General features: G+C 35.7%; 13 protein-coding genes, 11 long non-coding RNA genes and 4 pseudogenes across 41 annotated transcripts; 16 read left to right on the plus strand and 12 right to left on the minus strand.

The window, feature by feature from the left end:
• The first annotated feature begins 162 nt into the window (after positions 1–162).
• LOC126876722 (survival motor neuron protein-like) lies at positions 163–2,001 on the plus strand. Of its 2 annotated transcripts, none has more exons than XM_050639605.1 (5): positions 163–498; positions 567–655; positions 836–1,018; positions 1,144–1,258; positions 1,650–2,001. In XM_050639605.1, exons 2-5 carry the CDS (start codon positions 602–604, stop codon positions 1,910–1,912), a joined length of 615 nt encoding a protein of 204 aa, XP_050495562.1. In that variant the 5' UTR covers positions 163–498; positions 567–601; the 3' UTR covers positions 1,913–2,001. The 2 variants fall into 2 exon arrangements, with proteins under 2 accessions (XP_050495562.1, XP_050495563.1); XM_050639606.1 differs by having other exon boundaries at positions 567–646; positions 1,650–1,998.
• A 22-nt stretch (positions 2,002–2,023) lies between these two features.
• On the plus strand, positions 2,024–2,363 carry LOC126876736 (uncharacterized). Its single transcript, XR_007694468.1, has 2 exons — positions 2,024–2,118; positions 2,187–2,363. It is a non-coding gene; the product is annotated as an uncharacterized LOC126876736 (long non-coding RNA).
• On the minus strand, positions 2,349–6,667 carry LOC126876730 (katanin p60 ATPase-containing subunit A-like 2; annotated as a pseudogene).
• A 21,248-nt stretch (positions 6,668–27,915) lies between these two features.
• Positions 27,916–97,480, minus strand: LOC126876716 (omega-amidase NIT2-like). 4 transcript variants are annotated; one of them, XR_007694456.1, is made up of 7 exons: positions 96,350–97,480; positions 96,116–96,262; positions 95,366–95,550; positions 94,812–94,980; positions 94,348–94,581; positions 90,726–91,308; positions 27,916–28,450 (listed from the first exon to the last, which is right to left on the minus strand). XR_007694456.1 is itself a non-coding variant. In XM_050639588.1 (6 exons), the coding sequence occupies exons 1-6, from the start codon at positions 96,432–96,434 to the stop codon at positions 28,775–28,777; spliced, it is 1,032 nt and encodes a 343-aa protein (XP_050495545.1). In that variant the 5' UTR covers positions 96,435–97,480; the 3' UTR covers positions 27,917–28,774. The 4 variants fall into 4 exon arrangements, 3 of the variants coding, with proteins under 3 accessions (XP_050495545.1, XP_050495544.1, XP_050495546.1); XM_050639588.1 differs by lacking the exon at positions 90,726–91,308 and having other exon boundaries at positions 27,917–28,986; XM_050639587.1 differs by lacking the exon at positions 27,916–28,450 and having other exon boundaries at positions 90,598–91,308.
• Positions 31,509–34,104, minus strand: LOC126876745 (omega-amidase NIT2-like). The gene is made up of 6 exons (XM_050639621.1): positions 34,020–34,104; positions 33,786–33,965; positions 33,038–33,222; positions 32,484–32,652; positions 32,020–32,253; positions 31,509–31,868 (listed from the first exon to the last, which is right to left on the minus strand). Exons 1-6 carry the CDS (start codon positions 34,102–34,104, stop codon positions 31,777–31,779), a joined length of 945 nt encoding a protein of 314 aa, XP_050495578.1. The 3' UTR covers positions 31,509–31,776.
• Positions 51,543–52,740, plus strand: LOC126876741 (uncharacterized). Its single transcript, XR_007694473.1, has 3 exons — positions 51,543–51,823; positions 51,961–52,607; positions 52,706–52,740. It is a non-coding gene; the product is annotated as an uncharacterized LOC126876741 (long non-coding RNA).
• On the plus strand, positions 53,715–57,219 carry LOC126876718 (dual specificity tyrosine-phosphorylation-regulated kinase 1A-like). Its single transcript, XM_050639592.1, has 3 exons — positions 53,715–54,030; positions 54,885–55,009; positions 56,077–57,219. The coding sequence occupies exons 2-3, from the start codon at positions 54,887–54,889 to the stop codon at positions 56,611–56,613; spliced, it is 660 nt and encodes a 219-aa protein (XP_050495549.1). The 5' UTR covers positions 53,715–54,030; positions 54,885–54,886; the 3' UTR covers positions 56,614–57,219.
• LOC126876726 (adrenodoxin-like protein 2, mitochondrial) lies at positions 59,415–61,214 on the minus strand. Its single transcript, XM_050639610.1, has 4 exons — positions 60,928–61,214; positions 60,414–60,526; positions 60,117–60,249; positions 59,415–59,749 (listed from the first exon to the last, which is right to left on the minus strand). The coding sequence occupies exons 1-4, from the start codon at positions 61,074–61,076 to the stop codon at positions 59,659–59,661; spliced, it is 486 nt and encodes a 161-aa protein (XP_050495567.1). The 5' UTR covers positions 61,077–61,214; the 3' UTR covers positions 59,415–59,658.
• On the plus strand, positions 60,675–63,632 carry LOC126876721 (survival motor neuron protein-like). Of its 6 annotated transcripts, XM_050639600.1 has the most exons (5): positions 61,815–62,126; positions 62,195–62,274; positions 62,464–62,646; positions 62,772–62,886; positions 63,278–63,626. In XM_050639600.1, exons 2-5 carry the CDS (start codon positions 62,230–62,232, stop codon positions 63,538–63,540), a joined length of 606 nt encoding a protein of 201 aa, XP_050495557.1. In that variant the 5' UTR covers positions 61,815–62,126; positions 62,195–62,229; the 3' UTR covers positions 63,541–63,626. The 6 variants fall into 6 exon arrangements, with proteins under 6 accessions (XP_050495558.1, XP_050495555.1, XP_050495559.1 ...); XM_050639601.1 differs by lacking the exons at positions 61,815–62,126; positions 62,195–62,274 and adding an exon at positions 60,675–60,867 and having other exon boundaries at positions 63,320–63,632; XM_050639598.1 differs by lacking the exons at positions 61,815–62,126; positions 62,195–62,274 and adding an exon at positions 60,675–60,867 and having other exon boundaries at positions 63,278–63,630.
• Positions 63,652–63,991, plus strand: LOC126876735 (uncharacterized). Its single transcript, XR_007694467.1, has 2 exons — positions 63,652–63,746; positions 63,815–63,991. It is a non-coding gene; the product is annotated as an uncharacterized LOC126876735 (long non-coding RNA).
• LOC126876731 (katanin p60 ATPase-containing subunit A-like 2) lies at positions 63,977–68,229 on the minus strand (annotated as a pseudogene).
• On the plus strand, positions 79,118–88,269 carry LOC126876738 (uncharacterized). The gene is made up of 3 exons (XR_007694470.1): positions 79,118–79,343; positions 88,031–88,169; positions 88,246–88,269. It is a non-coding gene; the product is annotated as an uncharacterized LOC126876738 (long non-coding RNA).
• A 10,210-nt stretch (positions 97,481–107,690) lies between the features above and the next one.
• Positions 107,691–108,869, plus strand: LOC126876742 (uncharacterized). The gene is made up of 3 exons (XR_007694474.1): positions 107,691–107,952; positions 108,090–108,736; positions 108,835–108,869. It is a non-coding gene; the product is annotated as an uncharacterized LOC126876742 (long non-coding RNA).
• Positions 108,870–109,832: 963 nt separating this feature from the next.
• LOC126876719 (dual specificity tyrosine-phosphorylation-regulated kinase 1A-like) lies at positions 109,833–168,945 on the plus strand. 3 transcript variants are annotated; one of them, XM_050639593.1, is made up of 3 exons: positions 109,833–110,144; positions 110,999–111,123; positions 112,191–113,334. In XM_050639593.1, the coding sequence occupies exons 2-3, from the start codon at positions 111,001–111,003 to the stop codon at positions 112,725–112,727; spliced, it is 660 nt and encodes a 219-aa protein (XP_050495550.1). In that variant the 5' UTR covers positions 109,833–110,144; positions 110,999–111,000; the 3' UTR covers positions 112,728–113,334. The 3 variants fall into 3 exon arrangements, with proteins under 3 accessions (XP_050495550.1, XP_050495553.1, XP_050495551.1); XM_050639596.1 differs by lacking the exon at positions 112,191–113,334 and adding an exon at positions 167,798–168,944 and having other exon boundaries at positions 109,836–110,144; XM_050639594.1 differs by lacking the exons at positions 109,833–110,144; positions 110,999–111,123; positions 112,191–113,334 and adding exons at positions 165,444–165,751; positions 166,606–166,730; positions 167,798–168,945.
• LOC126876725 (adrenodoxin-like protein 2, mitochondrial) lies at positions 115,529–117,402 on the minus strand. Its single transcript, XM_050639609.1, has 4 exons — positions 117,042–117,402; positions 116,528–116,640; positions 116,231–116,363; positions 115,529–115,863 (listed from the first exon to the last, which is right to left on the minus strand). Exons 1-4 carry the CDS (start codon positions 117,188–117,190, stop codon positions 115,773–115,775), a joined length of 486 nt encoding a protein of 161 aa, XP_050495566.1. The 5' UTR covers positions 117,191–117,402; the 3' UTR covers positions 115,529–115,772.
• LOC126876723 (survival motor neuron protein-like) lies at positions 117,929–119,740 on the plus strand. Its single transcript, XM_050639607.1, has 4 exons — positions 117,929–118,388; positions 118,578–118,760; positions 118,886–119,000; positions 119,392–119,740. Exons 1-4 carry the CDS (start codon positions 118,344–118,346, stop codon positions 119,652–119,654), a joined length of 606 nt encoding a protein of 201 aa, XP_050495564.1. The 5' UTR covers positions 117,929–118,343; the 3' UTR covers positions 119,655–119,740.
• On the plus strand, positions 119,766–120,105 carry LOC126876734 (uncharacterized). The gene is made up of 2 exons (XR_007694466.1): positions 119,766–119,860; positions 119,929–120,105. It is a non-coding gene; the product is annotated as an uncharacterized LOC126876734 (long non-coding RNA).
• LOC126876732 (katanin p60 ATPase-containing subunit A-like 2) lies at positions 120,091–124,343 on the minus strand (annotated as a pseudogene).
• On the plus strand, positions 134,862–143,835 carry LOC126876737 (uncharacterized). The gene is made up of 3 exons (XR_007694469.1): positions 134,862–135,078; positions 143,597–143,735; positions 143,812–143,835. It is a non-coding gene; the product is annotated as an uncharacterized LOC126876737 (long non-coding RNA).
• LOC126876717 (omega-amidase NIT2-like) lies at positions 149,440–153,086 on the minus strand. The gene is made up of 6 exons (XM_050639591.1): positions 151,952–153,086; positions 151,718–151,864; positions 150,969–151,153; positions 150,415–150,583; positions 149,951–150,184; positions 149,440–149,799 (listed from the first exon to the last, which is right to left on the minus strand). The coding sequence occupies exons 1-6, from the start codon at positions 152,034–152,036 to the stop codon at positions 149,708–149,710; spliced, it is 912 nt and encodes a 303-aa protein (XP_050495548.1). The 5' UTR covers positions 152,037–153,086; the 3' UTR covers positions 149,440–149,707.
• LOC126876743 (uncharacterized) lies at positions 163,267–164,464 on the plus strand. Its single transcript, XR_007694475.1, has 3 exons — positions 163,267–163,547; positions 163,685–164,331; positions 164,430–164,464. It is a non-coding gene; the product is annotated as an uncharacterized LOC126876743 (long non-coding RNA).
• A 2,193-nt stretch (positions 168,946–171,138) lies between the features above and the next one.
• LOC126876724 (adrenodoxin-like protein 2, mitochondrial) lies at positions 171,139–172,939 on the minus strand. Its single transcript, XM_050639608.1, has 4 exons — positions 172,652–172,939; positions 172,138–172,250; positions 171,841–171,973; positions 171,139–171,473 (listed from the first exon to the last, which is right to left on the minus strand). Exons 1-4 carry the CDS (start codon positions 172,798–172,800, stop codon positions 171,383–171,385), a joined length of 486 nt encoding a protein of 161 aa, XP_050495565.1. The 5' UTR covers positions 172,801–172,939; the 3' UTR covers positions 171,139–171,382.
• Positions 172,399–175,711, plus strand: LOC126876720 (survival of motor neuron protein-like). 6 transcript variants are annotated; one of them, XM_050639597.1, is made up of 6 exons: positions 173,536–173,998; positions 174,188–174,370; positions 174,496–174,610; positions 175,000–175,273; positions 175,396–175,466; positions 175,535–175,711. In XM_050639597.1, exons 1-6 carry the CDS (start codon positions 173,954–173,956, stop codon positions 175,591–175,593), a joined length of 747 nt encoding a protein of 248 aa, XP_050495554.1. In that variant the 5' UTR covers positions 173,536–173,953; the 3' UTR covers positions 175,594–175,711. The 6 variants fall into 6 exon arrangements, 1 of the variants encoding a protein (XP_050495554.1); XR_007694459.1 differs by having other exon boundaries at positions 173,537–173,850; positions 173,919–174,007; positions 175,000–175,466; XR_007694460.1 differs by having other exon boundaries at positions 173,539–173,850; positions 173,919–173,998; positions 175,000–175,466.
• LOC126876733 (katanin p60 ATPase-containing subunit A-like 2) lies at positions 175,697–179,950 on the minus strand (annotated as a pseudogene).
• Positions 179,951–184,550: 4,600 nt separating this feature from the next.
• Positions 184,551–211,948, minus strand: LOC126876728 (omega-amidase NIT2-A-like). 2 transcript variants are annotated; one of them, XM_050639611.1, is made up of 3 exons: positions 211,573–211,948; positions 211,004–211,172; positions 184,551–185,242 (listed from the first exon to the last, which is right to left on the minus strand). In XM_050639611.1, exons 1-3 carry the CDS (start codon positions 211,654–211,656, stop codon positions 185,211–185,213), a joined length of 285 nt encoding a protein of 94 aa, XP_050495568.1. In that variant the 5' UTR covers positions 211,657–211,948; the 3' UTR covers positions 184,551–185,210. The 2 variants fall into 2 exon arrangements, with proteins under 2 accessions (XP_050495568.1, XP_050495569.1); XM_050639612.1 differs by lacking the exon at positions 184,551–185,242 and adding an exon at positions 187,350–187,678.
• Positions 202,871–209,823, plus strand: LOC126876744 (uncharacterized). The gene is made up of 2 exons (XR_007694476.1): positions 202,871–202,958; positions 208,880–209,823. It is a non-coding gene; the product is annotated as an uncharacterized LOC126876744 (long non-coding RNA).
• Positions 211,949–231,002: 19,054 nt separating the features above from the next.
• LOC126876739 (uncharacterized) lies at positions 231,003–232,200 on the plus strand. The gene is made up of 2 exons (XR_007694471.1): positions 231,003–231,214; positions 231,295–232,200. It is a non-coding gene; the product is annotated as an uncharacterized LOC126876739 (long non-coding RNA).
• A 1,423-nt stretch (positions 232,201–233,623) lies between these two features.
• On the minus strand, positions 233,624–236,592 carry LOC126876740 (uncharacterized). Its single transcript, XR_007694472.1, has 2 exons — positions 236,438–236,592; positions 233,624–235,500 (listed from the first exon to the last, which is right to left on the minus strand). It is a non-coding gene; the product is annotated as an uncharacterized LOC126876740 (long non-coding RNA).
• Positions 236,593–253,426: the final 16,834 nt, after the last annotated feature.

The raw sequence follows: 253,426 nt of genomic DNA on the forward strand, positions 1-253,426 counted from the left end.
ATACGCTAAACCTGAAGAAAACTTTCTTGTCTTCCATGTTCATTTTTCCCTTTTCATTTCCATATAGAAGAAACCATATAGAGGTTTCTTCTATATTTATTTATATGTTCGTGATTGATGCTATTGACAACATACAACTAAGGGGAAATACGAATAGTAATAAATAGATGTATAATTCATTATGCAATTTTATAGAATTAAATCTTATTTATCTTCAGATATAAAAACTATATTTACCAGCTGAAACACTAACGCATATGCAGTATAATATAATCTACTTAACAATCTCGTTTTAGTTATAATATGTGATTAATTCTTTTGCTATTTCGCTATAAACAGTTTTTTGTGCATACAATATTTTTTTATAGTATTCTAATATATTGTTAGATATTGTAAAGAAAGTAAAATACAGTTATTGAAGTGTGGGAACATTCAATGTTAACCTTGCTTCAAAAAATAATCTTTCGAATGAATGGGGAATAGATTTTTAGTATTATAGTTGGTATAATGTCATCATTGTTTACAATGTGTTAGAGTTAAAGAAATGAGACAAATTAATATTTCAGAAGCAAATTCAATATTTAAATGATGTTATTTTAAAATGGCAGATGATATGAATGTTCTTTTTATACGAGGAAATGGAAACGTATGTATGGTAATGGAAACGTAATGGTTTTAACATTATTTTAGTACAAGATCTTAGCATAATAGTAATTAACAGTATCCATTACCTTTTAGTCAATTTTTGAAAAATGACATATATGATAATTTGCAATAGTTTGATAATAAAATACTTGTATCGATATTAATAACGTATAATTTGCTATCTCAAAAGGATACAGACACAGCCAATGATAATGTTTGGGACGATAGTGCATTAATAGAAGCATATGATAAAGCAATAAATTTAGCAAAAGAAGAAGTTATCAAGCGAATGGGAATGGATGTTGGAAATTCTCAACCGAAAGAAAACCTACAAAATCTTAAGCAGCCTAAACACGCAAGTAAATTACACAAGGTTGTGATTTTGATAGAATATTACAAATTTGATACAGAATATTATTAAATATATTGATTAAGAAGCAAATTATTTTATTTTGCTATTTACTTATATTTATTTGTATACACATCTTTTCTCTATAGAAATGGATCATAGGAGCACCTTGTCGTGCAATATACTCAGAGGATGGAGAAATTTATGAAGCTATAATATCAAAAATTTACGAAAACAATGGCACGTGTGTTGTAAAATTTGTAGGTAATACCTTTAGCATGATGGTTATGTCAATTAAGAAATGTACTAAAAATACATATATATATATATGAAGTAAAGGCTTTCGCATAGTCTATCACAGTGTCATTCAGCAGGTTCTTAACTCGGCAGGAGTACCTGTCAATGTCTATGGAGAGACCCGTGGGATATAGGGTCATGAACCATAAACATGCATGTTACTTATTGTTCATTATTAGCTGCTTGGAATATAATTCTCCTCATTAGACGAGTGATTATTACTACATATATCAAGGCAAACATTTATACATATACATTTATGCACGGGAAATTCTAGTACATTGCCTGTAAGGACAGTAACTGAATGTCACTCAGCCATTCTATTAAATGACAAAAATTTCTTTTACTCTGTGTTTAGGCTATGGTAATACAGAGAAAGTCGAGTTGAGTTCTCTTTTAGAATCAGAAGGTTTGCAAAGTCAAATAGCACAACAAAAGAAAGCTTTGGAAGAGAAATTCAATGAAGAGAACGACGAGACTTGTGAGACTAATTTTTCTACAAATGTAAATTCGAAAAAATATAATGTAGAAAAAATGGATTGTGCACATCACTTCATATCGGGACCATCTTTCAATTCGATGACTGATATAATGCCACCTGCACCTCCTTTACCACCATAATTAATGGCCGAGTAAGTACAATTTAAAAATTCTAATGAAATGCTGAATACTTCTAATATTAATAAGTAATTTGGAATAAGTTTAACATTTTATTTGGAAAAAAAAAAAATACGAAATTTTAATAAAATGTACTAGATTACCAGATAATGATACAGACGCACTTTCAAGTATGTTGATGTCATGGTATATTAGTGGTTTTCACACAGGTAATTATTTCATATAAGTATTTTATTGTATATTAAATTTTCAATGGACTATGTTATTTCTTTTGTAGGTTATTATCATGGTTTGAAACAAGCAAGAAACAATCAAGAGAACAGGAAGAAGTGTTGATTATATCAATTTTTTCAATAACAATATAACGATAATATAAGATATAATAAAATATAAAACTCATTGTATTTATTTACTTCAATTATTTGAAATAAAGAACAGCTTTATTTTCATATAAGACTTTATTTTTTTAAAAATAATTACTAAGATAAGAAAAACTAAAAAACATATTTTTGATAAAATACACTCACATATATATGTCGGGTTATCATTAGGATTTAAGGCGCGTAATGATCCTTCGTTTGAATTAGCCATTGTTTTACGAAACAGAGAATATATTTACGCGAATAAACAAGATTTTACAAAATATTATGAATAATGAGTTTAATAAATAATAAAATTAACAAACGATAAGTTTAACTAATAATTAGATTAAAGATTAATAAGTTTAACGAACAATAAGAGGAACGAATAATATGTCTTACGAATAATGAATTTAACGTATAATGAGATTAACGATCGATAGGTTTCACGAATAATGAATTTAATTAACGCTATTAACAATGTTCCGGGGTTCAAACGAATCCACGGTCAACGGGATAACTCTTTACTATGTGTAGAATAATTTTAAACACAGAATACAATTGCTGAGACACTCGGTAAATTGCTCGATGTATCACTTTCCAAGGCGATCACACGAATGAATATCTGATGAAAATCTTTTTCGCTATCCGACTGCATTTGTTTGTTATATGCTCGCTGGAAACATCGAGAAGGTTCCAATCGTTGTTGCTAGGCAATTTCTGTCAAAAGTTTGTTGTATACTCTTTGGAAACATCGAGAAAGATTCAAACGCCGTTACTAGGCAGTTTCTGTCTGGAGATTGATTCCTAATACAACGTGTGTCCCATTATATCGACATCTCTAAAGTACAATTCTATGCGATTTCTAGGGAGAACAATACAACCGATCCACACCTTCGTCAGGCAAAACGTTTATCCCGTGACCGTGGCTACGTTCGGCGACCAGTTGTCACCTCGAACTCACTTTCGCTTTCACAAATATCAAACAATTACAAATGACAATTGCTTAATTACAGTTATGATAAAATCTAGGCTAAAGCATTAGAAGGCTTCCTCAAAATTGCAAAGGGAAGGCTCCGGTTTTCCTTTCATCTCCGACATATATAATACAAGGATATAATACAACCGAACATTTTAAACTTAGCCTATAGCGTGTGCGCGCACACACACGCACACACACATGACACACACGACACACATGCGCGCACACACATGCGCGCATACACACATGCACACACATGCGAATGATTTCTCGAACGATAATCCATTTATTTATATTTTTCAATATCTGTCATTACGATTGCGTATTTATTTGTTCCGCGTATCATATTTATCTATTTGCATAACTGTAGGTGACATTTTTTTTAACAATTTTGCTAATATTTCATAACTTTTTAATTCATATTTCAAAGTGGTAACAGGTGTTTCTTTCTTTTCAAGTCTCCTCCATATCGGGCTTATTTCTAGTAGCCACGCTTGCTTACAAAGCAATTTTATATCTGCACAAGAATATCTTTCAGTACATTTTACTATGTGGTTTACAATATCTGTATTTTCTAATAAGTGGTTGCTAAGGTATAATTTGAATATACCAAGTCGAGCAACTTCATTGGGTAATGATACGTATATTTGCTTTTCGAGACGCCTGAGTAAAGCTGCATCAATGCCCCTAATAACATATTTACAATAAATATTATCGTTCTATTATACTAATAATAATGAAGGAATACTTCAAACAACACAATAACATATTTGGAATTTGGAGAAATATTACGATATTTTCTACTTAGAAAACATTGAAATAACGTGATATACGTACCAAGGGGAATTAGTTGTAGCCAGAAGAACTACATTAGAATTCTCATTAGACACTAATCCATCCAATCTAGAAAGAAGTTCTGATCTGAATCTCTTTGCAGGTTCAGACAATATACAGTCTCCTTTATTTGTGGCGATCCAGTCAATCTCGTCGATAAAAATAATTGTAGGCGAATGACTATAGGCAAGTTCAAATAAAACCTGTTCAGTTTAACAAATGTATTATTCATTAAATATTATATTCGAAATTCCTTAAATTCATTGCCTCATCGCGAATATGATATCATTTCGTTTTCCAAACAACTATTCTATTTATATATAAATGACGAAAAATAAAAATTTTATACCTAGAATCTCTCCTTCATAGACAAAGGAACAAAGAAACTTACATAGACAAAGCAACTTACACGTTATACTTCTCGGAATCGCCTCTCCATTTGCTGACCAATCAGCTGGCAGTTATGTTAAAAAAGGTGCAATGGCATTCTGTCGCGACTGCCTTCGCTAACTTCGTTTTCCCTGTTTTGTATATTTCTTGTAAACACGTACAGAAATGAAAAGAATACGAGTATCTTACCTGTACCAGGTGGGCCGTACAGCAAAATACCTTTCCATGGGGAAAACGGGCCATCAAAAGAGATAGGATACTTAAGGGGATACACAACGGCCTCCTTAACAGCGGTTTTACATTCTTCTAGGCCTATAACGTCATCCCAATGTACATTTAATTTGTTTACTACGATCTCCTGTGACGATACAAAGATATACAAAGATAAAATGGCGTCTTCTCTATATTAAGTAAGCGTTACGTAATTTGATATTTGAAGCGTTACCGAAATCACGTCATCGTCGATATACGTTGGACGATTTATCGACGGGAATTTTATCGTTTAAAAGCTTTACGATACGTATATTAATCGAAAATAACTTACGCATGAGACGTCCTCAGCAATCTTTCGTAATTCCGTATTATCTGAATAAAGCTTTTCAATGCATTTCAATATCTTCGATTGCATGGATTGTTCCATTGGGACGTTAAATAGCTCTTCTGATGAACGTCCATCACTCTCATTGGGGAATATTGACGTCACTGTCATTGCGAGATTAATATGATTCGTATTGTCATCAGTTATCTTCTGCTGTAGATTCGTCTCTTTCACAGGCTCACTTCTCGCTTGTTTACTAAAAGATTTGGCTTTTGTCTCAATACTTCTACAAACACTGGATCATATTGTAATACGATACGTTGAATTTGATACGTTGAATACGATACCGTTGAATAGGATACACGTTGAATACCGTTTAATATCGTTAAATAATTTAAATTCTTACGTTTTGCTTGCATTTGTCACTTCCCTCGTCATTTCCCTTCCAGTTATTTTCTTACACAATATGGGATATTTTTGAAATTTCATCTTGTAATAATTTTCATACTCTGCAACGATAATTTCCAAATCGATGTTGTCGCAGACCCGATGTTCGGGAGACAGACGAGCTTCCCGGAATAATACATCGCTAATGTCTATATACCTAAAAAAATGTAGTTTTTAATTAATTATAGTTTTTAACTGATTAAAAATATTTTTCGCAATGACTGAACACTATAAGATAACCATCAAACAACTGTTTTATCTCTAGGTAAGACGGGCAAAAGAATGTATTTACTATATAAATCCTCGAAGATAATTTCTTGTCTTCTGCTCTTTAATTTCCAATTTTTAGATGGATAAGAATAATTTGAATTTATATTTCATATATTTGTTTATAACTAGTTAATCTACATTATCGATTGAGTTATTCTTAACTACTGAATTACCGATGTCGAATTTTCAAATTTGGTTTCGCCTTCTCTTTCCACGATGTCCACTGATTTCTATTTCGATTGGTCACTGACACTATTCAAGAGAATTGGAACTAGGAATATATTTTAATTATAATATACTCACCCATTGTGTTCCAAATAATCACATACAAGGTATAATATGTTGCGATGACGTTCCGAAATACGACTCTCCTCCTAATATAATTATTTTTTCATTACAATAATATAAGTTTTTTCATGTAATTTTTTGTTACATTTGCGAATTCAACGAGTTACACATGATTTTTCATGAAACACGAACGTTAAAAATATTTGATACAGCCTAATTATAAAAATTGTTAGAAGCAAAAGTCATAGATACTATGTGCGAGTATCGCATGAAACGAACAGCTATTAAGAGAACTGCAGCAATATTACAAATCAAATAACAAAACACACACGTCTGTGACGTGGAAATTCTAAAATCTAAAATCTAAAATCTAAAATCTAAAATCTAAAATCTAAAATCTAAAATCTAAAATCTAAAATCTAAAATCTAGAATATTCCTTACCTTTTTTCGCAGATTATAAAATATCTTATTCATACTACATTGCATCGATAAATCACCGTTCATAGTGACACTTTCAAATCGCCTATCGTTTCTCAATGGATACGAGAATTTCCGTTTATTACTTTAAAAACAACCCGTCCATTACGTTTCTCTTAAAAAATTCTTTCAACTCCGTTGAAAACCGTGCATCAAACAAGAGACAAACGATTTGTTGCCATGGAAATGTTTGGTTCACACATAAGCAACGCACAAATATAATGATAGAATAGCTGAGTGTGTGTACTGTATAGTAAGATGGATGCAACATGGAAATAGAAAGAGAACACCATGTATAGATACTTCCTGTCCTTGTTTAATCAGGCATGCACACTAGTGGACACTGACGCTGCTCGTATACCGCTGTTACATATTTCCTGTACAAGCGCGCGTCGTTAGACAAGGACGGAACATCCTCTCTCTACTTCTCTATCGCGTTTTTAGTTCGCTCACGCGCTCTGTACTTATATCTATTACATTTCCACCATAAGCAGCGGCCGTGCAGTGACTTACAAAAGTTCCGAACGGTTCCATCCTGGGCGGACGGTTAATTGCGTTCGGTACTTCGAGACAGGAAGGTGAGTACAGAATCGCTCCTCTTAGTACTCTTATTAAAAGTGTTATCATCGAATATAAGTTTTTTCAATAAATTCTTATCGTTTTACAATCTTTCTAGAATACAATGACGTCAGCAATCGATCATTTTCGCGAATTTATTGTAAATTAATTGGGGGAATATCTGGAGTTCTTTATCGGTTTCGACTGTAAAATCAGCAACTATTCGAATTTTTCATTCATAATTGTGACGTTTTCGACTCTTCCGTTGCCAAGACCCCCTTGAGAGATTTTTGGCACGTTCCATCACCCTTGTTAAACGAGTGCACATTGGTGGATATATTGATTTTAAAAACCAATACGTGAACGAGGTTTATTATCTCACTGGAACAAAGAAATCCGTTTTATTCGCGAATTTTCCGTGTTTCTTCTTAATTTTCGTGAGTGTCTGGTGCGGAGCATTATTTGAATGAACTTTTCATCGTTCAGATTATATTTCGTTTAAAAAGATTGAAATTGATGTCGAGAAGAAATGAAACAAGGTGCTCGGGCATTCCATCGTTTCCCGGGGAAAGAGAAATATGAAAAAAACGGTCGTTCTTCCTTCTGCCATTTTCGTCCATTACCAAAATGGTATGACCCAAATGTCCCGGGCCGTGAATCAATCAAGCGAATTTTGAATAATTTTTGAATAATATCCAGTTAATAATTTGTGAAACAAATTAATTTCATTTTATTGTTGGAAACAAATTAGTTGGATTTTTCTTTCTTTAGCAGTTTTCGCCGGAGTTGACTTGACGTGCTACTTCAGTTTCCATCTTCGCTTCTCGAAACTTCCAACGTCCTTGGTGTTGGAGTCTCCTTGTCCAGGTGAGTACATAGCTTCTAGATACTCGTCGCTGTTCATCCTTACGAGCCTCTCGAGCTTTAGTTGTCAATTGTTATCGTTAAAGGAAGAGAAGCTCGCGACAGATGTTATCGAACAAATCGTTTCTTCTCGAAAAGTTCGAACTTGTTCGTTGCGTTTGAATATATATGGACGGACGCCATTTTTCTTGACATCTTCATGATTTGTCATGTCGTGAGTATAGCTTCTGACTACCACATGTTTGTGATTTAACCACTTGTGAAATTTGACCACTATACCGTGATAGAAAAATATTTCCAATGAATTATAAATATTTTACATTGTGAATTATAAATATTTGTTACAAATTATATCGTACTTGAGGTGAAAATGAACCATATATCTGCTTATGGAATACGAGGTAGTAAATCATTCGAAACATAATAACGATTAATTAAGCACATATACAATAACGTTTACGAATGAATATTGCGAATTATTGTATGGCTTTAATGCGGTATTTAATGTTTTGATTGCGGTCTTTGAAATGGTATCATAGGTGCTGATATAATATCGCGCGAAAAAGGAAAGACCAGTGGTTAATATTGCAGGTGCACCAGTGCGTTGCGCTCGTCGGGGGTGGTTTTGACGCCGGTGCCGAGGAGAGACGCAGAACGTGTTCGATCGACCCGCGAACGTAGCCCGTGCTCATACTGCGACAGAGTTCGTTTCAGTTAGGCTCAGTCGCTGTTTGTCCGTCGACAGCGTATAGTCGCGTCGGCCTACGATTCCTTTTTTCTTCTTGTTTCTTGCGAACTCTCTCGCAACAGCCGTTCTATACGTACGCCGCCAGTATATCGCGTGATCATCGTTCCCGTTGCTTCCCTTACCCTCTCACGTCCTTCGAAGAAGACCACCCTTTGGTTTTTCCTTGTTTGGAGGGAATTCATCGCTCGGACACATGGACTGCGAAGCACGAGGGTTGATCGAGGCATCAGCGTGATGTACTTTTCAGGTTTCATATTTTCTCTATGATACTTTCTAAGGAGAATTTGAAAGATATACATTTTTAGGAAATAAAGGTTTTTATGGAGTCATCGATAGGTTAGAATTTAATTAACTCTCTTATAACAGGTATTCCAATTTTTTAATATATAAATTTAGTTTCCTCTATGGTGTTAGAGAACACAATGCGGGCATTTTATGATATAACGAATATATTCGTATATATTTTAGTTTATTCATTCGTCAAATTTCCCTAGTAGGCCGGCCTGCAGCTCACATGCAGCACTTAGTAAAAATTTGTTTTGTTAGAGGTTGGCTATTCTTCTTGCTATAAGAATATCGTGAAGTCATATCATATGATAAAGCACCTTCTGAAAGCTAGATGCTCGATAACGAGCCTAATGATTCTCGGTAGTTTGTAATGTCAAGCTTTGAATTGGCGAGATCGCTCTGCTGTCAAACGGCCGTCCAGCGGCGACCACATTCTTTAACCACGTTCAAGGGGTATATCACGCTACAGAAACCATCAAAGGGTTTGCAAGTTAGTTGCCTTTTAGAAGTGGGGCAGTTGGTTGTTACATGTAATCCGTAGTTGCTGGCTGTTCTCCTTAGTCGCCATACATCATAGAGACGACAGTTATAGTCGCCAGTTGTCCTTGCTAATGGTTGCTTGTTGTCGCTAGTTAGTTCTCGTTATCGTTATGTATTCCATCAATCACGCGAAATTTAACGTATGGGAATTTATTCTTCTTTATTCTTTCTGTAGGGAGATTTTTTAAGACGAGGAAAATATAGAATATTTTAAGACGACGGTAAGGTTTGAATTTAAGTAACTGTTTTATGATACAACAAAGTGGAAAGACGATTTAATTTTATAAAGTTTAGGGTAATTTTTTAAAAAACTTCGAATTTAAAAGATTCAAATAGATATCTTAAACGTAATTAAACCCTCCATATCGTAAGAAATTAAATGAAACTGCGCAACAAAGTTGATACATTTAATGTATTATTTTAAACATTTATTTAAAAACATTTATTTAAAATTTAAGTGTAGGCGTCGACGCGCGCGCGCCATTCGAAGCATTTGTCAGTTCGTTACATCTGCGGTAAAAGTTGTAACTACGAAGAAGCTTAACATATGGTGCGTCTCAAGACGACAGTAAAAAGTATTAAGAGATTTTTCGAGATTTTTTCTTTTAAGTTTCCAAGTACTTTTTCTATTTAACTTCTTTTTTTTTTTTTGTTGCATTTTCTAACAATATTCGATAAATAGAGACGAAATATGACAGTTCTTAGTTCGGGGATTTATTGGTTCGAAAGTTACTTGAAAAGTGTTTCTGGAGTTCGTGCGGTTAATACTTTTAAACTTTTACCGAGTACGACTTATTCCGTATGGCTGGACAAATCTTTGTTGATACTGTAAGCGTAACTGTAAGCGTCCGGATATTGTCTTGTGGAGATAGAAAAATACACGAAGTATTGATTGAACTACATATTTTTTTAATTCTTTTTTAATTCTTTTAGTTCTTCATATATTGATAATAAAACGATATTCCGCTACTTTGAGCACAATATAGTAATGTTTAAATAAATAATAAAATTTACGCATTTCGTCTTCATGCGTCGATAAGAAAATGCAAAAAAAGTTAAAGAAAGATGATGCGCAGACGCGAAGTTTAGTCAGCAATAATATTTAAAACCTCTAAAATATATTGTACACATTTATTTGCAAATAAGCTCAATGAAATTGAACTGTAACTGTGTTTCCAATAATGTCTTCGATGTATTGCTCGCCATTATGTCGGATTAACAGCTCTAAGTGATCGACCTTAATCACTAAATGTCGGCCGTGATTCAGTGGTATAGCTTTACATATGACGGACATCGCAGGCGCTTGTAAGACGTCCATTGTGAAACGTTTCCAATAGCACCGTTTATGCACCGTTTATGTGATGGTGAAATCTGAATATATATATCGCTGAAATATATATCGCTTATCACTTGAGTCTGACACGATCGTTTTTAAATAGAATCACAATTTTTTATTCTTTACAAAATCAGTCTTTAAAGATTATGTGCAAATAAAATAGATAAATAGATAAATGGTTGTAGAAACTTATAAAACAGATATTACAAGTATATCTAAATAAATGATATATTTATAAATTGTAATATTTGATCTAAAGTTTAAATAAATAAAAGAGATACTCGTGACTTACAATAAACGTATTTTTTTTTTCAATTTTTAAACAAAGCAAAAGTGGATAACAATTTTTCAAAATGTAAAAATCAACACAATGGTTGGTTTCTTTAATTAATCAATAACGTTTAAAGTTAATTAATGTCCAGAGTGGTTTGTACATTTTGTATTTCGCCGTATTTCAACGTTCGATGTGTAAATAGAACTTGATGCCTGAAATATCGAAAAAATAATTAAATCCGATCGTTCCGTCGAATTTGCAAATTGTATACTCGTGTAAAATCGAGTGCGCTTGTGTATGCTGATACGAAAAGTGGTAGTATATTTTTCTTTTTTCGATTATCGTTATCACTTTTTGTGTGGAAAAATTAATTCCGTGAAATGGAAGTGCAATCAATACGGCTTATCACGAAATAATAGCACAACGACGGTACATATTGGTATTGACGTCAGCTTCACAAAATTTCCCGAGTATCGCGGTCGACTATTTGGGTTAAGAATTCATTTTCAAGGTTCTACAAGCACGAGTATCTTATGGATATGAAATTTTCAGTGTACATTTTAATAACCATATTCCATATTGCATGCTGCGGTCCAAGAAAAATCCGCAGTTAATATTCTGCTAATCCCTGCTGCTTTTAAAGACCATAAGTAGTCGTCCGTAAGGTTTAAAAGATTTCGAGTAGATTTGTATTACGTATTTTATCTTCTAATTTTTAAAGAGAGGATCGTGTTTAATTAATTGAAAATGACGAAACTGTAATGGGACATTATTATCAAATATTAAACGTGGTTCCATTGGGTACTTTTATGGTCTTTGCGAGATATATATGCATTATACGTTGCTATTGGCAACGCGTAGCGATGAACGATGGAGAGCAATACCTTCGTTATCTCGTCTCGGTTGTGTACATATCAGTAATGCACAGTACTCGTACTAAATATCTTACAAATTCCATACAGATTTTCAGATTAGTTTCGAATAATACCAACACGACCATGATAGTCACAGTACAGTATTAAATGGTGCCACTATGCATAATACACTCCTAAAATGTTTCTACAAATATATTTGTCCGAATATTTTTGTCAGCTACTATATCCTAACCACGATTTATTAAACAATATATAGATTTAAAAAAGAATATATAACGACATTACTTGTTTAGGCTAGATTGGTTTAACTTGTATAGTTTTAGTAACTGTGTAAGATCAAACAAGAACTTATCGTTAGTTTGGCGAGATTTGATTACACGAAGCAACATAATTGCTTTGAAACTCAGGACAGAAAACAATGTCAACCGGTAGACGCGTTTGTCTGGTGAACGTGTAACGCGTGAATAATAGATAGCGACAATCACGCGAACGCTAGTTACAGCTGACTTGGCTTACATTGTAGCATTCAAACTAGAGTATACGAGCCGTAAGCACTATTGAAAGTTCAAAGGCCGACTAGTGAGCTTCATCCTATCTCATTTTTTAATCAGGCGATGGATCGACGAATCGTATTGATTTCGAGGATTATTATAGTTCTGTGGAAATTTTAAAGCGCGGTTTGTCTAATCTTGTCTCGTTAGCTACAGACTCTTTGGCGAGCAGCTTGAAACTTGATCCAGTTTCGAGAAAATGAAAAATTCGTTTCTTCTCTTTGCTTCCCTGTTCCTTCTTTCCTCCTTTTTCCCTTTTTACATCGCGTTAAGACCCGTTAAATAATATTGACTGCCGTGGACGCTGGCTGAGAAGTGCACTTTATAACTAGCTTTAAAATCACTGACGTCGATGAGGACAAAGGTAAGTTAGAGGGTCATTTATCTGAGCTGGTGTTATTCGACCTGAACTCTGCAGCTTTTCACAGTTTCTTTCGTTTTTCTTTTAAGAGCAGAGATGTTAACTGGTCTCTTGTTACGTGTAAGAAAGTACGTGTATGTACTAAAGCTTATTTATCACCAATTGGTTGCTCAAAGTCGAGATATACATACCTATATTATATTAATACGTTACAGAAGATTACGCGTTAGTTAGCTTATGAGAATTTATAGTGTGTCACAGATCACAAAAGCAGAATGACTACTTTTTCATAAACGATATATGTATATGAATTGAAAGTTTAACTATTACGTCACATACTTCTCTCGATAAACGTCGTCGAGTGCATATTGTTAAAGAATATTAGCCATTTGAATTCAATAGTTTCGAAGATACTAATGCTTCTGTGAAGTTTTTGCAGGCTGTTAATTTTTTATTCAGATACTACAAATTTTAAATAACTTCGATTAGAAATAAAAATCACATTACATTAACGCGTAGAATGTAACGTAACGTAGATAATGTAAATATAAATTATATTACAAGGAAACAATACGGTAATTGTAGGTAATGTGAAACATTCTGGTTAAAATTGCATCCTTTGAAGGCTAGGACACACAGTACTTACGAAGTAGATTAAGTAGCAAATGGGGTACTTAAGAAAATTCATGTTGTCATTGTTTAATAAACATCTTCAGCTAATAGCTTTCTGCAAAAGCTGGTTTAAGTTATGCTAGCTTATTCCTTATTAATTGCAATTATATTGTTCGTATCTCCTAGAGGATTAACAATCCATTTTTATAATGGATAATAAAAGTAAATTCCTATTAGGTTGTCCCAAGTTTCTTTCGCTTTATAAAGAAATGACAGTTATGTTATTCTATATTATTTTATATTAAATTGGAAAAGTGCTAAAATATTTGATAAAAATGTTAAGAAATTCTGATATTGATTTAAGCGTATCGATTTATCTGCTCTTCATATTTGATCAAACAGAAATTGTTAATTATGATTTCCACTTAAAAGCGGATTGCATATTATGAGGATAAATTATCAAATTCATCTCTAATATACACATTAGAGAATCATTCATAGCCGTAATCCTGTTTACCGCTAACATTCCTGGTACTCAATCATTCATTAGGAGACTGCTCTAGCCGCACAGAATACACCTGTAAATAATTAATCGCCATTAATATTCCATCGACTTTTGAAAATCCCTCATGTGATCTATTTCATGCGATGAGAATATGTATAAATTGAGATTGCGATCGACCATCCTCAGTCGGATAAATCGAGTGATTCAAATTATAACACAAAAAAAAGTTAAAACTAGTTACATTATCTTTTTCAATTTTTATGTATTATTTGGCGGAAGAAACTTTGGTAATTAGTAAGTAAAGTTCACCTCCTTAATGTTAATGATTTTAATATGTTATTAAGCTCAAAGTTCTAAGGAATTTTCTATATATATATACATATACATAACTGTGTGCGTATATATATAATATACGTATAACAGCCAAAGTTCAGCTCTCAAGTGTACGCAAAACTTTTATGTTCATTTTACGCTATACCAGTATGTTTCATGAATTTGTTTGCTAACAGTATCGAAACAAATAACAAGCAGAGGACGAGCTATTCATGAATTGTTTTGCCAGCGTGTACGCTCCCAATATTTTCTATTTGAGAAAACATACTTGTTGCTATTGCAACTACAAATATTTTTACAGTCGACGCTTTTGCCGTGAATCATTGGCTAACATGTAAAATCGAGAAAAAACATGGTTTATTGTGATGGAAATGTGGAAAACCGCAAAACCGATATAGAAGGGAAAATAAAGGAAAGGAAGGTAGGGATAAGTAGAAGCTTGGGGCCAAGTTTAATTCACTGAAACCGAGCTGCTTGTATTATCACAAAACAAAATTGCCAGTACGTCATTTCCGTACTCTCGTCCTCGCGAAAATGGTTTTGCTCGTGAAGAAAAAAACGAAGAGACAGGGAAGAGAGGAAAAAGCAAACGGAGAGCGCTTTTAAAAAGCTGGCGAACCGTGTGTTACCACAACGAGACACGCGGTGCTATTTGTCGCTTTAAATTGTGTCGCAACTCGTTTTTGAGATCTTTGCCAGGGATGCGTTAAAACACGCTGCAAATATATTTCTGGCTTTTCTGGGGTTTAACTGAAATATGACAAATAACGTTGTAAAACATATGTACTTATGACTTACAGAGTAATTGAGTGTACAAAATATAATAGCCAGCGATTTAGGGCTTTAAAAGATCAAAAGAAAAGAAAAGAAAAGAAAAGAAAAGAAAAGAAAAGAAAAGAAAAGAAAAGAAAAGAAAAGAAAAGAAAAGAAAAGAAAAGAAAAGAAAAGAAAAGAAAAGAAAAGAAAAGAAAAGAAAAGAAAAGAAAAGAAAAGAAAAGAAAAGAAAAGAAAAGAAAAGAAAAGAAAAGAAAAGAAAAGAAAAGAAAAGAAAAGAAAAGAAAAGAAAAGAAAAGAAAAGAAAAGAAAAGAAAAGAAAAGAAAAGAAAAGAAAAGAAAAGAAAAGAAAAGAAAAGAAAAGAAAAGAAAAGAAAAGAAAAGAAAAGAAAAGAAAAGAAAAGAAAAGAAAAGAAAAGAAAAGAAAAGAAAAGAAAAGAAAAGAAAAGAAAAGAAAAGAAAAGAAAAGAAAAGAAAAGAAAAGAAAAGAAAAGAAAAGAAAAGAAAAGAAGAAAGATAATATGTTGCGGCAGTTTAAGTCGATCTAAGAAAATAGATAACGGGAGGGGGGGGGGGGGGGAGGGCAAAGCTAGTTAATCTGGAAAGAATCCAAGCGTCAATTTCAAGCATTTACAGAGAATCAAGCGGGCTGGTTAAGGTCGTGAGTTGAGCAATTATCCCGCGTTAGGTTCAATCAGGTTAGTCCCACGCGAAATTGATCCAACCATGCGAAAACGAGTGTATTCTGATTTCTGTTGCAGATATTTCTGGATTGTTGATTTGTTTCCGCTTGTCATCGAAATTTTTTACCAACAATGAACGTGTACGTGAAAGCAATCATAATTGCGGTAATCATAATAGTGTGGGTTCTTCTTTATATTTTCCAGTTTGTAAAGATTGGTAAGTTGATACTGATTAATTATGCGATCGAAATCCTATATAATGGCTACAAAAAATATTTGCATCATTATTCTCGTTTCCTAATGAATCGCTGTTTTAATCAAGTTTTATATTGCATCAAATTTCTGTAGTTACACGAAAGTACTAAATTATAGAAAACTTGATATACACGGATTTAATTAATTGATAAATTAGCCAATATATAGGCATTATTATTTATTATATTATATATTATAGGCATTATATATTAGTAATGTATATATACACTTTTGAATTTTAGCCTTCTTAGCCTTCTATTCTTATATCCTTTAAACGTCATTTCAAGCTACAAGCTACTTTAACTCAAATAGCTCGATTTCAAGTTCTAACGTATACTGTAAAGCACACTTGCGAAGTGAAACAGTAAACACGATATGAAAACTCTCTCCCCAGTAAGAAATCGAATATCCAATTTCAATCGTGCTTCATCGATGAAGCATCAATGCTACGTAAAAGCATCGTGGCAGCCGCAATGCGGATCCGTTGAACAAAAATTTCCTGGCGCGATCGTTTTCGTAACGCTATTAGCCGTTTCAGTATCAGGGATGTTTTAAAAATCCGTATCGGATTGTACCATGAAGCGCAATAGCGCTTCGTTTATTTATTTACGAGAAGTGCCGATCAACTCGATTGCACTGCTCTTTTTTTTTTGTCGAAACATACCGTTCAACGCGTTCACGCTTCACTTCATCAGCTATATCAGAAACGTTACACTAAAGAGTCAAAAGGTTGCCAAATATTCGTGCTTTACCTTTTGTTTGTGTGACGTTCTGTAATTGGTTTTCCAATTCAAGAGGTAATTTATACATTAGTTTTTTCTTTATTTGGTTTACGATTATTTGAAAGAAAAGTAATTACGAGAGGAAACTCTGATAGACTAGCGGCAAGCTACGTTCGGAACCGAGCGCGTTGTGAATTGACAATCGTAACCAAACATCGCGACACAGTTCACCACACTACGTGTACAGCATGATCACGCTGAGTGGCGTTGAAACGGTTAACGTAACTGCGCGTACGACCGTCGAATGGCAAAGATATTCAAGCTGAGAATCGTTTTCAGATGTTACAAACAGCTGTGTTGACTTTCAAGGAGAAACCATTCGACATGATCTTACGTTTGAGCCGGGACCTTCGGTTTGCAGTTTCTGCACCTGCTATAATTCGAGGCTGAAGTGGTGCCAGTCGATCGTATGCAACCCGCCCGGTAGTGAGTATATGCTCATTACTTAAACACTTAACACAACCAGAGAGAAACTAAAGCACACCGTTAACGCTTGCACGCTGGTCGTTAAAGCACATGCTACGCGAATAGGGTACACAACGATTCATCTAACTTGCCTTGAATTACTTTTACAAAGAGAAACATGGACAGGAATAATTTTTTGTTACGAGTCGTTTAATTTATTCGTTCGTTAGAACGATTGGTCTGACAAATTCAAAGTCTTGTTCCGTATAAATATTTTTAAACAAGTACGTCATAAGCTTTGTATATTTTTTTTATCGCAACGAAACTGTTCAGAGAAATGTTGAAATTATTAATTACAAAAGAAGACATTTACGTTGTAAAAATGTTAGCGAAAACATTTGTGAAAAAGTTACTTTGTTATAAATTCTACAAAAAGAAATATTGAAAATCACGCGCCATTTATTCAGTTGCACGTATGAAAAGTATTTTGCATTCGCGCAAAAGAATCCCTTAAGGATACATATTTTATAATAATTGGAGTGTCAAAGTTATTACGCGGATTGGCGTATACGTGCCTTTTAATGAAACTAGGTTATTCATTTGTTATTCGTTCCTAACTTTCAACTTTATGATTTTTGCGGAATAAAATTTTATATTCCGGTTCAGTTTATAAATGATTCATTTTGAATTTAATAAAATTAGAGTTACAGCAGTGCAATTTAATAAAGAACAAATAATCATTTGTACTTTATTAAAATGTTCTTTTAGCGTCTCGTTTTAATATTTCTCTAATAATATTTTGTTAACCGTTATATTTAAATGAAGGTTTTCAAAGCAGAGACGTACTTTAACGTAGGAAATGGACGTACATTTATAATGAGAATTCAGAAGCAAAAATATTTCATACAAAAATAAATATTCCCCATGTAAATAGGTGTAAATAGCTACGTTATGACTTTTATATGTATCTAACGTTTTTCCATGCAAGCTAACGTATATTTGCTTCTTCGCTTCTTCGCTTCTGAGTAGTAAAACCTGGCATTCATGCGGTTGATAGGTAGTTACGCGCTGACAACGAAAAACATAAAATGAATAAAAAGCATGAGCCATCCTATAAAAAAAATAAAGCTGCTTTTATCTTTCATTATATATTCGTCAGAATATTGTTAATAAATATTTAAGTTCAGATTTCAGCTTAAATAAATGCATAGGATTGGACATTTATTTATATATGTATCTGTGAACGCTTTTTGACATAAAATTTTTATAACGACTAAAATGACATATTCCGATATTAAATTAATTTGATGAGAATAAAAACTGAATTTTTTAAACGAGATTTTGTATGAAGTTACATTTATTGGGAAAAATTCATTCTTTTATAATATGATAAAACGAGACTCATAGTCTGTATAAATCATTTCATGGAATATTATGTGTATGTACATGTGTTCTACGCTTTTATTATAAAAATGCTAAATGAACATAACGATCAAACGCATCGACAAATGCATTGAACATATCGATTGTTATTTTGAAAAATTGATTATCTTTTATTTGTTTCGAACTACAAATTGATTGAGACATTCGTGTTTGCTAAATTGCGAATTTAACGCAATGAAGTCGTCTGAATCCCTTGCGAGCATGTAAATATAGCGTCGAATTAACAGGTCAATTACTTGAGGTTGGAACTGAAAGAAAGAGAAAGATGGAGGAGGTCTTGCCTTTGAATGCTGGACACTTCTAAAGCCCACAGTTCGCTGAAATTGCCAGAGAATTCAATTAAATGGCAAATTAAACCATTGAACTGAATCTGTTTCCAATCGTGAGCTTGGAGGTTCTACCCTTTGAATTTTTAAACCAGTCACCCTTCTTTTGTACGTATGGTAACGAATATAATTCATAAACTAATGAAGTGTGTAATTCAATTGAAAGCTCTTTTCACTGAATCCAGTTTAGACTAAGAAAAATGATATAATAACGAAATTATCAATTTACAATTTATAGAGCGTATACTTTATTCGAAAGTGAAGTTTATTACTGCAAATATTAGTTGGCTATTTATAGCCTGTTTGAAAAGGTGATTTAATTTCGATTGATTTTCGATAAGTTTTTGTTGGTTTACTCAGGTTAATTAATCTCCAATAAAATAGAAATACCAATCCGGTAGTATAATTGCTTTCTTGCTTATTACCTTTTTACTAATTAGCGATGCACGATTCCAGACCAGTAAATATTTTTCCATCGGGAGAAGTCAGGTCGAGAGATGCAAGATTTATACGCTCGTTCTGTCAGTTATCCCAGTGTCTGTTACGCGATAGAAAATGAACGAACTGAATAATAAATGCATTATCGGCATGAAGATTGCTTGATGTAGGCCACCGCTTTTTTTTCTATCCTTCCGATACCATTTTTCTTTTTTTTTCTTCTTTTTTTTCTTTTTTTTTCTTTTTTTTTTCTTTTTTTTTTTTTTTTTTTTTTTTTTTGCGAAACACTTTGCTAGTCGTGAGAAGCAGCAATTCGGTAATACGAGCGGTAATACGAGCGGTAATACGAGACAAAGCGATTCAGAACTCGAATTCATTTGTTGGAACGACGCCATGGGCAAAAGTAGATAATGGAAAACTTTCTTCCAAAGACCATTTGATAGCGCCGACGTAATCAAGAGTGTGACGATATTGCCAGAGACGTTTCTGCAAATAGAAGACTAACTTATTTACGAATTGCCGTAACACGATTGCCGCTGGTAGTATGGTTAGTAATCGCTTTATTGAATTTTCGCTTGATGTGACATCGTCGAGAGTTTCTAGCGAAATTCTTCTCCCTGTAAAACTATGTTTCTACAGCAATGGCTGTAATTTTCGAGTTACCGTTTGCGAAGAAATCTTTTTCTTTGTTACGTGTAATAGATTATTTTTAAGTTTTAAGTTTTAAATTACATTGGTAACCTTCTATAATTTATTACTCGAAGGTGGTAATTTTTTCTTAAATAGTTTGTTTTTCCTATAATTTATTATAATATATTTTACTACAGAATCCTCAAAAACATGATGTATGTATATATATCCTGAAATATTATCAGTCTATTGTCAAGTTATAGAACATTATGGAAATTGCCAATTAAAGTCATAAAAAACAAAAAATAAGGAAGTTCGTTAAAATATGTGATTTTCCAATCAAGATATAGAATTTATTCGAGTAATATAGATTACGGTAGAGATGGTGACGGTAACAATGAGTGGACTGATTCTTCGTGCGAAAACAAATTGGAAGCGCAGAGCGATGTATTGTTTCAGCGAATATCGATTTTAAAGCACGGTTTTAAAGTACGTGTGCGTTTGACTAGGTGTGTTAATTAATATTGCTGTCTGATTTTCGATATGTAAATACAATATCTACATATCTTTAAACTTATGATAATTGAACTAACAATTATTTTAAATTTAAATTAAACATGATAATTGAACTAACAATTTTTTTAAATTTAAATTAATATTTATCCTTTTAAATGCAACAATTTTTTTTAATAATAATTTCACGCGTAAGTCAGCTGCGCACATATTTGATCGTTCTTTAAAGCTTGAATCTCTGCGAAGAGAAAAAATCTTTCAACCAACAAGAACTGGTTCTACGTTTTCTATCCATTTCCTTCCAGATAAATCTCTCTCTATCTAAAATCCTTATTTCCGTATTTCCTTGAAAAGGTTAAAGTCGTTTTGTATAAAATCCAACGTAGAGAAGAAGGAAGATCCGCAAAAGATTCTTTCAGCTTTCCCTATGTTTGAGCTCGAATCAAAGCAATCCTATTCCCAATAGGGTGACTATGCGTTTAACTTCTCATAGAATCTCTCTGATTCCGTGTGATACCTTCGGTGTTTTTGAAGTATGTAATTGATGTCGTAACGTCGACGCTTTGCAGTGCGAATTCAATTTTGAGTTGCAATTTCCCTGTTTGCGTGGCAAAAGCATAAAATCGATAAACACGTTTTCTTTGCCGATGGCGCACTGTAAATATAAATATTTGAATAAATATCGCGAATTTCATGTTGCTAAAAGATTTATACTATTTATTCGTAAATAACTGTTGGATATGTTTAAGTTGAAACCACTGCATTAGGTCTTTTTTCTTGTTTAAAATTATTTGTATTGGTAAATTGAATGAAAGTTCTAACATGTAATTTGTTCTTCTCTTATAAATAGTTTACGGAGGATAAAGCGTGGGTAACTCACGACTGTCGCGATCATGACACTATACATACCTATGTATAGCACGTATACTAAGCTAACTAAAATAGCAAGTCAGAGAAATGGAAACTTAGGAAAATCTAAAGGAAGATAAAACGTTCGAGCCTTGCCAGGAATATAAGATGCTAAGTAATCTTCCTAAGTAATCTCCTCCAGCTTTTTCTAGTTTGATCAATAATTATTAGTACATGTTAGGAAAATAAATAGAATTTTTGTTCTCAAGCGAGGTATAATTTAAATTTTGTATGTACACAAAAATGTTAAATATCTGTAATAAACATGGTATAATCAATTTTTTTACATAAAATTATATTGTATAGGCTATTGTTATTTAAACATTTTAAATTGGATGAAGGAAAAAAATGACGCAAATAAAACGTAGGACATTTTAATTAAAGAGACTAATATAGAGATTTATCTACTTAACTGTGATTAAATCATCTCCACTTAACGCTCTACCTCTTCTATTAATTATGCTTCGTTAAACTATGATTACAGAGGATGGGTTTTTTGATAAAATGACATTCTGACAAATATATATAGATCGATATATATATAGATATAGATAGACAAATATATAGATTCTTACAACAGTAGTTATGAATGAACAGTAGTTATTGTATCAATTCCGTTCTTCAGAAGCTTCATTTGTGAAAAGACAATTCGCCAGAATATGGATTCACTGTAGTTATAGCTGTAGGATTTCAATCTAGTTGACAGACTTGCTTTACGTAGAGAATATCTGTCTCTTGTTCTACCTTATCGCGATTCTCTCCTCATCTTATACGCTTTGTCGAGCAAAGTAATATTGGCATATATCTCGGCTCTGGTTACAATCATTAGTTTCCGCCTAAACGGTTAGAATCACATAGCTCGCGCTCTACTCTCGTTTATTCAACATTCAGGCCATATGGTCGCATGCGACGAGTTTTATGTTAATTCCGACCGATTACAATACCTTTCTTTCGTTTACAAGGAACGACGAGACTGGCAGTTGCGTGATTTCCAATGCAAAAGCCGCGATATCTGCACGATAACCTAACCTCAACCGATTTTGTTGTACTATTCTTATGTGGACTTCGTTTGTACCACAACTTCGTCGTAACAAAAATAGAATACGTAGAACACGGCATTCCGTTATGCGATATTGTCGATTCCTAACATCCGAAAAATCAGAGATAATTTTTTCCCTACAGTTGTACATTTGTGTGAAAAATTACGAACGTAAAGTTGTTTGGTGCATGCACAGTCCTCCCCTCCCCTGCATTTGCGTGGACATGCTAGAAAGATTCACTTTTCCACGGTGAAACTGTATGAAATGTATTATAATTTCATTTTTACAAAGGTCGAACATCCTACTATGCATAAATTTAATATTAATATAAGCAGGTTTCGTGTTAAGTATTACATCTGACGTATAAGCACACGTGTGTACGAGCCTTGGTTTTAAATGTCTTATAGTAGACACCGAAAAGATTATTCAGTTGGATATCTGACTCAACATCAATATTTTACTAGGAGATAACATGTTAAGAACACGTTGGTGGATGGCATGGGAGATGATGAATGAAGACATACTTCTGTGAGATACATAAAATAGTAGTCAGAACGTATTTTGGCGCTTGGGGACAGCAACAGCTGGTGATACTGTCATACACCTCCATTTATAAACTTTCGAAAATCGATGTGACCTTCAAACTTTAGTGTATTCTGTTTCACAGCACAAAATGTTTCCGAAACGTACGTTTATTGTTACAATGAACTTGACTAATGGCTCTGAAATACTATCCTTGAAAAAACAATGGGGGAATTGGAGCAAAAAAAAGAAGGAAATAAACAAAGACCTTGTTGGTTCGTAAAAATAAAATATGCTACAGGAAAAACTTTTTCCAACGGATTGAGATGCGACGAGCTTTAAAAGCTATGACGCGAATCGAGCGTTTGTCTACAAGAGCGCATTTTCGGTGGATATATAGATATACATGTATATGTGACGAAATATACTAAAGCAATATTGACCCTTTGTCGCTGAAAGTATCAAACTACAAAACTTCCTTTCAAATTTTCAGAATAAGGAAATCAGGATCATGATAAATAATTGGAACATAATTAAAAATAATATATCTTCTCTATAAGATAATGAATACATTGGTTCATTTAATTTTTATGGATATTCAAACGCTTCTGTGAAATAAAACGTCAAGATTATAGAGTATAAAATTCATAGCTATGAAATAACTAAAACTCTGATGTATTATTAAAAATATACGTTAGGTTGTATGTAGTGATACATACAAAGATTACATGTACAAACCCATAATTAACACAATGCTACCGCAACCATTCTGCAATCTACCTTGCCCAAAACACTCTTCCAGTCACCTCCAAACTCTTCAATTCTCTCCACCTAATCACCCACAAACCATTCACAAACATGCAATTCGACGATTGATCTGTACAATTGATCGATTTCTTTTTACTACAGCCATGCAGAAAATTTCGCCTTGGAAAAGAATGTTGTGATTTCGAATGTCTGGATCACCTGAAGAACGTTACCGGAAGTGGTAAAATTTATGTCCTTGATTATGATGAATCCTCCAGCTCCTCGACTCAGCGACAAACGCTACTCTGGGTGATGAGCGTAATGGTGCTATTGCGGCTTGTTTAATTTTTCAACAAGGATCCAGATGGCGCCGTTGACGGAATTCTTTCGCTATAAACGTCAACGATCAACATCAGCCATCAGGCAATTTCATATTTGTGACTTATTTCTTCTGTGTTATTTCTTCTAATTTTATTGTTAGTTCTTCAATTTGTATTCCAAAAGATTGAACTCTTTTTACGTGCGTGTGTGTTTTTCTTTTTTTTGTAACTCGTCGAGTTGCAATTCTAATTTTTGCACTTCCTCCTTCATGTCCTCTATGTGTTTCTCGAACTCTTGTGTCGTCCTGTCTTTGTCGGAACATTCTACTTGAAGATCAGCGAGTTGATGCTCGGGATCGTAATTCAATTTTTGGTCGTTAGCAGTAATAAGCTCACGTAACTTCACTTTTGAACTTGATCTTGTTTGGTCTTGATTGTGTTTTCGTGGTGCTTGTGGTGTTCTAAAAGTAATCGTCACGTTACTTGCATTTTTAGTGCACATTGATACACTGCACTCTGCAGTTCTCCTATTTTCAAACTTGCTTCATTTAAGGTAACTTTATGAATTTCCGATTGATGCTTTAACATTTGATGTAAGCCTTCTATTGCTGTTTCACGTTCTTTCAACTGTTCATTAAATTCGTTGTTTAGCATATCCACTCGAGAAATTCCGAGTTCTTGAGCATCGTTTCTTCTTTTAGAAATTTGGCCTATTTTCTCTCGCCTGCTGCTACATGTTGCTGTCATTTTATCAACTTCTTTCTTCTTTTTTTTTCTTTTTTTTTTTTCTTGAACTTAAAATCTTGATTTAAGGTTTGTGTTTCACTATATGATTTATTATTATTAACTAGTTCAACATTATTTTCAGTAGATTTTTTTTTCGCGTGATTTTTATACTTATTTAAATAGTTTTACACGAACAAATGCATCGTACGTCAGATATACCATTTTTAATAAATTGTCGCCTTTACAACTCGAGTTACCTCTGAACGAGTCGCATGATTGATCAATAAGCCATGAGTAATTATGCAAATTCAGTTTTTTTTTCATCTATCTATCTGAATATTATAACAAAGACTTTACATTGAATATTTTATTAAAATTGTAAGTTTTTCATAAACGCTTCAAAATCCACAGTCTATTGATCAACTCCTCTATCCTTTCTCTTTCTCCTCACTAAAATAGATAAATTCCTAATGTAGTTTGTGGATAATATTTCTTTTTTTTTTTTTTCTAAAGCAAATCACATTTATCATCTGATATATTTTTTTAAATAATTTCTGTCTGTACATTTTCTTCTTTTCCCTTACTCCTCTTTCTCTTTCTAATGAATTCTTTTTATTCCGTAAAATAGTTTTTGTATATTCAATTTTGTTAAGTGCAATCCTTATTTCTGATAACTTACTTTTATTAGATAATTCTTGTGAATCTTCTACTACATCTTCCATATCATTTTGAGTGCGGCTTCTACCTTCAGTAAATTTAATATCTTGAACCGTATCATTAATTTCAATAGCTCTTTCGGTATCAAGTAAATCGCACTTATTATTTAATATACCTTTTGAATTGACTTCTGTCTCTGTAGTTTCTTCTTCTGTATCTTCTTCGAGTTTTCTTCGTTCTTCTAATCCACCTTTCTCATTTTCTAGGATCTTCCTTGTTGTTACGCCGCCTAAAACATCTGCACGCCAGCCCGCGCCAGCTCGCACCACCGGACAACAACCAGCCTGCGTAACGTCACTTCGACCCTCAATAAACCTAAGGACCCACCATAACTTTCACTTCCCTGTAGTGTTTCGCCATGTGTCTTCAATCCGTTTGTCTTGAAGAATTTCTAAAGCTTAAAAATATTCTCGAAACACAGTCGGTTTTTAGAGAGGTCCTTGGGTTTATTAGACGTACTTAAAACACGGAGAAAACGGGTATGCACCCATTAGGAAAATCCGAATAGCCCTCTAATAAAACAAGCTATGTTTTCCTCACGCACACAGTCATCTATCCACCACGATGGTAGGAGACTTCCTACTCATCCCTTCGAGCAGTAGTGCAGGTCATGACCAATCGACACCGCGGTTCGTTACCCTCACTTTTCCTAACGAAAGTGGGGACAACGAATCCGCGTTCTTTAGGCACAGGGGCATACCCACACCGAACTTTTCTTCTGTATTAGAAAAAGAGCGACAGTCAGTCTAAAAACTAACGCCTAACGCGGCAGTCTACACATAGCGCGAGAGTCGCATACTTTACGAAAATCTTTTGTCGGTTCTCGGTGTTGTCGAACATACATCTTCTCTCCTAAATATATTATAGTGCTAAGTACATTAATACATTAATCTCCATTATAAGAGCCCTGCTCTAGCGTACATATCTATCACATCTTCGTGCGACAAGTTGTTAACTATTTATTTCTCTACGTCAGTGTAATCTGTAAAGTGTTGGAAATATATAATTTATAATTCAGTGAATCACAGTGTTATACAAACTCAATCACCCCTATTATCTCAACGGAAATCAGGGGATCGATCAATTCGTGGTGTCGATTGATATAATCGTACGACCCCCGTTGACGTCTCTCCTCGCGGTTACGTCTCCCCGCAATTGGTCGGAATTTACACTTGTATTTTCATCTTCTTTAACTTCGACTTTATCCGATCTCCTAGGTCTGCCTCTATGTTTCGCTTCATCAGTTGCTATTACACCCGTTACTGCATTATCATTTTCTACAGATTTATACCTATCGCTATCACTAGCTGTGTTCGTTAAAAGAACTTCCCTTCGTTGACGAACTTATCAGTTGTTTCGTTTTCACTATCTGAAATTGATTTTTGTTTAACACCTCTTTTTTCTTCTTTGGCAAATTTATTTTCTACATTTTCCGATGCCTTTTGTTTATTAATTATTTCAGACTTGTCTTCGATTAATTTCGTCTTTAAAGCGCTTCGCAAAATTTTATTTGTGTTTGATTGTCTGGTTTGATTATAAACAATTTCTTCAAATTTTGCAGCAACATTATAACGACTGCTCCGTTTACTACTATCTAACATAGATGGAGATGGATTCTTGTCATCTTTATTCTCTAAAGACTTCTCTTGTGTATTAGCATCTAAATTTCTCGACATAAGATCTGCTGAAGTTTTTTATTCTGTAGTGTCACACGCATTTTTCGCTGTCATCATTTGGTCTTCTTCTATAAGCAAATGTTCATTATTGTAAGCATTATCTCTTGCTTTTTGTATGGATTCTAATGATATATTTTGTTCAACGTTGTCTATTGATTTTGTATCATTTTCAGCAGTTGATTTACTAACTGCTTCTAATTCCTTCGTTTCAATTTGGTTTTCTTTATTTGTATCGCCGTCCAAAATATTTCTCATTGAAATATTATCCTTCTTGTTATGATCTTTTTCTGCTTCTCCTAAACTTTTACTTTTTTTGTCGAACCGTTCTTGTAAATTTTGAGTATCTTGTGACGAAGATGGTGACAAATCATTATACAATACTGCAATATCTTCTTTCCTTCGTTTCACAGACTCTTTCTGGTATTCTGTTGAGCTATTGACATCAAACATTAAGTCTGTTTTAATGAAAATATAATCCTGTGAAGCGGTGTCAATTGATACTTTCTTTTCATAAGAATTTTCTACATTAGACTGCAATTCTTTTGAAAATTCTTTCAAAACCATTTCTTCATTTCCTACAGTAACGTCTGTTTTCTCCAAGCTTTTGTTCAAATTATTAGAAACTAAACTACCCTGATAACTCCGACTAGTCGCTACTTTAATAGTCTCCTTTAACAGTTTTCTTAACTTGATTTCGTTCTGCTTCTGCATAGCGTCTAGTATGGCCCGAATACTTGGATCCACACCAGTAGCCATAGCCAAGCCGGTGAAAATTATCCTTTGTTCCGTGGTATATATAGGGTAAAACGAATGGTAGACCGCAGCATAGTGGTTTCCAACGATCCACACTTGTTCTAATTCCTCACTCAACGTCTTTCGTGTCCATTGACGTAGAAAAAAGTAAGTTATTGTAATATCGGAATATATTAAAGGTGTAATTTTGTCCGATTAATTATAATTTATTAATAATGGATTGAAAATACAGATATTACAGACAGAAAATACAGACAGAGAAACGATGTTTGATTAACAGGAAAACTAAATGCAACGCTCGTATTTACATCAAATAACTTGACAACTATTTGGTAACTCTCTCTCTCTCTCTCTCTCTCTCTCTCTCTCTCTCTCTCACTAGCAACTCTAACACTCGACAACACTCGCAACTCAATTCTAACGACTCTATGCTTCGACGTCTCGATCAACTCTGAACCTCGCCAATGCATTCCTGCTCGGTCCTGCACGCACACACACGCACACACACACACACACACGCACACACACACACACACACACACACACACACACACACTTTTCGGCTCACATACTCTGGCCTCTCGATTGCCACTCCTTGAAATATGAAACCGTACTTCTGTTTTGACGCTGCTTATCTTTTCTCGCGTCACTGTTACTAGGCGCTCTTGGATGTAAACAAACCACAAAAAGACGGCGTACACGGTGTTTTCTAATTTCAGCCGATCTCCAATCAAAGCTATTCTACGATATTACATTATCGTATAATAATAAGCTTTTAATCGTTTAATAATAACTCGTCAAGTAGAAATTCCACACGAAGCATTGTGAAGAATAATACTTGAAGAAGATCTATGTTCTTACGAGATTGGCTGTCTACAAGAACTTTGTTGGATAGATTGTATCGTTTGACGAAAATTTTATTGTTGAAAGTTAAGAAAGTTGGAAAGAAAACCCACGCTGTCTCGAAGATGTCTTGTTTTTCAGATGCTGTAAATTGACAAATAACTAGATATTAGTATTGACATTATTTGATGTCATATCTGACCTTAAAGTATAAATAAAATCAATCTAGGAATTAATGAAATTTCAAACATTTTTTCTAAGAAAACAGAAGTTTCGTTCCTCCTAATGAGTATCACATGATGCAATAGAAAAATAATTTAACATTGAAAATCGTGTCAAGATCAATTTCGAAGCTATAAAATCGTCTTAAAAAAACGCTGTGATAAAAAATTTTTTGACACCTTGTACAAAGGTGTATATCAACGTAAGTGTACCTGTATGTCTATATTCGAGATTATTTATCTATTCAAGATAGCAAAGTAAAAATACTATATAGAGGATTTAATTAATGTGTGGATCAACGTATGTATCACTATATGTAACAATAATATTGACTGTATATGTACGTGTGTAATAAAAGATTTCCGGTTTACAATGTTTACGATACTGATATAAAAATACCATATAGAGGATTTAATTAACGTGTATATCTACGTATATATCATTATATGTAACAGTAACATTATGTGCATATGCGTATAATATTGGTTAAATGTTAAATGTTAAATGTTAATATTGGTTAAATGCGTTAAAGTGAAATGTTATTTACCTATTCAAGATAGCAAAGTAAACATACCATATAGAGGATTTACTACTGTTAACACTCGGTATTCTCGTATTCAAAGTATTTAACCAAATAATTTGGGAATCCAGCGGACGAGCTTGTATTTAATATGATTATATTTAATATAACAACTTTACTCAATATACGCGTAGCATTTTAAATGTCATGAGGGTTGCAGCGGACTCAATTTTAATGTACCTCGATATCTTAGCTTCTTATAATATCCTAATAAAATGTTATTTATCGATTACAATTGTCCTGTCGTATTTTATAGTGTTTGCTTTATAAATGTGAACTTTATTCAAAAAGAGTTCATCGATGATTATCCATTACAGGTTGTTAATAAACCTGAATTATGCACAAAGGAATTGCCGTTAATAACTTAAGATTCTCTGCCCGTCGTACAGGGTACATATAGTAATTATTCTCGACGATCGTAACGTTTAAGTCCAATTCGAGCTTATAGTCCCATGCGAGTTAAACAACGACAATAGTTTGAATTTCTATTTGTTCGTTTGTCGTCTGTTTATACCCGGAGCACCTGCTGTAAACCAATACAAAATTTATTAGATCTATAAATAACACATATAAAACTTATTAATTTATAATTAATATAAAATAGGAGAGCACGAAACTTCCTATTTTATGGATATGTTAAATCTTTGTAAAAAATACCATATCATTAGTATCATTTTAATCGTTCTAAAGGATTTAGCCGCATAAAGCTGTGACCCTTGGAAGAATCGATGTTCACGCGTGACAAATTGAAATTGTGCGAAGGTTCCGGTACGAACATCACAAGCCGAACATCGATACCAGGGGCACAGGCACATGTTCTGGGTTCATTATATATTTATAAAGGGCTGACGATTCAGTGGATGGTCCGGGTAAATTTAAATTGTAAATGAACGCATTGCTGGTTTCAAGTAAAAGCCTGGATAAGAGCGGATATGGTATGAGAGTCTGTCGTGGAAAGGGGAACAGGCCGCTTTTATTTGTAAAGTTTGAATCTCCTCGATATTGAAGATGTTGAAGCTGCAAGTATGTATTTCATTTTAATCCATTCGAGACCGAGATTTAATTGTAAAACGATACCTAGGTGTCGGTACGATCTGAATGTTTAGTTAGAATGATTCTGTGTTTTACTCTCTCCAGGGTATCCTTTTCATACTTTGATTTTAAATCGATGACAATCTTAAATAGTATGCCTCATATTTTTAAAATATAAAATTATATACTATGTTATTCTATAATGTATTAGGTACAGTTATATATATATATATATATATATATATATATATATATATATATATTATATTATATTATATTATTTATTACATATATATATTATATTATTATATATATATATATATGTATATATATATATAATAATAATATATTGAAAAAAATATGAAATTAACATGATATATACATTACTACATAAGTTATATATAAAATATGTATATTATACCCTTGCCTACTGACTGATATGAATTTCTTTCGGTCTCGAATGCGTTAAAAGAGAGCGCAAAGAAGACGAAATTACTTATTGTAATTAGTAAAACGACCTGAGAGGCAGACAGGTACAAGAAAGAAGGAATATTATATTAGCGGCATTATCATGTTTTTGCTCTCTTTAAGTCTTTCATCGAGACAGACAATCTACAGGTATTAATCGACCAATTTCTCCAAGCTGATAACTTCGAATTGATGTTTATATATAAGAAGTGTTATGTGTTAATCTGTCTAAATGTTTAAAAGGTGTTATAAATTAAATGTTGTTAAACGATACGTAATTGCCTTTTGATCGTAAATTTTACTATCAAGGGGTCTTTTATGTATGCGTAATCATTGTGAATTATAACAATTTATGTGATCGATATTAAAGGTGTTTAAAAGCATATTATTATTATATATTATTATTCTATTCTCCTATATTATTATCCTATATTATTATAGCATTCCTATATTATTATAATATCCAATTACATGTTGATACACAAGATATACAGATTATTATTTATAACGTTTTGGTTTTCTTAATTGAGTCATTCATTTAGTACAAATGATAAGAAATTAGTAATAATTCGCAAAAAAAGGATATTGTAGTAGAAATATTATAAAAAAACATTTTCTGTTTTAGTGTAGAGTTACTCCTTCTTACAGACAGTGTCGTACAAATCTGTACGTCTCTGAGAAAATGTAGGTATCTGAGCCCTTACTTCCTCAACAACTTTTAGATCTGATAGAAAAAAGAAACATACGAAGTAATAAGTAATGCTTACTAATAAATTCAACAAATACAGAGGAAGATGGCTAAATCGATAAATTAACGAGACTAAAAATTAATTACATCATGGATCTCTCGCTTTTAATTTTAAGCTGTAAATTACCGATATCGGTGACTGCCATATTCTCTTGAGTTTCCAAATCGTAAAGAATCTTTCCCCAGGGATTGGTCAACTGTGTATGTCCCCATGCGACGTAACTTGCTGAAGGAACACGAGCCGGTGATATGCAAGCAACGTATAATTGATTATCATTCGCTCTGGAACGCTGAAGTAATGACCAGTGCAGTGGTCCAGTGGTCATATTGAATGCCGCTGGATATATCAGCATTTGGCAACCTAACCCAGAGAAGCAGGAAATATGAAGCCACCGAATACCAATTAACTTCGTAGTTGCACGGTTCACATTCCATCATTTCTGAATATGCGAGGACAGTCCTCTTATTGTGCTTTTAATTCTTTTATTTGTTTCATTTTCAGCAAATATACTGGTTTTTTAAATTAAGCTTCTTTTTATACAGATATTTAATTTTTTGCTAGTTAAGTATTGATCGATTAAGTTACTGTACCTTTGTTCCGATAAATGCGTGCCATTTCCTCGAATCTAATATCATAGCATATGCCAATACCTATTTTGCAGCCCTTCACATCGAACGTCGTTAGGGAGTTACCAGGACTGAGTGAATCACTCTCTCGAAAAGTAATCTTATTAGGAATGTCGATGTCGAATAGATGTACCTAATAACATAAAAATGTAGTCGCTAATTCTATTGCTGCAACTTTTGTAATTTAATATCAAAGTTACCAACTCCTAAACTTTAATTATTTTTTATTTAATAACTGACAGCGTTTTTATCACTTTCTTTTATTAAAAAATCTTATCATTTAATAATGTTTAAAAAGGAGAAAAAATAAGTATTTTCGTATGTGAAAAATTTATATTACACATTACAACAAAAATGGGCGTTTTCCGTATCATAACGTATTTTATAAACCGTAAATTATAGAATTGGTTATAGTATACGTATGTACATATGTATATTCCTAAATTATTCCTAGATAGAGTCACTTTCTTCACCCCAATATTTTCAAATTCAAAGCCATAAAGGAATATATTACTTACCTTTCGGTGTTTTGCTATCAAAGTTCCATCGGGACCCCAAATAGTACAGGTATTGTACAATTTATCGCCCTCTATTTCAGGCATCGTACCACCAACTACATAGATGTTGTTTTCTTTAGCTGCATTCGATAAAGCAACGCTCGTTTCACCATCAGGAATACTCTCGGCGTATTTTCGAAAGTACTCTGCATTGCAATATTTCAATTAATGAAAAATAACTGTCTTTTGTTCCAACCATAAATTAAATTGAAATTTTTGTCAGTTTTTTATTTTTTAAATTATTAAAATAACTAAGTTTTATATCTCGACTTAATTAAATATGCAATTACTTAGCTAACAGTATATATAATAAATTGTTTCTACAGGTTCAAAATGAAAAATGAATATTTAGAAATATTTAATTACGACAATGCTATTTGTGTTAGCATCAGTGGCTTGTTACTCTACGACTTTGCTAGTACTTTTTGAAACATAAAGTTAGTTTTCAATTAACACTTATACTAGAGGCGGAATTATAAATGCAAAATAATTGATAATACCAATTTATAAGTACCTAATTATTAGTATCTTAAAAAATATATTTATACAAAAATCACGATAATCATGAAAATGGGGAAATCCTATATTCTCGACTCAATTCACAATCTTTATGGAAGTATAAACGGTAAGGTAATTTGTCTACTTTTACTTTTTTCTATATAGTTGTTACACACATGGTAAATTATTGAAAAAAAAAACAAATTATTACGTATTCCATATGGTGAATTAAAGCATTCAGGAAGAGCTATAATATCAGCATTGCGCTCTTTTGCGCTAGAAATGTAGGAAACTGCCCGCTCTACATTTTTGCGTTTTACTTCATTTACTTCAAGTTGTACCAACGCCAAGCGAAATGCTAAAATGTTGGAAAAGTTAAATACATTCGGTTATATATTTCCCATACTTTTTATCTATAAATACTTTTTACATAGTGAATACTTACTCGACATCGTTCGCACTACTTGTTTAGCGATGTTTGTAAGTATCATAATGTTGAGGTTATGTATGGTACTACTCAATATCAACATTACGTAAGCAATACGCAGGGATTTTTAATAATTCTTGGTAAAGTTTAGGACATTAATTTTGATGTAATTGTAAACATTATTTGTTCACAATTTGTCCATTTACTTTGCAACAAAAAGAAGCATCTGCAAGCGTGTTAATCGGATAACGACGAACTTCATTTCGCAAACACCGACACGTGAAACATTTTGAAGTTACGTCGACGCGAGAGTAATTGGTTCCCTTAAATTCCTCAATTTCCATTTCTTTCGCCATGTATATTCGAGTATTGCATTTGAATTGCAGAGCAGTCGAAAGTAGAGGAGCACCTCGCCGATATATCGACAGGAACATGAATTTTTTTTCATAGGGCGAATATTTTTTCCATTGAATTATTAAACCGAGTCAAATTTTCAAACTCAACCACTTAATTTAATCGTTTTACATAAAACATTTCAATCTTTTTTCTTCTAAATACTTTACCTATATTTCATCTGGCTGAATATTCCATATTTTTAAAGCTTGTTGATAATTACAAATACGTAATTATCATTCTGAAGCTAGAAATTTGAAGTAAAATTGCTCTGCGCGAAAGGAAATAATTCAACGTTTTATATATAGCTGTTAAAATGATATAAGTTTCAGTAAAATAGCTTCACTAAAATTTGTGGTTTTTTTCCTTTTCTATTTTTTTTTTTTTTTTTTTTTTTTTTTTGTTTTATGTGTTCAAGGGCGAACGTTCCCTCTCATTTCCTGTATTTTTATGAGGAATTTAGCCTTTTTACACCACGAGAGCCTCAACGTTTTCATTTTCACGCTTACGCTACGCTCGTTAAACACGTTCTAATGAGACCATGTGCTGACATTGCGAGTTTTATTATTTTCGCACAATAATTTATCATTTTAGATTTCAAATATTACATTCATACATTTTTCGTTGTAAATTTCTTTCTCTATTTAAACAATTTACCATTGTTGCTACAATAAATCAATTAATTAAATTAATTGATCAGTTTAAACTTAAAATATCATTTCATAAGTTTTCGTCACTTGAATCTAAAAACAACAGAAAACGGATCATATTCAACGATCACAAAACGATAATAGGACATTGTGTTTCTTCTGAAGGGCATGAAATTGTCAGGAGATTATGCCATAAATGAAATTGGAAGCTGGCTGGTCAAAGGGATTAAACTCGGTTAAACTCAATTGTGCTATATTGCACAAAGACTTGAGAACTGCTACCAAATATCTACTAGCTTAAAGGTGTGCTGATTACACCTTACAAATTGTAATTATATTTCAAATACAATCTCCTAAGTAATAAGTAAATTAAATTAATACTTTACCTAGAATCTGTGATACATTAATATAACAAAAATACATTTCTTAAATTATTCATTAATTTGCAATGTAATTAGAATATTATCTTTATTTTCTGGTGTCTTTATTATTCTTAAAAGATACGCTGCTTGTTTGCAAATTTAACACTACGTATGCTATTAATAAATCATTTTATATTTAATTTTGCAACCTTCAATCATTGTTAAAATTGATTGATAATACCGTTGGTTAATAGAAATTTGAAAATGCTCTCGTTTCCACTCGATTAAAAGGTAATTGCACAAACTGTCACAGTGTTGACTACAAATCACGTGTGTCGTTCTATTAAATTTATACACAATAGTATTTATTCTCGTTTTAATTTAAAATGAAATGTGTTATTGTATTTTTTTTTTTATTTATTTGTTGAGATTACAATCAATTCTCGCGTTGAGAATTTTCAGTAATTTTTCTGGCGTGGCGCAGTGACATGGCTGTTTATTTACAATAAGTTAATACTTATTATAGATAGGTATAATTTATAAGTAATATAAGTAAGTGCATATGCTTAATTTGGATAATTAAATGAATCTAACGTTTAGGTCTAGCGGGTAGTGCCTCTTCAGCCTGCGAATCTGGTCCGTCGTATCGAGTAGTCCAGTGATTAGGGGGTTTCGGTGTTTGTTGATTCTTTTGCTATATCTGTCGCTATATTTTGCTATTTCCTCTTTGACGGTGGGTATCTTGAGGTCGCGGTGTATTGTTTCATTGGTTACATACCAAGGTGCGTCAATTAGGGATCTTAGCGTTTTCGATTGAAAGCGTTGGAGTATTTCAATGTTGGAGTTACTTGCTGTTCCCCATAGTTGGATTCCGTAGGTCCAGACAGGTTTTATTACGGTCTTGTAGAGGGTAATTTTATTCTGTATATTTAGTTTGGAGCGTCGGCCCGTGAGCCAATAGAGTTTTTTTAGTTTGTCCTTTAGTTGCTTCCTTTTATCTGAGATGTGTGTCTTCCACGTTAGTCTCCTGTCCAGGGTCATGCCCAGGTATCGGACTGTGTCCCTGCTAGGAACTGTTGCATTGTTGATGGTGACCTGGGGGCAGGTTTGTTTTCGGAGCGTGAAGGTTACATGTGAGGATTTCTTTTCGTTGACTTTGAAGCCCCATTTGTGAAACCACTTTTCCATGGAGTCGAGACTTCGCTGGAGAGTGGATGAGGCTATTACCGGGTCTGCGTGGGTAGCCAATAGCGCTGTGTCGTCTGCAAATGTCGCTATTGTTATATCGTTTGATATAGGTAGGTCGGCAGTGTAGATGGAGTACAGTAGGGGTCCGAGGACACTACCTTGGGGTATGCCGGCTTCTATTGGGAATGTTGCGGAAGTGGCGTCTAGGCATTTAACCATGAATTGTCTATTGGTTAGGTAAGATTTTAGGATGGAGTAGTAGGGGTGGGGTAGGATCTTTTTAAGTTTGTATAGTAGCCCTTCATGCCATACTTTATCGAATGCCTGTTGGATGTCTGGGAAAACCGCTGAGCAATATTTTTTCTTTTCGAGTGTTTGGCTGATCGTATGAGTTAAGCGGTGAATTTGCTCTACTGTAGAATGATGTTTTCGGAAGCCGAATTGGTGATCTGGGAGTGTTTTCAAGTTCTCTAGGATTGGAAGGAGTCGGTTCGTGAGCATCTTCTCGAATAGTTTGGACAGGGTAGGTAAAAGACTGATTGGGCGATAGGAGCAGGTTTCGTATATCGGTTTACCGGGTTTAGGGATGAGGGTAATCAATGAGATTTTCCAAGCCTTAGGATAGTGTTCCAGGCGAAGGATAGCATTAAAAATCGATGTGATGAATGCTATCCCTTTTGTGGGAAGTTCCTTGATTGCTCTATTGCCTATTAGGTCGTGTCCTGCTGCTTTCTTGGGGTTTAGGCGACTGATTGTTTCTATAGTCTCTGCAGAGGAGAAGGGTTCGATAGGAGGGGACATTTGGAAGGGGGTGTGCAGGTATTCAGTAACGTCCGCGGCGGCTTTGGGGGAATGGGGTTTGAATACTTTTGACAAGTGTTTTGCAAACAGGTCGGCTTTTTCTATAGGGCTTCGCGCCCATCCACCTTGCGGACGGCGGATAGGTGGGATTATTTGTGGGGGGCGTGTGAGTTTCCTGGAGGCCTTCCATAGTGAGTAGTTGGCGTCGGCTGTGGGGGATAAGCTGGCGAGGTATTTATGGAAACAGTCGTTTTTATAGTTTCTTAAGGTTCTGGATAGCTTTCTAGTTGCGTTGTTAAGTTTGCGTTTGTCCTCCGGTGTTCTATGGGTCTGCCATACTCTTCTTAGTCTACGTTTTTCTGCTATTTTTTTTTTAGTATGTATTGGGGATATTCTTGTTTGCTGTTAGATGGCTTTGTCGGTGTGGAGAGGCGGATTGCGTTTATTATGCTCGTGTTTAAGTATTCCGTGGCTGCTTCGATATCTTCCTTTGTTTTTAGTGGGGTGAAGGCTCTGAGGTCGAGTGTGTAAAGACTTCTCTGAAGAGCTGCCAGTTGGTGTGTTGGTTGTGAATGGAGCCATTAGGTGTATTCTCGATGATTGTTGAACTGACTGTTGCTATCACGGGAGAATGATCAGAGGAGAGATCAGCCGAGGAGTTGATCTGGACGTGTCTTGATGGGATATTTTTAGTTATGAAGAAGTCGAGAAGGTCGGGTATTTTGTTGGTGTCAGTGGGCCAGTATGTGGGTTCGTATGTGGTGAGGTAGTTGAGGTTGTTGTTTATTATGCTGTTTAAGAGGTTTTTGCCTCTTGCTGTAACCAGTCTGCTGCCCCATTGGATGTGCTTGGCGTTATAGTCTCCTCCAACTATGAATCTATTGCCCAGGGTGTCCAGGAAGTTATCAAAGTCTTCTTTGGCGATGGAGTGTCTGGGAGGGCAGTATACTGCTGAGGTGGTGATTGAGCCATGACAGTCTTCTATTGCTACGTTTGTTGCTTGGAGGTAGTCTTTCTGGAATGATGGAAGTTCGTAGTGCTTAATACTTGCTTTGATTATTATTCCGGTGCCACCGTGGGCCTTTCCGCTGGGGTGTTGGGTATGGTAGAATTTGTAACCATTTATTTTCAGGTAGCTCTTGTCGGTGAAGTGGGTTTCCGATACGAGCATTACGTCGATTTGCTGGTGTTTTAAGAAGAGTTCTAGTTCAAGTTGTGTTGCGCTAGACCGTTGGCGTTCCAGAGTGCTATGCGCCTTGGTTTTATTTTGAGTCGGGGCGTGCTAATTTTTCCACGATGAGTGTTAGTAGCGATAGCAAGTGATTTATTTGCTCCGATTGTTTCTCTATTAGCTTTTCAAGCCTTGAGGAGTTGTCTGTGTTAGGTGGGTTGGGGACACTGTTTTGGGGAAGGTTCCTTTGGCTGTTCGGGTTATTTTGGATGCCTTGTACTGCTTGGGCATAGGAGGTTGAGGTGGAGATGAATTTGGAGATGGTAGGACTGGGTGTTTGGTTGGTTGAGGGGGTTGGGGTAGTCGTGAATTTCGGCGGGCTGGGTGTTTGGTTGGATACCTCTTTTGCTCTGAGCTTAGGGTACCTGTTCGTGTATAGTGTTTTATATGCTGGGCAGCCTTTGTAGTTGGCAGGGTGGTCCCCTTGGCAGTGGATGCATTTCGCTGGGGTTTCCGGTGATTTGGCGCACTGGTCAGTGGAGTGAGTGCCTGCGCATTTAACGCAGCGGAAAGTATGGTTGCAGTATTTCTGCGTATGACCGTACCTTTGGCACCTTTTGCACTGCACTATTTCTTTTTTCACGAGCGGTGGTTCGATCTTTACTATCGCGTTCATTAGGCGACTGATGTTGTAGATTTCCTTATTGTTCGGCTTTTGTTTAATGTCTAGGAAGAATAAGGATAACGGGTCTTTCGAGACTCTATGCCTTATATTACTTACGTTGATGACTTCGTGGCCGAGTTTTGAGAGTTCGTATTTTAGTTCGTCTATGTCTGCTGAGTGGTGTATGTTTCGTAGGACCACCCGGAAAGGCCTTTCCTGTTTGAGCTGGTAGGTGTGGAAGTTGGCGTTCAGGGTCCTGAGTGTCTTGGTGAGTTTTCTGTAAGCTTCTGGGTTCGTCGGTAGTATTTTTACTTTGTTGTTGCTTATCTTAAGGTTATATTCCTCCTTGCTGATATCTCTCTCTAGGGACTTGATCATTGTCTGTATGTCAATGACGTCGTCCACAAATATTGGTGGGGGAGGGGGGATTCTCTGTGAGTGTTGGTTTGGTGGCGGTTCTACGATTTCCATGGCGTCGTTTGAGGATTCCAATACGGCGAACCTGTTGTGTGTGTTTATTTGCGTTGCTGTTTCTATTTTCCTTTTCTTTGTAGTGTTAGCGTCGTTAGTGCGGAGAGTTCTGCTACACTTCTGCCACGGGGGGGGGGGGTAGCACGGGGTAGCTGCGAGTCTGCTCCGGAGAGCCTGGTCGCGGTTGCTGGGCCATCATCGAGCTAGTTAATTCGGAATGAACAACTAGTCGTGAGGCTGTGAGGCTAGTATTCGGGTTGGGGTTAGGTGCGTGGGATTTTCTTCTCCCTAAAGGGTAAGGGACACTTAGCTGTGTTCTCTTTCGACTCAGATTTCTCAGATTTCTTGAACGATAAATGTTTATTCACTCTAATGTCAATGAGTACACTTGATACAGGATTCGCGATTGTATTCGGTTCGCGAATGCGCGGTTATAAGATAGAGCTTGGATAGCTACGATTCGAGATACGCTGCGAGTGCGGACAATGATTGCACGAGATGTCGAGAGCTTAGATAATTATTCGGCTCGAACCGTGTAAGTATAACGATCGTGATATACTGCGGTAACTCGCGGTAATAGACTGACATTTTTGTCGCGATGCTGCTGCGGAGGAAGACTCGTTGGGATGTGTCTAAGGATGCGAAGGCATCCTTCGGGATTCGTTGAGAAAAGCTTTGAGAGGGTGTTGCTAGCGGGCAGCGTCGTACGTGAGAGATAGCAGATTTCTCGTGTGTCCCCGTGGTAGGTGGTCGACTTCGAGACTGATAAACAAAGACTGTTTGTCTCTTTGGAGGACCTTAGCTAAAATAAATCCTAAGATTTATAGCGGTCCCTTGGCTAGCTGGAAATATTCGGTACGAATGTATCGACATCTGGCAATCATCTTGTCCGCAGGTATAGGGTCTTTGTGTCGTGCGTCACGCGACGTAAACTGTTGGGAAGTTTACTGTCAAGTGCCGCCACATGTTCAAGGAAAATGTATCTGCAGCCGGTTATAGCGGTATTTACGTTACGGATGATCTATGGGAAGATTCACACGAACAAACCTTTATGGACTAACCAAATTTATTTTGTTATTAAAAACGATCTACAGAACCGATCGACGACTGGTGTTCAATTTAAAAATTGCTTCTCTATAAAAGCAAGAAATCTAATTTACATCGTGTTCTTCATCTGTCGCCTCCATATACATCCTGGTGGCAATAAAATTCTGAATTTACGAGAAATCCGTATTTCGACTTAAGCTTATCGATGTTACCGACTGGACAAAGCCTTCGAGAGTTTAAATTAACCGATCGACCCTTCGATGAAAGGGCGAGCAAGTGCCAGGAAACTATCGCGGGAACGCTCGTAAAAGCGCGCAATGGTTCGGCGTGGTAACCTAGGAAGAGGAACAGGTGCGACTGAATCGTAACGGTTGTCGTGGCCCCTTTCAAACGATCCGTGGCCACTCTTCAGTTTCGGCGTCATTAACCCTTCCCTTCTTTCTTCCTGGTTCACTTAGAAACGAAGAAAATTCCGGAGGTAGTTTGCTCTTAGCAGCTGTCATTTTTTTTTTTTCTTTGTTTAGTCGACACGAAGCATTTTGGAGAATTTCTGTGATTGCTTCGCGAAGGTACAGAGGATAAGAAAAAGCGCTCTTTGTTCGTTGACGACTTTCTGTCAATTAGAAATAAGAGTAAACGGCATAACAGTTTTCTTCTTTGCCACTGTATACGTAATTTTTGTTAGACTTTAACAACTCGTATTTTTCGTGAGCAAATACTGTCGAGTGGTTATACACTGTATATGTGAAGCTTCGTTTTCTTCGCGCGAAATATCCATGTTGTTCTTTCTATACTTGTGTTCATATATCATGACGTTCAGCCTACACGTGCCCGAGAATGTAATGTAACAGATAATTGGGTTCGAGCTGTAAATCTTTCATTTGCAGCATGACGCGAATCTAACAACACTTCTTTCCTTGTTCAGATCATGAATATTTTTGTCGCGTGCAGGTAGAATCATATGTCTAGAGTATCCACGGGTTTCGTGTTTACTTATTTCTTTAACTAACTTCGGTTTTAACCAACTTCCTATTAACCAGCAAATTAATCAAATACTTTCAGAATCAATGACAAGAATATACCGAAAAGTGTCGAAAGAATTTTAAAGAATTTTACAATCATTTTCCTAAAAGTTATCTTGAGACGTATTGTATCGTTAGTCTCATAGAGTTAATCACTTTTCTCTAGAATAATGCTCGAACACAGCTGTAGCTTTCTATAAATTTCCTCGATATTCGATTGAATTTCCCGAGATCGTTTCCAATGACGAGATCGCAGCAGTTGTTACGAAAAATATCGGAAGAGCGAAGAACGCGTATGTGTGTCTGATCCATCATTCACGATAGTCTCTACGGTCCATGCGTATGATCCATCATCTGCGTAACCGTTTTACAATCCTCACCGTGGAAATGCCGATCCGCGATGCTATTCTCGCGCGCACTCGACCGCTTAAGAGCATCGTCCAGAGACGTTTCCATCATACACAAATAACTTTGTTTTTCTTCTTGCAGTCGGAAGCGTGGAGAATTCGATGTTTCTGGCTGATCTGTTGTTTTATCATTTGCGCGGCATTTTTTCGCGGTTAGAAGAAAGATGAGATTAATATCTTTGTGGTATTTTGATACTTATCGATCTGCCGATAATGTCGGTGCTGGTAGGGGAAAGCGTAGTTGAGAAGAAGCGCGCTTTTTCGATAAATTATGAATTATGGCTAACGGTAATTCACGCAATTTACATAATCTAGATGGAACAGACGCTTTTCAAGATCGCTTGTCGACTCATTTATGTTTATAATTTTCAGGAGAAGAAAATCTAAACCTTGAATATATTCAATTCGAATATGTACTGTAGCCTAAATTCGGGTCTTTTTTCGGCTTTCAACGATATCGATTTTGTCTCGATTGACCTCCTGCCGGTTTACGTGCTTTTATTCTTCCTCCTTCTTCTTCTTCCGGTGTCCAATGATTCCTTTGAAAATCGACGCGGTTCGTACCGAAGCGTACGCTTCCGATGCGGAAAGTACGCGATCGAAGCGCGTGGCTTCTGACCGGAAGCGTAGCCTTGCAAACGCGATTAGATTGCATTAGCTACGAGACTGAAATTAAATCTCGAGTCGGAATTGTATTTAATTTTCTTCGGGAAGTTCGATGCCGGAATCGAAAATTAGACGATTGAATAGGGATTCCTAGTTGATTTTAGACGTCCCTCTTCCTGTAACTCCCACCGAACTTGCATTGGGCGTTGTTCGCAGGCTTGTCGTGCGGCAAACCGTTTCGCAAGAGCTTATTTGCATTTCCTCTAACTGCGGTTCGCATAAGACGCGTCAAAGGAATATTGACTACTATCTATTAGGTCAGATTTTTTCACTATTTTCTGCTTCTCGTAGGATTGTAATGTTACAGTACCGGTAACACGAAGCTTGATCTACGGCAAATAATAAAATATCTTTGAGATTAAAAAATATAAAGATTTGAAAATTAGGACATTTGAAAGTTTGTGCTTACTCGACTGAATTGCTATTAAGTGACGTTTAAAAATTTTAATCACAAGGTTGAAAGTAATATAGTTGGTAATTCTAAGGAACACCTATCCTCAGATAGATTGGTATACACACGCGAGTCGACCGTATTCTCCGGAAATGAAAACAACTACATCCCTGGAACCTGGAACACGTGATTTTCCGCATATCCATTAAAGCAACATCGGTCAGTGACTCGTCTACGGTGCAGTCGCTAGACTCAATTAATGACCACGTTCTGGTCGTAAATATAGAAAAGGCAGCGAGATATTTTAGTTTGTTGGCTAACTGGGCTGAGGTTGGGTCAATGTTTCTGTGGATTTCATTTACCTCTTCCGGCCTCCTTATATTTTCTGAATTCTTACAATTTCCGAGATACCAGTTCATAGCAAATTGATTCTTATTATGGCGTAGGATATAGTAAATCTTATTGTCTAAAAATACAGGAAAAGATTTCATAATTATTATTTTTTTTAACATTTTATTCAAGCGTTTCTTAAGACATTTGTTCAAAGAGATGTCAGGTTATAAAAAATTGAATCAACCTCCCCAAAGCTCCTTAACCTCTTGTTATTTTTGATAAATCAATAGCATTACGCAATATATACCGTGTGATTTCCCTAGACGATCTAGTAGCACTCTTTTTTACAACCTTCTTTCAAAACGAGAAACAAGAAGAGGATTGACCAAATATCATTGTCATCGAAGCGCAGAGACGCTCCGGTGATTCTTATCTCCATTCATCTCTCCGAGTGAAACTATTTGACGTCGCCTTGAATAGGCTCAGACAGTTTTGTCGGGGGTCCGTGTCGTCGCCTGTAGTCAGCTCGCACGATCGTGAATGGAAAGACTCGTATAAAATCAAAGGGCCGACAGACTCTTCCTGCTTAGACGAGATCAACGAGATCTCGTTCAATAGAGAAGTTACCTTCTCGACCGCCGGCGCCGTATTACCCTTCAAAGTCACCGGAAAGTCATATAAGCCAACCGATGCAGCCTAACCTTTATCCTAGCCTAACCTAGATAAAATAGGTTTCTCTTATTCCATCTGAATTTCTAAAGAAACCAAGACTTGATTTCAGTCTGGTTAAAAGCTTCGCTCGATTAAAGCTGTTTTTCAAGCAATAACCTACTTTGTGAATTTCATGCACGCGAATCCAAGTATGTATGCGGCAGAAATGAAGCTTTCGTGCATGTCTAATTGTAAGTTGATGCGAAACAATGCGCATGCGCCGAAATCCCACCACTTTGCGGACCCACATTGTGCCTTTTATCAAGGCGCCTTGTTTGTTTACTCTTCTCGAGCTAATTCTTCACTATTATTATCTACATTATTTTCACTGGCTAACAACTGGTTGGTCTGCAATTGACGAACCAATACAAATTTTTCGTTACGTGCATATATTCGAAAGAATTCGAAATTAAATTATCATGTATTACGGGCAGTTACGATAGAGTGACACAAAGCAATCTGTGTTTGAATGCCTCCACTCGTGGACAATATCGATATAACCTAAATGCGATAAATCGCGAACGTTTGATTCGACTCATGGGAAATTTACGCGTTTTTGAATCGTTCCGAGTCGCACGCGAAATGCAGGTCAGAGAACCGTCTAATATTTATTGTTGAGATCGTGGGCTTGATCTTAATGGCGCGGCGGCACGCGATTCTTTACCAACTATGCTCCTTAACTCCAGCTCTCGACCTTCTTCCCTATTCAACTAGCTCGAGCAGTGAAATTGACTCTGCATGCCTGTGATTTTGGCAGGGAATGGGAGTCGAGTTCGTAGTGAATGCACATTGTGTATACGTGTTTTAGGTGGTTTGTGTGAGTTTGTTGCGGAGATTCGAGACATTTATTTAACCTCTTTATCATATTCGAGCCTGTGCGATATAACCATATCTTAAATGTAATAAGTTTTATTTTTTATTGCAAAGTTCTTGAAATATATAATGCACACAATAAGTGTATAATATTTTATATATATATATATATATATATATATATATATATATATATATGTCGGGTCACGATTCGAATTTTGGGCGCGCGACGACTCTTCATGTGGACTAGCCATCGTTTCACAAAGCCGAGATTTTATTTACACGTATATACAGGTCTATCACTAAGCTTAACAAATAATAAGTACGACTAATAATAAGTCTAACAAACACTAAGCCTAATGAATAATACGATCTACGAATAATTAAATTAAATAATACTATTAGCAATGTTTGAGTTCAAACGAATCCACGGTCACCGGGATTCCTTACTAAGCGAAACTAACTTAGACGCAAATGCGATCGTCGAAAATGCTCGATGTATCACTCTCCAAGGCAGTCGCAAGAATGCCAGCCTCGTGGAGATTTTTCTCCCTGTACGATTGCATTTTGTTTTCTATATCCGTTTGGAAGCATCGAGAAGGTTCCAAACGCCGTTGCTAGGCACACTCGTTGGAAGCATCGAGAAAGTTCCAAACGCCGTTGCTAGGCAGTTTCTGCCTGGAGTTTTGATTACTAATACAATGTATGTCCCATTGCATCGGCACCTCCGAGGCAACATCACACGTGGCTCGGCCCGCTCTCGAGGCCGCATGCCGCCACAACCACATTTCTCGGAAAACACATACAACCACTCCAGACCTCCGTTAGATAAAACATCCATCCCGTGACCGTGGCTACGTTCAGCGACCGATTGTCACCTCGAACCCAATCTCGCTTATTACAAATCTTAAGCAATTACAACTATAATAAAATCTAGGCTAAGGTACTAGAGGATGTTCCCAAAATTTCCAAGGAAAGGCTTCGGCTTTCCTTTCATCTCCGACACGGCCATCCTGACTATCACACGTCCTCGGGTGTACCTTCGTCAACAAAACAAAAGGAAACAGGATTAGTATCATTGTGATTAGCATTCAAAGTGCCAGTTGCATTCTGCGTGCTTTCAGTCGGGTCGTAATGACATGACGGACCATTCTCGATTTCACACCCAAATGGGTCTCATCCTTCGAATCGCACATACTCTCAAAGTTCGTTACATAACCAGCTTCGTAACACGATCGCTGTCAACACTAGACCGCCTCCAGCCTCGTGACATTGTCACTGCCGGTACTAGACCGCCTCCAGCCTCGTGACATCGTCGCTGTCGGTACTAGACCAGCTCCAAATCCGTGACATTGTCGCTGTCGGTACTAGACCAGCTCTAACCTCGTGACATTGTCGCTGTCGGTACTAAACCGGCTCCCAGCTTCGTGACATTTTCGCTGTCGGTACTAAACCGGCTCCCAGCTTCGTGACATCGTCGCTGTCGGTACTAAACCGGCTCCCAGCTTCGTGACATCGTCACTTCCAGTGCCTGACCGCACTGAACTCCATCCCATGGCCGCACCTGGGCTCATATAATTCTACGATCCTCTGGGATCGGGGTACTCACATCGCCATGGTCACTGTTCTCGTCATCACAACAGACATCCAACTCCGCAGGAATGCAACTATCCGGCATTTTCCTTAACCTGTCATGACTGTACTTGTATGACCTTTTCCCATCCAGTGTTTTCAAGGTATATCGGTCTCCTTCCAGGACCTCCGATATTACAAACGGACCCCTGAATTTTGGATCCAGTTTTGTCTGGTTCCTTTCTTCATTTTGGCGTAGTACCAAATCACCGGGATTAAACCTAACTACTTTAGCTTTGGTTTTATCGAATCTCTCTTTGGCATACCTAGCACTAGTTTCCATCTCTTTTATTGCCTGTTGTCTTACACTGGAGATATCTATTTCTTTTTCCTCGATGTTATCAGGTAGTAATAAGTCATACGGTCTTGCTGCTCTACCAATCAATAACTCTAAAGGACTCGATTTGGTTACGCGGTTGATGGTGCAATTCAAAGCCAATTGCATCTCCCCGATCGCGTCTTGCCATGAACGCCCGGTCGTTTCTACCGTTGTGAACATATTTTTTAACGTGCTCATAACACGTTCTACTTGGCCATTGGCCCTACTTGCACCGGTCGCGATCAAATGAACTTTGATTTGTTTGCTTGCACAGAATTCTTGAAATTCCCGGCCCGTGAAACATCTACCCTGATCTGCTATTACCCGACAGGGACTACCGAACAAAAACACGGCGGACTTAAGTGCCTTGATAACGCTAAGCGAATCCAATTTGCGTGTGTGATGTAAGTGCACGAATTTCGTAAAGGCATCGATCAAGACGACGACATACTCTTTCGAGTCATTCTTGCCACTCAGCTTGCCCGTTATGTCCATGTGCACCGTATGCCACGGTATGCCGGTCTTAGGTATAGGATGCAGTTCAGCCTGTATTTTACCTGAACTAGCCTTCGAAACTCTACAAGCATGGCAGTTCTCGACAAATTTGCGAACGTACTTCGCCATTCCCTCGAACCAATAATACTCATAGAGCTTCTCGAGCGTTTTATCCCATCCTAAGTGCATAATTGACTGATGCACATGGTTGATGACGGACCATCTAAAACCTCTCGGAACAATGGGTAAGCAAAGGGTTCTGCCCTTTCGTTGTATTTTACGGTAAAGTGTACCGGATCGCAGTTCGTAGGTATTCGCGATATCTTCCGCGAGCTCTTCGTTCTGCAACTTATTAACGATTTCGGAGATTTGCGGATCGCGACGTTGTTCCGCTAATAGCCAATCCTCGGAGATCTCGGCCAGATTAATCTCTTTCTCTGCGACCTTGTCTATCATACGGCGATTCAAGTCTACGGGGTTTCGCGAAAAGAAATCTACGTGGGCCATTCGTTTACCCTCTCGATACATGATGTCAAAATCGAATGTTTGCAAGTAAGCCCACCACCTATAAACCCGGTCGTTTAAGTTTACTTTGTTGCTGGAGGCTTTCAAAGAATTACAGTCGGTAACTACTAAGAATTTCCGTCCATGTAAGTAGTGTCGGAAATGCTTGACGGCGCTTACTACTGCTAGTGTCTCCAGTTCGTACGAATGATACCTAAATTCCGCGGGACTGGTCCTTTTACTATAATATTCGATGACTCTGTTTTCCTTTTCGACTTTGTGCATTAAAATAGCTCCATACCCCTCCGAACTAGGGTCGGTATGTAGCTCTATGGGACGATTGGGATCAAATATCATTAACACCGGCGCGTCGGTCAGAACGGAAATTATCTGTTGTCTTATCTTTTCGTGCCTGTCCGTCCAAGTTACGTGCTTGTTACTAGAAGTGAGTGCGTACAAGGGTTTCATCACTTGTGAAAATTTAGGAATAAATTTTCGGAAGTAAGAGGCCAAACCTATAAACTGCCTAAGCTGTGTGACGGTCGACGGTGCAGGTAAAGAATTCAAAGCTTGTATTTTTCCCGGGTTTGGACGAACTTCTCCGTTACGAATTACATATCCCAAATAAAGTACCGACGTTTTCAGAAAAGAACATTTAGCGAAATTGAAAGAAAATCCGGCGTTTACGAGAGTGTTTAGTACAGTGTGCAACCTTCCTAGAGCTTGATCTATTGAGTCGGCGATTATTAGAACGTCGTCCAAATAAACAACGACATACGAATAAGCGAGGTCGCCTAAGGCCTTGAAAATGGCTCTCTGGAAAACGGCTGGTGCATTTTTCAACCCAAACGGCATCGTCACGTATTCGTATTGACCGTCGGGGGTAACGAACGCAGTATATTCCGTCGAGTTAGGATGAATGGGAATCTGATGAAATCCGCTAGCCATGTCCAGGCTAATGAAGTATCTCGCACTCTGCAATCTCGCGATTTGGTCAGCAATAAGGGGTAAGGGATACCGATCCGCGACCGTATTTTTATTCAGCGCTCGAAAGTCTACACACAATCTGTCTGAGCCGTCCTTCTTCTTCACGAGTATCATAGGGCTCGCGAACGGCGAATTACTAGGTTTTACGATTTGTGCTTTCATTAATTCGTCTATTCTCTCGCGTACTATTCTTCGCTCTTCCTCGCTAAGCCTGTAAGGACTTCTCTGCACGGTGACGTTGGGATCAATTAGCCGTATTTCCAACTGACCCGTACTGACGCGAGTACGCGGGAAACCCGTAATGAATGATTCTTTAAATTTTTCGAGAACAGAGGTTAATCGATCTTTGTCGTTACCGATCACATCAGTGTCAACCTCGTTAATGTTGACCGCATCTTCCGCGACTTTACCACAAGCGTTAACGACCTTTGTTTTACAAATAACGAGGCTATTTTGCGTGATATTTACGTCGAATCCCTGGCTCAAAATCTCGCGACCAATCATGATGTCGTATTTTAGGTAATCGTCGGCAAGGACATGAAAAACTATCTCCAATGTAAGACCGTTAATACAAACAGTGGACAAAATCTGAAGTGTACTCTTAATACAAGTATTCCCGATCCCCCGCATCACTACCACATCGGTTATTCTTTTACCCGAAAATTTCGAGGCTAGGGACTCTTTGATTAACGAACACTCGGCCCCAGAATCAAAGTAAAATGGATACGACTCACCCAGATGGCTTAATCTACCAGCCGGAGCTTCCACTACACAGGAGTCGATCCGGCGTTCGTCAATGGAATCGTAGTTTCTTTTCCGCGATGATGGGCAATTAGGCGCGATATGTCCCTCCTCGTGGCATTTGAAGCAGGTCACCTTCGACGATGCGGCTGGTCGCTTTTCCTTCGGGTTTCGTATATCCTGCTCCTTCCCCGTTTGTATTTGCAGGCGACACTCCGTTCTCCTATGTCCGAGAGCACCACAGCGGTAGCACTTAATCCGAGGAACTGATAGCCTGCTTCGTTTAGCTTCAGGTTCCGTTAGTGAATTTCTTGGCGAAAATGTCGGCTGATCGTTGTAAGGGAGAATCCTCATTTCATCATGAAATTGGTCCTCCGTCCTGATATTATTCGCGAGCGTTAGTCGCCGAAAGCGTCGATCTTGTGAACTCAGTATATAAGGGGCGAAGGCATTGATCACTTCGGGCATCGTTAGATCTTGCAACTTCATCTGCAGCATGGAGCGGAGGCGACTACCGTACGCTCCCGGGGATTCAGTCTCCGACGGTCGTTCTCTGGATATCCTTATTAACGCCGAAGCGGCTGTCTCTCTGCCACCAAAACGCGAAAGAAATTGTTCCTTAAACGTTGGCCAGGTAAGCTTTCCACCGCGCACCATTTGTGAAAGCCAATGCGCAGCAGGACCCCTTAGGGCGCGATTTAGAGCGGAAAGTAACGCACTATCTTGCATCGGGTGGTCTTTCAAAATCAAATCAGCATGAGAGCACCACGCGGATGGATCGGCGCCCGCACCTTCGGGGTCAAAACGTGGTAACGTTGCATCCTTAGATTCCGTACTCGGTCTTTGCTCCTCCGGTTTGTGCGCTAGCGTCTGAATTAACTCGCGCATAAGGACCATTTGCTCTTGTAGCACTTTAAACGGTTCTGATCCCACTTCTGATGTCGGGTCACGATTCGAATTTTGGGCGCGCGACGACTCTTCATGTGGACTAGCCATCGTTTCACAAAGCCGAGATTTTATTTACACGTATATACAGGTCTATCACTAAGCTTAACAAATAATAAGTACGACTAATAATAAGTCTAACAAACACTAAGCCTAATGAATAATACGATCTACGAATAATTAAATTAAATAATACTATTAGCAATGTTTGAGTTCAAACGAATCCACGGTCACCGGGATTCCTTACTAAGCGAAACTAACTTAGACGCAAATGCGATCGTCGAAAATGCTCGATGTATCACTCTCCAAGGCAGTCGCAAGAATGCCAGCCTCGTGGAGATTTTTCTCCCTGTACGATTGCATTTTGTTTTCTATATCCGTTTGGAAGCATCGAGAAGGTTCCAAACGCCGTTGCTAGGCACACTCGTTGGAAGCATCGAGAAAGTTCCAAACGCCGTTGCTAGGCAGTTTCTGCCTGGAGTTTTGATTACTAATACAATGTATGTCCCATTGCATCGGCACCTCCGAGGCAACATCACACGTGGCTCGGCCCGCTCTCGAGGCCGCATGCCGCCACAACCACATTTCTCGGAAAACACATACAACCACTCCAGTCCTCCGTTAGATAAAACATCCATCCCGTGACCGTGGCTACGTTCAGCGACCGATTGTCACCTCGAACCCAATCTCGCTTATTACAAATCTTAAGCAATTACAACTATAATAAAATCTAGGCTAAGGTACTAGAGGATGTTCCCAAAATTTCCAAGGAAAGGCTTCGGCTTTCCTTTCATCTCCGACATATATATATATATATATATATATATATATAAATTATATTTAAGAAGTTTGGGATAGTTTAAAGATGAAATAAATTGCTTTTTAAGTTTAATCTCTTACTCTCGACGAAATCAAGTTTCTCTGGAATTTGGTGGAGTTTAAGATTTGATATCGGTGTCGTAGGAGTTATGTGACACTTTAAGGTGGAATAAATCTAGCGAGGAGTTTAAGGTGCGGCAAAGGAGCGTGGAATGTTGCAATAGAAATTTATTGCAGTGTTAGTGCATTGGTAGATTGATCAAATTTACGTGTAGCGTGGGTAACCAATGGTAAATATTTTGCAATGTGTATAATTTCTCAGTAATCTGAGGTTTATAAAATCTATCGACAACTAATGGAAATTGTTGATTTAACAGATCAATTTTAAATTCCTCGTTAATCTAAATTTTTTTAATCCTATTTACAGCTAAACCTTACGACGAAAAATTAACGAAGTGGAATAAAAATGGCATTGTGATTCTTCTCGTCGTGTATCGGTGTCACATCAAATTTAAGAGACAGTTTTACTTGCGGATGCTGCGTGTTACGTTGGTGAAGTCGACGAAAGCGTAAAATAGGAGCTCGTCCGAAATACACTAACGCGGAAGGTTAAATTTAACGCAAAAGGCCGAGAAATTAGTCTAGAACTCGAAGTTTCATTGGTACGACGCACTTGAAACGCATTCAAAGAGGTCGGCGACCTCGAAAGGGGATGAACGCAACTGTTTCGTGGGAATTTCTTATTGTGGCTTATTTGGATGAAGCTGCTTTAAAATCAGCGCTGGATTCGTCTGTTTTTTGCCCGGAAATCATAAAATGTTTAGGCCAGGCGACTCCATGTACAGAAAATGTTATGTCCACTTTTTACGTCCGTAGAATTCAACTCTTTACTACTATGCACTTCTTCTCCAAAAAAATATCGCGTTTCAATATTAAAAAAAGTTTCAATAATATACTATCCATTAGAAGAATGATAACATGATAACCTTACAAATTATTAGTATTAACAAATTCTTATTGTCGTATAGAAATGCCAACTATTGCTTCGGTAAAACAAACAAAGGAATTTTACAGGTAAATTTTACAAATTACAAGTCATCTTATAACGCAAAATACGACGTGTAAAATTGTCTCAATTTATTAATAGTATTAATAAATTATTATGATAAAAGATGCAGGAATCTTAGCCTCATGAGAAATTAGAGATGAAAATTAAAGATTAAAGGGAAAAGATTAATCACTGGTCCTCCTAAAAAGATGCAGTCCCATGGATGGATGGTTGTGCGAGTATTAAAGCAGCGCAAAACCGTTCCCCGAATTCTCATCCCGGACGTCGTACGACCAAAGACAAAAACAACTCACTCGAGGGCATTGCGGAGAGACATTCATCGAGGACACAATAGTATTATTCCAGGAAGTGCTAGTTCTTCCTAGATTCCGGTTACAATGTTCTTAACGCGTGGAAATTAGTCTTGACCAGGAAACATCTATAACGGCATGTATTTTCTGCCGTGATTGTAAATCTGTTTGGAACATGCGGTTTGTCCGTTAATCTAGGCGCTGTTGTTCAATTGAGTCAATATTATTTGTTGGTAGATTAGTGTGTGCAAGAGCGCTCTATCCATTATTGACCAATTCGAGCACGTATTGGTAAATTTCACACCGGCAATTACGGTGAAATCGTTCGTGGTCGCTGGAAATTAGCAGTATCGTTTGCGGTCGTGAGCTGATTGACACTGCGTGAGCGGGGAATTATGTGAAGCAGCTTTGCTTTGTCCTTTCATGCATTTAATAGGTTTGCGGCGGTGGACAGAGTTTGTAAAAAATGAAGACAAGGTAGAAAAAGATTATTTTTCATTTTTTACTATTAGATTATTTTCAAAGTGATCATTTCAGTGAAATATGATTGACAAAAAATAAGATCTATAATTGAATCATTATAGAAAATAGAATAATATTGATAATAAAGAAATAAAAATCAATTATAGAATAACATATAATAATAATAATAATAATAATAATAACAACAACAACAACAACAACAACAACAACAACAACGACAACGACAACGACAACGACAACGACAACGACAACGACAACGACAACGACAACGACAACGACAACGACAACGACAACGACAACAACAACAACAACAACAACAACAACAATGTGGATAGACTTTATGTTTACTTTTATATGTATAATGATACTGTTTGATCCTTGAATTAAAGTTAAGATTAACGTTGCGATTATGATTATCCTTTGTCTGACTAAATATATTTGAAGTATCAATTACAGTAGAATTTTTGAAAGATTCTTGGCTGTTAAACAAAAAACTGGTTCCTTTATATTTCGCTCAATTATCATAGAATCGTGAAACTGACTTTCACTTCAAATTTTGTCTGTTTCAGGAGTAACAAGTACCTGCAAAAATCATCCATCAGCCGGATATGTGCTGTCGGAGGGTTTTTCATTAGCATTCCCGTCTTTCTAACTGGTAAGAACCAATTCCTTCAATTCTGTCAACTTTAACCTTTTGAAAGATACTAGTACATAAGTTATACGTTTAATTTTTCTTGAATTCAGGCATGAATCTAAAAGATACTGTGAACTATCTCTGAGTGTATGAAATCAGTTTAGAAATCCAATGGAAATAAAGTTAATTTTAACGCCGAATAGTCATTATTTTTCTTAGAAAAATAAAAAATGATCGTCTTTTAGAGAAGTTTTAACAGATTAATTTATAAAGAGCTGAAACAGAATATTCATGTCATGCATGAATACGGCTGGTGGATGGATCGAGATCTAATCTAAAGTTTACGTTGTGTCATGCTAGTTTACACAGCTATCATTCGCTCGATCGATCGTTAAGCTGTTGAACTCGATTCAAGACGGACATTTTGACTCTGTTCAGAAGAAAACTGCGTTTTAATAAATTTGACGGAATAGAAATTATGATAGACTACAATGTTTTTTTAATTATATCATAAAATTTATTTATTTTTTTTTAATGTCATGTTAGAAACTTCAAATACTGTCCAAAACTTCGAACGTAATCGTTTTAGAAATTTGTAAATTACTTAACGACCAAAAATATTGAATTCTCTATTGTCTGAAGATAGATTCTCTATAATTTAAGTAATTTATTCGTCGAGAATTGATATATAAAGACTTAAATAATAAATTAATTGAAAAATAATTTGCAACTAGTATTGAAAATTTCAATTAAAAGCATATGTATATAGTTTACGCTTCGAGAATTATATGTATTGAGAATATGTATTTGCGCCGATTCTTTGTCCCGCTTGTTATGGCATACGTGTTATAATGATCCTCTAACAATGCTTTCAGGTATGATATTGTATACATTCATCCAGTTTCATTCGACGCCGGCAATCGTTACGTCGGTTTTCATAGGCCTTGGCATCGTGTTTTGTGGATGCGCAATGGTCCATAACGTCTTCGTGTGGCAGAGGGTAAGAACATATCGCTATTAAAAAAGAAAACGAACACGTTCAAACACGTCTAAATCATCTTTTATGTGTATTTTACCCGGAAATCATTTTATCGTGAAATTTTGTTTTTCAGAGTTACCATAATTTATCTGGTAGAGTTCATAAAAATTTTTCTGAAATCAATTGCAAGCTTTTAGGAAACCAGGATTTTTCACATTTTTAAGAAGCGTTATAATTATATTGCGGATCTTTATACGTTCGTGCGAAATTGAAAAGTACGCAAATGGCGCAAAATGCATAAAATGCGCTAAAATATACGTATATAAGAAAACAAATCTCTATTAAAATTTTATTTCTTTGATTATGTTCGTAAAACTACAAACTTGTATAAAAATACGCATTCTAGTTATAAATGTTAAAACATTCGATCTAGTCCTTATCACATTCATGAAAACCTCCATTTAACCATTCGTTGTATCAACAAACATTCATATGCAAAACTTACCACCTACCACATCCTCCGCGTATTAATATAATCCCCTTTTATAAATTATACACTTTAGAGTGGACTGGTTGGGTCAGAGTGATATAAGCTTACAAGTTCTCGAGGAGATCTACCGAAGTTACATTTACGTTTGCATAATTTCACCGAAAAAGATACTCTGTAGAATGACAGGTTCGTTTGTTTATGTGATCCGCGATCGCAACTATTTCAAGGGGATTTTATAAATAACCATACACACGATATTCAGTGTATTTTCGTATTCTCGTTTATTTTGGGGAGATTTGTAAAACTGTTGAACAAAATAATTGAGTAACGATTATATTTGCCGAGAAAAAGTCTTTTTCTCTGTACCCCTCCTTCTACTTCAAGCATGTAGTATAATAAGACAATAAGATTGACAATGGCTGAAAGTAATCCAAAAGAGTTTTCACCATGGTTATCGGTAACGAAAAAGATTTGAATCATCTTTAATACTTATTCGTAACTAGAATCATTTCAACTAAAATGTAAATTCTTATATTATAACTTTTTTAATTTGTTATGGCCCCTGACTACAACCTAACCTATCATTCTTATTTCGTAGGAGAAGACGAATGCCGTGAAGGCGTTAGCGCGCGAACAGTGCGAAGCGGCGGTACAGCTGCAGCGTCAGCAGCAGCTGCAACAGCACCAGAACCAGCCACAGCTACAACAGCAACAACAACTACGTGGCCCGTTAACCATCCACCATGCTGGCTGCCCAACGAAAGTCGGGCCCGTGACGAACCAACTAAATACCAGCCACGCAACGCACGGCCGAGCTGCACAGTACCAACACTATCATCACCATCATCATCATCGACACGTGTCAATGTCCCCACCGCCCTTGTTGCTCTCATCGCCAGCTCCGATCGCGGCGACGCACAATCATCTGAACGTGAGCGGACACAGAAACGTGGTTACGCCACCGGATACACCAGCAGATAGATCGCCACCGAGTCCTGGAAATAAGCTAAATAGATCGCAGCATTTGCCACGGGAAGCAACCGGCAGCGTCAGTCCTGGTCTTCCGGCTGCCACATTGGATCTAAGTAGCGCAGCAACCACCAATAGTCCGCATGAATTGTCCACGTTAGTTTAGAAATTTGGTCCGAACATTATATCTTCACATAGGATTGGAGATTAATAGTTGATAGTTAATTTACACATCGATCTTTTTATTTGTAAATTGGGTCGTGGTTTAGAGTTGGTTTGTAAAAATTCGGTCCTAATTGTTAAATGATGAATATTGATTAAGAATAATAGGCATTGATGTACCAATCTTTTTTTAACTTATATACTTGAGCACACGCATTGGAGATTTCACTTTTATTCAGTGAAACAGCAACTTCATTACTCGCTTATTCAATACGGCAATTGCATATATTTCATGGACATTTTAACAATGTTTTGAATAATTTCTAACGGTACAATTGTGATGAAGTGAAAAAAATCGTGATAAGAAACAGAGAGAAAAGTTGCTCGTTAATGAATATTGACCAGAAATAAAGTAATTTCTAAAGAATATCCCGAAGACGTCGTAGATATTACGAAAGGAATGATTAATTTATACCCGCGTGTATCTTGCCATTACCATACTATTATTATTATTATTATTATTAATATTGTTAGTAGTACTCGATTACATTATTATTAATATTAATATTATTGCCTTATTATTATTAATGTTATGGAACCTCTAGTCCTAGGTTACTTTCGCTGCCACGAAAGGATAAGATTTTCGAACTTTTTACTATTACGTGTAATTCAAGTTTTCCTGTTGCGCATGCGCAGTAGAAAGAAAGTTAGCGGAACTCAAATCTCGAACTATAGAGAGTTGAAAAGTAGTAAAAGTAAAAAAGCACGAAGAACATTTGTATTTGTGCTGGATTAAGTTTGATAATTGAAAATTGAGTTTGATGATAACATTTTTTTCGTATTCGCTTTGGTAAATATTAGTTTTATTTAAAATTGAACAAAGCATTTTATGTTTTTCAAATACGGTACATAATCGTAATATCGAATTTTGTAAACTGATAGTAAGAAACTCTATAATTCGAGACTGGAACTTTGATCAAGTTCACATTGAACGTAAACTGACTTAATTTTGTTATTTAAGCGTGTATACTATACGTGTTTGTTCCTTCTTCTCTTGTGCGCAGGCTATAGCTTAATTACTTCCAATAAACGCAGTTATATCGAATCAATGACCGATACAAATTTAGATATTAGGATTATTTAAACAAGAGATTAAAAACTAAAAAGTATTGTTTTTATACTGCATATGTACATATGCAATATGAACGACAGTTTGTGTAATAATATGTACCCCTCTTCTTAGTTTACTTTTGTATATTTTGCGACATTTGATATTAATTTTATGAGCAACGTACTTACACTTTATCTTTGTAATTAAATGTGAAATGAAAGAAAAGAAATGACATGAGAAAAGGAAATTCGATGTACGAGTATATACGAATTGACGGAATTAAAATTTAACGCTATATTTAAATAGAAGACGTGAAATATCTTGTCATCTTAAAATAACTTCCTAATAATCATTCCTATTCTTTTACATAAAAACATTTTTCGACTGTAACTTAAGAAAAATGTCTGCTAACGTGAAACGTGCCAGAAAAAATTAACAACTTCCATTAAATTGGCAAATTTCTCATTAATATCGTAAAACTCGCGTTTACAAAGATCAGATCAGTGTACATAATATACAAAACAAATGCAGAATATATAAATATAGCACATACGTTCTGAATTATATTCGAATTGAGCAGGGTAACCAAGTGAAAATATGTAAATTTCACGATGTGTAATGTACACTTTATCGAACTTGTAAGTAGTGTAGAAATAGAATATTTTACACGTAACAAAATATACAAACGACAATACACAAGTTAAATTATTTGTTAGATCCATGTATAACAAGCATAGTACAAAAGTGTTTTAGCTTTATGTACTGGTAATTATGAGAAATACCAACTTAATAGATGTATTTGGTATGTACCTAGTTAAGAAAACAATAAATTATTCTGAACAGATAAAGCGTTTAGTAGCTTGTAAAGTATGAATTTTCGAAAACGTAAGTATTTTATATCTAAGTAGTTAAGAAACGCGAGCAAGGGAAATCAAACAAAGGAACAAAGTTTTTTTGTTTAAAAATATTTAATTTGTTGTTCTATTATCCGAGGTTAGAAGCGATAATGTACAAAATCTGAATAAATAAGATTCCTCAATATTATTGAATTTTAATTCTAGGGTAAAGTAATATATCCGCATATTTTATTTATATACAATATGTATAAATAATGATGTGATTTGACTAATTTTGTTGAAAGAATATTTGTACTTTTTACGTAAAACTTCAGTCTTTTACAAACTTTCTTGTAATTAATAAACCAGTAAAAACAATATTAATAAAATCTATTAAAATTATAAACAAACTCATAAGTTTTAATTTTAGTCCTTAAAGGTTGAAATATTTTGCCCCAATGTCGAGACACTTGTTTCAATCCAAAACATTACTATACTGAATCGATAATGTTGCATGTGCCACGAAAATGATGATAGTGTCAGATAACTTGTTGTGAAACGAAAAAGCATTGCATGTACATTTCTGTTGTTTTGTTGACCATGAGTTTGATGATCTTTTAAACTTGCCCACAGCTAAGAAATCAAACAGTATATCTAAACGAAATTAATTTCAAATTATTTTTTAGGTTCTAAGCTTTTATCTAATCTTTCAGAAGTTGCAAAATTTATTCCACAAGAGTCTTTTTTATCATAACCAAGTACACATCTTAAAACCATTTAAGTCTTCCTTAGTAATTTCTTCTTATCTTTAATAGTAACGAAAATAATTTAGATGAACGTTTTAAAATTGACACCCTGTATATTAAAAATAAAAGATATATTTTCTTCATAATTGGATAGGCTTTTTACAATGGCAATGTACAAATATCAAAATTGCAATTATACTATATAACATATGTATATATATAAGCTTCACATTTAAACACAAGATTCTTTATTATATTTTTTTAATACCAATATTTTAATAATTATAACAAGGGTTTTTTAACAAGAGATGTATAACATTGTATACAAATTTTCAAAAACCTATAGATAATTTCAGTTATGCTCTTGCATCATTAATTGTTGATGGAACTCTTACCTCAATTCCATCTAGTTCCTTAGACATTACTATTTGACAGCCTAGCCGTGACCTGAAATTAAATATTATATAACTGAATATGTCAATAAATATATTTATTGCTATACAAATTAATACTAATACACAATAAGATTTCTATTTATCCATTTGAAAATCAACATTGTAAATATGCTAATTCCAACATAGATTCGTAATGATTATAGGGTCATAAATAAAAAACTATGAAAATTTATTATAATTTCAGTTTCGTAGTATTCAGAGATAGCGATTTGAAATTCTACATTGAGATGCAGATTTCGAAATACCCAATACTAACCTGTTTTTACATAAATTTACAAAGAAAAATTCACTTTATAAAATATTAAAAGGTAATAGAATTAATAATGTGAATGATTTGATACTGATTATTATGAACTCACGTATCTGTTAATTCATATGCTAAATCCAACATGTCTAATTCTTCATCTGTTGGTTTGTCAGGAAGTGCATCATAAACTTCTTTCGAAAATATTAAATGGCACGTACTACAAGTTAATGTTCCTTCACAAGCACCTATATCAATTATATTTTAATATTACAACATACTTATATAATAAAGTATCAAAAGTTAAAAATAATAAGAATATTAAACTCGATAAAAATGAAAATTTTCAAATATTTTCTACCTCAAAATTATTTATTTTAAATTAAGTAAATTATGCTTCTTTAAAACATACCATATCCATCTAAATCAATTTCATTATTTACTACTATGTCTAATATAGTATCTCCAACTTTCCCTTTTGCTTTGATTCTCTCTCCACTTGCTTTAACAAACGTTATATTTACTCTGAAAATAATATTTATGAAAGATAAAAATTATCTCAATATAATTATTTTCCTTATTTTTTGTGTTTCTTCAATTAATCTTCTCTTAATTATACCTTAATTATATGTATCACTTATGATAATAGAAATAATTTAAAAATAAGATATACTTGTCTTAATAATACATAAATAAAATTCGTATATCATATATTTATAACAGTGTTATATTTTTAGTTGTTCACTGTCAATGTTGTTCTTATTAATACTATGTTATTTTTCTAGATGTTATACTCCTACAAAGAGAAAAATTTCTTAGACATTATTATTAGCATTATTATTTTGACACCAATTTTATATTGGAAGGTAAGTACTGAAATTCTATTAAAAAAAGAAGGAAAGCACAAGAAAATTTGTATCACTTACTCTTGTTTTTCTGAAAGTGGTTGCGTGGTCGATATTCCTCTTGTTGCCTGCAAAAAGGGTAACGTTGTGTTGCTTGTATATTTTGAATAATTTGATGCAATACCGAGAATTGATCTCGAAAATTTTTGTAATTGATTTACTAACGCCATTCCACTGTCATAAATATCATGAGTATGGGACACCCTGACCGAACATCAGATAAGTATTGCGGAAAATATCAATTGTAGATCAATTGTACTTTGTACAGAAACTTTCACGGCATTCTTCGGCTGCTATACTGCCGACGTTCCTTTACTGTGATAGGTTATAAAACGGTTCCTAACACAAGTGACGTATCTCTACCGGACACGTGCTCTTCGGGCCACACGTTTTATGATACAAGACCAGCAAAATGATCAATATGTAATTTTACATATCTTACATTTTTTCCAAATGAAATATTGTTTTTATTAAACGTTTAAAACCTCAGGCAACATTTATTTCATCTGATTTCAGTTTTACAAATATATATCTATAATACATATCTGTATAAATTACGGTCTGGTTATATCAAACAGGGACCGACACTCGCTAGGGAAAACTGCCCAAAAATTGAATCGTAAAAACCAATATGAAAGACAACAAATTTCTCGTTCTGCGGAACAAATAGAAATGAGCAGAGTATCTTTATCTTTATCTGAGACATTCAAAGCGTATCACGCATACGCTAAACCTGAAGAAAACTTTCTTGTCTTCCATGTTCATTTTTCCCTTTTCATTTCCATATAGAAGAAACCATATAGAGGTTTCTTCTATATTTATTTATATGTTCGTGATTGATGCTATTGACAACATACAACTAAGGGGAAATACGAATAGTAATAAATAGATGTATAATTCATTATGCAATTTTATAGAATTAAATCTTATTTATCTTCAGATATAAAAACTATATTTACCAGCTGAAACACTAACGCATATGCAGTATAATATAATCTACTTAACAATCTCGTTTTAGTTATAATATGTGATTAATTCTTTTGCTATTTCGCTATAAACAGTTTTTTGTGCATACAATATTTTTTTATAGTATTCTAATATATTGTTAGATATTGTAAAGAAAGTAAAATACAGTTATTGAAGTGTGGGAACATTCAATGTTAACCTTGCTTCAAAAAATAATCTTTCGAATGAATGGGGAATAGATTTTTAGTATTATAGTTGGTATAATGTCATCATTGTTTACAATGTGTTAGAGTTAAAGAAATGAGACAAATTAATATTTCAGAAGCAAATTCAATATTTAAATGATGTTATTTTAAAATGGCAGATGATATGAATGTTCTTTTTATACGAGGAAATGGAAACGTATGTATGGTAATGGAAACGTAATGGTTTTAACATTATTTTAGTACAAGATCTTAGCATAATAGTAATTAACAGTATCCATTACCTTTTAGTCAATTTTTGAAAAATGACATATATGATAATTTGCAATAGTTTGATAATAAAATACTTGTATCGATATTAATAACGTATAATTTGCTATCTCAAAAGGATACAGACACAGCCAATGATAATGTTTGGGACGATAGTGCATTAATAGAAGCATATGATAAAGCAATAAATTTAGCAAAAGAAGAAGTTATCAAGCGAATGGGAATGGATGTTGGAAATTCTCAACCGAAAGAAAACCTACAAAATCTTAAGCAGCCTAAACACGCAAGTAAATTACACAAGGTTGTGATTTTGATAGAATATTACAAATTTGATACAGAATATTATTAAATATATTGATTAAGAAGCAAATTATTTTATTTTGCTATTTACTTATATTTATTTGTATACACATCTTTTCTCTATAGAAATGGATCATAGGAGCACCTTGTCGTGCAATATACTCAGAGGATGGAGAAATTTATGAAGCTATAATATCAAAAATTTACGAAAACAATGGCACGTGTGTTGTAAAATTTGTAGGTAATACCTTTAGCATGATGGTTATGTCAATTAAGAAATGTACTAAAAATACATATATATATATATGAAGTAAAGGCTTTCGCATAGTCTATCACAGTGTCATTCAGCAGGTTCTTAACTCGGCAGGAGTACCTGTCAATGTCTATGGAGAGACCCGTGGGATATAGGGTCATGAACCATAAACATGCATGTTACTTATTGTTCATTATTAGCTGCTTGGAATATAATTCTCCTCATTAGACGAGTGATTATTACTACATATATCAAGGCAAACATTTATACATATACATTTATGCACGGGAAATTCTAGTACATTGCCTGTAAGGACAGTAACTGAATGTCACTCAGCCATTCTATTAAATGACAAAAATTTCTTTTACTCTGTGTTTAGGCTATGGTAATACAGAGAAAGTCGAGTTGAGTTCTCTTTTAGAATCAGAAGGTTTGCAAAGTCAAATAGCACAACAAAAGAAAGCTTTGGAAGAGAAATTCAATGAAGAGAACGACGAGACTTGTGAGACTAATTTTTCTACAAATGTAAATTCGAAAAAATATAATGTAGAAAAAATGGATTGTGCACATCACTTCATATCGGGACCATCTTTCAATTCGATGACTGATATAATGCCACCTGCACCTCCTTTACCACCATAATTAATGGCCGAGTAAGTACAATTTAAAAATTCTAATGAAATGCTGAATACTTCTAATATTAATAAGTAATTTGGAATAAGTTTAACATTTTATTTGGAAAAAAAAAAAATACGAAATTTTAATAAAATGTACTAGATTACCAGATAATGATACAGACGCACTTTCAAGTATGTTGATGTCATGGTATATTAGTGGTTTTCACACAGGTAATTATTTCATATAAGTATTTTATTGTATATTAAATTTTCAATGGACTATGTTATTTCTTTTGTAGGTTATTATCATGGTTTGAAACAAGCAAGAAACAATCAAGAGAACAGGAAGAAGTGTTGATTATATCAATTTTTTCAATAACAATATAACGATAATATAAGATATAATAAAATATAAAACTCATTGTATTTATTTACTTCAATTATTTGAAATAAAGAACAGCTTTATTTTCATATAAGACTTTATTTTTTTAAAAATAATTACTAAGATAAGAAAAACTAAAAAACATATTTTTGATAAAATACACTCACATATATATGTCGGGTTATCATTAGGATTTAAGGCGCGTAATGATCCTTCGTTTGAATTAGCCATTGTTTTACGAAACAGAGAATATATTTACGCGAATAAACAAGATTTTACAAAATATTATGAATAATGAGTTTAATAAATAATAAAATTAACAAACGATAAGTTTAACTAATAATTAGATTAAAGATTAATAAGTTTAACGAACAATAAGAGGAACGAATAATATGTCTTACGAATAATGAATTTAACGTATAATGAGATTAACGATCGATAGGTTTCACGAATAATGAATTTAATTAACGCTATTAACAATGTTCCGGGGTTCAAACGAATCCACGGTCAACGGGATAACTCTTTACTATGTGTAGAATAATTTTAAACACAGAATACAATTGCTGAGACACTCGGTAAATTGCTCGATGTATCACTTTCCAAGGCGATCACACGAATGAATATCTGATGAAAATCTTTTTCGCTATCCGACTGCATTTGTTTGTTATATGCTCGCTGGAAACATCGAGAAGGTTCCAATCGTTGTTGCTAGGCAATTTCTGTCAAAAGTTTGTTGTATACTCTTTGGAAACATCGAGAAAGATTCAAACGCCGTTACTAGGCAGTTTCTGTCTGGAGATTGATTCCTAATACAACGTGTGTCCCATTATATCGACATCTCTAAAGTACAATTCTATGCGATTTCTAGGGAGAACAATACAACCGATCCACACCTTCGTCAGGCAAAACGTTTATCCCGTGACCGTGGCTACGTTCGGCGACCAGTTGTCACCTCGAACTCACTTTCGCTTTCACAAATATCAAACAATTACAAATGACAATTGCTTAATTACAGTTATGATAAAATCTAGGCTAAAGCATTAGAAGGCTTCCTCAAAATTGCAAAGGGAAGGCTCCGGTTTTCCTTTCATCTCCGACATATATAATACAAGGATATAATACAACCGAACATTTTAAACTTAGCCTATAGCGTGTGCGCGCACACACACGCACACACACATGACACACACGACACACATGCGCGCACACACATGCGCGCATACACACATGCACACACATGCGAATGATTTCTCGAACGATAATCCATTTATTTATATTTTTCAATATCTGTCATTACGATTGCGTATTTATTTGTTCCGCGTATCATATTTATCTATTTGCATAACTGTAGGTGACATTTTTTTTAACAATTTTGCTAATATTTCATAACTTTTTAATTCATATTTCAAAGTGGTAACAGGTGTTTCTTTCTTTTCAAGTCTCCTCCATATCGGGCTTATTTCTAGTAGCCACGCTTGCTTACAAAGCAATTTTATATCTGCACAAGAATATCTTTCAGTACATTTTACTATGTGGTTTACAATATCTGTATTTTCTAATAAGTGGTTGCTAAGGTATAATTTGAATATACCAAGTCGAGCAACTTCATTGGGTAATGATACGTATATTTGCTTTTCGAGACGCCTGAGTAAAGCTGCATCAATGCCCCTAATAACATATTTACAATAAATATTATCGTTCTATTATACTAATAATAATGAAGGAATACTTCAAACAACACAATAACATATTTGGAATTTGGAGAAATATTACGATATTTTCTACTTAGAAAACATTGAAATAACGTGATATACGTACCAAGGGGAATTAGTTGTAGCCAGAAGAACTACATTAGAATTCTCATTAGACACTAATCCATCCAATCTAGAAAGAAGTTCTGATCTGAATCTCTTTGCAGGTTCAGACAATATACAGTCTCCTTTATTTGTGGCGATCCAGTCAATCTCGTCGATAAAAATAATTGTAGGCGAATGACTATAGGCAAGTTCAAATAAAACCTGTTCAGTTTAACAAATGTATTATTCATTAAATATTATATTCGAAATTCCTTAAATTCATTGCCTCATCGCGAATATGATATCATTTCGTTTTCCAAACAACTATTCTATTTATATATAAATGACGAAAAATAAAAATTTTATACCTAGAATCTCTCCTTCATAGACAAAGGAACAAAGAAACTTACATAGACAAAGCAACTTACACGTTATACTTCTCGGAATCGCCTCTCCATTTGCTGACCAATCAGCTGGCAGTTATGTTAAAAAAGGTGCAATGGCATTCTGTCGCGACTGCCTTCGCTAACTTCGTTTTCCCTGTTTTGTATATTTCTTGTAAACACGTACAGAAATGAAAAGAATACGAGTATCTTACCTGTACCAGGTGGGCCGTACAGCAAAATACCTTTCCATGGGGAAAACGGGCCATCAAAAGAGATAGGATACTTAAGGGGATACACAACGGCCTCCTTAACAGCGGTTTTACATTCTTCTAGGCCTATAACGTCATCCCAATGTACATTTAATTTGTTTACTACGATCTCCTGTGACGATACAAAGATATACAAAGATAAAATGGCGTCTTCTCTATATTAAGTAAGCGTTACGTAATTTGATATTTGAAGCGTTACCGAAATCACGTCATCGTCGATATACGTTGGACGATTTATCGACGGGAATTTTATCGTTTAAAAGCTTTACGATACGTATATTAATCGAAAATAACTTACGCATGAGACGTCCTCAGCAATCTTTCGTAATTCCGTATTATCTGAATAAAGCTTTTCAATGCATTTCAATATCTTCGATTGCATGGATTGTTCCATTGGGACGTTAAATAGCTCTTCTGATGAACGTCCATCACTCTCATTGGGGAATATTGACGTCACTGTCATTGCGAGATTAATATGATTCGTATTGTCATCAGTTATCTTCTGCTGTAGATTCGTCTCTTTCACAGGCTCACTTCTCGCTTGTTTACTAAAAGATTTGGCTTTTGTCTCAATACTTCTACAAACACTGGATCATATTGTAATACGATACGTTGAATTTGATACGTTGAATACGATACCGTTGAATAGGATACACGTTGAATACCGTTTAATATCGTTAAATAATTTAAATTCTTACGTTTTGCTTGCATTTGTCACTTCCCTCGTCATTTCCCTTCCAGTTATTTTCTTACACAATATGGGATATTTTTGAAATTTCATCTTGTAATAATTTTCATACTCTGCAACGATAATTTCCAAATCGATGTTGTCGCAGACCCGATGTTCGGGAGACAGACGAGCTTCCCGGAATAATACATCGCTAATGTCTATATACCTAAAAAAATGTAGTTTTTAATTAATTATAGTTTTTAACTGATTAAAAATATTTTTCGCAATGACTGAACACTATAAGATAACCATCAAACAACTGTTTTATCTCTAGGTAAGACGGGCAAAAGAATGTATTTACTATATAAATCCTCGAAGATAATTTCTTGTCTTCTGCTCTTTAATTTCCAATTTTTAGATGGATAAGAATAATTTGAATTTATATTTCATATATTTGTTTATAACTAGTTAATCTACATTATCGATTGAGTTATTCTTAACTACTGAATTACCGATGTCGAATTTTCAAATTTGGTTTCGCCTTCTCTTTCCACGATGTCCACTGATTTCTATTTCGATTGGTCACTGACACTATTCAAGAGAATTGGAACTAGGAATATATTTTAATTATAATATACTCACCCATTGTGTTCCAAATAATCACATACAAGGTATAATATGTTGCGATGACGTTCCGAAATACGACTCTCCTCCTAATATAATTATTTTTTCATTACAATAATATAAGTTTTTTCATGTAATTTTTTGTTACATTTGCGAATTCAACGAGTTACACATGATTTTTCATGAAACACGAACGTTAAAAATATTTGATACAGCCTAATTATAAAAATTGTTAGAAGCAAAAGTCATAGATACTATGTGCGAGTATCGCATGAAACGAACAGCTATTAAGAGAACTGCAGCAATATTACAAATCAAATAACAAAACACACACGTCTGTGACGTGGAAATTCTAAAATCTAAAATCTAAAATCTAAAATCTAAAATCTAAAATCTAAAATCTAAAATCTAAAATCTAAAATCTAAAATCTAGAATATTCCTTACCTTTTTTCGCAGATTATAAAATATCTTATTCATACTACATTGCATCGATAAATCACCGTTCATAGTGACACTTTCAAATCGCCTATCGTTTCTCAATGGATACGAGAATTTCCGTTTATTACTTTAAAAACAACCCGTCCATTACGTTTCTCTTAAAAAATTCTTTCAACTCCGTTGAAAACCGTGCATCAAACAAGAGACAAACGATTTGTTGCCATGGAAATGTTTGGTTCACACATAAGCAACGCACAAATATAATGATAGAATAGCTGAGTGTGTGTACTGTATAGTAAGATGGATGCAACATGGAAATAGAAAGAGAACACCATGTATAGATACTTCCTGTCCTTGTTTAATCAGGCATGCACACTAGTGGACACTGACGCTGCTCGTATACCGCTGTTACATATTTCCTGTACAAGCGCGCGTCGTTAGACAAGGACGGAACATCCTCTCTCTACTTCTCTATCGCGTTTTTAGTTCGCTCACGCGCTCTGTACTTATATCTATTACATTTCCACCATAAGCAGCGGCCGTGCAGTGACTTACAAAAGTTCCGAACGGTTCCATCCTGGGCGGACGGTTAATTGCGTTCGGTACTTCGAGACAGGAAGGTGAGTACAGAATCGCTCCTCTTAGTACTCTTATTAAAAGTGTTATCATCGAATATAAGTTTTTTCAATAAATTCTTATCGTTTTACAATCTTTCTAGAATACAATGACGTCAGCAATCGATCATTTTCGCGAATTTATTGTAAATTAATTGGGGGAATATCTGGAGTTCTTTATCGGTTTCGACTGTAAAATCAGCAACTATTCGAATTTTTCATTCATAATTGTGACGTTTTCGACTCTTCCGTTGCCAAGACCCCCTTGAGAGATTTTTGGCACGTTCCATCACCCTTGTTAAACGAGTGCACATTGGTGGATATATTGATTTTAAAAACCAATACGTGAACGAGGTTTATTATCTCACTGGAACAAAGAAATCCGTTTTATTCGCGAATTTTCCGTGTTTCTTCTTAATTTTCGTGAGTGTCTGGTGCGGAGCATTATTTGAATGAACTTTTCATCGTTCAGATTATATTTCGTTTAAAAAGATTGAAATTGATGTCGAGAAGAAATGAAACAAGGTGCTCGGGCATTCCATCGTTTCCCGGGGAAAGAGAAATATGAAAAAAACGGTCGTTCTTCCTTCTGCCATTTTCGTCCATTACCAAAATGGTATGACCCAAATGTCCCGGGCCGTGAATCAATCAAGCGAATTTTGAATAATTTTTGAATAATATCCAGTTAATAATTTGTGAAACAAATTAATTTCATTTTATTGTTGGAAACAAATTAGTTGGATTTTTCTTTCTTTAGCAGTTTTCGCCGGAGTTGACTTGACGTGCTACTTCAGTTTCCATCTTCGCTTCTCGAAACTTCCAACGTCCTTGGTGTTGGAGTCTCCTTGTCCAGGTGAGTACATAGCTTCTAGATACTCGTCGCTGTTCATCCTTACGAGCCTCTCGAGCTTTAGTTGTCAATTGTTATCGTTAAAGGAAGAGAAGCTCGCGACAGATGTTATCGAACAAATCGTTTCTTCTCGAAAAGTTCGAACTTGTTCGTTGCGTTTGAATATATATGGACGGACGCCATTTTTCTTGACATCTTCATGATTTGTCATGTCGTAAGTATAGCTTCTGACTACCACATGTTTGTGATTTAACCACTTGTGAAATTTGACCACTATACCGTGATAGAAAAATATTTCCAATGAATTATAAATATTTTACATTGTGAATTATAAATATTTGTTACAAATTATATCGTACTTGAGGTGAAAATGAACCATATATCTGCTTATGGAATACGAGGTAGTAAATCATTCGAAACATAATAACGATTAATTAAGCACATATACAATAACGTTTACGAATGAATATTGCGAATTATTGTATGGCTTTAATGCGGTATTTAATGTTTTGATTGCGGTCTTTGAAATGGTATCATAGGTGCTGATATAATATCGCGCGAAAAAGGAAAGACCAGTGGTTAATATTGCAGGTGCACCAGTGCGTTGCGCTCGTCGGGGGTGGTTTTGACGCCGGTGCCGAGGAGAGACGCAGAACGTGTTCGATCGACCCGCGAACGTAGCCCGTGCTCATACTGCGACAGAGTTCGTTTCAGTTAGGCTCAGTCGCTGTTTGTCCGTCGACAGCGTATAGTCGCGTCGGCCTACGATTCCTTTTTTCTTCTTGTTTCTTGCGAACTCTCTCGCAACAGCCGTTCTATACGTACGCCGCCAGTATATCGCGTGATCATCGTTCCCGTTGCTTCCCTTACCCTCTCACGTCCTTCGAAGAAGACCACCCTTTGGTTTTTCCTTGTTTGGAGGGAATTCATCGCTCGGACACATGGACTGCGAAGCACGAGGGTTGATCGAGGCATCAGCGTGATGTACTTTTCAGGTTTCATATTTTCTCTATGATACTTTCTAAGGAGAATTTGAAAGATATACATTTTTAGGAAATAAAGGTTTTTATGGAGTCATCGATAGGTTAGAATTTAATTAACTCTCTTATAACAGGTATTCCAATTTTTTAATATATAAATTTAGTTTCCTCTATGGTGTTAGAGAACACAATGCGGGCATTTTATGATATAACGAATATATTCGTATATATTTTAGTTTATTCATTCGTCAAATTTCCCTAGTAGGCCGGCCTGCAGCTCACATGCAGCACTTAGTAAAAATTTGTTTTGTTAGAGGTTGGCTATTCTTCTTGCTATAAGAATATCGTGAAGTCATATCATATGATAAAGCACCTTCTGAAAGCTAGATGCTCGATAACGAGCCTAATGATTCTCGGTAGTTTGTAATGTCAAGCTTTGAATTGGCGAGATCGCTCTGCTGTCAAACGGCCGTCCAGCGGCGACCACATTCTTTAACCACGTTCAAGGGGTATATCACGCTACAGAAACCATCAAAGGGTTTGCAAGTTAGTTGCCTTTTAGAAGTGGGGCAGTTGGTTGTTACATGTAATCCGTAGTTGCTGGCTGTTCTCCTTAGTCGCCATACATCATAGAGACGACAGTTATAGTCGCCAGTTGTCCTTGCTAATGGTTGCTTGTTGTCGCTAGTTAGTTCTCGTTATCGTTATGTATTCCATCAATCACGCGAAATTTAACGTATGGGAATTTATTCTTCTTTATTCTTTCTGTAGGGAGATTTTTTAAGACGAGGAAAATATAGAATATTTTAAGACGACGGTAAGGTTTGAATTTAAGTAACTGTTTTATGATACAACAAAGTGGAAAGACGATTTAATTTTATAAAGTTTAGGGTAATTTTTTAAAAAACTTCGAATTTAAAAGATTCAAATAGATATCTTAAACGTAATTAAACCCTCCATATCGTAAGAAATTAAATGAAACTGCGCAACAAAGTTGATACATTTAATGTATTATTTTAAACATTTATTTAAAAACATTTATTTAAAATTTAAGTGTAGGCGTCGACGCGCGCGCGCCATTCGAAGCATTTGTCAGTTCGTTACATCTGCGGTAAAAGTTGTAACTACGAAGAAGCTTAACATATGGTGCGTCTCAAGACGACAGTAAAAAGTATTAAGAGATTTTTCGAGATTTTTTCTTTTAAGTTTCCAAGTACTTTTTCTATTTAACTTCTTTTTTTTTTTTTGTTGCATTTTCTAACAATATTCGATAAATAGAGACGAAATATGACAGTTCTTAGTTCGGGGATTTATTGGTTCGAAAGTTACTTGAAAAGTGTTTCTGGAGTTCGTGCGGTTAATACTTTTAAACTTTTACCGAGTACGACTTATTCCGTATGGCTGGACAAATCTTTGTTGATACTGTAAGCGTAACTGTAAGCGTCCGGATATTGTCTTGTGGAGATAGAAAAATACACGAAGTATTGATTGAACTACATATTTTTTTAATTCTTTTTTAATTCTTTTAGTTCTTCATATATTGATAATAAAACGATATTCCGCTACTTTGAGCACAATATAGTAATGTTTAAATAAATAATAAAATTTACGCATTTCGTCTTCATGCGTCGATAAGAAAATGCAAAAAAAGTTAAAGAAAGATGATGCGCAGACGCGAAGTTTAGTCAGCAATAATATTTAAAACCTCTAAAATATATTGTACACATTTATTTGCAAATAAGCTCAATGAAATTGAACTGTAACTGTGTTTCCAATAATGTCTTCGATGTATTGCTCGCCATTATGTCGGATTAACAGCTCTAAGTGATCGACCTTAATCACTAAATGTCGGCCGTGATTCAGTGGTATAGCTTTACATATGACGGACATCGCAGGCGCTTGTAAGACGTCCATTGTGAAACGTTTCCAATAGCACCGTTTATGCACCGTTTATGTGATGGTGAAATCTGAATATATATATCGCTGAAATATATATCGCTTATCACTTGAGTCTGACACGATCGTTTTTAAATAGAATCACAATTTTTTATTCTTTACAAAATCAGTCTTTAAAGATTATGTGCAAATAAAATAGATAAATAGATAAATGGTTGTAGAAACTTATAAAACAGATATTACAAGTATATCTAAATAAATGATATATTTATAAATTGTAATATTTGATCTAAAGTTTAAATAAATAAAAGAGATACTCGTGACTTACAATAAACGTATTTTTTTTTTCAATTTTTAAACAAAGCAAAAGTGGATAACAATTTTTCAAAATGTAAAAATCAACACAATGGTTGGTTTCTTTAATTAATCAATAACGTTTAAAGTTAATTAATGTCCAGAGTGGTTTGTACATTTTGTATTTCGCCGTATTTCAACGTTCGATGTGTAAATAGAACTTGATGCCTGAAATATCGAAAAAATAATTAAATCCGATCGTTCCGTCGAATTTGCAAATTGTATACTCGTGTAAAATCGAGTGCGCTTGTGTATGCTGATACGAAAAGTGGTAGTATATTTTTCTTTTTTCGATTATCGTTATCACTTTTTGTGTGGAAAAATTAATTCCGTGAAATGGAAGTGCAATCAATACGGCTTATCACGAAATAATAGCACAACGACGGTACATATTGGTATTGACGTCAGCTTCACAAAATTTCCCGAGTATCGCGGTCGACTATTTGGGTTAAGAATTCATTTTCAAGGTTCTACAAGCACGAGTATCTTATGGATATGAAATTTTCAGTGTACATTTTAATAACCATATTCCATATTGCATGCTGCGGTCCAAGAAAAATCCGCAGTTAATATTCTGCTAATCCCTGCTGCTTTTAAAGACCATAAGTAGTCGTCCGTAAGGTTTAAAAGATTTCGAGTAGATTTGTATTACGTATTTTATCTTCTAATTTTTAAAGAGAGGATCGTGTTTAATTAATTGAAAATGACGAAACTGTAATGGGACATTATTATCAAATATTAAACGTGGTTCCATTGGGTACTTTTATGGTCTTTGCGAGATATATATGCATTATACGTTGCTATTGGCAACGCGTAGCGATGAACGATGGAGAGCAATACCTTCGTTATCTCGTCTCGGTTGTGTACATATCAGTAATGCACAGTACTCGTACTAAATATCTTACAAATTCCATACAGATTTTCAGATTAGTTTCGAATAATACCAACACGACCATGATAGTCACAGTACAGTATTAAATGGTGCCACTATGCATAATACACTCCTAAAATGTTTCTACAAATATATTTGTCCGAATATTTTTGTCAGCTACTATATCCTAACCACGATTTATTAAACAATATATAGATTTAAAAAAGAATATATAACGACATTACTTGTTTAGGCTAGATTGGTTTAACTTGTATAGTTTTAGTAACTGTGTAAGATCAAACAAGAACTTATCGTTAGTTTGGCGAGATTTGATTACACGAAGCAACATAATTGCTTTGAAACTCAGGACAGAAAACAATGTCAACCGGTAGACGCGTTTGTCTGGTGAACGTGTAACGCGTGAATAATAGATAGCGACAATCACGCGAACGCTAGTTACAGCTGACTTGGCTTACATTGTAGCATTCAAACTAGAGTATACGAGCCGTAAGCACTATTGAAAGTTCAAAGGCCGACTAGTGAGCTTCATCCTATCTCATTTTTTAATCAGGCGATGGATCGACGAATCGTATTGATTTCGAGGATTATTATAGTTCTGTGGAAATTTTAAAGCGCGGTTTGTCTAATCTTGTCTCGTTAGCTACAGACTCTTTGGCGAGCAGCCTGAAACTTGATCCAGTTTCGAGAAAATGAAAAATTCGTTTCTTCTCTTTGCTTCCCTGTTCCTTCTTTCCTCCTTTTTCCCTTTTTACATCGCGTTAAGACCCGTTAAATAATATTGACTGCCGTGGACGCTGGCTGAGAAGTGCACTTTATAACTAGCTTTAAAATCACTGACGTCGATGAGGACAAAGGTAAGTTAGAGGGTCATTTATCTGAGCTGGTGTTATTCGACCTGAACTCTGCAGCTTTTCACAGTTTCTTTCGTTTTTCTTTTAAGAGCAGAGATGTTAACTGGTCTCTTGTTACGTGTAAGAAAGTACGTGTATGTACTAAAGCTTATTTATCACCAATTGGTTGCTCAAAGTCGAGATATACATACCTATATTATATTAATACGTTACAGAAGATTACGCGTTAGTTAGCTTATGAGAATTTATAGTGTGTCACAGATCACAAAAGCAGAATGACTACTTTTTCATAAACGATATATGTATATGAATTGAAAGTTTAACTATTACGTCACATACTTCTCTCGATAAACGTCGTCGAGTGCATATTGTTAAAGAATATTAGCCATTTGAATTCAATAGTTTCGAAGATACTAATGCTTCTGTGAAGTTTTTGCAGGCTGTTAATTTTTTATTCAGATACTACAAATTTTAAATAACTTCGATTAGAAATAAAAATCACATTACATTAACGCGTAGAATGTAACGTAACGTAGATAATGTAAATATAAATTATATTACAAGGAAACAATACGGTAATTGTAGGTAATGTGAAACATTCTGGTTAAAATTGCATCCTTTGAAGGCTAGGACACACAGTACTTACGAAGTAGATTAAGTAGCAAATGGGGTACTTAAGAAAATTCATGTTGTCATTGTTTAATAAACATCTTCAGCTAATAGCTTTCTGCAAAAGCTGGTTTAAGTTATGCTAGCTTATTCCTTATTAATTGCAATTATATTGTTCGTATCTCCTAGAGGATTAACAATCCATTTTTATAATGGATAATAAAAGTAAATTCCTATTAGGTTGTCCCAAGTTTCTTTCGCTTTATAAAGAAATGACAGTTATGTTATTCTATATTATTTTATATTAAATTGGAAAAGTGCTAAAATATTTGATAAAAATGTTAAGAAATTCTGATATTGATTTAAGCGTATCGATTTATCTGCTCTTCATATTTGATCAAACAGAAATTGTTAATTATGATTTCCACTTAAAAGCGGATTGCATATTATGAGGATAAATTATCAAATTCATCTCTAATATACACATTAGAGAATCATTCATAGCCGTAATCCTGTTTACCGCTAACATTCCTGGTACTCAATCATTCATTAGGAGACTGCTCTAGCCGCACAGAATACACCTGTAAATAATTAATCGCCATTAATATTCCATCGACTTTTGAAAATCCCTCATGTGATCTATTTCATGCGATGAGAATATGTATAAATTGAGATTGCGATCGACCATCCTCAGTCGGATAAATCGAGTGATTCAAATTATAACACAAAAAAAAGTTAAAACTAGTTACATTATCTTTTTCAATTTTTATGTATTATTTGGCGGAAGAAACTTTGGTAATTAGTAAGTAAAGTTCACCTCCTTAATGTTAATGATTTTAATATGTTATTAAGCTCAAAGTTCTAAGGAATTTTCTATATATATATACATATACATAACTGTGTGCGTATATATATAATATACGTATAACAGCCAAAGTTCAGCTCTCAAGTGTACGCAAAACTTTTATGTTCATTTTACGCTATACCAGTATGTTTCATGAATTTGTTTGCTAACAGTATCGAAACAAATAACAAGCAGAGGACGAGCTATTCATGAATTGTTTTGCCAGCGTGTACGCTCCCAATATTTTCTATTTGAGAAAACATACTTGTTGCTATTGCAACTACAAATATTTTTACAGTCGACGCTTTTGCCGTGAATCATTGGCTAACATGTAAAATCGAGAAAAAACATGGTTTATTGTGATGGAAATGTGGAAAACCGCAAAACCGATATAGAAGGGAAAATAAAGGAAAGGAAGGTAGGGATAAGTAGAAGCTTGGGGCCAAGTTTAATTCACTGAAACCGAGCTGCTTGTATTATCACAAAACAAAATTGCCAGTACGTCATTTCCGTACTCTCGTCCTCGCGAAAATGGTTTTGCTCGTGAAGAAAAAAACGAAGAGACAGGGAAGAGAGGAAAAAGCAAACGGAGAGCGCTTTTAAAAAGCTGGCGAACCGTGTGTTACCACAACGAGACACGCGGTGCTATTTGTCGCTTTAAATTGTGTCGCAACTCGTTTTTGAGATCTTTGCCAGGGATGCGTTAAAACACGCTGCAAATATATTTCTGGCTTTTCTGGGGTTTAACTGAAATATGACAAATAACGTTGTAAAACATATGTACTTAAAGAAAAGAAAAGAAAAGAAAAGAAAAGAAAAGAAAAGAAAAGAAAAGAAAAGAAAAGAAAAGAAAAGAAAAGAAAAGAAAAGAAAAGAAAAGAAAAGAAAAGAAAAGAAAAGAAAAGAAAAGAAAAGAAAAGAAAAGAAAAGAAAAGAAAAGAAAAGAAAAGAAAAGAAAAGAAAAGAAAAGAAAAGAAAAGAAAAGAAAAGAAAAGAAAAGAAAAGAAAAGAAAAGAAAAGAAAAGAAAAGAAAAGAAAAGAAAAGAAAAGAAAAGAAAAGAAAAGAAAAGAAAAGAAAAGAAAAGAAAAGAAAAGAAAAGAAAAGAAAAGAAAAGAAAAGAAAAGAAAAGAAAAGAAAAGAAAAGAAAAGAAAAGAAAAGAAAAGAAAAGAAAAGAAAAGAAAAGAAAAGAAAAGAAAAGAAAAGAAAAGAAAAGAAAAGAAAAGAAAAGAAAAGAAAAGAAAAGAAAAGAAAAGAAAAGAAAAGAAAAGAAAAGAAAAGAAAAGAAAAGAAAAGAAAAGAAAAGAAAAGAAAAGAAAAGAAAAGAAAAGAAAAGAAAAGAAAAGAAAAGAAAAGAAAAGAAAAGAAAAGAAAAGAAAAGAAAAGAAAAGAAAAGAAAAGAAAAGAAAAGAAAAGAAAAGAAAAGAAAAGAAAAGAAAAGAAAAGAAAAGAAAAGAAAAGAAAAGAAAAGAAAAGAAAAGAAAAGAAAAGAAAAGAAAAGAAAAGAAAAGAAAAGAAAAGAAAAGAAAAGAAAAGAAAAGAAAAGAAAAGAAAAGAAAAGAAAAGAAAAGAAAAGAAAAGAAAAGAAAAGAAAAGAAAAGAAAAGAAAAGAAAAGAAAAGAAAAGAAAAGAAAAGAAAAGAAAAGAAAAGAAAAGAAAAGAAAAGAAAAGAAAAGAAAAGAAAAGAAAAGAAAAGAAAAGAAAAGAAAAGAAAAGAAAAGAAAAGAAAAGAAAAGAAAAGAAGAAAGATAATATGTTGCGGCAGTTTAAGTCGATCTAAGAAAATAGATAACGGGAGGGGGGGGGGGAGGGCAAAGCTAGTTAATCTGGAAAGAATCCAAGCGTCAATTTCAAGCATTTACAGAGAATCAAGCGGGCTGGTTAAGGTCGTGAGTTGAGCAATTATCCCGCGTTAGGTTCAATCAGGTTAGTCCCACGCGAAATTGATCCAACCATGCGAAAACGAGTGTATTCTGATTTCTGTTGCAGATATTTCTGGATTGTTGATTTGTTTCCGCTTGTCATCGAAATTTTTTACCAACAATGAACGTGTACGTGAAAGCAATCATAATTGCGGTAATCATAATAGTGTCGGTTCTTCTTTATATTTTCCAGTTTGTAAAGATTGGTAAGTTGATACTGATTAATTATGCGATCGAAATCCTATATAATGGCTACAAAAAATATTTGCATCATTATTCTCGTTTCCTAATGAATCGCTGTTTTAATCAAGTTTTATATTGCATCAAATTTCTGTAGTTACACGAAAGTACTAAATTATAGAAAACTTGATATACACGGATTTAATTAATTGATAAATTAGCCAATATATAGGCATTATTATTTATTATATTATATATTATAGGCATTATATATTAGTAATGTATATATACACTTTTGAATTTTAGCCTTCTTAGCCTTCTATTCTTATATCCTTTAAACGTCATTTCAAGCTACAAGCTACTTTAACTCAAATAGCTCGATTTCAAGTTCTAACGTATACTGTAAAGCACACTTGCGAAGTGAAACAGTAAACACGATATGAAAACTCTCTCCCCAGTAAGAAATCGAATATCCAATTTCAATCGTGCTTCATCGATGAAGCATCAATGCTACGTAAAAGCATCGTGGCAGCCGCAATGCGGATCCGTTGAACAAAAATTTCCTGGCGCGATCGTTTTCGTAACGCTATTAGCCGTTTCAGTATCAGGGATGTTTTAAAAATCCGTATCGGATTGTACCATGAAGCGCAATAGCGCTTCGTTTATTTATTTACGAGAAGTGCCGATCAACTCGATTGCACTGCTCTTTTTTTTTTGTCGAAACATACCGTTCAACGCGTTCACGCTTCACTTCATCAGCTATATCAGAAACGTTACACTAAAGAGTCAAAAGGTTGCCAAATATTCGTGCTTTACCTTTTGTTTGTGTGACGTTCTGTAATTGGTTTTCCAATTCAAGAGGTAATTTATACATTAGTTTTTTCTTTATTTGGTTTACGATTATTTGAAAGAAAAGTAATTACGAGAGGAAACTCTGATAGACTAGCGGCAAGCTACGTTCGGAACCGAGCGCGTTGTGAATTGACAATCGTAACCAAACATCGCGACACAGTTCACCACACTACGTGTACAGCATGATCACGCTGAGTGGCGTTGAAACGGTTAACGTAACTGCGCGTACGACCGTCGAATGGCAAAGATATTCAAGCTGAGAATCGTTTTCAGATGTTACAAACAGCTGTGTTGACTTTCAAGGAGAAACCATTCGACATGATCTTACGTTTGAGCCGGGACCTTCGGTTTGCAGTTTCTGCACCTGCTATAATTCGAGGCTGAAGTGGTGCCAGTCGATCGTATGCAACCCGCCCGTAGTGAGTATATGCTCATTACTTAAACACTTAACACAACCAGAGAGAAACTAAAGCACACCGTTAACGCTTGCACGCTGGTCGTTAAAGCACATGCTACGCGAATAGGGTACACAACGATTCATCTAACTTGCCTTGAATTACTTTTACAAAGAGAAACATGGACAGGAATAATTTTTTGTTACGAGTCGTTTAATTTATTCGTTCGTTAGAACGATTGGTCTGACAAATTCAAAGTCTTGTTCCGTATAAATATTTTTAAACAAGTACGTCATAAGCTTTGTATATTTTTTTTATCGCAACGAAACTGTTCAGAGAAATGTTGAAATTATTAATTACAAAAGAAGACATTTACGTTGTAAAAATGTTAGCGAAAACATTTGTGAAAAAGTTACTTTGTTATAAATTCTACAAAAAGAAATATTGAAAATCACGCGCCATTTATTCAGTTGCACGTATGAAAAGTATTTTGCATTCGCGCAAAAGAATCCCTTAAGGATACATATTTTATAATAATTGGAGTGTCAAAGTTATTACGCGGATTGGCGTATACGTGCCTTTTAATGAAACTAGGTTATTCATTTGTTATTCGTTCCTAACTTTCAACTTTATGATTTTTGCGGAATAAAATTTTATATTCCGGTTCAGTTTATAAATGATTCATTTTGAATTTAATAAAATTAGAGTTACAGCAGTGCAATTTAATAAAGAACAAATAATCATTTGTACTTTATTAAAATGTTCTTTTAGCGTCTCGTTTTAATATTTCTCTAATAATATTTTGTTAACCGTTATATTTAAATGAAGGTTTTCAAAGCAGAGACGTACTTTAACGTAGGAAATGGACGTACATTTATAATGAGAATTCAGAAGCAAAAATATTTCATACAAAAATAAATATTCCCCATGTAAATAGGTGTAAATAGCTACGTTATGACTTTTATATGTATCTAACGTTTTTCCATGCAAGCTAACGTATATTTGCTTCTTCGCTTCTTCGCTTCTGAGTAGTAAAACCTGGCATTCATGCGGTTGATAGGTAGTTACGCGCTGACAACGAAAAACATAAAATGAATAAAAAGCATGAGCCATCCTATAAAAAAAATAAAGCTGCTTTTATCTTTCATTATATATTCGTCAGAATATTGTTAATAAATATTTAAGTTCAGATTTCAGCTTAAATAAATGCATAGGATTGGACATTTATTTATATATGTATCTGTGAACGCTTTTTGACATAAAATTTTTATAACGACTAAAATGACATATTCCGATATTAAATTAATTTGATGAGAATAAAAACTGAATTTTTTAAACGAGATTTTGTATGAAGTTACATTTATTGGGAAAAATTCATTCTTTTATAATATGATAAAACGAGACTCATAGTCTGTATAAATCATTTCATGGAATATTATGTGTATGTACATGTGTTCTACGCTTTTATTATAAAAATGCTAAATGAACATAACGATCAAACGCATCGACAAATGCATTGAACATATCGATTGTTATTTTGAAAAATTGATTATCTTTTATTTGTTTCGAACTACAAATTGATTGAGACATTCGTGTTTGCTAAATTGCGAATTTAACGCAATGAAGTCGTCTGAATCCCTTGCGAGCATGTAAATATAGCGTCGAATTAACAGGTCAATTACTTGAGGTTGGAACTGAAAGAAAGAGAAAGATGGAGGAGGTCTTGCCTTTGAATGCTGGACACTTCTAAAGCCCACAGTTCGCTGAAATTGCCAGAGAATTCAATTAAATGGCAAATTAAACCATTGAACTGAATCTGTTTCCAATCGTGAGCTTGGAGGTTCTACCCTTTGAATTTTTAAACCAGTCACCCTTCTTTTGTACGTATGGTAACGAATATAATTCATAAACTAATGAAGTGTGTAATTCAATTGAAAGCTCTTTTCACTGAATCCAGTTTAGACTAAGAAAAATGATATAATAACGAAATTATCAATTTACAATTTATAGAGCGTATACTTTATTCGAAAGTGAAGTTTATTACTGCAAATATTAGTTGGCTATTTATAGCCTGTTTGAAAAGGTGATTTAATTTCGATTGATTTTCGATAAGTTTTTGTTGGTTTACTCAGGTTAATTAATCTCCAATAAAATAGAAATACCAATCCGGTAGTATAATTGCTTTCTTGCTTATTACCTTTTTACTAATTAGCGATGCACGATTCCAGACCAGTAAATATTTTTCCATCGGGAGAAGTCAGGTCGAGAGATGCAAGATTTATACGCTCGTTCTGTCAGTTATCCCAGTGTCTGTTACGCGATAGAAAATGAACGAACTGAATAATAAATGCATTATCGGCATGAAGATTGCTTGATGTAGGCCACCGCTTTTTTTTCTATCCTTCCGATACCATTTTTCTTTTTTTTTCTTCTTTTTTTTCTTTTTTTTTTTCTTTTTTTTTTCTTTTTTTTTTTTTTTTTTTTTTTTTTGCGAAACACTTTGCTAGTCGTGAGAAGCAGCAATTCGGTAATACGAGCGGTAATACGAGCGGTAATACGAGACAAAGCGATTCAGAACTCGAATTCATTTGTTGGAACGACGCCATGGGCAAAAGTAGATAATGGAAAACTTTCTTCCAAAGACCATTTGATAGCGCCGACGTAATCAAGAGTGTGACGATATTGCCAGAGACGTTTCTGCAAATAGAAGACTAACTTATTTACGAATTGCCGTAACACGATTGCCGCTGGTAGTATGGTTAGTAATCGCTTTATTGAATTTTCGCTTGATGTGACATCGTCGAGAGTTTCTAGCGAAATTCTTCTCCCTGTAAAACTATGTTTCTACAGCAATGGCTGTAATTTTCGAGTTACCGTTTGCGAAGAAATCTTTTTCTTTGTTACGTGTAATAGATTATTTTTAAGTTTTAAGTTTTAAATTACATTGGTAACCTTCTATAATTTATTACTCGAAGGTGGTAATTTTTTCTTAAATAGTTTGTTTTTCCTATAATTTATTATAATATATTTTACTACAGAATCCTCAAAAACATGATGTATGTATATATATCCTGAAATATTATCAGTCTATTGTCAAGTTATAGAACATTATGGAAATTGCCAATTAAAGTCATAAAAAACAAAAAATAAGGAAGTTCGTTAAAATATGTGATTTTCCAATCAAGATATAGAATTTATTCGAGTAATATAGATTACGGTAGAGATGGTGACGGTAACAATGAGTGGACTGATTCTTCGTGCGAAAACAAATTGGAAGCGCAGAGCGATGTATTGTTTCAGCGAATATCGATTTTAAAGCACGGTTTTAAAGTACGTGTGCGTTTGACTAGGTGTGTTAATTAATATTGCTGTCTGATTTTCGATATGTAAATACAATATCTACATATCTTTAAACTTATGATAATTGAACTAACAATTATTTTAAATTTAAATTAAACATGATAATTGAACTAACAATTTTTTTAAATTTAAATTAATATTTATCCTTTTAAATGCAACAATTTTTTTTAATAATAATTTCACGCGTAAGTCAGCTGCGCACATATTTGATCGTTCTTTAAAGCTTGAATCTCTGCGAAGAGAAAAAATCTTTCAACCAACAAGAACTGGTTCTACGTTTTCTATCCATTTCCTTCCAGATAAATCTCTCTCTATCTAAAATCCTTATTTCCGTATTTCCTTGAAAAGGTTAAAGTCGTTTTGTATAAAATCCAACGTAGAGAAGAAGGAAGATCCGCAAAAGATTCTTTCAGCTTTCCCTATGTTTGAGCTCGAATCAAAGCAATCCTATTCCCAATAGGGTGACTATGCGTTTAACTTCTCATAGAATCTCTCTGATTCCGTGTGATACCTTCGGTGTTTTTGAAGTATGTAATTGATGTCGTAACGTCGACGCTTTGCAGTGCGAATTCAATTTTGAGTTGCAATTTCCCTGTTTGCGTGGCAAAAGCATAAAATCGATAAACACGTTTTCTTTGCCGATGGCGCACTGTAAATATAAATATTTGAATAAATATCGCGAATTTCATGTTGCTAAAAGATTTATACTATTTATTCGTAAATAACTGTTGGATATGTTTAAGTTGAAACCACTGCATTAGGTCTTTTTTCTTGTTTAAAATTATTTGTATTGGTAAATTGAATGAAAGTTCTAACATGTAATTTGTTCTTCTCTTATAAATAGTTTACGGAGGATAAAGCGTGGGTAACTCACGACTGTCGCGATCATGACACTATACATACCTATGTATAGCACGTATACTAAGCTAACTAAAATAGCAAGTCAGAGAAATGGAAACTTAGGAAAATCTAAAGGAAGATAAAACGTTCGAGCCTTGCCAGGAATATAAGATGCTAAGTAATCTTCCTAAGTAATCTCCTCCAGCTTTTTCTAGTTTGATCAATAATTATTAGTACATGTTAGGAAAATAAATAGAATTTTTGTTCTCAAGCGAGGTATAATTTAAATTTTGTATGTACACAAAAATGTTAAATATCTGTAATAAACATGGTATAATCAATTTTTTTACATAAAATTATATTGTATAGGCTATTGTTATTTAAACATTTTAAATTGGATGAAGGAAAAAAATGACGCAAATAAAACGTAGGACATTTTAATTAAAGAGACTAATATAGAGATTTATCTACTTAACTGTGATTAAATCATCTCCACTTAACGCTCTACCTCTTCTATTAATTATGCTTCGTTAAACTATGATTACAGAGGATGGGTTTTTTGATAAAATGACATTCTGACAAATATATATAGATCGATATATATATAGATATAGATAGACAAATATATAGATTCTTACAACAGTAGTTATGAATGAACAGTAGTTATTGTATCAATTCCGTTCTTCAGAAGCTTCATTTGTGAAAAGACAATTCGCCAGAATATGGATTCACTGTAGTTATAGCTGTAGGATTTCAATCTAGTTGACAGACTTGCTTTACGTAGAGAATATCTGTCTCTTGTTCTACCTTATCGCGATTCTCTCCTCATCTTATACGCTTTGTCGAGCAAAGTAATATTGGCATATATCTCGGCTCTGGTTACAATCATTAGTTTCCGCCTAAACGGTTAGAATCACATAGCTCGCGCTCTACTCTCGTTTATTCAACATTCAGGCCATATGGTCGCATGCGACGAGTTTTATGTTAATTCCGACCGATTACAATACCTTTCTTTCGTTTACAAGGAACGACGAGACTGGCAGTTGCGTGATTTCCAATGCAAAAGCCGCGATATCTGCACGATAACCTAACCTCAACCGATTTTGTTGTACTATTCTTATGTGGACTTCGTTTGTACCACAACTTCGTCGTAACAAAAATAGAATACGTAGAACACGGCATTCCGTTATGCGATATTGTCGATTCCTAACATCCGAAAAATCAGAGATAATTTTTTCCCTACAGTTGTACATTTGTGTGAAAAATTACGAACGTAAAGTTGTTTGGTGCATGCACAGTCCTCCCCTCCCCTGCATTTGCGTGGACATGCTAGAAAGATTCACTTTTCCACGGTGAAACTGTATGAAATGTATTATAATTTCATTTTTACAAAGGTCGAACATCCTACTATGCATAAATTTAATATTAATATAAGCAGGTTTCGTGTTAAGTATTACATCTGACGTATAAGCACACGTGTGTACGAGCCTTGGTTTTAAATGTCTTATAGTAGACACCGAAAAGATTATTCAGTTGGATATCTGACTCAACATCAATATTTTACTAGGAGATAACATGTTAAGAACACGTTGGTGGATGGCATGGGAGATGATGAATGAAGACATACTTCTGTGAGATACATAAAATAGTAGTCAGAACGTATTTTGGCGCTTGGGGACAGCAACAGCTGGTGATACTGTCATACACCTCCATTTATAAACTTTCGAAAATCGATGTGACCTTCAAACTTTAGTGTATTCTGTTTCACAGCACAAAATGTTTCCGAAACGTACGTTTATTGTTACAATGAACTTGACTAATGGCTCTGAAATACTATCCTTGAAAAAACAATGGGGGAATTGGAGCAAAAAAAAGAAGGAAATAAACAAAGACCTTGTTGGTTCGTAAAAATAAAATATGCTACAGGAAAAACTTTTTCCAACGGATTGAGATGCGACGAGCTTTAAAAGCTATGACGCGAATCGAGCGTTTGTCTACAAGAGCGCATTTTCGGTGGATATATAGATATACATGTATATGTGACGAAATATACTAAAGCAATATTGACCCTTTGTCGCTGAAAGTATCAAACTACAAAACTTCCTTTCAAATTTTCAGAATAAGGAAATCAGGATCATGATAAATAATTGGAACATAATTAAAAATAATATATCTTCTCTATAAGATAATGAATACATTGGTTCATTTAATTTTTATGGATATTCAAACGCTTCTGTGAAATAAAACGTCAAGATTATAGAGTATAAAATTCATAGCTATGAAATAACTAAAACTCTGATGTATTATTAAAAATATACGTTAGGTTGTATGTAGTGATACATACAAAGATTACATGTACAAACCCATAATTAACACAATGCTACCGCAACCATTCTGCAATCTACCTTGCCCAAAACACTCTTCCAGTCACCTCCAAACTCTTCAATTCTCTCCACCTAATCACCCACAAACCATTCACAAACATGCAATTCTCGACAAAAGAAGAACTTATCGTCAGTTGTCCTTAACATCTCGTTCATTCATTTGGTCCCTATCCCCCTATTTCCTCCCACCGTGATGATCGCACTACATTTTTCCACATTTTCTACATTTTTCTCTATTCTATTCTCTGGATGACCTGAATTCTCGAGCAGTCGAGTGACGATTGATCTGTACAATTGATCGATTTCTTTTTACTACAGCCATGCAGAAAATTTCGCCTTGGAAAAGAATGTTGTGATTTCGAATGTCTGGATCACCTGAAGAACGTTACCGGAAGTGGTAAAATTTATGTCCTTGAGTATAAGAAATCCTCCAGCTCCTCGACTCAGCGACAAACGCTACTCTGGGTGATGAGCGTAATGGTGCTATTGCGGCTTGTTTAATTTTTCAACAAGGATCCAGATGGCGCCGTTGACGGAATTCTTTCGCTATAAACGTCAACGATCAACATCAGCCATCAGGCAATTTCATATTTGTGACTTATTTCTTCTGTGTTATTTCTTCTAATTTTATTGTTAGTTCTTCAATTTGTATTCCAAAAGATTGAACTCTTTTTACGTGCGTGTGTGTTTTTCTTTTTTTTGTAACTCGTCGAGTTGCAATTCTAATTTTTGCACTTCCTCCTTCATGTCCTCTATGTGTTTCTCGAACTCTTGTGTCGTCCTGTCTTTGTCGGAACATTCTACTTGAAGATCAGCGAGTTGATGCTCGGGATCGTAATTCAATTTTTGGTCGTTAGCAGTAATAAGCTCACGTAACTTCACTTTTGAACTTGATCTTGTTTGGTCTTGATTGTGTTTTCGTGGTGCTTGTGGTGTTCTAAAAGTAATCGTCACGTTACTTGCATTTTTAGTGCACATTGATACACTGCACTCTGCAGTTCTCCTATTTTCAAACTTGCTTCATTTAAGGTAACTTTATGAATTTCCGATTGATGCTTTAACATTTGATGTAAGCCTTCTATTGCTGTTTCACGTTCTTTCAACTGTTCATTAAATTCGTTGTTTAGCATATCCACTCGAGAAATTCCGAGTTCTTGAGCATCGTTTCTTCTTTTAGAAATTTGGCCTATTTTCTCTCGCCTGCTGCTACATGTTGCTGTCATTTTATCAACTTCTTTCTTCTTTTTTTTTCTTTTTTTTTTTTCTTGAACTTAAAATCTTGATTTAAGGTTTGTGTTTCACTATATGATTTATTATTATTAACTAGTTCAACATTATTTTCAGTAGATTTTTTTTTCGCGTGATTTTTATACTTATTTAAATAGTTTTACACGAACAAATGCATCGTACGTCAGATATACCATTTTTAATAAATTGTCGCCTTTACAACTCGAGTTACCTCTGAACGAGTCGCATGATTGATCAATAAGCCATGAGTAATTATGCAAATTCAGTTTTTTTTTCATCTATCTATCTGAATATTATAACAAAGACTTTACATTGAATATTTTATTAAAATTGTAAGTTTTTCATAAACGCTTCAAAATCCACAGTCTATTGATCAACTCCTCTATCCTTTCTCTTTCTCCTCACTAAAATAGATAAATTCCTAATGTAGTTTGTGGATAATATTTCTTTTTTTTTTTTTTTTCTAAAGCAAATCACATTTATCATCTGATATATTTTTTTAAATAATTTCTGTCTGTACATTTTCTTCTTTTCCCTTACTCCTCTTTCTCTTTCTAATGAATTCTTTTTATTCCGTAAAATAGTTTTTGTATATTCAATTTTGTTAAGTGCAATCCTTATTTCTGATAACTTACTTTTATTAGATAATTCTTGTGAATCTTCTACTACATCTTCCATATCATTTTGAGTGCGGCTTCTACCTTCAGTAAATTTAATATCTTGAACCGTATCATTAATTTCAATAGCTCTTTCGGTATCAAGTAAATCGCACTTATTATTTAATATACCTTTTGAATTGACTTCTGTCTCTGTAGTTTCTTCTTCTGTATCTTCTTCGAGTTTTCTTCGTTCTTCTAATCCACCTTTCTCATTTTCTAGGATCTTCCTTGTTGTTACGCCGCCTAAAACATCTGCACGCCAGCCCGCGCCAGCTCGCACCACCGGACAACAACCAGCCTGCGTAACGTCACTTCGACCCTCAATAAACCTAAGGACCCACCATAACTTTCACTTCCCTGTAGTGTTTCGCCATGTGTCTTCAATCCGTTTGTCTTGAAGAATTTCTAAAGCTTAAAAATATTCTCGAAACACAGTCGGTTTTTAGAGAGGTCCTTGGGTTTATTAGACGTACTTAAAACACGGAGAAAACGGGTATGCACCCATTAGGAAAATCCGAATAGCCCTCTAATAAAACAAGCTATGTTTTCCTCACGCACACAGTCATCTATCCACCACGATGGTAGGAGACTTCCTACTCATCCCTTCGAGCAGTAGTGCAGGTCATGACCAATCGACACCGCGGTTCGTTACCCTCACTTTTCCTAACGAAAGTGGGGACAACGAATCCGCGTTCTTTAGGCACAGGGGCATACCCACACCGAACTTTTCTTCTGTATTAGAAAAAGAGCGACAGTCAGTCTAAAAACTAACGCCTAACGCGGCAGTCTACACATAGCGCGAGAGTCGCATACTTTACGAAAATCTTTTGTCGGTTCTCGGTGTTGTCGAACATACATCTTCTCTCCTAAATATATTATAGTGCTAAGTACATTAATACATTAATCTCCATTATAAGAGCCCTGCTCTAGCGTACATATCTATCACATCTTCGTGCGACAAGTTGTTAACTATTTATTTCTCTACGTCAGTGTAATCTGTAAAGTGTTGGAAATATATAATTTATAATTCAGTGAATCACAGTGTTATACAAACTCAATCACCCCTATTATCTCAACGGAAATCAGGGGATCGATCAATTCGTGGTGTCGATTGATATAATCGTACGACCCCCGTTGACGTCTCTCCTCGCGGTTACGTCTCCCCGCAATTGGTCGGAATTTACACTTGTATTTTCATCTTCTTTAACTTCGACTTTATCCGATCTCCTAGGTCTGCCTCTATGTTTCGCTTCATCAGTTGCTATTACACCCGTTACTGCATTATCATTTTCTACAGATTTATACCTATCGCTATCACTAGCTGTGTTCGTTAAAAGAACTTCCCTTCGTTGACGAACTTATCAGTTGTTTCGTTTTCACTATCTGAAATTGATTTTTGTTTAACACCTCTTTTTTCTTCTTTGGCAAATTTATTTTCTACATTTTCCGATGCCTTTTGTTTATTAATTATTTCAGACTTGTCTTCGATTAATTTCGTCTTTAAAGCGCTTCGCAAAATTTTATTTGTGTTTGATTGTCTGGTTTGATTATAAACAATTTCTTCAAATTTTGGCGAAGTAGCAGGCTTTGCAGCAACATTATAACGACTGCTCCGTTTACTACTATCTAACATAGATGGAGATGGATTCTTGTCATCTTTATTCTCTAAAGACTTCTCTTGTGTATTAGCATCTAAATTTCTCGACATAAGATCTGCTGAAGTTTTTTATTCTGTAGTGTCACACGCATTTTTCGCTGTCATCATTTGGTCTTCTTCTATAAGCAAATGTTCATTATTGTAAGCATTATCTCTTGCTTTTTGTATGGATTCTAATGATATATTTTGTTCAACGTTGTCTATTGATTTTGTATCATTTTCAGCAGTTGATTTACTAACTGCTTCTAATTCCTTCGTTTCAATTTGGTTTTCTTTATTTGTATCGCCGTCCAAAATATTTCTCATTGAAATATTATCCTTCTTGTTATGATCTTTTTCTGCTTCTCCTAAACTTTTACTTTTTTTGTCGAACCGTTCTTGTAAATTTTGAGTATCTTGTGACGAAGATGGTGACAAATCATTATACAATACTGCAATATCTTCTTTCCTTCGTTTCACAGACTCTTTCTGGTATTCTGTTGAGCTATTGACATCAAACATTAAGTCTGTTTTAATGAAAATATAATCCTGTGAAGCGGTGTCAATTGATACTTTCTTTTCATAAGAATTTTCTACATTAGACTGCAATTCTTTTGAAAATTCTTTCAAAACCATTTCTTCATTTCCTACAGTAACGTCTGTTTTCTCCAAGCTTTTGTTCAAATTATTAGAAACTAAACTACCCTGATAACTCCGACTAGTCGCTGCTTTAATAGTCTCCTTTAACAGTTTTCTTAACTTGATTTCGTTCTGCTTCTGCATAGCGTCTAGTATGGCCCGAATACTTGGATCCACACCAGTAGCCATAGCCAAGCCGGTGAAAATTATCCTTTGTTCCGTGGTATATATAGGGTAAAACGAATGGTAGACCGCAGCATAGTGGTTTCCAACGATCCACACTTGTTCTAATTCCTCACTCAACGTCTTTCGTGTCCATTGACGTAGAAAAAAGTAAGTTATTGTAATATCGGAATATATTAAAGGTGTAATTTTGTCCGATTAATTATAATTTATTAATAATGGATTGAAAATACAGATATTACAGACAGAAAATACAGACAGAGAAACGATGTTTGATTAACAGGAAAACTAAATGCAACGCTCGTATTTACATCAAATAACTTGACAACTATTTGGTAACTCTCTCTCTCTCTCTCTCTCTCTCTCTCTCTCTCTCTCTCTCTCACTAGCAACTCTAACACTCGACAACACTCGCAACTCAATTCTAACGACTCTATGCTTCGACGTCTCGATCAACTCTGAACCTCGCCAATGCATTCCTGCTCGGTCCTGCACGCACACACACGCACGCACGCACGCACACACACACACACACACACACACACACACACACACACACACACACACACACACACACACACACACACACACACACACACACACACACACTTTTCGGCTCACATACTCTGGCCTCTCGATTGCCACTCCTTGAAATATGAAACCGTACTTCTGTTTTGACGCTGCTTATCTTTTCTCGCGTCACTGTTACTAGGCGCTCTTGGATGTAAACAAACCACAAAAAGACGGCGTACACGGTGTTTTCTAATTTCAGCCGATCTCCAATCAAAGCTATTCTACGATATTACATTATCGTATAATAATAAGCTTTTAATCGTTTAATAATAACTCGTCAAGTAGAAATTCCACACGAAGCATTGTGAAGAATAATACTTGAAGAAGATCTATGTTCTTACGAGATTGGCTGTCTACAAGAACTTTGTTGGATAGATTGTATCGTTTGACGAAAATTTTATTGTTGAAAGTTAAGAAAGTTGGAAAGAAAACCCACGCTGTCTCGAAGATGTCTTGTTTTTCAGATGCTGTAAATTGACAAATAACTAGATATTAGTATTGACATTATTTGATGTCATATCTGACCTTAAAGTATAAATAAAATCAATCTAGGAATTAATGAAATTTCAAACATTTTTTCTAAGAAAACAGAAGTTTCGTTCCTCCTAATGAGTATCACATGATGCAATAGAAAAATAATTTAACATTGAAAATCGTGTCAAGATCAATTTCGAAGCTATAAAATCGTCTTAAAAAAACGCTGTGATAAAAAATTTTTTGACACCTTGTACAAAGGTGTATATCAACGTAAGTGTACCTGTATGTCTATATTCGAGATTATTTATCTATTCAAGATAGCAAAGTAAAAATACTATATAGAGGATTTAATTAATGTGTGGATCAACGTATGTATCACTATATGTAACAATAATATTGACTGTATATGTACGTGTGTAATAAAAGATTTCCGGTTTACAATGTTTACGATACTGATATAAAAATACCATATAGAGGATTTAATTAACGTGTATATCTACGTATATATCATTATATGTAACAGTAACATTATGTGCATATGCGTATAATATTGGTTAAATGTTAAATGTTAAATGTTAATATTGGTTAAATGCGTTAAAGTGAAATGTTATTTACCTATTCAAGATAGCAAAGTAAACATACCATATAGAGGATTTACTACTGTTAACACTCGGTATTCTCGTATTCAAAGTATTTAACCAAATAATTTGGGAATCCAGCGGACGAGCTTGTATTTAATATGATTATATTTAATATAACAACTTTACTCAATATACGCGTAGCATTTTAAATGTCATGAGGGTTGCAGCGGACTCAATTTTAATGTACCTCGATATCTTAGCTTCTTATAATATCCTAATAAAATGTTATTTATCGATTACAATTGTCCTGTCGTATTTTATAGTGTTTGCTTTATAAATGTGAACTTTATTCAAAAAGAGTTCATCGATGATTATCCATTACAGGTTGTTAATAAACCTGAATTATGCACAAAGGAATTGCCGTTAATAACTTAAGATTCTCTGCCCGTCGTACAGGGTACATATAGTAATTATTCTCGACGATCGTAACGTTTAAGTCCAATTCGAGCTTATAGTCCCATGCGAGTTAAACAACGACAATAGTTTGAATTTCTATTTGTTCGTTTGTCGTCTGTTTATACCCGGAGCACCTGCTGTAAACCAATACAAAATTTATTAGATCTATAAATAACACATATAAAACTTATTAATTTATAATTAATATAAAATAGGAGAGCACGAAACTTCCTATTTTATGGATATGTTAAATCTTTGTAAAAAATACCATATCATTAGTATCATTTTAATCGTTCTAAAGGATTTAGCCGCATAAAGCTGTGACCCTTGGAAGAATCGATGTTCACGCGTGACAAATTGAAATTGTGCGAAGGTTCCGGTACGAACATCACAAGCCGAACATCGATACCAGGGGCACAGGCACATGTTCTGGGTTCATTATATATTTATAAAGGGCTGACGATTCAGTGGATGGTCCGGGTAAATTTAAATTGTAAATGAACGCATTGCTGGTTTCAAGTAAAAGCCTGGATAAGAGCGGATATGGTATGAGAGTCTGTCGTGGAAAGGGGAACAGGCCGCTTTTATTTGTAAAGTTTGAATCTCCTCGATATTGAAGATGTTGAAGCTGCAAGTATGTATTTCATTTTAATCCATTCGAGACCGAGATTTAATTGTAAAACGATACCTAGGTGTCGGTACGATCTGAATGTTTAGTTAGAATGATTCTGTGTTTTACTCTCTCCAGGGTATCCTTTTCATACTTTGATTTTAAATCGATGACAATCTTAAATAGTATGCCTCATATTTTTAAAATATAAAATTATATACTATGTTATTCTATAATGTATTATGTACAGTTATATATATATATATATATATATATATATATATATATATATATATTATATTATATTATATTATATTATTTATTACATATATATATTATATTATTATTATATATATATATATATGTATATATATATAATAATAATATATTGAAAAAAATATGAAATTAACATGATATATACATTACTACATAAGTTATATATAAAATATGTATATTATACCCTTGCCTACTGACTGATATGAATTTCTTTCGGTCTCGAATGCGTTAAAAGAGAGCGCAAAGAAGACGAAATTACTTATTGTAATTAGTAAAACGACCTGAGAGGCAGACAGGTACAAGAAAGAAGGAATATTATATTAGCGGCATTATCATGTTTTTGCTCTCTTTAAGTCTTTCATCGAGACAGACAATCTACAGGTATTAATCGACCAATTTCTCCAAGCTGATAACTTCGAATTGATGTTTATATATAAGAAGTGTTATGTGTTAATCTGTCTAAATGTTTAAAAGGTGTTATAAATTAAATGTTGTTAAACGATACGTAATTGCCTTTTGATCGTAAATTTTACTATCAAGGGGTCTTTTATGTATGCGTAATCATTGTGAATTATAACAATTTATGTGATCGATATTAAAGGTGTTTAAAAGCATATTATTATTATATATTATTATTCTATTCTCCTATATTATTATCCTATATTATTATAGCATTCCTATATTATTATAATATCCAATTACATGTTGATACACAAGATATACAGATTATTATTTATAACGTTTTGGTTTTCTTAATTGAGTCATTCATTTAGTACAAATGATAAGAAATTAGTAATAATTCGCAAAAAAAGGATATTGTAGTAGAAATATTATAAAAAAACATTTTCTGTTTTAGTGTAGAGTTACTCCTTCTTACAGACAGTGTCGTACAAATCTGTACGTCTCTGAGAAAATGTAGGTATCTGAGCCCTTACTTCCTCAACAACTTTTAGATCTGATAGAAAAAAGAAACATACGAAGTAATAAGTAATGCTTACTAATAAATTCAACAAATACAGAGGAAGATGGCTAAATCGATAAATTAACGAGACTAAAAATTAATTACATCATGGATCTCTCGCTTTTAATTTTAAGCTGTAAATTACCGATATCGGTGACTGCCATATTCTCTTGAGTTTCCAAATCGTAAAGAATCTTTCCCCAGGGATTGGTCAACTGTGTATGTCCCCATGCGACGTAACTTGCTGAAGGAACACGAGCCGGTGATATGCAAGCAACGTATAATTGATTATCATTCGCTCTGGAACGCTGAAGTAATGACCAGTGCAGTGGTCCAGTGGTCATATTGAATGCCGCTGGATATATCAGCATTTGGCAACCTAACCCAGAGAAGCAGGAAATATGAAGCCACCGAATACCAATTAACTTCGTAGTTGCACGGTTCACATTCCATCATTTCTGAATATGCGAGGACAGTCCTCTTATTGTGCTTTTAATTCTTTTATTTGTTTCATTTTCAGCAAATATACTGGTTTTTTAAATTAAGCTTCTTTTTATACAGATATTTAATTTTTTGCTAGTTAAGTATTGATCGATTAAGTTACTGTACCTTTGTTCCGATAAATGCGTGCCATTTCCTCGAATCTAATATCATAGCATATGCCAATACCTATTTTGCAGCCCTTCACATCGAACGTCGTTAGGGAGTTACCAGGACTGAGTGAATCACTCTCTCGAAAAGTAATCTTATTAGGAATGTCGATGTCGAATAGATGTACCTAATAACATAAAAATGTAGTCGCTAATTCTATTGCTGCAACTTTTGTAATTTAATATCAAAGTTACCAACTCCTAAACTTTAATTATTTTTTATTTAATAACTGACAGCGTTTTTATCACTTTCTTTTATTAAAAAATCTTATCATTTAATAATGTTTAAAAAGGAGAAAAAATAAGTATTTTCGTATGTGAAAAATTTATATTACACATTACAACAAAAATGGGCGTTTTCCGTATCATAACGTATTTTATAAACCGTAAATTATAGAATTGGTTATAGTATACGTATGTACATATGTATATTCCTAAATTATTCCTAGATAGAGTCACTTTCTTCACCCCAATATTTTCAAATTCAAAGCCATAAAGGAATATATTACTTACCTTTCGGTGTTTTGCTATCAAAGTTCCATCGGGACCCCAAATAGTACAGGTATTGTACAATTTATCGCCCTCTATTTCAGGCATCGTACCACCAACTACATAGATGTTGTTTTCTTTAGCTGCATTCGATAAAGCAACGCTCGTTTCACCATCAGGAATACTCTCGGCGTATTTTCGAAAGTACTCTGCATTGCAATATTTCAATTAATGAAAAATAACTGTCTTTTGTTCCAACCATAAATTAAATTGAAATTTTTGTCAGTTTTTTATTTTTTAAATTATTAAAATAACTAAGTTTTATATCTCGACTTAATTAAATATGCAATTACTTAGCTAACAGTATATATAATAAATTGTTTCTACAGGTTCAAAATGAAAAATGAATATTTAGAAATATTTAATTACGACAATGCTATTTGTGTTAGCATCAGTGGCTTGTTACTCTACGACTTTGCTAGTACTTTTTGAAACATAAAGTTAGTTTTCAATTAACACTTATACTAGAGGCGGAATTATAAATGCAAAATAATTGATAATACCAATTTATAAGTACCTAATTATTAGTATCTTAAAAAATATATTTATACAAAAATCACGATAATCATGAAAATGGGGAAATCCTATATTCTCGACTCAATTCACAATCTTTATGGAAGTATAAACGGTAAGGTAATTTGTCTACTTTTACTTTTTTCTATATAGTTGTTACACACATGGTAAATTATTGAAAAAAAAAAAACAAATTATTACGTATTCCATATGGTGAATTAAAGCATTCAGGAAGAGCTATAATATCAGCATTGCGCTCTTTTGCGCTAGAAATGTAGGAAACTGCCCGCTCTACATTTTTGCGTTTTACTTCATTTACTTCAAGTTGTACCAACGCCAAGCGAAATGCTAAAATGTTGGAAAAGTTAAATACATTCGGTTATATATTTCCCATACTTTTTATCTATAAATACTTTTTACATAGTGAATACTTACTCGACATCGTTCGCACTACTTGTTTAGCGATGTTTGTAAGTATCATAATGTTGAGGTTATGTATGGTACTACTCAATATCAACATTACGTAAGCAATACGCAGGGATTTTTAATAATTCTTGGTAAAGTTTAGGACATTAATTTTGATGTAATTGTAAACATTATTTGTTCACAATTTGTCCATTTACTTTGCAACAAAAAGAACGCATCTGCAAGCGTGTTAATCGGATAACGACGAACTTCATTTCGCAAACACCGACACGTGAAACATTTTGAAGTTACGTCGACGCGAGAGTAATTGGTTCCCTTAAATTCCTCAATTTCCATTTCTTTCGCCATGTATATTCGAGTATTGCATTTGAATTGCAGAGCAGTCGAAAGTAGAGGAGCACCTCGCCGATATATCGACAGGAACATGAATTTTTTTTCATAGGGCGAATATTTTTTCCATTGAATTATTAAACCGAGTCAAATTTTCAAACTCAACCACTTAATTTAATCGTTTTACATAAAACATTTCAATCTTTTTTCTTCTAAATACTTTACCTATATTTCATCTGGCTGAATATTCCATATTTTTAAAGCTTGTTGATAATTACAAATACGTAATTATCATTCTGAAGCTAGAAATTTGAAGTAAAATTGCTCTGCGCGAAAGGAAATAATTCAACGTTTTATATATAGCTGTTAAAATGATATAAGTTTCAGTAAAATAGCTTCACTAAAATTTGTGGTTTTTTTCCTTTTCTATTTTTTTTTTTTTTTTTTTTTTTGTTTTATGTGTTCAAGGGCGAACGTTCCCTCTCATTTCCTGTATTTTTATGAGGAATTTAGCCTTTTTACACCACGAGAGCCTCAACGTTTTCATTTTCACGCTTACGCTACGCTCGTTAAACACGTTCTAATGAGACCATGTGCTGACATTGCGAGTTTTATTATTTTCGCACAATAATTTATCATTTTAGATTTCAAATATTACATTCATACATTTTTCGTTGTAAATTTCTTTCTCTATTTAAACAATTTACCATTGTTGCTACAATAAATCAATTAATTAAATTAATTGATCAGTTTAAACTTAAAATATCATTTCATAAGTTTTCGTCACTTGAATCTAAAAACAACAGAAAACGGATCATATTCAACGATCACAAAACGATAATAGGACATTGTGTTTCTTCTGAAGGGCATGAAATTGTCAGGAGATTATGCCATAAATGAAATTGGAAGCTGGCTGGTCAAAGGGATTAAACTCGGTTAAACTCAATTGTGCTATATTGCACAAAGACTTGAGAACTGCTACCAAATATCTACTAGCTTAAAGGTGTGCTGATTACACCTTACAAATTGTAATTATATTTCAAATACAATCTCCTAAGTAATAAGTAAATTAAATTAATACTTTACCTAGAATCTGTGATACATTAATATAACAAAAATACATTTCTTAAATTATTCATTAATTTGCAATGTAATTAGAATATTATCTTTATTTTCTGGTGTCTTTATTATTCTTAAAAGATACGCTGCTTGTTTGCAAATTTAACACTACGTATGCTATTAATAAATCATTTTATATTTAATTTTGCAACCTTCAATCATTGTTAAAATTGATTGATAATACCGTTGGTTAATAGAAATTTGAAAATGCTCTCGTTTCCACTCGATTAAAAGGTAATTGCACAAACTGTCACAGTGTTGACTACAAATCACGTGTGTCGTTCTATTAAATTTATACACAATAGTATTTATTCTCGTTTTAATTTAAAATGAAATGTGTTATTGTATTTTTTTTTTTTATTTATTTGTTGAGATTACAATCAATTCTCGCGTTGAGAATTTTCAGTAATTTTTCTGGCGTGGCGCAGTGGCATGGCTGTTTATTTACAATAAGTTAATACTTATTATAGATAGGTATAATTTATAAGTAATATAAGTAAGTGCATATGCTTAATTTGGATAATTAAATGAATCTAACGTTTAGGTCTAGCGGGTAGTGCCTCTTCAGCCTGCGAATCTGGTCCGTCGTATCGAGTAGTCCAGTGATTAGGGGGTTTCGGTGTTTGTTGATTCTTTTGCTATATCTGTCGCTATATTTTGCTATTTCCTCTTTGACGGTGGGTATCTTGAGGTCGCGGTGTATTGTTTCATTGGTTACATACCAAGGTGCGTCAATTAGGGATCTTAGCGTTTTCGATTGAAAGCGTTGGAGTATTTCAATGTTGGAGTTACTTGCTGTTCCCCATAGTTGGATTCCGTAGGTCCAGACAGGTTTTATTACGGTCTTGTAGAGGGTAATTTTATTCTGTATATTTAGTTTGGAGCGTCGGCCCGTGAGCCAATAGAGTTTTTTTAGTTTGTCCTTTAGTTGCTTCCTTTTATCTGAGATGTGTGTCTTCCACGTTAGTCTCCTGTCCAGGGTCATGCCCAGGTATCGGACTGTGTCCCTGCTAGGAACTGTTGCATTGTTGATGGTGACCTGGGGGCAGGTTTGTTTTCGGAGCGTGAAGGTTACATGTGAGGATTTCTTTTCGTTGACTTTGAAGCCCCATTTGTGAAACCACTTTTCCATGGAGTCGAGACTTCGCTGGAGAGTGGATGAGGCTATTACCGGGTCTGCGTGGGTAGCCAATAGCGCTGTGTCGTCTGCAAATGTCGCTATTGTTATATCGTTTGATATAGGTAGGTCGGCAGTGTAGATGGAGTACAGTAGGGGTCCGAGGACACTACCTTGGGGTATGCCGGCTTCTATTGGGAATGTTGCGGAAGTGGCGTCTAGGCATTTAACCATGAATTGTCTATTGGTTAGGTAAGATTTTAGGATGGAGTAGTAGGGGTGGGGTAGGATCTTTTTAAGTTTGTATAGTAGCCCTTCATGCCATACTTTATCGAATGCCTGTTGGATGTCTGGGAAAACCGCTGAGCAATATTTTTTCTTTTCGAGTGTTTGGCTGATCGTATGAGTTAAGCGGTGGATTTGCTCTACTGTAGAATGATGTTTTCGGAAGCCGAATTGGTGATCTGGGAGTGTTTTCAAGTTCTCTAGGATTGGAAGGAGTCGGTTCGTGAGCATCTTCTCGAATAGTTTGGACAGGGTAGGTAAAAGACTGATTGGGCGATAGGAGCAGGTTTCGTATATCGGTTTACCGGGTTTAGGGATGAGGGTAATCAATGAGATTTTCCAAGCCTTAGGATAGTGTTCCAGGCGAAGGATAGCATTAAAAATCGATGTGATGAATGCTATCCCTTTTGTGGGAAGTTCCTTGATTGCTCTACTGCCTATTAGGTCGTGTCCTGCTGCTTTCTTGGGGTTTAGGCGACTGATTGTTTCTATAGTCTCTGCAGAGGAGAAGGGTTCGATAGGAGGGGACATTTGGAAGGGGGTGTGCAGGTATTCAGTAACGTCCGCGGCGGCTTTGGGGGAATGGGGTTTGAATACTTTTGACAAGTGTTTTGCAAACAGGTCGGCTTTTTCTATAGGGCTTCGCGCCCATCCACCTTGCGGACGGCGGATAGGTGGGATTATTTGTGGGGGGCGTGTGAGTTTCCTGGAGGCCTTCCATAGTGAGTAGTTGGCGTCGGCTGTGGGGGATAAGCTGGCGAGGTATTTATGGAAACAGTCGTTTTTATAGTTTCTTAAGGTTCTGGATAGCTTTCTAGTTGCGTTGTTAAGTTTGCGTTTGTCCTCCGGTGTTCTATGGGTCTGCCATACTCTTCTTAGTCTACGTTTTTCTGCTATTTTTTTTTTAGTATGTATTGGGGATATTCTTGTTTGCTGTTAGATGGCTTTGTCGGTGTGGAGAGGCGGATTGCGTTTATTATGCTCGTGTTTAAGTATTCCGTGGCTGCTTCGATATCTTCCTTTGTTTTTAGTGGGGTGAAGGCTCTGAGGTCGAGTGTGTAAAGACTTCTCTGAAGAGCTGCCAGTTGGTGTGTTGGTTGTGAATGGAGCCATTAGGTGTATTCTCGATGATTGTTGAACTGACTGTTGCTATCACGGGAGAATGATCAGAGGAGAGATCAGCCGAGGAGTTGATCTGGACGTGTCTTGATGGGATATTTTTAGTTATGAAGAAGTCGAGAAGGTCGGGTATTTTGTTGGTGTCAGTGGGCCAGTATGTGGGTTCGTATGTGGTGAGGTAGTTGAGGTTGTTGTTTATTATGCTGTTTAAGAGGTTTTTGCCTCTTGCTGTAACCAGTCTGCTGCCCCATTGGATGTGCTTGGCGTTATAGTCTCCTCCAACTATGAATCTATTGCCCAGGGTGTCCAGGAAGTTATCAAAGTCTTCTTTGGCGATGGAGTGTCTGGGAGGGCAGTATACTGCTGAGGTGGTGATTGAGCCATGACAGTCTTCTATTGCTACGTTTGTTGCTTGGAGGTAGTCTTTCTGGAATGATGGAAGTTCGTAGTGCTTAATACTTGCTTTGATTATTATTCCGGTGCCACCGTGGGCCTTTCCGCTGGGGTGTTGGGTATGGTAGAATTTGTAACCATTTATTTTCAGGTAGCTCTTGTCGGTGAAGTGGGTTTCCGATACGAGCATTACGTCGATTTGCTGGTGTTTTAAGAAGAGTTCTAGTTCAAGTTTGTGTTGCGCTAGACCGTTGGCGTTCCAGAGTGCTATGCGCCTTGGTTTTATTTTGAGTCGGGGCGTGCTAATTTTTCCACGATGAGTGTTAGTAGCGATAGCAAGTGATTTATTTGCTCCGATTGTTTCTCTATTAGCTTTTCAAGCCTTGAGGAGTTGTCTGTGTTAGGTGGGTTGGGGACACTGTTTTGGGGAAGGTTCCTTTGGCTGTTCGGGTTATTTTGGATGCCTTGTACTGCTTGGGCATAGGAGGTTGAGGTGGAGATGAATTTGGAGATGGTAGGACTGGGTGTTTGGTTGGTTGAGGGGGTTGGGGTAGTCGTGAATTTCGGCGGGCTGGGTGTTTGGTTGGATACCTCTTTTGCTCTGAGCTTAGGGTACCTGTTCGTGTATAGTGTTTTATATGCTGGGCAGCCTTTGTAGTTGGCAGGGTGGTCCCCTTGGCAGTGGATGCATTTCGCTGGGGTTTCCGGTGATTTGGCGCACTGGTCAGTGGAGTGAGTGCCTGCGCATTTAACGCAGCGGAAAGTATGGTTGCAGTATTTCTGCGTATGACCGTACCTTTGGCACCTTTTGCACTGCACTATTTCTTTTTTCACGAGCGGTGGTTCGATCTTTACTATCGCGTTCATTAGGCGACTGATGTTGTAGATTTCCTTATTGTTCGGCTTTTGTTTAATGTCTAGGAAGAATAAGGATAACGGGTCTTTCGAGACTCTATGCCTTATATTACTTACGTTGATGACTTCGTGGCCGAGTTTTGAGAGTTCGTATTTTAGTTCGTCTATGTCTGCTGAGTGGTGTATGTTTCGTAGGACCACCCGGAAAGGCCTTTCCTGTTTGAGCTGGTAGGTGTGGAAGTTGGCGTTCAGGGTCCTGAGTGTCTTGGTGAGTTTTCTGTAAGCTTCTGGGTTCGTCGGTAGTATTTTTACTTTGTTGTTGCTTATCTTAAGGTTATATTCCTCCTTGCTGATATCTCTCTCTAGGGACTTGATCATTGTCTGTATGTCAATGACGTCGTCCACAAATATTGGTGGGGGAGGGGGGATTCTCTGTGAGTGTTGGTTTGGTGGCGGTTCTACGATTTCCATGGCGTCGTTTGAGGATTCCAATACGGCGAACCTGTTGTGTGTGTTTATTTGCGTTGCTGTTTCTATTTTCCTTTTCTTTGTAGTGTTAGCGTCGTTAGTGCGGAGAGTTCTGCTACACTTCTGCCACGGGGGGGGGGGGGGGGGGTAGCACGGGGTAGCTGCGAGTCTGCTCCGGAGAGCCTGGTCGCGGTTGCTGGGCCATCATCGAGCTAGTTAATTCGGAATGAACAACTAGTCGTGAGGCTGTGAGGCTAGTATTCGGGTTGGGGTTAGGTGCGTGGGATTTTCTTCTCCCTAAAGGGTAAGGGACACTTAGCTGTGTTCTCTTTCGACTCAGATTTCTCAGATTTCTTGAACGATAAATGTTTATTCACTCTAATGTCAATGAGTACACTTGATACAGGATTCGCGATTGTATTCGGTTCGCGAATGCGCGGTTATAAGATAGAGCTTGGATAGCTACGATTCGAGATACGCTGCGAGTGCGGACAATGATTGCACGAGATGTCGAGAGCTTAGATAATTATTCGGCTCGAACCGTGTAAGTATAACGATCGTGATATACTGCGGTAACTCGCGGTAATAGACTGACATTTTTGTCGCGATGCTGCTGCGGAGGAAGACTCGTTGGGATGTGTCTAAGGATGCGAAGGCATCGGATTCGTTGAGAAAAGCTTTGAGAGGGTGTTGCTAGCGGGCAGCGTCGTACGTGAGAGATAGCAGATTTCTCGTGTGTCCCCGTGGTAGGTGGTCGACTTCGAGACTGATAAACAAAGACTGTTTGTCTCTTTGGAGGACCTTAGCTAAAATAAATCCTAAGATTTATAGCGGTCCCTTGGCTAGCTGGAAATATTCGGTACGAATGTATCGACATCTGGCAATCATCTTGTCCGCAGGTATAGGGTCTTTGTGTCGTGCGTCACGCGACGTAAACTGTTGGGAAGTTTACTGTCAAGTGCCGCCACATGTTCAAGGAAAATGTATCTGCAGCCGGTTATAGCGGTATTTACGTTACGGATGATCTATGGGAAGATTCACACGAACAAACCTTTATGGACTAACCAAATTTATTTTGTTATTAAAAACGATCTACAGAACCGATCGACGACTGGTGTTCAATTTAAAAATTGCTTCTCTATAAAAGCAAGAAATCTAATTTACATCGTGTTCTTCATCTGTCGCCTCCATATACATCCTGGTGGCAATAAAATTCTGAATTTACGAGAAATCCGTATTTCGACTTAAGCTTATCGATGTTACCGACTGGACAAAGCCTTCGAGAGTTTAAATTAACCGATCGACCCTTCGATGAAAGGGCGAGCAAGTGCCAGGAAACTATCGCGGGAACGCTCGTAAAAGCGCGCAATGGTTCGGCGTGGTAACCTAGGAAGAGGAACAGGTGCGACTGAATCGTAACGGTTGTCGTGGCCCCTTTCAAACGATCCGTGGCCACTCTTCAGTTTCGGCGTCATTAACCCTTCCCTTCTTTCTTCCTGGTTCACTTAGAAACGAAGAAAATTCCGGAGGTAGTTTGCTCTTAGCAGCTGTCATTTTTTTTTTTTCTTTGTTTAGTCGACACGAAGCATTTTGGAGAATTTCTGTGATTGCTTCGCGAAGGTACAGAGGATAAGAAAAAGCGCTCTTTGTTCGTTGACGACTTTCTGTCAATTAGAAATAAGAGTAAACGGCATAACAGTTTTCTTCTTTGCCACTGTATACGTAATTTTTGTTAGACTTTAACAACTCGTATTTTTCGTGAGCAAATACTGTCGAGTGGTTATACACTGTATATGTGAAGCTTCGTTTTCTTCGCGCGAAATATCCATGTTGTTCTTTCTATACTTGTGTTCATATATCATGACGTTCAGCCTACACGTGCCCGAGAATGTAATGTAACAGATAATTGGGTTCGAGCTGTAAATCTTTCATTTGCAGCATGACGCGAATCTAACAACACTTCTTTCCTTGTTCAGATCATGAATATTTTTGTCGCGTGCAGGTAGAATCATATGTCTAGAGTATCCACGGGTTTCGTGTTTACTTATTTCTTTAACTAACTTCGGTTTTAACCAACTTCCTATTAACCAGCAAATTAATCAAATACTTTCAGAATCAATGACAAGAATATACCGAAAAGTGTCGAAAGAATTTTAAAGAATTTTACAATCATTTTCCTAAAAGTTATCTTGAGACGTATTGTATCGTTAGTCTCATAGAGTTAATCACTTTTCTCTAGAATAATGCTCGAACACAGCTGTAGCTTTCTATAAATTTCCTCGATATTCGATTGAATTTCCCGAGATCGTTTCCAATGACGAGATCGCAGCAGTTGTTACGAAAAATATCGGAAGAGCGAAGAACGCGTATGTGTGTCTGATCCATCATTCACGATAGTCTCTACGGTCCATGCGTATGATCCATCATCTGCGTAACCGTTTTACAATCCTCACCGTGGAAATGCCGATCCGCGATGCTATTCTCGCGCGCACTCGACCGCTTAAGAGCATCGTCCAGAGACGTTTCCATCATACACAAATAACTTTGTTTTTCTTCTTGCAGTCGGAAGCGTGGAGAATTCGATGTTTCTGGCTGATCTGTTGTTTTATCATTTGCGCGGCATTTTTTCGCGGTTAGAAGAAAGATGAGATTAATATCTTTGTGGTATTTTGATACTTATCGATCTGCCGATAATGTCGGTGCTGGTAGGGGAAAGCGTAGTTGAGAAGAAGCGCGCTTTTTCGATAAATTATGAATTATGGCTAACGGTAATTCACGCAATTTACATAATCTAGATGGAACAGACGCTTTTCAAGATCGCTTGTCGACTCATTTATGTTTATAATTTTCAGGAGAAGAAAATCTAAACCTTGAATATATTCAATTCGAATATGTACTGTAGCCTAAATTCGGGTCTTTTTTCGGCTTTCAACGATATCGATTTTGTCTCGATTGACCTCCTGCCGGTTTACGTGCTTTTATTCTTCCTCCTTCTTCTTCTTCCGGTGTCCAATGATTCCTTTGAAAATCGACGCGGTTCGTACCGAAGCGTACGCTTCCGATGCGGAAAGTACGCGATCGAAGCGCGTGGCTTCTGACCGGAAGCGTAGCCTTGCAAACGCGATTAGATTGCATTAGCTACGAGACTGAAATTAAATCTCGAGTCGGAATTGTATTTAATTTTCTTCGGGAAGTTCGATGCCGGAATCGAAAATTAGACGATTGAATAGGGATTCCTAGTTGATTTTAGACGTCCCTCTTCCTGTAACTCCCACCGAACTTGCATTGGGCGTTGTTCGCAGGCTTGTCGTGCGGCAAACCGTTTCGCAAGAGCTTATTTGCATTTCCTCTAACTGCGGTTCGCATAAGACGCGTCAAAGGAATATTGACTACTATCTATTAGGTCAGATTTTTTCACTATTTTCTGCTTCTCGTAGGATTGTAATGTTACAGTACCGGTAACACGAAGCTTGATCTACGGCAAATAATAAAATATCTTTGAGATTAAAAAATATAAAGATTTGAAAATTAGGACATTTGAAAGTTTGTGCTTACTCGACTGAATTGCTATTAAGTGACGTTTAAAAATTTTAATCACAAGGTTGAAAGTAATATAGTTGGTAATTCTAAGGAACACCTATCCTCAGATAGATTGGTATACACACGCGAGTCGACCGTATTCTCCGGAAATGAAAACAACTACATCCCTGGAACCTGGAACACGTGATTTTCCGCATATCCATTAAAGCAACATCGGTCAGTGACTCGTTTACGGTGCAGTCGCTAGACTCAATTAATGACCACGTTCTGGTCGTAAATATAGAAAAGGCAGCGAGATATTTTAGTTTGTTGGCTAACTGGGCTGAGGTTGGGTCAATGTTTCTGTGGATTTCATTTACCTCTTCCGGCCTCCTTATATTTTCTGAATTCTTACAATTTCCGAGATACCAGTTCATAGCAAATTGATTCTTATTATGGCGTAGGATATAGTAAATCTTATTGTCTAAAAATACAGGAAAAGATTTCATAATTATTATTTTTTTTAACATTTTATTCAAGCGTTTCTTAAGACATTTGTTCAAAGAGATGTCAGGTTATAAAAAATTGAATCAACCTCCCCAAAGCTCCTTAACCTCTTGTTATTTTTGATAAATCAATAGCATTACGCAATATATACCGTGTGATTTCCCTAGACGATCTAGTAGCACTCTTTTTTACAACCTTCTTTCAAAACGAGAAACAAGAAGAGGATTGACCAAATATCATTGTCATCGAAGCGCAGAGACGCTCCGGTGATTCTTATCTCCATTCATCTCTCCGAGTGAAACTATTTGACGTCGCCTTGAATAGGCTCAGACAGTTTTGTCGGGGGTCCGTGTCGTCGCCTGTAGTCAGCTCGCACGATCGTGAATGGAAAGACTCGTATAAAATCAAAGGGCCGACAGACTCTTCCTGCTTAGACGAGATCAACGAGATCTCGTTCAATAGAGAAGTTACCTTCTCGACCGCCGGCGCCGTATTACCCTTCAAAGTCACCGGAAAGTCATATAAGCCAACCGATGCAGCCTAACCTTTATCCTAGCCTAACCTAGATAAAATAGGTTTCTCTTATTCCATCTGAATTTCTAAAGAAACCAAGACTTGATTTCAGTCTGGTTAAAAGCTTCGCTCGATTAAAGCTGTTTTTCAAGCAATAACCTACTTTGTGAATTTCATGCACGCGAATCCAAGTATGTATGCGGCAGAAATGAAGCTTTCGTGCATGTCTAATTGTAAGTTGATGCGAAACAATGCGCATGCGCCGAAATCCCACCACTTTGCGGACCCACATTGTGCCTTTTATCAAGGCGCCTTGTTTGTTTACTCTTCTCGAGCTAATTCTTCACTATTATTATCTACATTATTTTCACTGGCTAACAACTGGTTGGTCTGCAATTGACGAACCAATACAAATTTTTCGTTACGTGCATATATTCGAAAGAATTCGAAATTAAATTATCATGTATTACGGGCAGTTACGATAGAGTGACACAAAGCAATCTGTGTTTGAATGCCTCCACTCGTGGACAATATCGATATAACCTAAATGCGATAAATCGCGAACGTTTGATTCGACTCATGGGAAATTTACGCGTTTTTGAATCGTTCCGAGTCGCACGCGAAATGCAGGTCAGAGAACCGTCTAATATTTATTGTTGAGATCGTGGGCTTGATCTTAATGGCGCGGCGGCACGCGATTCTTTACCAACTATGCTCCTTAACTCCAGCTCTCGACCTTCTTCCCTATTCAACTAGCTCGAGCAGTGAAATTGACTCTGCATGCCTGTGATTTTGGCAGGGAATGGGAGTCGAGTTCAGTGAAGTCGAGTAGTGAATGCACATTGTGTATACGTGTTTTAGGTGGTTTGTGTGAGTTTGTTGCGGAGATTCGAGACATTTATTTAACCTCTTTATCATATTCGAGCCTGTGCGATATAACCATATCTTAAATGTAATAAGTTTTATTTTTTATTGCAAAGTTCTTGAAATATATAATGCACACAATAAGTGTATAATATTATATATATATATATATATATATATATATATATATAATTTAATTATTATATATATATATAATAATTTAATTATTATATATATATATATATAAATTATATTTAAGAAGTTTGGGATAGTTTAAAGATGAAATAAATTGCTTTTTAAGTTTAATCTCTTACTCTCGACGAAATCAAGTTTCTCTGGAATTTGGTGGAGTTTAAGATTTGATATCGGTGTCGTAGGAGTTATGTGACACTTTAAGGTGGAATAAATCTAGCGAGGAGTTTAAGGTGCGGCAAAGGAGCGTGGAATGTTGCAATAGAAATTTATTGCAGTGTTAGTGCATTGGTAGATTGATCAAATTTACGTGTAGCGTGGGTAACCAATGGTAAATATTTTGCAATGTGTATAATTTCTCAGTAATCTGAGGTTTATAAAATCTATCGACAACTAATGGAAATTGTTGATTTAACAGATCAATTTTAAATTCCTCGTTAATCTAAATTTTTTTAATCCTATTTACAGCTAAACCTTACGACGAAAAATTAACGAAGTGGAATAAAAATGGCATTGTGATTCTTCTCGTCGTGTATCGGTGTCACATCAAATTTAAGAGACAGTTTTACTTGCGGATGCTGCGTGTTACGTTGGTGAAGTCGACGAAAGCGTAAAATAGGAGCTCGTCCGAAATACACTAACGCGGAAGGTTAAATTTAACGCAAAAGGCCGAGAAATTAGTCTAGAACTCGAAGTTTCATTGGTACGACGCACTTGAAACGCATTCAAAGAGGTCGGCGACCTCGAAAGGGGATGAACGCAACTGTTTCGTGGGAATTTCTTATTGTGGCTTATTTGGATGAAGCTGCTTTAAAATCAGCGCTGGATTCGTCTGTTTTTTGCCCGGAAATCATAAAATGTTTAGGCCAGGCGACTCCATGTACAGAAAATGTTATGTCCACTTTTTACGTCCGTAGAATTCAACTCTTTACTACTATGCACTTCTTCTCCAAAAAAATATCGCGTTTCAATATTAAAAAAAGTTTCAATAATATACTATCCATTAGAAGAATGATAACATGATAACCTTACAAATTATTAGTATTAACAAATTCTTATTGTCGTATAGAAATGCCAACTATTGCTTCGGTAAAACAAACAAAGGAATTTTACAGGTAAATTTTACAAATTACAAGTCATCTTATAACGCAAAATACGACGTGTAAAATTGTCTCAATTTATTAATAGTATTAATAAATTATTATGATAAAAGATGCAGGAATCTTAGCCTCATGAGAAATTAGAGATGAAAATTAAAGATTAAAGGGAAAAGATTAATCACTGGTCCTCCTAAAAAGATGCAGTCCCATGGATGGATGGTTGTGCGAGTATTAAAGCAGCGCAAAACCGTTCCCCGAATTCTCATCCCGGACGTCGTACGACCAAAGACAAAAACAACTCACTCGAGGGCATTGCGGAGAGACATTCATCGAGGACACAATAGTATTATTCCAGGAAGTGCTAGTTCTTCCTAGATTCCGGTTACAATGTTCTTAACGCGTGGAAATTAGTCTTGACCAGGAAACATCTATAACGGCATGTATTTTCTGCCGTGATTGTAAATCTGTTTGGAACATGCGGTTTGTCCGTTAATCTAGGCGCTGTTGTTCAATTGAGTCAATATTATTTGTTGGTAGATTAGTGTGTGCAAGAGCGCTCTATCCATTATTGACCAATTCGAGCACGTATTGGTAAATTTCACACCGGCAATTACGGTGAAATCGTTCGTGGTCGCTGGAAATTAGCAGTATCGTTTGCGGTCGTGAGCTGATTGACACTGCGTGAGCGGGGAATTATGTGAAGCAGCTTTGCTTTGTCGTTTCATGCATTTAATAGGTTTGCGGCGGTGGACAGAGTTTGTAAAAAATGAAGACAAGGTAGAAAAAGATTATTTTTCATTTTTTACTATTAGATTATTTTCAAAGTGATCATTTCAGTGAAATATGATTGACAAAAAATAAGATCTATAATTGAATCATTATAGAAAATAGAATAATATTGATAATAAAGAAATAAAAATCAATTATAGAATAACATATAATAATAATAATAATAATAATAATAATAATAACAACAACAACAACAACAACAACAACGACAACGACAACGACAACGACAACGACAACGACAACGACAACGACAACGACAACGACAACGACAACAACAACAACAACAACAACAACAACAACAACAATGTGGATAGACTTTATGTTTACTTTTATATGTATAATGATACTGTTTGATCCTTGAATTAAAGTTAAGATTAACGTTGCGATTATGATTATCCTTTGTCTGACTAAATATATTTGAAGTATCAATTACAGTAGAATTTTTGAAAGATTCTTGGCTGTTAAACAAAAAACTGGTTCCTTTATATTTCGCTCAATTATCATAGAATCGTGAAACTGACTTTCACTTCAAATTTTGTCTGTTTCAGGAGTAACAAGTACCTGCAAAAATCATCCATCAGCCGGATATGTGCTGTCGGAGGGTTTTTCATTAGCATTCCCGTCTTTCTAACTGGTAAGAACCAATTCCTTCAATTCTGTCAACTTTAACCTTTTGAAAGATACTAGTACATAAGTTATACGTTTAATTTTTCTTGAATTCAGGCATGAATCTAAAAGATACTGTGAACTATCTCTGAGTGTATGAAATCAGTTTAGAAATCCAATGGAAATAAAGTTAATTTTAACGCCGAATAGTCATTATTTTTCTTAGAAAAATAAAAAATGATCGTCTTTTAGAGAAGTTTTAACAGATTAATTTATAAAGAGCTGAAACAGAATATTCATGTCATGCATGAATACGGCTGGTGGATGGATCGAGATCTAATCTAAAGTTTACGTTGTGTCATGCTAGTTTACACAGCTATCATTCGCTCGATCGATCGTTAAGCTGTTGAACTCGATTCAAGACGGACATTTTGACTCTGTTCAGAAGAAAACTGCGTTTTAATAAATTTGACGGAATAGAAATTATGATAGACTACAATGTTTTTTTAATTATATCATAAAATTTATTTATTTTTTTTTAATGTCATGTTAGAAACTTCAAATACTGTCCAAAACTTCGAACGTAATCGTTTTAGAAATTTGTAAATTACTTAACGACCAAAAATATTGAATTCTCTATTGTCTGAAGATAGATTCTCTATAATTTAAGTAATTTATTCGTCGAGAATTGATATATAAAGACTTAAATAATAAATTAATTGAAAAATAATTTGCAACTAGTATTGAAAATTTCAATTAAAAGCATATGTATATAGTTTACGCTTCGAGAATTATATGTATTGAGAATATGTATTTGCGCCGATTCTTTGTCCCGCTTGTTATGGCATACGTGTTATAATGATCCTCTAACAATGCTTTCAGGTATGATATTGTATACATTCATCCAGTTTCATTCGACGCCGGCAATCGTTACGTCGGTTTTCATAGGCCTTGGCATCGTGTTTTGTGGATGCGCAATGGTCCATAACGTCTTCGTGTGGCAGAGGGTAAGAACATATCGCTATTAAAAAAGAAAACGAACACGTTCAAACACGTCTAAATCATCTTTTATGTGTATTTTACCCGGAAATCATTTTATCGTGAAATTTTGTTTTTCAGAGTTACCATAATTTATCTGGTAGAGTTCATAAAAATTTTTCTGAAATCAATTGCAAGCTTTTAGGAAACCAGGATTTTTCACATTTTTAAGAAGCGTTATAATTATATTGCGGATCTTTATACGTTCGTGCGAAATTGAAAAGTACGCAAATGGCGCAAAATGCATAAAATGCGCTAAAATATACGTATATAAGAAAACAAATCTCTATTAAAATTTTATTTCTTTGATTATGTTCGTAAAACTACAAACTTGTATAAAAATACGCATTCTAGTTATAAATGTTAAAACATTCGATCTAGTCCTTATCACATTCATGAAAACCTCCATTTAACCATTCGTTGTATCAACAAACATTCATATGCAAAACTTACCACCTACCACATCCTCCGCGTATTAATATAATCCCCTTTTATAAATTATACACTTTAGAGTGGACTGGTTGGGTCAGAGTGATATAAGCTTACAAGTTCTCGAGGAGATCTACCGAAGTTACATTTACGTTTGCATAATTTCACCGAAAAAGATACTCTGTAGAATGACAGGTTCGTTTGTTTATGTGATCCGCGATCGCAACTATTTCAAGGGGATTTTATAAATAACCATACACACGATATTCAGTGTATTTTCGTATTCTCGTTTATTTTGGGGAGATTTGTAAAACTGTTGAACAAAATAATTGAGTAACGATTATATTTGCCGAGAAAAAGTCTTTTTCTCTGTACCCCTCCTTCTACTTCAAGCATGTAGTATAATAAGACAATAAGATTGACAATGGCTGAAAGTAATCCAAAAGAGTTTTCACCATGGTTATCGGTAACGAAAAAGATTTGAATCATCTTTAATACTTATTCGTAACTAGAATCATTTCAACTAAAATGTAAATTCTTATATTATAACTTTTTTAATTTGTTATGGCCCCTGACTACAACCTAACCTATCATTCTTATTTCGTAGGAGAAGACGAATGCCGTGAAGGCGTTAGCGCGCGAACAGTGCGAAGCGGCGGTACAGCTGCAGCGTCAGCAGCAGCTGCAACAGCACCAGAACCAGCCACAGCTACAACAGCAACAACAACTACGTGGCCCGTTAACCATCCACCATGCTGGCTGCCCAACGAAAGTCGGGCCCGTGACGAACCAACTAAATACCAGCCACGCAACGCACGGCCGAGCTGCACAGTACCAACACTATCATCACCATCATCATCATCGACACGTGTCAATGTCCCCACCGCCCTTGTTGCTCTCATCGCCAGCTCCGATCGCGGCGACGCACAATCATCTGAACGTGAGCGGACACAGAAACGTGGTTACGCCACCGGATACACCAGCAGATAGATCGCCACCGAGTCCTGGAAATAAGCTAAATAGATCGCAGCATTTGCCACGGGAAGCAACCGGCAGCGTCAGTCCTGGTCTTCCGGCTGCCACATTGGATCTAAGTAGCGCAGCAACCACCAATAGTCCGCATGAATTGTCCACGTTAGTTTAGAAATTTGGTCCGAACATTATATCTTCACATAGGATTGGAGATTAATAGTTGATAGTTAATTTACACATCGATCTTTTTATTTGTAAATTGGGTCGTGGTTTAGAGTTGGTTTGTAAAAATTCGGTCCTAATTGTTAAATGATGAATATTGATTAAGAATAATAGGCATTGATGTACCAATCTTTTTTTAACTTATATACTTGAGCACACGCATTGGAGATTTCACTTTTATTCAGTGAAACAGCAACTTCATTACTCGCTTATTCAATACGGCAATTGCATATATTTCATGGACATTTTAACAATGTTTTGAATAATTTCTAACGGTACAATTGTGATGAAGTGAAAAAAATCGTGATAAGAAACAGAGAGAAAAGTTGCTCGTTAATGAATATTGACCAGAAATAAAGTAATTTCTAAAGAATATCCCGAAGACGTCGTAGATATTACGAAAGGAATGATTAATTTATACCCGCGTGTATCTTGCCATTACCATACTATTATTATTATTATTATTATTAATATTGTTAGTAGTACTCGATTACATTATTATTAATATTAATATTATTGCCTTATTATTATTAATGTTATGGAACCTCTAGTCCTAGGTTACTTTCGCTGCCACGAAAGGATAAGATTTTCGAACTTTTTACTATTACGTGTAATTCAAGTTTTCCTGTTGCGCATGCGCAGTAGAAAGAAAGTTAGCGGAACTCAAATCTCGAACTATAGAGAGTTGAAAAGTAGTAAAAGTAAAAAAGCACGAAGAACATTTGTATTTGTGCTGGATTAAGTTTGATAATTGAAAATTGAGTTTGATGATAACATTTTTTTCGTATTCGCTTTGGTAAATATTAGTTTTATTTAAAATTGAACAAAGCATTTTATGTTTTTCAAATACGGTACATAATCGTAATATCGAATTTTGTAAACTGATAGTAAGAAACTCTATAATTCGAGACTGGAACTTTGATCAAGTTCACATTGAACGTAAACTGACTTAATTTTGTTATTTAAGCGTGTATACTATACGTGTTTGTTCCTTCTTCTCTTGTGCGCAGGCTATAGCTTAATTACTTCCAATAAACGCAGTTATATCGAATCAATGACCGATACAAATTTAGATATTAGGATTATTTAAACAAGAGATTAAAAACTAAAAAGTATTGTTTTTATACTGCATATGTACATATGCAATATGAACGACAGTTTGTGTAATAATATGTACCCCTCTTCTTAGTTTACTTTTGTATATTTTGCGACATTTGATATTAATTTTATGAGTAACGTACTTACACTTTATCTTTGTAATTAAATGTGAAATGAAAGAAAAGAAATGACATGAGAAAAGGAAATTCGATGTACGAGTATATACGAATTGACGGAATTAAAATTTAACGCTATATTTAAATAGAAGACGTGAAATATCTTGTCATCTTAAAATAACTTCCTAATAATCATTCCTATTCTTTTACATAAAAACATTTTTCGACTGTAACTTAAGAAAAATGTCTGCTAACGTGAAACGTGCCAGAAAAAATTAACAACTTCCATTAAATTGGCAAATTTCTCATTAATATCGTAAAACTCGCGTTTACAAAGATCAGATCAGTGTACATAATATACAAAACAAATGCAGAATATATAAATATAGCACATACGTTCTGAATTATATTCGAATTGGGCAGGGTAACCAAGTGAAAATATGTAAATTTCACGATGTGTAATGTACACTTTATCGAACTTGTAAGTAGTGTAGAAATAGAATATTTTACACGTAACAAAATATACAAACGACAATACACAAGTTAAATTATTTGTTAGATCCATGTATAACAAGCATAGTACAAAAGTGTTTTAGCTTTATGTACTGGTAATTATGAGAAATACCAACTTAATAGATGTATTTGGTATGTACCTAGTTAAGAAAACAATAAATTATTCTGAACAGATAAAGCGTTTAGTAGCTTGTAAAGTATGAATTTTCGAAAACGTAAGTATTTTATATCTAAGTAGTTAAGAAACGCGAGCAAGGGAAATCAAACAAAGGAACAAAGTTTTTTTGTTTAAAAATATTTAATTTGTTGTTCTATTATCCGAGGTTAGAAGCGATAATGTACAAAATCTGAATAAATAAGATTCCTCAATATTATTGAATTTTAATTCTAGGGTAAAGTAATATATCCGCATATTTTATTTATATACAATATGTATAAATAATGATGTGATTTGACTAATTTTGTTGAAAGAATATTTGTACTTTTTACGTAAAACTTCAGTCTTTTACAAACTTTCTTGTAATTAATAAACCAGTAAAAACAATATTAATAAAATCTATTAAAATTATAAACAAACTCATAAGTTTTAATTTTAGTCCTTAAAGGTTGAAATATTTTGCCCCAATGTCGAGACACTTGTTTCAATCCAAAACATTACTATACTGAATCGATAATGTTGCATGTGCCACGAAAATGATGATAGTGTCAGATAACTTGTTGTGAAACGAAAAAGCATTGCATGTACATTTCTGTTGTTTTGTTGACCATGAGTTTGATGATCTTTTAAACTTGCCCACAGCTAAGAAATCAAACAGTATATCTAAACGAAATTAATTTCAAATTATTTTTTAGGTTCTAAGCTTTTATCTAATCTTTCAGAAGTTGCAAAATTTATTCCACAAGAGTCTTTTTTATCATAACCAAGTACACATCTTAAAACCATTTAAGTCTTCCTTAGTAATTTCTTCTTATCTTTAATAGTAACGAAAATAATTTAGATGAACGTTTTAAAATTGACACCCTGTATATTAAAAATAAAAGATATATTTTCTTCATAATTGGATAGGCTTTTTACAATGGCAATGTACAAATATCAAAATTGCAATTATACTATATAACATATGTATATATATAAGCTTCACATTTAAACACAAGATTCTTTATTATATTTTTTTAATACCAATATTTTAATAATTATAACAAGGGTTTTTTAACAAGAGATGTATAACATTGTATACAAATTTTCAAAAACCTATAGATAATTTCAGTTATGCTCTTGCATCATTAATTGTTGATGGAACTCTTACCTCAATTCCATCTAGTTCCTTAGACATTACTATTTGACAGCCTAGCCGTGACCTGAAATTAAATATTATATAACTGAATATGTCAATAAATATATTTATTGCTATACAAATTAATACTAATACACAATAAGATTTCTATTTATCCATTTGAAAATCAACATTGTAAATATGCTAATTCCAACATAGATTCGTAATGATTATAGGGTCATAAATAAAAAACTATGAAAATTTATTATAATTTCAGTTTCGTAGTATTCAGAGATAGCGATTTGAAATTCTACATTGAGATGCAGATTTCGAAATACCCAATACTAACCTGTTTTTACATAAATTTACAAAGAAAAATTCACTTTATAAAATATTAAAAGGTAATAGAATTAATAATGTGAATGATTTGATACTGATTATTATGAACTCACGTATCTGTTAATTCATATGCTAAATCCAACATGTCTAATTCTTCATCTGTTGGTTTGTCAGGAAGTGCATCATAAACTTCTTTCGAAAATATTAAATGGCACGTACTACAAGTTAATGTTCCTTCACAAGCACCTATATCAATTATATTTTAATATTACAACATACTTATATAATAAAGTATCAAAAGTTAAAAATAATAAGAATATTAAACTCGATAAAAATGAAAATTTTCAAATATTTTCTACCTCAAAATTATTTATTTTAAATTAAGTAAATTATGCTTCTTTAAAACATACCATATCCATCTAAATCAATTTCATTATTTACTACTATGTCTAATATAGTATCTCCAACTTTCCCTTTTGCTTTGATTCTCTCTCCACTTGCTTTAACAAACGTTATATTTACTCTGAAAATAATATTTATGAAAGATAAAAATTATCTCAATATAATTATTTTCCTTATTTTTTGTGTTTCTTCAATTAATCTTCTCTTAATTATACCTTAATTATATGTATCACTTATGATAATAGAAATAATTTAAAAATAAGATATACTTGTCTTAATAATACATAAATAAAATTCGTATATCATATATTTATAACAGTGTTATATTTTTAGTTGTTCACTGTCAATGTTGTTCTTATTAATACTATGTTATTTTTCTAGATGTTATACTCCTACAAAGAGAAAAATTTCTTAGACATTATTATTAGCATTATTATTTTGACACCAATTTTATATTGGAAGGTAAGTACTGAAATTCTATTAAAAAAAGAAGGAAAGCACAAGAAAATTTGTATCACTTACTCTTGTTTTTCTGAAAGTGGTTGCGTGGTCGATATTCCTCTTGTTGCCTGCAAAAAGGGTAACGTTGTGTTGCTTGTATATTTTGAATAATTTGATGCAATACCGAGAATTGATCTCGAAAATTTTTGTAATTGATTTACTAACGCCATTCCACTGTCATAAATATCATGAGTATGGGACACCCTGACCGAACATCAGATAAGTATTGCGGAAAATATCAATTGTAGATCAATTGTACTTTGTACAGAAACTTTCACGGCATTCTTCGGCTGCTATACTGCCGACGTTCCTTTACTGTGATAGGTTATAAAACGGTTCCTAACACAAGTGACGTATCTCTACCGGACACGTGCTCTTCGGGCCACACGTTTTATGATACAAGACCAGCAAAATGATCAATATGTAATTTTACATATCTTACATTTTTTCCAAATGAAATATTGTTTTTATTAAACGTTTAAAACCTCAGGCAACATTTATTTCATCTGATTTCAGTTTTACAAATATATATCTATAATACATATCTGTATAAATTACGGTCTGGTTATATCAAACAGGGACCGACACTCGCTAGGGAAAACTGCCCAAAAATTGAATCGTAAAAACCAATATGAAAGACAACAAATTTCTCGTTCTGCGGAACAAATAGAAATGAGCAGAGTATCTTTATCTTTATCTGAGACATTCAAAGCGTATCACGCATACGCTAAACCTGAAGAAAACTTTCTTGTCTTCCATGTTCATTTTTCCCTTTTCATTTCCATATAGAAGAAACCATATAGAGGTTTCTTCTATATTTATTTATATGTTCGTGATTGATGCTATTGACAACATACAACTAAGGGGAAATACGAATAGTAATAAATAGATGTATAATTCATTATGCAATTTTATAGAATTAAATCTTATTTATCTTCAGATATAAAAACTATATTTACCAGCTGAAACACTAACGCATATGCAGTATAATATAATCTACTTAACAATCTCGTTTTAGTTATAATATGTGATTAATTCTTTTGCTATTTCGCTATAAACAGTTTTTTGTGCATACAATATTTTTTTATAGTATTCTAATATATTGTTAGATATTGTAAAGAAAGTAAAATACAGTTATTGAAGTGTGGGAACATTCAATGTTAACCTTGCTTCAAAAAATAATCTTTCGAATGAATGGGGAATAGATTTTTAGTATTATAGTTGGTATAATGTCATCATTGTTTACAATGTGTTAGAGTTAAAGAAATGAGACAAATTAATATTTCAGAAGCAAATTCAATATTTAAATGATGTTATTTTAAAATGGCAGATGATATGAATGTTCTTTTTATACGAGGAAATGGAAACGTATGTATGGTAATGGAAACGTAATGGTTTTAACATTATTTTAGTACAAGATCTTAGCATAATAGTAATTAACAGTATCCATTACCTTTTAGTCAATTTTTGAAAAATGACATATATGATAATTTGCAATAGTTTGATAATAAAATACTTGTATCGATATTAATAACGTATAATTTGCTATCTCAAAAGGATACAGACACAGCCAATGATAATGTTTGGGACGATAGTGCATTAATAGAAGCATATGATAAAGCAATAAATTTAGCAAAAGAAGAAGTTATCAAGCGAATGGGAATGGATGTTGGAAATTCTCAACCGAAAGAAAACCTACAAAATCTTAAGCAGCCTAAACACGCAAGTAAATTACACAAGGTTGTGATTTTGATAGAATATTACAAATTTGATACAGAATATTATTAAATATATTGATTAAGAAGCAAATTATTTTATTTTGCTATTTACTTATATTTATTTGTATACACATCTTTTCTCTATAGAAATGGATCATAGGAGCACCTTGTCGTGCAATATACTCAGAGGATGGAGAAATTTATGAAGCTATAATATCAAAAATTTACGAAAACAATGGCACGTGTGTTGTAAAATTTGTAGGTAATACCTTTAGCATGATGGTTATGTCAATTAAGAAATGTACTAAAAATACATATATATATATATGAAGTAAAGGCTTTCGCATAGTCTATCACAGTGTCATTCAGCAGGTTCTTAACTCGGCAGGAGTACCTGTCAATGTCTATGGAGAGACCCGTGGGATATAGGGTCATGAACCATAAACATGCATGTTACTTATTGTTCATTATTAGCTGCTTGGAATATAATTCTCCTCATTAGACGAGTGATTATTACTACATATATCAAGGCAAACATTTATACATATACATTTATGCACGGGAAATTCTAGTACATTGCCTGTAAGGACAGTAACTGAATGTCACTCAGCCATTCTATTAAATGACAAAAATTTCTTTTACTCTGTGTTTAGGCTATGGTAATACAGAGAAAGTCGAGTTGAGTTCTCTTTTAGAATCAGAAGGTTTGCAAAGTCAAATAGCACAACAAAAGAAAGCTTTGGAAGAGAAATTCAATGAAGAGAACGACGAGACTTGTGAGACTAATTTTTCTACAAATGTAAATTCGAAAAAATATAATGTAGAAAAAATGGATTGTGCACATCACTTCATATCGGGACCATCTTTCAATTCGATGACTGATATAATGCCACCTGCACCTCCTTTACCACCATAATTAATGGCCGAGTAAGTACAATTTAAAAATTCTAATGAAATGCTGAATACTTCTAATATTAATAAGTAATTTGGAATAAGTTTAACATTTTATTTGGAAAAAAAAAAAATACGAAATTTTAATAAAATGTACTAGATTACCAGATAATGATACAGACGCACTTTCAAGTATGTTGATGTCATGGTATATTAGTGGTTTTCACACAGGTAATTATTTCATATAAGTATTTTATTGTATATTAAATTTTCAATGGACTATGTTATTTCTTTTGTAGGTTATTATCATGGTTTGAAACAAGCAAGAAACAATCAAGAGAACAGGAAGAAGTGTTGATTATATCAATTTTTTCAATAACAATATAACGATAATATAAGATATAATAAAATATAAAACTCATTGTATTTATTTACTTCAATTATTTGAAATAAAGAACAGCTTTATTTTCATATAAGACTTTATTTTTTTAAAAATAATTACTAAGATAAGAAAAACTAAAAAACATATTTTTGATAAAATACACTCACATATATATGTCGGGTTATCATTAGGATTTAAGGCGCGTAATGATCCTTCGTTTGAATTAGCCATTGTTTTACGAAACAGAGAATATATTTACGCGAATAAACAAGATTTTACAAAATATTATGAATAATGAGTTTAATAAATAATAAAATTAACAAACGATAAGTTTAACTAATAATTAGATTAAAGATTAATAAGTTTAACGAACAATAAGAGGAACGAATAATATGTCTTACGAATAATGAATTTAACGTATAATGAGATTAACGATCGATAGGTTTCACGAATAATGAATTTAATTAACGCTATTAACAATGTTCCGGGGTTCAAACGAATCCACGGTCAACGGGATAACTCTTTACTATGTGTAGAATAATTTTAAACACAGAATACAATTGCTGAGACACTCGGTAAATTGCTCGATGTATCACTTTCCAAGGCGATCACACGAATGAATATCTGATGAAAATCTTTTTCGCTATCCGACTGCATTTGTTTGTTATATGCTCGCTGGAAACATCGAGAAGGTTCCAATCGTTGTTGCTAGGCAATTTCTGTCAAAAGTTTGTTGTATACTCTTTGGAAACATCGAGAAAGATTCAAACGCCGTTACTAGGCAGTTTCTGTCTGGAGATTGATTCCTAATACAACGTGTGTCCCATTATATCGACATCTCTAAAGTACAATTCTATGCGATTTCTAGGGAGAACAATACAACCGATCCACACCTTCGTCAGGCAAAACGTTTATCCCGTGACCGTGGCTACGTTCGGCGACCAGTTGTCACCTCGAACTCACTTTCGCTTTCACAAATATCAAACAATTACAAATGACAATTGCTTAATTACAGTTATGATAAAATCTAGGCTAAAGCATTAGAAGGCTTCCTCAAAATTGCAAAGGGAAGGCTCCGGTTTTCCTTTCATCTCCGACATATATAATACAAGGATATAATACAACCGAACATTTTAAACTTAGCCTATAGCGTGTGCGCGCACACACACGCACACACACATGACACACACGACACACATGCGCGCACACACATGCGCGCATACACACATGCACACACATGCGAATGATTTCTCGAACGATAATCCATTTATTTATATTTTTCAATATCTGTCATTACGATTGCGTATTTATTTGTTCCGCGTATCATATTTATCTATTTGCATAACTGTAGGTGACATTTTTTTTAACAATTTTGCTAATATTTCATAACTTTTTAATTCATATTTCAAAGTGGTAACAGGTGTTTCTTTCTTTTCAAGTCTCCTCCATATCGGGCTTATTTCTAGTAGCCACGCTTGCTTACAAAGCAATTTTATATCTGCACAAGAATATCTTTCAGTACATTTTACTATGTGGTTTACAATATCTGTATTTTCTAATAAGTGGTTGCTAAGGTATAATTTGAATATACCAAGTCGAGCAACTTCATTGGGTAATGATACGTATATTTGCTTTTCGAGACGCCTGAGTAAAGCTGCATCAATGCCCCTAATAACATATTTACAATAAATATTATCGTTCTATTATACTAATAATAATGAAGGAATACTTCAAACAACACAATAACATATTTGGAATTTGGAGAAATATTACGATATTTTCTACTTAGAAAACATTGAAATAACGTGATATACGTACCAAGGGGAATTAGTTGTAGCCAGAAGAACTACATTAGAATTCTCATTAGACACTAATCCATCCAATCTAGAAAGAAGTTCTGATCTGAATCTCTTTGCAGGTTCAGACAATATACAGTCTCCTTTATTTGTGGCGATCCAGTCAATCTCGTCGATAAAAATAATTGTAGGCGAATGACTATAGGCAAGTTCAAATAAAACCTGTTCAGTTTAACAAATGTATTATTCATTAAATATTATATTCGAAATTCCTTAAATTCATTGCCTCATCGCGAATATGATATCATTTCGTTTTCCAAACAACTATTCTATTTATATATAAATGACGAAAAATAAAAATTTTATACCTAGAATCTCTCCTTCATAGACAAAGGAACAAAGAAACTTACATAGACAAAGCAACTTACACGTTATACTTCTCGGAATCGCCTCTCCATTTGCTGACCAATCAGCTGGCAGTTATGTTAAAAAAGGTGCAATGGCATTCTGTCGCGACTGCCTTCGCTAACTTCGTTTTCCCTGTTTTGTATATTTCTTGTAAACACGTACAGAAATGAAAAGAATACGAGTATCTTACCTGTACCAGGTGGGCCGTACAGCAAAATACCTTTCCATGGGGAAAACGGGCCATCAAAAGAGATAGGATACTTAAGGGGATACACAACGGCCTCCTTAACAGCGGTTTTACATTCTTCTAGGCCTATAACGTCATCCCAATGTACATTTAATTTGTTTACTACGATCTCCTGTGACGATACAAAGATATACAAAGATAAAATGGCGTCTTCTCTATATTAAGTAAGCGTTACGTAATTTGATATTTGAAGCGTTACCGAAATCACGTCATCGTCGATATACGTTGGACGATTTATCGACGGGAATTTTATCGTTTAAAAGCTTTACGATACGTATATTAATCGAAAATAACTTACGCATGAGACGTCCTCAGCAATCTTTCGTAATTCCGTATTATCTGAATAAAGCTTTTCAATGCATTTCAATATCTTCGATTGCATGGATTGTTCCATTGGGACGTTAAATAGCTCTTCTGATGAACGTCCATCACTCTCATTGGGGAATATTGACGTCACTGTCATTGCGAGATTAATATGATTCGTATTGTCATCAGTTATCTTCTGCTGTAGATTCGTCTCTTTCACAGGCTCACTTCTCGCTTGTTTACTAAAAGATTTGGCTTTTGTCTCAATACTTCTACAAACACTGGATCATATTGTAATACGATACGTTGAATTTGATACGTTGAATACGATACCGTTGAATAGGATACACGTTGAATACCGTTTAATATCGTTAAATAATTTAAATTCTTACGTTTTGCTTGCATTTGTCACTTCCCTCGTCATTTCCCTTCCAGTTATTTTCTTACACAATATGGGATATTTTTGAAATTTCATCTTGTAATAATTTTCATACTCTGCAACGATAATTTCCAAATCGATGTTGTCGCAGACCCGATGTTCGGGAGACAGACGAGCTTCCCGGAATAATACATCGCTAATGTCTATATACCTAAAAAAATGTAGTTTTTAATTAATTATAGTTTTTAACTGATTAAAAATATTTTTCGCAATGACTGAACACTATAAGATAACCATCAAACAACTGTTTTATCTCTAGGTAAGACGGGCAAAAGAATGTATTTACTATATAAATCCTCGAAGATAATTTCTTGTCTTCTGCTCTTTAATTTCCAATTTTTAGATGGATAAGAATAATTTGAATTTATATTTCATATATTTGTTTATAACTAGTTAATCTACATTATCGATTGAGTTATTCTTAACTACTGAATTACCGATGTCGAATTTTCAAATTTGGTTTCGCCTTCTCTTTCCACGATGTCCACTGATTTCTATTTCGATTGGTCACTGACACTATTCAAGAGAATTGGAACTAGGAATATATTTTAATTATAATATACTCACCCATTGTGTTCCAAATAATCACATACAAGGTATAATATGTTGCGATGACGTTCCGAAATACGACTCTCCTCCTAATATAATTATTTTTTCATTACAATAATATAAGTTTTTTCATGTAATTTTTTGTTACATTTGCGAATTCAACGAGTTACACATGATTTTTCATGAAACACGAACGTTAAAAATATTTGATACAGCCTAATTATAAAAATTGTTAGAAGCAAAAGTCATAGATACTATGTGCGAGTATCGCATGAAACGAACAGCTATTAAGAGAACTGCAGCAATATTACAAATCAAATAACAAAACACACACGTCTGTGACGTGGAAATTCTAAAATCTAAAATCTAAAATCTAAAATCTAAAATCTAAAATCTAAAATCTAAAATCTAAAATCTAAAATCTAAAATCTAGAATATTCCTTACCTTTTTTCGCAGATTATAAAATATCTTATTCATACTACATTGCATCGATAAATCACCGTTCATAGTGACACTTTCAAATCGCCTATCGTTTCTCAATGGATACGAGAATTTCCGTTTATTACTTTAAAAACAACCCGTCCATTACGTTTCTCTTAAAAAATTCTTTCAACTCCGTTGAAAACCGTGCATCAAACAAGAGACAAACGATTTGTTGCCATGGAAATGTTTGGTTCACACATAAGCAACGCACAAATATAATGATAGAATAGCTGAGTGTGTGTACTGTATAGTAAGATGGATGCAACATGGAAATAGAAAGAGAACACCATGTATAGATACTTCCTGTCCTTGTTTAATCAGGCATGCACACTAGTGGACACTGACGCTGCTCGTATACCGCTGTTACATATTTCCTGTACAAGCGCGCGTCGTTAGACAAGGACGGAACATCCTCTCTCTACTTCTCTATCGCGTTTTTAGTTCGCTCACGCGCTCTGTACTTATATCTATTACATTTCCACCATAAGCAGCGGCCGTGCAGTGACTTACAAAAGTTCCGAACGGTTCCATCCTGGGCGGACGGTTAATTGCGTTCGGTACTTCGAGACAGGAAGGTGAGTACAGAATCGCTCCTCTTAGTACTCTTATTAAAAGTGTTATCATCGAATATAAGTTTTTTCAATAAATTCTTATCGTTTTACAATCTTTCTAGAATACAATGACGTCAGCAATCGATCATTTTCGCGAATTTATTGTAAATTAATTGGGGGAATATCTGGAGTTCTTTATCGGTTTCGACTGTAAAATCAGCAACTATTCGAATTTTTCATTCATAATTGTGACGTTTTCGACTCTTCCGTTGCCAAGACCCCCTTGAGAGATTTTTGGCACGTTCCATCACCCTTGTTAAACGAGTGCACATTGGTGGATATATTGATTTTAAAAACCAATACGTGAACGAGGTTTATTATCTCACTGGAACAAAGAAATCCGTTTTATTCGCGAATTTTCCGTGTTTCTTCTTAATTTTCGTGAGTGTCTGGTGCGGAGCATTATTTGAATGAACTTTTCATCGTTCAGATTATATTTCGTTTAAAAAGATTGAAATTGATGTCGAGAAGAAATGAAACAAGGTGCTCGGGCATTCCATCGTTTCCCGGGGAAAGAGAAATATGAAAAAAACGGTCGTTCTTCCTTCTGCCATTTTCGTCCATTACCAAAATGGTATGACCCAAATGTCCCGGGCCGTGAATCAATCAAGCGAATTTTGAATAATTTTTGAATAATATCCAGTTAATAATTTGTGAAACAAATTAATTTCATTTTATTGTTGGAAACAAATTAGTTGGATTTTTCTTTCTTTAGCAGTTTTCGCCGGAGTTGACTTGACGTGCTACTTCAGTTTCCATCTTCGCTTCTCGAAACTTCCAACGTCCTTGGTGTTGGAGTCTCCTTGTCCAGGTGAGTACATAGCTTCTAGATACTCGTCGCTGTTCATCCTTACGAGCCTCTCGAGCTTTAGTTGTCAATTGTTATCGTTAAAGGAAGAGAAGCTCGCGACAGATGTTATCGAACAAATCGTTTCTTCTCGAAAAGTTCGAACTTGTTCGTTGCGTTTGAATATATATGGACGGACGCCATTTTTCTTGACATCTTCATGATTTGTCATGTCGTGAGTATAGCTTCTGACTACCACATGTTTGTGATTTAACCACTTGTGAAATTTGACCACTATACCGTGATAGAAAAATATTTCCAATGAATTATAAATATTTTACATTGTGAATTATAAATATTTGTTACAAATTATATCGTACTTGAGGTGAAAATGAACCATATATCTGCTTATGGAATACGAGGTAGTAAATCATTCGAAACATAATAACGATTAATTAAGCACATATACAATAACGTTTACGAATGAATATTGCGAATTATTGTATGGCTTTAATGCGGTATTTAATGTTTTGATTGCGGTCTTTGAAATGGTATCATAGGTGCTGATATAATATCGCGCGAAAAAGGAAAGACCAGTGGTTAATATTGCAGGTGCACCAGTGCGTTGCGCTCGTCGGGGGTGGTTTTGACGCCGGTGCCGAGGAGAGACGCAGAACGTGTTCGATCGACCCGCGAACGTAGCCCGTGCTCATACTGCGACAGAGTTCGTTTCAGTTAGGCTCAGTCGCTGTTTGTCCGTCGACAGCGTATAGTCGCGTCGGCCTACGATTCCTTTTTTCTTCTTGTTTCTTGCGAACTCTCTCGCAACAGCCGTTCTATACGTACGCCGCCAGTATATCGCGTGATCATCGTTCCCGTTGCTTCCCTTACCCTCTCACGTCCTTCGAAGAAGACCACCCTTTGGTTTTTCCTTGTTTGGAGGGAATTCATCGCTCGGACACATGGACTGCGAAGCACGAGGGTTGATCGAGGCATCAGCGTGATGTACTTTTCAGGTTTCATATTTTCTCTATGATACTTTCTAAGGAGAATTTGAAAGATATACATTTTTAGGAAATAAAGGTTTTTATGGAGTCATCGATAGGTTAGAATTTAATTAACTCTCTTATAACAGGTATTCCAATTTTTTAATATATAAATTTAGTTTCCTCTATGGTGTTAGAGAACACAATGCGGGCATTTTATGATATAACGAATATATTCGTATATATTTTAGTTTATTCATTCGTCAAATTTCCCTAGTAGGCCGGCCTGCAGCTCACATGCAGCACTTAGTAAAAATTTGTTTTGTTAGAGGTTGGCTATTCTTCTTGCTATAAGAATATCGTGAAGTCATATCATATGATAAAGCACCTTCTGAAAGCTAGATGCTCGATAACGAGCCTAATGATTCTCGGTAGTTTGTAATGTCAAGCTTTGAATTGGCGAGATCGCTCTGCTGTCAAACGGCCGTCCAGCGGCGACCACATTCTTTAACCACGTTCAAGGGGTATATCACGCTACAGAAACCATCAAAGGGTTTGCAAGTTAGTTGCCTTTTAGAAGTGGGGCAGTTGGTTGTTACATGTAATCCGTAGTTGCTGGCTGTTCTCCTTAGTCGCCATACATCATAGAGACGACAGTTATAGTCGCCAGTTGTCCTTGCTAATGGTTGCTTGTTGTCGCTAGTTAGTTCTCGTTATCGTTATGTATTCCATCAATCACGCGAAATTTAACGTATGGGAATTTATTCTTCTTTATTCTTTCTGTAGGGAGATTTTTTAAGACGAGGAAAATATAGAATATTTTAAGACGACGGTAAGGTTTGAATTTAAGTAACTGTTTTATGATACAACAAAGTGGAAAGACGATTTAATTTTATAAAGTTTAGGGTAATTTTTTAAAAAACTTCGAATTTAAAAGATTCAAATAGATATCTTAAACGTAATTAAACCCTCCATATCGTAAGAAATTAAATGAAACTGCGCAACAAAGTTGATACATTTAATGTATTATTTTAAACATTTATTTAAAAACATTTATTTAAAATTTAAGTGTAGGCGTCGACGCGCGCGCGCCATTCGAAGCATTTGTCAGTTCGTTACATCTGCGGTAAAAGTTGTAACTACGAAGAAGCTTAACATATGGTGCGTCTCAAGACGACAGTAAAAAGTATTAAGAGATTTTTCGAGATTTTTTCTTTTAAGTTTCCAAGTACTTTTTCTATTTAACTTCTTTTTTTTTTTTGTTGCATTTTCTAACAATATTCGATAAATAGAGACGAAATATGACAGTTCTTAGTTCGGGGATTTATTGGTTCGAAAGTTACTTGAAAAGTGTTTCTGGAGTTCGTGCGGTTAATACTTTTAAACTTTTACCGAGTACGACTTATTCCGTATGGCTGGACAAATCTTTGTTGATACTGTAAGCGTAACTGTAAGCGTCCGGATATTGTCTTGTGGAGATAGAAAAATACACGAAGTATTGATTGAACTACATATTTTTTTAATTCTTTTTTAATTCTTTTAGTTCTTCATATATTGATAATAAAACGATATTCCGCTACTTTGAGCACAATATAGTAATGTTTAAATAAATAATAAAATTTACGCATTTCGTCTTCATGCGTCGATAAGAAAATGCAAAAAAAGTTAAAGAAAGATGATGCGCAGACGCGAAGTTTAGTCAGCAATAATATTTAAAACCTCTAAAATATATTGTACACATTTATTTGCAAATAAGCTCAATGAAATTGAACTGTAACTGTGTTTCCAATAATGTCTTCGATGTATTGCTCGCCATTATGTCGGATTAACAGCTCTAAGTGATCGACCTTAATCACTAAATGTCGGCCGTGATTCAGTGGTATAGCTTTACATATGACGGACATCGCAGGCGCTTGTAAGACGTCCATTGTGAAACGTTTCCAATAGCACCGTTTATGCACCGTTTATGTGATGGTGAAATCTGAATATATATATCGCTGAAATATATATCGCTTATCACTTGAGTCTGACACGATCGTTTTTAAATAGAATCACAATTTTTTATTCTTTACAAAATCAGTCTTTAAAGATTATGTGCAAATAAAATAGATAAATAGATAAATGGTTGTAGAAACTTATAAAACAGATATTACAAGTATATCTAAATAAATGATATATTTATAAATTGTAATATTTGATCTAAAGTTTAAATAAATAAAAGAGATACTCGTGACTTACAATAAACGTATTTTTTTTTTCAATTTTTAAACAAAGCAAAAGTGGATAACAATTTTTCAAAATGTAAAAATCAACACAATGGTTGGTTTCTTTAATTAATCAATAACGTTTAAAGTTAATTAATGTCCAGAGTGGTTTGTACATTTTGTATTTCGCCGTATTTCAACGTTCGATGTGTAAATAGAACTTGATGCCTGAAATATCGAAAAAATAATTAAATCCGATCGTTCCGTCGAATTTGCAAATTGTATACTCGTGTAAAATCGAGTGCGCTTGTGTATGCTGATACGAAAAGTGGTAGTATATTTTTCTTTTTTCGATTATCGTTATCACTTTTTGTGTGGAAAAATTAATTCCGTGAAATGGAAGTGCAATCAATACTGCTTATCACGAAATAATAGCACGGCTTATAACGACGGTACATATTGGTATTGACGTCAGCTTCACAAAATTTCTCGAGTATCGCGGTCGACTATTTGGGTTAAGAATTCATTTTCAAGGTTCTACAAGCACGAGTATCTTATGGATATGAAATTTTCAGTGTACATTTTAATAACCATATTCCATATTGCATGCTGCGGTCCAAGAAAAATCCGCAGTTAATATTCTGCTAATCCCTGCTGCTTTTAAAGACCATAAGTAGTCGTCCGTAAGGTTTAAAAGATTTCGAGTAGATTTGTATTACGTATTTTATCTTCTAATTTTTAAAGAGAGGATCGTGTTTAATTAATTGAAAATGACGAAACTGTAATGGGACATTATTATCAAATATTAAACGTGGTTCCATTGGGTACTTTTATGGTCTTTGCGAGATATATATGCATTATACGTTGCTATTGGCAACGCGTAGCGATGAACGATGGAGAGCAATACCTTCGTTATCTCGTCTCGGTTGTGTACATATCAGTAATGCACAGTACTCGTACTAAATATCTTACAAATTCCATACAGATTTTCAGATTAGTTTCGAATAATACCAACACGACCATGATAGTCACAGTACAGTATTAAATGGTGCCACTATGCATAATACACTCCTAAAATGTTTCTACAAATATATTTGTCCGAATATTTTTGTCAGCTACTATATCCTAACCACGATTTATTAAACAATATATAGATTTAAAAAAGAATATATAACGACATTACTTGTTTAGGCTAGATTGGTTTAACTTGTATAGTTTTAGTAACTGTGTAAGATCAAACAAGAACTTATCGTTAGTTTGGCGAGATTTGATTACACGAAGCAACATAATTGCTTTGAAACTCAGGACAGAAAACAATGTCAACCGGTAGACGCGTTTGTCTGGTGAACGTGTAACGCGTGAATAATAGATAGCGACAATCACGCGAACGCTAGTTACAGCTGACTTGGCTTACATTGTAGCATTCAAACTAGAGTATACGAGCCGTAAGCACTATTGAAAGTTCAAAGGCCGACTAGTGAGCTTCATCCTATCTCATTTTTTAATCAGGCGATGGATCGACGAATCGTATTGATTTCGAGGATTATTATAGTTCTGTGGAAATTTTAAAGCGCGGTTTGTCTAATCTTGTCTCGTTAGCTACAGACTCTTTGGCGAGCAGCTTGAAACTTGATCCAGTTTCGAGAAAATGAAAAATTCGTTTCTTCTCTTTGCTTCCCTGTTCCTTCTTTCCTCCTTTTTCCCTTTTTACATCGCGTTAAGACCCGTTAAATAATATTGACTGCCGTGGACGCTGGCTGAGAAGTGCACTTTATAACTAGCTTTAAAATCACTGACGTCGATGAGGACAAAGGTAAGTTAGAGGGTCATTTATCTGAGCTGGTGTTATTCGACCTGAACTCTGCAGCTTTTCACAGTTTCTTTCGTTTTTCTTTTAAGAGCAGAGATGTTAACTGGTCTCTTGTTACGTGTAAGAAAGTACGTGTATGTACTAAAGCTTATTTATCACCAATTGGTTGCTCAAAGTCGAGATATACATACCTATATTATATTAATACGTTACAGAAGATTACGCGTTAGTTAGCTTATGAGAATTTATAGTGTGTCACAGATCACAAAAGCAGAATGACTACTTTTTCATAAACGATATATGTATATGAATTGAAAGTTTAACTATTACGTCACATACTTCTCTCGATAAACGTCGTCGAGTGCATATTGTTAAAGAATATTAGCCATTTGAATTCAATAGTTTCGAAGATACTAATGCTTCTGTGAAGTTTTTGCAGGCTGTTAATTTTTTATTCAGATACTACAAATTTTAAATAACTTCGATTAGAAATAAAAATCACATTACATTAACGCGTAGAATGTAACGTAACGTAGATAATGTAAATATAAATTATATTACAAGGAAACAATACGGTAATTGTAGGTAATGTGAAACATTCTGGTTAAAATTGCATCCTTTGAAGGCTAGGACACACAGTACTTACGAAGTAGATTAAGTAGCAAATGGGGTACTTAAGAAAATTCATGTTGTCATTGTTTAATAAACATCTTCAGCTAATAGCTTTCTGCAAAAGCTGGTTTAAGTTATGCTAGCTTATTCCTTATTAATTGCAATTATATTGTTCGTATCTCCTAGAGGATTAACAATCCATTTTTATAATGGATAATAAAAGTAAATTCCTATTAGGTTGTCCCAAGTTTCTTTCGCTTTATAAAGAAATGACAGTTATGTTATTCTATATTATTTTATATTAAATTGGAAAAGTGCTAAAATATTTGATAAAAATGTTAAGAAATTCTGATATTGATTTAAGCGTATCGATTTATCTGCTCTTCATATTTGATCAAACAGAAATTGTTAATTATGATTTCCACTTAAAAGCGGATTGCATATTATGAGGATAAATTATCAAATTCATCTCTAATATACACATTAGAGAATCATTCATAGCCGTAATCCTGTTTACCGCTAACATTCCTGGTACTCAATCATTCATTAGGAGACTGCTCTAGCCGCACAGAATACACCTGTAAATAATTAATCGCCATTAATATTCCATCGACTTTTGAAAATCCCTCATGTGATCTATTTCATGCGATGAGAATATGTATAAATTGAGATTGCGATCGACCATCCTCAGTCGGATAAATCGAGTGATTCAAATTATAACACAAAAAAAAGTTAAAACTAGTTACATTATCTTTTTCAATTTTTATGTATTATTTGGCGGAAGAAACTTTGGTAATTAGTAAGTAAAGTTCACCTCCTTAATGTTAATGATTTTAATATGTTATTAAGCTCAAAGTTCTAAGGAATTTTCTATATATATATACATATACATAACTGTGTGCGTATATATATAATATACGTATAACAGCCAAAGTTCAGCTCTCAAGTGTACGCAAAACTTTTATGTTCATTTTACGCTATACCAGTATGTTTCATGAATTTGTTTGCTAACAGTATCGAAACAAATAACAAGCAGAGGACGAGCTATTCATGAATTGTTTTGCCAGCGTGTACGCTCCCAATATTTTCTATTTGAGAAAACATACTTGTTGCTATTGCAACTACAAATATTTTTACAGTCGACGCTTTTGCCGTGAATCATTGGCTAACATGTAAAATCGAGAAAAAACATGGTTTATTGTGATGGAAATGTGGAAAACCGCAAAACCGATATAGAAGGGAAAATAAAGGAAAGGAAGGTAGGGATAAGTAGAAGCTTGGGGCCAAGTTTAATTCACTGAAACCGAGCTGCTTGTATTATCACAAAACAAAATTGCCAGTACGTCATTTCCGTACTCTCGTCCTCGCGAAAATGGTTTTGCTCGTGAAGAAAAAAACGAAGAGACAGGGAAGAGAGGAAAAAGCAAACGGAGAGCGCTTTTAAAAAGCTGGCGAACCGTGTGTTACCACAACGAGACACGCGGTGCTATTTGTCGCTTTAAATTGTGTCGCAACTCGTTTTTGAGATCTTTGCCAGGGATGCGTTAAAACACGCTGCAAATATATTTCTGGCTTTTCTGGGGTTTAACTGAAATATGACAAATAACGTTGTAAAACATATGTACTTATGACTTACAGAGTAATTGAGTGTACAAAATATAATAGCCAGCGATTTAGGGCTTTAAAAGATCAAAAGAAAAGAAAAGAAAAGAAAAGAAAAGAAAAGAAAAGAAAAGAAAAGAAAAGAAAAGAAAAGAAAAGAAAAGAAAAGAAAAGAAAAGAAAAGAAAAGAAAAGAAAAGAAAAGAAAAGAAAAGAAAAGAAAAGAAAAGAAAAGAAAAGAAAAGAAAAGAAAAGAAAAGAAAAGAAAAGAAAAGAAAAGAAAAGAAAAGAAAAGAAAAGAAAAGAAAAGAAAAGAAAAGAAAAGAAAAGAAAAGAAAAGAAAAGAAAAGAAAAGAAAAGAAAAGAAAAGAAAAGAAAAGAAAAGAAAAGAAAAGAAAAGAAAAGAAAAGAAAAGAAAAGAAAAGAAAAGAAAAGAAAAGAAAAGAAAAGAAAAGAAAAGAAAAGAAAAGAAAAGAAAAGAAAAGAAAAGAAAAGAAAAGAAAAGAAAAGAAAAGAAAAGAAAAGAAAAGAAAAGAAAAGAAAAGAAAAGAAAAGAAAAGAAAAGAAAAGAAAAGAAAAGAAAAGAAAAGAAAAGAAGAAAGATAATATGTTGCGGCAGTTTAAGTCGATCTAAGAAAATAGATAACGGGAGGGGGGGGGGGAGGGCAAAGCTAGTTAATCTGGAAAGAATCCAAGCGTCAATTTCAAGCATTTACAGAGAATCAAGCGGGCTGGTTAAGGTCGTGAGTTGAGCAATTATCCCGCGTTAGGTTCAATCAGGTTAGTCCCACGCGAAATTGATCCAACCATGCGAAAACGAGTGTATTCTGATTTCTGTTGCAGATATTTCTGGATTGTTGATTTGTTTCCGCTTGTCATCGAAATTTTTTACCAACAATGAACGTGTACGTGAAAGCAATCATAATTGCGGTAATCATAATAGTGTCGGTTCTTCTTTATATTTTCCAGTTTGTAAAGATTGGTAAGTTGATACTGATTAATTATGCGATCGAAATCCTATATAATGGCTACAAAAAATATTTGCATCATTATTCTCGTTTCCTAATGAATCGCTGTTTTAATCAAGTTTTATATTGCATCAAATTTCTGTAGTTACACGAAAGTACTAAATTATAGAAAACTTGATATACACGGATTTAATTAATTGATAAATTAGCCAATATATAGGCATTATTATTTATTATATTATATATTATAGGCATTATATATTAGTAATGTATATATACACTTTTGAATTTTAGCCTTCTTAGCCTTCTATTCTTATATCCTTTAAACGTCATTTCAAGCTACAAGCTACTTTAACTCAAATAGCTCGATTTCAAGTTCTAACGTATACTGTAAAGCACACTTGCGAAGTGAAACAGTAAACACGATATGAAAACTCTCTCCCCAGTAAGAAATCGAATATCCAATTTCAATCGTGCTTCATCGATGAAGCATCAATGCTACGTAAAAGCATCGTGGCAGCCGCAATGCGGATCCGTTGAACAAAAATTTCCTGGCGCGATCGTTTTCGTAACGCTATTAGCCGTTTCAGTATCAGGGATGTTTTAAAAATCCGTATCGGATTGTACCATGAAGCGCAATAGCGCTTCGTTTATTTATTTACGAGAAGTGCCGATCAACTCGATTGCACTGCTCTTTTTTTTTTGTCGAAACATACCGTTCAACGCGTTCACGCTTCACTTCATCAGCTATATCAGAAACGTTACACTAAAGAGTCAAAAGGTTGCCAAATATTCGTGCTTTACCTTTTGTTTGTGTGACGTTCTGTAATTGGTTTTCCAATTCAAGAGGTAATTTATACATTAGTTTTTTCTTTATTTGGTTTACGATTATTTGAAAGAAAAGTAATTACGAGAGGAAACTCTGATAGACTAGCGGCAAGCTACGTTCGGAACCGAGCGCGTTGTGAATTGACAATCGTAACCAAACATCGCGACACAGTTCACCACACTACGTGTACAGCATGATCACGCTGAGTGGCGTTGAAACGGTTAACGTAACTGCGCGTACGACCGTCGAATGGCAAAGATATTCAAGCTGAGAATCGTTTTCAGATGTTACAAACAGCTGTGTTGACTTTCAAGGAGAAACCATTCGACATGATCTTACGTTTGAGCCGGGACCTTCGGTTTGCAGTTTCTGCACCTGCTATAATTCGAGGCTGAAGTGGTGCCAGTCGATCGTATGCAACCCGCCCGTAGTGAGTATATGCTCATTACTTAAACACTTAACACAACCAGAGAGAAACTAAAGCACACCGTTAACGCTTGCACGCTGGTCGTTAAAGCACATGCTACGCGAATAGGGTACACAACGATTCATCTAACTTGCCTTGAATTACTTTTACAAAGAGAAACATGGACAGGAATAATTTTTTGTTACGAGTCGTTTAATTTATTCGTTCGTTAGAACGATTGGTCTGACAAATTCAAAGTCTTGTTCCGTATAAATATTTTTAAACAAGTACGTCATAAGCTTTGTATATTTTTTTTATCGCAACGAAACTGTTCAGAGAAATGTTGAAATTATTAATTACAAAAGAAGACATTTACGTTGTAAAAATGTTAGCGAAAACATTTGTGAAAAAGTTACTTTGTTATAAATTCTACAAAAAGAAATATTGAAAATCACGCGCCATTTATTCAGTTGCACGTATGAAAAGTATTTTGCATTCGCGCAAAAGAATCCCTTAAGGATACATATTTTATAATAATTGGAGTGTCAAAGTTATTACGCGGATTGGCGTATACGTGCCTTTTAATGAAACTAGGTTATTCATTTGTTATTCGTTCCTAACTTTCAACTTTATGATTTTTGCGGAATAAAATTTTATATTCCGGTTCAGTTTATAAATGATTCATTTTGAATTTAATAAAATTAGAGTTACAGCAGTGCAATTTAATAAAGAACAAATAATCATTTGTACTTTATTAAAATGTTCTTTTAGCGTCTCGTTTTAATATTTCTCTAATAATATTTTGTTAACCGTTATATTTAAATGAAGGTTTTCAAAGCAGAGACGTACTTTAACGTAGGAAATGGACGTACATTTATAATGAGAATTCAGAAGCAAAAATATTTCATACAAAAATAAATATTCCCCATGTAAATAGGTGTAAATAGCTACGTTATGACTTTTATATGTATCTAACGTTTTTCCATGCAAGCTAACGTATATTTGCTTCTTCGCTTCTTCGCTTCTGAGTAGTAAAACCTGGCATTCATGCGGTTGATAGGTAGTTACGCGCTGACAACGAAAAACATAAAATGAATAAAAAGCATGAGCCATCCTATAAAAAAAATAAAGCTGCTTTTATCTTTCATTATATATTCGTCAGAATATTGTTAATAAATATTTAAGTTCAGATTTCAGCTTAAATAAATGCATAGGATTGGACATTTATTTATATATGTATCTGTGAACGCTTTTTGACATAAAATTTTTATAACGACTAAAATGACATATTCCGATATTAAATTAATTTGATGAGAATAAAAACTGAATTTTTTAAACGAGATTTTGTATGAAGTTACATTTATTGGGAAAAATTCATTCTTTTATAATATGATAAAACGAGACTCATAGTCTGTATAAATCATTTCATGGAATATTATGTGTATGTACATGTGTTCTACGCTTTTATTATAAAAATGCTAAATGAACATAACGATCAAACGCATCGACAAATGCATTGAACATATCGATTGTTATTTTGAAAAATTGATTATCTTTTATTTGTTTCGAACTACAAATTGATTGAGACATTCGTGTTTGCTAAATTGCGAATTTAACGCAATGAAGTCGTCTGAATCCCTTGCGAGCATGTAAATATAGCGTCGAATTAACAGGTCAATTACTTGAGGTTGGAACTGAAAGAAAGAGAAAGATGGAGGAGGTCTTGCCTTTGAATGCTGGACACTTCTAAAGCCCACAGTTCGCTGAAATTGCCAGAGAATTCAATTAAATGGCAAATTAAACCATTGAACTGAATCTGTTTCCAATCGTGAGCTTGGAGGTTCTACCCTTTGAATTTTTAAACCAGTCACCCTTCTTTTGTACGTATGGTAACGAATATAATTCATAAACTAATGAAGTGTGTAATTCAATTGAAAGCTCTTTTCACTGAATCCAGTTTAGACTAAGAAAAATGATATAATAACGAAATTATCAATTTACAATTTATAGAGCGTATACTTTATTCGAAAGTGAAGTTTATTACTGCAAATATTAGTTGGCTATTTATAGCCTGTTTGAAAAGGTGATTTAATTTCGATTGATTTTCGATAAGTTTTTGTTGGTTTACTCAGGTTAATTAATCTCCAATAAAATAGAAATACCAATCCGGTAGTATAATTGCTTTCTTGCTTATTACCTTTTTACTAATTAGCGATGCACGATTCCAGACCAGTAAATATTTTTCCATCGGGAGAAGTCAGGTCGAGAGATGCAAGATTTATACGCTCGTTCTGTCAGTTATCCCAGTGTCTGTTACGCGATAGAAAATGAACGAACTGAATAATAAATGCATTATCGGCATGAAGATTGCTTGATGTAGGCCACCGCTTTTTTTTCTATCCTTCCGATACCATTTTTCTTTTTTTTTCTTCTTTTTTTTCTTTTTTTTTTTCTTTTTTTTTTTCTTTTTTTTTTTTTTTTTTTTTTTTTTGCGAAACACTTTGCTAGTCGTGAGAAGCAGCAATTCGGTAATACGAGCGGTAATACGAGCGGTAATACGAGACAAAGCGATTCAGAACTCGAATTCATTTGTTGGAACGACGCCATGGGCAAAAGTAGATAATGGAAAACTTTCTTCCAAAGACCATTTGATAGCGCCGACGTAATCAAGAGTGTGACGATATTGCCAGAGACGTTTCTGCAAATAGAAGACTAACTTATTTACGAATTGCCGTAACACGATTGCCGCTGGTAGTATGGTTAGTAATCGCTTTATTGAATTTTCGCTTGATGTGACATCGTCGAGAGTTTCTAGCGAAATTCTTCTCCCTGTAAAACTATGTTTCTACAGCAATGGCTGTAATTTTCGAGTTACCGTTTGCGAAGAAATCTTTTTCTTTGTTACGTGTAATAGATTATTTTTAAGTTTTAAGTTTTAAATTACATTGGTAACCTTCTATAATTTATTACTCGAAGGTGGTAATTTTTTCTTAAATAGTTTGTTTTTCCTATAATTTATTATAATATATTTTACTACAGAATCCTCAAAAACATGATGTATGTATATATATCCTGAAATATTATCAGTCTATTGTCAAGTTATAGAACATTATGGAAATTGCCAATTAAAGTCATAAAAAACAAAAAATAAGGAAGTTCGTTAAAATATGTGATTTTCCAATCAAGATATAGAATTTATTCGAGTAATATAGATTACGGTAGAGATGGTGACGGTAACAATGAGTGGACTGATTCTTCGTGCGAAAACAAATTGGAAGCGCAGAGCGATGTATTGTTTCAGCGAATATCGATTTTAAAGCACGGTTTTAAAGTACGTGTGCGTTTGACTAGGTGTGTTAATTAATATTGCTGTCTGATTTTCGATATGTAAATACAATATCTACATATCTTTAAACTTATGATAATTGAACTAACAATTATTTTAAATTTAAATTAAACATGATAATTGAACTAACAATTTTTTTAAATTTAAATTAATATTTATCCTTTTAAATGCAACAATTTTTTTTAATAATAATTTCACGCGTAAGTCAGCTGCGCACATATTTGATCGTTCTTTAAAGCTTGAATCTCTGCGAAGAGAAAAAATCTTTCAACCAACAAGAACTGGTTCTACGTTTTCTATCCATTTCCTTCCAGATAAATCTCTCTCTATCTAAAATCCTTATTTCCGTATTTCCTTGAAAAGGTTAAAGTCGTTTTGTATAAAATCCAACGTAGAGAAGAAGGAAGATCCGCAAAAGATTCTTTCAGCTTTCCCTATGTTTGAGCTCGAATCAAAGCAATCCTATTCCCAATAGGGTGACTATGCGTTTAACTTCTCATAGAATCTCTCTGATTCCGTGTGATACCTTCGGTGTTTTTGAAGTATGTAATTGATGTCGTAACGTCGACGCTTTGCAGTGCGAATTCAATTTTGAGTTGCAATTTCCCTGTTTGCGTGGCAAAAGCATAAAATCGATAAACACGTTTTCTTTGCCGATGGCGCACTGTAAATATAAATATTTGAATAAATATCGCGAATTTCATGTTGCTAAAAGATTTATACTATTTATTCGTAAATAACTGTTGGATATGTTTAAGTTGAAACCACTGCATTAGGTCTTTTTTCTTGTTTAAAATTATTTGTATTGGTAAATTGAATGAAAGTTCTAACATGTAATTTGTTCTTCTCTTATAAATAGTTTACGGAGGATAAAGCGTGGGTAACTCACGACTGTCGCGATCATGACACTATACATACCTATGTATAGCACGTATACTAAGCTAACTAAAATAGCAAGTCAGAGAAATGGAAACTTAGGAAAATCTAAAGGAAGATAAAACGTTCGAGCCTTGCCAGGAATATAAGATGCTAAGTAATCTTCCTAAGTAATCTCCTCCAGCTTTTTCTAGTTTGATCAATAATTATTAGTACATGTTAGGAAAATAAATAGAATTTTTGTTCTCAAGCGAGGTATAATTTAAATTTTGTATGTACACAAAAATGTTAAATATCTGTAATAAACATGGTATAATCAATTTTTTTACATAAAATTATATTGTATAGGCTATTGTTATTTAAACATTTTAAATTGGATGAAGGAAAAAAATGACGCAAATAAAACGTAGGACATTTTAATTAAAGAGACTAATATAGAGATTTATCTACTTAACTGTGATTAAATCATCTCCACTTAACGCTCTACCTCTTCTATTAATTATGCTTCGTTAAACTATGATTACAGAGGATGGGTTTTTTGATAAAATGACATTCTGACAAATATATATAGATCGATATATATATAGATATAGATAGACAAATATATAGATTCTTACAACAGTAGTTATGAATGAACAGTAGTTATTGTATCAATTCCGTTCTTCAGAAGCTTCATTTGTGAAAAGACAATTCGCCAGAATATGGATTCACTGTAGTTATAGCTGTAGGATTTCAATCTAGTTGACAGACTTGCTTTACGTAGAGAATATCTGTCTCTTGTTCTACCTTATCGCGATTCTCTCCTCATCTTATACGCTTTGTCGAGCAAAGTAATATTGGCATATATCTCGGCTCTGGTTACAATCATTAGTTTCCGCCTAAACGGTTAGAATCACATAGCTCGCGCTCTACTCTCGTTTATTCAACATTCAGGCCATATGGTCGCATGCGACGAGTTTTATGTTAATTCCGACCGATTACAATACCTTTCTTTCGTTTACAAGGAACGACGAGACTGGCAGTTGCGTGATTTCCAATGCAAAAGCCGCGATATCTGCACGATAACCTAACCTCAACCGATTTTGTTGTACTATTCTTATGTGGACTTCGTTTGTACCACAACTTCGTCGTAACAAAAATAGAATACGTAGAACACGGCATTCCGTTATGCGATATTGTCGATTCCTAACATCCGAAAAATCAGAGATAATTTTTTCCCTACAGTTGTACATTTGTGTGAAAAATTACGAACGTAAAGTTGTTTGGTGCATGCACAGTCCTCCCCTCCCCTGCATTTGCGTGGACATGCTAGAAAGATTCACTTTTCCACGGTGAAACTGTATGAAATGTATTATAATTTCATTTTTACAAAGGTCGAACATCCTACTATGCATAAATTTAATATTAATATAAGCAGGTTTCGTGTTAAGTATTACATCTGACGTATAAGCACACGTGTGTACGAGCCTTGGTTTTAAATGTCTTATAGTAGACACCGAAAAGATTATTCAGTTGGATATCTGACTCAACATCAATATTTTACTAGGAGATAACATGTTAAGAACACGTTGGTGGATGGCATGGGAGATGATGAATGAAGACATACTTCTGTGAGATACATAAAATAGTAGTCAGAACGTATTTTGGCGCTTGGGGACAGCAACAGCTGGTGATACTGTCATACACCTCCATTTATAAACTTTCGAAAATCGATGTGACCTTCAAACTTTAGTGTATTCTGTTTCACAGCACAAAATGTTTCCGAAACGTACGTTTATTGTTACAATGAACTTGACTAATGGCTCTGAAATACTATCCTTGAAAAAACAATGGGGGAATTGGAGCAAAAAAAAGAAGGAAATAAACAAAGACCTTGTTGGTTCGTAAAAATAAAATATGCTACAGGAAAAACTTTTTCCAACGGATTGAGATGCGACGAGCTTTAAAAGCTATGACGCGAATCGAGCGTTTGTCTACAAGAGCGCATTTTCGGTGGATATATAGATATACATGTATATGTGACGAAATATACTAAAGCAATATTGACCCTTTGTCGCTGAAAGTATCAAACTACAAAACTTCCTTTCAAATTTTCAGAATAAGGAAATCAGGATCATGATAAATAATTGGAACATAATTAAAAATAATATATCTTCTCTATAAGATAATGAATACATTGGTTCATTTAATTTTTATGGATATTCAAACGCTTCTGTGAAATAAAACGTCAAGATTATAGAGTATAAAATTCATAGCTATGAAATAACTAAAACTCTGATGTATTATTAAAAATATACGTTAGGTTGTATGTAGTGATACATACAAAGATTACATGTACAAACCCATAATTAACACAATGCTACCGCAACCATTCTGCAATCTACCTTGCCCAAAACACTCTTCCAGTCACCTCCAAACTCTTCAATTCTCTCCACCTAATCACCCACAAACCATTCACAAACATGCAATTCGACGATTGATCTGTACAATTGATCGATTTCTTTTTACTACAGCCATGCAGAAAATTTCGCCTTGGAAAAGAATGTTGTGATTTCGAATGTCTGGATCACCTGAAGAACGTTACCGGAAGTGGTAAAATTTATGTCCTTGAGTATAAGAAATCCTCCAGCTCCTCGACTCAGCGACAAACGCTACTCTGGGTGATGAGCGTAATGGTGCTATTGCGGCTTGTTTAATTTTTCAACAAGGATCCAGATGGCGCCGTTGACGGAATTCTTTCGCTATAAACGTCAACGATCAACATCAGCCATCAGGCAATTTCATATTTGTGACTTATTTCTTCTGTGTTATTTCTTCTAATTTTATTGTTAGTTCTTCAATTTGTATTCCAAAAGATTGAACTCTTTTTACGTGCGTGTGTGTTTTTCTTTTTTTTGTAACTCGTCGAGTTGCAATTCTAATTTTTGCACTTCCTCCTTCATGTCCTCTATGTGTTTCTCGAACTCTTGTGTCGTCCTGTCTTTGTCGGAACATTCTACTTGAAGATCAGCGAGTTGATGCTCGGGATCGTAATTCAATTTTTGGTCGTTAGCAGTAATAAGCTCACGTAACTTCACTTTTGAACTTGATCTTGTTTGGTCTTGATTGTGTTTTCGTGGTGCTTGTGGTGTTCTAAAAGTAATCGTCACGTTACTTGCATTTTTAGTGCACATTGATACACTGCACTCTGCAGTTCTCCTATTTTCAAACTTGCTTCATTTAAGGTAACTTTATGAATTTCCGATTGATGCTTTAACATTTGATGTAAGCCTTCTATTGCTGTTTCACGTTCTTTCAACTGTTCATTAAATTCGTTGTTTAGCATATCCACTCGAGAAATTCCGAGTTCTTGAGCATCGTTTCTTCTTTTAGAAATTTGGCCTATTTTCTCTCGCCTGCTGCTACATGTTGCTGTCATTTTATCAACTTCTTTCTTCTTTTTTTTTCTTTTTTTTTTTTCTTGAACTTAAAATCTTGATTTAAGGTTTGTGTTTCACTATATGATTTATTATTATTAACTAGTTCAACATTATTTTCAGTAGATTTTTTTTTCGCGTGATTTTTATACTTATTTAAATAGTTTTACACGAACAAATGCATCGTACGTCAGATATACCATTTTTAATAAATTGTCGCCTTTACAACTCGAGTTACCTCTGAACGAGTCGCATGATTGATCAATAAGCCATGAGTAATTATGCAAATTCAGTTTTTTTTTCATCTATCTATCTGAATATTATAACAAAGACTTTACATTGAATATTTTATTAAAATTGTAAGTTTTTCATAAACGCTTCAAAATCCACAGTCTATTGATCAACTCCTCTATCCTTTCTCTTTCTCCTCACTAAAATAGATAAATTCCTAATGTAGTTTGTGGATAATATTTCTTTTTTTTTTTTTTCTAAAGCAAATCACATTTATCATCTGATATATTTTTTTAAATAATTTCTGTCTGTACATTTTCTTCTTTTCCCTTACTCCTCTTTCTCTTTCTAATGAATTCTTTTTATTCCGTAAAATAGTTTTTGTATATTCAATTTTGTTAAGTGCAATCCTTATTTCTGATAACTTACTTTTATTAGATAATTCTTGTGAATCTTCTACTACATCTTCCATATCATTTTGAGTGCGGCTTCTACCTTCAGTAAATTTAATATCTTGAACCGTATCATTAATTTCAATAGCTCTTTCGGTATCAAGTAAATCGCACTTATTATTTAATATACCTTTTGAATTGACTTCTGTCTCTGTAGTTTCTTCTTCTGTATCTTCTTCGAGTTTTCTTCGTTCTTCTAATCCACCTTTCTCATTTTCTAGGATCTTCCTTGTTGTTACGCCGCCTAAAACATCTGCACGCCAGCCCGCGCCAGCTCGCACCACCGGACAACAACCAGCCTGCGTAACGTCACTTCGACCCTCAATAAACCTAAGGACCCACCATAACTTTCACTTCCCTGTAGTGTTTCGCCATGTGTCTTCAATCCGTTTGTCTTGAAGAATTTCTAAAGCTTAAAAATATTCTCGAAACACAGTCGGTTTTTAGAGAGGTCCTTGGGTTTATTAGACGTACTTAAAACACGGAGAAAACGGGTATGCACCCATTAGGAAAATCCGAATAGCCCTCTAATAAAACAAGCTATGTTTTCCTCACGCACACAGTCATCTATCCACCACGATGGTAGGAGACTTCCTACTCATCCCTTCGAGCAGTAGTGCAGGTCATGACCAATCGACACCGCGGTTCGTTACCCTCACTTTTCCTAACGAAAGTGGGGACAACGAATCCGCGTTCTTTAGGCACAGGGGCATACCCACACCGAACTTTTCTTCTGTATTAGAAAAAGAGCGACAGTCAGTCTAAAAACTAACGCCTAACGCGGCAGTCTACACATAGCGCGAGAGTCGCATACTTTACGAAAATCTTTTGTCGGTTCTCGGTGTTGTCGAACATACATCTTCTCTCCTAAATATATTATAGTGCTAAGTACATTAATACATTAATCTCCATTATAAGAGCCCTGCTCTAGCGTACATATCTATCACATCTTCGTGCGACAAGTTGTTAACTATTTATTTCTCTACGTCAGTGTAATCTGTAAAGTGTTGGAAATATATAATTTATAATTCAGTGAATCACAGTGTTATACAAACTCAATCACCCCTATTATCTCAACGGAAATCAGGGGATCGATCAATTCGTGGTGTCGATTGATATAATCGTACGACCCCCGTTGACGTCTCTCCTCGCGGTTACGTCTCCCCGCAATTGGTCGGAATTTACACTTGTATTTTCATCTTCTTTAACTTCGACTTTATCCGATCTCCTAGGTCTGCCTCTATGTTTCGCTTCATCAGTTGCTATTACACCCGTTACTGCATTATCATTTTCTACAGATTTATACCTATCGCTATCACTAGCTGTGTTCGTTAAAAGAACTTCCCTTCGTTGACGAACTTATCAGTTGTTTCGTTTTCACTATCTGAAATTGATTTTTGTTTAACACCTCTTTTTTCTTCTTTGGCAAATTTATTTTCTACATTTTCCGATGCCTTTTGTTTATTAATTATTTCAGACTTGTCTTCGATTAATTTCGTCTTTAAAGCGCTTCGCAAAATTTTATTTGTGTTTGATTGTCTGGTTTGATTATAAACAATTTCTTCAAATTTTGGCGAAGTAGCAGGCTTTGCAGCAACATTATAACGACTGCTCCGTTTACTACTATCTAACATAGATGGAGATGGATTCTTGTCATCTTTATTCTCTAAAGACTTCTCTTGTGTATTAGCATCTAAATTTCTCGACATAAGATCTGCTGAAGTTTTTTATTCTGTAGTGTCACACGCATTTTTCGCTGTCATCATTTGGTCTTCTTCTATAAGCAAATGTTCATTATTGTAAGCATTATCTCTTGCTTTTTGTATGGATTCTAATGATATATTTTGTTCAACGTTGTCTATTGATTTTGTATCATTTTCAGCAGTTGATTTACTAACTGCTTCTAATTCCTTCGTTTCAATTTGGTTTTCTTTATTTGTATCGCCGTCCAAAATATTTCTCATTGAAATATTATCCTTCTTGTTATGATCTTTTTCTGCTTCTCCTAAACTTTTACTTTTTTTGTCGAACCGTTCTTGTAAATTTTGAGTATCTTGTGACGAAGATGGTGACAAATCATTATACAATACTGCAATATCTTCTTTCCTTCGTTTCACAGACTCTTTCTGGTATTCTGTTGAGCTATTGACATCAAACATTAAGTCTGTTTTAATGAAAATATAATCCTGTGAAGCGGTGTCAATTGATACTTTCTTTTCATAAGAATTTTCTACATTAGACTGCAATTCTTTTGAAAATTCTTTCAAAACCATTTCTTCATTTCCTACAGTAACGTCTGTTTTCTCCAAGCTTTTGTTCAAATTATTAGAAACTAAACTACCCTGATAACTCCGACTAGTCGCTACTTTAATAGTCTCCTTTAACAGTTTTCTTAACTTGATTTCGTTCTGCTTCTGCATAGCGTCTAGTATGGCCCGAATACTTGGATCCACACCAGTAGCCATAGCCAAGCCGGTGAAAATTATCCTTTGTTCCGTGGTATATATATAGGGTAAAACGAATGGTAGACCGCAGCATAGTGGTTTCCAACGATCCACACTTGTTCTAATTCCTCACTCAACGTCTTTCGTGTCCATTGACGTAGAAAAAAGTAAGTTATTGTAATATCGGAATATATTAAAGGTGTAATTTTGTCCGATTAATTATAATTTATTAATAATGGATTGAAAATACAGATATTACAGACAGAAAATACAGACAGAGAAACGATGTTTGATTAACAGGAAAACTAAATGCAACGCTCGTATTTACATCAAATAACTTGACAACTATTTGGTAACTCTCTCTCTCTCTCTCTCTCTCTCTCTCTCTCACTAGCAACTCTAACACTCGACAACACTCGCAACTCAATTCTAACGACTCTATGCTTCGACGTCTCGATCAACTCTGAACCTCGCCAATGCATTCCTGCTCGGTCCTGCACGCACACACACGCACGCACGCACACACACACACACACACACACACACACACACACACACACACACACACACACACACACACACACACACACACACACACACACACACACACACACACACACACACACACACACACACACACACACACACACACACACACACACACACACACTTTTCGGCTCACATACTCTGGCCTCTCGATTGCCACTCCTTGAAATATGAAACCGTACTTCTGTTTTGACGCTGCTTATCTTTTCTCGCGTCACTGTTACTAGGCGCTCTTGGATGTAAACAAACCACAAAAAGACGGCGTACACGGTGTTTTCTAATTTCAGCCGATCTCCAATCAAAGCTATTCTACGATATTACATTATCGTATAATAATAAGCTTTTAATCGTTTAATAATAACTCGTCAAGTAGAAATTCCACACGAAGCATTGTGAAGAATAATACTTGAAGAAGATCTATGTTCTTACGAGATTGGCTGTCTACAAGAACTTTGTTGGATAGATTGTATCGTTTGACGAAAATTTTATTGTTGAAAGTTAAGAAAGTTGGAAAGAAAACCCACGCTGTCTCGAAGATGTCTTGTTTTTCAGATGCTGTAAATTGACAAATAACTAGATATTAGTATTGACATTATTTGATGTCATATCTGACCTTAAAGTATAAATAAAATCAATCTAGGAATTAATGAAATTTCAAACATTTTTTCTAAGAAAACAGAAGTTTCGTTCCTCCTAATGAGTATCACATGATGCAATAGAAAAATAATTTAACATTGAAAATCGTGTCAAGATCAATTTCGAAGCTATAAAATCGTCTTAAAAAAACGCTGTGATAAAAAATTTTTTGACACCTTGTACAAAGGTGTATATCAACGTAAGTGTACCTGTATGTCTATATTCGAGATTATTTATCTATTCAAGATAGCAAAGTAAAAATACTATATAGAGGATTTAATTAATGTGTGGATCAACGTATGTATCACTATATGTAACAATAATATTGACTGTATATGTACGTGTGTAATAAAAGATTTCCGGTTTACAATGTTTACGATACTGATATAAAAATACCATATAGAGGATTTAATTAACGTGTATATCTACGTATATATCATTATATGTAACAGTAACATTATGTGCATATGCGTATAATATTGGTTAAATGTTAAATGTTAAATGTTAATATTGGTTAAATGCGTTAAAGTGAAATGTTATTTACCTATTCAAGATAGCAAAGTAAACATACCATATAGAGGATTTACTACTGTTAACACTCGGTATTCTCGTATTCAAAGTATTTAACCAAATAATTTGGGAATCCAGCGGACGAGCTTGTATTTAATATGATTATATTTAATATAACAACTTTACTCAATATACGCGTAGCATTTTAAATGTCATGAGGGTTGCAGCGGACTCAATTTTAATGTACCTCGATATCTTAGCTTCTTATAATATCCTAATAAAATGTTATTTATCGATTACAATTGTCCTGTCGTATTTTATAGTGTTTGCTTTATAAATGTGAACTTTATTCAAAAAGAGTTCATCGATGATTATCCATTACAGGTTGTTAATAAACCTGAATTATGCACAAAGGAATTGCCGTTAATAACTTAAGATTCTCTGCCCGTCGTACAGGGTACATATAGTAATTATTCTCGACGATCGTAACGTTTAAGTCCAATTCGAGCTTATAGTCCCATGCGAGTTAAACAACGACAATAGTTTGAATTTCTATTTGTTCGTTTGTCGTCTGTTTATACCCGGAGCACCTGCTGTAAACCAATACAAAATTTATTAGATCTATAAATAACACATATAAAACTTATTAATTTATAATTAATATAAAATAGGAGAGCACGAAACTTCCTATTTTATGGATATGTTAAATCTTTGTAAAAAATACCATATCATTAGTATCATTTTAATCGTTCTAAAGGATTTAGCCGCATAAAGCTGTGACCCTTGGAAGAATCGATGTTCACGCGTGACAAATTGAAATTGTGCGAAGGTTCCGGTACGAACATCACAAGCCGAACATCGATACCAGGGGCACAGGCACATGTTCTGGGTTCATTATATATTTATAAAGGGCTGACGATTCAGTGGATGGTCCGGGTAAATTTAAATTGTAAATGAACGCATTGCTGGTTTCAAGTAAAAGCCTGGATAAGAGCGGATATGGTATGAGAGTCTGTCGTGGAAAGGGGAACAGGCCGCTTTTATTTGTAAAGTTTGAATCTCCTCGATATTGAAGATGTTGAAGCTGCAAGTATGTATTTCATTTTAATCCATTCGAGACCGAGATTTAATTGTAAAACGATACCTAGGTGTCGGTACGATCTGAATGTTTAGTTAGAATGATTCTGTGTTTTACTCTCTCCAGGGTATCCTTTTCATACTTTGATTTTAAATCGATGACAATCTTAAATAGTATGCCTCATATTTTTAAAATATAAAATTATATACTATGTTATTCTATAATGTATTATGTACAGTTATATATATATATATATATATATATATATATATATATATTATATTATATTATATTATTTATTACATATATATATTATATTATTATTATATATATATATATATGTATATATATATATAATAATAATATATTGAAAAAAATATGAAATTAACATGATATATACATTACTACATAAGTTATATATAAAATATGTATATTATACCCTTGCCTACTGACTGATATGAATTTCTTTCGGTCTCGAATGCGTTAAAAGAGAGCGCAAAGAAGACGAAATTACTTATTGTAATTAGTAAAACGACCTGAGAGGCAGACAGGTACAAGAAAGAAGGAATATTATATTAGCGGCATTATCATGTTTTTGCTCTCTTTAAGTCTTTCATCGAGACAGACAATCTACAGGTATTAATCGACCAATTTCTCCAAGCTGATAACTTCGAATTGATGTTTATATATAAGAAGTGTTATGTGTTAATCTGTCTAAATGTTTAAAAGGTGTTATAAATTAAATGTTGTTAAACGATACGTAATTGCCTTTTGATCGTAAATTTTACTATCAAGGGGTCTTTTATGTATGCGTAATCATTGTGAATTATAACAATTTATGTGATCGATATTAAAGGTGTTTAAAAGCATATTATTATTATATATTATTATTCTATTCTCCTATATTATTATCCTATATTATTATAGCATTCCTATATTATTATAATATCCAATTACATGTTGATACACAAGATATACAGATTATTATTTATAACGTTTTGGTTTTCTTAATTGAGTCATTCATTTAGTACAAATGATAAGAAATTAGTAATAATTCGCAAAAAAAGGATATTGTAGTAGAAATATTATAAAAAAACATTTTCTGTTTTAGTGTAGAGTTACTCCTTCTTACAGACAGTGTCGTACAAATCTGTACGTCTCTGAGAAAATGTAGGTATCTGAGCCCTTACTTCCTCAACAACTTTTAGATCTGATAGAAAAAAGAAACATACGAAGTAATAAGTAATGCTTACTAATAAATTCAACAAATACAGAGGAAGATGGCTAAATCGATAAATTAACGAGACTAAAAATTAATTACATCATGGATCTCTCGCTTTTAATTTTAAGCTGTAAATTACCGATATCGGTGACTGCCATATTCTCTTGAGTTTCCAAATCATAAAGAATCTTTCCCCAGGGATTGGTCAACTGTGTATGTCCCCATGCGACGTAACTTGCTGAAGGAACACGAGCCGGTGATATGCAAGCAACGTATAATTGATTATCATTCGCTCTGGAACGCTGAAGTAATGACCAGTGCAGTGGTCCAGTGGTCATATTGAATGCCGCTGGATATATCAGCATTTGGCAACCTAACCCAGAGAAGCAGGAAATATGAAGCCACCGAATACCAATTAACTTCGTAGTTGCACGGTTCACATTCCATCATTTCTGAATATGCGAGGACAGTCCTCTTATTGTGCTTTTAATTCTTTTATTTGTTTCATTTTCAGCAAATATACTGGTTTTTTAAATTAAGCTTCTTTTTATACAGATATTTAATTTTTTGCTAGTTAAGTATTGATCGATTAAGTTACTGTACCTTTGTTCCGATAAATGCGTGCCATTTCCTCGAATCTAATATCATAGCATATGCCAATACCTATTTTGCAGCCCTTCACATCGAACGTCGTTAGGGAGTTACCAGGACTGAGTGAATCACTCTCTCGAAAAGTAATCTTATTAGGAATGTCGATGTCGAATAGATGTACCTAATAACATAAAAATGTAGTCGCTAATTCTATTGCTGCAACTTTTGTAATTTAATATCAAAGTTACCAACTCCTAAACTTTAATTATTTTTTATTTAATAACTGACAGCGTTTTTATCACTTTCTTTTATTAAAAAATCTTATCATTTAATAATGTTTAAAAAGGAGAAAAAATAAGTATTTTCGTATGTGAAAAATTTATATTACACATTACAACAAAAATGGGCGTTTTCCGTATCATAACGTATTTTATAAACCGTAAATTATAGAATTGGTTATAGTATACGTATGTACATATGTATATTCCTAAATTATTCCTGGATAGAGTCACTTTCTTCACCCCAATATTTTCAAATTCAAAGCCATAAAGGAATATATTACTTACCTTTCGGTGTTTTGCTATCAAAGTTCCATCGGGACCCCAAATAGTACAGGTATTGTACAATTTATCGCCCTCTATTTCAGGCATCGTACCACCAACTACATAGATGTTGTTTTCTTTAGCTGCATTCGATAAAGCAACGCTCGTTTCACCATCAGGAATACTCTCGGCGTATTTTCGAAAGTACTCTGCATTGCAATATTTCAATTAATGAAAAATAACTGTCTTTTGTTCCAACCATAAATTAAATTGAAATTTTTGTCAGTTTTTTATTTTTTAAATTATTAAAATAACTAAGTTTTATATCTCGACTTAATTAAATATGCAATTACTTAGCTAACAGTATATATAATAAATTGTTTCTACAGGTTCAAAATGAAAAATGAATATTTAGAAATATTTAATTACGACAATGCTATTTGTGTTAGCATCAGTGGCTTGTTACTCTACGACTTTGCTAGTACTTTTTGAAACATAAAGTTAGTTTTCAATTAACACTTATACTAGAGGCGGAATTATAAATGCAAAATAATTGATAATACCAATTTATAAGTACCTAATTATTAGTATCTTAAAAAATATATTTATACAAAAATCACGATAATCATGAAAATGGGGAAATCCTATATTCTCGACTCAATTCACAATCTTTATGGAAGTATAAACGGTAAGGTAATTTGTCTACTTTTACTTTTTTCTATATAGTTGTTACACACATGGTAAATTATTGAAAAAAAAAAACAAATTATTACGTATTCCATATGGTGAATTAAAGCATTCAGGAAGAGCTATAATATCAGCATTGCGCTCTTTTGCGCTAGAAATGTAGGAAACTGCCCGCTCTACATTTTTGCGTTTTACTTCATTTACTTCAAGTTGTACCAACGCCAAGCGAAATGCTAAAATGTTGGAAAAGTTAAATACATTCGGTTATATATTTTCCATACTTTTTATCTATAAATACTTTTTACATAGTGAATACTTACTCGACATCGTTCGCACTACTTGTTTAGCGATGTTTGTAAGTATCATAATGTTGAGGTTATGTATGGTACTACTCAATATCAACATTACGTAAGCAATACGCAGGGATTTTTAATAATTCTTGGTAAAGTTTAGGACATTAATTTTGATGTAATTGTAAACATTATTTGTTCACAATTTGTCCATTTACTTTGCAACAAAAAGAACGCATCTGCAAGCGTGTTAATCGGATAACGACGAACTTCATTTCGCAAACACCGACACGTGAAACATTTTGAAGTTACGTCGACGCGAGAGTAATTGGTTCCCTTAAATTCCTCAATTTCCATTTCTTTCGCCATGTATATTCGAGTATTGCATTTGAATTGCAGAGCAGTCGAAAGTAGAGGAGCACCTCGCCGATATATCGACAGGAACATGAATTTTTTTTCATAGGGCGAATATTTTTTCCATTGAATTATTAAACCGAGTCAAATTTTCAAACTCAACCACTTAATTTAATCGTTTTACATAAAACATTTCAATCTTTTTTCTTCTAAATACTTTACCTATATTTCATCTGGCTGAATATTCCATATTTTTAAAGCTTGTTGATAATTACAAATACGTAATTATCATTCTGAAGCTAGAAATTTGAAGTAAAATTGCTCTGCGCGAAAGGAAATAATTCAACGTTTTATATATAGCTGTTAAAATGATATAAGTTTCAGTAAAATAGCTTCACTAAAATTTGTGGTTTTTTTCCTTTTCTATTTTTTTTTTTTTTTTTTTTTTTTTTTGTTTTATGTGTTCAAGGGCGAACGTTCCCTCTCATTTCCTGTATTTTTATGAGGAATTTAGCCTTTTTACACCACGAGAGCCTCAACGTTTTCATTTTCACGCTTACGCTACGCTCGTTAAACACGTTCTAATGAGACCATGTGCTGACATTGCGAGTTTTATTATTTTCGCACAATAATTTATCATTTTAGATTTCAAATATTACATTCATACATTTTTCGTTGTAAATTTCTTTCTCTATTTAAACAATTTACCATTGTTGCTACAATAAATCAATTAATTAAATTAATTGATCAGTTTAAACTTAAAATATCATTTCATAAGTTTTCGTCACTTGAATCTAAAAACAACAGAAAACGGATCATATTCAACGATCACAAAACGATAATAGGACATTGTGTTTCTTCTGAAGGGCATGAAATTGTCAGGAGATTATGCCATAAATGAAATTGGAAGCTGGCTGGTCAAAGGGATTAAACTCGGTTAAACTCAATTGTGCTATATTGCACAAAGACTTGAGAACTGCTACCAAATATCTACTAGCTTAAAGGTGTGCTGATTACACCTTACAAATTGTAATTATATTTCAAATACAATCTCCTAAGTAATAAGTAAATTAAATTAATACTTTACCTAGAATCTGTGATACATTAATATAACAAAAATACATTTCTTAAATTATTCATTAATTTGCAATGTAATTAGAATATTATCTTTATTTTCTGGTGTCTTTATTATTCTTAAAAGATACGCTGCTTGTTTGCAAATTTAACACTACGTATGCTATTAATAAATCATTTTATATTTAATTTTGCAACCTTCAATCATTGTTAAAATTGATTGATAATACCGTTGGTTAATAGAAATTTGAAAATGCTCTCGTTTCCACTCGATTAAAAGGTAATTGCACAAACTGTCACAGTGTTGACTACAAATCACGTGTGTCGTTCTATTAAATTTATACACAATAGTATTTATTCTCGTTTTAATTTAAAATGAAATGTGTTATTGTATTTTTTTTTTTATTTATTTGTTGAGATTACAATCAATTCTCGCGTTGAGAATTTTCAGTAATTTTTCTGGCGTGGCGCAGTGGCATGGCTGTTTATTTACAATAAGTTAATACTTATTATAGATAGGTATAATTTATAAGTAATATAAGTAAGTGCATATGCTTAATTTGGATAATTAAATGAATCTAACGTTTAGGTCTAGCGGGTAGTGCCTCTTCAGCCTGCGAATCTGGTCCGTCGTATCGAGTAGTCCAGTGATTAGGGGGTTTCGGTGTTTGTTGATTCTTTTGCTATATCTGTCGCTATATTTTGCTATTTCCTCTTTGACGGTGGGTATCTTGAGGTCGCGGTGTATTGTTTCATTGGTTACATACCAAGGTGCGTCAATTAGGGATCTTAGCGTTTTCGATTGAAAGCGTTGGAGTATTTCAATGTTGGAGTTACTTGCTGTTCCCCATAGTTGGATTCCGTAGGTCCAGACAGGTTTTATTACGGTCTTGTAGAGGGTAATTTTATTCTGTATATTTAGTTTGGAGCGTCGGCCCGTGAGCCAATAGAGTTTTTTTAGTTTGTCCTTTAGTTGCTTCCTTTTATCTGAGATGTGTGTCTTCCACGTTAGTCTCCTGTCCAGGGTCATGCCCAGGTATCGGACTGTGTCCCTGCTAGGAACTGTTGCATTGTTGATGGTGACCTGGGGCAGGTTTGTTTTCGGAGCGTGAAGGTTACATGTGAGGATTTCTTTTCGTTGACTTTGAAGCCCCATTTGTGAAACCACTTTTCCATGGAGTCGAGACTTCGCTGGAGAGTGGATGAGGCTATTACCGGGTCTGCGTGGGTAGCCAATAGCGCTGTGTCGTCTGCAAATGTCGCTATTGTTATATCGTTTGATATAGGTAGGTCGGCAGTGTAGATGGAGTACAGTAGGGGTCCGAGGACACTACCTTGGGGTATGCCGGCTTCTATTGGGAATGTTGCGGAAGTGGCGTCTAGGCATTTAACCATGAATTGTCTATTGGTTAGGTAAGATTTTAGGATGGAGTAGTAGGGGTGGGGTAGGATCTTTTTAAGTTTGTATAGTAGCCCTTCATGCCATACTTTATCGAATGCCTGTTGGATGTCTGGGAAAACCGCTGAGCAATATTTTTTCTTTTCGAGTGTTTGGCTGATCGTATGAGTTAAGCGGTGGATTTGCTCTACTGTAGAATGATGTTTTCGGAAGCCGAATTGGTGATCTGGGAGTGTTTTCAAGTTCTCTAGGATTGAAAGGAGTCGGTTCGTGAGCATCTTCTCGAATAGTTTGGACAGGGTAGGTAAAAGACTGATTGGGCGATAGGAGCAGGTTTCGTATATCGGTTTACCGGGTTTAGGGATGAGGGTAATCAATGAGATTTTCCAAGCCTTAGGATAGTGTTCCAGGCGAAGGATAGCATTAAAAATCGATGTGATGAATGCTATCCCTTTTGTGGGAAGTTCCTTGATTGCTCTACTGCCTATTAGGTCGTGTCCTGCTGCTTTCTTGGGGTTTAGGCGACTGATTGTTTCTATAGTCTCTGCAGAGGAGAAGGGTTCGATAGGAGGGGACATTTGGAAGGGGGTGTGCAGGTATTCAGTAACGTCCGCGGCGGCTTTGGGGGAATGGGGTTTGAATACTTTTGACAAGTGTTTTGCAAACAGGTCGGCTTTTTCTATAGGGCTTCGCGCCCATCCACCTTGCGGACGGCGGATAGGTGGGATTATTTGTGGGGGGCGTGTGAGTTTCCTGGAGGCCTTCCATAGTGAGTAGTTGGCGTCGGCTGTGGGGGATAAGCTGGCGAGGTATTTATGGAAACAGTCGTTTTTATAGTTTCTTAAGGTTCTGGATAGCTTTCTAGTTGCGTTGTTAAGTTTGCGTTTGTCCTCCGGTGTTCTATGGGTCTGCCATACTCTTCTTAGTCTACGTTTTTCTGCTATTTTTTTTTTAGTATGTATTGGGGATATTCTTGTTTGCTGTTAGATGGCTTTGTCGGTGTGGAGAGGCGGATTGCGTTTATTATGCTCGTGTTTAAGTATTCCGTGGCTGCTTCGATATCTTCCTTTGTTTTTAGTGGGGTGAAGGCTCTGAGGTCGAGTGTGTAAAGACTTCTCTGAAGAGCTGCCAGTTGGTGTGTTGGTTGTGAATGGAGCCATTAGGTGTATTCTCGATGATTGTTGAACTGACTGTTGCTATCACGGGAGAATGATCAGAGGAGAGATCAGCCGAGGAGTTGATCTGGACGTGTCTTGATGGGATATTTTTAGTTATGAAGAAGTCGAGAAGGTCGGGTATTTTGTTGGTGTCAGTGGGCCAGTATGTGGGTTCGTATGTGGTGAGGTAGTTGAGGTTGTTGTTTATTATGCTGTTTAAGAGGTTTTTGCCTCTTGCTGTAACCAGTCTGCTGCCCCATTGGATGTGCTTGGCGTTATAGTCTCCTCCAACTATGAATCTATTGCCCAGGGTGTCCAGGAAGTTATCAAAGTCTTCTTTGGCGATGGAGTGTCTGGGAGGGCAGTATACTGCTGAGGTGGTGATTGAGCCATGACAGTCTTCTATTGCTACGTTTGTTGCTTGGAGGTAGTCTTTCTGGAATGATGGAAGTTCGTAGTGCTTAATACTTGCTTTGATTATTATTCCGGTGCCACCGTGGGCCTTTCCGCTGGGGTGTTGGGTATGGTAGAATTTGTAACCATTTATTTTCAGGTAGCTCTTGTCGGTGAAGTGGGTTTCCGATACGAGCATTACGTCGATTTGCTGGTGTTTTAAGAAGAGTTCTAGTTCAAGTTTGTGTTGCGCTAGACCGTTGGCGTTCCAGAGTGCTATGCGCCTTGGTTTTATTTTGAGTCGGGGCGTGCTAATTTTTCCACGATGAGTGTTAGTAGCGATAGCAAGTGATTTATTTGCTCCGATTGTTTCTCTATTAGCTTTTCAAGCCTTGAGGAGTTGTCTGTGTTAGGTGGGTTGGGGACACTGTTTTGGGGAAGGTTCCTTTGGCTGTTCGGGTTATTTTGGATGCCTTGTACTGCTTGGGCATAGGAGGTTGAGGTGGAGATGAATTTGGAGATGGTAGGACTGGGTGTTTGGTTGGTTGAGGGGGTTGGGGTAGTCGTGAATTTCGGCGGGCTGGGTGTTTGGTTGGATACCTCTTTTGCTCTGAGCTTAGGGTACCTGTTCGTGTATAGTGTTTTATATGCTGGGCAGCCTTTGTAGTTGGCAGGGTGGTCCCCTTGGCAGTGGATGCATTTCGCTGGGGTTTCCGGTGATTTGGCGCACTGGTCAGTGGAGTGAGTGCCTGCGCATTTAACGCAGCGGAAAGTATGGTTGCAGTATTTCTGCGTATGACCGTACCTTTGGCACCTTTTGCACTGCACTATTTCTTTTTTCACGAGCGGTGGTTCGATCTTTACTATCGCGTTCATTAGGCGACTGATGTTGTAGATTTCCTTATTGTTCGGCTTTTGTTTAATGTCTAGGAAGAATAAGGATAACGGGTCTTTCGAGACTCTATGCCTTATATTACTTACGTTGATGACTTCGTGGCCGAGTTTTGAGAGTTCGTATTTTAGTTCGTCTATGTCTGCTGAGTGGTGTATGTTTCGTAGGACCACCCGGAAAGGCCTTTCCTGTTTGAGCTGGTAGGTGTGGAAGTTGGCGTTCAGGGTCCTGAGTGTCTTGGTGAGTTTTCTGTAAGCTTCTGGGTTCGTCGGTAGTATTTTTACTTTGTTGTTGCTTATCTTAAGGTTATATTCCTCCTTGCTGATATCTCTCTCTAGGGACTTGATCATTGTCTGTATGTCAATGACGTCGTCCACAAATATTGGTGGGGGAGGGGGGATTCTCTGTGAGTGTTGGTTTGGTGGCGGTTCTACGATTTCCATGGCGTCGTTTGAGGATTCCAATACGGCGAACCTGTTGTGTGTGTTTATTTGCGTTGCTGTTTCTATTTTCCTTTTCTTTGTAGTGTTAGCGTCGTTAGTGCGGAGAGTTCTGCTACACTTCTGCCACGGGGGGGGGGGGGTAGCACGGGGTAGCTGCGAGTCTGCTCCGGAGAGCCTGGTCGCGGTTGCTGGGCCATCATCGAGCTAGTTAATTCGGAATGAACAACTAGTCGTGAGGCTGTGAGGCTAGTATTCGGGTTGGGGTTAGGTGCGTGGGATTTTCTTCTCCCTAAAGGGTAAGGGACACTTAGCTGTGTTCTCTTTCGACTCAGATTTCTCAGATTTCTTGAACGATAAATGTTTATTCACTCTAATGTCAATGAGTACACTTGATACAGGATTCGCGATTGTATTCGGTTCGCGAATGCGCGGTTATAAGATAGAGCTTGGATAGCTACGATTCGAGATACGCTGCGAGTGCGGACAATGATTGCACGAGATGTCGAGAGCTTAGATAATTATTCGGCTCGAACCGTGTAAGTATAACGATCGTGATATACTGCGGTAACTCGCGGTAATAGACTGACATTTTTGTCGCGATGCTGCTGCGGAGGAAGACTCGTTGGGATGTGTCTAAGGATGCGAAGGCATCGGATTCGTTGAGAAAAGCTTTGAGAGGGTGTTGCTAGCGGGCAGCGTCGTACGTGAGAGATAGCAGATTTCTCGTGTGTCCCCGTGGTAGGTGGTCGACTTCGAGACTGATAAACAAAGACTGTTTGTCTCTTTGGAGGACCTTAGCTAAAATAAATCCTAAGATTTATAGCGGTCCCTTGGCTAGCTGGAAATATTCGGTACGAATGTATCGACATCTGGCAATCATCTTGTCCGCAGGTATAGGGTCTTTGTGTCGTGCGTCACGCGACGTAAACTGTTGGGAAGTTTACTGTCAAGTGCCGCCACATGTTCAAGGAAAATGTATCTGCAGCCGGTTATAGCGGTATTTACGTTACGGATGATCTATGGGAAGATTCACACGAACAAACCTTTATGGACTAACCAAATTTATTTTGTTATTAAAAACGATCTACAGAACCGATCGACGACTGGTGTTCAATTTAAAAATTGCTTCTCTATAAAAGCAAGAAATCTAATTTACATCGTGTTCTTCATCTGTCGCCTCCATATACATCCTGGTGGCAATAAAATTCTGAATTTACGAGAAATCCGTATTTCGACTTAAGCTTATCGATGTTACCGACTGGACAAAGCCTTCGAGAGTTTAAATTAACCGATCGACCCTTCGATGAAAGGGCGAGCAAGTGCCAGGAAACTATCGCGGGAACGCTCGTAAAAGCGCGCAATGGTTCGGCGTGGTAACCTAGGAAGAGGAACAGGTGCGACTGAATCGTAACGGTTGTCGTGGCCCCTTTCAAACGATCCGTGGCCACTCTTCAGTTTCGGCGTCATTAACCCTTCCCTTCTTTCTTCCTGGTTCACTTAGAAACGAAGAAAATTCCGGAGGTAGTTTGCTCTTAGCAGCTGTCATTTTTTTTTTTTTCTTTGTTTAGTCGACACGAAGCATTTTGGAGAATTTCTGTGATTGCTTCGCGAAGGTACAGAGGATAAGAAAAAGCGCTCTTTGTTCGTTGACGACTTTCTGTCAATTAGAAATAAGAGTAAACGGCATAACAGTTTTCTTCTTTGCCACTGTATACGTAATTTTTGTTAGACTTTAACAACTCGTATTTTTCGTGAGCAAATACTGTCGAGTGGTTATACACTGTATATGTGAAGCTTCGTTTTCTTCGCGCGAAATATCCATGTTGTTCTTTCTATACTTGTGTTCATATATCATGACGTTCAGCCTACACGTGCCCGAGAATGTAATGTAACAGATAATTGGGTTCGAGCTGTAAATCTTTCATTTGCAGCATGACGCGAATCTAACAACACTTCTTTCCTTGTTCAGATCATGAATATTTTTGTCGCGTGCAGGTAGAATCATATGTCTAGAGTATCCACGGGTTTCGTGTTTACTTATTTCTTTAACTAACTTCGGTTTTAACCAACTTCCTATTAACCAGCAAATTAATCAAATACTTTCAGAATCAATGACAAGAATATACCGAAAAGTGTCGAAAGAATTTTAAAGAATTTTACAATCATTTTCCTAAAAGTTATCTTGAGACGTATTGTATCGTTAGTCTCATAGAGTTAATCACTTTTCTCTAGAATAATGCTCGAACACAGCTGTAGCTTTCTATAAATTTCCTCGATATTCGATTGAATTTCCCGAGATCGTTTCCAATGACGAGATCGCAGCAGTTGTTACGAAAAATATCGGAAGAGCGAAGAACGCGTATGTGTGTCTGATCCATCATTCACGATAGTCTCTACGGTCCATGCGTATGATCCATCATCTGCGTAACCGTTTTACAATCCTCACCGTGGAAATGCCGATCCGCGATGCTATTCTCGCGCGCACTCGACCGCTTAAGAGCATCGTCCAGAGACGTTTCCATCATACACAAATAACTTTGTTTTTCTTCTTGCAGTCGGAAGCGTGGAGAATTCGATGTTTCTGGCTGATCTGTTGTTTTATCATTTGCGCGGCATTTTTTCGCGGTTAGAAGAAAGATGAGATTAATATCTTTGTGGTATTTTGATACTTATCGATCTGCCGATAATGTCGGTGCTGGTAGGGGAAAGCGTAGTTGAGAAGAAGCGCGCTTTTTCGATAAATTATGAATTATGGCTAACGGTAATTCACGCAATTTACATAATCTAGATGGAACAGACGCTTTTCAAGATCGCTTGTCGACTCATTTATGTTTATAATTTTCAGGAGAAGAAAATCTAAACCTTGAATATATTCAATTCGAATATGTACTGTAGCCTAAATTCGGGTCTTTTTTCGGCTTTCAACGATATCGATTTTGTCTCGATTGACCTCCTGCCGGTTTACGTGCTTTTATTCTTCCTCCTTCTTCTTCTTCCGGTGTCCAATGATTCCTTTGAAAATCGACGCGGTTCGTACCGAAGCGTACGCTTCCGATGCGGAAAGTACGCGATCGAAGCGCGTGGCTTCTGACCGGAAGCGTAGCCTTGCAAACGCGATTAGATTGCATTAGCTACGAGACTGAAATTAAATCTCGAGTCGGAATTGTATTTAATTTTCTTCGGGAAGTTCGATGCCGGAATCGAAAATTAGACGATTGAATAGGGATTCCTAGTTGATTTTAGACGTCCCTCTTCCTGTAACTCCCACCGAACTTGCATTGGGCGTTGTTCGCAGGCTTGTCGTGCGGCAAACCGTTTCGCAAGAGCTTATTTGCATTTCCTCTAACTGCGGTTCGCATAAGACGCGTCAAAGGAATATTGACTACTATCTATTAGGTCAGATTTTTTCACTATTTTCTGCTTCTCGTAGGATTGTAATGTTACAGTACCGGTAACACGAAGCTTGATCTACGGCAAATAATAAAATATCTTTGAGATTAAAAAATATAAAGATTTGAAAATTAGGACATTTGAAAGTTTGTGCTTACTCGACTGAATTGCTATTAAGTGACGTTTAAAAATTTTAATCACAAGGTTGAAAGTAATATAGTTGGTAATTCTAAGGAACACCTATCCTCAGATAGATTGGTATACACACGCGAGTCGACCGTATTCTCCGGAAATGAAAACAACTACATCCCTGGAACCTGGAACACGTGATTTTCCGCATATCCATTAAAGCAACATCGGTCAGTGACTCGTTTACGGTGCAGTCGCTAGACTCAATTAATGACCACGTTCTGGTCGTAAATATAGAAAAGGCAGCGAGATATTTTAGTTTGTTGGCTAACTGGGCTGAGGTTGGGTCAATGTTTCTGTGGATTTCATTTACCTCTTCCGGCCTCCTTATATTTTCTGAATTCTTACAATTTCCGAGATACCAGTTCATAGCAAATTGATTCTTATTATGGCGTAGGATATAGTAAATCTTATTGTCTAAAAATACAGGAAAAGATTTCATAATTATTATTTTTTTTAACATTTTATTCAAGCGTTTCTTAAGACATTTGTTCAAAGAGATGTCAGGTTATAAAAAATTGAATCAACCTCCCCAAAGCTCCTTAACCTCTTGTTATTTTTGATAAATCAATAGCATTACGCAATATATACCGTGTGATTTCCCTAGACGATCTAGTAGCACTCTTTTTTACAACCTTCTTTCAAAACGAGAAACAAGAAGAGGATTGACCAAATATCATTGTCATCGAAGCGCAGAGACGCTCCGGTGATTCTTATCTCCATTCATCTCTCCGAGTGAAACTATTTGACGTCGCCTTGAATAGGCTCAGACAGTTTTGTCGGGGGTCCGTGTCGTCGCCTGTAGTCAGCTCGCACGATCGTGAATGGAAAGACTCGTATAAAATCAAAGGGCCGACAGACTCTTCCTGCTTAGACGAGATCAACGAGATCTCGTTCAATAGAGAAGTTACCTTCTCGACCGCCGGCGCCGTATTACCCTTCAAAGTCACCGGAAAGTCATATAAGCCAACCGATGCAGCCTAACCTTTATCCTAGCCTAACCTAGATAAAATAGGTTTCTCTTATTCCATCTGAATTTCTAAAGAAACCAAGACTTGATTTCAGTCTGGTTAAAAGCTTCGCTCGATTAAAGCTGTTTTTCAAGCAATAACCTACTTTGTGAATTTCATGCACGCGAATCCAAGTATGTATGCGGCAGAAATGAAGCTTTCGTGCATGTCTAATTGTAAGTTGATGCGAAACAATGCGCATGCGCCGAAATCCCACCACTTTGCGGACCCACATTGTGCCTTTTATCAAGGCGCCTTGTTTGTTTACTCTTCTCGAGCTAATTCTTCACTATTATTATCTACATTATTTTCACTGGCTAACAACTGGTTGGTCTGCAATTGACGAACCAATACAAATTTTTCGTTACGTGCATATATTCGAAAGAATTCGAAATTAAATTATCATGTATTACGGGCAGTTACGATAGAGTGACACAAAGCAATCTGTGTTTGAATGCCTCCACTCGTGGACAATATCGATATAACCTAAATGCGATAAATCGCGAACGTTTGATTCGACTCATGGGAAATTTACGCGTTTTTAAATCGTTCCGAGTCGCACGCGAAATGCAGGTCAGAGAACCGTCTAATATTTATTGTTGAGATCGTGGGCTTGATCTTAATGGCGCGGCGGCACGCGATTCTTTACCAACTATGCTCCTTAACTCCAGCTCTCGACCTTCTTCCCTATTCAACTAGCTCGAGCAGTGAAATTGACTCTGCATGCCTGTGATTTTGGCAGGGAATGGGAGTCGAGTTCAGTGAAGTCGAGTAGTGAATGCACATTGTGTATACGTGTTTTAGGTGGTTTGTGTGAGTTTGTTGCGGAGATTCGAGACATTTATTTAACCTCTTTATCATATTCGAGCCTGTGCGATATAACCATATCTTAAATGTAATAAGTTTTATTTTTTATTGCAAAGTTCTTGAAATATATAATGCACACAATAAGTGTATAATATTATATATATATATATATATATATATATATATATATATATATATATATATATATATATATATATATATATATATATATATATATATAAATTATATTTAAGAAGTTTGGGATAGTTTAAAGATGAAATAAATTGCTTTTTAAGTTTAATCTCTTACTCTCGACGAAATCAAGTTTCTCTGGAATTTGGTGGAGTTTAAGATTTGATATCGGTGTCGTAGGAGTTATGTGACACTTTAAGGTGGAATAAATCTAGCGAGGAGTTTAAGGTGCGGCAAAGGAGCGTGGAATGTTGCAATAGAAATTTATTGCAGTGTTAGTGCATTGGTAGATTGATCAAATTTACGTGTAGCGTGGGTAACCAATGGTAAATATTTTGCAATGTGTATAATTTCTCAGTAATCTGAGGTTTATAAAATCTATCGACAACTAATGGAAATTGTTGATTTAACAGATCAATTTTAAATTCCTCGTTAATCTAAATTTTTTTAATCCTATTTACAGCTAAACCTTACGACGAAAAATTAACGAAGTGGAATAAAAATGGCATTGTGATTCTTCTCGTCGTGTATCGGTGTCACATCAAATTTAAGAGACAGTTTTACTTGCGGATGCTGCGTGTTACGTTGGTGAAGTCGACGAAAGCGTAAAATAGGAGCTCGTCCGAAATACACTAACGCGGAAGGTTAAATTTAACGCAAAAGGCCGAGAAATTAGTCTAGAACTCGAAGTTTCATTGGTACGACGCACTTGAAACGCATTCAAAGAGGTCGGCGACCTCGAAAGGGGATGAACGCAACTGTTTCGTGGGAATTTCTTATTGTGGCTTATTTGGATGAAGCTGCTTTAAAATCAGCGCTGGATTCGTCTGTTTTTTGCCCGGAAATCATAAAATGTTTAGGCCAGGCGACTCCATGTACAGAAAATGTTATGTCCACTTTTTACGTCCGTAGAATTCAACTCTTTACTACTATGCACTTCTTCTCCAAAAAAATATCGCGTTTCAATATTAAAAAAAGTTTCAATAATATACTATCCATTAGAAGAATGATAACATGATAACCTTACAAATTATTAGTATTAACAAATTCTTATTGTCGTATAGAAATGCCAACTATTGCTTCGGTAAAACAAACAAAGGAATTTTACAGGTAAATTTTACAAATTACAAGTCATCTTATAACGCAAAATACGACGTGTAAAATTGTCTCAATTTATTAATAGTATTAATAAATTATTATGATAAAAGATGCAGGAATCTTAGCCTCATGAGAAATTAGAGATGAAAATTAAAGATTAAAGGGAAAAGATTAATCACTGGTCCTCCTAAAAAGATGCAGTCCCATGGATGGATGGTTGTGCGAGTATTAAAGCAGCGCAAAACCGTTCCCCGAATTCTCATCCCGGACGTCGTACGACCAAAGACAAAAACAACTCACTCGAGGGCATTGCGGAGAGACATTCATCGAGGACACAATAGTATTATTCCAGGAAGTGCTAGTTCTTCCTAGATTCCGGTTACAATGTTCTTAACGCGTGGAAATTAGTCTTGACCAGGAAACATCTATAACGGCATGTATTTTCTGCCGTGATTGTAAATCTGTTTGGAACATGCGGTTTGTCCGTTAATCTAGGCGCTGTTGTTCAATTGAGTCAATATTATTTGTTGGTAGATTAGTGTGTGCAAGAGCGCTCTATCCATTATTGACCAATTCGAGCACGTATTGGTAAATTTCACACCGGCAATTACGGTGAAATCGTTCGTGGTCGCTGGAAATTAGCAGTATCGTTTGCGGTCGTGAGCTGATTGACACTGCGTGAGCGGGGAATTATGTGAAGCAGCTTTGCTTTGTCGTTTCATGCATTTAATAGGTTTGCGGCGGTGGACAGAGTTTGTAAAAAATGAAGACAAGGTAGAAAAAGATTATTTTTCATTTTTTACTATTAGATTATTTTCAAAGTGATCATTTCAGTGAAATATGATTGACAAAAAATAAGATCTATAATTGAATCATTATAGAAAATAGAATAATATTGATAATAAAGAAATAAAAATCAATTATAGAATAACATATAATAATAATAATAATAATAATAATAATAATAACAACAACAACAACAACAACAACAACGACAACGACAACGACAACGACAACGACAACGACAACGACAACGACAACGACAACGACAACGACAACAACAACAACAACAACAACAACAACAACAACAACAACAACAACAATGTGGATAGACTTTATGTTTACTTTTATATGTATAATGATACTGTTTGATCCTTGAATTAAAGTTAAGATTAACGTTGCGATTATGATTATCCTTTGTCTGACTAAATATATTTGAAGTATCAATTACAGTAGAATTTTTGAAAGATTCTTGGCTGTTAAACAAAAAACTGGTTCCTTTATATTTCGCTCAATTATCATAGAATCGTGAAACTGACTTTCACTTCAAATTTTGTCTGTTTCAGGAGTAACAAGTACCTGCAAAAATCATCCATCAGCCGGATATGTGCTGTCGGAGGGTTTTTCATTAGCATTCCCGTCTTTCTAACTGGTAAGAACCAATTCCTTCAATTCTGTCAACTTTAACCTTTTGAAAGATACTAGTACATAAGTTATACGTTTAATTTTTCTTGAATTCAGGCATGAATCTAAAAGATACTGTGAACTATCTCTGAGTGTATGAAATCAGTTTAGAAATCCAATGGAAATAAAGTTAATTTTAACGCCGAATAGTCATTATTTTTCTTAGAAAAATAAAAAATGATCGTCTTTTAGAGAAGTTTTAACAGATTAATTTATAAAGAGCTGAAACAGAATATTCATGTCATGCATGAATACGGCTGGTGGATGGATCGAGATCTAATCTAAAGTTTACGTTGTGTCATGCTAGTTTACACAGCTATCATTCGCTCGATCGATCGTTAAGCTGTTGAACTCGATTCAAGACGGACATTTTGACTCTGTTCAGAAGAAAACTGCGTTTTAATAAATTTGACGGAATAGAAATTATGATAGACTACAATGTTTTTTTAATTATATCATAAAATTTATTTATTTTTTTTTAATGTCATGTTAGAAACTTCAAATACTGTCCAAAACTTCGAACGTAATCGTTTTAGAAATTTGTAAATTACTTAACGACCAAAAATATTGAATTCTCTATTGTCTGAAGATAGATTCTCTATAATTTAAGTAATTTATTCGTCGAGAATTGATATATAAAGACTTAAATAATAAATTAATTGAAAAATAATTTGCAACTAGTATTGAAAATTTCAATTAAAAGCATATGTATATAGTTTACGCTTCGAGAATTATATGTATTGAGAATATGTATTTGCGCCGATTCTTTGTCCCGCTTGTTATGGCATACGTGTTATAATGATCCTCTAACAATGCTTTCAGGTATGATATTGTATACATTCATCCAGTTTCATTCGACGCCGGCAATCGTTACGTCGGTTTTCATAGGCCTTGGCATCGTGTTTTGTGGATGCGCAATGGTCCATAACGTCTTCGTGTGGCAGAGGGTAAGAACATATCGCTATTAAAAAAGAAAACGAACACGTTCAAACACGTCTAAATCATCTTTTATGTGTATTTTACCCGGAAATCATTTTATCGTGAAATTTTGTTTTTCAGAGTTACCATAATTTATCTGGTAGAGTTCATAAAAATTTTTCTGAAATCAATTGCAAGCTTTTAGGAAACCAGGATTTTTCACATTTTTAAGAAGCGTTATAATTATATTGCGGATCTTTATACGTTCGTGCGAAATTGAAAAGTACGCAAATGGCGCAAAATGCATAAAATGCGCTAAAATATACGTATATAAGAAAACAAATCTCTATTAAAATTTTATTTCTTTGATTATGTTCGTAAAACTACAAACTTGTATAAAAATACGCATTCTAGTTATAAATGTTAAAACATTCGATCTAGTCCTTATCACATTCATGAAAACCTCCATTTAACCATTCGTTGTATCAACAAACATTCATATGCAAAACTTACCACCTACCACATCCTCCGCGTATTAATATAATCCCCTTTTATAAATTATACACTTTAGAGTGGACTGGTTGGGTCAGAGTGATATAAGCTTACAAGTTCTCGAGGAGATCTACCGAAGTTACATTTACGTTTGCATAATTTCACCGAAAAAGATACTCTGTAGAATGACAGGTTCGTTTGTTTATGTGATCCGCGATCGCAACTATTTCAAGGGGATTTTATAAATAACCATACACACGATATTCAGTGTATTTTCGTATTCTCGTTTATTTTGGGGAGATTTGTAAAACTGTTGAACAAAATAATTGAGTAACGATTATATTTGCCGAGAAAAAGTCTTTTTCTCTGTACCCCTCCTTCTACTTCAAGCATGTAGTATAATAAGACAATAAGATTGACAATGGCTGAAAGTAATCCAAAAGAGTTTTCACCATGGTTATCGGTAACGAAAAAGATTTGAATCATCTTTAATACTTATTCGTAACTAGAATCATTTCAACTAAAATGTAAATTCTTATATTATAACTTTTTTAATTTGTTATGGCCCCTGACTACAACCTAACCTATCATTCTTATTTCGTAGGAGAAGACGAATGCCGTGAAGGCGTTAGCGCGCGAACAGTGCGAAGCGGCGGTACAGCTGCAGCGTCAGCAGCAGCTGCAACAGCACCAGAACCAGCCACAGCTACAACAGCAACAACAACTACGTGGCCCGTTAACCATCCACCATGCTGGCTGCCCAACGAAAGTCGGGCCCGTGACGAACCAACTAAATACCAGCCACGCAACGCACGGCCGAGCTGCACAGTACCAACACTATCATCACCATCATCATCATCGACACGTGTCAATGTCCCCACCGCCCTTGTTGCTCTCATCGCCAGCTCCGATCGCGGCGACGCACAATCATCTGAACGTGAGCGGACACAGAAACGTGGTTACGCCACCGGATACACCAGCAGATAGATCGCCACCGAGTCCTGGAAATAAGCTAAATAGATCGCAGCATTTGCCACGGGAAGCAACCGGCAGCGTCAGTCCTGGTCTTCCGGCTGCCACATTGGATCTAAGTAGCGCAGCAACCACCAATAGTCCGCATGAATTGTCCACGTTAGTTTAGAAATTTGGTCCGAACATTATATCTTCACATAGGATTGGAGATTAATAGTTGATAGTTAATTTACACATCGATCTTTTTATTTGTAAATTGGGTCGTGGTTTAGAGTTGGTTTGTAAAAATTCGGTCCTAATTGTTAAATGATGAATATTGATTAAGAATAATAGGCATTGATGTACCAATCTTTTTTTAACTTATATACTTGAGCACACGCATTGGAGATTTCACTTTTATTCAGTGAAACAGCAACTTCATTACTCGCTTATTCAATACGGCAATTGCATATATTTCATGGACATTTTAACAATGTTTTGAATAATTTCTAACGGTACAATTGTGATGAAGTGAAAAAAATCGTGATAAGAAACAGAGAGAAAAGTTGCTCGTTAATGAATATTGACCAGAAATAAAGTAATTTCTAAAGAATATCCCGAAGACGTCGTAGATATTACGAAAGGAATGATTAATTTATACCCGCGTGTATCTTGCCATTACCATACTATTATTATTATTATTATTATTATTAATATTGTTAGTAGTACTCGATTACATTATTATTAATATTAATATTATTGCCTTATTATTATTAATGTTATGGAACCTCTAGTCCTAGGTTACTTTCGCTGCCACGAAAGGATAAGATTTTCGAACTTTTTACTATTACGTGTAATTCAAGTTTTCCTGTTGCGCATGCGCAGTAGAAAGAAAGTTAGCGGAACTCAAATCTCGAACTATAGAGAGTTGAAAAGTAGTAAAAGTAAAAAAGCACGAAGAACATTTGTATTTGTGCTGGATTAAGTTTGATAATTGAAAATTGAGTTTGATGATAACATTTTTTTCGTATTCGCTTTGGTAAATATTAGTTTTATTTAAAATTGAACAAAGCATTTTATGTTTTTCAAATACGGTACATAATCGTAATATCGAATTTTGTAAACTGATAGTAAGAAACTCTATAATTCGAGACTGGAACTTTGATCAAGTTCACATTGAACGTAAACTGACTTAATTTTGTTATTTAAGCGTGTATACTATACGTGTTTGTTCCTTCTTCTCTTGTGCGCAGGCTATAGCTTAATTACTTCCAATAAACGCAGTTATATCGAATCAATGACCGATACAAATTTAGATATTAGGATTATTTAAACAAGAGATTAAAAACTAAAAAGTATTGTTTTTATACTGCATATGTACATATGCAATATGAACGACAGTTTGTGTAATAATATGTACCCCTCTTCTTAGTTTACTTTTGTATATTTTGCGACATTTGATATTAATTTTATGAGCAACGTACTTACACTTTATCTTTGTAATTAAATGTGAAATGAAAGAAAAGAAATGACATGAGAAAAGGAAATTCGATGTACGAGTATATACGAATTGACGGAATTAAAATTTAACGCTATATTTAAATAGAAGACGTGAAATATCTTGTCATCTTAAAATAACTTCCTAATAATCATTCCTATTCTTTTACATAAAAACATTTTTCGACTGTAACTTAAGAAAAATGTCTGCTAACGTGAAACGTGCCAGAAAAAATTAACAACTTCCATTAAATTGGCAAATTTCTCATTAATATCGTAAAACTCGCGTTTACAAAGATCAGATCAGTGTACATAATATACAAAACAAATGCAGAATATATAAATATAGCACATACGTTCTGAATTATATTCGAATTGGGCAGGGTAACCAAGTGAAAATATGTAAATTTCACGATGTGTAATGTACACTTTATCGAACTTGTAAGTAGTGTAGAAATAGAATATTTTACACGTAACAAAATATACAAACGACAATACACAAGTTAAATTATTTGTTAGATCCATGTATAACAAGCATAGTACAAAAGTGTTTTAGCTTTATGTACTGGTAATTATGAGAAATACCAACTTAATAGATGTATTTGGTATGTACCTAGTTAAGAAAACAATAAATTATTCTGAACAGATAAAGCGTTTAGTAGCTTGTAAAGTATGAATTTTCGAAAACGTAAGTATTTTATATCTAAGTAGTTAAGAAACGCGAGCAAGGGAAATCAAACAAAGGAACAAAGTTTTTTTGTTTAAAAATATTTAATTTGTTGTTCTATTATCCGAGGTTAGAAGCGATAATGTACAAAATCTGAATAAATAAGATTCCTCAATATTATTGAATTTTAATTCTAGGGTAAAGTAATATATCCGCATATTTTATTTATATACAATATGTATAAATAATGATGTGATTTGACTAATTTTGTTGAAAGAATATTTGTACTTTTTACGTAAAACTTCAGTCTTTTACAAACTTTCTTGTAATTAATAAACCAGTAAAAACAATATTAATAAAATCTATTAAAATTATAAACAAACTCATAAGTTTTAATTTTAGTCCTTAAAGGTTGAAATATTTTGCCCCAATGTCGAGACACTTGTTTCAATCCAAAACATTACTATACTGAATCGATAATGTTGCATGTGCCACGAAAATGATGATAGTGTCAGATAACTTGTTGTGAAACGAAAAAGCATTGCATGTACATTTCTGTTGTTTTGTTGACCATGAGTTTGATGATCTTTTAAACTTGCCCACAGCTAAGAAATCAAACAGTATATCTAAACGAAATTAATTTCAAATTATTTTTTAGGTTCTAAGCTTTTATCTAATCTTTCAGAAGTTGCAAAATTTATTCCACAAGAGTCTTTTTTATCATAACCAAGTACACATCTTAAAACCATTTAAGTCTTCCTTAGTAATTTCTTCTTATCTTTAATAGTAACGAAAATAATTTAGATGAACGTTTTAAAATTGACACCCTGTATATTAAAAATAAAAGATATATTTTCTTCATAATTGGATAGGCTTTTTACAATGGCAATGTACAAATATCAAAATTGCAATTATACTATATAACATATGTATATATATAAGCTTCACATTTAAACACAAGATTCTTTATTATATTTTTTTAATACCAATATTTTAATAATTATAACAAGGGTTTTTTAACAAGAGATGTATAACATTGTATACAAATTTTCAAAAACCTATAGATAATTTCAGTTATGCTCTTGCATCATTAATTGTTGATGGAACTCTTACCTCAATTCCATCTAGTTCCTTAGACATTACTATTTGACAGCCTAGCCGTGACCTGAAATTAAATATTATATAACTGAATATGTCAATAAATATATTTATTGCTATACAAATTAATACTAATACACAATAAGATTTCTATTTATCCATTTGAAAATCAACATTGTAAATATGCTAATTCCAACATAGATTCGTAATGATTATAGGGTCATAAATAAAAAACTATGAAAATTTATTATAATTTCAGTTTCGTAGTATTCAGAGATAGCGATTTGAAATTCTACATTGAGATGCAGATTTCGAAATACCCAATACTAACCTGTTTTTACATAAATTTACAAAGAAAAATTCACTTTATAAAATATTAAAAGGTAATAGAATTAATAATGTGAATGATTTGATACTGATTATTATGAACTCACGTATCTGTTAATTCATATGCTAAATCCAACATGTCTAATTCTTCATCTGTTGGTTTGTCAGGAAGTGCATCATAAACTTCTTTCGAAAATATTAAATGGCACGTACTACAAGTTAATGTTCCTTCACAAGCACCTATATCAATTATATTTTAATATTACAACATACTTATATAATAAAGTATCAAAAGTTAAAAATAATAAGAATATTAAACTCGATAAAAATGAAAATTTTCAAATATTTTCTACCTCAAAATTATTTATTTTAAATTAAGTAAATTATGCTTCTTTAAAACATACCATATCCATCTAAATCAATTTCATTATTTACTACTATGTCTAATATAGTATCTCCAACTTTCCCTTTTGCTTTGATTCTCTCTCCACTTGCTTTAACAAACGTTATATTTACTCTGAAAATAATATTTATGAAAGATAAAAATTATCTCAATATAATTATTTTCCTTATTTTTTGTGTTTCTTCAATTAATCTTCTCTTAATTATACCTTAATTATATGTATCACTTATGATAATAGAAATAATTTAAAAATAAGATATACTTGTCTTAATAATACATAAATAAAATTCGTATATCATATATTTATAACAGTGTTATATTTTTAGTTGTTCACTGTCAATGTTGTTCTTATTAATACTATGTTATTTTTCTAGATGTTATACTCCTACAAAGAGAAAAATTTCTTAGACATTATTATTAGCATTATTATTTTGACACCAATTTTATATTGGAAGGTAAGTACTGAAATTCTATTAAAAAAAGAAGGAAAGCACAAGAAAATTTGTATCACTTACTCTTGTTTTTCTGAAAGTGGTTGCGTGGTCGATATTCCTCTTGTTGCCTGCAAAAAGGGTAACGTTGTGTTGCTTGTATATTTTGAATAATTTGATGCAATACCGAGAATTGATCTCGAAAATTTTTGTAATTGATTTACTAACGCCATTCCACTGTCATAAATATCATGAGTATGGGACACCCTGACCGAACATCAGATAAGTATTGCGGAAAATATCAATTGTAGATCAATTGTACTTTGTACAGAAACTTTCACGGCATTCTTCGGCTGCTATACTGCCGACGTTCCTTTACTGTGATAGGTTATAAAACGGTTCCTAACACAAGTGACGTATCTCTACCGGACACGTGCTCTTCGGGCCACACGTTTTATGATACAAGACCAGCAAAATGATCAATATGTAATTTTACATATCTTACATTTTTTCCAAATGAAATATTGTTTTTATTAAACGTTTAAAACCTCAGGCAACATTTATTTCATCTGATTTCAGTTTTACAAATATATATCTATAATACATATCTGTATAAATTACGGTCTGGTTATATCAAACAGGGACCGACACTCGCTAGGGAAAACTGCCCAAAAATTGAATCGTAAAAACCAATATGAAAGACAACAAATTTCTCGTTCTGCGGAACAAATAGAAATGAGCAGAGTATCTTTATCTTTATCTGAGACATTCAAAGCGTATCACGCATACGCTAAACCTGAAGAAAACTTTCTTGTCTTCCATGTTCATTTTTCCCTTTTCATTTCCATATAGAAGAAACCATATAGAGGTTTCTTCTATATTTATTTATATGTTCGTGATTGATGCTATTGACAACATACAACTAAGGGGAAATACGAATAGTAATAAATAGATGTATAATTCATTATGCAATTTTATAGAATTAAATCTTATTTATCTTCAGATATAAAAACTATATTTACCAGCTGAAACACTAACGCATATGCAGTATAATATAATCTACTTAACAATCTCGTTTTAGTTATAATATGTGATTAATTCTTTTGCTATTTCGCTATAAACAGTTTTTTGTGCATACAATATTTTTTTATAGTATTCTAATATATTGTTAGATATTGTAAAGAAAGTAAAATACAGTTATTGAAGTGTGGGAACATTCAATGTTAACCTTGCTTCAAAAAATAATCTTTCGAATGAATGGGGAATAGATTTTTAGTATTATAGTTGGTATAATGTCATCATTGTTTACAATGTGTTAGAGTTAAAGAAATGAGACAAATTAATATTTCAGAAGCAAATTCAATATTTAAATGATGTTATTTTAAAATGGCAGATGATATGAATGTTCTTTTTATACGAGGAAATGGAAACGTATGTATGGTAATGGAAACGTAATGGTTTTAACATTATTTTAGTACAAGATCTTAGCATAATAGTAATTAACAGTATCCATTACCTTTTAGTCAATTTTTGAAAAATGACATATATGATAATTTGCAATAGTTTGATAATAAAATACTTGTATCGATATTAATAACGTATAATTTGCTATCTCAAAAGGATACAGACACAGCCAATGATAATGTTTGGGACGATAGTGCATTAATAGAAGCATATGATAAAGCAATAAATTTAGCAAAAGAAGAAGTTATCAAGCGAATGGGAATGGATGTTGGAAATTCTCAACCGAAAGAAAACCTACAAAATCTTAAGCAGCCTAAACACGCAAGTAAATTACACAAGGTTGTGATTTTGATAGAATATTACAAATTTGATACAGAATATTATTAAATATATTGATTAAGAAGCAAATTATTTTATTTTGCTATTTACTTATATTTATTTGTATACACATCTTTTCTCTATAGAAATGGATCATAGGAGCACCTTGTCGTGCAATATACTCAGAGGATGGAGAAATTTATGAAGCTATAATATCAAAAATTTACGAAAACAATGGCACGTGTGTTGTAAAATTTGTAGGTAATACCTTTAGCATGATGGTTATGTCAATTAAGAAATGTACTAAAAATACATATATATATATGAAGTAAAGGCTTTCGCATAGTCTATCACAGTGTCATTCAGCAGGTTCTTAACTCGGCAGGAGTACCTGTCAATGTCTATGGAGAGACCCGTGGGATATAGGGTCATGAACCATAAACATGCATGTTACTTATTGTTCATTATTAGCTGCTTGGAATATAATTCTCCTCATTAGACGAGTGATTATTACTACATATATCAAGGCAAACATTTATACATATACATTTATGCACGGGAAATTCTAGTACATTGCCTGTAAGGACAGTAACTGAATGTCACTCAGCCATTCTATTAAATGACAAAAATTTCTTTTACTCTGTGTTTAGGCTATGGTAATACAGAGAAAGTCGAGTTGAGTTCTCTTTTAGAATCAGAAGGTTTGCAAAGTCAAATAGCACAACAAAAGAAAGCTTTGGAAGAGAAATTCAATGAAGAGAACGACGAGACTTGTGAGACTAATTTTTCTACAAATGTAAATTCGAAAAAATATAATGTAGAAAAAATGGATTGTGAACATCACTTCATATCGGGACCATCTTTCAATTCGATGACTGATATAATGCCACCTGCACCTCCTTTACCACCACAATTAATGGCCGAGTAAGTACAATTTAAAAATTCTAATGAAATGCTGAATACTTCTAATATTAATAAGTAATTTGGAATAAGTTTAACATTTTATTTGGAAAAAAAAAATACGAAATTTTAATAAAATGTACTAGATTACCAGATAATGATACAGACGCACTTTCAAGTATGTTGATGTCATGGTATATTAGTGATTTTCACACAGGTAATTATTTCATATAAGTATTTTATTGTATATTAAATTTTCAATGGACTATGTTATTTCTTTTGTAGGTTATTATCATGGTTTGAAACAAGCAAGAAACAATCAAGAGAACAGGAAGAAGTGTTGATTATATCAATTTTTTCAATAACAATATAACGATAATATAAGATATAATAAAATATAAAACTCATTGTATTTATTTACTTCAATTATTTGAAATAAAGAACAGCTTTATTTTCATATAAGACTTTATTTTTTTAAAAATAATTACTAAGATAAGAAAAACTAAAAAACATATTTTTGATAAAATACACTCACATATATATGTCGGGTTATCATTAGGATTTAAGGCGCGTAATGATCCTTCGTTTGAATTAGCCATTGTTTTACGAAACAGAGAATATATTTACGCGAATAAACAAGATTTTACAAAATATTATGAATAATGAGTTTAATAAATAATAAAATTAACAAACGATAAGTTTAACTAATAATTAGATTAAAGATTAATAAGTTTAACGAACAATAAGAGGAACGAATAATATGTCTTACGAATAATGAATTTAACGTATAATGAGATTAACGATCGATAGGTTTCACGAATAATGAATTTAATTAACGCTATTAACAATGTTCCGGGGTTCAAACGAATCCACGGTCAACGGGATAACTCTTTACTATGTGTAGAATAATTTTAAACACAGAATACAATTGCTGAGACACTCGGTAAATTGCTCGATGTATCACTTTCCAAGGCGATCACACGAATGAATATCTGATGAAAATCTTTTTCGCTATCCGACTGCATTTGTTTGTTATATGCTCGCTGGAAACATCGAGAAGGTTCCAATCGTTGTTGCTAGGCAATTTCTGTCAAAAGTTTGTTGTATACTCTTTGGAAACATCGAGAAAGATTCAAACGCCGTTACTAGGCAGTTTCTGTCTGGAGATTGATTCCTAATACAACGTGTGTCCCATTATATCGACATCTCTAAAGTACAATTCTATGCGATTTCTAGGGAGAACAATACAACCGATCCACACCTTCGTCAGGCAAAACGTTTATCCCGTGACCGTGGCTACGTTCGGCGACCAGTTGTCACCTCGAACTCACTTTCGCTTTCACAAATATCAAACAATTACAAATGACAATTGCTTAATTACAGTTATGATAAAATCTAGGCTAAAGCATTAGAAGGCTTCCTCAAAATTGCAAAGGGAAGGCTCCGGTTTTCCTTTCATCTCCGACATATATAATACAAGGATATAATACAACCGAACATTTTAAACTTAGCCTATAGCGTGTGCGCGCACACACACGCACACACACATGACACACACGACACACATGCGCGCACACACATGCGCGCATACACACATGCACACACATGCGAATGATTTCTCGAACGATAATCCATTTATTTATATTTTTCAATATCTGTCATTACGATTGCGTATTTATTTGTTCCGCGTATCATATTTATCTATTTGCATAACTGTAGGTGACATTTTTTTTAACAATTTTGCTAATATTTCATAACTTTTTAATTCATATTTCAAAGTGGTAACAGGTGTTTCTTTCTTTTCAAGTCTCCTCCATATCGGGCTTATTTCTAGTAGCCACGCTTGCTTACAAAGCAATTTTATATCTGCACAAGAATATCTTTCAGTACATTTTACTATGTGGTTTACAATATCTGTATTTTCTAATAAGTGGTTGCTAAGGTATAATTTGAATATACCAAGTCGAGCAACTTCATTGGGTAATGATACGTATATTTGCTTTTCGAGACGCCTGAGTAAAGCTGCATCAATGCCCCTAATAACATATTTACAATAAATATTATCGTTCTATTATACTAATAATAATGAAGGAATACTTCAAACAACACAATAACATATTTGGAATTTGGAGAAATATTACGATATTTTCTACTTAGAAAACATTGAAATAACGTGATATACGTACCAAGGGGAATTAGTTGTAGCCAGAAGAACTACATTAGAATTCTCATTAGACACTAATCCATCCAATCTAGAAAGAAGTTCTGATCTGAATCTCTTTGCAGGTTCAGACAATATACAGTCTCCTTTATTTGTGGCGATCCAGTCAATCTCGTCGATAAAAATAATTGTAGGCGAATGACTATAGGCAAGTTCAAATAAAACCTGTTCAGTTTAACAAATGTATTATTCATTAAATATTATATTCGAAATTCCTTAAATTCATTGCCTCATCGCGAATATGATATCATTTCGTTTTCCAAACAACTATTCTATTTATATATAAATGACGAAAAATAAAAATTTTATACCTAGAATCTCTCCTTCATAGACAAAGGAACAAAGAAACTTACATAGACAAAGCAACTTACACGTTATACTTCTCGGAATCGCCTCTCCATTTGCTGACCAATCAGCTGGCAGTTATGTTAAAAAAGGTGCAATGGCATTCTGTCGCGACTGCCTTCGCTAACTTCGTTTTCCCTGTTTTGTATATTTCTTGTAAACACGTACAGAAATGAAAAGAATACGAGTATCTTACCTGTACCAGGTGGGCCGTACAGCAAAATACCTTTCCATGGGGAAAACGGGCCATCAAAAGAGATAGGATACTTAAGGGGATACACAACGGCCTCCTTAACAGCGGTTTTACATTCTTCTAGGCCTATAACGTCATCCCAATGTACATTTAATTTGTTTACTACGATCTCCTGTGACGATACAAAGATATACAAAGATAAAATGGCGTCTTCTCTATATTAAGTAAGCGTTACGTAATTTGATATTTGAAGCGTTACCGAAATCACGTCATCGTCGATATACGTTGGACGATTTATCGACGGGAATTTTATCGTTTAAAAGCTTTACGATACGTATATTAATCGAAAATAACTTACGCATGAGACGTCCTCAGCAATCTTTCGTAATTCCGTATTATCTGAATAAAGCTTTTCAATGCATTTCAATATCTTCGATTGCATGGATTGTTCCATTGGGACGTTAAATAGCTCTTCTGATGAACGTCCATCACTCTCATTGGGGAATATTGACGTCACTGTCATTGCGAGATTAATATGATTCGTATTGTCATCAGTTATCTTCTGCTGTAGATTCGTCTCTTTCACAGGCTCACTTCTCGCTTGTTTACTAAAAGATTTGGCTTTTGTCTCAATACTTCTACAAACACTGGATCATATTGTAATACGATACGTTGAATTTGATACGTTGAATACGATACCGTTGAATAGGATACACGTTGAATACCGTTTAATATCGTTAAATAATTTAAATTCTTACGTTTTGCTTGCATTTGTCACTTCCCTCGTCATTTCCCTTCCAGTTATTTTCTTACACAATATGGGATATTTTTGAAATTTCATCTTGTAATAATTTTCATACTCTGCAACGATAATTTCCAAATCGATGTTGTCGCAGACCCGATGTTCGGGAGACAGACGAGCTTCCCGGAATAATACATCGCTAATGTCTATATACCTAAAAAAATGTAGTTTTTAATTAATTATAGTTTTTAACTGATTAAAAATATTTTTCGCAATGACTGAACACTATAAGATAACCATCAAACAACTGTTTTATCTCTAGGTAAGACGGGCAAAAGAATGTATTTACTATATAAATCCTCGAAGATAATTTCTTGTCTTCTGCTCTTTAATTTCCAATTTTTAGATGGATAAGAATAATTTGAATTTATATTTCATATATTTGTTTATAACTAGTTAATCTACATTATCGATTGAGTTATTCTTAACTACTGAATTACCGATGTCGAATTTTCAAATTTGGTTTCGCCTTCTCTTTCCACGATGTCCACTGATTTCTATTTCGATTGGTCACTGACACTATTCAAGAGAATTGGAACTAGGAATATATTTTAATTATAATATACTCACCCATTGTGTTCCAAATAATCACATACAAGGTATAATATGTTGCGATGACGTTCCGAAATACGACTCTCCTCCTAATATAATTATTTTTTCATTACAATAATATAAGTTTTTTCATGTAATTTTTTGTTACATTTGCGAATTCAACGAGTTACACATGATTTTTCATGAAACACGAACGTTAAAAATATTTGATACAGCCTAATTATAAAAATTGTTAGAAGCAAAAGTCATAGATACTATGTGCGAGTATCGCATGAAACGAACAGCTATTAAGAGAACTGCAGCAATATTACAAATCAAATAACAAAACACACACGTCTGTGACGTGGAAATTCTAAAATCTAAAATCTAAAATCTAAAATCTAAAATCTAAAATCTAAAATCTAAAATCTAAAATCTAAAATCTAAAATCTAGAATATTCCTTACCTTTTTTCGCAGATTATAAAATATCTTATTCATACTACATTGCATCGATAAATCACCGTTCATAGTGACACTTTCAAATCGCCTATCGTTTCTCAATGGATACGAGAATTTCCGTTTATTACTTTAAAAACAACCCGTCCATTACGTTTCTCTTAAAAAATTCTTTCAACTCCGTTGAAAACCGTGCATCAAACAAGAGACAAACGATTTGTTGCCATGGAAATGTTTGGTTCACACATAAGCAACGCACAAATATAATGATAGAATAGCTGAGTGTGTGTACTGTATAGTAAGATGGATGCAACATGGAAATAGAAAGAGAACACCATGTATAGATACTTCCTGTCCTTGTTTAATCAGGCATGCACACTAGTGGACACTGACGCTGCTCGTATACCGCTGTTACATATTTCCTGTACAAGCGCGCGTCGTTAGACAAGGACGGAACATCCTCTCTCTACTTCTCTATCGCGTTTTTAGTTCGCTCACGCGCTCTGTACTTATATCTATTACATTTCCACCATAAGCAGCGGCCGTGCAGTGACTTACAAAAGTTCCGAACGGTTCCATCCTGGGCGGACGGTTAATTGCGTTCGGTACTTCGAGACAGGAAGGTGAGTACAGAATCGCTCCTCTTAGTACTCTTATTAAAAGTGTTATCATCGAATATAAGTTTTTTCAATAAATTCTTATCGTTTTACAATCTTTCTAGAATACAATGACGTCAGCAATCGATCATTTTCGCGAATTTATTGTAAATTAATTGGGGGAATATCTGGAGTTCTTTATCGGTTTCGACTGTAAAATCAGCAACTATTCGAATTTTTCATTCATAATTGTGACGTTTTCGACTCTTCCGTTGCCAAGACCCCCTTGAGAGATTTTTGGCACGTTCCATCACCCTTGTTAAACGAGTGCACATTGGTGGATATATTGATTTTAAAAACCAATACGTGAACGAGGTTTATTATCTCACTGGAACAAAGAAATCCGTTTTATTCGCGAATTTTCCGTGTTTCTTCTTAATTTTCGTGAGTGTCTGGTGCGGAGCATTATTTGAATGAACTTTTCATCGTTCAGATTATATTTCGTTTAAAAAGATTGAAATTGATGTCGAGAAGAAATGAAACAAGGTGCTCGGGCATTCCATCGTTTCCCGGGGAAAGAGAAATATGAAAAAAACGGTCGTTCTTCCTTCTGCCATTTTCGTCCATTACCAAAATGGTATGACCCAAATGTCCCGGGCCGTGAATCAATCAAGCGAATTTTGAATAATTTTTGAATAATATCCAGTTAATAATTTGTGAAACAAATTAATTTCATTTTATTGTTGGAAACAAATTAGTTGGATTTTTCTTTCTTTAGCAGTTTTCGCCGGAGTTGACTTGACGTGCTACTTCAGTTTCCATCTTCGCTTCTCGAAACTTCCAACGTCCTTGGTGTTGGAGTCTCCTTGTCCAGGTGAGTACATAGCTTCTAGATACTCGTCGCTGTTCATCCTTACGAGCCTCTCGAGCTTTAGTTGTCAATTGTTATCGTTAAAGGAAGAGAAGCTCGCGACAGATGTTATCGAACAAATCGTTTCTTCTCGAAAAGTTCGAACTTGTTCGTTGCGTTTGAATATATATGGACGGACGCCATTTTTCTTGACATCTTCATGATTTGTCATGTCGTGAGTATAGCTTCTGACTACCACATGTTTGTGATTTAACCACTTGTGAAATTTGACCACTATACCGTGATAGAAAAATATTTCCAATGAATTATAAATATTTTACATTGTGAATTATAAATATTTGTTACAAATTATATCGTACTTGAGGTGAAAATGAACCATATATCTGCTTATGGAATACGAGGTAGTAAATCATTCGAAACATAATAACGATTAATTAAGCACATATACAATAACGTTTACGAATGAATATTGCGAATTATTGTATGGCTTTAATGCGGTATTTAATGTTTTGATTGCGGTCTTTGAAATGGTATCATAGGTGCTGATATAATATCGCGCGAAAAAGGAAAGACCAGTGGTTAATATTGCAGGTGCACCAGTGCGTTGCGCTCGTCGGGGGTGGTTTTGACGCCGGTGCCGAGGAGAGACGCAGAACGTGTTCGATCGACCCGCGAACGTAGCCCGTGCTCATACTGCGACAGAGTTCGTTTCAGTTAGGCTCAGTCGCTGTTTGTCCGTCGACAGCGTATAGTCGCGTCGGCCTACGATTCCTTTTTTCTTCTTGTTTCTTGCGAACTCCCTCGCAACAGCCGTTCTATACGTACGCCGCCAGTATATCGCGTGATCATCGTTCCCGTTGCTTCCCTTACCCTCTCACGTCCTTCGAAGAAGACCACCCTTTGGTTTTTCCTTGTTTGGAGGGAATTCATCGCTCGGACACATGGACTGCGAAGCACGAGGGTTGATCGAGGCATCAGCGTGATGTACTTTTCAGGTTTCATATTTTCTCTATGATACTTTCTAAGGAGAATTTGAAAGATATACATTTTTAGGAAATAAAGGTTTTTATGGAGTCATCGATAGGTTAGAATTTAATTAACTCTCTTATAACAGGTATTCCAATTTTTTAATATATAAATTTAGTTTCCTCTATGGTGTTAGAGAACATAATGCGGGCATTTTATGATATAACGAATATATTCGTATATATTTTAGTTTATTCATTCGTCAAATTTCCCTAGTAGGCCGGCCTGCAGCTCACATGCAGCACTTAGTAAAAATTTGTTTTGTTAGAGGTTGGCCATTCTTCTTGCTATAAAAATATCGTGAAGTCATATCATATTGTAATATCGGAAAATAAGGATAGAAATTTTTTCCCGATTACTTACAATTTATTAATATTAAACTGAATATACAGATATAAATTGGACAGAGAACGATATTTATTTAACGGAACTAAATGCAATACTCGTATCTATATCAAATAACTTTACAGTTATTTGATCACTCTCGTCACAACGAATCTAACACACACACTCTCTCTCTAACAACTCTATCAATTCTCACGACTCTACTCTTCGACGACTCGAAACCTCTAACGACTCTACTCTTCAACGACTCGAAAACTCTAACGACTCTACTCTTCAACGACTCAATTAGCTCTAACGACTCTACTCTTCAACGACTCAATTAGCTCTGACTCTCGCAACACACTCGCTTTTCGACTCGCATACTCTGACCTCTCGGTCATCGCTCCTTGAACCCGAAACCGTCCTTCTGCTCTAACCTTGTTTCTTGTTTTTCTCATGTCTCTGTAAGAACTAGGTGACTTTAGTCACATAGGCGCTCTTAAATGTAAACGAACCACAGAAGGACGACGTACACGGTTTTTTCTATTTTCAACCGATCTCTAATTCAAATTTATTCTACGATATTACAATATGATAAAGCACCTTCTGAAAGCTAGATGCTCGATAACGAGCCTAATGATTCTCGGTAGTTTGTAATGTCAAGCTTTGAATTGGCGAGATCGCTCTGCTGTCAGATCGCCGTCCAGCGGTGACCACATTCTTTAACCACGTTCAAGAGGTATATCACGCTACAGAAACCATCAAAGAGTTTGCAAGTTAGTTGCCTTTTAGAAGTGGGGCAGTTGGTTGTTACATGTAATCCGTAGTTGCTGGCTGTTCTCCTTAGTCGCCATACATCATAGAGACGACAGTTATAGTCGCCAGTTGTCCTTGCTAATGGTTGCTTGTTGTCGCTAGTTAGTTCTCGTTATCGTTATGTATTCCATCAATCACGCGAAATTTAACGTATGGGATTTTATTCTTCTTTATTCTTTCTGTAGGGAGATTTTTTAAGACGAGGAAAATATAGAATATTTCAAGACGACGGTAAGGTTTGAATTTAAGTAACTATTTTATGATACAATAAAGTGGAAAAACGATTTAATTTTATAAAGTTTAAGGTAATTTTTTAAAAAACTTCGAATTTAAAAGATTCAAATAGATATCTTAAACGTAATTAAACCCTCCATATCGTAAGAAATTAAATGAAACTGCGCAACAAAGTTAATACATTTAATGTATTATTTTAAACATTTATTTAAAAACATTTATTTAAAATTTAAGTGTAGGCGTTGACGCGCGCGCGCCATTCGAAGCATTTGTCAGTTCGTTACATCCGCGGTAAAAGTTGTAACTACGAAGAAGCTTAACATATGGTGCGTCTCAAGACGACAGTAAAAAGTATTAAGAGATTTTTCGAGATTTTTTCTTTTAAGTTTCCAAGTACTTTTTCTATTTAACTTCTTTTTTTTGCATTTTCTCACAATATTCGATAAATAGAGACGAAATATGACAGTTCTTAGTTCGGGGATTTATTGGTTCGAAAGTTACTTCAAAAGTGTTTCTGGAGTTCGTGCGGTTAATACTTTTAAACTTTTACCGAGTACGACTTATTCCGTATGGCTGGACAAATCTTTGTTGATACTGTAAGCGTAACTGTAAGCGTCCGGATATTGTCTTGTGGAGATAGAAAAATACACGAAGTATTGATTGAACTACATATTTTTTTAATTCTTTTTTAATTCTTTTAGTTCTTCATATATTGATAATAGAACGATATTCCGCTACTTTGAGCACAATATAGTAATGTTTAAATAAATAATAAAATTTACGCATTTCGTCTTCATGCGTCGATAAGAAAATGCAAAAAAAGTTAAAGAAAGATGATGCGCAGACGCTAAGTTTAGTCAGCAATAATATTTAAAACCTCTAAAATATATTGTACACATTTATTTGCAAATAAGCTCAATGAAATTAAACTGTAACTGTGTTTCCAATAATGTCTTCGATGTATTGCTCGCCATTGTGTCGGATTAACAGCTCTAAGTGATCGACCTTAATCACTAAATGGCGGCCGTGATTCAGTGGTATAGCTTTACATATGACGGACATCGCAGGCGCTTGTAAGACGTCCATTGTGAAACGTTTCCAATAGCACCGTTTATGTGATGGTGAAATCTGAATATATATATCGCTGAAATATATATCGCTTATCACTTGAGTCTGACACGATCGTTTTTAAATAGAATCACAATTTTTTATTCTTTACAAAATCAGTCTTTAAAGATTATGTGCAAATAAAATAGATAAATAGATAAATGGTTGTACAAACTTATAAAACAGATATTACAAGTATATCTAAATAAATGATATATTTATAAATTGTAATATTTGATCTAAAGTTTAAATAAATAAAAGAGATACTCGTGACTTACAATAAACGTATTTTTTTTCAATTTTTAAACAAAGCAAAAGTGGATAACAATTTTTCAAAATGTAAAAATCAACACAATGGTTGGTTTCTTTAATTAATCAATAACGTTTAAAGTTAATTAATGTCCAGAGTGGTTTGTACATTTTGTATTTCGCCGTATTTCAACGTTCGATGTGTAAATAGAACTTGATGCCTGAAATATCGAAAAAATAATTAAATCCGATCGTTCCGTCGAATTTGCAAATTGTATACTCGTGTAAAATCGAGTGCGCTTGTGTATGCTGATACGAAAAGTGGTAGTATATTTTTCTTTTTTCGATTATCGTTATCACTTTTTGTGTGGAAAAATTAATTCCGTGAAATGGAAGTGCAATCAATACGGCTTATCACGAAATAATAGCACGGCTTATAACGACGGTACATATTGGTATTGACGTCAGCTTCACAAAATTTCTCGAGTATCGCGGTCGACTATTTGGGTTAAGAATTCATTTTCAAGGTTCTACAAGCACGAGTATCTTATGGATATGAAATTTTCAGTGTACATTTTAATAACCATATTCCATATTGCATGCTGCGGTCCAAGAAAAATCCGCAGTTAATATTCTGCTAATCCCTGCTGCTTTTAAAGACCATAAGTAGTCGTCCGTAAGGTTTAAAAGATTTCGAGTAGATTTGTATTACGTATTTTATCTTCTAATTTTTAAAGAGAGGGTCGTGTTTAATTAATTGAAAATGACGAAACTGTAATGGAACATTATTATCAAATATTAAACGTGGTTCCATTGGGTACTTTTATGGTCTTTGCGAGATATATATGTATTATACGTTGCTATTAGCAACGCGTAGCGATGAACGATGGAGAGCAGTACCTTCGTTATCTCGTCTCGGTTGTGTACATATCAGTAATGCACAGTACTCGTACTAAATATCTTACAAATTCCATACAGATTTTCAGATTAGTTTCGAATAATACCAACACGACCATAATAGTCAACACTATGCATAATACACTCCTAAAATGTTTCTACAAATATATTTGTCCGAATATTTTTGTCAGCTACTATATCCTAACCACGATTTATTAAACAATATATAGATTTAAAAAAGAATATATAACGATATTACTTGTTTAGGCTAGATTGGTTTAACTTGTATAGTTTTAGTAACTGTGTAAGATCAAACAAGAACTTATCGTTAGTTTGGCGAGATTTGATTACACGAAGCAACATAATTGCTTTGAAACTCAGGACAGAAAACAATGTCAACCGGTAGACGCGTTTGTCTGGTGAACGTGTAACGCGTGAATAATAGATAGCGACAATCACGCGAACGCTAGTTACAGCTGACTTGGCTTACATTGTAGCATTCAAACTAGAGTATACGAGCCATAAGCACTATTGAAAGTTCAAAGGCCGACTAGTGAGCTTCATCCTATCTCATTTTTTAATCAGGCAATGGATCGACGAATCGTATTGATTTCGAGGATTATTATAGTTCTGTGGAAATTTTAAAGCGTGGTTTGTCTAATCTTGTCTCGTTAGCTACAGACTCTTTGGCGAGCAGCCTGAAACTTGATCCAGTTTCGAGAAAATGAAAAATTCGTTTCTTCTCTTTGCTTCCCTGTTCCTTCTTTCCTCCTTTTTCCTTTTTTACATCGCGTTAAGACCCGTTAAATAATATTGACTGCCGTGGACGCTGGCTGAGAAGTGCACTTTATAACTAGCTTTAAAATCACTGACGTCGATGAGGACAAAGGTAAGTTAGAGGGTCATTTATCTGAGCTGGTGTTATTCGACCTGAACTCTGCAGCTTTTCAGAGCTTCTTTCGTTTTTCTTTTAAGAGCAGAGATGTTAACTGGTCTTTTGTTACGTGTAAGAAGTATGTACTAAAGCTTATTTAGCACCAATTGGTTGCTCAAAGTCGAGATATACATACCTATATTATATTAATACGTTACAGAAGATTACGCGTTAGTTAGCTTATGAGAATTTATAGTGTGTCACAGATCACAAAAGCAGAATGACTACTTTTTCATAAACGATATATGTATATGAATTGAAAGTTTAACTATTACGCCACATACTTCTCTCGATAAACGTCGTCGAGTGCATATTGTTAAAGAATATTAGCCATTTGAATTAAATAGTTTCGAAGATACTAATGCTTCTGTGAAGTTTTTGCAGGCTGTTAATTTTTTATTGAGATACTACAAATTTTGAATAACTTCGATTAGAAATAAAAATCACATTACATTAACGCGTAGAATGTAACGTAACGTAGATAATGTAAATTATTACTTTCTTATAAAACGAAAGAAACTCTTGGAACAACCTAATATTTCTCTACTACGACGCTTCTACAGTGCTAAAATATTTGATAAAAATGTTAAGAAATTCTAATATTGATTTAAGCGTATCGATTTATCTGCTCTTCATATTTGATCAAACAGAAATTGTTAATTATGATTTCCACTTAAAAGCGGATTGCATATTATGAGGATAAATTATCAAATTCATCTCTAATATACACATTAGAGAATCATTCATAGCCGCAATCCTGTTTACCGCTAACATTCCTGGTACTCAATAATTCATTAGGTGACTGCTTTAGCCGCACAGAATACACCTGTAAATAATTAATCGCCATTAATATTCCATCGACTTTTGAAAATCCCTCATGTGATCTATTTCATGCGATGAGAATATGTATAAATTGAGATTGCGATCGACCATCCTCAGTCGGATAAATCGAGTGATTCAAATTATAACACAAAAAAAAGTTAAAACTAGTTACATTATCTTTTTCAATTTTTATGTATTATTTGGCGGAAGAAACTTTGGTAATTGGTAAGTAAAGTTCACCTCCTTAATGTTAATGATTTTAATATGTTATTAAGCTCAAAGTTCTAAGGAATTTTCTATATATATACATATACATAACTGTGTGCGTATATATATAATATACGTATAACAGCCAAAGTTCAGCTCTCAAGTGTACGCAAAACTTTTATGTTCATTTTACGCTATACCAGTATGTTTCATGAATTTGTTTGCTAACAGTATCGAAACAAATAACAAGCAGAGGACGAGCTATTCATGAATTGTTTTGCCAGCGTGTACGCTCCCAATATTTTCTATTTGAGAAAACATACTTGTTGCCATTGCAACTACAAATATTTTTACAGTCGACGCTTTTGCCGTGAGTCATTGGCTAACATGTAAAATCGAGAAAAAACATGGTTTATTGTGATGGAAATGTGGAAAACCGCAAAACCGATATAGAAGGGAAAATAAAGGAAAGGAAGGTAGGGATAAGTAGAAGCTTGGGGCCAAGTTTAATTCACTGAAACCGAGCTGCTTGTATTATCACAAAACAAAATTGCCAGTACGTCATTTCCGTACTCTCGTCCTCGCGAAAATGGTTTTGCTCGTGAAGAAAAAAACGAAGAGACAGGGAAGAGAGGAAAAAGCAAACGGAGAGCGCTTTTAAAAAGCTGGCGAACCGTGTGTTACCACAACGAGACACGCGGTGCTATTTGTCGCTTTAAATTGTGTCGCAACTCGTTTTTGAGATCTTTGCCAGGGACGCGTTAAAACACGCTGCAAATATATTTCTGGCTTTTCTGGGGTTTAACTGAAATATGGCAAATAACGTTGTAAAACATATGTACTTATGACTTACAGAGTAATTGAGTGTACAAAATATAATAGCCAGCGATTTAGGGCTTTAAAAGATCAAAAGAAAAGAAAAGAAAAGAAGAAAGATAATATGTTGCGGCAGTTTAAGTCGATCTAAGAAAATAGATAACGGGAGGGGAGAAGGGCAAAGCTAGTTAATTTGGAAAGAATCCAAGCGTCAATTTCAAGCATTTACAGAGAATCAAGCGGGCTGGTTAAGGTCGTGAGTTGAGCAATTATCCCGCGTTAGGTTCAATCAGGTTAGTCCCACGCGAAATTGATCCAACCATGCGAAAACGAGTGTATTCTGATTTCTGTCGCAGATACTTCTGGCTAGTGCACTTCTTTTACGCTTCTCATCGCGATTTTTAACGACTAACGAAGATGTACGGCAGTCTGACCGTCTACATGAAAATGATCATGATTGCGGTCTGTGTACCGCCTGCCCTTCTTTATGTTCTTCCGTTAAAGACTGGTAAGTTGATACTGATTAATTATGCGATCGAAATCCTATATAATGGCTACAAAAAATATTTGCATCATTATTCTCGTTTCCTAATGAATCGCTGTTTTAATCAAGTTTTATATTGCATCAAATTTCTGTAGTTACACGAAAGTACTAAATTATAGAAAACTTGATATACACGGATTTAATTAATTGATAAATTAGTCAATATATAGGCATTATTATTTATTATATTATATATTATAGGCATTATATATTAGTAATGTATATATACACTTTTGAATTTTAGCTTTCTATTATTCTTATATCCTTTAAACGTCATTTCAAGCTACAAGCGACTTTAACTCAAATAGCTCGATTTCAAGTTCTAACGTATACTGTAAAGCACACTTGCGAAGTGAAACAGTAAACACGATATGAAAACTCTCTCCCCAGTAAGAAATCGAATATCCAATTTCAATCGTGCTTCATCGATGAAGCATCAATGCTACGTAGAAGCATCGTGGCAGCCGCAATGCGGATCCGTTGCGGATTCGAACAAAAATTTCCTGGCACGATCGTTTTCGTAACGCTATTAACCGTTTCAGTATCAGGGATGTTTTAAAAATCCGTATCGGATTGTACCATGAAGCGCAATAGCGCTTCGTTTATTTATTTACGAGAAGTGCCGATCAACTCGATTGCACTGCTCTTTTTTTTTGTCGAAACATACCGTTCAACGCGTTCACGCTTCACTTCATCAGTTATATCAGAAACGTTACACTAAAGAGTCAAAAGGTTGCCAAATATTCGTGCTTTACCTTTTGTTTGTGTGACGTTCTGTAATTGGTTTTCCAATTCAAGAGGTAATTTATACATTAGTTTTTTCTTTATTTGGTTTACGATTATTTGAAAGAAAAGTAATTACGAGAGGAAACTCTGATAGACTAGCGGCAAGCTACGTTCGGAACCGAGCGCGTTGTGAATTGACAATCGTAACCAAACATCGCGACACAGTTCACCACACTAGCGTACAGCATGATCACGCTGAGTGGCGTTGAAACGGTTAACGTAACTGCGCGTACGACCGTCGAATGGCAAAGATATTCAAGCTGAGAATCGTCTTCAGATGCTATAGACGACAACTGTACTGACTTTCAAGGAGAAACCATTCGACATGGTCTTATGCTTGTGCCGGGACCTGCGGTTTGCAGTCTCTGCATCTGCTATCATTCGAAGCCGAAGTGGTGCCAGGTGATCTCATGCAAACCACCCGTAGTGAGTATATGCTCATTACTTAAACACTTAACACAACCAGAGAGAAACTAAAGCACACCGTTAACGCTTGCACGCTGGTCGTTAAAGCACATGCTACGCGAATAGGGTACACAGCGATTCATCTAACTTGCCTTGAATTACTTTTACAAAGAGAAACATGGACAGGAATAATTTTTTGTTACGAGTCGTTTAATTTATTCGTTCGTTAGGACGATTGGTCTGACAAATTCAAAGTCTTGTTCCGTATAAATATTTTTAAACAAGCACGTCATAAGCTTTGTATATTTTTTTTATCGCAACGAAGAAAGTTCAGAGAAATGTTGAAATTATTAATTACAAAAGAAGACATTTACGTAGTAAAAATGTCAGCGAAAACATTTGTGAAAAAGTTACTTTGTTATAAATTCTACAAAAAGAAATATTGAAAATCACGTCCCACTTGTTCAGTTGCACGTATGAAAAGTATTTTGCATTCGTGCAAAAAAATCCCTTAAGGATACATATTTTATAATAATTGGAGTGTCAAAGTTATTACGCGGATTGGCGTACCTTAACCACGTACCTTTTAATGAAACTAGGTTATTCATTTGTTATTCGTTCCTAACTTTCAACTTTATGATTTTTGCGGAATAAAATTTTATATTCCGGTTCAGTTTATAAATGATTCATTTTGAATTTAATAAAATTAGAGTTACAGCAGTGCAATTTAACAAAGAACAAATAATCATTTGTACTTTATTAAAATGTTCTTTTAGCGTCTCGTTTTAATATTTCTCTAATAATATTTTGTTAATCGTTATATTTAAATGAAGGTTTTCAAAGCAGAGACGTACATTAACGTAGGAAATGGACGTACATTTATAATGAGAATTCAGAAGCAAAAATATTTCATACAAAAATAAATATTCCCCATGTGTAAATAGCTACGTTATGACTTTTATATGTATCTAACGTTTTTCCATGCAAGGTAACGTATATTTGCTTCTTCGCTTCTTCGCTTCTGAGTAGTAAAACCTGGCATTCATGAGGCTGATAGGTAGTTACGCGCTGACAACGAAAAACATAAAATGAATAAAAAACATGAGCCATCCTATAAAAAAAATAAAACTGCTTTTATCTTCCATTACATATTCGTCAGAATATTGTTAATAAATATTTAAGTTCAGATTTCAGCTTAAATAAATGCATAGGATTGGACATTTATTTATATATGTATCTGTGAACGCTTTTTGACATAAAATTTTTATAACGACTAAAATGACATATTCCGATATTAAATTAATTTGATGAGAATAAAAACTGAATTTTTTAAACGAGATTTTGTATGAAGTTACATTTATTGGGAAAAATTCATTCTTTTATAATATGATAAAACGAGACTCATAATAGACTCTGTATAAATCATTTCATGGAATATTATGTGTATGTGCATGTGTTCTACGCTTTTATTATAAAAATGCTAAATGAACGTAACGATCAAATGCATCGACAAATGCATTGAACATATCGATTGTTATTTTGAAAAATTGATTATCTTTTATTTGTTTCGAACTACAAATTGATTGAGACATTCGTGTTTGCTAAATTGCGAATTTAACGCAATGAAGTCGTCTGAATCCCTTGCGAGCATGTAAATATAGCGTCGAATTAACAGGTCAATTACTTGAGGTTGGAACTGAAAGAAAGAGAAAGATGGAGGAGGTCTTGCCTTTAAATGCTGGACACTTCTAAAGCCCACAGTTCGCTGAAATTGCCAGAGAATTCAATTAAATGGCAAATTAAACCATTGAACTGAATCTGTTTCCAATCGTGAGCTTGGAGGTTCTACCCTTTGAATTTTTAAACTAGTCACCCTTCTTTTGTACGTATGGTAACGAATATAATTCATAAACTAATGAAGTGTGTAATTCAATTGAAAGCTCTTTTCACTGAATTCAGTTTAGACTAAGAAAAATGATATAATAACGAAATTATCAATTTACAATTTATAGAGCGTATACTTTATTCGAAAGTGAAGTTTATTACTGCAAATATTAGTTGGCTATTTATAGCCTGTTTGAAAAGGTGATTTAATTTCGATTGATTTTCGATAAGTTTTTGTTGGTTTACTCAGGTTAATTAATCTCCAATAAAATAGAAATACCAATCCGGTAGTATAATTGCTTTCTTGCTTATTACCTTTTTACTAATTAGCGATGCACGATTCCAGACCAGTAAATATTTTTCCATCGGGAGAAGTCAGGTCGAGAGATGCAAGATTTATACGCTCGTTCTGTCAGTTATCCCAGTGTCTGTTACGCGATAGAAAATGAACGAACTGAATAATAAATGCATTATCGGCATGAAGATTGCTTGATGTAGGCCACCGCTTTTTTTCTATCCTTCCGATACCATTTTTCTTTTTTTTTTTTTTTTTTTGCGAAACACTTTGCTAGTCGTGAGAAGCAGCAATTCCCTTCTGCGAATCAATTACGGTTCACGAGAAATTGTATTATAGCCTGGAACGTATTCAAATTATCTTCAATTATTCTCGGCTGTTTCCATTTCCATTCGTCTCTTACGTAAGTACTCGTTTGATGTACGTACATAGTGAGACAATAATCGTTAACACCTTTAATGTCTTCAGTATTATAGAATAAGACGCGAAAATACCTGAAACCTGACTTTTAGATTCGCGAGACTCTATAAGGCTTCGAAAGTCTCTTGTTTCAGGCCGAATAAAAAATTGTAGATGAAGAATTACATTGCGAGGTCTGTTAAGGAAAATTTTAAATCGTATCGTTGTAATAGGATTATTTCAGCGAGGGAAATTACGTGTTGCGTGCGAAGCCACGAGCTTTCTTTCAGGCTAATATACATAATTGTCCTATCGAACTTTCCATCTAAACCGTTGCGCTCACACGTGGATTTTGCATTTCAATTTTCTTACTTACAGTCCAGTCCAGTGAGACCAAGTTAAATTTTTCAGCCCTCCGAGGTAGAATATGTTTTATAGAGAGACGTACAACGCCATGAAGGGGAGACAGATCAATAAATTGGGTTATCTTTAAATTACTGACAATCATTTCATCGACGCGGTTTCACCGACACCGAGTCCCCCGGCAACGTCTGTCAAAGCTTATTTACCGATACACTGAAATCAACCACAATCATTTTACCGACCTCTTCCTTTGCTGACAGTTATTATACTCGCTGTCATATGTTATCGTTGATTATACATCTTTATTTACAAATTCGTTCCTGTGTATAACGAAACAAAGGAAGAAACGAAAATGATACGTTTCATGACGCATTGTTAAATTATTAATTAACGAGAGTTACATATCTACATGAATGCTTTGAAATGTCAGTTATAATTCATGAAAATGGATACAAGCCATTTTACTATACATAAATAGAATTATAAAGACATGTTACGTACTAATGCTTTTACGAAATATATTTCTGTATACGTTTGACGTTTCTGTATTATTCCTTATGTGCTTTCTGCTCTTGTGTTTAGCTCGTCGGAAGTAAAAATACGTTAAGCGAATCAGCTAATCTATTCGAGCGTTTCAACGGCTCAGTCTTCTCTTATGCAACTACCAAAAGAGAAGATAAGTCTTTGGTTATACAACATTTCATAACGTCCAAAGTAACGGGGCACTAATTAGTTGAAACTTTAAGACAGACCAGATATCAGTCATCGTCCGTAAATACATTTATTACGATCGTTTAAAGTTTAAAGAAACACCGTTATAAAATCGTAATACGAGACAAAGCGATTCAGAACTCGAATTCATTTGTTGGAACGACGCCATGGGCAAAAGTAGATAATGGAAAACTTTCTTCCAAAGACCATTTGATAGCGCCGACGTAATCAAGAGTGTGACGATATTGCCAGAGACGTTTCTGCAAATAGAAGACTAACTTATTTACGAATTGCCGTAACACGATTGCCGCTGGTAGTATGGTTAGTAATCGCTTTATTGAATTTTCGCTTGATGTGACATCGTCGAGAGTTTCTAGCGAAATTCTTCTCCCTGTAAAACTATGTTTCTACAGCAATGGCTGTAATTTTCGAGTTACCGTTTGCGAAGAAATCTTTTTCTTTGTTACGTGTAATAGATTATTTTTAAGTTTTAAGTTTTAAATTACATTGGTAACCTTCTATAATTTATTACTCGAAGGTGGTAATTTTTTCTTAAATAGTTTGTTTTTCCTATAATTATTTTACTACAGAATCCTCAAAAACATGATGTTTGTATATATATCCTGAAATATTATCAGTCTATTGTCAAGTTATAGAACATTATGGAAATTGCCAATTAAAGTCATAAAAAACAAAAAATAAGGAAGTTCGTTAAAATATGTGATTTTCCAATCAAGATATAGAATTTATTCGAGTAATATAGATTACGGTAGAGATGGTGACGGTAACAATGAGTGGACTGATTCTTCGTGCGAAAACAAATTGGAAGCGCAGAGCGATGTATTGTTTCAGCGAATATCGATTTTAAAGCACGGTTTTAAAGTACGTGTGCGTTTGACTAGGTGTGTTAATTAATATTGCTGTCTGATTTTCGATATGTAAATACAATATCTACATATCTTTAAACTTATGATAATTGAACTAACAATTATTTTAAATTTAAATTAAACATGATAATTGAACTAACAATTTTTTTAAATTTAAATTAATATTTATCCTTTTAAATGCAACAATTTTTTTTAATAATAATTTCACGCGTAAGTCAGCTGCGCACATATTTGATCGTTCTTTAAAGCTTGAATCTCTGCGAAGAGAAAAAATCTTTCAACCAACAAGAACTGGTTCTACGTTTTCTATCCATTTCCTTCCAGATAAATCTCTCTCTATCTAAAATCCTTATTTCCGTATTTCCTTGAAAAGGTTAAAGTCGTTTTGTATAAAATCCAACGTAGAGAAGAAGGAAGATCCGCAAAAGATTCTTTCAGCTTTCCCTATGTTTGAGCTCGAATCAAAGCAATCCTATTCCCAATAGGGTGACTATGCGTTTAACTTCTCATAGAATCTCTCTGATTCCGTGTGATACCTTCGGTGTTTTTGAAGTATGTAATTGATGTCGTAACGTCGACGCTTTGCAGTGCGAATTCAATTTTGAGTTGCAATTTCCCTGTTTGCGTGGCAAAAGCATAAAATCGATAAACACGTTTTCTTTGCCGATGGCGCACTGTAAATATAAATATTTGAATAAATATCGCGAATTTCATGTTGCTAAAAGATTTATACTATTTATTCGTAAATAACTGTTGGATATGTTTAAGTTGAAACCACTGCATTAGGTCTTTTTTCTTGTTTAAAATTATTTGTATTGGTAAATTGAATGAAAGTTCTAACATGTAATTTGTTCTTCTCTTATAAATAGTTTACGGAGGATAAAGCGTGGGTAACTCACGACTGTCGCGATCATGACACTATACATACCTATGTATAGCACGTATACTAAGCTAACTAAAATAGCAAGTCAGAGAAATGGAAACTTAGGAAAATCTAAAGGAAGATAAAACGTTCGAGCCTTGCCAGGAATATAAGATGCTAAGTAATCTTCCTAAGTAATCTCCTCCAGCTTTTTCTAGTTTGATCAATAATTATTAGTACATGTTAGGAAAATAAATAGAATTTTTGTTCTCAAGCGAGGTATAATTTAAATTTTGTATGTACACAAAAATGTTAAATATCTGTAATAAACATGGTATAATCAATTTTTTTACATAAAATTATATTGTATAGGCTATTGTTATTTAAACATTTTAAATTGGATGAAGGAAAAAAATGACGCAAATAAAACGTAGGACATTTTAATTAAAGAGACTAATATAGAGATTTATCTACTTAACTGTGATTAAATCATCTCCACTTAACGCTCTACCTCTTCTATTAATTATGCTTCGTTAAACTATGATTACAGAGGATGGGTTTTTTGATAAAATGACATTCTGACAAATATATATAGATCGATATATATATAGATATAGATAGACAAATATATAGATTCTTACAACAGTAGTTATGAATGAACAGTAGTTATTGTATCAATTCCGTTCTTCAGAAGCTTCATTTGTGAAAAGACAATTCGCCAGAATATGGATTCACTGTAGTTATAGCTGTAGGATTTCAATCTAGTTGACAGACTTGCTTTACGTAGAGAATATCTGTCTCTTGTTCTACCTTATCGCGATTCTCTCCTCATCTTATACGCTTTGTCGAGCAAAGTAATATTGGCATATATCTCGGCTCTGGTTACAATCATTAGTTTCCGCCTAAACGGTTAGAATCACATAGCTCGCGCTCTACTCTCGTTTATTCAACATTCAGGCCATATGGTCGCATGCGACGAGTTTTATGTTAATTCCGACCGATTACAATACCTTTCTTTCGTTTACAAGGAACGACGAGACTGGCAGTTGCGTGATTTCCAATGCAAAAGCCGCGATATCTGCACGATAACCTAACCTCAACCGATTTTGTTGTACTATTCTTATGTGGACTTCGTTTGTACCACAACTTCGTCGTAACAAAAATAGAATACGTAGAACACGGCATTCCGTTATGCGATATTGTCGATTCCTAACATCCGAAAAATCAGAGATAATTTTTTCCCTACAGTTGTACATTTGTGTGAAAAATTACGAACGTAAAGTTGTTTGGTGCATGCACAGTCCTCCCCTCCCCTGCATTTGCGTGGACATGCTAGAAAGATTCACTTTTCCACGGTGAAACTGTATGAAATGTATTATAATTTCATTTTTACAAAGGTCGAACATCCTACTATGCATAAATTTAATATTAATATAAGCAGGTTTCGTGTTAAGTATTACATCTGACGTATAAGCACACGTGTGTACGAGCCTTGGTTTTAAATGTCTTATAGTAGACACCGAAAAGATTATTCAGTTGGATATCTGACTCAACATCAATATTTTACTAGGAGATAACATGTTAAGAACACGTTGGTGGATGGCATGGGAGATGATGAATGAAGACATACTTCTGTGAGATACATAAAATAGTAGTCAGAACGTATTTTGGCGCTTGGGGACAGCAACAGCTGGTGATACTGTCATACACCTCCATTTATAAACTTTCGAAAATCGATGTGACCTTCAAACTTTAGTGTATTCTGTTTCACAGCACAAAATGTTTCCGAAACGTACGTTTATTGTTACAATGAACTTGACTAATGGCTCTGAAATACTATCCTTGAAAAAACAATGGGGGAATTGGAGCAAAAAAAAGAAGGAAATAAACAAAGACCTTGTTGGTTCGTAAAAATAAAATATGCTACAGGAAAAACTTTTTCCAACGGATTGAGATGCGACGAGCTTTAAAAGCTATGACGCGAATCGAGCGTTTGTCTACAAGAGCGCATTTTCGGTGGATATATAGATATACATGTATATGTGACGAAATATACTAAAGCAATATTGACCCTTTGTCGCTGAAAGTATCAAACTACAAAACTTCCTTTCAAATTTTCAGAATAAGGAAATCAGGATCATGATAAATAATTGGAACATAATTAAAAATAATATATCTTCTCTATAAGATAATGAATACATTGGTTCATTTAATTTTTATGGATATTCAAACGCTTCTGTGAAATAAAACGTCAAGATTATAGAGTATAAAATTCATAGCTATGAAATAACTAAAACTCTGATGTATTATTAAAAATATACGTTAGGTTGTATGTAGTGATACATACAAAGATTACATGTACAAACCCATAATTAACACAATGCTACCGCAACCATTCTGCAATCTACCTTGCCCAAAACACTCTTCCAGTCACCTCCAAACTCTTCAATTCTCTCCACCTAATCACCCACAAACCATTCACAAACATGCAATTCGACGATTGATCTGTACAATTGATCGATTTCTTTTTACTACAGCCATGCAGAAAATTTCGCCTTGGAAAAGAATGTTGTGATTTCGAATGTCTGGATCACCTGAAGAACGTTACCGGAAGTGGTAAAATTTATGTCCTTGAGTATAAGAAATCCTCCAGCTCCTCGACTCAGCGACAAACGCTACTCTGGGTGATGAGCGTAATGGTGCTATTGCGGCTTGTTTAATTTTTCAACAAGGATCCAGATGGCGCCGTTGACGGAATTCTTTCGCTATAAACGTCAACGATCAACATCAGCCATCAGGCAATTTCATATTTGTGACTTATTTCTTCTGTGTTATTTCTTCTAATTTTATTGTTAGTTCTTCAATTTGTATTCCAAAAGATTGAACTCTTTTTACGTGCGTGTGTGTTTTTCTTTTTTTTGTAACTCGTCGAGTTGCAATTCTAATTTTTGCACTTCCTCCTTCATGTCCTCTATGTGTTTCTCGAACTCTTGTGTCGTCCTGTCTTTGTCGGAACATTCTACTTGAAGATCAGCGAGTTGATGCTCGGGATCGTAATTCAATTTTTGGTCGTTAGCAGTAATAAGCTCACGTAACTTCACTTTTGAACTTGATCTTGTTTGGTCTTGATTGTGTTTTCGTGGTGCTTGTGGTGTTCTAAAAGTAATCGTCACGTTACTTGCATTTTTAGTGCACATTGATACACTGCACTCTGCAGTTCTCCTATTTTCAAACTTGCTTCATTTAAGGTAACTTTATGAATTTCCGATTGATGCTTTAACATTTGATGTAAGCCTTCTATTGCTGTTTCACGTTCTTTCAACTGTTCATTAAATTCGTTGTTTAGCATATCCACTCGAGAAATTCCGAGTTCTTGAGCATCGTTTCTTCTTTTAGAAATTTGGCCTATTTTCTCTCGCCTGCTGCTACATGTTGCTGTCATTTTATCAACTTCTTTCTTCTTTTTTTTTCTTTTTTTTTTTTCTTGAACTTAAAATCTTGATTTAAGGTTTGTGTTTCACTATATGATTTATTATTATTAACTAGTTCAACATTATTTTCAGTAGATTTTTTTTTCGCGTGATTTTTATACTTATTTAAATAGTTTTACACGAACAAATGCATCGTACGTCAGATATACCATTTTTAATAAATTGTCGCCTTTACAACTCGAGTTACCTCTGAACGAGTCGCATGATTGATCAATAAGCCATGAGTAATTATGCAAATTCAGTTTTTTTTTCATCTATCTATCTGAATATTATAACAAAGACTTTACATTGAATATTTTATTAAAATTGTAAGTTTTTCATAAACGCTTCAAAATCCACAGTCTATTGATCAACTCCTCTATCCTTTCTCTTTCTCCTCACTAAAATAGATAAATTCCTAATGTAGTTTGTGGATAATATTTCTTTTTTTTTTTTTTCTAAAGCAAATCACATTTATCATCTGATATATTTTTTTAAATAATTTCTGTCTGTACATTTTCTTCTTTTCCCTTACTCCTCTTTCTCTTTCTAATGAATTCTTTTTATTCCGTAAAATAGTTTTTGTATATTCAATTTTGTTAAGTGCAATCCTTATTTCTGATAACTTACTTTTATTAGATAATTCTTGTGAATCTTCTACTACATCTTCCATATCATTTTGAGTGCGGCTTCTACCTTCAGTAAATTTAATATCTTGAACCGTATCATTAATTTCAATAGCTCTTTCGGTATCAAGTAAATCGCACTTATTATTTAATATACCTTTTGAATTGACTTCTGTCTCTGTAGTTTCTTCTTCTGTATCTTCTTCGAGTTTTCTTCGTTCTTCTAATCCACCTTTCTCATTTTCTAGGATCTTCCTTGTTGTTACGCCGCCTAAAACATCTGCACGCCAGCCCGCGCCAGCTCGCACCACCGGACAACAACCAGCCTGCGTAACGTCACTTCGACCCTCAATAAACCTAAGGACCCACCATAACTTTCACTTCCCTGTAGTGTTTCGCCATGTGTCTTCAATCCGTTTGTCTTGAAGAATTTCTAAAGCTTAAAAATATTCTCGAAACACAGTCGGTTTTTAGAGAGGTCCTTGGGTTTATTAGACGTACTTAAAACACGGAGAAAACGGGTATGCACCCATTAGGAAAATCCGAATAGCCCTCTAATAAAACAAGCTATGTTTTCCTCACGCACACAGTCATCTATCCACCACGATGGTAGGAGACTTCCTACTCATCCCTTCGAGCAGTAGTGCAGGTCATGACCAATCGACACCGCGGTTCGTTACCCTCACTTTTCCTAACGAAAGTGGGGACAACGAATCCGCGTTCTTTAGGCACAGGGGCATACCCACACCGAACTTTTCTTCTGTATTAGAAAAAGAGCGACAGTCAGTCTAAAAACTAACGCCTAACGCGGCAGTCTACACATAGCGCGAGAGTCGCATACTTTACGAAAATCTTTTGTCGGTTCTCGGTGTTGTCGAACATACATCTTCTCTCCTAAATATATTATAGTGCTAAGTACATTAATACATTAATCTCCATTATAAGAGCCCTGCTCTAGCGTACATATCTATCACATCTTCGTGCGACAAGTTGTTAACTATTTATTTCTCTACGTCAGTGTAATCTGTAAAGTGTTGGAAATATATAATTTATAATTCAGTGAATCACAGTGTTATACAAACTCAATCACCCCTATTATCTCAACGGAAATCAGGGGATCGATCAATTCGTGGTGTCGATTGATATAATCGTACGACCCCCGTTGACGTCTCTCCTCGCGGTTACGTCTCCCCGCAATTGGTCGGAATTTACACTTGTATTTTCATCTTCTTTAACTTCGACTTTATCCGATCTCCTAGGTCTGCCTCTATGTTTCGCTTCATCAGTTGCTATTACACCCGTTACTGCATTATCATTTTCTACAGATTTATACCTATCGCTATCACTAGCTGTGTTCGTTAAAAGAACTTCCCTTCGTTGACGAACTTATCAGTTGTTTCGTTTTCACTATCTGAAATTGATTTTTGTTTAACACCTCTTTTTTCTTCTTTGGCAAATTTATTTTCTACATTTTCCGATGCCTTTTGTTTATTAATTATTTCAGACTTGTCTTCGATTAATTTCGTCTTTAAAGCGCTTCGCAAAATTTTATTTGTGTTTGATTGTCTGGTTTGATTATAAACAATTTCTTCAAATTTTGGCGAAGTAGCAGGCTTTGCAGCAACATTATAACGACTGCTCCGTTTACTACTATCTAACATAGATGGAGATGGATTCTTGTCATCTTTATTCTCTAAAGACTTCTCTTGTGTATTAGCATCTAAATTTCTCGACATAAGATCTGCTGAAGTTTTTTATTCTGTAGTGTCACACGCATTTTTCGCTGTCATCATTTGGTCTTCTTCTATAAGCAAATGTTCATTATTGTAAGCATTATCTCTTGCTTTTTGTATGGATTCTAATGATATATTTTGTTCAACGTTGTCTATTGATTTTGTATCATTTTCAGCAGTTGATTTACTAACTGCTTCTAATTCCTTCGTTTCAATTTGGTTTTCTTTATTTGTATCGCCGTCCAAAATATTTCTCATTGAAATATTATCCTTCTTGTTATGATCTTTTTCTGCTTCTCCTAAACTTTTACTTTTTTTGTCGAACCGTTCTTGTAAATTTTGAGTATCTTGTGACGAAGATGGTGACAAATCATTATACAATACTGCAATATCTTCTTTCCTTCGTTTCACAGACTCTTTCTGGTATTCTGTTGAGCTATTGACATCAAACATTAAGTCTGTTTTAATGAAAATATAATCCTGTGAAGCGGTGTCAATTGATACTTTCTTTTCATAAGAATTTTCTACATTAGACTGCAATTCTTTTGAAAATTCTTTCAAAACCATTTCTTCATTTCCTACAGTAACGTCTGTTTTCTCCAAGCTTTTGTTCAAATTATTAGAAACTAAACTACCCTGATAACTCCGACTAGTCGCTGCTTTAATAGTCTCCTTTAACAGTTTTCTTAACTTGATTTCGTTCTGCTTCTGCATAGCGTCTAGTATGGCCCGAATACTTGGATCCACACCAGTAGCCATAGGGCTAACAGAAGATGTGTCTTCTGATTTTTTGCTCATAGTGGTTATTGTACTGTTGTTGGAGTCTGTACTAGCGAAGCTATTGCGACGAGTACGATAATATTTAAAAGAATCCAGTTCTTTACCTGAATATTCTTCTTTTCGTGACCAGTTTCAATTTTGGTGATGACCGTAGTCCGCTTTCCGTAGAAGTCGTTTTCACGCAAAGTGAGCTGATCTGCAGAGGTCCGCTGATCCCTCAATCTTCAATGATGCACGTATGCCGAAATGCGTAATTTCGCTTTCTTGAAGTTGATGGATCCTGGCACGGATCGCCAAAATGTCACGTAAAGTTGGTACTTGGGTGGTAGTAAGAAGGCTGCGTCGTAACCCAACTACTTATTTTCCTTTATAAAACTTTATTATAAACACAAAATAACACCGAATCGGAGAATAGGGGTTGTATGAGCACAGCAACTAGAAGAGGAACAAGAACTGTCCAAGCTGGGTGAAGTCTCGGTTTATATACGTTTTGGTTTTAGGATGTTGAGGGGCTAGGTGTAGGTTATGATAGTCGGTCGCCTCGATCGCCTCGCGCTCGTCGCAGGCTTCGATGGCGTCCAGGGGTAAGAGGAGGAGAATAGCAGCAACAACCCCGGAGGTGTCCGAAGAGTTGGAGGCGCAGATGAGGACGAGCTCCCCGGCGGACATCAGCGCGAGCCTGACGATGCACGTGTCCGAGATAATGCACGTCGCGACGACGTCGTCAAACCTCAAGGGGACCTACATCAGATCCCTGAAGAACGCGGCGAGCTACATCACCGCCGCCTGGAACACGGAATCCTCGAGGAGGACGAGGCCAGCGCGAGACACCGACACGAGGCTGTCCGTGCTGGAAGAGGAGAACGCAGCCCTCCGCCAGGAACTGAGGAGACTGGCTGCACGCGTCCACGAGTGCCCGCGATGCACCGACGCGACGCCCGAATACGTCCGTCCTCCGCGGGAAGGGGGAAACGACAGGACGCGTCTAGACGCCCTGGAAAGAGTAGTCCGAGAACTAGGACCTTCCATTCTCAGGATCGTGGAGGAACGATTCGGGGGCACGCGATTGCAACACACCCCCGAAGGACGACCGAGCAAGGACCGCTCCGTCGATCCCCGCGCTGCCCAAACAACGTCGCCCCCAAGGGAGCATGTAGTCTGGTTCTTGGTGTCGGGTACTTTCCTGAGATTTAGTATCGTATACAGCACCCGGGCAACCCTAGAAGCCATCGGAGTTGGGATACGCCCAACCAGCGCACTCGGTACACAGTACCGGTTACCTCAAATAATCGCCCGCAGGAGGCACTCTCGTCTCAGGTCGAACGGGGCCCTTTCCAAGCCCTTCCGTCTGCCGGGACGGTATCCGGAGCAGGTGGGACGCTGCTCACACGCCGAAGGCCACTCGGAGGACTTTGTCCCCCTTAAACCAGCCCTCTTGCCAGCACTTGGCCACAACCACTGCCACCACGAGTCCATACCCATAATTGGTCGAGCCGAGGGTTCGCTACTCCCTCAGAGCTAACACTCGACCGCCCGTGGTACCGTTCATATGTCAACGGTGGGACCGCGCGTGTGGATGTACCGCCACGTCTCTGCTGCACGGTTTACTTGCACACCGTGCAGTCAGACCCAGATGAGACTCACGTAAGCGGGAGTTGAGGAAACGTACCTCGGCGGCTCTCCCGACGGTCTCACCCTTGGCATCAGGATCGTGGGTGCGCTACTACCCAAGGCTCCGTGGGGAAGATCTTTGTCTTACACCACAGCAACCTTCCTTGCGGTGTACATAGAGGACTCACGTAAGCGGGACGCTTGTCCCGACGGTCCTCCCTGGCTGCGGGACCGTGGGTTTGCCAGCCCCCATAGACTCGCAAAAGCGAATCCTCCCTGCGGAGTCCCCCAAGGGAGCAGGAGGACGGGGGATGGGAACTGGCAGAGACGAAGAAGAAAAGAAGGAGAAGGGGGAAGAAGACGAACGGGACGAAGACAGCAGCCGCCGCCGTCGGAGGAGAGGCGGCGAGGAAAGGATCGACCGCGCTACCACCGACGCGAGCACAACGGCAGCAGCCCCAGCCCGGCAGGACTACAGGCGCACCGAAAGCGAGCGCCCCCGCAACGCAGAAAGGACCACCGCGGACACCCAAGGCGGTCACGCCCCCTCGCGCACCGCGAACATCCGCGGTGACCCTGACGTTGAACGAGGGAGCGAGAATGTCGTACGCCGACGTCCTGGAAGCAGCCAGAACGAGGATCCCGCTATCGGAGCTCGGCATGGAGCGCTTAGAGATGAAGAAGGCGATGACGGGTGCCATCATAATCCAAGTCCCCGGAAACAAGGACAGGGGAAAGGCGACGCTACTGGCGACGCGTCTGCCCGAGACGCTGGACCCGACGGCGGTGAGAATCGCCACACCGACCAGGATGGTGGAGCTACGCGTGACCGGTATAGACATCTCGGTCAAGAAGGAGGAGTTGCGAAGAGCATTGGCCTCAGCGGCAGGATGCGGCAGCGCGGAGGTGCAGGTGGGCGAGATCGGCGCCACCAGAGGCGGCCTCGGGTCGGCATGGATCAAGTGTCCGGCAGCAGGAGCCCGCAAGCTGGCCCAGGCGGAGAAGATAGCCCTGGGCTGGTCAACCGCGAGGATAAGGGCCATCCCGAAGCGGCCGTTGCAGTGCTTCAGGTGCCTGGAACTGGGGCACGTACGCGCCACCTGCGTATCCGGCGAAGACCGAGGACACCTGTGCTACAGGTGCGGCGGGAGCGGACACCGCGCCAGAGACTGTCCCGCGTCCGCTCCCAAGTGCCCCCTGTGCGAGTCGCTCGGAGCGCCCGCGAATCACAGGATGGGCGGAGAGGCATGCACCCCCCCCCCCCAAAGTCAAGAGGAAGAGACCGATCCGCCAACCAGCAGCAGCAGCAGCCGCGGAAGGGACGCCAGGAAGCGCCGCCGAACCAGCAGCGGCGGATGGCCGGGAGGAGGCCATGGAGGTGACCGCATAATTCAAGCGCCTGCTGCAATGCAACTTCGGTAGGTCGAGAAGAGCGCAAGATCTGCTCCTCCAGACCATCCGGGAGAACGAGGTCACCCTGGCGGCGGTGGCCGAACCGCATCGCATTCCCGACTCGCCCAACTGGATCGGGGACCTGGACGGATCCGCGGGGATAACGTGGACGTCAGCCTCGGGCGTCCTGCTGGACCGTGGCAGCGGCTTCGTCTCGAGTGGCGGGGAGCAGCGGTGGTGGCGGTATACGTCTCCCCGAACATCGACCTGGCCGCGTACGGGGACTTCCTGGATCGAGTCGGCGAGTGCATCGGAAGATGCCTCCCCCGCCAGGTACTCGTCCTCGGGGACTTCAACGCCCACTCGACGCAATGGGGAAATCCCAGGACCAACTCCCGAGGAAGGATGCTCACCGATTGGGCAGCGGGTCTGGGGCTCCTGCTGGCGAACAGGGGCTCGGCGAGCACCTGCGTGGCGTGGAGAGGATCCTCGGTAGTGGACATCACGTGGGCTACCCCGGAGCTGCTCAGGCGAATTCACGACTGGAGAGTGGCCGAGGGGGTGGAAACGCTGTCCGATCACCTCTACATACTGATGGAGGTGACCCTGGGGGCCGAAGACGACGCCGGGAGACGACGACGACCGGGAGAAAACCGTCGCCGCCCGCCACCGCGATGGCGTCTCAAGGAGAGGGACAAGGAGATGCTACGGGCGGCCACGATCGTGTCCGCCTGGAGCTGGGACGCCCGACGGACGACCGAGCAGGGAAGCATCGACGAGGAGGCGGAGGAGCTCCGAAGATACATGACCGCGGCGTGCGACGCCTCGATGCCACGCTCCGTCCCGGGGGGTGGACGCGACCAGGGAACGTACTGGTGGACTCCGGAGATCGCGGAGATGCGAGAGAACTGCGTTCGGGCCCGCAGCAGATTCCTAAGGGCCCGTCGTCGCAGACTGACGCGCGACGAGGAAGAGATCTCCAGCTGCTGCGAGGAGTACAGAGAGACGAGACGCACGCTTCAGCGGGACATCAAGACCGCGAAAGCTCGGTGCTGGACGGAACTGATCGAGGAGGTCGAATCCGACCCGTGGGGACGGCCCTACAAAATAGTCACGAAGAAGCTACGACCTTCGGCGCCCCCGCTGACCTCGGACATGGATCCGGCGTTGTTGGACAACGTCATCGGGACGTTGTTCCCGCCGGAAGACACGGACGCGAGCCAACCGGCGCCACCCTCCCCCTCCGTCAACGACGACGACCGCAACGGGATGGAGCGAAGAACTGCAAGTGACCGACGAAGAACTCTTCGAAGCAGCCAGGATGACGGCATCCCGCGACGTGGCGCCGGGCCCCGACGGAATACCTGGCAGGGCGTGGGTGGAGTCGATCGTCACCATGGCTCCCCGCCTGCGACACCTGTTCACCAGATGCCTGGAGGAGGACGCCTACCCCCGGACATGGCGGACGACCAGGTTGGTCCTGCTGCGGAAAGAGGGCCGCCCGCCGGACTCGCCGTCCGCGTACAGGCCGATATGCCTGCTGGACGAGGTGGGCAAGATGCTCGAAAGGATCATCGCCGCCCGGCTGGAGGCCCACATGACCGAGAGGACGCCCGGATGGCACGACAGCCAATACGGATTCCGCCGCGGCCGCTCGACCGTGGACGCGGTGAAGAGGCTGAAGACCATGGCCGAGGACAAAGTCTCCCGAGAAGGGGTGGCGGTGGCGGTATCGCTCGACGTCACCAACGCCTTCAACTCGATCCCCTGAGCCAGGATCGTGGAAGCCCTGCGACACTTCAAGGTCCCGGCGTACCTAGTAGGGATCATCCGAGCGTACCTGACCGACAGATACATCGTCTACGCCGGGATGTACGGGGAGGAAAGAAGACGGATCGAGCGCGGCGTTCCGCAGGGGTCGGTGTTGGGACCGATACTCTGGATCACGGCCTACGACTCCGTCCTCCGATGTCCGATGCCCCCGGGAGCAGGCATGGTGTGCTACGCCGACGATACCCTGGTCCTGGCCGGGGGACGGTGGTGGCACGACGCGGCGAATCGCACGGAGGACGCCGTGGCATGCGCGGTGGGCGCAATTCGGAGGCTCGGCCTGACGGTGTCGCCGGCCAAATGCGAGGCACTGTGGTTCTTCGACCAGCGACGAAGAGGAACATCTCCTCCCGGACTGTCGGTGAACATCGGCGGAGAAGAGGCGGACCTTCGTCCCGAAGGCGACGGCCGCAGCCAACGCCTTGTGCGGCCTCCAACCGAACATCGGCGGAGCAGGATCGAGAGTCCGCCGACTCTACGAGGGAGTAGTTCGGTCCCGAGTCCTCTACGGGGCACCCGTCTGGGCCAGAAGCTTGACGGCCAGTCGCCGCAGCCTGACACTGCTGCGGAGGCTGCAGAGGACGACCGCCATCCGCATAGCGAGAGGCTACAGGACGACGTCGTACGCGTCGGCGACCGTGCTGGCGGCGTCCCCTCCATTCGAGCTGCAAGCCCTGGCGCTCGAACGCGTATACGAACACCAGAGGAGCCCGACGCCATCCACCGCCAGCCAGCCGGCCCCGAACATCCGGGAGGAAGCGAGGAAGGAGACATGGGAACGATGGCGCTCGCAGCTGATCCAGGAGGACGCCGTGCGGCCGCACCGGGCCGTTCGCGCCGTGCTTCCCAACTGGGAGGCCTGGAGGGATCGAGGCGGAGCGCCACTGACCTTCAGGATGACGCAGGTGCTCACCGGCCACGGAGTATTCGGCGAGTACCTGCTAAGGATTCGGCGAGAGGCGACGTCCATCTGTCACCACTGCGAGGAAGAGGAGGACACGGCGCAACACACGCTGGAGTTCTGTCCGGCGTGGGCGGAACCACGACGCGTCCTACGACTCGAAATCGGCGAGAGCTTAGCCCCCGAAGCGGTCGTCGCGGCCATGCTCAGAGGGCGCCAGGAGTTCGCCGCCATCCGCACTTACTGCGAGCAGGTCATGCTGGCGAAGGAGCGGGCAGAAAGAAACCGGGAACGAGCCCGCGATCCGTCCAGGACATCGCAGCACCCGAGAAACACAACGCGCCACAGGGGCGCGACGCCGCCACCGGCGCCGCCGCGGCCACCGTAGAAGCGCGAAGAACCAGGAAGAGGCGTCAGGGGACGGGGTCCCCAGGATGACGCAGCAGGAGCGAGGCGCTAGGGGGCGTGGTCCCCCCCCCCCCCCCCCCCCCCCTAGCGGTCCAAGAAGAGCAGGACGCCTCCCTTCGAGGAAAGGAGAGATAGACGCCCGGGGGTAACCGGTAGTAATTCGGGAGAGATCCCGGGTGCATCTCGACTCAGGCGTCAGGACAGGCCACCGTGGAGTTTTAGTCGGTAAGAGTCCGACACTACCCGCTAGCGGGTGTCCGTGAGGATTTCTCCACGAAAAAAAAAAAAAAAAAAGGTGTAGGTTATGATGTAGAAAAGTGTCCGAAGGTCGGGGGTCCATATCCTATCTCTGATGTGGACGGAGGTGCGTCACAGCCTTGGTGTATGCTATGATGATAAGGTGGTGATGTGTCCAAAAGTGTCCGAAGGTCGGGTGTCGATGTATTATCACTGATGTAGGTTGAGATGTGATTGATGTCACAAGAGCTTGGTCGAATATTAACTTTCAACAACTCTTTTCAAACTCACCAGTCACAAGCCACGGTTTACTGAATACATCTTTTTGGAAAATCCTTTTTAGATTTTCGTACAAGGAACATGGTTTGTTTGACAAGGGATTTTCTTTTGAAGCAATTTGGGGTGACAAAAAGGTCTTTTTGTTAGGTAGCTTATCAATAAAAATGTTTTATTAATGACGTAACTGGAACGAATACTAACGAATTTAAATAGAATCGACGACCAAATGGAATATATCTTCTTTTCAATTTTCATAAATCGAAAGCCCTATGGATACGTATAAATGTTTCTTTTACTCGTAGTAAATTATTATTATTCTATTATACGTGTGTATACTACAGAAGGACCATACTAATAGGCACCAACAGCTTTCATCTAACATAATATTTTCATGGAATCTTATAATCATCTTCGCCTCATTGTCTCCGAATAAGTCGTATTTAACAACATTTCGAATTTCGATTTGTTGAAAAAGCCGCTCAAATTGATGCACAAATTTGACTTCGCAAATCGCCTTTTTGCACTCCCCGTACTGGCGAGAACGAAGATAAATGTTCGGCACTGAGCTACTGCTCAGTTGCTACGAGTTAATCCTCGTTTTGCTTCAAGTAAATGAAACGCTCTAATCTGTAAGACGTCCATAAGATTCGGTTGACGGTGGCTGTTTCGTGTTAATCGGTGTCTCAATTTTCTAATTTAATTATTGTGCTCGATTTAATGACATGGCGATCTGGTCCAAAAAAAAAAAAAAAAAAGTGACTCCTTTTTTTGCTTTGATATAAGATTTTTATTTTTACGTATGAAATATGGCGAAGAAGTAGTGACCTCTCTTTTATCGATGTAATCATATTAGGGGAACGCAGTAAATGGCTTCTGCAATATCATGGAACTATTCGTATCCCTCGATTAATCAAGTTCCCCTAGGTCAGTGGTTCTCAATTCTTGAAGCGTTTATCGATTAAAAAATAGTTCTAAATCTTCTTCGATTTTCTCCAAAGAATTTTCAAATTGAATATTTAAGACAACATTTAATGAATTCAAATTGAAACGCCTTATTTTATCACGTAAACGATAATTAGGAAAGAGAAAGAATTCGTATTCTATATAGAATATATATTCCATGCAAAGTGTTCCAACAATTTTTAAACCTTTACAAATTTTCCATAACATACTAAAGGAATGTCAGTAATTTGTCATCTCAGTATGCCAATTTCCTTAAATTATGCCAATTGCCAATGTATGCCAATTTGTATAAAATTTAAATCCACCTTTTATTGGTAATCTAAAAATCATTACTTTCTTCAATAATATAGGAAATAATACCTTAAAAATTGCTCAAGAAATACGCAAAATGCGTCGAAGGTAACCGAGCCAAAAAGATAATAAATAAATAAATAAAAAAGAAATAAATGAATTTAATAGTAAACACGTGGATACTTGTTGAAATTTGCACCATTTGACGCGAGCAAACCGTTCGAAAGGAAAACACGTTCAGCCGCCAAAGCTGTGGAATTGAGATCACTTAATTCCGTTTGAATCCATCCATTCTCGTTTAATGGCCTATTTGTTTTCAATATCATATCATTTCCAAACATATCGTTCCTGAAAGGCGAAACAAAATGGCAAAACAAATGTACAAAGGTGTATATCAACGTAAGTGTACCAGTATGTCTATATTCGAGATTATTTATCTATTCAAGATAGCAAAGTAAAAATACCATATAGAGGATTTAATTAACGTGTATATCTACGTATATATCATTATATGTAACAGTAACATTATGTGCATATGCGTATAATATTGGTTAAATGTTAAATGTTAATATTGGTTAAATGCGTTAAAGTGAAATGTTATTATGTTAGTTTTTTGCTAGTTAAGTATTGATCGATTAAGTTACTGTACCTTTGTTCCGATAAATGCGTGCCATTTCCTCGAATCTAATATCATAGCAAATGCCAATACCTATTTTGCAGCCCTTCACATCGAACGTCGTTAGGGAGTTACCAGGACTGAGTGAATCACTCTCTCGAAAAGTAATCTTATTAGGAATGTCGATGTCGAATAGATGTACCTAATAACATAAAAATGTGGTCGCTAATTCTATTGCTGCAACTTTTGTAATTTAATATCAAAGTTACCAACTCCTAAACTTTAATTATTTTTTATTTAATAACTGACAGCGTTTTTATCACTTTCTTTTATTAAAAAATCCTATCATTTAATAATGTTTAAAAAGGAGAAAAAATAAGTATAATAATATTTTAAGTATGTGAAAAATTTATACAACACAAACACATTACAACAAAAATGGGCGTTTCCCGTATCATAACGTATTTTATAAACCGTAAATTATAGAATTGGTTATAGTATACGTATGTACATATGTATATTCCTAAATTATTCCTAGATAGAGTCACTTTCTTCGCCCCAATATTTTCAAATTCAAAGCCATAAAGGAATATATTACTTACCTTTCGGTGTTTTGCTATCAAAGTTCCATCGGGACCCCAAATAGTACAGGTATTGTACAATTTATCGCCCCCTATTTCAGGCATCGTACCACCAACTACATAGATGTTGTTTTCTTTAGCTGCGTTCGATGAAGCAACGCTCGTTTCACCATCAGGAATACTCTCGGCGTATTTTGGAAAGTACTCTGCATTGCAATATTTCAATTAATGAAAAATAACTGTCTTTTGTTCCAACCATAAATTAAATTGAAATGTTTGTCAGTTTTTTATTTTTTAAATTATTAAAATAACTAAGTTTTATATTTCGACTTAATTAAATATGCAATTACTTAGCTAATAGTATATATAATAAATTGTTTCTACAGGTTCAAAATGAAAAATGAATGTTTAGAAATATTTAATTACGACAATGCTATTTGTGTTAGCATCAGTGGCTTGTTACTCAACGACTTTGCTAGTACTTTTTGAAACATAAAGTTAGTTTTCAATTAACACTTATACTAGAGGCGGAATTATACATGCAAAATAATTGATAATACTAATTTATAAGTACCTAATTATTAGTATCTTAAAAAATATATTTATACAAAAATCACGATAATCATGAAAATGGGGAAATCCTATATTCTCGAATCAATTCACAATTTATTTTGTATATTAATTAGATTCCGCTCTCATCAGTACGTACTCACTGGCGACATCGAGAAAATGTATCGGCAATTCCTCGTACGACCAGAGGATCGGAAATATCAAAGGATATTATGGCGCAGCGCGAGTGGAGAAACAGAAACATATGAGCTTAACACAGTAATACTCTTATCATAGAAATAGAAGCAGTCCTCAATTCCCGCCCTCTAACTTCTATCTCCACCGATCCAAATGATCTCCTAGCCCTCACTCCCGGACATTTCCTCATTGGCGATTCATTAATGTGCTTACGTGATCGAGATTTCAGGGACATTCCATCGAACCGACTCTCCAAATGGCAGCATATCCAACAGCTTAAACAACATTTTTGGAACCGCTGGCATAAGGAGTATTTGAACGAGCTAACCAACCGCAATAAATGGAGCAAGGGTGGACACAGCATCCAAAAGGGCACAATCGTCATCCTCAGAGAGGACAACGTTCCCTCCATGCATTGGCTTCTGGGCCGAGTTATCAAGGTTCATCCAGGCGCCGATGGTGTCATCCGGACAGCTACAGTTCAGACGGCAAAGAGCATTTTGGATCGGGGCGTCAAAAGGCTTGTCCCACTGCCAATTCAACCCGATCTCGAGAAACCCGAACAACTAGCCATCGAGACGAAATAAGATGGGAACCTCAACCACACCTCGCTAGTTTGATCGGTACCCTCTCAACGGGGGGAGAATGTTACGCCATGCGGCTTACCATAGGTCATATTCTTAACTGTCGTTCGCGCCACTATAATGTTGCAGACGGATCGTCGCGTCTGCCCGGCAAACAAACATTGTAGTGGCAAGCGTGTGGTTCATTAAGCAGGGCGACTTCCAGAAACGTCGACTCGTGGCCGTTATTTTACCTCGCGTAAAAGAATGTGGCGTGATCCGAACGTAGTGTGGGTCGCCTTCCAGAAAAAACGAAAAAAAATCGAAAGGCGTTCAGAACTTTTCGAGAAGTCAAACCGTCAACACATCTGATACGTCGCGCATTACTTATCAATCAAAACGCAGTTACATTTTTTTTGTTCCATTTATATCTTTCTAGTTAATAAGTTGTTGAAATAAACATTAATTTATTTGTGTTAATTCTGTGGAATTTCATTGAACTACCCTTATTATCATAATCGAAATAAGGGGATCGATCAGTTCGTGGCGTCGATTATTTAATCGTAACGGGAACTTACAACTCTCGTTGACGTGCTATCTCGCGATCGCGTCTCTCCGCGAACGGTCGAAACGCCTATTTTTTAATGAACGACGTCTCCCACTAGAGACTTTCTCTCGAGAGCGGCTAGCATCCTTTTCTAACCACCGATATACAAATTGACCAATTAGCAGCAATGCCAATTTCCCTTACTTTCTGAACGAAGATTGTCCTCGACGAATCCGATTTTTCCTCTGCAATATTTTTAAAGCTACACGTTTCGAATTTTCCAATTATGCCGAAACAATTGCGTGAACCACTCTATATATTCCATACAATAAACTATTTTTTGCGTTTTAAAGTAGTTGAATATTTTATTAAAATACTCTGAGCAATTCTCAGGTTTCTGTGAAAACAAGATAACCCAAATGTAGTTGTGTTTCCTTCAGAATTATGCAGATTTTATTTGAAATATGTGAGGTGTAAGTGACCCCGACGTGATCGAGCTAATGAGATTTCAATTATAGTGATTCCGGGCGCGCTAACGATATGTCAAACAAGAATAAAACAGTTACGACCAGTGAAGAGTCCGCGTGCCTTTGACGATGCCCTAGAAAATAGTGCTATGGTTCTCCTTACTAGAGAGATAGCTCGCGGCGGCGAGCATCGCGGGCGATGAAGAAAAATCTACCGCCCTCCAAGGGTGTCTAGAACCTGAGTACTTAGAGCGAATCGAGGACATAGCGTTGAATCCCCCGGCCACCACAATATGATAAACTCAAGGACGAAACACTTCTCTCTCCTTTTCCTTTATTTGTCGGCTCTACATCCATCCCCCTTGCTTACTCAAGTTGTTGTTTGTCTATATACGATTCAGCAGCTATGGAACCACATATGGGCAAGATGGATTGACAGAAAGGAAGCGGAGGATTTTCGCGATGGAGGATGTAATTGAAGGATGAGCGTTGTAATGAATTGGTTTTGGTTTGTAAATATATTTGTTATGTTCTTGCAGCACTTCTTCTTTGCATTCTCAAGTGCCTTGGACGGCCTTTAGGAGAGAACAAAGACACAAATGATAATTGTAGCTGCTGGCTGTAGATGTCGCTGCTAGGGTACTGCTGTATTTTCTTTTCATTTAAGAATCGTGGAAGAAAAATCGGACTACGGTCGCCGGGATTTAAGAACCCAGATCCCGAACGTTCGTAACTTGAGGCGCTAACCACTGCGCTGCCGTTGTCTGGTATTAGTTAGTGTCGAGTTGTCGTATTTGTGCTGTCGAGTGCCGCCATATATGTATGCATTTATGAATTGAGTGGTTTACAAGTAATTACAATCGATATACATTACAAGTAATTACAATTTATTACAAATGACTCGCTGTGCATATTACTATAACAGTCAGTACTAATTCTATAGATCAGCAGCATTATAACTTTCCAATAAACAACCGAAAATCACGTCGTTGAATAATAAATGCATTCACTGTAGAACGAAATTATTATTACGAATATAAGAGAAACGATTTAAAAACCATGTATTTTTTCATTTAAATTATTTGCATTTGCAAAGGGAGATACAAAATTTTAACAACGTTGCAAATTATAAAGACACAAATTACAGTTTCGTGTTTAAGTTATTGTTCAGAGTTTGTTGGAATACAACGATATTAATCGCATACAGATGAGGTGATTGATCGAACGGATTCTTTCCTTCGTTGTTCAGCGATATCCTCATTAGCGTGCGTTCGTGAGATGTACCACGGCGGCTAGCACGTGCATGCTCTTTCGAGAATTCGGCGGAAGAAGCGTAGGAATATGGATGGAACATTCCCGATGGGCACGTCGAGAAGCTACTAGAAGGTTCTGTGGCACATGTGACGCCACACAGACACCCACACAGGTCACACTCATTACTGCATAGAGAGTGGGGTTCAAAACCTTTTCAAGGGCCATGGGTCACTAAGCCAGTCAGTCTGTGAATAACTAGCCAACTGACTACATTCCAGAACACACACACTTATAATTCCTGTAATAATTGTTTAATAAATATCACATTATATTGTTTCAACACAAACATTGTGTCTTCCACAGATTATTAATCTTAATTCCAAGATTAAATTCTAACAGAGCTTCCTAATAATTATGGTACAATTGGTAAAATGATGATTTTACATGAAAAAAGTAAAAAATATATTAGATAATTGAAATAACGCGATATAAATATAATTGAAATAACATCAGTAAGAACGGATGTTTTAAGCTTTCGATTTTGAGAAAACAGGGTATGAATATGTTTAGTTAAAAAGCAATCCGTGTTTATTCGAGCATTCGCGGAGAGACGCGATCGCGAGAAAGCACGTCAACGGGAGTAGTAAATTCCCGTTGCAATTAGATAACCGACGCCACGAACTGATCGATCCCCTGATTTCTGTTACGATAATAGGGGTGGTTCAATGAATTTAACACTGTATTAACAAGTTAATATAGCTTGTATATTTAAAAATAATGAATGTAATAATAAAGACGTCACGAATTATTTAGCGATAAATACAGTTGATATGTTATAGGAATTCGACCCGACTTTGCGATATCTCTCAATGAATTCGTTAGACTAAGCAATTTATAACGTTTGACTCTTCAGAAGGGACCGATTACTCTTCGATCCTTTTCGTTGTCTTCTCTGGAAGACGACCCCCACTACGCTCGGATCACGTCACCGTTCGCACCTATGATCACGTATACCAGCTTCTTTCTTTATGCGGATAAAATAACGCACCAAAGGCGAATAGATGTTTCTGGAACTCGTTGCTTGACGACAACTATGCGTTTATCGCTACTTTGTGTATATCTCGACGGTCATGTAAGACGATCTGTTTGCGACGGTTAGGAACACGGCCTATAGTAAGCCTTGGGGCGTAATAAACGGAGAGAATAGAATAATCTACAGGATTATCAACGGTGAAGTATATAAATATACTAACGACTCAGAAAACATAATTGAAGTGAGTTGCTTAGATATGAAATTATTGTTAATAACTAAAAGAATAATAGTACAAGTTAGATTAGCAGAGAGACAAACGTGATTGTGCAGTGAGTCTAGGAAACAGGATAAAATATAAAACAAATAAAAATGGAATATGCAATACGTCCTATCCAAGAAGATTGGATACCAACTAATGCATAATAAAAGAATGTCCGCAATATTTGGAATTAAGAACAAAATTCTTAAAATAAACAACCACCATCTTTACGAACAGAGAAAATTGATTATTGAGACTAAAGAATTTTATTAAGAAACAACATGACGCTCAGAGCATAATAACTGAAGTTATAATAACCTGAGCACAACTCAAAAACTTAGCTATGACCCTTTTGTAATAACTAACAAACAAACATTTCAAACTTAATTAATTATAAACAAGCTACAGATAATTTGAAGTTAGATATGAACAAGCTTAATAACAAAATTACATAAATAGAATTTTTCTTATTTAAATGCGACAGTTCGTAGTACAAAACAAATTTTGTTCAGGAATAAGGTTTTCTGAAAATTTCCAGCGAAAATTTTTGCAAAAATTTCCTAAAGGAATTATAATCTATGAGATAAATGAAATAAAAATACAAAAACCAACTGATATTAAAAGAAGAATGATTATTTTACAAGATAATATGAAACTGTGTAAGGGATTACATATGTAACATATTGTCCCGATGTACACATATTTGCGAAGCAACTTATTACCCTGTATATTCCAGAAACTTCTTAGTTTGCCCCAGCCTTAGCAATTTGAAACTATTTTATTAAAATTAAGAATTTTCCACATTAGATCGAACGCACTTCTAATAGGTACCAAACAGGTTATATATATAGCAAGATTTCACATATCTCTAAATTATTCACAGAAAATTAATACGGCACATAAATTAGACTTCGGATTGTAAAAGTTAAGAATAAATAACCGATACAGTCTCACAAAAATAGAAGGATAAAGATAGAGATAAGGGATCAAAAACAACAGTTATTTTTCAAATTTGTATGAAAAGCCCTTAAGAAAATAAGTTCCTCCTTAAATTGAAAACAGTTATATGTATAGAAATCAAACTTGCGATAAAAGTAAAAAAGATAGAAAATAAGAAAATTGTATTTGTTTTTATGACTCACTTTTACATGTAGTATAATTTCCACCGCTATTTTAGCATAGAACGCTATTTTCAAACACGAACTGTTCCAACTCGATAGTCCCTTGCTTTATTGTAAACGGAAAATTCTTTCGTGTTCTCAACCAAATTTATCAAATTCCAGCAATGACACATGCTATGTGATTGTCAGTAGAACATGGAGAAATGTTTCCAGTAAAGTTTCGAGCGACTTATCGCCGATTTTCAGGAGACACTGCGACGATATCGCGTGTACAGTGCTTCTATCGGTGTTGATGCGCTTTAATACATAGTGCAAGAGAACACTAATAAGATTTCCCAGTGGGCCTGTAAATCCTTATAAATCACTCAAAAATATATCATATTGTTTGTTTCAACTACTAGCAATTTAAAACGTCGTCTACATATATTTAGAAAGTTAGCAAAGACATATATTTGTTCCTGAGCATGATTTCTATCAGTTGAGCGTTGTAGCAAAATGTCCGATACAATTTAATGTTGAATTTGTCTTTTTTTTAGGCTAGCTTGATTGGATTACAGGTAGATTTAAACGATCCGTGTGTTGCATCTCCAAGGCATCTTCGACTCATCGATACGCAGTGATACCTGGCAAACTTCTAGTGGACAAGCGACGTTGCTTGCAGGCAGTTTATATACATGTTTTGGCATGTGTTGTCGGCAGGCAATGTCTACAGACGCCTGTAGTCTGCCCGTACGCGCCTTAAGTTTCACTGGCAGACATTGTCCGCCGATTACTACGACATCTGTCTGTGGACAATAGGCCGTCAGTGTGGAGTTATCTTTACCCGAATAATTTAAGAAATATAAAATAAACTTCAACGAAAAGTTGCTAGCTTCGATATCTTACTAATACAATGTTATCGAAATTGAATAAACCTCGTTACTGTATTTAAAAGGAAATTGCATTTATATTTCAAGTTTATAGAGACAACAACAACAACCAAACAAAGAATCGCAACGAAGAAATAAACGGATACAACAGAACACTGGATCGAAGATAGAACAATAAACAAGATAGAACCAAGAAAACAACAGTAACGAAGAACCGGGGCGCAGAAAAAAGCACGAAGCGTGCGAGCTGGAGAGGAAACCTGTGACCGTCGGTGCAAGCGGTAAGCATACAAAATGGTTGTCGAGCAGGAATAATCGGCTGGAGAGCCAACCTGCTGGGACCGAGCTATATGGTGGCAGGTATCGCGTGGCGCCAGCTAAGCGAGCTGCCGCCCGAAAGGGTAGGTTTAACTTGTCCAATGATCCGCAAGGAGAGGGCAAGTCGCGCGCCGACCATCTATGCGCGCCATTCCCAAGTCGAACGCGAACATCTAAATGCGAAGCCAGTATGCGTTTTTACTGCAGGTATGGCGCGGTCGACCAAAAGGTCGGGCCCTCAAACGCACACATTACTTGTACAATTCGAGTGCTGCAGATACGGAAAAGCAATTTATAATTTATCGTAATTTATCGTAATGCGAATTTTGGCGCGTCGTCATAAATAGATTTTTATTTAAAACGAAATTGTTAAATATCCTTTTGTATCAATTCACATAACGTTAATAAATCAATATTAGACATATTACTCATAAATTGTACATATCTTTGTGCATATACGCATAGTTTTCGTGCATATATCAATATTTGTATATTTTATGTGTATAACTTTCATATGCTTTTCGCAAATTTTACATTCATAAACATCTGGAATCTACACGTTACGTTTTTCGTTGTATTTACAAGTACGGACATTAGATATTCTATTACATTCTTTTATTATAATCTTTTGATATATTTATAGTTGTTTAATTATTAGGTCATCCCATAAGTTCGTGCCGTTTTTCGAGAGGTTATATATGTTAAGATCGTTTACATACCTTTCAGTTTCATGAAAAAATGTAATCCCCCTCTCGTTGTACAACTTCTTCCCATTTTTCTGGTAGGTTCCGTCTCGATAAAAGTTCTCTTGTTTTTCTTTAAAATAATTTTCTATGCTATTTTTGAGAGTGTCAATATTTTCAAATTTTTTAGCTACTAAAAAGTGTTGTAATGCTCTGAACAGGTGGTAATCAGATGAGGCAATGTCTGGGGAATATGGGGGATGTGGTAAAATTTTTCAATTAAATTCAGACAATTTTTTTGTAACGCTTTTCGCGACATGCGGTTTAGCATTGTCGTGATGGAAGATAACGTTGTTCCTATTCACTAAACCTGGCCGTTTTTCAGCTAGTGCTTCTCTTAATTTTTCCAACTGAGCGCAATATTTGTTTGAATTAATGGTATCACCACTAGATAAAAGTTCAAAATAGAGTATTCCTTTATAATCCCACCATACACACAAAAGAACTTTACGTGGATGTAACCCTGGTTTTGCACAGCGTTCAGGTGGCTGATTTCGTTGGGATCAGCTACGTTTCCGTTCAGGGTTTTCGAAAAGTATCCACTTTTCATCACCAGTTACCAGGGGCGTTTAAGGAATGGTTCACGTTTATTACGTGCAATTAATGACATGCACGCTGTCGTTCGTTCAACGAACCGTTCCGTTCCGTTTCGGTTCCGTTCCGTAAGTTTATGGGGCACCCAAACGTTCAACTTTGACACCATCCCCATTTTTTTTAAACACCTATGAATCGTTGTCTTAGGTATTTTCAGGACATTTGACATCTCTTGAACTGTCAAACTTGGTGATTTTTCAACAAGATCCCGAATTTTATCTCCGTCTGTCTGAGGAGGACGCCCGGAGCGTACCTCCTCTTCTAAACAGAAATTCCCAGCTCTAAAACGTTGGAACCACTTCCTACAGGTGCGAGATGAAAGCGTATTTTCTCTGTAAACAGCACATATGTTTTTCCTGGCAATTGTTACCGAACTTTCTTTCCGAAATTCATATAACATGAGATGTCGAAAATGGATACGCATTTCACTCGTGATTTTTTACTGTTAGAAGTCACTGTGTTCACTATATTACGATCTTATGCCCACGAAGATCTACTCTAGCCTGTTCTCGATCAGCTAAGCTCAAGTGCATTGGTCCCGTATCGCCGTATGTTTAGAAATCGACACATGAAATATATACACAAAAGTGTATAAATATATACACAAAAACTTATGGGATCACCTAATATGTAAACGATTTTGAACTATTTAATTTAATAAAGACCTTAGATCGACGGATTTTAATTGCTGTCACATAATCGTTAATTCATTACTTTTCCTCCAACTGTCACGAATTTTCACAAAGTGTGTATTTCGGATCGTTAATCTCATACGGATGTAAACTTCATTTTCTTAATAATCTTGGTCAATCATGTATCACATTTTCTATAAAATCTATAAGATCAGCAAGTGCTCTAATACTTGTGAACAATCATATATCTTAATTTGTGCCTTTTGTATTAATACAGAAGCTTCATGCGAGAAAGAATTTTCGATATAAATGTTCTCAATGTTGTAAATCGAGTTCTGCCAGAGCAACCGAGCCAAACGGACGTGTAAAACAGTGCTTCAGAAAAAGTGCGGCAAGTGGGGAAGAGAAAGTTACGAACGGCAACGCCCATAGCTAAATGGTGGAAACTCGTGTCTTCTACTAAGAAGACTACAAGCAAAACTAAAATGAAAAAGCACATCCCACCGATAAAAATAATTAACAAAGACGAACAATACTACATAAATAAAACAACAAACACATCAAAACCAAGCCAACCAATAAACGAAGAACAGGAATGCTCAGCTACAAACGAAGTTGATATGGAAACAATACCAAACAATGAAGAGAATATTACCAATAACGAATTAACCCAACAGGATGAAAGCTGGAAGGTAGCAAGTTATAACAAGAAACGAAAAATAACAGGAAATTCAGATACAGAAAAGCAGCGATGGCTGCAAGAATTACCATTAAGAAACTCCTTCAGCTCACTTACGGAAGAAATAGACGACCCAACAACCAAAAACACAACTAAATCAACGCAAACTACAAAACCACCACCAATATTTGTCGACGCCCAGATAATAGACCCGCTTATTGATCGACTAAACGATATAGTTGGGAAGGAAAACTACACAATAAAACAAACAAAATTAGAACAAGTAAAAATTCAAATAAACACCCCAGAAAATTATAGGAAAGTGATAAAAGAATTAAAAGAAAAAACGCTGTGTACCACACATACCAGCTGAAAACGGAAAGGAGCTACGAAATAGTTATAAGAGGACTACATTCAAAAACTAACACAAAAAAAAATTAAGTGACGAATTAGCAAAAATTGGTCACCAAACAAGAGCAATAAGCAATATGACAAGATACGATACGAAGCATTTAACAACACACTGTCCATACGTAGGGAAAATAAATGAAGTAAATGTTAAGGAAATTCGAGGATTTGGAAATACAAATTATTGACTACATTTCCCACACAACAGTTATACATCTATATTACACTCTGAAGAACGTCTTGCACGCACGCTTGTCGCCAACCGACTATCCTAGATTCTTCTAACATCTGGCAACAGTCTTTTGTCTCCACTAAGACCTTGACGCCCTCTAACCCTTACACACACACTCTCATGTACAGTGTAAATGTATCACTTCCCTAACACGCCTCCTTACATTTATACTGTACACTTAATTTTATTTACATACTTGTCGAATTAACAAAATATTTAACATTTATCGCTTTATTTACATTTCTCTTATTTTACATTCATCCATGACCTAAACCTTTCAAATTTCTCTCTACACAGTGCCTTCGTAAAAATATCCGCAGTGTTTTCTTCTGTACTTACTTTTATTATGTTTATCTTATTTTCCTTTACGTACTCGTGAACGTAGTGGTAATGAACTTCGATGTGTTTAGAATTTTTTGTAAAAGTTCCGTATTTTGCTATACTCATTACTCCAGAGTTATCCTCATAGATTTTTACAGGGTTATCGTCTACATTTACATCGAAGATTTTCATTAGTTCTCTGATAGTCATTACTTCGCTCACCGCTTCCGATAGAGCAACATACTCTGCATACGTCGAGGCTTTTGTCACACACCTTTGTTTTTTAGACTTCCATCCAATTACATTTCCATACCATCTAATTACATACCCAGAAGTCGATTTCCTATCTATATGATCTCCTGCCCAATCAGCGTCCACATAACAATCTATCGTTTCGCACTTTTCATTTCTTTTATAATGTAGCCCTAAATCTCTAGTCCGGTACAAATATTTCAATATTCGCAAGGCATATTTAAAATGTGTCTCGTTACAACAATCTTGAAATCTGCTCAGATAATTCACACTATAACTTATATCGGGTCTGGTATTTACACTAATATACAGCAATGCGCCAATTAAATTCTTGTATCCAATGTCCTCTCTATTTATCTCAGCTTTTTCAATTTTTAAGTTGGTCTCCATAGGTGTACAGTACAATTTGCTGTTATGTAATTTATATTTGTTTGCTAATGATTCTATGTATTTCTTTTGGCTTAATCTCATTTCATTTTTTAAATAATCATACTCTATATTTATTCCAAGATATTCTTTTACTTCACCTAAATCTTTCATTTCAAATTTATCAGTTAATAATTTTTTTTACACTATGTATCTTCCCTTTGTTTTTACTACAAATCAACAAATCGTCTACGTATATTAACAAATAAACAACATTTTCTCCCTCTCCATAAGTATATAGGCACAGCTCTATATTGTTCTTTTTAAAACCTAATCTCGTCACATACTTATCAAAATACTCATACCAGTCCCTCGGACTTTCTTTTAACCCATAAAGCGCTTTCGATAATTTACAAACTCTATTCGTTCCGTCCGCATATCCCTTTGGTTGATTTACATATACCTCCGAGCTTACTTCACCATTTAAAAAGGCAGTTTCTACATCCATTTGCTCAATTATTAATCCATTTTGACAACAATATGATAGCAATATCTTAAAGGTCTGATTACTCGCCACTGGAGAATATATGTCATCGGCTACGTTTCTTTGTTGAAATCCCCTTACCACTAATCTAGCCTTATACCTGTCCTCTGATTTTTTTCGTGTAAACCCATTTTACATCTAATACTTCTTTGCCTTTTACCCTTTCTACCAATTTCCAAGTTTTATTCTTATAGAGACATTCTATTTCCTTATCCATAGCCTGTTTCCAAACTTCATTATTTTCGCAAACAATCGCCTCCTCAAATGTACGAGGGATATCTACTTTACAATAATTTGCATGAATCTCGCAAATATTTTCCTTTTCTGGATACCTTACTGGAGTTTTCTTAATACGTGTAGATCTCCTAGGAGTGTTTGAGCTTTTAATACTACTATTATTTTCATCTTTCCTACCTTCTAACTCTTCCTTATCCATACCATCCAATGAATAGTTATCTTCGCTATCATTTCTATCTGCCTCTAATGAATTTTCCTCAAAACCGATACATTTAGTGTCTGTCTCTATGACCTCTACATGTCTAGCTATTGTTATTTTCCCACCTAATAAGACTCTGTATCCTACTTCACTATATCCTAATAGAATTCCCATATCTGCCTTCTTGTCCCATTTGGAAACTCTTTTTTGTTCTGGCCTTCTTACAAAAGCTTTACTTCCATATAGATGTAGATTTTTAACACTTGGTTTTTTCCCGAAGAATATTTCAAAAGGTGTCTTTCTTTCTATAGTATTCGCTAATATTCGATTTTTCAAGTATGCCGCTGTACAAACTATTTCCGGCCAGTACCTTTTATGTACTTTCGCTTCCGCTAACAAGCAACGCGCCATGTCCATCACTGTTCTATTATACCTTTCCGCTGTCCCGTTTAATTCATGTACGTATGTTGGGCAATTATTTATTCTTATACCTTTATCCCTAGCAAATTTATAAATTCGATTATTTAAATATTCTTTACCATTATCGCATCTTAATATTTTTAACCTCTTGCCCGTTAAATTTTCGGCTTCATTTACGAACTGTACGAAAGAATCAAAGACCTCATCTTTTGATTTTATACAATAGATCCTAGCTATTTTACTATAATCATCGATAAATGAAATGAAATATTTTTCTCCATTGAATCCGGTAGTCTTAAAGGGACCACATACGTCCGTATGAATAATTTCCATTATTTCCCTAGCCTTAGTTCGATTATTTTTGAAAGGTAAGTTATGCATTTTGCTTTCTATACACACCCTACATTTCAAAAGTTCCTTTTCAAATTCATTCGGTATGCCAGTCACTAGCTGCTCTTTACCCAAAATCTCTAAATATTTAAAATTTACGTGTCCTAGCATCCTATGCCATCTTTCCTTTTTACTCATACCACTACGTTCGGCGCTGTTTACTAAGTGCTTCTTCCCTTTCAATATACTTTTTATTCTATATGTCCCATTCTCTTTGAACGCTACAGCTGTAAGTATATTATCCTCATCTATTACTTTCGCAATATTTCGTTTGGAAATAACCGTATTCTTATTGTCTGTTAGTTTACCTAAACTAATCAAATTTGCGGACATTTCTTTCGCGTAAAATACTTTCCTCATATTTATTTTATTTTGTTTTCCGAATGCTTCAAAATAACTTATAACATTCCCAACTTTTGTCGCTTTTATCGGTCTATTATCGCCTAAATATATATTTACCGGTTCTTTTAGGTCGATAGATTTATCGAAATAATTTATATTATTAATTATGTGATCGGTACAACCGCTATCTAATAGCCACACTATTTCGTTCTTACTTATTTCATTCGTCTCACTGCTGCGTGCGCCGTTGCTGTCCATATGCCTGCTCTTGAGTTTCCATGCTCGCCCGTGCCGATTGTTGATTGACGATGAAAGTTTCCACGTCCTCTGCTCGTATTGCCTTTGTTCTCTCTTCCTCTGTTTCGACCACGTGTTGGCCCATGCCAATAGCCGTTACTGCTTCCCGCTTGGACGCCATTTTGACACTCTCTCGCAAAGTGTCCTAATCTTCCACATCTGAAGCATCCTTCCTTTTTTGCAGAAAAGGCGTTGGTTTGCCTTTCTCCTCGATTGGATTTATTTTTCTTCTCTGCTATCTCTATTTTATTTTTTACATACGCTACCGTTTGATCCTCTTTTTTCAATGCGTCTATTATGTCCGCTATGTAGCTGTATTCTTCGGGTAACGTATTCAGCATGTAATTCAGCTTTTCCCTCTCACTTACTTGTGCGCCCGCACTTTTTAATTCATTTATTAATTTTTCGAAATCGTTAAAGAATGATGCTGAATCAGTGTAGTTCTCCAGTCTTATGTTTTCCAATCTCCTTCTGCATACGATCTGCAGTGCCGTCGACTCTTTCAAGTACATTTCATCGAACCTTTTTATTATATCATACGCCGTTTTTCCTTCCCTAACATACTCCAATTGTCTGTTCGATATTGCACTATAAATTATATTTATCGCCTTCAAATCCTTTTTGTCCCAGTCTTCATCGTCTCTTTCGTTCTTCATTCTAGTTGTAACAACCTCGCATTCCTTATATTTGAGAAACATCGTGATTCTTTGCTTCCACATTCCATAATCCTCACCATCGAATATAGGTATCATGATTTCCGATCTCTCCATTTTAATTGATTCTTCTTTTTTTTTCTTTTCTTACTCAAGCGTTCCTACGTGCTCGAAGTATATTTTTTCCTCGGAAAGTTTTTTTTTCTTTACTGAAAACTCACTCGCAAGATCGTAACCACGCACTAAATATCTTGCAAAACTAGTAACCACGCTCTGCTACCATGTTAAGGAAATTCGAGGATTTGGGAATACAAATTATTGACTATATTTCCCACACAACAGTTATACATCTATATTACTCTCTGAAGAACGTCTTGCACGCACGCTGGTCGCCAACCGACTATCCTAGATTCTTCTAACATCTGGCAACAGTCTTTTGTCTCCACTAAGACCTTGACGCCCTCTAACCCTTACACACACACTCTCATGTACAGTGTAAATGTATCACTTCCCTAACAGTAAAATGTTACAACTGTAATGGAAACCACCCAGCCAGCTATAAAGGATGCGAAATCAGAAAACAATCACAACGTAAACAGTTTCCACCACTTGGCAATAGATCAATCAATAACTACCAACCACAACAAAGTATAACGGATAATTAAGCAACATTGAAAGCACAAAATGAACCAAAAGCTATAAACGGAAACACCGATCCCCAAGGAAACCGCAGCTACGCGCAAGTAACCCAAAACATTAGACAAACAACGCCCACAAACAAACAGAATCAAAGCAACAACACCGAAGACGATACAGAAATCAAAGAAATGCTCAAACAATCCATTAAAGGTACAGAGATATTAAGAAAAATGGTAAGTGAGAGAAACACAATACTAAGGCAACAAGTACAACAAACAACAGTCATGTTACTACTCACAAACTTGCTAAGTAAAAAATAAAAATGGACATGCTTGAAATAGCAGCATGGAACTCTAACGGACTATAACAAAGGGCCCTAGAAACTAAAACATTCCTGTATAATAATAATATCGACATACTACTCGTATCGGAAACACACTTCACTATAAAAAGTTAGATAAAAATACCGTACTACACAATATATGATACCAAGCATCCCTCAGGAAAATCACACGGAGGGACCGCAGTAATAATAAGAAACGACATTAAACACCACTAACACAGCCAAGCTAGTAAGGAATATATACAAGCAACCACTGTTACTGTACAAACTAGCAGCAACCATTTACAGTTGTCAGCAGTATATGTACCACCGCGACACAAAATGACATCACAAACGTGGGAAGAGTACTTTCAACACTTAGGTGACAAGTATATCGCAACGGGAGACTACAATGCAAACCACGCGCTATGGGGATCAAGAATTACCACACCTCGAGGTAGAACCCTGGAAAAATACATTAACAACAACCTCAATATATTATCCACAGGAAGACATACTGGCCGACAGACCTGAGCAAAATACCTGGCCTACTCGATTTTGCAGTTACAAAGGGACTAAACGCAAATAAACTAAAAATAACACCCAGCCTCATTGCATACAGCCCAATTGCTTACAGAAACAAATTAATACTTTATAGCAATCCAGGGACACTATGCAACAGAACAACCAAATGGCAAATTTTTAAAGAAATAATCGAGAGCAAAACCAGTTGCAGCATCCTATTGGAAACACCCGAACACGTCGAACAGGCAGTAACACCATTGACAGAAACTATCCAAGAAGCATCATGGACAACCACTATACCTGAACCAACCAACAGACAAACAAAAATAATTCCATCAGACATACTTGAAAAAATTAGAGAAAAAAGAAAAGCGAAAGCAAAATGGCAAAAACATAGAACATGAGAAAACAAAAAACACCTAAACAAACTTGCAAAGGAAATAAAAAACAAAATAAAAGTGCACAACAATAACGAATTCACAAAATTCATAGAGTCACTCTCTGCTCACGAGAACTCCAACTACTCCCTATGGAAAGCCACGAAAAAAGAAGAAACCAATAAAACTAGTCACAGCAATCAGGACGGCAGACAACACATGGCCAAGAAGCAACGAAGAGCAAGCTGAAGAATTTTCCAACCACCTTTGAAACATATTTATACCACATAATATCAACAACAGCAACCCCAAATGTCATACGGACGAGGATGCGTTTACCACTAGTACCTCAACTGACAACCACTATACCATACCTAAAACAACAGCACAAGAAATTAGAAACATAATCGAGAAAACAAAAAACAATAAAACACCACGAATCGACCTAATCAATGGTAAAATCTTGAAAAACCTTCCGCCAAAAGCGATAACACTAATGACAATAATATTCAATGCAATACTAAGAATCCAATACTTTCCTAAACTGTGGAAACTAGCACAGGACATAATGTTACCTAAACCAGGCAAAGAACCACACCAAACTGCATCTTACAGACCAATATCACTACTTCCTGTGTTTTCCAAAATACTAGAGGAAATAATATGCAACCGCATAAAACCAATAATATAGAAGGAAAAATTAATACCAGATCACCAATTTCGATTCAGAAACATACACTCCACTATAGAGCACATGCACAGGCTCATTAAAGAAATAATACTAGCATTAGAAAACAAACAATACTGTACAGCCCTCTCTATGGACATAGATAAAGCATTTGACAAAATAAACCACGAAAGCCTACTACAAACAATCAGGAAACAATTTCCGGAGCAAATATACCAATTAATAAAATCTTACTTAAGCAGCAGAACCTTCGTAATAAAAATCAAGGACACATACTCTGAAGTTAAAGACGTCAAGGCAGGGGTTCCGCGAGGAAGCGTCTTAGGATCAATACTATACACAAAACATACCAACAACTACCAATAGCAAAATACTGACACTCACGGACGACACAGCTGCACTAGTCAGGCACACTAACCCAGAAATAGCAGTCAAATTACTACAAGAACATATCACAAAAATAGAAAAGTGGCTGCAAGATAAACAAATAAAAGCAAACCCCGATAAATGCAACCATATTACACTCACACTGCGAAAACAGACACCATCAAACATCCTACTGAACGGCACGCACATACCGCAAACAAGGCAAGTCAAATATCTAGGACTAGACCACCTAGAAACACAACTCACATGGAAACAGCATACTAAATCAATAATAGACAAAATACAGACAACAAGGAGACAAATGCATTGGCTAACAAGTCGAAAATCCAAATTAAGCATAGAAAATAAATTAAAAATATACAAAACGATCATAAATCCAATCTGGACGTACGGAATACCACTATGGGGGGCAGCGGCAATGAGCCATATAAACAAAATAGAGACAGTACAAGCTAAAATTCTTAGAACAATAGTAAACGCCCCATGGTACGTTAGAAACGAAGGCATACGGAAGGACCTGAGAATATCAATGGTCAAAGAGAAAATTAGCAGACACGCAGAAAAATACAAAGAAAGAATAGGAACACAGCCAAACTGGCTAGCTGCGGAAACGATCAACACCTCAAACATGGATAGAAGGCTGAAAGGGAAATACCCAGCAGACCTCACAAAGGACACAACCAAACAAACACGAAGATGGTATCCCACTGGGGGTAGCTACCCACATAATAATCTAACAGCTAAAAAATTCTACCAAATGTCCAAACTGGACAAATTGTGAATCTAATCTATAAAATAAAAAAAAACCTGTGATCTGAGTTTAGATCTCAGTTTAGAGTGATACATCTCCTAAAAGGATTAAGAGATTTTTTAACAAATTCCCAAAATAACAGTGAATTTTAGAACAAAGATAATGGAAATACATAAACATCTTGTTAATAACGACGTGGGTATACTGATAGGAACTAATATCTGCAGAATATATGAATGTCTTAAACATAACGTAATGCTAAAAAACGTTCTCTTTGTCCAACGACCTCTTGATTCCTATACAACCTCTCCTAGTTATCTTGCGCACGCGTAACATTCACGTACCGTTACATGCATTGCCATTCCATACTTTTCGTATCCTTTTTATACTGTTACTTGAATATAGAATTATATAAAAAATACAAGAGCACAAAGATATAGAAAATATAAAAATATAAAAACAAAAGATTACAAAACTGTCAAAATTACAGAAAATCAGATTAAACATTAGTACCTATATTCTACATTCTTTTTGTATTACATATACATTTTTTACATTATAAATGTCGGGTTTACATTAGAATTAGGGTTAGGGGCGTGAAACGAATCTTCATTTGGATTAGACATTGTCGTTGTGCAATAGGGAAGACATTGACTAGTGCAACTGCGATTATTATAGAATCGGACAAGTAACCGTGGTAATTAGATACTCGAGAAACTAATGACAATGATCCTAAGTGCAATAACGAATCCGCGGTCAACGGAATAGTGGATGTACGGGCTCACAAAATCTAAGTCGGACGCGTAATATTCACTGGTCGTAAAGGGTTACTCCTTTCATCAGTGAGATCGCGAGCGAGAATGCCTTTCCCGTCCCGATGATGCCACAGAGGAAAACTATAATGGGGTGTGTCTAAGGACACGAGATCATCGGATTCGTCGAGAAAAGCCTTCGTCCAGAAAGTAAGGGAAATTGGCGTTGCTGCTAATTGGTCAATCTCCATATCGGTGGTTAGAAAAAGATGCTAGCCGCCCTCGAGGGAAAGTTGCTAGTGGGAGACGCCGCTCGTTGAAAAATAGGTCTCCCCTATTTTCCCGTAGTTGGGATAAAGACTGTTTGTCTGTTTAAAGGACTTTAGTTAACTAAATCTTAAGATTTATAACGGGCCCTCGAGCTAGCCGAACATGTACTGCGGAGACGCATCGACATCTGGCAATCATCTTACTCGAAGAATAGGGTCTGCGTGTGGCGAGCCACGGGACAGAAACAACAAAGCGTTCATCCCGTAACCGCGGCTACGTTCGGCGACTGACTGTCGCCTCGACCCCAAGCTCATTATCACAACTCTCGAACAATTACAATCGGATTGAATAACTACAATTGTTCAATTACAGACTCCGGTGTTCTTTCATCTCCGACATATATATATGTCGAGTCAAGTTCCGAGTCTGGGCCCGAGTCGTCCTCGTGGCGGGGGCTTGGGACCGGTAAAGATTCCTCACTGAAGCTATCCATGTTTTCTTTTACACTGAAGTTATTTTTATTGACACACACGAAATTGTTACAGAGTTGACACAAACTCACAATGACCACATACTCGCGACGCTAGTGACAATGGTCTTAGGTTCGATAACGAGTCCGCGGACAACGGGACGGTAGTCGTACGCACTCGCAAAAATCTAAGTCGGATTCTGTGTTGATATTCACTGACCGTAAGGCGTTAATCTCTTTTTGTCGGTGAGGTCGCAAGAGAGAATGACTTTCCGTCCCGGTGATACCCCAGAGGAAAACTATGACGGGGTGTGTCTAAGGACACGAGATCATTGGATTCGTCGGGGACATCCTACGTTCGGAAAGTAAGGGAAATTGACGTTGCTGCTAATTGGCCAATCTCCATATCGGTAGTTAGAAAAGTATGCTAGCCGCCCTTGAGGGAGGGTTGCTAGTGGGAGACGTCGTTCGTGGAAAAATAGGTCTCTCCTGTCTTCCCGTAACTGGGACAAAGACTGTGTATCTGTTGAAGGATTTTAGGTAACTAGATATTAGTGTTTATGACGGTCCTCGGGCTAGCCGATCACGTACTGTGGAGACGCGTCGACATCTGGTAAACATCCTGCCCGGAGAATAGGATCTGCGTGTGGCGAGCTACGGGACAGAAACCGTTGGAATGTTTACTGCCATGTGCCGCTACAAATCTTTCTTTTAAGGATAGCTATAGGATTACTTAATGCGTTTGTTAGATGGGGAGTTCGTCCCGTTGACCGCGGCTACGTTCGGCGACTAATTGTCGCCTTGAGCCCAAGCTCATTGTCACAAGTCTCAAACAAATACAATTGGTTAGAATGACGGCAAATCGTTTAGTTACAACTGTAGATTTTAATTACAATGTTTTTATGGATTTTCCCGAGGTTTCAGAGGGAAGGCACCGGTGTCCTCTTATCTCCGACATATATATATATATATATATATATATGTCGGGGTTGCATTGAGGATCAGGTTGGGGGCGTTCGGCGAGTTGCCCTGAGGGGCAGCCATCGTTGCGGTATCACGCAAACACCGTTTATTAACACAAATATCGAGAGTACAGAACCGGCGATCAACCTGGGGATTAGATGCTCGCGGTACTGGTGACGATGGTCTCCGGTTCGGTTACGAATACGCGGCCGACGGGGTGATAGATATGCTTAGTAGAACTCAAACGTGCACTGCTCCTGATCGTAAGACGCTCCGTGCTTCCTCGCTCAGATCTCTAGCAAGAATGCCCCAGTGCCCGTCCCGAGGATGCCCGACCCCCGTGTCTCCATCGGTCGCTTTTGGGACCAACCTGCCTGTCCATTAGGAAACTCTTAATTGCCGGAAGTGACCTAGGTTTTATGGCGGGTCCTCGGGCTAGCGGTACTCGTGTCGCGCAAGTGCCTCAACTTTGGGTATTCATTGTCTGAGGGGCCCGTTGGAATGTTTTACTGCCCCGTACTTCCTGTACTGGAGGTCATACTATCGCTCTATACCTTTGCTAGACAAAGCGCCCGTCCCGTCGACCGCGGTTACGTTGGGCGACGGGCCGTCGCCCCGAGCCAAAGCTCACCATCACCAGTCTCGAACGATTACAATCGGATTAGCTAACTGTCATCGTTTGACTACAACTATAGTAGACCCTGGAGTACACTGTTGCTGGACTATCCCAAGTTCTAGGTGTTCCGGTGTTCTTATCTCTCCGACATATATATATACATTTTAAATGTTAAGGTTATCTATTTTATGTTTGTTAAATATATTTAATTTTATATTTCCCCCTTTTTTTTAATTAATAATGTAATATCGTAGAATAAATTTGAATTAGAGATCGGTTGAAAATAGAAAAAACCGTGTACGTCGTCCTTCTGTGGTTCGTTTACATTTAAGAGCGCCTATGTGACTAAAGTCACCTAGTTCTTACAGAGATATGAGAAAAACAATAAAGAACGCTAGAGCAGAAGGACGGTTTCGGGTTCGAGGAGCGATGACCGAGAGATCAGAGTATGCGAGTCGAAAAGCAAGTGTGTTGCGAGAGTCAGAGCTAATTGAGTCGTTGAAGAGTAGAGTCGTTAGAGGTTTCGAGTTGTCGAAGAGTAGAGTCGTGAGAATTGATAGAGTTGTTAGAGAGAGAGAGTGTGTGTGTTAGATTCGTTGTGACGAGAGTGATCAAATAACTGTAAAGTTATTTGATATAGATACGAGTATTGCATTTAGTTCCGTTAAATAAATATCGTTCTCTGTCCAATTTATATTTGTATATTCAATTTAATATTAATAAATTGTAAGTAATCGAAAAAAAAAAAAATTTCTATCCTTATTTTCCGATATTACAATAATATATCTATATATATATTTTTTTTTTACATTTGTATTTGACAGTGTAGTTGCGCATAGAATTTATTAAAGAAAAATGTTAACAATGTGTTTTCATGATTTGTTTCTCGCGCCTGATTTCCATTAATCCCTAATATTCCTGTCGCCATGACGCGCGTTAGTTGTTCCGATGCGCACGTGTAAATCTAACATGGCTGCTCATAAATGTCATTAGTAAAGTTATAGTGGCGGGTCTTTAGTTTTGTTATCGAAGTAATTTTCCGTCTGTCGCTCGTTTTTCCTTATTCTACCGCAATTAGAACATTTATTTATTAATATTGTTTAAAGTGACAATAGTATTGTTCGTGTGAATATATATATATATATATATATTTATGTTGTGTGTCATTTTAATATGACTAATGTTTTGTAATTCTTCGATAGCGTTATTTATTGTTTTGAGTAGTTTATTTTATAGAGTGTTCGATAATATAAAACATACGCACACACACACACACACACACACACACATATATATATACGTATTCATATGCATATTTCTTCTGGCAGTGTAGTATTCATACGAAATGAAATGTCAATTATTTATTTTATATTAACTTCATTTAACAAGATAGAACACGCATACGCACACGTATATATGTATATATTTCTGGCAATGTGATTTTCATTTAGATTCCTTAGCGATATAATGTGTATTTGAGGTTATGTGTCAATCATTTGATTTCATATATACATATATATCTTGTATTGTGGCAACATAGTATTGAAGGTTTTGTTTCTAGATTATTGTGTGTTTAATGTGTGTTTACATACTTGTGTTTGATGATAGAATTCCTCAAGTCGTTGCGGTGTTAATTATTTTGAGCGTTTGGCCTATCGATAGGTTGTCGCTTAGTCCCAAGTGTTGCGTTGTGTGTTCTATTTCTTTTGTAGATTATTAGTAGTGGTTTAGTTTAGAATATAGATTATTTATATATTTATGTAGAGACATGCATGTTTCGTAATGTAGTTCTTATTTTATAACTCTTTACCGGAATGTAGGCTAGTTTTAAGTATGTATCTTAGATTACTAATTTGATTTAATAATGTAGAATGCGCACACATTAGTAGTAATTTAGTTTAGAATATAGATTATATATATTTATATATAGACATGGATGTTTCGTAATGTAGTTCTTATTTTATAACTCTTTACCGGAATGTAGGCTAGTTAAGTATGTATCTTAGATTACTGTTTGATAGAATGCGCACACATATATATATGTTTCTGACAATGTAACTTTTATTTCTTTAATAATACAATATTGTATGTTTTATGTATTCGTTAGACTATTAGTTTTTGACTTCATATATACTTATATTTCATAAATTGATAATATTGTATTTGTTGCATAGTATTGGAAGTACTGTCTCTAATATTTACTAGTTTATTACATGTCTGGCATATATGTTTATACTTATATGTAACTCTCCAAGTTGATTGATTAAAATATATTTATATATACATGTATTCCTGGCGTTTCAATTATTTCCCCTTTTGTAGTTATTCTTATTTCCTGGTTTATTTGCTTGGTTCATAACTCGTTCAATCCATTAGCTGGTTCTATTTATTTTATTTTATACTAGTTGGATTTATATTATATTGAACCACAAGTTTTCAAATTGCAAGTCGGTTATTGGTAGGTTTATTTAGAGTTGTGTGTATATGTGTTTTGTTTATTGGTTGGATCTATTAGTCGCCCTCGTTTTGTTAATCCTTCCTTTAGTTTCGTAGCGCCGTGTGTTCGTTTGTGCATTCAAATCCTTATTCGCGCGTTTTGTATAGAATGGTTTTCTTGTTCTTGTTACGGCGCGTGCGGAGCGCGGGACGTGACACCCCCGCCCTTGGAGTTCAAATTTCCAAAGGAAATTTGACTGGTGGTGTCTCTGAGTTCGCTCAAGGCGGACGTAGATGTCGTTGGTTGTTGAGTGACTACCGGTGTTATCGATATCCCTTGAGGTTGTGCTGTTTGATCATCGATATTTCGTCTTCCTTTGAGGTATAGTAGCAGGTGGGTGACTGAGCCGCATATTGCTCCTAATAGGGCGATTCCACATCCGTAAGTTTCACTTAACTGGTATCCATATATGGCTATATCTATTATCGTCTTGATTAATTTAAACATTACGAGTATTCCAAATATTGCTGCACTGACAGTTCCAAATTCCATGAAACCAGTCCATAAGCTTGATACGATATTTTTCGCTATTGTCGTTAATGTGTTTTCGTCCATCATTCCCAGGATGTTTACTGTTCCAGGGACGATTGTTTTTCCTGTCGCTCCTCTGGCCAATGTGTTCAAGACTGCAGATTTTTCTGCCGGGAACATGACGTGGTCCCGTAGTGCGTCGAGGTCTTTTTGGGTATATATTCCGCTCGTGGCCAACGACGATGGTGCTGAATATCGCCACGTTTGGCGCACGTCCGGGCGGAGTTCCTGTGGTGTGATTCCCTTGCCAAACGGGTAGCTCCGAGTAGCATTCTGTTGTATGTCGTACCTTTACTTGTACCGGAATGCATTCGACTATATGGACCGCTTCTCCTGTGATCAGAGCCATGTGTCCTGGGTTTTGGTTATGGTGTATGCAAATTCGTCGGGCGGTAAGTTTGCCAAGCTTAAAGCGTTCTCTATTAGTTTCTTCTGTGTGGTGCGTCTTTGTGTCGGTATATCATGGTATAATGTTGTCATTTGTCATTTTACTTTCGAGTTTATTAGAAATAAGAATAACCTTTTATTATTATTAATATATATATATATAGAAAAAGAAAATTTTTATATTTATATGTATTTTTTTCTCTTTTTTTTTCTTATTGTTAAAACCTTTGTTTTATTTTAGGTTTTACGTACATGTTATCAGTGAAAATAAATATTATGAATGCTACTTGGGTTATAATTATATACATATATGCATACGTATTGGTAAGTAGTATAGATGAGATTTGTTTTATTGTTATGAATATATAAGTATATATTATCAATAGGAATAGATATTACAAATATAGCTTGTCTTTGAATATATATATATGTGCGTGTAATGGTAAATATGACGGCTTATTTTTATGAGTCACTTGCATTATCAATGGAAGTGAGTGTTATAAATATCGCCTACTTTACAACATGCGTGTATATATATATTGGTAGATATAAGTGAGAATTATATGTATAGTTATAAATGTTGTTTGTTTACAGGTGGATAGCAAAAGTATTTGGTTTCGTGGGTGGCTTACAGGTGCCTTACAGTTCTACGGTGCGGATTGCTATTCCTTGGACTAAAAAAATTTCTTTCGAGATGAGTCAGATTATTGTAACGATCATGCATGGGAGGATTTTCTGCAGAGATTCCAAATGCTCTCTGGATTCCTCGTGAAACGTCTGGACAACGCCTACATGTACTTCCATCCGTCGTTCAGAGAATGGTTGATGAATTCGCCATCCGTTCTGCACGCACATACAAAAATAGTTAATGTATATATATATTATTTATTTTTATTTTTTATTTTTTTTTTTATAAGTTTCGTTCGGACCTGTTCCTTTGTACGAAGACTGTATCCCTGTATATAATATAATATATATAATATGTTATGATTATGTTAGTTGTTATTTATTATATATATATTTTCCTTATCTCTCTCTTTTTTGTTTGTTTTTTTTTTATTAGTACCTAACATTGCTATTATGATGCTGTATTACATTGCATTGGCTATTATTTGTATGTGCGACGAATTTTTCAACATGGCCGCTCGCGTGTCTCTTTGGTATGGCGTTGGTTTAATGTCAACAGTAACGTGTTGTTGAAATAACTAATTAATTGTTAATCATTATAATTTTATTTAGTAGTTTTTTTGTAATATTGTTTTGTATTTCATGATATTGTCTGTGTCAATACCGTGTGCTACTTTAATGTGATAGCATGGATTGTATTGTCACCGAATTTCAATAGTCATTGTTTTGATTATACGTGACTTGCATTTATGTAAGTCTTGTTTAATTTAGTTAATGTTTTGTGTATTGTGTTACCAGTTATTTTCGTGTAGCATAACTTTATTCCTCTGCACCGAGTTCAGTCATGTCTTGTTGTTAATATTTAGTTAGTCTATCAATTTCTAACCTATTTCTGTGTTTATTGACTTTTCTTATTTTCCCTATTAATTTATTATTGCATGTACTTGCTATTTGTTATTATTTTGTGTATGATATAAATTAGTTTCCTTATTACTGATTAAATTTTATTTGTTAGATTGACATTGTAATTTCTAACCCATTTCTGTGTTTATTAACCTTTCTTATTTTCCCTATTAATTTATTATTGCTTGTACTTGCTATTTGTTATTATTTTATGCATGATATGAATTAGTTTCCTTATTAATGATTAAAATTTATTTGTTAGATTAACATTGTCTGTAATTCTTCAGATTCTGCTCTTTCGATGCTGCGTCACTTACCTGGATCGTTCCCACAACATCATCCGATTCTTTGATATGCCTTGGATACTTACTACGGCTGCCTTCTACTACGGCTGCCTTCAATCGTCTTATATCTGTGGTCATAAAGGTGGTGTTTAATTTATTTAATTCAATATGTGTATAATACATTGTATGCGCGACCGCTATTGGGCATTACAAAATAACATAACAATACTACGTAGATTAATGCATAACAAAATATCCTTTTACTCCAGTTATATTTATTACTAACTCTCAATTAATCTATCTTGATTATTTTCTAACCGCTTTCTATACTTTATCAGCTATTTTATTTCTTCTTATTAACCTGCGAAATTCATGCATGTACACTTCCTTGTATAGTGATTAATTGTTCACGAGGTAGGTTGCACTTTCACTGTTTTAGTTATTCATTGAACTAACACGTTTTACGTTCAAACAGTAATTGGAGCACTCGTAATAAACCTTTTCTTTTCAAGTTTCCGCTATCTGTGTTATTCAACGAACAGTGCCATGCTTCCACAGTATTGTTATAACATTTAGTACTGTTGTATTTTGCATTAAGGCAATTGAAGTTAATTTGTTCATTTATTTTTCAGCTGGCTGTTGTACATGGTATTCCGCAAACAGGGAGCCATAACCTATTTTGCACGTAAACCTTCTCGTATGATGATTACTTGTTCACAAGGTAACTTTCACTTTCACTCTTTTAATTATTTATTGAATCAACACGTTTTATATTCAAACAATGATTGGAGTACACATGATAATTTTCTTTTTTTTCTTTTTAGGTGTTCACTATCTGTATTATTCGACGAACAGTGTCACACCTCCTTTTGATTTATCCACAATATAGTTATAACATTTAGTAACCTTGTATTTTGCACTGAGACGATTGAAACTAATTTATTCACTTATTTTAGGTAGCTGTCGTACATTATGTACCACGAACAACGATCCATAACCTATACTTGCACGTACACTTTCTTGTATGTTGATCACTTGTTCACAAGGTAACTTTCACTTTCACTAGTTAATTATTCATTGAGTTAACACGTTTTATATTTAAACAATAATTGAAGCACATATAATAATTTTCCTTTTTTTTTCTTTTATGTTTTCGCTATCTGTGTCATTCGACGAACAGCACTACAACATACACTACTGCACTACGTTGCCCACTGAAATCACTTTATTCATTGTTTATTTCGATTATGCGCTAGTTTTAACTTGTTTAAGTGCACCGTTCGCGGAATCCCTTTTTTACTTCAATCTTGACGTTTTGGTTCTGCAAGATTTCTAGCACTTTGTGTGGTCCAGTATATTGATCGGAGAATTTTCCTTTACTAGGTTCTTTTAGTAAATATATCGAATCTCCTATTTTAAAATCTTGAGGGTTGATTCGTCGATCGTAATATTCCTTTGATCTTAGTTTGGATTTTATCAAATTTTCTCTTGCCATTCGTTGTACGGTGTAAATTTTATTGAACAGATCTTCGAGATATTCTGAGTATGTTGGTTCCATGTTCTCTTCGATTATTACTTCACCAGTAGGTTCTCTGGCTAGATGTCCAAAACTAATTCGTGCGGGGAGAATTTCGTTCCTTTCCTTCATTTTAGTTTTTATTTTGCGCCAAGACGCAAGTTTACTGACATCGATCCAATTATCCAATTGCTTGCTAATAGCATTCAAAATACAAATTTTTGAAAGTGCTGCAGCCATATTAACCCAAAAATATTTTGTATATAGTATAGTGTGATACTATCTATATTTTCCTGGGGGAATCATAAGATCAGCACTACCTACTATGTTACCTACGTCAAATATTAGATGTAGTAACCAATAAAGTATTTTTAATCCAATTATAATCCAATGGCTAGCGTATTCAAGTTTTTATATATATCTTCAACTGGTGATTCCCTATTTTCTCCCTTTTGATTTCTTTGGGCTCGTTGAACTTGCGTTTCTTCAGCTTGAAAATGTTTAGAATCCTTTTCCTTAGTTACCCTTTTTCCTTCTTTATTTACTTTATTCACAACACCTTTATTTTTCTCTACCTTTTCAGGATGAATAGTTTCACTGGAAGTGCTTATTATAATTAAATTATTATTTATTTGTATGGAACGTTTAGGAATATTTTTGGTAGATTTGGAATTATTCTTTGAATTTTTATTACAAACCATTTTGCTTATAGATTCTGTTTTGGATTTAGGGATAGCTATATTTTTATTTTCTATAGTGTGATCTTCTTTGCAATTTAATGATTTGGCTTTGAGTTCGATAAAGTTTCCTTCTGATGGTTTTATAGAAGTTTTTGAGTGAGATACACTCGCTATCTCTTTTCCTATTATGATTGAGACATTCACGAAATTCGTGGAGTCTTGCTTTTGTATCTTTGCCAAGTTGAACGTGGAGAGGCAATTCGCACTTCCCAGCGGGTCCAATATCTCTGTGATATTATGCAGTGGATAAGCATTGCCTGTCGTCTCGTCGTTCAATTTCCTAGTTTCTGCTTCGTCTGAAAGTTCTTTGGCACTAATATTATTTATCTTGTTTGGTAACTCAGGAAATTTCTCACTCATGATCCTGTCTATGGCACCGTGCGTCCTCTTATTATTTAACGTGACATTATCCCTTATCACAGCAACGGAATGGTGTTTGCATTGAAAAGTTGATTGGTTGAAATGATCAGCATCTCTCTTTTGATTTAGATCTCTATCGAGGTGTTTATTTATGCATTTTTCTTCCCAAATTATTGCTCTTGCTTCTTTTCTAACATTTTCTTCTATTCCCGGGTTGTTTAGATGTTTCCGCGACGGCGGTACAAATCTCCAGTTCTGGCGGTTGTTTCGGTTATAATTATTCGAAGGTGTCGAATGTTGGTATCGAATTCTATTGTTCACTTGTTTTAGTTCTCGTGTTGCTTTCACGGCTTGGCGGTACGCATCGTCCAAGGATTGGTATCCTGCTATCTTTACTCGTAAATACACCTCGTTTGGAAGCCCCTTAACGAAAGCTTCCCTCGTGTCTCGATCTATCCTATCTTAAAATACGGTGCCGTACTCGTACCTTTCCCCGTTCATTATCGCCAGTCTGAGATCTTTGACGCGTCCTATGTAGTCCAAAATATCTTCTCCTGGTCGTTGAAATATTGTAGCTAATTCCCCTTTATATTCGTTAACCGTTTTTCCCGGACCGAACATATCTTTTAATTTATTCCCGAAATCGTTTAAACTTATTACTTCTGTGTCTTCTATGGCGAGAAATGCGTGTCCGCGAAGCTTATTCGTTAATAATTTTATTAACTGAGATTCTTGATGCCTAGGAACCATGTTTCGTGCGCGCTCGCATGCTCTTAAAAATCGAAATACCGAGGGTCGATGTCCGTCGAACACTGGTACTGTCTCTATTGCATCTTTTAACTTAATTGGTTGGGGATTAACTTCTATCGGTATTGTCGCTTGGGAAATTATCGGCAATGATACGGGTGTCTTGATTTCTTTTTTTATTTTCAGTGAACGCACATCGTCTTGTAATTTATTCATTGTTGTACTCATGTCGCGAAAATTCGCATCCCATGCTTTAAGTTTTTCCGACAACATCAAGATCATGTCTTTGTCCAACGATTCTAATTTAGTCGATATTATTTCTTAGGTATATATTTTATCGATAATCGTAACAACTTTAATTCTTTGTGGAGCGAATCGAACCGTTTAAACCAACTTTAATCCTCCGTGAAGCGGATCCCACCGCTGCCACCAAAAATTTAAATCTCTAATGTTACGTATCAATTTGTTTGTTTAAATCGATCAAATCTTAAGTTTAAATTTTACTGAAAAATTTTTTTTTTCGTTTGAGTTTGAATTTAATCTGAAGGGAAATAAACTGAATTGATATTATTGTGTATGTAATACTGATTTAGATTTCTAATTAATACGATAGTTGCTGCCACCAGAAATAGTCTAAGGACTATTTCAAAATATTTTATTTTTTATTATTTTTTTTTGTTTAATGGGTAGCGTTAACTGACACTTAATGCAACTGGTAAACGATTTCCACTTTTCGGCTAACCTACTATGTGCAGGGATATTGGCACGGGAGAGGATTAAAGCTGGGAACAATAAATATTTGTCCTCGTTAAACGGATTTTTATTTGAATGTAGAATTGCTTAGATTATTACCTTTATATATATTTTATTAGTCGGATATATATATTTTAGCGTTGCTGGATTGGATAGGAATGTGAGATTTTTCGTTGTTTTATATAAATTTATTTTTACTTTTGACTTCTTCTTCTCTTTTAATTTCGCTGTAGTAGTTTGCCGTTAGAACCGAAACTCAATTCATTTACTACGATGGATTCTGTTACCATGATTTTCTTGCCTTTTGAGTTTAATAATCGAGGATGATTCTAACGATCCTCTCTGTGTGGGACTCGTGTGATTTCGCAAGCCTTGCCCAAAGACGGGTAATATTTTACCAACAGTGGGAGGAGGAATGCGAAGATCGATGGGTGTTTTCGATAATCGAAAACACCGTTTGCACAAGCCAACACAGCGAACGATCCTTTGGTTAAATTTTCGAAGGGAAATTGTTCTGCTATTTCTCTCTTACAATCGCATGCAATGATGGCACGAATATCGGTTAATAGCAATGCCGGTATTGCTCTTAATTTTCGATTGACCCCGACGATGTATTTAATGGTCCTCTCTGTGCGGGACTTGTGTGATTTCGCAAGCCTTGCCCAAAGACGGACAATATTTTGCCAACAATGGGAGGAGGAATGCGAAGATCAGTGAGTGTTTCAGTAGCTGAAAATACCGTTCGCACAAGCCGACACAGCGGACAACTCCTTTGTTTAAAGTTTAAACAATGATTCTATCTTCAAAACCGTTCACGAAAATAAAACGAGATCGATGATAGGAAGTTCTAATTCGATTCTCGAGGGCAACGAGATTATCAGAGAAGAAGGAAATTTTCAAAATTAATTTTCTTACCTTGAGGAGTAGGTGCTGTCTGGTGCCATTACCTTAGCTGCTCCGGTGGTCGTCGAAGTTTTTGTTGGATTTATTACTTGAACTCGAATATAGTTTACTATCAACTTTTACTTTATTTATCTATTTCGATACAGACTGAACAATTTACTAACTGGATTAATACCGCAATTACAATGCGCGTTTCTGTCTAAGCGATGAAATGAGGACTTCAAAGATAAAATCTTTCTTTTACTTAGTCGCGGTTCTCTTTCCTTGACCGAAAAACTAAAGACCCCGAAACGCAAAATACTATACAAAATTTCTAAATGCAATGATGAGCGCAATAACGAACGTAGTAACAATGAACACAAAATATAATGAGCACAAGAATAATGAACGGTAATAACAATGATCACTATAATAATGAACGCAAGAATAATGAACGTAATACGAATGATCCGTAATAACAATGAACACAAAATATAATGAGCGTAATAAGAATGTTCACCAGAATAATAATGAGCGCTGCTCTATGTTGCTTCGCTTATTTATAATGCCATCCCCCACGGGGTGGTGGTCCACTGGGGGTACGCTTCCGTGGGAATCGGGATGTTGCAGTTTGGGTTTCTTGGAATCGTACGTGACAAAATGTAAATTCCGTATTTCGACTTAGTTTTTATCGGTCCTGTGCTTCTGCTGAGCTAGCGTCTAGGAGGTTTGAAGCATTCCATGCTGATCTAGTCTTTTCCGCGAGAAACTTCTATGTTTTGTACCGTGGGAATTACCCGTGTTTCTTCGGCGCGTGCAAGGGCCGGCGGCTGCAGCATCATTATCACCTCGATGTTTGCTCGGGCAACACGCGCAATTCCGCTGCTCTCCCACAACAAGGACCTCCTTCTTCGAGTTATTTTTCGTAAGTTTGGATATTCGCATATTATGGTTGTTTTTGCGATTTTAATGTTTTTTCCTTTTTTGTTGTTTCCCTAGGCTTCGGTGATCGTCGTTCGGACAATGTTTGCGGAGGCATTTCCATCAGAGGTTCCTTATTATTATTATTTTTTAGATGTATTTTGCTTTATGTACGATGTGTATATATATATATATATATATATATATATATATATATGTCGGAGCGGACATTAGAATTAGGGTTAGGGGCGTGAAACGAATCTTCGTTTGGGTTACACGTTGTCGTTATGCAATAGAGAAGACATTGACTAGTGCAAATACGATTATTATAGAGCCGGACAAGTAACCGTGGTAGTTAGGCACTCGAGAAACTAATGACAATGATCCTAGGTTCAATAACGAATCCGCGGTCGACGGGATGATAGATGAACGTACTCACAAAATCTAAGTCGGACGCGTAATATTCACTGATCGTAAAGAGTTACTCCTTTCATCAATGAGATCGCGAACGAGAATGCCTTTCCCGTCCCGATGATGCCACAGAGGAAAACTATAATGGGGTGTGTCTAAGGATACGAGATCATCGGATTCGTCGAGAAAAGCCTTCGTTCAGAAAGTAAGGGAAATTGACGTTGCTGCTAATTGGTCAATCTCCATATCGGTGGTTAGAAAAAGATGCTAGCCGCCCTCGAGGGAAAGTTACTAGTGGGAGACGCCGCTCGTTGAAAAATAAGTCTCCCCTATTTTCCCGTAGTTGGGACAAAGACTGTTTGTCTGTTTGAAGGACTTTAGTTGACTAAATCTTAAGATTTATAACGGGCCCTCGAGCTAGCCGAACATGTACTGCGGAGACGCATCGACATCTGGCAATCATCTTACTCGAAGAATAGGGTCTGCGTGTGGCGAGCCACGGGACAGAAACCGTTGGAATGTTTACTGTCGCGTGTCGCCACGAATATTTCTTTTAAGGAGAGCTATAGAATTACTCCATACCTTTGTTAGACAAAGCGTTCATCCCGTGACCGCGGCTACGTTCGGCGACTGACTGCCGCCTCGAGCCCAAGCTCATTATCACAACTCTCGAACAATTACAATCGGATTGAATAACTACAATTGTTCAATTACAGACTCCGGTGTTCTTTCATCTCCGACATATATATATGTATAAGATTTATAAAATGAATGCTCGGTAAAATGTCTGTGATAAATAATTCCAATTAAAATGGAATAATTTTTAATTGCATTGCTTCGACTATACATATACATATACTTAATGTGACTTACTTTGCATGAGAAAAATTCTGTTTGTCAATTCGATATCGAGAGCTGATAATGCTAACATACGATGAAACGATAACAGAAGAATCCGAATATTCAGAACTTTTCACGATATATGTTAAATAATATTATGAAATAAATTAAATAATTACCCCGCATTGCTTCCAGCGTACGTGTTCACGATTCTCGGCGAAACCGAATATGGCAGCAGGAAATCAACCAATCACAATGTTTATTCGACCAATCGCGGGGAGACGTAGTCGCTAGGAGAGACGTCAACGGGAGTCGTAAATTCCCGTTACGATTATAACAATCGACACCACGACTTGATCGATCCCCTGATTTCCGGTGAGATAATAGGGGTGATTGAGTTTGTATAACACTGTGATTCACTGAATTATAAATTATATATTTCCAACACTTAGATTACACTGATGAGCATAGATAGAGAGATAATCACTTATCGCACGAAGATAAGATAGATATGTACGTTAGAGCAGGGCTCTTGTAATTGGATTCAATGTATTAGTGGACGTAGCACTATAAGATATTTAGGAGAGGAAATGTAGGCTCGACAATACCGAGACCGACTCTCGCGTTATGCTTAGACTGCACGATGGGCATTAGCGGTAGACTTAGTAGTTGACTTTTCCAACGATGTAGAAGAAGTGAAGTTGAGTGACGATGTTGTGTCGGAGGAAAGCTAAGGGTGGGTGTGTCTAGCGCACGGGACCATCGGATCTGTTGGTGACGATTTTAGTTAGAAGAGTGAGGGAAATAGTCTTCGTGTTTAATTGGTTAAACGAAGGGTCTTAACCGCCCTCGAGAGAAAGTGGTTAGTGGGAGGAAAGTTGCAGCATACGTGAGAAAAACTAACTTTCCCTTGTCACGCCGTGGTAGACAAGAGTCTTTAGAAATTCTTCGGAAACAGACGTTTGTTTGGTTTGAAGGGCCTCTACTAGGAAATTCCTGAGATTTATGGAAGATACTTAAGGCTATTGAGGGTACGCCGTACGGAAGAGCGGACATCTGGTGTCCGTCTGGCCCGCGGTGTGTGACCTGGGCCAGGCAGAGGGTCGCCCGGCGTAACACACAACTTCGAAAGAAAGTAAAGCGCGGGAAGAAATCGCGGCATCCAGCTTCCTGCGAATCTATTCTTGATCTCGATGTAAGCAGTAATCTTTCGATAATCGTTTTGCAAAATGGCGTGCCTTAAACGAAGTGTATAGTAAAATTCGTATTTGAGAGACGCATAAATAAACGATATCAGGCTATTTCCCGCGAGAAATTCACGTTCGGTTGCAACATAACATGTCACGTATGTATTTTCGTCGAAAACTGATTTCGAGGGACGTGTATATGTACGTATCAAGTTACTTGGCGAAAGTTCAACGACAGACTGTGACTTTAAAACAGTAAGTATGTAAGCCTATGTTTGTTGTCCGAGAATTGGAAGAATCTGTCATGTTTTGTTTACGTCGGCTGTAATGGAGTGGTGTTTTTGTCTTGTGGTAACTGAATATCTCAAACAACAAACTCGAGATTTCAATCGATCTTCGAAAAGAAGTCATACCCATTGGCCTTGGGTGAGTTGTGATTTCATTAACTTTTTAATTCATAATTGATAACATAAGGTTATTGTAAGACCGATGAAAATATGGATAGCAACCAATTGCAATTGAATATCTGGCCTGTCTTGCACTATTGAAATTTTGCAAGTCACTAAAGTTACCAGCATTAATATGTTCCCTTGTACAAGTTTGACGATAAAACAAATTAAATTTTACTAATTGCAAGTTATTTGATTATTCTATTTAACGAAAAATTATAAAATCATAAAATAGAATTCTATATAACCTGTAAATCGTAACTTGTCAATCTACTAGTACATATATTATAAATTGGTAAACTTTTGTGTGTGGGGGAGGGGGTGCTAGATGTAACACTGATGCGACATTTTGAAAAAATATTTAATTATAATCATGAAAGGCGTTATTGAAATATTGAATTTTTATTAATGTTCCTTGCAACTTCGAGTTTGCGTACTATATTTAAAATGTACATAAGATATAAAGTATATTGACAAGTAACAGTCACAAAATTGTTTCAAATGAGGATAATCATCCTAATATCAACTTATCAATTGTGATCTGATAAACAAGAATTCAAAATACAGTTAAACTGTGTTCTACATACAATAATCTTTTTCGGAGGAGATTTAAATATATGAACATATTGTGATATTTTGTCCATAATAACATGAATAATATAAAGTTTCGTATTACATATACTCTATTTTTTAATATATTCTGCATATCTCATTTTATGACAACTATATTCCCATTATAAGCTTCGCTCTAATTTCGCATCGTTTCACCTGAATATATCGTGAAATTTCATCCCGTCAAAATTTTGCGTCAATCTTTTTTATCTTAAAGGATTAAAGACAGTTGCAAAACGCCACGGTGTTTCGGGGTTTGTTTAAATTTCCGCCAAATGAAAAAGAAGTTTCGCGAAAAATGGTAGTTACTAACGGCACGTCTGGTTACAATTTTCGTTTACAATACTTTTGGCGAGTAAATATGACGTACTGGGTCGATACTAAGTAGTCGGTTGTCCCTGAAATTTGAACTGTTGAGAACGAGGTAATAACAGGGTGACTGGTTTGTTGCTGTGTAACGTATACACGTTTCTGAATAGTTTTCTACTTTAAATGAAATTAACTGCTACCCGACGGAGTTTCGACGTAGCGATAAACACGTCACTGAAAAAAGCGACGAATGGGAATGGAAAATACGTAAAGATTTTTTTGACAAAATAAAGAATCATTTTGTCAGATTTCAAGAAGAGTTTGGGTAAATTCAATTTATGCTCTTTGCTACTTGACTTATGTTTATAACACTAAAAGTTATCTTTACAAGCAGCGAAGTGATTTAGTTTCATCCGTAGTTCGGTTGCTTCCAATTTTTTCATTTTCACATTGCGTATTACAATATTGATGTTAAAATATTATTATAGAAAAACATGTTAGCAACTTAATTTTCTATTTGTTCTTTTCTCTGTTTTCCTTATTCTGTTTTTGGATTTGTGGTAGATGATTTAAATAATGACGTGACGAGTTGATACTTGATATTGTCAAATATATTTAAAATTATTCCAAATACAGAATTAATCGCACGGGAGACAAAGATTTTGTAACGAATCCTAGCGGCTGCCATTTGTCGTTCACGCGCTGTTGCCGATACCGGATGCGCTAATGTCACGTAAAATAACAAAATAAAAAAAGAAATTTGAAGTGAAAAATAAAAAAAAGAAACTTTATTTTTTTTCTAACAACAATTCACTTTACAATCCACTTCCAAACTCTAGGCGTGACTTTCCAAGACTGAAGCTCTTATGATTTGACTTTCGATCGAATCCGATTACTTTCTTTTGTCATCCCTCAACATCCCCACCATGCATTTGCATTTGCTAGGCGTCCGCGACCGTTGCCACGTGCTCTTTTTTCTAGAACCTTCGGCGGAAGGACCGTTGGGATGTTGATGGTTCATTAGACACTTCAGCGATATTGCCGCCGATTGTCGCCGAGTGCCGCCACATCTTTATCTCCATCGTCAGTCCATCGGATTTGAAGTATGCCGGTCGTGACACTAACATTGTGGCGTCAGAGACGACGCGTTTTGACTCGCGAAAGGCGTTTTCGGTTTGCTTCGACCACTCGATTCGCCGCGAACAGCTCGTACGTATCTTTGTTCGCGGATCCGCGTAGTTTGTTGCACGGGTATACGTTTATATTGACACCGGTGTTCACGAGGAAAGAGATCCTTGGTGCCCTGTCCGTCACGAAAATGCGACGGGATACTAAAGCCATCGCCACATGCCGCGTTTACGGACGGCTGGTCTCGTTTCACTGGGTCCAGTTTCAAGGGGCCCGGCACTTCCTTGCGCGGTCTCGAAAGGTCTCGTGGTAATAGCAGAGACCAGACATCTGCGGTCTGTCCTTCGAACTTGATATCAATCTTGCCTTCCGTATGTAGAATAACGATGTGAGGTGGATAGTGGGTGAAGAAAGAAATACTCTTGATGTTCAACAAAAAAGTTAATTAAATTATTAACAATCAACAGTCAACAATTTATGATCAACAATTAACGACTAACGATTAACTGTCAACAACAATTAACGATTAACGATGAACGATCAAAAACAATTAATGATTAACGATGAACAACAATTAACGATTAACGATTAACTATCAAGAGTCAATAATTACGTATCTCTAATTGCGTTTGCTTCGCTATGACGCTTATCACATAACCTATAAAAAAAAAAAAAAATTATTGTACACTATAAAGCAAGAGGTTAAATCTTTAATCTGTTAAGAATTAAATTTTTTATTGTAACTGCGAAAATTATAAAAGTACCAAGCGAGGCAAGTACGGAATATATGCGGAATATGAATCGCTCAACGAACCAAAGAGCGGCTCAGTGACAAAATTAGTAAAGTAAAGACCACAAATATTACAACATTATATTCTACCACAAAATAATTCTCTATACAAAAAAGGTACACAACGAATCGATTTTTCACAACGATAAGAGTCAACAGAACCAATTAAGACCAGGCGAGACTCTCATAAGACAACGATATCAGAGGGATCAAATCAGCGACTTCAATCTATGTTACAGAGTATAGTTATCAAGAAAAATTGCTCTTTTCATGAAAAGTATGGTAATGATACTTTTATAATACATTGTATATCTGGCAGTCGGATGTGCCCGTGGCCATCGGAAATGTAAAGACGACGCTTTTAGAAAGTGATAGCGCCATCGCGTTTTAAAAACGCGTTAGAAGAAGGACGGTTTCGCTATCCAAGGCGAATCGAAAAGTGTGCGTGTTGCGAGAATCAGAGTTGATCGAGACGTCGAAGCATAGAGTCTTTAGAATTGAGTTGCGAGTGTTGTCGAGTGTTAGAGTTGCTAGTGAGAGAGAGAGAGAGAGAGAGAGAGAGAGAGTTACCAAATAGTTGTCAAGTTATTTGTTGTAAATACGAGCGTTGCATTTAGTTTTCCTGTTAATCAAACATCGTTTCTCTGTCTAACTAATGTCTGTATTTTCAATCCATTATTAATAAATTATAATTAATCGGACAAAATTACACCTTTAATATATTCCGATATTACAATAACTTACTTTTTTCTACGTCAATGGACACGAAAGACGTTGAGTGAGGAATTAGAACAAGTGTGGATCGTTGGAAACCACTATGCTGCGGTCTACCATTCGTTTTACCCTATATATACCACGGAACAAAGGATAATTTTCACCGGTTTCATCAAGAGCACATTTTCTAAGCTTTATTATTTATTATTACACCCATTATATTATATTATTACGATATTATCTAATTAATTGTTGTTTATTTATTTTGATGCTTATATTAACTGTTATTTGAAACATACTTTCAACAACATAATAAATACAGAGTAAAGGTTAATGAAATTTTAAACAGCTTTTTCTAAAAGAACATGTTATATCCGTGTAAGGACTATAACATTTCTGTTTCCTCGTCATGAGAACTTTATGACGCAATAAAAACTGTTGTCCTTGAAAATTATACTCCAGATCAATTTTGTGATCCATTTTTTCTAACAGATCACCATCTCCCACGGCTATAACAAGTAAGTTTTTAACACTCTATACACATAGAAAACACGTATTGATTACGATTCTGCTGATTAAAACACGGAACGTCAATATATTTATTCACTATGCCAACACAGATAACATTTACCACTGACGAATATAATATATATTTGAAAGGATGGAAATTTTATTTAACCGACTATATGACCATACTCGGTCAAGTATCAACAGCGACTATCTATCAAAAAGATTAAAAATTTTAGCCATGTGATTTGGTCCCTTAAAGCGGGGATTTTAGAAGTAATATTTTTATAATAAAAGAATTCATGAAAAAGTTGTATTATCATAGAACTAATGATAAAATGCCACCAAAACCTTTAAATTTGTAATATTCGAAAGAAACTTGAAATCTCGTTTATTTACTCGGCAACAAAATCTGATTTACCTTCAGGGAATACCTATACAATTTTTGCGTAACTCTCTCTTTTAAACAAAACATCAAAGCGTGTTGTTCCTAGCTTCAAAGGGCTTAACTCAATTTTTTGATCAATTTTTTCTCGTTCCATACGGTCGTTTCAAAGCTTATAATACCATTTACACCTTTGCCTTGTATTCCATCCATAGTTCCCATGCAATTTTATTATTATCGTTCCGAAGAACCTTCGCACTTCTGCTTCGCTCGTGATATGTATTCACATTTGTTTTGCCATTTTGTTTCGCCTTTCGGGAACGATATGTTTGGAAATGATATGATATTGAAAACAAATAGGCCATTAAACGAGAATGGATGGATTCAAACGGAATTAAGTGATCTCAATTCCACAGCTTTGGCGGCTGAACGTGTTTTCCTTTCGAACGGTTTGCTCGCGTCAAATGGTGCAAATTTCAACAAGTACCCACGTGTTTACTATTAAATTCATTTATTTCTTTTTTATTTATTTATTTATTATCTTTTTGGCTCGGTTACCTTCGACGCATTTTGCGTATTTCTTGAGCAATTTTTAAGGTATTATTTCCTATATTATTGAAGAAAGTAATGATTTTTAGATTACCAATAAAAGGTGGATTTAAATGTTATACAAATTGGCATACATTGGCAATTGGCATAATTTAAGGAAATTGGCATACTGAGATGACAAATTACTGACATTCCTTTAGTATGTTATGGAAAATTTGTAAAGGTTTAAAAATTGTTGGAACACTTTGCATGGAATATGTATTCTATATAGAATACGAATTCTTTCTCTTTCCTAATTATCGTTTACGTGATAAAATAAGGCGTTTCAATTTGAATTCATTAAATGTTGTCTTAAATATTCAATTTGAAAATTCTTTGGAGAAAATCGAAGAAGATTTAGAACTACTTTTTAATCGATAAACGCTTCAAGAATTGAGAACCACTGACCTAGGGGAACTTGATTAATCGAGGGATACGAATAGTTCCATGATATTGCAGAAGCCATTTACTGCGTTCCCCTAATATGATTACATCGATAAAAGAGAGGTCACTACTTCTTCGCCATATTTCATACGTAAAAATAAAAATCTTATATCAAAGCAAAAAAAGGAGTCACTTTTTTTTTTTTTTTTGGACCAGATCGCCATGTCATTAAATCGAGCACAATAATTAAATTAGAAAATTGAGACACCGATTAACACGAAACAGCCACCGTCAACCGAATCTTATGGACGTCTTACAGATTAGAGCGTTTCATTTACTTGAAGCAAAACGAGGATTAACTCGTAGCAACTGAGCAGTAGCTCAGTGCCGAACATTTATCTTCGTTCTCGCCAGTACGGGGAGTGCAAAAAGGCGATTTGCGAAGTCAAATTTGTGCATCAATTTGAGCGGCTTTTTCAACAAATCGAAATTCGAAATGTTGTTAAATACGACTTATTCGGAGACAATGAGGCGAAGATGATTATAAGATTCCATGAAAATATTATGTTAGATGAAAGCTGTTGGTGCCTATTAGTATGGTCCTTCTGTAGTATACACACGTATAATAGAATAATAATAATTTACTACGAGTAAAAGAAACATTTATACGTATCCATAGGGCTTTCGATTTATGAAAATTGAAAAGAAGATATATTCCATTTGGTCGTCGATTTTATTTAAATTCGTTAGTATTCGTTCCAGTTACGTCATTAATAAAACATTTTTATTGATAAGCTACCTAAGAAAAAGACCTTTTTGTCACCCCAAATTGCTTCAAAAGAAAATCCCTTGTCAAACAAACCATGTTCCTTGTACGAAAATATAAAAAGGATTTTCCAAAAAGATGTATTCAGTAAACCGTGGCTTGTGACTGGTGAGCTTGAAAAGAGTTGTTGAAAGTTAATATTCGACCAAGCTCTTGTGACATCAATCACATCTCAACCTACATCAGTGATAATACATCGACACCCGACCTTCGGACACTTTTGGACACATCACCACCTTATCATCATAGCATACACCAAGGCTGTGACGCACCTCAGTCCACATCAGAGATAGAATATGGGCCCCCGACCTTCGGACACTTTTCTACATCATAACCTACACCTAGCTCCTC

The sequence above is a fragment of the Bombus huntii genome, unplaced genomic scaffold, assembly GCF_024542735.1.
Source record: "Bombus huntii isolate Logan2020A unplaced genomic scaffold, iyBomHunt1.1 ctg00000091.1, whole genome shotgun sequence".
Lineage (NCBI taxonomy): Eukaryota > Metazoa > Arthropoda > Insecta > Hymenoptera > Apidae > Bombus > Bombus huntii.

Coding starts and splice junctions, on each gene's coding strand:
- LOC126876722 (XM_050639605.1), top strand. CDS start 602: ATGGCAGATGATATGAATGTTCTTTTTATACGAGGAAATGGAAACGTA. Junction 1,019..1,143: donor ACGCAAGTAAATTACACAAG/GTTGTGATTTTG, acceptor TTTTCTCTATAG/AAATGGATCATAGGAGCACC. Junction 1,259..1,649: donor GTGTGTTGTAAAATTTGTAG/GTAATACCTTTA, acceptor CTCTGTGTTTAG/GCTATGGTAATACAGAGAAA.
- LOC126876745 (XM_050639621.1), bottom strand. CDS start 34,104: ATGTTGATATTGAGTAGTACCATACATAACCTCAACATTATGATACTT. Junction 33,223..33,785: donor TAATTCACCATATGGAATAC/GTAATAATTTGT, acceptor ATTGCAATGCAG/AGTACTTTCGAAAATACGCC. Junction 31,869..32,019: donor TATGGCAGTCACCGATATCG/GTAATTTACAGC, acceptor TTTTTCTATCAG/ATCTAAAAGTTGTTGAGGAA.
- LOC126876718 (XM_050639592.1), top strand. CDS start 54,887: ATGATATTGTATACATTCATCCAGTTTCATTCGACGCCGGCAATCGTT. Junction 55,010..56,076: donor ACGTCTTCGTGTGGCAGAGG/GTAAGAACATAT, acceptor CTTATTTCGTAG/GAGAAGACGAATGCCGTGAA.
- LOC126876721 (XM_050639598.1), top strand. CDS start 60,787: ATGTTATACTCCTACAAAGAGAAAAATTTCTTAGACATTATTATTAGC. Junction 60,868..62,463: donor CACCAATTTTATATTGGAAG/GTAAGTACTGAA, acceptor CTATCTCAAAAG/GATACAGACACAGCCAATGA. Junction 62,887..63,277: donor GTGTGTTGTAAAATTTGTAG/GTAATACCTTTA, acceptor CTCTGTGTTTAG/GCTATGGTAATACAGAGAAA.
- LOC126876726 (XM_050639610.1), bottom strand. CDS start 61,076: ATGGCGTTAGTAAATCAATTACAAAAATTTTCGAGATCAATTCTCGGT. Junction 60,527..60,927: donor CCACTTTCAGAAAAACAAGA/GTAAGTGATACA, acceptor TATTATTTTCAG/AGTAAATATAACGTTTGTTA. Junction 60,250..60,413: donor AATTGATTTAGATGGATATG/GTATGTTTTAAA, acceptor TAATTGATATAG/GTGCTTGTGAAGGAACATTA.
- LOC126876716 (XM_050639588.1), bottom strand. CDS start 96,434: ATGTTGATATTGAGTAGTACCATACATAACCTCAACATTATGATACTT. Junction 94,981..95,365: donor TGATAGCAAAACACCGAAAG/GTAAGTAATATA, acceptor TTATGTTATTAG/GTACATCTATTCGACATCGA. Junction 94,582..94,811: donor ACGCATTTATCGGAACAAAG/GTACAGTAACTT, acceptor TCTCTGGGTTAG/GTTGCCAAATGCTGATATAT.
- LOC126876719 (XM_050639593.1), top strand. CDS start 111,001: ATGATATTGTATACATTCATCCAGTTTCATTCGACGCCGGCAATCGTT. Junction 111,124..112,190: donor ACGTCTTCGTGTGGCAGAGG/GTAAGAACATAT, acceptor CTTATTTCGTAG/GAGAAGACGAATGCCGTGAA.
- LOC126876725 (XM_050639609.1), bottom strand. CDS start 117,190: ATGGCGTTAGTAAATCAATTACAAAAATTTTCGAGATCAATTCTCGGT. Junction 116,641..117,041: donor CCACTTTCAGAAAAACAAGA/GTAAGTGATACA, acceptor TATTATTTTCAG/AGTAAATATAACGTTTGTTA. Junction 115,864..116,230: donor GCATATGAATTAACAGATAC/GTGAGTTCATAA, acceptor ATTTAATTTCAG/GTCACGGCTAGGCTGTCAAA.
- LOC126876723 (XM_050639607.1), top strand. CDS start 118,344: ATGGCAGATGATATGAATGTTCTTTTTATACGAGGAAATGGAAAC. Junction 118,761..118,885: donor ACGCAAGTAAATTACACAAG/GTTGTGATTTTG, acceptor TTTTCTCTATAG/AAATGGATCATAGGAGCACC. Junction 119,001..119,391: donor GTGTGTTGTAAAATTTGTAG/GTAATACCTTTA, acceptor CTCTGTGTTTAG/GCTATGGTAATACAGAGAAA.
- LOC126876717 (XM_050639591.1), bottom strand. CDS start 152,036: ATGTTGATATTGAGTAGTACCATACATAACCTCAACATTATGATACTT. Junction 151,865..151,951: donor AGTAGTGCGAACGATGTCGA/GTAAGTATTCAC, acceptor CCAACATTTTAG/CATTTCGCTTGGCGTTGGTA. Junction 150,185..150,414: donor ACGCATTTATCGGAACAAAG/GTACAGTAACTT, acceptor TCTCTGGGTTAG/GTTGCCAAATGCTGATATAT.
- LOC126876724 (XM_050639608.1), bottom strand. CDS start 172,800: ATGGCGTTAGTAAATCAATTACAAAAATTTTCGAGATCAATTCTCGGT. Junction 171,974..172,137: donor AATTGATTTAGATGGATATG/GTATGTTTTAAA, acceptor TAATTGATATAG/GTGCTTGTGAAGGAACATTA. Junction 171,474..171,840: donor GCATATGAATTAACAGATAC/GTGAGTTCATAA, acceptor ATTTAATTTCAG/GTCACGGCTAGGCTGTCAAA.
- LOC126876720 (XM_050639597.1), top strand. CDS start 173,954: ATGGCAGATGATATGAATGTTCTTTTTATACGAGGAAATGGAAAC. Junction 174,371..174,495: donor ACGCAAGTAAATTACACAAG/GTTGTGATTTTG, acceptor TTTTCTCTATAG/AAATGGATCATAGGAGCACC. Junction 174,611..174,999: donor GTGTGTTGTAAAATTTGTAG/GTAATACCTTTA, acceptor CTCTGTGTTTAG/GCTATGGTAATACAGAGAAA.
- LOC126876728 (XM_050639611.1), bottom strand. CDS start 211,656: ATGCCTGAAATAGGGGGCGATAAATTGTACAATACCTGTACTATTTGG. Junction 211,173..211,572: donor TGATAGCAAAACACCGAAAG/GTAAGTAATATA, acceptor TTATGTTATTAG/GTACATCTATTCGACATCGA. Junction 185,243..211,003: donor ACGCATTTATCGGAACAAAG/GTACAGTAACTT, acceptor TCGATATTTCAG/GCATCAAGTTCTATTTACAC.